This window comes from Chionomys nivalis, chromosome 12 (genome assembly GCF_950005125.1).
Source record: "Chionomys nivalis chromosome 12, mChiNiv1.1, whole genome shotgun sequence".
NCBI classification, from domain to species: Eukaryota; Metazoa; Chordata; class Mammalia; order Rodentia; family Cricetidae; genus Chionomys; species Chionomys nivalis.
Window position 1 is genome coordinate 17,313,385 of NC_080097.1, and position 288,358 is coordinate 17,601,742.

Here is a 288,358-nt window from a genome sequence, read left to right on the forward strand (position 1 = left end):
TTATTGATGCTTATTTTGATCTTAGACCATCACATAGGATCAATAGCAAAGTATTTGGATGATGTTTTTCAGTCATTCAGTGGGAGAACTAAAGCGATGGGTTGGACTTTATTTCCAGGGCCTGCTATTCACACTTAGATAGTTATGGGAATGACCTGTGAAATGGGCATGATGATGATATTTAATTTGAAGAAATATTGGAAGATTTATGTTTTAAGTGTTGAATATATTGTAGTGATAATGATTATTCTGATTGCTATGATGATGGATGATCATATCTTTACACTCATGGAAAGCGATACATATTAACTGTTTTACAACATAGTCCTCATTGGAGGAGCTAGTCTCAATACTGAGGGGTTTATAACAAACACTCAATGCACTTTAAGTTTCATAGGTTATATAAGAAAAGAAAATGTGGTACATTTACACATTAGAGTACTACTCAGTGGTAAAAAAAATAATGACATCCGACATGCAAATGGATGGAACTAAAAAACACCATCCTGGGTGAGGTAACCAAGACCCCAAAGGATGAATATGGTATGTACTCACTCATAAGTGGATACTAGATCTAAACAAAGGATATTGAGCCTATAGTTCATGATCCTAGAAAAGCAAAGTAACAAGGTGAACCCTAAGAAAAACATACATAAATCTACCTGGAAAGTTGAAATAGACAAGATCACCTGACAAAATTGGGAATATGGGGGGGGGGGGAGAAGGAAGGATAGAAGGGGAAGAGAAGGGGAGAAGAGGGGCGAAGAAAACTTGAGGGAATGGGATAGTGGAGATGGAGGAAGGATAGAGATGAGGGCAAGGAAATAGATATTTTGATTGAAGGAGCCATTACAGGGTTAGCAAGAAACCTGGCTCTAGAGAAATCCCCCGGCATCCACAAGGATGACCCCAGCTATGATCCTAAGCAAGAGAGGAGAGGGTCCCAAACTGACCTTGCCCTGTGGTCAGACTGATGAATGTCTTAAATATCACCATAGAACCTTCATCCAGCAACTGACAGAAACAGACGCAATGGCCTGCATTGGAGTACTGTACTAAGCTCCTAAAATCCAATTGAAGAGTGGGAGGAATGAGAACATGAGCAAAGAAGTCAAGACCATGATGGGTACACCCACTGAAACAGTCTACCAGAGCTAATGGGAGCTCACAAGCATCAGCCGGACTGGGAAGGAACAAGCATGGGACCAAAGTAGTCCCTCTCAATGTGGGTGGTAGTTGGATGGCTGGGGCAGACTGAGGGGCCATTGGCACAAGGATTTATCCCTAGTGCTTGTACTTGCTTTTTGGGAACCTTCTCTCTTTGGATGGATACCTTGCACAGCCTAGATATAGTATGCAGGACCTTGGACCTTCCCTCAAGCAACGTGCCTTACCCTCTCTGAGTGTGGATGGAGGTGGGGTGGGTATGTGGAAGGAATGAGAAGAGGGGAGGGAGTGGGAATTTGGATTGGTATATATAATGAAAAAAGATAGTTTGTTTTCTTTTTAAAAAAATAAAAATAAATAAAATAAAAATAAATAAAAAAATTTATACAGCTCAAAATGATACTTTCTGCAAGTCCTTCGCAGAGCTTGCTATGACCTTTCCTGTCAGTATCCCCTCCAGTCTGGACTGAGGTAGGTGGTTTCTTTTTAGAACTGAAGTACTTATCAGACTTCTTGGCTTTTTATAACAAAACAGCAGTTCTGCCCCAGCTGGGCTGACTCAGAAAGCCAATGGCTCTGGCTCTAACCGGAACCATAGAACACTGCACTTCAAGTACTTATTGAGAGCATTATCTCAAAGTCTGTGCCACTTACAGCATATTAAGAGCTCAGCTTAGAGAACTAGTTCTTTATTCAAGAGGTCTGCTCATTCCCCTTTGCTTTCTAAAATCCTTCCCACACTCCAGGCATAGCAGAGGCTCGCTGAACACCTGTGTGGCACTATTTTGGTTTGCTGATGATTGCTCTCATAATTTACATTTAATTGTGTCCTTGTCTTGTACAGAAGGTGTCTCAAATAAAGTCTTTCCATTGCTTACTGCAAAACTGAATGATAGAAGGTCCAGAAAAATAGTGAGTGCTCAATAAGTATTTGTGAAGTGAGTGAATGAATGAACAAATAAATAAACGATTCGGAGTTCATGTTGTATGTTTCACTTCCTATGACTTAAAACGTTCATATCCTTTGAAGCTCATTACCAATGATTATGCTAAATTTAGTTGCATGACAGAAGAAATATTTAAACAAGCTAGAGATACTTCAGAAACTTCAGAACATTTAACTTTTCTATTTACATACAGTACAGTGTGTAGTTGGTAGGTATCTAGATGCAGGAAACCACTGTGGCAAACAGAATCCTCAACCCCAAACTTCCTGGAGCTTTGATTTTGTAGTCATGCCATCCCCTTTTTCAAAATCAGTAATTATTGAGCTGTCTCTGGAGCCATTCTGCCCTTTTAAGGGTGTCATATAAATTTTAGCAATATGTAACTTCCCGAGACTTACTTTTTATCCTGTATAACACATTTGGGATTGTCCAGATTTTGTGTGCACATTACTCCTTCTTATTACTGAATGGCACTTATTGCCTCTTTCATAGAAGGTCATCTGCTATGAACATTCTCTCTCTCTGCATCTCTCTCTCTCTCCCACCCCTCCCTCTGTGTGTGTGTGTGTGTGTCTGTGTCTGTGCATGTGTGTTCTGTACACCTAAGTCTATGTTTCCTGAGGGCAAGTCAGATCCAGAGTATGGGGTCATACATTAGATATGATATATGCTTAGGTTTGTAAGAAACCTTGAGGGTGCTTTCCAGAGTACGAGCATCGGTTCATTGCTTCACTGTGCTGTGTGCTTATTAACCCTAAGCTTTGTCATACTTGGGTTACAGTATCACATCATAGTTTTAATTTGCATTTCATAATTGCTGTAGGTATAGAATCTTTCTCAAGTCTTTAATCACCTTTCATATATTACCATTCATGAAATCTTTTTCTTATGTGAAAAATTAGGTTGCTCATTTTCTTAGTATGGTTCTGAGTGCTGTATGTATTATGGTTAAAAATTCTTCATGGGATAGAGGATTTGCAGATAGAGTCTCCTGCTCTGTGGTGTATCTTTTTTCTCTTAGTAGTATCCCCCATAGAGGAAACATTCTTACTCTTGAGTTGGTTTAATTTACTTTTCCCCAGTTGCATTTAATGAATTTTGTGAGCAATTTCTCTTTTGCCATAGAAAAGGTTTCTTATAGATTTTCTCTTGTTTTTGTCTGAAAGTTTTATAATTCTTCATTTTATATTGAGCTCTTGGATCAATTTTGGATTAGCTGATGAATAAAGATGGGACTTAGGTCAGGGTTCATTTCTTTGTCTGTAAATGGCCAATTGCTCTATTACTGTTTGCTATTAAAGCTGTCATTCCTCCACTGAATAGATGGTGCAGCATTGTTGAAGAGAAATGGCACATTTGTTAAACCCATTTCTACACCCACTCTTCGGTTTTACTGGTCTGTGTCTACCCCGTTCTAGTAGTATTCTGCCCTTACGACATAGCTTGACAGTATGACTTACAATGGGTGGGATGATTGCTTTGACTCCGTTCTTATTTTACCATAGTGCATTGGCTATTCTATTTCCTTTGATTTTTGTGGTATCTAAATATTAGAGTTAGACTGTTAGGAATTTAATTAAATCTGTGTTAAACGAATGTAGAGATAGCTGGATTTTTTAGGATATCACGTCTTCAAATCCACGAGCACTGCAGTTCATCTCTCTTTTTACTGAGGGCTTCTTTGTTATCTTTTAGCAGCGTGGCATTTAATTATCTTCAGCAAGCAACTCTGCATGTTTGGTAAAATCTGTAACTGAATATAACTAATATTCATAATAAAACACTCATATCTAATTAAATATGACCAATAACTACATATTTCACATTGGAAAGTGGTTGTAAGTCATACTTGTTAAGATACAATTTATATATTTTTATTACCAATATAAGTTTTAGGGTGTTGCCTTTATATGTCAAGTCTCTACTCACCCATTTATTGTATATTTCTTGAGATTTTCCATATAGACAATTATGCTATCTTTGAGAAGAATTTTATGTCTTCTTTTCCTAGTTTGTACTCTTTTTTTTTTTTTGTAATCTTGTTCCTGTCTTATTGTACTGCCCATAAATTCAGTACAGTTTTGAATAGGACTTGTAAGATGCAAATTTTATGTTATTCTTCATTGTTAGGAGAAAATACTCATTTCCATTACTAAGTGTAGTGCTATATGTGGCTTATTTTCTTTCTTTGCTTCTTTGCTCTTTCATTCATTCATTTATTCATTTCTACATAGGGTCTCTTTATGAAGCCCTGCCTGGCATAGAATTTGCTATATAGGCTGGCCTTAAATTCAGAGATCCATTGTTTTCTGAGATCTAAGATTAAAGGCATGTAACCCCACACCCAGAGGTGGCTTTTCTTGACTGGGCCGAAGGTGTCCCTTTCTGTCTCCAACATGCTTATAGTCCTTTTCTCAGAGTAGGTGTTTTTCTTTCTCAACTGATAAAGTTCTTTTCTAGATTGTTTCTATGGTAGATAGTCTAATGATTTTATTGCATTCTCACTGCCGTAAAACCTGTTGACATCTTGATTGTAAATTCCCAGCCTCCACAACTTTGAGAAATAAATTTGTTTATGTTACCAAGTTTATGACTCTTTAATAGTAGACCAAACTGACTGATACAGAACATGTGAGTAAATTTAGGTAGTTTTAGACAACTTGGTCCATTTTGCTTAAATTGTCCAACTTTTACATGTATATATGTAGCTACATGTAATTTTTAACTGCTAATTTTTAATGTGCTTAGACCTGTATTTCTTTATCATTTCATATTTGATATTTTTAATTTTTGTCTTCTTCCACTTTCTCCTTTTGATCAGTTTGGATAGACATTTATTAGTTTTAATCATTGTTTTAAATAGCTGACTTTGATTTTATTTTCTTATTTCCAGATTCAATTTCACTTACCATCTTATCTGGGTTGCCTCTGGCAGTTGCTGCTCATGTTTAGCGTAGGTTTTCCCTCTTCAAATAATCTGACCAAGAAAATCTCTCATAGGAGTAGATTCCAGATTTAGTCAAGTCGACAGTTCAATTTTGCCATCATAGTTTTTTTTTTTTTATTCTTTTTTACTTAAAATTTCCAACTGCTCCCCGTTTCCCATTTCCCTCCCCCTCCTCTCACATATTGCCCCCTCCCCCTGTTCCCCTCCCCCTATCCCCACTCCACTTCTCCTCCCCCTAGTCCACTCCCCCTCCCTCTCGATACTGAAGAGCAGTCCAAATTCCCTGCTCTACATGAAGACCAAGGTCCTCCCACTGGCCTACTTCACTGCTGTAAGTGCCAGACACTTGCTGCATTAGTATGATCTTGCCAGTGACAGAGCTTCATTTCTCTTGTCTATACAAGTTGAGATTTCCCTAGTTCTTATTATGTGAGTAAATTTTGGCTATACTCCAATATCAAATATTACAAAGTTCTACCTTGTGTTTGAATACAATGAACAATGTTGCCACTCTCATTTTTCAGATGGGTTCAAGCTGCACATTTGGCCAACCCTCCCTGCAAAGTTTTCAGTGTCTTCCTACCCTCTAAACCTTTCCAGTACTATGCGTGTCTTTCCGACATGTTCCTCATCACTCAGCCTGTTCTAGATACTGCCTGGTGCTCTTCACTTTGATTGGATCCTAATGTTTTCTGTGCTGCTAAGTTTAAGGTCCACTTCATTACTTGCAAGGATGAATCCCAGGAATCAAAGGTATCATCGTGCAGTCAATTTCTGGAACAGCTCATTTTAAGTGTTCTGTCATTTCCAGTTCTTTGAGACTACTGTCTTCAACCTTTAAACTAGAAATGGAGCCTTGCCTACCTTACTCTGCTTTGTATACTCACACCATTGTCTAGGGAAAAGAGATACAAGGGCAAGAAAATCAAAGAGAGCATCAGCATTTCCATCATTTTCTGATTCTACAGTCCTCCTCTCATCAGGGAAAAACGTTCTCTCTCTTTTCAGCTTCAGATGTCTCCTGTCTAATTGCTTTTTGTACTGACCTCTTCTTTCTACCCTTGTGCCTGAACTAGGGGCTCCCCTGGGACTGTCACTGCTCTCCTAGATGTCCCTCTTGTATCTCCTCCAAGCACCCTCAAAAGTAACTACAAGAGATAAAATAAATTGCACAAGCTTATCCAAACATCTCTGAACATAACATGCTAACTATTGTCTTCATTCAAATGCCCAGTGTTTCTTCTACATCCACTGCTTGCCCAGTTTTTATGATAAGGAAACTTCTAGCCATCCTCAAAGACCTTTGAAGATTTTCATCTCATTGGTATTCTTTCATTGGTTTTTCCAAGCAAAACTGGTGACTTCATTTGTTATGAGAAATGATTTTAAGAAGTGGCTCATGTGCTCATGAAGCCTGAAACCTAGAAAAACAAGTGGCACACTCAGACCAGAGCCAAAGGCATGGAAACTGGAAAGAGGCAGGAATACGGTGATTTGTAGAGCCTCGCTTTGAGTACCAAGGCCTATGAAGACCAAGAGTAGAAAAAGAATAAGGTAGAGGGAGGGAGGGAGATGGATATAGATGGATAGATCCCTTTTGCTGTTTTTGCCCCATCTTAATCCTCAAAAGATTGGTTGTTCTATGATACATACCTAAGTCAGTAAGGACAGAGGTAAAATTCGTACCCTAATACAGGACAGATGTAAAATGCATACCGTACTACATAAATATTAATGAGACTAATCTAGGTATGCATAAAAGCCAATTGCAAAATCCATTATCTCATAATCAGCAAGGACCATGTAACTTTACTTACTTATTTGAGTATGGGTGGGCATATCTTGTGTCCTTCAAAACAGCAGCTTAAATATATTCTGTGGTTGGTTTAGCCTGATCCTTGTATGGTCAGTGAGTTCACGTGACTAAGTGAACAGAATGAATGCCTAGATGCAGACTGCATTGTAGACAGGGCTTCAAGATGAGAAGGTATTTAGAACAAACCAGACAGAATCTACACTGAGTAGGAGACCTTAGCTGAGAAATAAATGTCTGCTGTGGAAAAGTGTCTGCAGTCTTCAGAGTTCGTGGATAATGTCACTTATCCAGTTATTATTCTGTGGAGTTAAGGATGCATGGGAAGAACTTGAAAGACAGGAAACTAGGCGGAAAGCTGTGGCCAAAAGATCAAAGAAGAAAAAGGGACCAATGACCACATACACAGGAGCCTCTGAAATTCTGCAACTTCCTGCATGGATCTTTGGGAACAAGTTCAAATCAAAGGGGCAAGGACAAGGTTAAGCCCAGCCTGAATATAGACTTCAGGATGGCATATATTTTTAAAAAATTTATTTTTGGTTCTGATTGAGCTTAGATATAGCCAGATATGATTCATAAAGGCATTCACAGGTGGGAACCAAACTTTGATGTACTTTAGTCTAAGAACTGAATGACTTTTTAAAACTCAGATACTGAGTAAGCTTGATGAACTTGAGGAAAAGGGGCCAATGACATCTGTACTATCCATTCTTCCCTGGTGGCCTTTTCAATGCTATTATTTCAAATCATTTTCTATTTTTCTTCTTTATCTTATTACATGCCTTCATTCAACTAATTGAGTCTTTCAAAAAGAACACTCCTCAATTAGTTGACATTTTATTGAAGCAAAGAATGGAACAGTCAGCAGAGCCACCAGCAGATCAGGAGTGAGTACTTCGTGCCTGGTAATTGGAGAGTGTGTAGGCTGCCTTAAGTATCTCAGCACCTTTCCAGCTCTTTCTGAGCCTTGCTTATCCTCTTCCTGCCACTCAAGTCTCAATCTTTTCACTCCCCTGCCCAAGTCCTTGCAAGAACAAGCAGCAAATCCCCTCTCTTAGTACCTGCTGCTGTTTCCAGTAGGAAAGAAAATGTAAAGACCGTCTTATTGGCTCCTCATGTGCTAGTGATGAAAAGGTGCAGTGGGTCCCTGAGTGCTTAGGGTCCCAAAGCTTACCCTACAAATTCTCAGAGCCACTCAGCTGGAATAGAGGCTTCCCAGTTGCTTTGGAGATGGAACATCAAAACACAGACACTTAGTTTCTCTCAACCCAATCTCAAAACTACCTAGATACAGAGATGGAAACCTAACAAATCTGAAAAAAAAAAGGACTGAGGAATAAATGCAAGAATGGTACCTAAACTGACCATTTATAAGCAGAAATGGTATTTGATAATGTATCTGCTTAGGTCTTACCCCTCCCTGCCCTCAAACACATAGTTTAGCTCATATCTTTTGCTAACAATCTAAATTTCAAGGAACCTTTGCAGGTAATTGACTTTCAAGCAACAACAATTAAAAAAAGCATCAAATAAACAAATAAACCAAAACAAACTTGATAGGCTTCTGGATTTATGTGGATCAGAGGAAAATTGACAAATCACTCAAACTCCGAGCTTCAGAGCCTAGCTACTGCTGTTAACATTTATGTGTCAGAATTCTTGCTTGCAGTCTTTTGAAATACTCCGATAAAAGATTCCACTAGTACAAAGAGGTTAAGATCATCACTTATGACAGAAAAAAAATACATCAGTGTTCTTCATGTTATCTTTCAAGTCACATTTTTCTTAGCCTTTATCCTCTTTGCTGGAGTTGCAGGGAATGGTCTAAGACACAGGGTAGTGTTAAATAGGTTCAATCAGCCTTTCGTGTTCAACATCTGTTGAGCATTTACATTCATTGCTTTGGTCAATGCTTATAGCAAGATTTTTAAAAACAAAAAAGGGAATGAAAGCCTAAATATGAGCTGCAGAAAGGTAATACCAATAGATGTGCTAAAGTGAGTGGTGCAAATCCATGAGCTTCAACCCTACACAAAGAACTAGAAACAACCAAGGAATGCTGATAGTGGGATAAGTAGTGTTCCCCAGGGAAGAACACACCAATTGACTTTCCAAACATACATGTGCGTAATATTATAGAGACTGGGCAGGCTGTATTAACAGTACCAGACTTGGTTTCCTTCATGTATACACACATATACATATATACATAAACATATGTGCATGTAACAGCAATTGATAAAAAGAAAGACCATGAATTAGAAAAGGAGTCAAGAAAGATATATGGGAAGGCTTAGAGGGAGGACAATAGGAAATGATATAATCATGATCTCAAAAAATAAATAAATAAAAGAAGTAACACAAAAACATAAGGATTCTAATCAAGTAGCAATTATTTATTAGATAATTATAGGCAGACTATAGGAGCCCACATCGCCATGAAGTCTAGGTGGGGTATAGCATGGTAAAATCTTTCTGAAAAGCAACTTGACTGTTACTACTTAAATTATAACTGTATGCATCCTTTGATTTAGCAATTTCATTTGTAGAGCTTCGTTCTTCTACTCCTTGGTACAAAGATACGCATTAGTAGCTATCACAGTAGTATATTTATATATAAAAGGTAAAATCTGGAGTATTCATTTGTTGATTGAAGGGTACTTTCTATATCCAAATAACAGACTGCTCTGATGCCTTCTAAAAGACTGAGGTAGATAAGAATATTTTTAACACATTGTTAGACAACAAAAGCTTATTGCCAGGCAATAGGTATCTACTGATTTTATCCCAAAATATGTGTATGTAACTCATGTGCATTTCTATATTTGTAATAATGTTCATGTATTTTTTGTCTTAGAAAATGCATAGAAAAATCTACTAGAATTTATAAGCAAGCTAGTACCAAGAGGCTTCTATTCCCCTTTATTCATTTCTCTACCACTTGAATTTTTTTACAATGTATGATTGTACATTTGAAGTCTAAAATAGCCCATAATCTTGTGAACATGTACTTATAGAGATGCCTAATGACTTACAAGAGACTCTTACGTGAGCATTGTAGAGCACGATCATTTGTAACAAGTGATCAATCCCATTACCCATAGAGGAAGAAGCAAAGGATAATTTTTCAGAATATACAGTGTACAAGTACTTGAGTTAATAAAGAATGAATGAAATAGAAACTGATCTAATAAGTAGGTAAAAAAAAAAGACTGTATCCGTATCCGGTAGAATTTAATGACAGTTTCATTTGATCTGCTGAAATACCTATGACCATTTGTTTTTCCTTTGGAACGTGTCCTCAGGTTACCCTCATTATCTGGATTCTTACAGAGGACAAGCTGTAAATGTAACTTATAATGGAGCTCAAGCATAAGGTAGTTCATATTGATCCAGAATGAATTGTTTCAAGAAGAGATTCCAGAGGACCTCATCTCTTTGGCCAGTTTCTCAACAATGGTTACCAAGTGGGAGCAAATAAATGAAGTAAAACTCAGAAAAGCATGTAAAGACCTTTCACTTCAAATGCAAATATGCTTAGCTAACAGTAGTTAAAGGATACCTGCTTTAAATAAAATTATATACAATTAAATAAGTATACACACACACACACACACACACACACACACACAATTCTGGAACTCAGTCTGTAGACCAGACTGGCCTCAAACTCATAGAGAGTCAACTGCCTCTGCCTCTCAAGTGCTAGGATTAAAGGTCTATGCTAGGAATAAAACAAATATTTCTAAAAAATGAATTTTCGTTATTAACTATGTTAGGAAGATTAGTGAGCTTGGCCCAATTCAAATGAGCAGATGGAACTCTAAAGGAGGAAAGTGTGTTTCTTCCTGAAGAGAGTATAACAAGATTAAAACTGGCACTTGAGGATTTGGATCCCTCATCTCTTTACCTGATCCAGAGGCTTTTTGCTTCTTCCACAACTATCTGTTCAAGGCATAGATTCCTTCTCCAATTATCTCTCTGTTATGGAAACTGGAATTTAAGTAGACTCAGGGAGACTAGTTTTTCTCTCCATAGGGGTGAAGATGAAATTTGTGGTGTTCATATTTGCCTATGCAGACAGGGGACATCATCTCTTTGACCCAATATTCTCAATATAGCCTTAGCCCCTGAAGATCCACTGGAAACAGAAGGCATTTGGCTGTACTGCACAAATCACATCATTAAATAGGCACTCTGTTTTCTGCTTCTCTATCTTCAAACAGCAGATTCACAAAACACAAAATACTGAAGGTAGAAGAGACCCTGGACATCACTAACCTTGGCCCTCAATAAGAAAAGCAGGTTCTAAGGGATGAAGAGGCTTCTTTGAGATTGCATCCTAAGTGATTAGCAAAAGACTAGCATGTCCATGCATCCAGCCCTTCCATGTGTATTGATAGCCAGAGCGAACATCTGTGTTGGGCTTCATCCAAGTTCGAAGAGAGAAAAGAAAAGAGGAAAACAAAAGGCTGTGTTGTGGGTAGAGTGTAAGCCTCATGAACAGCAGGTTTTTCTAAACTCTGTCTTCTTGGGAGGTGGTGACTCAGTCTTTGCTCCTTACAGGATATTTGGCCCTGTTCTCAGAGAAAGAACAGCACTGGGCTTGCCAGCCTTCCTTTCCAGGGCCAGCATAGTAAATAGGATGAAAGCCCTGAACTTAATTGGAGCTTCTATTGTAAGACAGAATGGAAGGGTCGCCGAAATGTCAAAACATTTTCCGGAGATCTGGGCAACGTACCTTTTCCTTAAAGCAACTGCCAAATTTCTCAACGTGACATTTGCATTGTGGAAGGACTTGCAGGGAATTAGAAACCAGACCAAGCCAGGCTTTCATCCTCTACAGTGATGAAAACAGCGAATTACTACTAAGGTTTTACACATATTTAATTTTCATTTCTTCCAGTCATTTCAGGATTCAAACATGAATTTCAAGCTTTTCCGGGAGCTATGACCTCCTGATGTAGGTCTTGCTGTCATTAACTACCTCTGAATCCAAATTTTGAACAATTACTGGGACAAGATGATTAGTTTTAAAGATTTATAATGAATATCCACTTCAAAAATCAATAAAACAAACTCATGACACAGCCATAATCATAGATATCCATTTTTAGTTAGTTTAATTGTTTATTCTTTTTCTGTTTTGATGTGGGATTCCACTCTGTATGCTGGGAATACCATTGGTTAATGAATAACGCTGCTTTGGGTCTATTGCAGCACAGAATAGGGTAAGGCATGAATTTCAAGCAGATAGAGGAGGAGAGAGTAGTCAGGGAGATGCCATGTGTTGCCTCAGGAGACAGACACCAGATGGAACCTTACCAGTAGGGCACAACCATGTGGCAATACACAGATTAATAAAAATGGATTAATTTAAGATATAAGAGCTATCCAATAAACATGTGAGCTAATAGGCCAAGGAGTGTTATAATAATACAGTTTCTATGTGGTTATTTTGGGTCTGGGTGATCAGGAACGAACAAGTAGTCATGGACTACAGTTGGCGGTCAATATTTGCTAACTATATCCATGTAAAACCTTTTTATTTTTAAAAATTTATTTCTTAAAATTTTTAAAAATTTATTTCTTAAAAGTTCTATATGTATCTGTAAGTGTGAGTGTGTGTGTGTGAGAACATGTGTGTGAATGTGTGTGTACAAGCATGTATGAGTGCATGTGGAGAAATGGAGTTTATCTTAGCTATTGTCCACCTTGGTTTTTGAGAAAGGTTTGTTCACTAGGACCTGGGACACACTCTCTTAGGTTGGTGACTGGACACTGAGCCCAAGAGATACTCCTCAGACCCCACTCTGTCCCATCAACGATACAGGGATGGACTGCAAACACATGCCTCCATGCTTGACTTCCACCTGCAGTCTAAGGATTGAACTCAGTCCTTTATGCTTATATAACAAGCACCATACAGACTGACATCTGTTTCTTGGAATTAATGTTAACTGATATATATATATATATATATATATATATATATATATATATATTCCCAATTAACCTTTGTTTTTAGGTGGGATTAATAGTGGATTTAGGGCTTTGCACACCTTAAGTATCCACTTTACCATTGAGTTATATCTTTTGTCTCCTTTTTACTGTTTATTTTGTGATAGTATCTTATTAGTCCAGTTTATTTAAAGAAGCAGAACCATTGAATATATCTATAGTATTTATATAAATATATCATTATATAATTACATATAGTATTATAAATATATGAATATTTCTATTATTAAAATATTTCTATTATAGAAATATATTTAGACATGTAATATATAAACTATAAATATATACACGCATACACATGTGTACATAAACACTTATACAAATAATTTACTAGAGTGACTTATAGGCTGTGGTCTGGGTAACCAAGAATGGCTGTCTCTGGCTGACAGAAAGGCTAAGGAAATTGTTTGTTCAGTCCATGAGACTGTCTGGCTCAGCAGTCCTAATCTAGTGTGGTGTACCACAGTCATCTTACAGAGCTGCTAGACTTTGATCTATGTTGGACTCCTGAAGAAGATGGTTTTAATATGAGCTAAAGAATGCATCAACAACAATGGATTAACTTGCCAGGGAAAGTGAGGGCAAACAGGCACAAAGCAAAATTATCCTTCTTCCTTGTCCCTTTATGAGGGCTGCCACCAGAAGGTGTACCCCAAATTTAAGGTGACTTTTCCAATCCCAATGAAGAAATTCCTTCACAGATGTCCACATCTGCTTTGATTTTAGATGACTCCTGATGTAGTCAAAATGACAACCAACATCAGCCACCATAGTCTCACTTAGTCCTCCAGGCTGGCCTTGAACTGACTTTGCAGGTGAATTGCAGTCCTCCTGCCCCTGCCTCTTGAGTGGCTAGTACTGCACTATCATACCCAGCTAATGATGTGGGATCCCCTCTGTATGCTGTGAATATCATTGGCTAATAGAGAAACTGCTTTGGGCCTATAGCAGAACTATAGGGCAACAGTGCTAGGTGGGGAAAACTAAATAGAATGCTGGGAGAAAGAAGGATGGAGTCAGAGAGAAGCCACGTAGCCCTGCTGGAGACAGATGCCAAAACTTTACCCGGTAAGCCATAGCCACATGGTGATACACAAGCTAGAGCTAATGGCCAAGCAGTGTTTTAAATAATACAGTGATTATTTCAGGGCCGAGCAGCCAGGATGAACAAGCGGCCTTCCTTCAACAAGCTAATCATTCTCTCTCTCTCTCTCTCTCTCTCTCTCTCTCTCTCTCTCTCTCTCTCTCTCTCTTTCTCTCTCGTGTGTGTGTAAGTATATAAAGAAGACAGGAAATTTGGTTGAATTCTATTATTTCAGGATTTTATAATTCAGGGCTGTGTTATTTGGGGATTTGAAATTTAGTTTGCTTGGTAAGGATTTCTTTTGTTGCTAAAGTATATTTATAGTATTTACCAAGTGTCAGGGAAAGCAGCCACTATGTTTACATGCATTAATGTAATGTGTGGGTTATTTTATAAGTATTCTCTCACTGCTTTGTCAGGATAACTGCCTGAGGTTGGCATTGTCACTCACAAGGACCCCCTTTCACAGTTGATACACCATGGTACAGAGAAGCTGAGAATCAGCTGCTGCCTGTGGGAGCTGGAAAGTCTTCCCAAGTGTCTCCGACTCTACAGCCTGTATTTTTTCTCTGCCAAGAGAAATCTAGGAACCATTCTGAAGCAGTTCATTGAACCCCTAATTAACTTATTCTTTAAACATCCATCAAATCCCCACAATGCAAGCACCAGACGGGCTGTGTCAGTACAAAAATGAATGCCATCCAGATTCTACACTGGGAGCAAGGGTTGGGAACAGAAATGCGGCACCATTGTCACAAAGCTACGTTCACAAAATCAGCCACTAAAAGAAACACTTCATTTGCTAGCAATAAATTTCACTTGTTTTCACACTGAGGTCATTTGGTTGGCAAACTCTGAGTGCCTGTGTATAATCTAGAGTGGTAGAAGTTTCCTTTAATAGCTTCACTCCTCTGGATTCTGATTCAAGTGGAGATCCATTTAGTAGACTAAAGTGGTTAGTTTTCACCAACTTCACTAACCTTGCTGAACTCCAGGTTAGGGACATTATAAAAGATTGAGCAAGTCAGGTTGAGATCCCCTGCAAGGGATGACTTAGGTCTGGAGTGGAACTCAGGAGTTCTGTGTTTCTTCCTAATGGCTAAGAAAAGCAGTGTGTTCATGGTATAAGGAGCCTATGGAAGGCGTTTTTTTGACCCTTCTTTCTTGAGATCTTTTGAGTAAGGTATTCCTTTGATAGTGACTATTTTCTTCGTGTCCCCGCCTCCAGACTCTCGGGTAGTCAACATAGCATACCCCTGTAGTAGCATCCTGACACTGCTAAAAGTGATGGACATTCATTGACAGGGTGTTTCTTTCTCCCATTCTGATAAATAATTTACAATCTATGAAGCACAGAGAGCAGTTATTTTACATATATCACAGATCAGTAAATGGAATCAAATGAGATGACATTTGCAACATTGTTTTGTGACTTCATAAGTGTTGAAACTTGCATAAGAGTAAACTTAAGCGTTCCAAGGCAAAGTGTATTTTTCAACTAGGTTAACTAATGGACCTTGTTGGTAAAATTAATTCTGACTAGTTGTCTTAGTGATGTGGACAACTTCTTCCAGCATTCTTGCTTTACAGATTCATGTTGAGCCTTCTCGCAGTGGGATAGATGCTCCCGGCCTTTTAAAAGCACATCTGTTTCAGTGAACTAGTGTAGTACACGATACTTCTGATTCAATGCAGTATCTGCTCTTTTCAGAAAAAGCAACAAAAACAAGTTAATGATTTCATTCACAGACAAATTAAAAGTCTGAGTTTTTCAAAAAACGTATCTTTAGCTTCTTACAAAGCTAGGCCCCTGACAATGAGAATGACACCGTTCAACAGTGTTGTCATAGGCTCAGATTTATACTATATTTAATGCTTATAATTGGGGATACAATAGGAGCTGGGATCAAAGGATTAAATCTGAGCTTTGGCTGTGGTGAAAACATCATACAGTCACACCAAAGGAGACGGGCCCTTGTTGTTAGCACCCGCAACTGTAGTACAGCATGCTGACCAGGTGGGTAATTAATGGTCGTGGGTATATGAGAGCGCTAAGCACAGGATGGTTTGGGGGTGTGGCTGTATGCTTGCTTCGAGCTGGCTGTTGTTAGCAGAGGGACTACAGGGCCTCTAGGAACATGTCAGTGCTTTCTTTCGAGTTGCAGTTTCCAAACGTGGTAAAAGGTGAGTCAGTCTTATGTGCACCTGCTTCAAAAAAGAAAGGGAAGCAGTAGGCAATTTGCTTTATAAAATTATCAGATAGACTGTGTTTGAGAATGGGAGCACAGATAGAGGAACCAATTCTTCAATCAGATCAATGACAGAAACGGGCAAAGGCTTCGTTGCTCAGGAAGTCAGGGTGGTCTGGTGTAGCCGTTCTGAGGGCGACAGGATGCCACAAATGGCTTCTTCAAACCGCAGTCAACATCCATTAGAACAGACTGAGCAGAAGCTTGATGAATGGTAAGGGATGAATTCTGACTGAGTTCAAAGCTGGGTTTTCAGGTCAGTCCTACCTCTTATCAGGAAAGTCGGTTTGTATTTTTCTTCAAAAATTTTGGGGTTTTTTTCACTTCACTGTTTTTAAATTTCAAGAATCTTTTTTTCCTTTAACTGGTTTTCTATTGCTATGATAGAGATCATGACGAAGTTGCTTTTGGTCGTGGTCTCTAGCATAGCAATAGTCTCTTCTAAGACAGAAATTGGCACCAGGAGTGGGGTATCATTATGATAAGTGTAACCATGATTTTGTTTGGAGAAATATAAAATATTTTGGGATTTTGGACTAGAAAAAATGATTGGATGCTTTAAGTAGCCTTAAGGGGTCATCCTGGTAGGAACATGGAAGACAGTGGTGCTGAGGGTGACTTGAACTTTGGAGACCTGGCTCAGGAGATTCCAGAGAAGAAGAATATTTGTATGTAGAGATCATTCTTGTGATATTTTGGTGAAGAATGTGGATGCTTTGTGTCCTTGTCTAAAAAGCCAGCCTGAGATAAATTTAAAACTATTAGTTTATTTGCCTTAGAAGAGAAAGTCTCAAAACAGTACTAGTACTGGCTCTCTTGTATGATTATTAGTGTTCACTCTTATGCAGATATATAATGAAAAGGAACAAGATGAGAAAGGAAAAATATAAAATGCACAATTTGAACAGTAGCGGGGGCACCAGGAAGTATACACAGATTAAAGAAAGGCCTGATGCTAAGTGGAATAAAGGGAGTGGTAACCTCAGAGCAAGACCGTACACAACTAAGCTTCCATTCTGTGAAGGCAAATTAAAGAAAAGTTTAGGGCTGGGTGTGGTATCACATGCATTTAAACCCAGCACTCAGAAGGCAGAGGCTTTTGGGTCTCTAAGTTTGAGGCCTACCTGGTCTATAGAGCGAGTTCAAGTATAGCCAAGCTTACGCAGTGAAGGAAAGCATCCAAAACAGAATGCTGCCACATAGTTCTGAGTTTAGAGTCAAGGACAGGAGAAGGGAGTTATGGAATCTCTCTCCATCATTAAGGGAAGTTGCTGAGGCCAGGCATGCAGCAGGTGAGCTCCTGCGTGGAGGCCTAGAGGAGGCATCGCACAAAGCTCTGAAGGTGGAGCCTGGGTTACCATGGAGCTCCCAAAATTTTAGAGATGCCAAAACAATGGTATACCTGCCAAGGAGAGCTACTAACAGCGAGTTAAACCAGACCAAGAGGGAGAAGTGTGTTGCAGTCAGCAAAGCTAAAAGGAGTTGGAGATCTGAAGAGAACGTTGATATCAGGCATGGAGATACAGAGTTTGGAGTTTGTCCAGCTGCTTTTCAGTCCTGCTTTGGTCCAGTATTTCATTACGTTCCCCTTCCTCCTTTTGGGAATGGTAATATATATTCTGTGCTGATAAATATTGAAGTATGCAATCTGCTTTTTCATTTTGATCTTATAGGTGATTGCATTTAAGAGATTGCATGAGTCTAAAAATAAGCTTTGAACTTTGAAACAGTGCTGAGACTGTGATAGGCTATGGAGACTTTTGAAGTTGGACTAAATGCATTTTGCATTATGAAGTGATTACAAGCTCATGGGGGACAGGGAGAGGAATGTGGTGGCTTGAATGAAAACGTGCCCCATAGACACTTCATACCTCGTTTTGAGTAGGTGTGACTTTGTCAGAGAAAGTGTATCCCTGGAGGTGGGTTTGAGTTCACAGATACTCAAGTCGGGCCCAGTGTCTTGCGTTCTCTTCCTGCTGCATGCCAATCTGGGTTTAGAACTCTCAGCTGCCTCACCACCACCATATGTGTTTGTGTACCACCATGCTTCCCACCATGATAACAATGAACTAAACCTCGGAAAGGTAAGTCAGCCACAATTAAATTCTTCTCTTTATAAGAGTTGTTGGTCCTATGTAGGTTCCCTAGCTGTTGATCTAGAGTTTGTGAGCTCCAACAAGCTCAAACAAGGACATCTGTCTCTGTGGGTTTCCCCATCATTATCTTGACCTCTCCCTTGCTCATATCATCCTTCCTCTCTCTCCCCAACTGGACTTCTGGAGCTTGGCTCTGTGCTGGCTGTGGATCTCTGCATCTACTTCCATCATTTACTGGATGAAGGCTGCTGTTTGTCTTTCTGGGTTTTAGTTATCTCACTCAGGATGATTTTTTTCTAATTCTGTCCATTTGCCTGCAAATTTCACAATGTCATTTTTTTTCCCGCTGAGTTATATACTCCATTGTGTAGATGTACCACATTTTCTTTATCCATTCTTCAGATGAGGGGCATCTGGGTTTTTCCCAGGTTCTGGTTATTACGAATAATGCTGCTATCATAGACTAATAAAGAGCCAGCTCCTAGACAGCACCCAGGATATTGAGAGAAGTTCATGGAGTCAGCTGCTGTTTATAAATGATAATGACCTGTGGTATGCTGCTATGAACGGGGATACAAGAAACATACCTAAACATAATAAAGACAGTTTAAAACAAGCTGACAGACAAAATCAAATTAAATGGAGAGAAACTCAAAGCGACTCCACTAAAATCAAGAACAAGACAAGGCTAGGCATTCTCTCCATATCTGTTCAATATGGTACTTGAGGTTCTAATTAGAACAATAAGGCAGCAAAAGGAGATTAAGGAGATACAAATTGGAAGGGAAGAAGTAAAACTTTCACTATTTGCAAATGAGATAGTATACACGAGTGACCTCAAAAATTCTATCAGTGAACCACTATAGCTGATACATACCTTCAGCAATGTGGCTGAATACAAGATTAAATTAAGAAAAAAAAACAGTAACCCTCTTATATATGAGTGATAAATGGTCTGAGAAAGAAATCAGAGAAACAATACCATTTGCAATAGCCACAAATAATATAAAATATTTGGGGGGTAACTCTAACCAAACAAGTGAAAGACCTTTATAATAAGAATAAGGTTTTGAAGAATAAAATTGGGGAAGAGATGAGGAAACAACCGATGTTTTTAACCTCTGACCCATCTTTCCAGTCCACTGGGGGAACTTAGATTCCCCCTTTCATGATAAAGACTTTTTCTCAAGTGACTCACAAGTTTTGGCTTCCACTGCTTTTTAAGAATGAGGCAGCCAAAGGTTGTTTAGTCACTGTGCAGAACCGCGAAAAATATATTGAAGAACAGCTTGTGCATCAAACCACTAGTGACAAGGATGTGTCTTTTCTCTTGATATGGTCAGATTTCTGCCTAAAGCATCACAGCAGCATTCTAGTAGAGAAGATAGGAATCTCATCATTGACACAATGCTTTTATTTTCAATAGTACGCATCGGTCCTCAGCTCTGCCTATTGTACTGGGTCCAGAATATCTGCCCTGATTAATTTTCTCATGTTGTCTTTTTTTATACTTTGAACAGTTTCATATATGCAAACTGGATTGTAATCATCTCACCACCCTCTCTCTTCTTCCCTCCTACACTTAGAAGTTTCCCTTCTATTTCTGTGTCTTTCGTGTGTGATCCACTGAGTGTAGTCACGGTTTCCTGCATGATCATGGCGCGAGGTTTTGTACTGGGCCATGGGTTTACTTTCAATGTCTACACTACTAATGAAAATGCCACCTGATCCTTCAACAACTATTAACTGCCAGTAGTGTCTCAAGGAGGAAAAGGGCTGGGGACTCATGAGCCCTTCCTTCCCCACCAATGATAAAAAAGTGTTGTCAAGCCCAATCTTGTGGAGGTCCTGTGTCGGTAACCGCATCTACTTTAATCTTTTTGGGAAGAAAAGCTCTGCTGGGCTTCTAAATGTATTTTGTTCAGATTTTCCATTGTTCTCTGTTTTTATAGCACATTTGTTCTTCCATTCTTAAACAGAGGAAGCCTCTAATCCAGACTTTTCTATGATCAAGCTGCTCCTCCATTCTTGGCAGAGAGTCACCTTTTATAGGCCTGTCTCATTCATCGCTTTTCACTTACCAGCTTTCTGGTTTCCCAAGTATTTTTACGGTTGTTTTCCTTCCTATTCTTTTTCTTTTCAGATTTATGCTTTCATTAAAACAAAACAAAACAAATGAGCAAATCTCTGCTGTCATCCAATGCAGTTCAGGAAAGGAGTTAATAAACATACACCGTCAATCTACCCTCTGTAATTGGTCTTCATGTTTTATTCTTTGAAGTGGTTTTTAAAAAATCTGGCCACAAAAGTAATACATGTTACTGTAGATAATTTGTTAATTAAATTATAAATTATAATAAAAATAAAACAGATGTTTGCTTTCTGTGAACAATTAACATTTTGGTTATTCTCTTGAAGCCATTTTCCCCTAAAATTTATTTTTACATAGTTGGAACCATATTGAACTTAAAATTTTATGCCTAATTGCTTTGTTTTTATTCACTTTTAAAGGGTTTTCCATATTATTAAAACAATTTATAAACATTATTTTATAAGCTACATTATATTGATTTTAGTATGCTGTTGCTTATTTAGCTATTTGTCTATTACTGGGCATTAGGGACATTTCTCTTTTTATTTTCTTAATAGAAATAAAAGCAGCTTGGAAATGAAAAAAATACTTCTATATTTTAAAATGTTTTCAAGGATAAAATTTAGGAGAAGAAACAATTGAACCAAAACTGTAGGCTATACATTCATTAATATGTATATTAAATATCATGTTATGTATTTTGGGCATTTGTTAGGAATTAACTCTAACTCAGAAGGGTGGTTGCTAAGTATTCCCAATTCTTTTCTACCCTCTTATCACCTAGCACATCTTGGGGAAATCAAGGGAAACCCATTAACACCTGACTTTGCCTCCATCCCTGTCCACATGGTCAGGTTTTTCTATAGAATTTGCAGGGCCTTGGGTGTGCAGACAAATGGAGGCTCTAAGTTTTATGTCTCTCACCTTCTCTTCTCATACCTGTTCCATCTAGTCTGGACCATGTATACAGATGTTCCAACTCCTCCATTCCAGTGACCCCACAACTCCCCTAGTCTTATCTTCCATGTCTCTCAGTACTCAAGGAATCTACACTGGGAGAGAAGGTCTCTTGAGGAGAGAATTTCAAAATGTCAGGATCTTGAAATATAACCTAGAATTGGGGGTGTTGTGGTCCAAGTCATCATTTCTTGTTATATGTAGTTTGCCTTAAGGAGAGGGACAAAGCAACAGACGGGACAGAGCAGGCACCTCATGGTGGTGATACATAGCCTGAGTCCAAGGGTAGCACTACTCACATTCTGTGGCTTACCCACACGTTCAACTTACAGCCTATGGACACAGTAAAATGGTGCTAAACAATCATTGGGATAATGAGACAGGCTGCCTTCTCTCCAGACATACCCAGCTTAGGGAGATGGGTGACATGGTAGATACCAAATAATGGGTCTGTGGTGGAAAATGGGGCAAAGGCCTATATCTTTCCTCATTTTCCCAAGGAAACAGAGACAGAGTGATAATCTACGAGTATATGTTCTCCCATATAATAAGTGAAAAATATTTCATCATATATTATACTGTAGTGGGTTAGACAATAACAATCTAAAGATATGAAATACAAATCCTTGGATTTTGAAAGTAATACTTTAGAAAAAAAGAGTCTTTGGAAATGTGGTTAAGGAATTTGAGGCAAAGCATTTACCGTGAACTATATGGCTGAATCCTAAATGCTGACATAAATATTGTTAAAGAAGAGAGGGACAAAGAGGTAACATAGACCCGGTGGGAGGCAGTATGAAGATGGGAACAGAGGTGTGGCTGCAAGCTAGGGCATACTGGCAAATGCAAAAAGCCAAGGAAAATGTCTTCTCAGAGTATACAGAGTAAGAGCACGTAGAGCCCCATTGAACCCTTGATCTTGAAGATCTGTTTCTATTGATGAAAGGAAAGACATTTCTGTTGCTTTACGCTGCTCAACTTGTGATAATCTGTTTTAGAGGCTTTAGGAAATGACTTGGAATACTGTTGAATTAAAGCAATCATTATCACCATCCTAACAGCAAGGCTTTGTGAAAACAGAAAGAAGGTATTTTTATTTTGAGAGAGGGTCTCACTTTAGTCCTAGCTGGCCTGAAACTCACTATGTATGTCGGGCTGGCACAGATTTCACAGATTTCCACTTACCTCTGCTTCCCGAGTGCCTCCTAAGTGCTTGGATTGATGGCATGGACCACCCAACCCACGAAAATAGAATTCTTAGATCTTGCTTTATCTGACCAAAGGTCTTTTCCCAAAACATTAGGAGTCTGTTACTTCTCTATTGTTGTGATAAGAAACAGTGACGAAGGCCACCTATATAATAAAGAGTTTATTGGGGGTTTACTATTTCAGAAGGTAAGTCCACGATAGTGTGATCAAATATCCTGTAACAGTGGTGGTGGCATAAATACCTTATTTAGGATTGTGCATGCGATTATGTCTTACTCTCAGAAGTCAGAATACAGCCATGAATCTCTGCTTTCACCATCATCCACTGTGAAGAGGGGATTCTCTGATCAAGGCTGAGAATGTATTCAGGTATAAACGCAGATAGTTAAAGACATTGGTATCAGGACAATTTAGCTATATAACACATGATTATCTTTTAAGCCAAAGGAATGAAGCTGCAATGGTAGACATTTATACAGCAGTTGATATATGAGAACCATTTTTATTCCATCAGAATAGTATTTTATGCACTCTTTTCAGGAACCATCTACAGAAACAACAGGCCTTTTGTGAGTACAGTATCCCCCTCCCTATCTGTGGTTGACATCTTTGGAGAGCCACAAAGGATCCTATATATGTCATCATTTTAAAAAATATGTAAGAATTAAATTCAGGGTCTTCAATATGTTAAGTATATATTCTCATCTGAGATATACCCTTGGCTCTTATAAGCATATTTCTGAGAGAAGCTTAATATCTAAACTATATAAGGAATTCAAACAACTCAATAACAAGAAGATAAGCAATCTGATTGACAGCTAGGCAAAGGAGCCAAATAGATTTTTAAAAAAAGAAAACCCACACATGGCCAACAGATGTATGATAGGGTATTCAACATCACTGATCAATAAACACAAATTAAAATTGCAGTGAGATATCACTTTACACCAGTATGATGGTATTATCAAAAATAATCCATGTTTGTTTTCTATAACTGCAAACATAGAGTTTATTTTATAAATTAGGCAAGTCAGAAGTTAAGTGCACTTATTAATAATAAAATGGAATAATTACAATAATATGATGTTAAAGTTATTTTAAACATACTATTTTTATGAAATTTTTCATTTAATATTTTCAGGTAACATTTGACTATGGGTTGCTAAAAACTACAGAAAATCAATTCATGGATAAGAGTGTGGGGGACCATCAGACATCTTTATGTCTTATCAACCACAAAAAAGAGAGGGCAGAAGATTGCTGTTAGCAAATCAGGAAAAAAAACAAGGTGTACATCTTATTATTGCATTCTGGAAGAGTTTAAATTTAGAGTAAAATTCATTCCCCTTTCCTTTGGAGAGAAATCAGTGGAAAACCACAAAAGATAAACTTCCCCCATGATAGATCGTACAGTGGAAGTGTGATGCTCAGATTTCCATGAACAGCGGCAGCCGGTCCCCACTTTATCACACTGGATGGAGGCCAGCTTTCACAGCTGCTCTTTCTTCCCACTGCAGAGGCAGCTTGGCTGAGTAATCAGCATTATTCTGCATTTCCTAGGGGAAGATGCACTTCTTTGGAATTAGTCTTGAATTAAAATATTTGTTACTAAATATTTTGAGATTTTCATTTTTAAATCTACTCTGCTTGTTCCAAACCTTCCATCACTCTTTTGCCACAACTATAGAAGGTAAAGTTAGGTTTCAAATAGTCAAATGATGACATAAGTGACAAGAAATGGCTCTGTGATAAGTGGACCACATGTGTTGTTGAGAGGTAGGAAACGGGGCTTTGTTTCTTCCTTTCTTCATCTGTGCTACAGTGATGAGTTGAGAAAAAGGTGTATTCTGAAATGCAACAGCCAGAAGCTGAAACATGGTGATCAAGTACCGGGTAGTTATATAAATGGAATATCTTTTTTTTTGTTAAAGTATATGACCATTATTATTGGTACAGTAGGGGTTGGAGGCACCCTGATGAATATTTAGCAGCTAGTTCTCTTGACAAAAACAACAAACAAACAAAAACCAAAACAAACTTCTTTTGTAGTGTTTTCTGATTTATTTATTTTTGCTGCTATTTCCAAGATGGCCAATTTTAAGCTAACAATATGATGTCAAAAGGCTCATAGAATTTCTGAAGATTCAACATTTGGCTGAGGAAAGCTGAAGAAAACTGGGTTTAGTAGCTTACTGGCAGGGTTGAAGCCAAAATGTGCTTTTGGTTTTATTTCATGCTGGCATTCTTTGCGGCAAATGGAAATAGTTTAGTAGACTGAAGCCTGTGAGCATCTACTGGTATTTAGTCATTAAAAATGCAAGAAATTGGGTAGGACCAACTCCTGTCTTTGAACACATGTTGGTTAGAACAAGATCACTGTGGTTTTGGTTTATCATCTGAATATTTCTGAAGACATGCCAGGATGTCATTAAGATGTCATTGGGAGGTTTGTGTCTTTAGGGCTAGTGACAAAATATACTGAGTTTTTATGTATTTATTTATTTTTGAAAATATAGTTCTAGAAATATAGTGAGTCTTTCTCTGTCCTACCAGCCAGCTCTCAAATAATGACAGGGAAATTTATTATTAATTATGAAAGAACTGGCCATAGTAAGGCTTGTCCCATAAGCTCTTATAACTTAAATTCACCCATATTTTTATTAATCTACTTTCAACCATGTAATCTCTACCTCTCTCCTATTTTTGTGTGTCTGACTTGTTCCACATGTCCATGGCATCTAGATTCATGCCAGTTACTACAATGGATTGACTCCACCCTAATGATCTCATCTTAACGTGAACACAACTGAAAAGACCCCATTTTCAAAATGGTTACAATTAGATATTGTAGATTAATATTGCACCCTGTCTTTTTGGAGGAAGCAATTTAATCATTAGTAATGATTAAATATTTGTCAATCCAGACAGAGCCCAAAAGGCTCAGTTGGGTCAATCATATCCCCGACTTGAGACTCAGAATTAAAAATGAAATCAGAGTTCATTTTCTGAAGGCATGTCATAGACATAGTATGACAGCTAATCATGTGAGGAGTGAGATTGTGAAGGAGTATAAAAGACACAATGAGGCTGAGAGAGTGACAGAGACGATGTGCAAAAAGATACAGGGAGTTTGAAACTTGCACAGTGGCTGCAGCTCTGCAGGAAAGCATCCTTATCTTCAACTTCTTTTCTTTCCAGATGATGCAATAACCCAAGTGACCTCATAGTGCTTGAAAGTAAAAGAAAAAAAGCATAGCACTGTGCTTTTGGTCTTCTAGATTCAAGGAGGTAGGCTTGGCTGGAAGATGAGGAAGGAGCAAATGAGTCTTTGCTGACTCCTTCATTTTCATTTTGTTTTCTACCTTGCTGTTATTCTTTGTTTTCTCTCTCAGATTCTCACAGACAACATTTCATGGTAAAATAACAATGACCTCCAAATCCAGTTAGGCCAAAGAATAGGAAAAATTTTATTGGTTATTGCATTCCTTTATTAAGCCATGCATCTCTCATTCTCTTGGGTTTAGATAGACCAATAGAAAGATAAGTAGAGTAATCTCCCCACTTCCCATGTCCCAACTCTCTTATTGTGTGTATCTTTTTTCAAATTTTGTCTCTAGTCATAACTAAAATCTCCCTTTTCTTTTTTTGGTGTATGTTTGACTATGTTGTATGTGTGTACATGTTTATAAGTGTTCATGCATGTGCATTTACAGAGGCCAGAGAAGGGCATAGGATACATGGACTACCATTTTCTATCTTATTCTCTTAACACAGAGACTCTTACTGATCCTGAAGGTAGGCTTAGCAAGCCTCAGTGATCTTCCTGTCTCTAGTCTTCAACCTTGTGACCATGCATGGTATTTTATGTGGATTCTTGTTGTCTGAACTGAAGTAATCATCTCTCTGGCTCTAAAATATTCTTTGTAGTGCATTTTTTGTTCAATATGAGGTATCTGTGAGGTCACTAAAATACAAATTGAAGAAAATGTACAAATTTATACCTTTCCAAATATGCCCTAGTACACACTCACTTCTCATGTGAGAAGCTATTTCAGGTGTGTATTTGCTGTTCAGCGTAGGAAACCAGCTGCAGGCTCAGACTGTACACTTCTACACTTCTCCATCATTGGAGATTGGTGTCATTCTCCTAAGTATCTACATAGAGGGAGCTTAGTTAAATAGCAATAACAATAATGTTTTTATCAGACTTGTGCAATGTCCTTTGAGGCAGTGAAGTAAATCTCAGGGATCAAAGCTTTCCTTTATAACCAACAGCATCAGTTGTAGATTTTCAGGATTCCAAGAATGTGGCTTCTTAATAGTCACTTCAATTAACATTTTCTGTGCTAACCTCTAGAAAAAAAATTGCAAGGACTACAAATAATTTTCATTCTTTTTAATGTGTTTGCTTTTGGGTACTTTAAAACATAGTTACAGGAAACGGAAGTATTTCTATTTTAAAAAGCCTCCCGGATGGGAATTTTTAATTCTTTATTCTGGAAGATAATGTCTTTCTCTTGCTTGTGACTTTTGAATTAGCAAGGCTAATCTAAATTTTAAAGTGTGTCTTGCTCATGTTGAATTTGCTAAGTGAGTTCTTTCCAAATACCTTTATCTGCCAATGCACAGCTATTTCAAGTGAAGGGTTTGCCATTTCATTGAGGAACCTTTCTCCGATTGCCAAAATGTCTTTATGTAAACCTTGACATGCCTTGCCAGCTCAGCTGTAAAATCCTTACAATCCTGTCACCTGTCAGCATTGGGGAGTGATGCATGGACGCTGACAAGCAGTAAGATATGTGTTGGGGACCTAACTATACTATGCATTTGTCTCCTGTATTAATATCAGTAATATTTTATTCTAACTCAAGGAAATGAATGCTAAGTTTGATAGAGCCAAATTATGCTTTTAAAAATTCCATATAACATTTTTGCAGGATAACTAAAATTCCATAGAATACATAAGTTTTTATATTTGAAAATTTTAATGAGATGGAACCCCATCCATTAAGAAAAAATAAGGTGAGACAACCAGAAAACATACAAATAAAATAAAAATAAATAAATAAATATGTTGGTGAGTGTTTTATCTTTGGGATATTTGACTTATCATTTATAATAATACAATTTCATGTTGTTGTATGATGGTTTATTTTCCAAAAAGTCATCCTTGTAGTAAAGTTCCAAAGTCCTATTGAGAAGGAAGTCCCCACATTTCTTTCATTAAATTTCATTTAAGAGAATAATTAGAAAACAAATAAGTATCTACAAAGAAGACTTCTTTAGTACAACAGAAGATGTTGGGAGTATGTGCTAATGTGTCAAACTACATTAGCCCCATGTATGAAAGTGTCATAATCAAACCTATTATTCAACATAATTAATATAGACTTAAAAAGTACTAATAAAAAGAAAAATACTAACAGTTAACCAAAATAACTTTTATTATAGTTTCTTCATATTTTGTACAGTTGTGGTATTATCCTATTAAGAGAAGGAATAATCACCTTATAATTAAATTTTCTGTCTCAGAAGCCACTGTTAATTCATTTTGCTTTTTGTCTTTAAAAGCTAACAGAAATATATCCAGTGTTTGCTTTTTATAAAACCAAACCTGCTTTACAGATCAAGTACTGTGCCACCATATTGTTCATTATATAACACACAAACTCTTAATTTTCCCTCTAATTTGAGGAAAAATAAAACAAGGTTGCCATTTAATAAGCAGATAATTTCAGATTTAAGAGCTTTATGATCATGGATGAGTAATACAATCAATCTTTGCCTCAGTTTCTCCATGTGCAAAATGAAAAGTGAAATAACAATGTCCTTCTCATAGGGTTGAAAGAAGAGTTGAGAGAGGTCAGAACCATGTGCTAGTTGTCAGGGTCATGACACAATGAGTAGGGAGCCTGTCCCTCAGGTCAAATGCTGGATTGCACACACTTACCTGCCATTCGCATTTCTTGGTTGTTCTCCACAGGACCCCCCTGCTCCATAAGTTGGAATGTGGTCATTTATATCATATTCTAATAGAATATATACCATATTCTATTATATATACCACATTCTAACTTGTGGCAACACTGTGTTCTGCAAGAATGATGCCTTCTGGTGTTGGATAATTTTGAGGCTCGGATCAACTACTTCTACTTTATACCTCTCCAAGGCAAACTATCAAACTTCATATTGATGCTAAAGTGGACACCTGCAGACTGGATGGAGAGATGGCTTGGTGTGTGAAGTGCTTCTGTGCTAGCATAAGCACACAAGTTTGGGTCCTCAGCACCTATGTAAAGAAAGCATGGCAGTGCACACTGTAGTCTCAGCTCCAGGAAGGGGAAACCAGGAGGATGCCAAGAACTCTTAGCCAATCTATGAGCTCCAGATTCAATGAGAAACACAAGGTGGAGAGTGTAGAGAAGCACGTATAATAAAAACCCAGAGACAGAAATTAGGGTTCACCCTGAAGATCTGAAAAGCAATACAGTCAGCCACTGGGTCTTACCTCTACCTCTGTCAGAAATGGCGATCCTGCCTCCAGGAATCTCAGAATGAGACTGTGCTTAAGAACTGTTTCCTGCCATTTTATAATCCTCTCTAGGGCTGGGATTAAAGGTGTGCCTCACTGGGCTTAAAGTCATGCACTGCCTGGTTTCTATGGCAAACTATTAAAGGTGTGTGTTATTACATCCTGGTCTGTAAGGCTGGCCAGTGTGGCTGTTTTACTCGCAGAACTTCAGGCAAGTTTTATTAAAATAAAATAGAAATGCCCCACATTTTCCTTTTTTGTCTAAAATAAAAAAGAAGTCTATAATTAATGTAAGAAAAACTACATACAAATAAGTACAATGACCACGTACAATATATACAGGCAATAAATACATCAACAATGCCTAGTCCATTTGCATAAGAAAAATTCAGAAAAAATATTCCACATCTATCCTATCTTGGTGAGTCCAAAGTTTTGGACCTAATTTCCTTTCATTATAACTTGCATTGCCATTCAAAATTATCTTTTGCTACCCCTCAGCCTTATATACTTTACGTATATTTAGTAAATTTCTTTTCTGAGTCTTATAAACAAAGGAGATGATAACTATAACTATCTAGTCTCCACTTCCCCAAGAGACCCAAGAAGGAAATAGTATTAACTGAGTAAGCAGAAGTGCAAGCAAATGACTTCCGAAAAATGTGAGTAATGACAGAAACATCTGGCTTCCTGGACAGTCACCCAAAGTTCCTCTGCAACATTCGGGCTTCCATCTTCAGCCTATAGGCTTAGCATATTCGACAGACTTTTCTGTGAAGCAGGGTATTTGTGTCCTGCTTGTCTAATTAGGACAGCATATATTGAGATGGGCATTTTCTTGCTTAGTGGCTTACTTTTGCCACAAAGAAAGTAAACTCCACCTGGAGTTTCTTTGATGCTCATTGTCTCTCTGAAGTATATTGGTGCTGCCAGGATCAGATATGTCTCATTGTCATTAAAAAGAGTGTAGGTTATTAAAACATCTTAAATGGCATATTCTGTAGATATCTGACATGTTTGAAGATGACTAGACTATCTAAAATATATCTTTGTTTGACCTTGAAAACATATCTAATGTGCTACAAGCTCAATTATTATAGAGAATTAACTACTAATCTTTGTTTCCTTATTATCCTAAATAGTTGGTAATAATAATTTTCAAGGACTAGAAGTTTGCACTACTTTGTTAAATGAGCTGAGTAGGTACAATACCTGGAACAAGATTAGAAATGTATATATAATATGTTTTAAAAATAATCTCAAATTTGTATCAGTACACAAAATCTGTATACACTATACAAAAATTCAATCTAATGTAAAACATTTAAAGCTAGAGTTGCTTTTTAAAAGTAGATTAAATAATTTACTTTTTTATCTCATCATATTTATTCTCCCTTTTTTCTTTTCAGGGTAGACTCAATCATCTATTCTTTTATCCTATCATATCTAGATCACTCTTTTTACTTTTCAAAACAAGAAATTTGAATTGAATTTTCCTTGTTTAGCTTTTTTCCTGATAATTGTCTGTAACAACTTATAACCAAACACACTAAACAAAGATAAATATCCATAATCCATTTTTTGGAAATGTGGGTGTAGTTTTCTAGGCCACTTCTAGGCTGACTTGGGGATGCTGGTAATCTTATGGGGAAACAACTAAAATTTAGGATTATGATCAAGTCCTGACTATTCTGTGAGGCTGGATCATCTCAGCCAGCAGCTTTGAAGCTATTCTGGATGCAGAACTCAGAAGAAACTGCAACAGAGCACTGAGACATTGGATCATCTGGACCATCTGTTCCTACTGGGGATTTTTCAGGGGTCTTCCATGATCAAACCTTATTTTTCTTAACCAAGTATGAATCCATAGCCTCTTACTTCTTGCTTTTACAATGTAACATATCTTTTGACTTAAATTTTGGAGTCAAGGCATTTTCAAAATATATGGGTTGTATTAATCTGGCAGCATTTATAACCAAATGTCTTTTAGCAGTTGTTGCTCCTTCCTCAGCAATCAAATGATTCAAAGGCAACAAAATAACATATAGTATCCACATTCTCTCTGTATTTTTCATCTTTACATGGAAGCTAAGCCAGGGCAGATAGGAGCTGAGAGTGCTAGTTTTTCCATCTGAACCTAGGTGGCTACATTTGTGTTCCAATTCCTAGAGCTGGAATTCTAATCCCAGCTCTGGCCTGGGATGGTGGTTTAAAAGTCTCATGAAAATGGCTTATTTGTGTCCCACGTTGGGCACCAAATGAAGAAAGCATGATCAATAAAAACTCAGAGACTAATATTGGGGTTCAACCTGAAGACCCAAAAAGCAAAATAGCGAGTCACTGGCTCTTAACCTTGACCTCAGTCTGAAATGGCAATCCTGCCTCTAGTAATCTCAGAATGAGACTGTGGTTGAAAACCATCTCCCCCCATCTTATCATTCTTTCTAGGGCTGGGATTAAAAGCATGAAACAATGGGATTAAAGGCAAGTGCCTGGTTATTGCGATTAACAGTGTGTGTTATTGTGGCCTGGTCTGTAAGGCTGGCCAGCCTGACTGTTTTGCTCTCTAAACTTCAGGCAAGCTTAATTTATTAAAATAAAATAGAATGCCACTACAGTGTAGATGTAAGTTTCAGTCCTGCCTGGTCCCAGAGCAATTCAGTCCCAAATATACACACAGAGGCTTATTATATTAATTATATACTGCTCGACCTCTTAGCTCAGGCTTATTATTAACTAGCTCTTAAATTAATCCATAATTTTGGTCTATGTTTAGTCACATGGCTTGGTATCTTTTTTCAGTGCAGCATTCTCATCTTGCTTCCTCTGTGTCTAGCTGGTGACTGTGTCTCTCATTTTCTCTTTCTAGAATTCTCTTAGTTGGTTACCCCGCCTATACTTCCTGCCTGGCTTCTGGCCAATAAGTGTTTTATTAAACCAATATGAGTAACAAATCTTTACAGTATAAAAAAGCTTTATCCCACAGCAGGAGAGCAGTGGAGAAAGACACCCTGGAGGGACCTCTGAAACATCCTCACACCCAAACAGTTTTAGAAGAAAAATTTCTCCTCTAAATTCTGGAAAAAGGAGTAATTCACTGTAGACAAAAATGAAAAAAATATATCATATGTCTATGGAGATATGATAGAATCAGATTAAGCAACATGATTATTTTGTATTCTATAACTCTTAAGGAAACTGATGCTGTCCCAGAGAGACTGGCATTTTATGTTATACATGCAATGTATAACTGCCCCTAGAAAACACATATAACTGAACAATCAAGTAATATGAGCACTACCATCTTTCCATTGAATCCTCTTCAAGTGCATGCTTCTTTGGGAATTGGATCTCTCAGGGGGTCTAACTGGATGACATGTTTTGTTTGTTTGCTTTATCCTGTATTTACATCTTTGAGTCTATGGTCTCCAGTGATGAAGTCAGCCATCATATTAGCATTTCAGAGCTCACCCATCAACATCAATACTCTAGAGATATTGACACGCAATTGGACTAGATTCAAAGGAATGCTTTGAACATGAAAGTGTTTATTTCTCTGTTTCAAAATGATAACCACCTGCTGCCTTGTTAGAGTTTTGTTTCTTTCAGTCAAAATAATGGAGCTCTTAAAAATTCATTTTCATTACTACGAAGCAGAACATTAAGAGAAAATATTCTTGTTTATTGCCTTAGTTTTTGTTTGTTCTTTAAGTTGATCACTAAACCCCAGAGGTAAAGAAATTTGATTCACTCATCATAAATACATGAGGTTATTGAGGAATTTTGTGTTTTGTAATTCAGTCACATTATCTTTTTCTAGCAAAAAAAGATTGTTGCCGGTAGCGCAAAGAAGATGTTTGAAGTTTCATTTTTATGATTGAACATTGATAACAATCGTTTGGAAACAGTGTTTGAAAGACAAAGTATTTCCACAAATTTCCTCAAAGTGCAGTGAAATTGCTACATGCAAATGATTACAAAGGCTTTAATTAACACCTTAAAATTTCACAGAGAGATCCGTGAATAAGCAGTAGATTGAAATTTGAAAACTATACTTATAAACTCTTAGCAAGCATGGCACTTTTAATTAAAGTAATGCTTTGTCACATTTCTAGAAACTCTTGTGTCCCTAGTTCCGAGTTCTGTCCTTCTCTTTCCTTGACCACCTTTTCAATTGCCTTTTGCACTAGCTCGCCCCCTTCTCATGAATTTTCAATGAGTTTCTCTCTTAGGTTTTTAATTTTTCTCCTCTATTTTCTGTCTTTGATTACCTCACCACCTCACTTCAATATTTTAGAATTCATACAACACTGGACTTCCTGAAATGTTTTGCTAGTTGAAAAATTAGTATTTCTCTGCAATCTTAATTTTCTATGTGTTCTGTGTTTGTACTCCTGGGGAATGCTTTGCTGGTTAGGCATTCCAAAAAGTAATGGATTATGATGTTTGACGGATGCCCGGAAAATTCTCTTAGCTAACTGCTATGGTTTGTTTACATTTTTTTGCAGTAATCATTTCATTTTTTTTTTACTCTTCATACTTAGAAACTCATAGAAACTTTTGTTTATCCCCTCCAGAATTAGTAAAGCTGCTTGAAGAACAGTCTAACTAATTTCCCAATACTATGCCTTCAGGTATTGCCCTATCTACGTTTTCTTCATATTGTTACTTGTCTCATTCTTTTCTTGTAGAACTTAGTTATTTTAATGAAGAAAGTAGGTCCTGGAGTTGGTTGTTTTTAACTCTTTAACTATTTTTGGGAAGGGGGTGCTTGACCACCCAGCTCCTAAATAAATCACACCGAGGCTTATTCTTTCTTATAAATGCCCCGTCTTAGCTTGGCTTGTTTCTAGTCAGCTTTTGTTAACTTACAGTATCCCATCTACCTTTTGTCTCTGGGCTTTTTCCTTTTCTTACTTCTGTAATCTTACTTTCACTCTTACTCCATGGCTGGATGTGTGACTGGGTTGCTGGTTCCTTCTTTTCTTGCTCCTTGATCTCTCTTGCTCCTAGATCTCCTCCTCCCAGATTTTGCTTTTATTTTTTGTCTCTGCATGTCCTTTCTCCTGCCTCACTATTGGCCATGTAGCTCTTTATTAGGCCATCAGGTGTTTCAGACAGATAAAGAATAGAAAGCAACATAAAAGAATGTAACACATCTTTGTATCATTAAAACTAATATTCCACAGCATATACAAATGTAACACATCTTAAAATAATATTCCACAGTATGTTCCATGTCCTTCTCATTGTTAATGGTCCCACTCTATAGTATCGCTTTTGCAGGACTGGCTTCATTGGCTGTTCCCTGTACTTTAAATATTTTAACACTCTAATTGCCTCTCATCAATCTGTCATGCACTAGCATAGCATGTTCTTTACAGTATTTTCTTCATCTGAAGCACGGTCCTGACTGTGTTCTGTTGCTCCTGTTGCTTACACTTCACAGATATTCAGAGGATTGATTATAACTGATCTTTATTGCCTCACACCTCAATAAATATTTAAAGCATGCTCCTTAGTTGTTATAGATATTCACATATATAAATAACTAAGTAAACATAAATACATGAAAATTCAGCCATTTCTAGGACCCTTGTTTCTGTAGCCACCAGTTTTACATGTCAACACTTAATCCAAGTAATACTTCTCCAAGTGGGCTCTGTCAGAGATTCAGAAGTGAAAGTGGCCCTCTTCTCTTTCAGATCCTTAAGTGTTTGTATTGACTTCACATTATGTACTTATTACCTATATGCTGTGTGTTTTTCTCTTGGTTACTGAATTAGACATTGAGTAGAGAAATATCTTTTAACCTTCTTGTGTTTAACAAGGCACATTTTCTTATGCTGTTTTATGAAGCTTAATTTCTACCCAAATATTTCCATTTGATCTTAATAGTTCAGTGAATTTGTTAGTTGTATACAATTATCACATAACAGTCAAGATATAGTATGTTTCTATGACTGTGAAATATTTTTGAATACACGTTTTAAAAAAATCTATTCTTTTCTCTTGTAATACACCCTGACTGCAATTTCCCCTCGCTCCACTCCTCCAAGTTCCCCTTCCCACCTCTGCTCACCCCAGATTCACTTTTCCTTGGTTTCTCTTTAGAAAAGAGCAAACTTCCCAGAGATATCAGCTTAACAAAACATCACGAGTTAAAAGAAGACTAGGCACAAATCCTCATACCAAGGCTGAGTAAGGCAACCTAGTAGGAGGAAAAGAGTCCCAAGAGCAGGCAAGAGTCAGAAATACCCCCACTTCCATTGTTAGGAGTCCCATAAAAGTACCAAGCCAATAGCTATATATGCAGAGAACATAGCCCCAACCCATGCAAACTCTTACAGCTTCAGGCTTGGTGAGCGCCTATGTGTTCTATTTAGTTGATTCTGTTGATTGTGTTCTCCTGGAATCCTTGACCCCTCTGACTCTTACAGTACTTTCTTTCCCTCTTCCATGGGTTCCCTGAACTCCAAAGGAAAAGACCTGATGGAAACCTCCAGTTTGGGCCCTCTCTGCTTAATGTTTGGCCATGGGTCTCTGCACCTGTTCCCATCAGCTGCTGGAGGAAGAACTCCTCAGCCTTGGGTGAAATAAGATCCATCTAGAATTATAGTTTTACCTTTTTCTGAATTTATGTCAATAAAATCACAAGATCTGTTCTCTTTTTTTTATTTCAGTCTTTCACTTTGTGTAATATTTAAAAAAATTCCATGGAGCTTCTTCTTTCAATTACTTTGATTTATTAATATCCTGCATTATTGCTGAATGAGGACATTTTGTTCATTATTCACAAACTGGTGAACATTTGGTTGCTTCAAAGTTTGGCTATGTCAAATAAGCTGCAATGAACATTATATACTAGTTTCAGTATAAATATATCTTTCCATTCCTCTTGAATAAATACCTCAGAGTGAAATAGTAGGTTTGGTAGATATAACATATTAAGAAACTTTATGAGCAAGTTATGAAGCTGTGGAGAACGCATAGGGAGTGTTGCCTCTTGGTCCTGGAGTAAACTAGATGTGCTGTTTAGTGTCAAAACTCACAGAGGATAGGTAGAAGGAGGTTTTACCTTTACCAGCCAGTATGGTAAAACGTCACAATTCCTGGCTCAGTCCAGTGTTTAGATCTTTAACCAAGTGACTAACAGGAGGGCTATTCTTAAGAAGCCACAGCAACTCATAATCATATTTTGTAATAATTTTCCAGTCATTTCCCAAACAGGTCTGTATCATTTACTCATTCAATGCATTAGACAAAAAGAAGCTTCCTGACATTTCAAAGACAATAAGACAAGAGGGAAGGGCTTATTTTGACACTTAGGGGAAGAAAAGCATTGCCATATTTCCCTGATTGTGTGACAGCTTGTGAGAATTTGAATTTCTAAGCAAAATGTTGCTAATGAGGTCATTTAATCCCTGGATCTGTTCACTAATCATTTCCTGAGAATAAAATTAAGGTGGTCCTGCTTTGTGGTTGGAGGAAAACATTCACTTGATCATCAGTCTTTCAGGCAAGACACACACACACAAAGACAAAATTCTCTAAAGTGGCCCTATCTCTTCTTGTGAGTGCATTCTAGGGAATGAGTACTGGAAGAATATGGCAGAGATACATCATCCACCCCTATAATTTCCTTATCTGCTTTAAATTTGTCAATCAGCTCCTTCGAGGTCTGATCATTACGAATTCAGCCACACAGTAGCGCTGATTACTGCTGAGGTTCCAGATGTTCTATTGTTGCTAGAGAAGATATATGCATTCTCATCCTAGTCCCCTAGGGCACGCTGAATACATTTTAAAATGTTTTTGTTAGGAAAAGAGGGTGTCAAATGAGCTGAACAAAGATGATACACAACTGAACATGCCAAATTGGATGGGAAAAAGTTCACAAGGCCTGAACCCTATGTTTAAAAAACAAAACAACCCCCCCTCAAACCAAACCAAAAACCAACCAACCAACCAACCAACCAACCAAACAAACAAACAAACAAACAAACAAAAAAAAACTATAGGCAATCTAGGAGAGCGAGAAGTGAGAGAGATGACCTTCCCTAAGGAAATCACACCAATTGGTTGTCCAGTGTTTAATGGTTAATCCTGAAATCCTACAAACACAAATAGAAGTAACACTATATGGACTCAATAGGTTATATTCAGGAATATATGTGTCTATATAAATACATGTAATACATATATATGCATACACACAAACATTACAAATGCCTACAATAATAATTATTACAAAAGGTGGCTATGAGCTTGAAGGATATTGGGAATCGCTATATGGTAGAATTTGGAGGAAGGAAAGGAAAAGAAGAAATGATATAATTAAATTATAATCTCATTTTTTAAATAGAAAAGAAGGTGAGAGATCATATTTATAGACCACATACATATTCACTACCGTTTTTCTTACCTAAGACTAGGTTATTAAGTCCTTTGTTGTTGGTTGTTCTTTTGTTTTTTCATGGGGCACACCACCCAGCTTCCAAATAAATCACACATGGAGGATTATTCTTAATTATAAACACCCGGCCTTAGCTTCATTTTTTTTTTTTTTATCTAGTCCGCTTTTCTTATCTGAAATCATCCCATCTACCTTTTGCCTCTTGGCATTTTCTTTCCTTACTTCTGTAATCTTCCTTTCACTCTTCCTCTGTGGCTGGCTGGGTGGCTGGGTGGCTGGGTGGCTGGGAGGTTGGCTTCTAATACCCTTCTCTCCTTATCTATTGCGCTTCTTCCTCTTTCTCTCCCAGATTTCTCCTCCTCTTTTTTTCCTCTGCTTCCCAGCCCCTCCTGCCCTTTCTCCCGCCTCGCTATTGGCTGTTCAGCTCTTTATTAGACCATCAGGTATTTTAGACAGGCAAAATAACGCAGCTTCACAGAGTCAAACAAATGCAGCATAAACAAAAGGAACACATCTTTACATTGTTAAATGTTCCGGAGTATGAACAAATGTAACTCATCTTTAAATCATATTCTACAACAACCCTTCTTCTCTAATGGTGAAATAGGAAGAGATTTAGTCAGCTAGAATTGCCCACAGAACTTCACTGTTAAAGCAATTGTGCTGAATCTGTCGTGAGATTGTGAGGCAGTTTCTCTGCTACAACCCCAGCTTAGAGAAGCCCTGCTTCTTTTTCTGTTTGTCTCAGGACAGGTCTTTCCTGTAAAGGGCAATTCATTTTCCTGCCTACTTATAAGTCTTGAGGCATTGATTCTGCTATACTTTCTCTGTCTTGGGTATTCAACATCAGCTCTAATAGTTCTTGCTCATCACTTTTGAACTCTCCACTAAATCACAGGCCATCAATCCTGTCTCCCTCTGCCTTTTCTTCCTGTCTAGATCCTTAAAAGTTTTGCTCAGATTGGGCTCTGCTATTACACACTGTCTTATTCCGTAATCAAAACTTTCCCATTTAATTTTGTTTATGCTACCTATTGAAATAATGCTATTTAAAAGTTCATCAATGTCTTCCGTTTCGCTACATTTGGACTCTTCTAATAAATTTCATCTGGTTTTGCAATGGCATTTGGTAATATAGTCTGTCATAGTTTTGACTTTAATTGTTCTTCAGGGGCCATGTGTTGAAGTCTTCTTGTTCATCACCTGATTGAACCCTGGGGAGCATGGAACCATTAGCAAGTGAGACCTAATGGAAGCAAGGCCAATCACTGGCAGGTCTTTGATTGGGTCCATTTTTGCTTCCCAACTGCTATGAGGGGAGCAGCTTTGCTGTACTATGAGCCCAGTGAGGGTTACACTGATTCACAACAAGCTTAAAAACAAGGACATCTCCTGACTGGACTGAAGTATCTACAGCTGTCAGTCAAAGCAAACCCTTCCCCCCTTTGAGTTATTGTTTCATTTACTTTGTGACAGTGACAGAGCTTTAAAATCTTGGGATACATTGTTGTAGAGGTGTTCATTCAAAGTATTTAGGTTCAAAATCATGCTTCATTTGTCAAATACAGTTGTTTATGATGGGCCCCTATCTAATAACCATAGAAGCCCAGGAGTTGACCCTGAGAATTTCCTTTCTCCCTTTCTCAGTATTTGATCTACCACCTAGAAAGGTTATTCTTTCCTCTCCATTTTTTTTTCAGATTTCTCCTTTATTTTCTTCTCTACTAACTTTGTTCCTCTTTGAACAACATCTTTCTTATTTAGACTACTCTAGTAGCCTCCCATGGACCTTCTCCTTCTTCCTCTTGTGTTATCCTAGTCTTTTCTATGACACATAAACAGAGTGGGTTTTAAAAATCCATTTCATAGAATACTTTAATAAAACAAAATTCCAAATATTTAATAAGGTAAATATATTGTATGTGATCTTTCCTTACATTTCTACATGTTCTCTCTTTTTACTTTTTTTATTGATTTTATTGAGCTGTACATTTTTCTCTGCTCCCCTGCCTTTCTCTCCCCTCCCCTCCTACCCTCTCCCATGATTCCCATGCTCCCAGCTTACTCAGGAGATCTTGTCTTTTTCTACTTCCTATGTAGAATTAAACCTATGTATGTCCCTCTTAGGGTCCTCATTGTTGTCTAGGTTCTCTGGGATTGTGAATTATAGGCTGATTTTCTTTGCTTTATGTCTAAAAGCCACTTATGAGTGAGTGAATGGATCTAGAAAGCATCATATTGAGTGAGGTAACTCAGACCCAGAAAGACATACATGTTCTCTTTTAATCACAGTTTGCTCACATGTGCCTTTCAAATAGGCAGAACTTGGCATGCAACCATCAATAATGCAGGGAGTCTTTTCTAGTCAGCTGTCATATCTTACTAAGTGTTTTCTTAATATCTAATTATTTATGTAAATATGTGACATATACACAGATGTATATGTATTCTTCTGTATTGGCATATATGGGATGTTATTTACCTTCTAAAATGTGAATACACATGTAATTATGTTAATTTATAATTTAGCATTTAAGCCAATGTCATCAAATACCATTAACACCTCACTATTCATAATAATCCTAAAAATAGGAACTACTATTTTAATTTATGTATTTGTAAACTGAGTACAGAGAAGTTACAGGACTTTCCCTATACCACATAGCTAGTATGTAGCAGAATGACTGAATCCAGGCATCTGACTCCAGAGTCCACATTTTCAACCGTATCACTTGTAATCTCTTTCCCTTATTAGAATTTATCACTCAAATTTTTACATACGAGTGGAATTAGTTAAGAATATCTATTTCTCTAGTATGAGAAATATGATTTTTCTCATGTGATGGTGCACAAAGTAACTAGTAAAGGAAACAGTGGAATCAACTAAATATTTATATGTCGACTTCCCCTCATGCACACAACCTGTCTAGGAATTACGTGTGATAAGTTTAAATTATTTTAGAAAAAAAATGAACGAACATTAGGCAGGGGGATTTGATGCAGCAGTGAATATTTTCAGACCTTACAACTTAATAAAATGAGTAGAAAGATCAGCATTTCAGAAATGCTATGGAAGGTTTTATTTTTCATTCACGTTGAAAGTTTCATGAACCAGAAGTCATCTTCTTTTCCTCTGACTAATTATGAATTCAGATGCCTTGTCAAACTAAAGGCAAAGGACAGCAAAGGAGGTAACATTTACTTGATTATAAAATAACTCATGTTCATTACTTGGAGTTTTGTAAATGTCAAAGATTATTATGAATAAATCAAGACTCATCAATGCTTAATATACTAGGAAAAGAAAAACCAGAATTAATCTTACTGTACAAAATCCTGTGATGAGTGTGTGTACATACAAGAAAGTAAATAATAAGGCATATGTGACATGTGCATATACTTGTACACTTCCAAATTTGTTCATTATTTTATATGAATTACTGTTTCTTGGAATATCTTATGTAAGAATGCATTTTGTTTTAGTAAATGTTTTCTGAAATGTATTTAATGACAAACTAACATTATATAGATATAACATGTTTTATTTGATCATTTTCTCTTAAATGCAGTGCTTTCTTTCATGTATAAAGCACTGTTCAGATCTCTGAAGATTTCCTCATGTCAGAGTCCGTGAGGTGAAAACTTTTCATTCAGAGAGAATGAACTTGTAAAGTCTTCTGGTTCGTATTGCCTGATTGCTTTCCAGAAAAGTTGGAGGCAACCTGACCCTCCAAGCAAAATTACACAGGAGTGTCACATCTACTGTGACTTTACCAGCATGAAATGCTGCTGCTAGAAACACAATTTTTGATGAATGGGAGCTTTGCTAGCACTGTGTTAATGGTTGTTTGGGAAATGGACACTTGTGTAGTTTGATAATGTATTAATACGTAAAAGTGCTACAAAGTCCATGCAGTGAAACTTGGAAAGCACTACAAACATTTAAATTCTCTTTCCACTGGATAGCAATTTTACTTCAAGGACTGATCCCTTCAGATATATTGATGCTTATTCTCTACATGATGTTTCCAGACTCATCCATGGCCATATTGTTTGTGTAACAGCAGCAGCTTGTACGAACCACAAAGTGGGTGGTGGTGGTGGTGGTGTGGCCATTACCAGAGATGACTAGTTCAATTAGTGCTCCTTGTGTTGAGAATTACAAGTCTAACCTAATGGTGGCTTACACTACAAGAAAACACATTGGCAACACGGAGGTCCAGTGGTAGAACTGACAAGAAGTTTACTTTGATCCTTGAACTGTCATTGTCCTAAGGGACTGAGTTACTCCACTGTTTTTTGCTCTGCGTCTACTACAAACAGATCCAGTTCCATTTGTCATCAAATGATGCCCCATGTTTCTCCATCTCACAGAGAGGTGCACACTTTCTGACTGATCCGAAGGTAAGACTCACTTTGAACCAACACGGGACACTTTCACACTCTGACGTAGTCACTGCTGCTTAGCCATGGTATCCAGTCTAGGGACACAGACAGCACTCAGATGTCAGTGTGATGACATCAAAGAGCTGAGAAAGCAGAAGGAGATAGGAAAGAGACTGGAAGTGGAGCTTTGATTTCTATATAGAAACGTAAAACAAAACATGTTCATCTGCATTGATATAAAACAAACTCCAAGATATACTGTAAAATTGAAACAACGCAGAAGAGCTATGAACACATGTACATTTTCAAGTATGGCTTGTGTATGCAGAGACGCTTTCTGAAAACACACAGAATCTGATCGCACAGGAAAATGCTTTGTTAGCTCCCAAAGACAAAGAAAATCAGTGTAGTGGAGATATGCAAACAGATTTCACCTCAGAAAGGTTTTTATGCTAGGAGGTTTTCCTGTTTCAAATGAAGGCATGAAAAAATAATGTGGAATAGTATTCTACTTTCTACCTCTTGGGGGAAAAAAGCAAAACTGGATTTGCTTCAAGCAATAGCTGCCTGTTTGTATTTATTTCTGCATGGATGATCCATTAACATCTTTGTCCATCTTTTCCCTGGGCTGGTCTTCAAGGGCCCACTCCTGGGATAGGCAGGCTGTCTCTCATCTAGTCGTGTTTTACATTAAATTTGGGTCAAAAGCGGGCAGCTGTGTCTGCATGGCTTTTTTCTGATGCAGATTCTGAAGAGATGAATTCCAGTGCTTGAGACTGTGTCATAGCACCATCTTCACTGAGCCATTTCCAGTCCCACTTCCTCAATGCTTAAGGAACTCAGTATGAGTTAATTTTCTTTTGTTGGACACACTTGAAACCAAAGACATTTAAATTTTGTTTTTTACCTTATTCCTTCCCAATAACTATCAGGAAAAATGTGAAATAACATTGGTAATTATAGATTTTTCTCCTCTACACTTCATTTTTGATGGAAGTCATTCTAGGAATACACTGTCCAGTACTAAGTTATGTATTGATTTAAGTCATGTGTTCTTCATTGTATTAAAGCATATCCCTCAAGTTTCAGTATTCTTTTAAAAGTCAGTAATAAATATTGAATATTTTCAAATAGTTTTCTGGCAGTTGTTAAAATGATGAGACTTTAAGTATATGCTCTATATAACATACTGAATGATAACAACTTATGAAAATGAATGGAAGTAAACATTATGTTCTGGGGAAAATAATTCTTATCTAGATAAACAATTTAATACGCTCATGGATGCTTATGTAATTTTTAAATGCCCAAACTAATAGTATCACAATCAAGAAATTCATATGGCTAATAAAAAGCTATGCTATTCTTTGGCTTTTCTTCAAAGACATGCTCATCTTACAGAGGATAGGGACCTCGAACCCTGCAAGTGATAAAAATTGAACAGGGGTGATGAATCACATGTCCATCCCATCTGAGACTCCTCAGGAGAAGGGGCTTATGGGTAATGGTGCTTCTGGAAGATCCACCCACACATTGGAGGAAGCCCAGATCCCAAGAAGAAGCCTGGCTGACAACAATACTGGATCTGCTCTTAACTGCTAGACTCTCTGAGTTCACTTGTCTTTTACTTCCAACTTTTGTATGCATTTCCTCAGTGACAGTGGTTTTGGAGCTTCTAAGTGAGTCTATGTCCTTAACTAGTAGCACATTTCCCTCTCTCTTTTTATAAATATCTGGATGTGTTCATTTTAGTGCCTCCAGGTTACGCTCTCAAGGAAACCCTCCCTGAGAATCAGATGAAATTTTACTGCATGTCAGCTATTCAGTTCTGATAAGTCTCATTAAGCAACTGAAGCAAGGCTTTTATGTGCAGCTATTCTTGAAGAACAGTTAATTCAGCAAGTATTTAGCTTTTAGATATGTGTTGTTCATTTCCTAGTGGTATCCCTAGAGTTTTCCCAATTTATGAAAAATGTCCTATCTCCAAAGCTAGCTCCTAAAGACTATAGTGGTATAACCTGAATAAAGTAATCAGCAAGCAGAGTCTTTTTTTTTTTTTTTTTTTTTTTTTTTTTTTTTTTTTTTTTTTTTTGGTTTTTCGAGACAAGGTTTCTCTGTAGCTTTGGAGCCTGTCCTGGAACTCCCTTTGTAGACCAGGCTGGCCTTGAACTCACAGAGATCCGCCTGCCTCTGCCTCCTGAGTGCTGGGATTAAAGGCATGTGCCACCACAGTCCGGCTAGCAAGCAGAGTCTTAATCAGATTTTTCTCTTCTATGTTCATTCAAGCCTTCGGCTGTATTACGTATATGTGCACTCAGGCCTATATGTGTACTGCCCATATATGTACTCTAGCCTATGGCTATATTACTCATAAATGCCCTCAGGCCAATGGTTGCACTGTCCATATGTGCTCTCAAGCCTGTGGCTGTGTTACCATATATGCACTCAGACCCATGACTCAGACTCATGCCTATGGTCGTACCACTCATATGTGCACTTAGGTCTATAGCTACACCATCCTGGATGGACTTGATTATTTGTGCACTCATACTTATTGAAGCATTGCTGAATAGTGAGTCTTTGGGTCACAGCACTGCTTTCAACGTTTCGTTTAATGATTTCCTTCCTACTTTGCTTTCATTATGTAACTGTAGTCTTGGTTAATTCACCACAGGTTAAGGCTAAGGTTAATTCGCTCTTTACTTTAGAGTTTGTACAATTAGACCGCTGAGGATATGCCTCAGTAGATGGTCTTACAGGAGACAGGGCTTGTTAGCAATATGGACAACCCACACGATCTTAAGGTATTGGACACAAATAAAACAAGAGACTTTCTCCACAATTTGTACAGAATTTTGCTTTCAGAGGATCCATTTCTTTCTGAAAAGCCCTCTGGAAACACTTTTCAGTATACCGGGACTGACTGATGAGCCCCAGAGTCAGCGTTCTTTAGAGAAAGCAGAATATGTTGTTCTGCATCTCATTTCCCAGCCTGCCAGGCAGAATATGATAACTTGGATGACAGCTGACACCAGGAGATGACCGTGAGATTTCATTCACTTATAAAATGAGGCCATCCAACTGCTCGACTTTCCTGTGAGAAGCAGTGTCTATCCTGTGGAAAGGACCCTTCAAACTGCTATGGATCTCACTTTAAAACTTCTTGAGTCTAATTATGCATTCTGGTGTGACCTTCAGCTCAGTACCACGTCAGGTCTTTTGACTGGTACTAAGGACATCTTGTGCCCACCTATAGTTCCCTCCCTCCCACATTTTGATGGATGGAAGAGTTAAGGTATTTTCTTTTTCTGTTGGGTCCCTGGAGAAACATGTTTCCTAGCAACGTCTACATCCTTCTGGTCTCCCTTTCCTGTGTTCGGTGAGGCATATCTCTTCCTACTTATCAAGAAGTACATATGAATCAATATCATGTGACTTTTTAACGGCTGATTTTCTTGTGAATCTTTTTTTGTGTGTCAATCTATTAGTTATTTCTTACCTAGTATATGTTCTGGTTCCTTTGGCCACACAGCAAATTTTGAATTTTTTTCCCTATAGCTTTCATGTCCTCAGGAATTGCTACAGCAATAGTGGACTTTGTCAGAAGAAAATATTTGGCACCAAGGCTCCATGAGGATAAGCACCTTCATTTTCCTGATGTTTGTAAGCTCACAAAGCACTGCAGAATGCAGTTAACCCATTCTTTGGGTCAGCCTGCTGAAAAGTCTCTGGAGTTTGCACTCTCTGTACTTTGTTCTCTTAGAAACCTCCTGCTTAAATTATCTACTGGAAACCATCACTTTGAAAACACAGAAAACAAAGAGAATCCCAACAAACTGACCCTGACCCACAAGAATCTGAAACACTAAAAATGCATAATAGGTTTTAGTGTAGTTAATTACATGGATTATGGATACACCATGCAGTCTTTAATTAGGTAGAGAATGGAAAAGAGGAGGGACAGAGATGGGTCCAGGGAGAAACACAAGGATTGAACTTGACAGCTGCTCCATAGGTGACTTTGTTTTCATTTCCTTGGAAACTTGGGTTGTTTCTTGAATTTCATAATTTTAGAAAGAGGCAAAAGAAAAGGAATTTCATTTTTCTACATAAATGAGTCCGTCTCTCTTCTGAAGCACCTGTTCTGGAAAGTAGAAGCGTTATTACTCAAAGGCAGAGAGACCTGAGTCTCCTGGGGAGTTTGTGGGTCGCTGGCAGTGGTTGGTGATGAAGAATGCCCTCCATCAAAAAGTTTGAGCGAGGCTTCCCATCCCCTCCCCCTGGACCCTAGAGTCTTGTACACTAGCCTCTTTCATCTGTTAGAACTTCCTCTGGAGAAAGAATATGATGATAGTCTTTGCTCTGCAGAGCAGGTCTTATTTTTGTTGCTTTTCTATCTTTTATTCCTGTGCTAATTGCTTTTTTTCATAAATATGTATCCCCGATAAATAAGTCCACAGGATATCAATTATTCATACTTCCATTTCTTATCTGTATTCACTTAATACATCCGGTATTATGGAACAATTCTGTATACTAGGGCTGAGGACACGATAGGGCATACACTTTAGGGTCTGCGGTCAGGGATCTTGTAGAGTCATTCTATGGCTTTTGTGGCCCGCTGTGCTACTAGGGTGGAAAGGAGCTCTTTCCCTCTGGTGTCTTTTACCTATCCAGCTTTCCACATAAAATATTTTCAAAGCAGATGCTATGTCACTAAGAACATGTGGATCTGTTGCTAAACACATTCTTCCAGTTCAGAGGAAGAAGTGCTTGGAATCTCATCGGAAAATACACCTTGTTCTTCTACAAAGGAAATTGGAGAGGAAAAAGACCTCAGACAGAAGTTATCAGGTGTGTCTTCTACAGAAATTTCCCTTGTATGTCAAGATAATAAACTGAGAATCTCAAAATAACAGCGTCCCTTTCTGACTATAATTTTAAAGTGGGATGAGGATTCCTGTACTAAACACTTCCTGAGTGTTTGCAGGTACACTGTAATTAGAACGGTCACTGGCGCTTAAAGTCAGGCTTGCCAGAACCCAGCAAAATTAATTTGGTGCAGAGAAAACTACACCAAACAAATTGCTAACAAGTTCCTATAGCTTCCAAATACAGAATGAAACATCAATTAAAAATTAGAGCTCTGTAAATAGAACATAAATCTGAGGGGCTTCTTTCTTCGCTGAAGCTACATGGTGGCAAGAGCAGTTTCCAATGCCTAGGCTGGGAGTAACTAAGTTGAGAAGTTGTTTCAAGCTTTTTGCTAGACTGCTTAGGTCCTCATCTTGCTGCATCGTAAGATAGCAATATCCAGTTTTTGGTGCTTAGAATTTGGTGCTCATAGCTGTGGTCTTAATTTTTATCCTTTTTTTTTTTTTTTCTTCCCGAGACAGGGTTTCTCTGTGGTTTTGGAGCCTGTCCTTTTTTTTTTCCACCTTTATTTGTTTATTTTTCAATCAAACATTAATAATAAAACTTATTTTGTAAACTTAAAAATGTCCCAAAGCTTTATAAATTTAAATATTTTAAGTTACTCCCTAAAATATCCAATTTTTATTTAAATTATGTAAAACTCCAAAATCTTCTCTCAAAAAAGTCAAAAATCTCTCAACTGTGTGCTTCTACAATATTTAAAAAAATAGCAACTTTTTTTTTACTTCAAAAAGGAAAATACAGGGCACAACCAAACTCTACATAGAGCAAATTCCAACAGAGCAAATAATTCAGTGCTCAATGTATGGGATTTATTCACAAACCTTTGGGTTCTCCTGAGGGGTTGGATCGTTTCTTTGGTCCCACCTTTGATAGCATATAAATTGTCTTCCTTCTAGATCTTAGCCTGCTCCATTTCACTGTGGCTGGTGCTTCTGGTGACTATCACATGGCACCAGCATTGCCAAAGATGCTAGGGTCCACCATTACAACTGGGCTTCGCTAGGAACTCTAGCCCTGCCACACACTGGCAAGCCTCAGCTGTTCTTCATACCAATACCACCTGGCTGACTCTTAAATTATAAAGTATGGCTGTCAGGCAAAGTACATTCCTGTATATGAAAGAACAGAGGTGCAACTTTAATACCTTATTAAATAAACACTATTTTTAAATCTTAACTTGCATAAATCAGTTTCCAGGACAGAGCAGAAATTATCATACAAAAATCCACCCTAGTCTAAAATGCCTTGGACATTTGCTCTTGCCTGATTGGTAGGCGCACTCCACCTGGTCACCTTTAATCAAAATGGCATTGAAGTCACCTGACATCATCTTCTCCAACTCTATCTGAGATGGCTGCAATCATGTGGCTACCTAAAGATGGTGGCAATCCTTGCATTGTTTATATCCTAAAATGGAACCATTCCACAGGGTTCCTTTAAGATTACCCATGCACAGATTTCAATTATCAACTCCCAGTGTTACTAGTGATTAACTTTTTCAAAATATTTTGAAGATTTTTAATCTCATCCAATAAAATAAACTTATAAATCTTGAGGTACAGCATGTTCACATAAGCCACATCTAATTCTTTTCTCAGCTGTTATACTTTGCTTTCTTTTCTCTGTCACAGTTTTTGGCAGATCAGCTGAAAAAAGGACATAGAGGAAACTTTTAAATATGCTTGACTCTAGTGAGAGGAGAGTCATATCTTAACTCTAGAGCTAGCTTTCCAATAAAGTAGAGTAGCATAAGACAATTTTAACATTATCCACACACAAAAAAAGGCATCTGAATTCCTGCTACCCTGAATTCAGTGACCAGAGAGCTCAGAAATAAATTCTGAGCCCCAGCAGTAAAAGCTGCCATGGCAGTGGTGGTGACTGGCAGCTGGCAGCAACAGCGACAGTAAAGATATTTGACCTCTATTTGTCTAAGTCTATGTTTAAACAATACTTAAGGGTACACCAGAAAACAGATAGTCAAAACTTTCCAACAGCAAGACAGACAACACCTTTCTTGGAAAGCAGAAATAGCTTTCCAACCAACCAGAACCAGGTGGGCAGGTGCTATCTCCTTATTTTTTCTGGATAGGAAGGAGAATACCAGAGTCCATCTAACTCCCTTCATGTCCCAGATACAGAGTCCACAAAAAAGAACGGGACTATGACTCACCAGGAGGCCTTTGCAGTCTTGATGTTTGTTACATTTCTTTCGTAGTATGGCAGTTCAAGAATGAAATGAGTAATCCTTTTTTTTTTTTTTTTTTTTTTTTTTTGGTTTTTCGAGACAGGGTTTCTCTGTGGCTTTGGAGCCTGTCCTGGAACTAGCTCTTGTAGACCAGGCTGGTCTCGAACTCACAGAGATCCGCCTGCCTCTGCCTCCCGAGTGCTGGCATTAAAGGCGTGCGCCGAGTAATCCTTGAACTGAAAACAACCTGAGAATCTTGGAATGTCTCAAGGAACGTGCCTCCTAAAGGGGGCTCTCAACCCTGGAGTTCTAGAATTAAGGTCCAGTTTTAGAATTTGGGTGGGTGGTCTGTGTCTTGCTGGGGCCTTGAGAAAAAATATTGATCTCATTGGTCAAGAATAAGACCACTACCACAATTTAATACCAAATTTGAAGCAAGCTTTAATTAAATACTGGCCGGGTAGATGGGCTCTGGTCAGGTCCATATCCAATTCCTTAGTCACATTTTGCAGAGTCTTAAGAAGGCACAATCCATAATTCACCTCATTTCCTGTGAGGTCCAATCAGGGGCAAGCATACATCCTGATGTGTTTCCTGCCTGTGTACCTCCCACCCACATATCATCAAGCACTTCAGGTTCAGATGGGTCAAGCAAACTTATTTAGGGAGTGAAAACATGTGGCTTCTGATCTCCCATAAACTGTAGCTATCAGCATTTCAGGAACTATCTGTTCTTGGACAAGGGTTTATTTTTTTGTTTCAGAGGCATTTTTGTTTCATGAATCTGTTGGGCATAATAATAATAATAATACTTAAAAATATAACTTGGTCTTTTATAGTTTCATACAATTACCTGCAAAGTTCATTTTTTCTCTACAGCTAGGTCATGTTTTATGACAGACATAACAATAACACATTTGTTGAGAGACGTAAGGCCTAGTTTTAGACCAGCTTATGAATGCTTGTCCAATGGGTCTCTTTGAGGCAAGGCACATGGAGATGGTCTCTCACTTGGCAACTCCAGTGGACTTCAGGACAGTGTAAAATACTGTTGGGAGTGCACAGCCTGCAAACTGTCCCCTCTCTAATAGTGCTGATAACTCTCTTGGACGTTTAAAGTTTCTCTTTGTCAGCCACGCATGAGAAAGTTATGATGATTCCTGGAAACATTTTTTCTATAATATTTTTCTTTAAAATTCTTTGGGAACTGATGCTTCTCAGATTTCTTATTTGAAAAATACCAGCTGTCACTCCAGACCCTGGGAACTGTTTGATTCAGTGCTGACAGGATCTTAGGTAATGAAAGTTAATGGACAGTTAAAAAAAAATCCAAGCCGTTTATGACAAATCACCCCTATTTCTGTAAATATGCTTTGTTAAGGTTTGAACGATATTGTTGGTCTTGAAAATGTGTCCCTATGTAAGGACGGGATGTGCCTGCCTCGGTATTTAGCCAATCTAACAAAATATACTCAGGTACTGTCTTGGTTTAAAAGTTTTTTTGGTGTAAAAGTTGGGGAAAAAAACATGAAACTGCCATTCTGAGGGGTGTAAGATGAAATCTCAGAGTCATTTTAGAATTTCCCTGATGGTTAAGGGTGCTGACGATTTCTCTAAGTGTTTCTCTGATGTTTCAGATAATTGTTCTGTTGAGAAATCCCTTTTTGGGTCTATAACCCATTTTTTAAATAGATCATTTGGTTTTTCTATGTATAATATCTTGAGTTCCTTATGTATTTTGGAGATCAGGTCTCTGTTACATGTGGGGTTGGTTAAGATCTTTTCTAATTCTGTAGGCTACCATTTTGTCCTATTGACAATGTCTTTTGCATTACAGAAGCTTTTCAGTTTCATGAGGGCCTATCTATGAATTGTCAATGTTAGTGTCTATACTGCTGATGTTCATTTCAGTAAGCTATCTCCTGTGCCAATGTCTTCAAGGCTAGTTCCCACATTTTCTTCTGTGAGCTTCAGTTTAATTGGATTTATGTTGAGGTCTTTGATCCAATTGAACTTGAGATTTGTACTGGGTAATATATGCAGGTTTATTTACATTCTTCTACATGCCGGCATCCAGTTATGCCAGCACCATTTGTTGGAGATGCTTTCTTTTTTCCATTGTATAATTTTGGTCTTCTTTGTCAAAAATAAGATGTTCATTTATATGTGGATTTAGATCTATTTCTTTGATTCAATTCCATTGATCCACTGGTCTGTTTTTATGTCAATACCAAATGCTATTTTATTACTCTTGCTCTGTAGTAGTGCTTGAGAAACCTCCGGCAGTTCTTTTACTGTACAGAATCATTTTAGCTATCCTCGGATTTTGTTTTCCCATACAAAGTTGAGTATTGTTCTTTTAAGATCTGTAAAGAGTTGTGTTGGGAGTTTGATAGGGACTGCATTGAATCTGATAATTGCTTTTGGTAAGATGGCCATGTTAGGGTTACTATGCATGTTAGGATTATTAAGCATGGGAGATCTTTTCATCTTCTGATATCATCTCCAATACATTTCTTCAAAGACTTGAAATTTTTGTCATATAGGTATAGGTCTTTCACTTGCTTGGCCAGAGGTATCCAAAATATTTTATGTTGTTTATGGCTATCATGAAGGATGTTGTTTCCCTAATTTCTTTCACAGCCCTTTTATTGATTTTATATAAGAGGAGTACTGATTTTTTTTTTTTTAGTTAATCTTGTATTCCACCACTTTACTAAAGGTGTTTATTAGCTACAGGGGTTCTCTGTTAGACTTTTTGGGGATGCTTACAAATACTATTATGTTACCTGCAAATAGTGATATTTTGACTTCTTTTTTTCTAATTTATAGCCCCTTGGTCTTTTGTTGTCTTATTGCTTTAGTCAGAAATTCGAGTACTATATTGAATAGATATGGAGAGGGTAGACAGCCTTGTCTTGTTCCTTTTGTTCAGGATTATTTTGCCTACTGAGAATCATTTGTGGTTCTATATGAATGTAAGAATAGTTCTTTCTATATGTGTGGAGAATGAGATGGGAATTTCAATTGGTTCTGTATTGAATCTGTAAATTGCTTTTAGTAAAATGGCCATTTTTGCAATATTTATTCTACCAATCCATTAGCACAGTATGCCATTCGAATTTTTTAGTGCTTTTCTCTATCTCTTTCTTCAAAGATTTAAATTTTTTCATTTCTGAATTTCTTCACCTTGTTGGTTGGCTTTATCCCTAGACCTTTTTTTCTCCGAGGCTCTTGTGAATGGCAGTGTACTCATGACCCCTTTCTCTGGAAGTTTTTTATTTTTGGATAGAAATTCTACTTATTTTTTTGTTTTTGTTGTTTGGATTTATTTTTTTAAGACAGGATTTCTCTGCATAAAAGCTCTGGCTATCCTAGAACTCACTTTGTAGACTAGGCTGGCCTCAAACTCAGAGACCACCTGCTTCTGCCTCCTGAGTGCTGGGATTAAAGGAATGTACCACCAAAATCTATTGATTTTTGCAAGTGATTTTGTATCCTACCATGTTGATGAATTTATAATTTCTAGTCTTCTGACATGGTTTTTAGGTGTTCTTATATATAATATTATATAATATACAAATATGGATAGTTTGACTTTATCTTTTGCTATCTGTATCCATTTAATTTCCTTCTTCTTCCTTATTTGCCCCAGCTAGTGCTTTGAGGACAATGCTGAAAAGAAGTGGAAATAGTGTGCATCCCCATAGAGATCTTATATAAATATTGTCTTTCTATTTGTCCTTGGCTGACTTAGAACTTACTATGAAGATAGAGGTGTTGTTGAACTTTACATAATCTTCCTGCATTGGCCATCTGAGCTCTGAGGTTTTGTGTGATGTCTGACATTTTATAAGTCACAGTGAGGTAAATAACAATAACTAATTCAGGAGCTCTATACCATCAGCTGCACCTATGCTTCCTTCCCTTGAGGAGCAGCAGTAGAAAGAGAAATTCTTTCCTTTAAGCTGAGTCATTCTGCTTTGCTACAACGCACTTATAATTTTATACCCATTCTTTAAGAGACACACATAAAAACTAATAAAAGAAAATGACTAAAAGTTATTTTGCAAAATACTAATAACTTGGATTTCAGCAGCATAATTTGTTTATCTATATTTTCAAGATTTACAGTCTTCAATTTACCAAGTAAGCTGACTGAAGCGATGAATCCCTGTGGTGTTGTGTATTTGCTTTTTAGATTGTTTCTTTGCCTCCAGTTCTCTGTCTTCACTTTTGACTGTCAACCTGACTAGAAAGTAGAAACTTCTGCAACACATTTCTTCTTCCTGTTGGAAGATCATACCAGCCCATCTGTTTGTGCCATGCCTCTTTGTGCTTTAGATTTTATTCCTTTCGAATACCCTCTCTCATGTGCGTAAGTCAGCAGTTCCCAATTCTGATCCACGTGTGTTTTCTTTATCCTAATTTATGCTGCTCACCTGCCCTCCTTCCTAAACAAATGCATGGGATTTTCAGGGCAATAGAAGCTGAGCACGGTTGTCTATGACTTTTGTATGGCTGTCACCGAAGTGCTAGAGGGAAACAACTCAAGTGAGAAAAGCGTGTTTTGGCTGATGGATTTAGACATCTTTCCATTCATTATGGCAGGGAAGACATGAAAGAGTTCATGACTGCCGTGGTAGGAGAAAGGTTACATTAGAGTGAGCCAAAAAATAAGAATGTGACTGAAACCATGGGCATCTATAACCTCCAAAGATCCACCTGTACTGACCTAATTCCCTCATCTCTGCTCCACCATCTAAAGACTCTGAAGCATCCCTGTGGTTGAAATATGAGTCTGTGGAGGACATTTTAGATTCAACTTATAGAAAGGTCTTCTTTAGGGCATCAATTGCTGTGAAGAGACATCATGACCATGGCAACTCTTAAAAAGAAAACATTTAATTAGGGTGGCTCACTTACCGTTTCAGAGGTTCAATCCATTATCATATGGCATCCTGCAGGCAGAAATGGTACAGGAGCAGCTGAGAGTCCTATATCTTGCAGACAATAGGAAGTCAACTAACAGTCACACCGAGGGAAGCTTGAACAAAAGAAACCTCAAAGCCCGCCCACACAGTGGCACACTTCTCCAACAAGGCCATATCTCTTAACATTGCCACTCACTTTGGGGGATGTTTTCTTTCAAACCGCTGCATTTCACTCCCTGGTCCCCAAAAGCTTTTAGTCATATCATAATGCAAAAATACACTCAGTCCAACTTCAAAAGTCCCCAAAACCTATAACAATCTCAAACTTATTTCAAAATCCAAAGTCTCTTCCAAGATACATGACAATCTCTTACCTGTATTCCTCTGTAAATTAAAATAAATCAGATCACATACTTCCAACATATAACAGCACAGGATATACATTATTGCTCCAAAAGTCAGGGAAGGGAAGATAGCAAGGAAATACAAGACCAAAGAAAGACCAAAACCAGTTGGACCAACTCTGAATCTCTGTCTGATTTCTAAAGGCTCTTCACATCTCCAACTCCCTTCAGCTTTCTTGACTGCAGCACACCTCTGTGTCTTGTGCTGCTTCCACCCTCTGCTAGCAGCTCTCCTCAGCAGGTATCCCTAAATTCTGGCATCTCTAAAATCTTGGGCTTAAAAGGGCAATCCAGGCTTCAACTTCACAACTCCATGCACAGATCACAGGGACTCCTCAAAGACCACCATGGACACCAAATCCTTATGCAAAAATGAATCCTTATACAAAAACAAAGAACATTTATTACAAGATTGAACTTAGGTTCCGACACAGCAGTTGGATCAGAGGGCCCCAAACTCAATTGTGGCAGAATTTTGAAGGAATAAAGGATGGGGTGGTAGGGGAATTCTGGTTTCAGATGGGGGTTGAACTGATTGGCCAGTAGTGGGGCAACAGGAGTCTTGCCAAATAGGGACCAGTGCTGGCATTGCTGCAGGGAAATTGGAAACCTATATACAAGTCGCATAAGTTATCTTTATGTTCTGGAACATCTGATACTTGTTTGTCTCAATTCTGATTGATCTCTGGACTTGGGACCACTGTAAGGGTGGGACCTAGTCCCAGTATTGCTAGCCTGTAGCTTGTCATAACTGCACTGGTCTTGAGTTAGGTCACATGCCACTCGCCTCAGTAGCTTTTCTTGGGCATTGAGGCAAATTCCATAACCTGTTTCTTCTATCCTTAACTCTAAAGCCAGAAGCATGTGGATGAAGCTGCCAAGTTCTGTGCTTACTGGGGCGAGAGCATGGCTCCCTCATTTTATTATATGCTCACCAGCTTTCTGTCCTTAGCTGTCTAAGCCTGACTGTCCTGAAACTTGTCCTCAAACTCAGAGATCTGCCAGCCTCTGTCTTCCCCATGCTGGGATTAGTGTGCCCACCACACTCTGCTCTTAAATTTTCCTTAGTTCCTTTTTCATAAATTGGAAACTTAATGGGGAAGGATAAAGCCCTGAGGTCACCAGTCCCTTTATTCTGCTTCTTAATCCATTTATCTCATTGAAAACAGGATTTAGCTCCATTCCAATTTCTGGTGCTCTTTTTCTCCTCAAATATTTTTCCTTGCTCAGCTTGATCATTTTCATCCTGTAGCCTCATTACAGTCACCACTGATATCTACACGACAGAGTCTACATTTGGTTGTTTTGAGATTTCTTTTGCCAATGAAATTAATCCAAAACTCTTCACTTAAACCTCAGGCACACTCTTCAGATAAGGGCAAAACACTTCCTTTACCAAGATATTGCAAGAATGTTCTCTAGGCAGCATACTACATTTTTTCTCTGAAACCTCTTGAGTGAGTCCACCATAGTTCAAACAACTCTTAGCTCCACTGTCTTCCATAATCTTATTTTTATGGTCCATTAAGCAGTGCTTAAAACATTTCACTGCTTTCTAAACCCAAAGCACCAAAGTCTGTATTGCTCCAAACAGATGCATAGTCAGGTTTATCACAATAATACCCTAGTCCTGGATACCACCATCTATTCATCTATTTTAGTTAGGGTTTTTATTGCTGTGGAGAGACACCATGATCACTGCAGTTCTTATAAAGGAAGAATCTAATTGGGATGGCTTGCTTACAGTTACAGAGTGACTTTCTTTCACATCTTCAAGTTACATATCACTAAAAACTAACCTCTGACTCTAGTGTGCATCCAGTATAGACAACCACTGGTCAGATTCTTGTTCATCCTTAACTGCTAACAGGAACCACCTACCTTCACAACTATTCTTGCTCCAAATAAACATGTATTTTCTCCAGGGAGTTCAAGGAGAACATTACTGAGAAAAAAAATAAGAGTATGGATGAACAATTTTCTGTTTACTACATCAGTTCAATTTAATTTAATTGTAATTGGGTATCATGAAGATGCTTCCTTTTCTACTTCTTTAATTAGTAATCTTTCTAATTCGGGACAAATTCAGCTTGTTCTACTCTCTGATCAATTTATATAATATAATATATAATTAATATCATAAGTTATTAGCTTCAGTATTTTACACACACACGTACATATTTTAGTGCAGTGCTTATATACATGTATGTGTGGGTGAGTGTGTATTAGGAATAAGAAATAAATAAATCCCTTAGCTGCAAGAATATGGCAAGAGAGTGGAGGTCAGCCAGAGGACCTAGGATGGATATTGGTATTCAGGGCAGGCTCAGAGCCTGAATAAACTCCATCCTCACCTCTGGTAACTAGTCTGTCATCTCAAGTCTAACCCTTTTCTTTTCACTCGGACACATAAGCTTTATAAATCAACAATCCGTTGGCTGGCCTAATCCATGTTTCCCACTGTGACCTCCCTTCTATCCACCTCTGTCTAGGCTGGCTCTGATGAAGGGCTCTCAAATTTCCCTGTAGTTTTTCAGTACTGGTCATAATTATTTTTCTTTTCCCCATGAAAGAGCATCTCCAAGCCAAAAAGAAAGGCTGCTGCCTTAGCAACTTCAGCCTCTTTTGCTGTGGTCTTCTCCAGTTCAGTCTTTGGCAGGTCTCCCCATTCTCCAGCACAGTGGTCAAGAAACAAAGGAATATATTTGGTATGCAAAGCTTATGTTTAGTATTGAAATTGTGCTAACCCAGCAGAAAACCTCTTCTCAACATTTTAAAACCACTAAATCTTTTCTGCGTCAATGCTTATGGGCTAGCTCTGCTTGATGTTGGGGGGGGGGGGGAGAATCCAGTACAAAGAAAACAAAACAGTGACCAAAGACTCATAGGTGAGCAAGAGACTCCACCAAGCCACAGCCCCCGGAGATTTTATGTTCTGGTTTATAAATCTGTACAATAGCTACCCTGCTAGCCCCATCACTGCAAATGAGATGCATATGGCATTAAGATTTAGAAACAATGAATGTAACTTTATAAACAATAAAATGCACAGACCCCCAAGTTAAATCCATTTGGTGAATACATACACCCGTGTAACCAATATTTGAGCCAGACATAAAAGCATAATATCACCACTGTAAAGAGTTTCTTCTTCCTCTTTTCCAGTTAATCCAAACCATACCTCTGTTATCACAGATTAAGACTGTTTTCCTTCTCTAACCATTGGCTTGCTTTTCCTTTCCCTGAATTTGTGATAAATGTACAATATACACTCGACATTTGGCTTGTTGCTATAACATAATATTAGTGAGATGCACCCGTGTTTTGTGTATAATCCCGTTCATTGCTGAAGACTGTTTCACACCATTTTGCTTATTTATAATGCTACTGATGCACATTTGGATTATTTTCAGTTTCAATGATAACAAATAAAATTGCTGTCAACATTCTATATATTTTGATGCTGATAAAATGTTCACTTTTATACGTCTCTTGTTGATTGAAAGTGGACCTGCTGGGTGATATTTAATATTTAACACACATTTCCCCTTTAAAGACTGCTGAACTTATTTTCAAGGTAGGGAATGAGACTTTCTTTTGCTCTGTATTCCTGCCAGTCTTTTCAGCCTTGTGAGTTCAGTTTCCAGTGGGTTTCTGCAAGACTTTAATTTGCATTTCCTTAGCGACTAATGACACTAGCATCTTTTCATATGCTTATGGGACATTCAGACATATTCTTTGGTGAAGATCTTATGCTATTTTTAAGATTAGGCCACTACTGATTTATAGGAGAACTTTACACACCTCAAATATAATTCCTTTATCAAGTAGATGTGTTCTGAATATCTCATACAGAAGGCTTACCTTTCAGCTTCTTAATGTTGTCTTTTGAATAGGAAGCATCTATACTTTGATGAAATCTTTTTTTATTCCTTATGGATTGTGATATTACTATCTTAGACAAATCTCTGCCTAACTCAAAACCACAGATATTTCTCCAGTTTTTTTTTTTTTCTCTTTCGTTACTGCTCAAAAATTTGATATGTGATGAGGCTTGGTGTACATTTCTTCACACTTCCTCATCTCAAGATTCACTGAGGTCCTTGCAACCATGAAGATCCAGCTTTTTTCAGTTTGGGCAAATTCATACCATTGTTTCCTCAGTTGCTTTCCCATAACCCTCCCGTTCCTGAAGAGTTACAGGCATATTCTAAATTTATTTAAAAAAAAAAATCTTAGATTGGGAATTTTCAGTTTTAAAATCCATTCTTTGTCTTCTTGCCTCCTACTATTCTTAAGTTCCTGAATTTCTTCTTAGTTCGCTTTGTTAAATACACAACCCTTCTTCCAGTTGCTCTTTAGACTTAAAGATTTGTCCATACTGTAAAAAAGGTGCTACTATTTTTTACTATATTCTTTTTTAATTTACTGACCTTTTGTCTATGGTTTTATTTTTATTACTCTTTGCCTCAAAACTAGGAGAAAAATACAGTATTATTTTCACTGTTATTTTTTTTACCATTCTTTCTCATCTACCGAATCTACTAATCATTCAAATTCAATAACTGACTTGAAATTGGGTTGGGTAAAAGATGAAATCTAGCTGAATGTTTCTTTAGTTGGAACCATCCATAGCACTTCTGTTTCTTGACATTGGAGACGAGTATTTTTTTAAAATATTTACTTTATTTTTTGATATATATTATACTGACATCTTTCTTGTTGGTGGTAATCAACACCTCTCATTGGACTTCAGACCCATTCAACAAGAGGGAAATCATGCTTGGTACTGGAAACTTAGTTAACTAAACAGGACCAATTAAGTCATCAATCTTTGAGAAGATTCTACAACTGCTACTTTAGTAAATCAGTACAATCCCAAGCTACAAACACCATCCTTGACATATGTGGCAGGTACCTACTTGGGGAACAAAAAAGAGGAAAGCTACTTTTTGTTTGCATGTATGTTTATAGGTTTAGTTAGTAAACTAGACCAAAAAAGAGGGAAGTACATTGATGTGGGGTGAGGACTTAAAAGGATTGAGTATTTTTGACATTGTCAGTGATTAAAGTAGAAAGGGATCACTGTTTGAATAGTCTCTCTAATGAATTCCATTTTCTGATCCTTATTTTATGGCAAAATTTGAGGAATATAATAAATATTATTAGACTACAAAATTCTATCTTTATATTATTTTGCTTCTTATTTTTCTCAAGACTGTGCTTCATATAGCCCTGGCTATCTTCAAACGTGAATTTGTTATGTAGTCAGAGAATGACATTGAACTTCTGACCTTGCTATTTTCACTTCCCAAGTATTGGGATTACAGACACGCAGTTGCCACCAGGTCCAACACTTTTTCATATTCTAATATATTTCTTTGACTTATCATTTTCTGTTTTTAAAAGTATAGAATTTAATTGTTAAATATAATTACAATATATAGCAATTATTTGTTTATTGTTGTCATTCATGTTATGATTAATGATGTTGAACAGTTTTTCTTTATGTCTTTTTCATAAATGCTCATTAAGTGTTTAGACCTTTTAAAATTGGATTGTTAGTTATTGTGCTATTGAGTGATAGAATTTCTTAGCTATTTCAGAGGTTCACCCCTTAGCAAATATCCACTCTGCCATTGTTTCCTTTTTTTTTTTTTTTTTTTTTTTTGCTACCTGCAATTTTAGGTTAAGATCCATGAAATCACTGTAATAAAGTCACAAACTATTTTACTTTATTTTATTCTAGCAGAGACCTGAAATTTAAGAGGACAAATTTGAGTCTTTTTAACCCATTTTGAGTTCATTGACTGATTGTAAATATGCTCTGTAGTAGTAACCAATTTATTCTTTTATCTATGAATGTGCAGTTTCCCCAACACTATTTCTCATGGACGTTGTCTTTTGTCATGTGTCTTTTCAGGACCCTGACCCACACTGATTTTTAAAGCTATCTTCTCTTTGGCTGGGGAAGTGCAACTCTATGCTATTTCCCATCTATGACTCCTTATTTCTCTACCTTGGCATTTCATTCTTTCAAAGTGTAGATCCTATGAATCTCTGCTCAGTTATTAAAGCCCACCATCCTTTGAGAGGTAGTTCATTGTTTCTTCTTTGCATCTATTTGATAACCCAGAAAGCAGTATGCTACTTTTAAAACCAAACACTCATGTTCTGTCCTTGAGTTTTGGCCTTGACTTCATACCAGTAATATTACCCTGATCTTACTTAGTGATTTAGTGATAGGAATGCTAGCAGGAACCACCATGTCTGGCTCAGACATATGGCTTTCAACTTAATGTTTTTCTAGCTATTATGATGGGCAAAACTCATTTGCACAATTTCATTCTATAATAAGAAAAATGAATCTGTGAGAGATTTAAATTACTTGTTATTTCCAAGAATCCATCCAATTTTGGCTCCTTCTCATTTGTAAAATTTGAAAGGGATTGAAAGGAAATTCTTCAAGGAAACTTGGTGCTTAATGTTTATAGTAAGGGAATATTGCTTTCCCAATTATGTTTTGCTCTTAAAAGGCCAATTGAGCCAAGAGCTTTGACCTCCTGAGTCATCACCAATCCCCTTCTCAGCTTGAAGTTATATTACGAAGAGTAAAACGAGAACACTTTGCAGTCAAAAGCAACTATGTGAAGCCCCAAGAAGTCCTTAAGTAAACTCAGAGAGATTAAAACATTTTCAATTTATTTTGCTAAATTGTAGCACTATTCATATAAATGAAGATGTGGAATCAAGGTATTCATTTGTGGTTAAATGTATAAAAAGGGACCAGTAACAATTCTGTGAAAAAGAAAGAAATCCTGTCATTTGTAGGAACCGTGGTAGACCTAGGTGCTTTGTTGTATGAAGTAAGTTAGGCCAACTGACTGTGGAAGTTAACCAAGTTGTCTTCATAGAATCATATAGTGTCAACATTACAAAGTATACATGGAAGAAAATGGGATAGAAGGATTTGTTAACAAGTACCAAAAGAAGTTTGGGCCAGGCAGAGTCATTTCTCAGTTCTACAGCATGGAGGCATCTATAACCTACAACAGTGTAGTGTATGTTTCAGAGTACGTAGGAAGAAGAGAAGGATGAGATCCCAGTATGGAGAAATGATAAATATTTGAAGATATAAATGTTAATACACTGATACAATTAAATATTGTATGCTTATTGAATTATCATACTATAACCCATAAATATGCACAAATATATACCAGTTAAAAATAAAAACATACACCAACACCTTTTTTAAATGTAAGAAGTTAAAAAATTAGGAATGTGTACAACTACTATTGAGAAGTTAGTCTCCTAAATTATTTAAACTTTCTTTGATTTCTCGTGAGGTTTTATGTTCAGTGCTTTATCTTACTTTCAGTTTCTAGCAGTATTTTCTGGGACTTTAAATATTCACTTTCTAAGGCTCCCCATATTGCTATTCATAAGCTCAACCTCACATTTTATATTATGTCCTCTTGTCCATTGTGAGGACAGTTGGAAAGATTTGATTAAATTGCATTAATCTGCTAAGTCGTTTCTGTACTTTTCAAGTTAATAGCCAGAGAGAAGATGCAATTAAAGTTCTATTGGATATTACCTAACCAATAATACAATAAAGAGAAAATACTAGTTCTCAACCATTCGGTTAGTAGGACTTTTGAATTGGTTCTGTCATTTTGATTTGAGTAGCTATTAGTCTTCCTGTTCTCCAAATTCTTCCATCTATATAACAAACCCTAGTCTTCTTGTGAGCCCCTCCTCTTGGTAGTTGTGGAGATATAGTGAGGGAATGACAATCCTTGCTGTCGAGGTGTGATGCATCTACTGAGGCAGAGTGCCAACAAGTCATTATAATACAGCAGGGCGAATGTAATAATAATTTCCAAAGGCTGGTAAGTGGTGTAGGTAGGTATTAGCAACACTTCTAAAAAACCATATAGGACCTATTCACAGAGACATCAAATTAAAGAGAAAAATCTGATGGTTCTAACAAACTTTGAGGACTCCTATATAAACAGAAGATGGGGTTGTTGTTTTCTTACTAAGTCCGGATTCTGTTTTGTTTACATAACAATTGAGATTGAGAATTCACCAAGTCTTTTCATATATATATGTATATAGACATATATGAAAAAGAAATATATACGAGTGTATGAGTGCAATATATGTATTACAAAACTTTAGGTTGACAAAGAAAATCAGGATGTTTCAGAAGCCTCAAAAAATAAAATGTTTTGTTCCTTGAATTTTCTGGAGAGATAAACCTCATATTTTTGTTTTTGTTAGTAGAGTTTAATTTATTTTAAATATATTTGTCTTCTGAAAAACAAACAGACAAACAACCTTATTTAAGAATAACTTCAGAGCAGAATTCTAAGTCTAACAGTAAATTCTCTTTACAAACCCTAGGGTCAGTACAACTCAGCAAGCTATCCTATTAAAATGCCCATAGTGATTCAGTAGTTTTGGGTAAAGCCAAAGCTTACACTGATGATGGTCCATTATTGACTGGAAGGGATATGTCCCTCAAAGCCTCACAGTGCCTGGACACTTGGCTCTAGGTGGTGGTGCTGTACTGGAAAGGTATGGAGTCTTTGGAGAAGGAAGTATGTCTGGTAGAACTGGGTGACTGGGGCAAGATTTTGAAAGCCCATCCCCACCTCTTGTTTATCTTTTTGCTTCCTGACTCACCAAAATATGAAAAGCCACAAGACAAGCTTATCACCTTTGAATGGAAGATTGCATTTTTTTTTTTTTTTTTTTTTTTTTGTAGCCAGAAAATAACTTTATTTGTTCCAGGTCAGAACTTCTGGAACTGTTTCTTGGTGCCAGCGACCTTGGTGACCTTGAGCACGTTGAATCGCACGGTCTTGCTCAGGGGCCTGCACTCTCCCACAGTGACAATGTCGCCGATCTGTCCATCCCTGAAACAGGGTACAGGTGTACAGACATGTTCTTGTGGTGTTTCTCAAAGCGATTGTACTTTCGGATGTAATGAAGATAGTCCCTGCGGATGACAATGGTCCTCTGCATCTTCATCTTGGTCACGACACGGGACAGGATCTGACCTCGGACGGAGACGTTGCCAGTGAACGGGCATCTCTTGTCAATGTAGGTGCCCTCGATGGCCTCCTTGGGCGTCTTGAAGCCTAGACCGATGTTCTTGTAGTACCGAGGGAGTTTTTTACTTGCCGGTTTCTCCACTCAGAACAAGCTTCTTGTTTTGGAAGATTATTTGTTTTCATTCCAATGTTCTGCTTTCATTAGACTAAATTTGGCAGCTAAAATTTCATGGTGGGGGCTGAAGTAATGGGCATAATCCTCTCTGCAGGGCTTCAAGATCTTATTTGACCTCTCTAGCTTTTAATATTCTCAATAGCAATTTCTGCTGTGGAAAATGAGCTGAGAAAATATAAGTAATATGGCTTATGTGGAGCCTCCACTCACAGGAAATATGCACATGGCAGGCATGGTGTGGGAGGCCCTTCAGTCTATGTGTTGATTTTATTGCTTAATCAATAAAGAAAACGGACTTGGCCTATAGCATGGGAGAAGAAGGGCAGAGTCAGAGAGACACCATGGAGCCTCCGCTGGAGATAGACGTGCTGAAAATTTGCTGGTAGGCCATGACTTGTGATGATGAACAGATTAGTGGAAATGAGTTAAATTAAGATGTAGGAGTTAACCAATAAGAAGCTAGAGCTAATGGGTAAAGCAGTGTTTTAATTAATAAAGTTTCTATGTGATTATTTTGGGTCTAAGCTAGCCGGACAGCCGGGAATCAACAAGCGGCCTCCTTATTACATAGGCATGGAGGGAAAACTATGACAATGACCACTTTAGTAAAACATGATTGAGTTCTGCTAAGCACATTTTGTCACTATGACAAACATCTATGAAAACAAGCTAAGAGAGGAAGACTTTGCTGGGGTTAATGGTTTCAGAGTTTTCCTTCCATGGTTGTTTAGCCTCATGCTCTTGGGAAGAATATTTTGTTGCCGGGAGGATAGGTAGGAATTCTTTATCTTTTTATGCCCATGAACAGGAGAGAAAGAAGAGAAGAGACCGGGAAGCAATGGAACAAAGAGAGAGAGAGAGAGAGAGAGAGAGAGAGAGAGAGAGAGAGAGAGAGAGCACTCACAGATAAGAAACATCCCCAAGGATATGTCCCTAGTGGGCTATTTCTACCAGGTCCTACCTCCTAAAATTTCCAAAATCTAAAACAGTATCTGCATCTGGGAACAAAGCACCCATGAGCCTTTCTGTTGAGGGAGCCATTATATATTCAAATCAAAACAAATATTAATTATGCTTCACAAGTAAATGCTTACTATTGGATCATTAACTTAGAGGGAAAAAGTGCTATGTTTATTAAGCACTATTGAGAGGTAAAAATTTGCTAACTATCAAGGAAGAAAAAGGGGTTATATAGTTGAATGGTTGTGTTTTGTATCCCTGAGGCATAAGTCAAAATATGCATAGGCTATTTATGATATATTACTCAGTAATATTTATTTTTAAATAATGAAACAAGAGATTTGGAAGTAACACAGCTTGCTTTAAATTTCATAACAATTTTGAAATGGTTAATCTGGCTTAGATTCTGAATATTTAATTGACTACTAAACTGTCTCAGCTGGTGTTCATATATTTTAGTGAAATAAATTTTAATTATTTTTAATTTTCTCTGGATTTTACACCCTACTCATTTTATTTTAAAGCAAGGGTTAGGACAGGCATTGCTATTAGAAATATATTTTAAGAATTTTTTAACTTTATTGGGTTTTATCCTAAGTAGTGAATGCAGTTCAGATGTTTGAAAACTTTTGAAGGGCCAATATACTTTTATGGGTTGTATTTGTATTTAAAATATAGATCCCCTATACTCACTATTTAAGTTTGAGACAATAAACGTGTTTAAAAAGAGTTAAAATTTTCACCAAGCTAAGTTGCTGTGTAGTATCTTACTGTGGGAAGACATGTCAGCTGTCCCACAAGTAATTTTCCTAAATTAAATCATAGCTGACTTCAGCTGAAAAAAATGTAACAGCAATTCCCATTCAAAGTGCTATTTGGAAGACTGTTTAGCTTGGTAAGAAGGCTAGACCTTTAGTGATTTTGGCTAGTGGCTGAATACAGAGGAATGATGAAGACACAAATTCTGGTATTAGAATTGATTTTCTCATGTGCCTGGAATACCCTGGAATCTTTATTCTGGATATTTATTCTTTATATTACTGGAAAATATATATTTTATTACCTGATCCCCTTAATAATAAATAAAGCAATCTTAGAGCAGACAGAAGTTACTTTTAGAAATGGTCAAAGATAGAAAGAGTCCTTCACGGTCACTATTATGAATGAGAGCCCCGTGTCCTGAATCTGGATCTGGCAATGTGCACTGAGAATGTCCAAGACCATAAACATTAGTATGATCAAGAAAGCTGGGAAGAAGCTTGTGTGATGTTTCATTTATTATTTCATCTTGGGAGCAACTCATTCAGACTCAAGGGTCCTAGAGAGGCCAGAAACAGAGGTGCTTATGAATGGATTGACATGGATGCCATGCACCTTGATGTGTCACGCTTGGGACTCAGGTGCTTAGTCTGGCAGTACCTTGATGGATACCATGTCAATCATTCTGCTGGCAGTGCCTGCATTATCTGCAGTGCAGAAAATGAATTTTCTCTTGGGTGACAGGTTTGGGTAGACAAAGAGAAAAAAAAAGATAATTACTGTAGACTATATACATTGCTCACAGCAGTTCAGGAAGAGTGCAGGCAACACCAATAAATGATGGATTGGAGAATGCAAATCTGGGGAGAGGAACTTTCTGCCAAGCTTTAATTTTAAAGCACTCTGAAGGCTTTCAAAAGTATATAGTACTTGGTGTCTTGAGCAAGTATGACAAATCGTCTCATTGTCACTATAGTATGTACAGAGGGAAAACAGGGCCTGGGAGATGAATAGATGCAATTTAGAAGGAAAGGAAACAAAATAAAAACTTTGAAGAAAAAAAAAAAGCAAAGGATTCTGTTTGCTCAGCTTGATATAAAGCAAAGTCAAACAGCTATTAATAATTGATTTTTTTAAAAATACATATAGGCCTTTTGTTTGTTTTCCATTAGTTAAGGTGCTCTTTATTAGAATAAGAGGTACAGCACTGCCAAGTGATGGGTCTCATGGAATGGAAGTTAAAAACAGCGTTCTCTAAGAAAGCATCTCTTGACTTTATCTTTTGAATTTTTTAAATCCCGTAAGGGTACACAAATGTTAGAGTAGTGCTTGGTTCATTTGTTCCATAGCTTTCTACTCTCTCACTAAATTATAATCAGTATAATTTTTATTAATTTTGGGGTACTGAGTACTGTTTTGATAAGTTATCAGAGGTTAAAGCTTCTTAGAATATTTATAGGACAGAAGGCAGGGCAAATTGAGTGTTAGAACCACGGACTGCAGCAATTAGAAACATCCACTATGCTTCCTTTATCCAAACGAGTGCATTTAACCAATTTATTTTCCAAAAGTAAAGGCAAGGATGAATAAACCAAGTGATGAAACAAAGTTTCACACATTGTAGTGTAACAGGTTACAGAATGCGAAACCAAGTATTCAGAAACAGAATGTCAAGGCATGGCTAATGGAGACAGACCGAAACATCCTTAAATTCAAAGCAGATGGTGGTGACATTTTCCTGAAATGTTGGAGGAAACAACCTCTTTCTCAGTAGGCTTAATGAGTGTTTTGCTCTTTGAAGTATGAACTTTGAACAGTGCCAGAGAGAGTTGGAATTTTCTCTATTTGTTCACAAGAACCAGCAATATAATAATTTCACTGCGAAGTGGATGAGGACAAGGGCAGCTGGGGCACAAGAAGATCATGAAGTCAAAATGATGTGTGAGCCTTGAGCAAAACTCTGTCTCTGAGGATAATTTCATGTGGCTAAACCACCAACGTTCAAAATAGAATCTGGAAGCCGTTTGTTCATGGCATCACACTTCGTACTCTGTGTCCCAGCAAGGACCACAAGTCAATATCTGTGACCACTGCACGATCACGTTTCTTTCTCAGCTGCCAAGAGAAACAGTCCCTGGAAAGACAGCACTCTGCGTGAATCTGACTAAGAAATTATGACCCTGGTTATATTTGAATATGCATCAATCAACTGTGGAAGTGAATATATTCCTCATTTACAAAGAACAAATTAGCATGGAGCACAATTGCACCCTTCGTTTTCCTCAGTAGAAAAAAAAGGGAGAAACTGGACCAGGCAGATCCTCCTTGTAGGAGATTGCTCGTTTGTTTCCCGGCCACGCAGATCCGAATAATCACACAGAAACTATATTAATTACAACATTGCTTGCTGAAACAGCTTCTTTATTAACCAATGGTAATAAAACGTGTTTGTAGCATACAGAGGGGAACCGCACAGCTCCTCTCTTCTTCCCTCCTGTGCATGTTTCAGGTATGCACTGACACCAGCATCTCCCTAACTTTAATATTCTTCCTCCCTTTGTCATCTTTCTTCTCCTCGTTTCCACTTTACCTTTCTCCTTCCATCTTTTTCTTCTTTCTTTTTCTCTTCTCCTTCCTCTGTTTCTCTCTTTCTTCCAACTAGTTTTCAAACACATTTCTGCTGACTGATAAAGGCAGCAAACATTAAGAGTTTTATCCTAGTCCCACTGATTACTCAGTGAGTCGGGAAAGGAGAGGTCACTGGGGATAGGAGGCTGGTTCAGGTTGTGCACAGCTCAGTGCACACTTGGACTTCTATGAGGTTTGTTGTTATAACCTTTAGATATAAGTTTAATCATTCTGCCTTTGCTTCTTCTTGATTTCATTTCATCATGCTTTAAAGAACTTTATTCATTGTTAGGGACTTATAACTGAACCATATGGATACAGTCTAGTAGATTAGGGTAAATAAATAGCACTCTGTATGTTTGTTTACTAAGACTTACTTCCTATCTGGATGTGATAAGTATATTACAGACAAAATACAAAATACTTTTCCTTCAGAAAGTAGAGTTAATATATTGTTATTTTAAGGTACTTTTATAATACCAAAAAAAGAATTAAAATAACTTGCTTTTAAGACATTTTGTGCATTTATAAGCATGTTAATACACGTTTTCTCATTTTTTACTTACACTCTACTCTGTACTAGTCACTTTCTGTTACTGTGGTAAATATCACAATCAAAAGGGACTTGAGGAAGCTTCTCTGATGGTGACTGACCAAGGCACAAATCTATGAGCATAGCAGAAGCTACCTCCTGCAGCAGATGGGAACAAATAAAGAAGACCCACAGCCAGATAGTACACAGAATGAGAGACCCTGGAACACACAACCTTAATGGGATGTCTCTCTAAAATACCTCCCACCAGACCTCAGGGAAACTATAGGAGGAGGTGGCAGAAAGAGTATGAAAGCCAGTGACATACTTTCTCCAGCATAATTCACACACACACACACACACACACACACACACACACCACACCATACTTTGCTTTCAACTGAGGACCATGTGTGATCACCTGAGTTTATGGGGGCATTGTCATTGAAACTACCATACATTGAATTTGCAGATACTAAATATTGAACTTATTCAAAGATAAGCTTAATTATCAAAACAAGTTTGCTTTAATTCAATAATAAAACAACAAAATAAAGGTAAAAACTTAAAGGATTTTTGAATGTTCACAGTAGAAAAAGAAAGACATATTGGAGTTGATACATTTATATTCATTTGAGCAGGATACAATACATACTTGTCCTGAAATGTCATTCAGGATACTCTTCAGGATACTGAAAATAAATGTGATTTTTTTTTATGCACCAAAAAAACTAGATAAGACCAAAAAGAGAAAATCAGGGCAATGTAACAAAAAATTAACTCCCACAATGCCTTTAGTCAAAGATTCTTCTAAAAGGGAGACTCTTTCTTTCTATCTGTGCATGCCCGTCACCTTGGATCTCTTTCCAATGCAAACACTCAGAAAATACTAGTTTATGGGTGTGGGTTCCCTCACTCAAGATGTTTTGTTTGTTTGTTTGTTTTTGTTCCATCCATTTGCCTGTAAATTTTAATATATCATTGTGGGTTTTTTTTTTTAATGACTGAGTAGTACTCTATTGTGTAAATGTACCACATTTTTTTGTTCATTCTTCAGTTGAGAAGCATCTAGGTTATTTCCAGGTTCTGGATATTACAAAAACACTGCTATAAAAATAGTTGAGCAAATGTCCTTGTGGTATGAGTGTGCATTCTTTGGGTATATGCCCAGTGGTGGTATTGCTGGGACTTGAGGTACGTTGATTCTCAGTTTTCTAAGAAACTGCCATACTGATTTCAAAATGGCTATACACGTTTGCACTCCCACCAGCAATGGAGGAGAGTGCCTCTTATTCCGCATCCTCTCCATCATAAGCTGTCATGTGTTTTTGATCTTAGTCTTTCTGACAGGTGTAAGATGGAATCTCAGAGTTGTTTTGATTTTTATTCCCATGATGACTAAGTATGTTGAAAAATTCATTAAGTACCTTTCAGCCATTTGAGAATTTATTTATCTCTGTTTAGATTTGTGTACCCCTTATTTAATTGGATTATGCTCTCACTCATAAGTGAATATTAGACATAAAGCAAAAGATAACCAGTCTACAGTTCACAACTCCAGAGAAGCCAGGAAATAGGGAGGACACTAAGAGAGACACATATGGATCCCCCTGGAAAGGGGAAATAGACAAGATTTTCTGAATAAATTTGGAGTCTGGGGGGAGAGAAAGGTAAAAGAGGAATGGAAGGGAAGAAGGGAGGGTGAGGAGAACATGAGTAATCCAAAATGTCAAGTTGCGGGAAATGACAGAGGGAGAAAGCAAGGAAAGAGGTATTTTCATAGAGGAACCCATTATGGGGTTAAGGAGAAATCTGGCATTAAGGAAATTCTCAGGAATCCACAAGGATGACCCCACCTAAGAATCTAAGCAATAGTAGAGAGGGAGCCTGAACTGCCCTTCCTCTGTAAGCAGATTGATGACTACCTTCATTGTCATCATAGAACCTTCATCCAGTAACTGATGGAAGCAGATGCAAAGATCCAAAATCAAGCAATGGACCGAGATCCTGGAGTCCAGTCATAGAGAGGAAGGAATGATAATATTAGCAAAAGGGTCAAGACCATGATGGGGAAATCCACAGAATCAGATGACCAAGCTAGTGGGAGCTCACTGATTCTGGACTGACAGCTGGGGAACCTATGTAGGACTGAACTATGTCCTCTGTGTGACAGTTGTGTGGCTTGGGAAATTTGTGGGGCTAGGGTCAGTGGAACCAGTGTTTACCCCTAGTGAAAGAACTGGCTTTTTGGAGCCCATTTACTAGAAAGGAACACTTAGTTAAGTCTAGGTAAAGAGGGCAGGCCTGTGGTTCTGCCTCAAGTGGATTTGCTTGACTCCCCAGGGGAGGCCTCACCCTTTCTGAGGAATGTATGAGGAGATGGGGAAAGTTAGGGGGAACAGGAGGAGGGGAGGGAGAGAGAACTGGGGTTGGTATGTAAAATATAAAAGATTGTTTTAAAAACACAAAAAAGAATTTCAAAGTAAAATTTAAAAAAGAAAAGAAAATAGTTTGAGAACACAATTAGCTTTTCTGAATGAAGCTTTTGCTGTAGACAACAAAGTTTAATGATAGTTTTTCTCATTATAGTACTCATTCCTACTTTGCACATTATTTCATCATCTTAATTTAATACTAGTTCTTCTATAACACTAACTTTCTTCTCTTTAATTGAACAGCATCAAGTAAGAGCGATACTCCTAGGAGAGTTCAAATGAATATTCTACAGGGACAAACAAGAGTTCAGGGCTCACAGCCGCCTGCTTCCTGTCTGGGGATGGTGATACAGCTGTGTTCATCATCGAACGACAAGGGACTGCAAGGCCCTTTATAACATGAGTGGTGCTGTATAAGCAGAAGGCTCTGCTATAGTGAGGTGAACAGGCTCGAATGAGCTGCACTTCCCAGTGGGTAAAGATGAAAGCATCCACACACTTGAACCTTTTTGTTCTTCACAAAGACTCCTTAAGTGCCATCTAACAAGCTCTACAAGGGTACCTTAAAATGAACAAAAGACTTTCCTCCAATAGGGATAAAAGATAACACCTTCAGTTTTGTTTAGACAGTTTTAAAATATTTTTATTTGATAAATGTTAAGGGGAAGCAAAATGAAGATTTTTTTTCCTCAAAGCTACAGCAGATAGTGCCAAATTTTTCATAAGCCTGTGTTAAAATGACTATTAGAAATCAAAGATACTGTTGATCAGATTGGGAAATTGTAGGAGTAATAGAGAAAAGGAAATAGCATCTCATCTGAACAATGTTTTCAGTTTATTATTTTCCCCCATTCTGCTTAATTTTCTTTTTGTTACAGAATCTTAATGTAGCATCAATTCCTTTCTTCAAATCCCACTCTACTGTTTTGCTGGCTGCATAATAATGTTATATACTACCCATTGTCTAATTAAGAAATGATAAAAATATCCCTGAAGACTCAATATTTTGCATAGAAAATGTAGGATCTTCTGTTGCTTTAACTGAGCATGATGTGATTCTTTCCATGGCTCCGTGTTGCAAACTGGAATAAGCATTTGTTTTATCTATGGAAAAAAGGAAGAAATTCTAGGTTATTTGCATGGAGACAATGGCCTTTTCAGCTTGATTCCTCTTGTCAGAATTACAGCGTGATCACAGTGTATGTCAGATTTCCCTTCTGAACTGGACAGGAAGGACACAAAAGCATGGTAAGATCAGAAAGCAACTTGACACATCTGTCCTCGTGAAGTGTCAAGTTAGGATGTCACTAAAAAAGCATGTTGTTTACTTCAACAGAACAATCAAGCAAAGGGCAGAAAGGACAAAGGGAAGGGAAAACACATTCTAACAAATGCTCTTCCTTCAAATGCTCTTCCCTAAATTTCTAGAAAGCAGAGCTTTGTTTCTTAGTGAAAAGTTTCACCATACTTTCTATTCCCACTCCTGTAGTAGGAGGCTACTCATTTGTTCCCTGCCACTTAGACCCAAAATAATCACATAGTAACTATATTATTTAAATCACTGGCCTATTAGCTCTAGATTCTTATTGGCTATCTCTTACATTTTAATTTAACCCATTTCTATTAATTTATATTTTACCATGAGGCTTGTGGCCTAACGGCAATGTTCCAGCTGGCAGCTTGTGGCTTTCCCCTCTGGTGGCTACATGGTGTCTCTAAATTCTGCTTTTCTTCTCCCAGCATTCAGTTTAGTTTTCCCAGCTTAGCTCTTCTCTTTTGCCTATCATAGACCAAGACAGTTTCTTTATTAACCAGTGGTATTTATTCACAGCATACAGAGGGCAATCTCATATCATACTCCTACTTTATTATTCTTCATAGTGCAGTCTGAGATGATGTTTACTCATTTATTTGCATTACAGGTGTTTTCTTCCCCTAGAGTGGAACATCATGAATGAAAGAGAGTTGTTATTCTTCTTCTGTTTGCTACTCTGAATCTTGTGCCCAGTGTCCGAGCCCACATAAGTGGGTCCATTTAACCTCCACTAGAGGCCAGAGAGTTCAGGCCTATTCTTGCTCCTTCAAGGTTATTGATAAGCTTGACTTAAGGTGTGATTACTAACAAGATATCTTGACCTGGGGCATGGTTACTTGGTGATTTGGGTATTAAGATGACCCACAGAGGGGTGTACATTCCAACTTGACCAAAGGTTGGAGAGTTCAGGCATTTTCCTGCTCCTTTAAGGAGATAACAGGAGATTTGACCCAGGGAGTGAATGTCTACAGGATGCTTGACCAAAGATGTGGTCGCTGCGTGTCCTACCTAAACAACAGAGTACTTAACTCAGGGTATATGAAGAAGGATGCTTAAAAGAAATCCCATACTAGCTCAGAATTGAGAATAATAAAGGGTTATTTATTTAAGCGTAGACTCACAAATCAATATCCTCTGCTGGAACAGAGAATAGCAACTAAGTCCCACAGCTGGAAAAGAGGCCAGATGCATGTTTTTCATTGGCATAAATAGAATAAGAAGCCACAGCCAAGTGGGCGGGTAACTTAAAAGCTACTGGCTGTAGGAATTCCTATAGGAGGTATAGTTATAGTTGATGTTTCAGACACTGAATAGATAATTGTCCTGTTTGTTCTTTGTATCATGTTAAAGTAGTTTTTGCACCCCCCATTTGGATTAGGGTATATAATAAATAAACACGTGGAAAATAAACACGGGTGAATTTAGTATTCACTAGATTGCCCTCCCCATTCTATTCTGTGTCTCTGCCTTTTTCCTTCATATCTTTGTTCTGTCTGCCTGGGATTTCTAATCCACACACGCCTACCCTAGACCATGGAAACCCATGGAGGCTGGAACCTGACAGCCCAAGCTATTAACCGCTCTTAATAAATTTGGCTGAATGGATAGTGATCAGAGAACCAATAATTTTCTCATCCACTTGAGAAGAGACAATCTCTGAGTCTTTTGTTATTAAAATGTTTTCTTGTAATCAGGGCAAATGTCCAAGCAATAGATAAGAATTAAAATAATAACTTTAGTCTATTCAGAAAATGAGCATAGAAGACAATGGATTTCAGCACTGAATATCTCTAGAGACTTCTTATTTTTAGCAAAACATTCTGTTTTCTTCTTGATTTTTATATCTTGTTTTTATAATAAACTTGATTTCTGTTTCTACTTTCTGCTTTTCTTGGGGAAATGGCACTTGCATAGATGGACCTCAAGAACACCTGGTGGCATTCTATGGTAAACGGAACTTTGGCCCACAGAAATAATCTTTTATAGATGTTACAATCTTTTGGAAAATAAATGCCATAGAAACTAAATTGATTACTTGAAGGGAACAAAAAATCAATACATAACTGTTTAATGTCTCTAACACTTTGAATTATAGGATTTTTTTGTTGGAACACAACTAAGTTATACTGTACAATTCAATCACAAACTAAATAATTCAGGGTTGTTTTGTCCTAAAAATCCATTAAAAATAACAGTAATGTTCTGTTGCAAATTTAATTTTTAAGACTGATGTGAACTGTCTGTGTGCATAGACATAACAAGAACCAATTAAATTTTCTCCTAATGATACCCCTCATCCTCCGAGATTTCTTGGATAGCACTTGATAATGGTAGCAAAATATAAAAAATGAAAATATAAAAATAAAACAGCACTCATGCAACTTTAACTTGGCTTTTTCTCTATTTCTTAGTGAATAAAAAGGGGTGCAAATTAAACACAAACACAACAGTTACTCATCAGTCTAAAACTATGTAAGACATGTCGGTCAGACTTACTGACTGGAGAATTATGGGAGATATTGCAATAGACCACTTACTTTAAATCAGTTGTTCTTCCATCAGATTAGCTTAGCTTTATGTGATTTGCACCTACACCAGCTAATAATTGATGAGCAGGAGATGATGGCCAGGGGATAAGGATAAATTTGAAGATAGAATTCATTTAGGGTTGGGTTAGGTGAACTTTTTTGTACCATCCAAGCAGACGTTGCCTTAAGAAACTTGCCCAATGCCACCTAACAACAACTTACAGTGCTCCAGCAAGGATCTAGATTGCCTGAAATAGAGTGGATGAAATAACTATCTAAGTCCTCCTCTTGGGGTATCAAATAGCCTAGCTAGTGTTTTCTTAGTTGGTTGGAGTTTAGCAGATGAGATTTTTTTTTTAATATTTATTTATTTATTATGTATACAATATTCTGTCTGTGTGTATGTCTGCAGGCCAGAAGAGGGCACCAGACCTCAATCCAGATGGTTGTGAGCCACCATGTGGTTGCCGGGAATTGAACTCAGGACCTTTGGAAGAGCAGGCAATGCTCTTAACTGCTGAGCCATCTCTCCAGCCCCAGCAGATGAGATTTTTAATGTTGTGTTTCATGCTCTCTCTTCCTTGCCTCTGCAGATTCCAATTGAGGAGACACAGTTCACAAAATAGGGAAATCTCTTCCTATAATTCTATTAGGGATTATCTGGCTCTAGCTCCACAGCTTTGTATTAGCTAAATGAAAATATACACACCTTTTCTGTATTTTTAAATGGGCAGGCATGTGCATGACTGAGTGCATGTGTGTATGTTTGCATGTGTGTGTGAGAGTGTGTGTGTGTGAGTGTATGTGTGTGTACTTCTGTACCTACCAAGGTGTGTGGCAATCAGAGGACAATTTGTGGGAATCAGCTCTCTCCTTCTATGTGCATCCTGGAGCTGTAACTCAGACCTCTGGGCTTGGTGGCAAGTGCCTTTACCCACTGAGCCGTCTTTCTCACCACACACTGTTGTTAGAGGGCTGCTTGTTGGTTCCCAGCTGCTCAGCAGCTCAGACCTTAAATAATCACACAGAAAACATATTATTTAGGTCATTTCTTGGCCAATTACTTAAGCATATTGCTAGCTAGCTCTTACATCTAGAATTAACCATCTCCATTATTTTATATTCTACCGTGAGGCTCGTGGCCTACCGGCAAGATTTCAATGTGTCTGTCTTTGGCGGCAGCTCTATGGCTTCTCCTTGACTTCACCTTCTTTCTCCCAGCATTCAGTTTTTTTTTCCTACCTAGCTCTGTCTCACTCTGTCAGGCCAAGCCAAGCCAGTTCTTTTAGTAACCAGTGGTATTCACAGCATACAGAGGGGAATCCCACATCAACACATAATACTTTCTGGTTTTCTTTATGTTTGTTTCATCTAAGGATTATCATTTCAGACTTTATGCCACAGGAGAAAGAAGTTTGATAATACCTAAATTTGACTATAGACTTATGTAACCTTATACATGATATGATGTTATACATACGTTTATTATATATAAAATTGTATGTGGTTTTCTGAAAATTTCAAAACAAAGAGAAAGTGTTATCTTCCTCCTCATTTGTATTATAATGTCAAGTCTCAGGAAAGGAGAATTCAAAAAGTTTTAAGATTATGTGAACTTACCTTGTTAATATTATCCAACATGGAGTTGAAACTGAAAGGACATTTCCTTAATATATGAACACTGTTATTACATTTCTATAGCCTCTCATGCATGAGCTCAACACTGTTTAATCACAGATCCTGAAAAATTACTCTTGCAGTATAATTGTGGCACATTTACATGTATTTAATTATTTTGGAAACAAGTTGTTTTTGATAGCTTTGGAAACAGTCTCTACAAAATGGCAGAAAAGCAGGAGGAAAAAAGGTTTATGTAGTTAGTATGATACAATCATTAATTAAAATATGCAACTCCCTGCTGGTATCCTGTAATGGAATCCAGCACAACAGAGAATACTTTTTTTTAATAAAAAATTTTCATTCATAATTCAGTGTTCTCTGTGAAGAGACACATGGAAATATTTGCCCTCACGCAGTTGTGTGGGCAAATGGATGCCTTAGACTGAACCGTTGGCTATAGTTTGGGTTCAAGTGAAACCATCTGTGCTAATATATTGAGCTGATTAAAGTGAATGTTATTCTTAGCCTACAAGTTAAAAATAAAATACTTCAAAAGTCGTAAGGTAGACTATTTTATCTACGACAAGCTCCTGTGAATATTTTTATGAGTGAACTTATTAAATTTGTAGTCCCAGAGGAAATAGTCACGTCCAAGGGAGAAATGAATTACAGAGCACTGTTCTCATGTAAGATGGAGACCTGCAGAACTGAGCACACACCAAAGTCAAGGCACCAGTGTGCATACTGAAAGATTAAACCCCGGGCTTCTCATTGGACATGATATATGCATGCATGCATTTTATATAAATGCATATATAGGTGTATATATATGTATGTATGTTTGTGTGTTGTATACCTGTTGTTCAGGTTGGCATTGAATCTACCCTGTCTATGATCCTCTTCCTTCAGTCTCTCGAGTAGCTGGGTTTATAGGTCATGCTCAATAGACTGACTTCCTTCTGCCCTTCATTCTTTCTCCATATTAGGAATAAAGTCAACTAGACACATTCTATGTAGAAATTCTGCTATTCAATATCGCAGATCTCACACCAGTATATCTAAAATCTGAAGATAAGGTAGTTACAGCTTTGTGAGGAGAAAGTTTAGATTCTACCCCATATGTGACCTTTTCTCATGCTCATTCATTGAAAGGATCATCTAATTTACGCTCCTGGTTTACTTTTGATTTATGATTTATTACATTTACTGAGTTGTGTGTGTTAAGCCATTCATTTTTGCATTCTGGAACAAAAACAACTTAGCTATGCTCTTTGATCTTTCCCATGTGTTGTTGAATTTGTTTTTCTAATATTTTATTATTTGTGTCCATGTTCCTTGGGGGAATTGCATGATTTTCATTTTTGACTGTGTACTTATCTATTTTGCATATCAAAGTAATCTGACTTCAAAAAATGACATAGTTTTCCTTACCTTTTTTATGGAATAATTTGAGTAAAATTACATGGATGAATGTCTGATAAATAATTCAGAGTAGGATATAATAGGTACAGAGACAGAGCAGACAGAAGAGTTAACTGAGCAAGACAAAAACTGAAGCCAAGAATTTAAAAAATCATAATAAAATGAAAAATATAACATGAGTCAAGTTTCTACCTAACTGGGATGAACATGGGTTCCACTATCCCCAGGGTTATCTATTCTGTTTTAAAGATTCCTGGTTTTAGTTATGTGCATGAGTGTAGGGAGATGCATGAGTGCAAGTGCCAGTGAAGCCCAGAGGCAGCAAATCTCCTGGAGCAGTAGCTACAAGTAGTGTGAGCTTCCTTGCATGGTTGCTGGGAATCTGACCCAGGTCTTCTGCAGGACCAGTAAATGCTTTCACTGTCGACCCATCTTTAGAGCCATAAGGTTATCTTCTTTTAGTGTATTCTTCTTGTGGGAAAGGTTTGGTTAGAATACAACAGGCTGTTTGCTTTCTACCTATCTCCCCTGCTTGATCTCTGGATAGGGATGCCCGTTAAACAGTTTCTGCTGTTAACTATGTGTCTTTCCACCACTCAGCATGGTGCACCACCTTTGCTCTGTGCTGGCTTCACCAGCTTGCCTCTTCAGTGGACTAGATGGATATCCACATACTTCAGTGACCAACTGGGATATGGCCATATCCACTTATCTTTACCATTGCAACTCAGGGTTTCTTCTGTTACCTAAGACTGCTTCTTCTCTCTCAGGCTTTGTTCTGATCCACAGTCTGTATTTCTTGGTTTTTGTTTAACAGTGAACTCCGGTTAGCTTGCCTCCCATCCCATTTCCATGGTGGTTTTAGGACAGTTGCTTGCTGGCTGAATGGAGCTAGGGCTTTGGGTTGGAGATGAGATAGTGAATCTTGCACTCTCGTCAGCAGAGAGGTTTGTTTGTAGAGTTCTTCTCAGGATCAGCACCTTCCTTTGCCTTAGCCTGTGAGGTGCATCAGAGCAATCAGTCCCTTCTGCAGCATCTGTTTTGTACACAGTGTGACAATGTTCTACTGCATTGCTTATATTTTTTTTTGACACTGTGGCCTAATATCTGACAGTTTGCTCATCTTATAATACATCAAGAGTCAGAGAGAGTGAGGGAGACAGACACACACAAAGAGAGACAGTAAGGATAGTCTTTAGCTTATATTCTCCTTTTCCCATCTTTTATTCGGTCTGAGATCCCACCCAATGTTGTGGCGCACATTCAGGGCAAACCTGCTCAATTATCCTCTTTGTAAACACCCTTATACAGTCAGGAATACAAGGGTGTGTTTCACTAACACCCTCAATATTCCTTAATCTTATAAGCTTAACAGTCAAAAGTCAACATCACACACAGCTGAAATATTGGTTTTGCTTCTGGAGCATTCCTTCCTCCTTTATCTGCAGCTTCTCAACTTGGGCATGGGGATGGCTCTCTCATTTCCTCCTCACTCTATTTAGCTCTCACATAAGTGGGTGCTTTTATATTAGGGGTGTAGATAGTCAGGATTGAGACTTCATCCTGATGAATTGTTCCTGTTATGAGTATAAAGTGTCCATCTCGATCTCTTCTGATTGATTTTAGTTTGAAGTCAGTTTTGTTAGAAATTAGTATGGCCACACATGTTTTTTTGTTTTTTTGTTTTTTTTTTTTTGGACCATTTGCTTGAAAAACCTTTTCCCAACCCTTTACTCTGAGTAGTTGCCTATCTTTGTGGTTGAGATGTGTTTCTTGCAAACAACAAAATGTTGGATCCTGTTTTCATATCCAGTCTCTTAGCCTGTGCCTTTTTATAGGTGAATTGAGACCATTAATATTAAGTGATATTAATGACCAGTGGTTGTTTACTCCGGTTATTCTTATTGTTTTTGGTAGTAGAATTTGTGTGTCTCCCTTCTTTGAGTCGTGCTGGTGAAGGGTCGCTAGATGCCTGAGTTATTGTAGGCAGTGTTGGCAATGTTGGATTCCTTGGGTTGTGATTTTCCTTCTATTACTTTCTGTAGGGCTGGATTTGTGGCTACGTATTGTTTAAATTTGTTCTTATCCTGAAATGTCTTTTTTTCTCCATTGATAGTGAACGATAGCTTGGCTGGGTATGCTAGTTTGGGTTTGCATCCATGGTCTCTTAGTTTCTGCAGTACCTCTATCCAGGACCTTCTGTTTTTCATGGTTTCCATAGAGAAGTCAGGTGTAAGCCTGATCGGTTTACCTTTATAAGTTACTTGCCCATTTTTCTTTGCAGCTCTTAATATTCTTTCTTTAATCTGTATATTTTGTGTTTTGATTATTATATGATGAGGGGATTTTTTTTTTTGATCCAGTCTGTTTGGTGTTCTGTATGCTTCTTGAATATTCAAAGGAATATCTTTCTTTATGTTGGAAAAGTTTTCTTCCATAATTTGCTTTTGCAAATCGATGGATTTGTAGTATTTCTGGGTTCCACTCAGCTCCTCACCATCTATTGTTTGCTGGTGCGTCCCTTGCCTCTCCACACTTCTCATTTCTCTTTGTTATTAGATACAGGGATTTCTTTCAGAGAATCCAGACAGTACTGCTTAGGTTTGTTTCATCTTTCCACCTGAGTTTGAAACATTTCAGTCTGTACATAAATGAAACAACACATGTGTCTGCTTTTTTCTCATTAACATCATTGCCTTCTGGGTTCTCTCATTCTGTTACGGTTAGTTGGTAAGGTTTCTTTCATTTTTAAGCTTTTCAGGTCATGTCTTGGAACATCATCTCTTGCTGTATATTCCTTGCTCTTGTGGCTAGGTCCTTAAAACTTCTTTTTGATCAGCATAGGCTATTCCCTCCTTTATTCCTAACTGTTCTCAACTTTGAATATCATTAGCTACCTTTTGAAGTGAAATTCAAGAAGTCATGCATTCTACTTTCTCATAATTCTGATCAGTTAATGTCCATCACTACTTCCTAGTGATGATAAAGAAGAGTAGATTAGAAACAAGCCTGTTAATTATATTGCAGAATACTCTATGTAACTGCTCATTCAGCTTTCCTGCTATATTTATTTATGTAATTATTTCCTAATGTGTAATAATGGTTTATATCATGTATTACATAGTGTTTTAAAATGTGGGCACATTGTGAAATTGCTAAATCAAACCATTTAACCTGTAAATTATCTCATTCACTGTATGTTTACTGAAAGCCCTTCAAATTTAGTCTCCTGACAATTTTCAAAAATACAATACATTATAATTAACTATAGTCATCACTGTATAAAATGGACCCCAGGAACTTATTCCTTTTGTTGAAATATAGTCATTTTATACCTCTTGAACACCCATTTTCTGTCTCTAACCTGCTAATAAGCCCTATTGCATATTAAGCTTCTATCTTTTTAAATATGCTACCTTCCATGTGAAAGTGAGATTGTGTAGTATTTGCCTTTCTCTGTTGTCACTAGTACAGTGTCCCTCTGGTTCATCCATATAGTTGCAAATGGCACGGCTTCCCTTTTACTTTTAGTTACAGCTTTTAGTCATTCCTCTGAACTTTTGATGTTGTGAGTTCTAAGAAACCAAGAGCGACTATCTCTACCAGACAGCATTTCACAGCAGACACAGTGCTAGTGCCAAGTAGACTTTCAAACTTGCACTGAATATATGAATAAACATTACAGGCATTACTGTGCCCTCAGTGCTATGCACACGATTTAACATACTGTAGATGTTTAATAAATATTGAATGAATAAACATGAAAAGGTTGACAATGGAATGCTGATTTATAATATTGGGAGTTATATCATAGTCTTGAGTCAAGTAAGATTCACCTATGCATATTTTGATTTTGTTTGTTTTCATTGTAGTACTGTGAACTGAACTTAAGTCCTACTGTATGCTAGGCAAATGCTCCCCACTGAGCTGTATCCCCAGCCCCAGCTGGGTATGCTGAGTGAACAGATGAACCTCTGTCTAATCACAGCATTGATAACAATCTGACTATCAAGAACACAGCTACTATAATTTATGTGTTCCTTCTAGCTCTAGTTGACCCTGTCAAGTTCCTATCAATATATCTGCTCTTTGCAGTGGCCATGGTCCTGGGCTTATATAACATTTTACTTTGAGATGGTGACTGAAAGAATTAGCACAACAGAGCTTACAAGTGGTCAATTGGCCTAGTTAGCTGAACGCTCCAAACAATGAACATGGCACTCTGCACAGAGCATCTCATCCAGCTTTTAGAGAAGGAACAGAAAGGGCTGTTATTTTGACTAAACATACAATATATTAGGGAGAATATGCTTTGTTATGAAACAAATTTATGACCTAGAAAATTTGTATTTTGTTCATTAGTTATTTAATTAACTATAAATCATTTTTAACATGGTTATCTCAGAAAATTATTAAATATTAAAAATTTCTTTTAACAATACCTGCTATTTTCTTTACATATTTCCAAGGTAGCAATATAATAGTAATTGCTTATTCTTGTATATGTGAGATACCCAGATAAAACAATTTTCTAAGCTGGTAAAACTCCTTTAGCCAAGACTGACAACAGAAGATAAACCCCTGGAACCCAAATGGTAGAAAGAGAGAGAACCTATTCCTGCAAATTGCCTTTTGAGCACCAAACATATGTTGTAGTACAAGTGTCCACATATACATCTATATACAAAATGTCTCACTATTCCTTTCTCTCTCCCTTCATCTCTTACATTCACATAAATGTAATACAGTTTTTAAGACAAAGAAATAATGTAGGCACTACAGAGATGGCTCAGTGATTAATAGAACTGGCTCCTCTTCCAGAGGCAATGGTTTCAATTCCCAGCACCCTCATGGCAGTTCACAACTGTTCTCTTCATCAGTATGTCTCTTCCTTAGTACATCTGATGCATGAGTGTTGTAGTTCAGATCTGCAATACTTCTCAAAGACCTGAGTGTTCATGACTTAGTCCCAAGCCCGCAGCATAATTAGAAGGTAGAATCTTTAAGGCTCGGAGTTGGGTCTGTAGATCAACAACTTCTCTAGCATGCATGAGGCTCTAGCTCCAATCTCTAGTACTGAAATAGGAAGGTGGTGCCTACTCTGAGGCCTTTAGGTCACTCTGGTAACACCTTTGGAGGAGGTAGCGGGAACTAAGCACCTTTGTGTCTCATTTTTCATTTCCTTATCATGACGGGAACAATTTTTTCTCTACCACATACTCCTACCTATGTTCTGGCCTACTATGTTCTGGCCTACCCTCATCAGAGGCCCAAAGGTAGTAGAGTCAATTGATTATAGTTGGTCTCTACATTGACAATCAATATAAACCTTTTGTCTACCAGTATGCTATCTCAGGTGTTGACACACTGGGCCCCATTTCTTTACTCAACACAACTTTTCCGAGCCCTTCTCTCTATACCACTATTTCAAATCATGTGTTCATGTTGTAGACCTAGCAGAACAGTTATAGGCATATCATTTGTTTTTTTACATGGCATAAGAAAAGAGCAAGGTGATCCATATCTCTTCCCTCATCTACAATTACCATTCCTGGGATCCTTTGATCTTATCGATGTGTTTGAAAAAAGTCTATCACCCAGTTCAAAGAACTTTCTGCATATTTTGTTACTGTTAAAATGACTTTATTTTATCTCATTTTTAAAAAAGATAATTTTGCTGTATAAAAAGGAAGCAAATATGAAATTCTTACAATTACATTAAAATTGAAACAAAGCCTCAGGTTAAAGCTAGAATTTAAGATAAAAATGTTACTTACTGAGTCATAGAAATAAAAAAAAAATTCCTGCAGATAGTTGAGAAGACTACACTGATGGGGATGGAGAGGGAAGACTTACCAGTCTGCAGGGTTTTTTATCTCAGTATTTTCTATCTATTTCATTTAATCATATTAAATGATGTAGAACTGAAATGATGGTTGAATTTTGAAATTGGTTTTATTTGTTCCTCATACTACTGTCTGGTTTAGACTTTCAAGAATCAGATGAACTGGGAAATAAGTGAATAGATCTTACTTTACCACTAAATGACCAGCTTTGAGGGTGGTGTGCTGTTCTCCTTTGCTTGGGAATCAGCAGCTCTTCCTGTAGGCAGTAAGCACATCTCATTTCTTAGGAACAAGCAAAAATTAGGATAGAACAAAAGACTGGACCTAAAGAAAGGGCAGAAAAAGATGCATAATCCTAGAACAAGACTAAAGACCCCTCATTTCCAAACTCAAGGGCTGGAGTCTGGTAAAGACTGGAAGAAAACAGCAGTGCTTTGATTGCATTATCTTACGACTCTTATTTAGTGTTTCCTCCTTTCCTTCATCTCTTCCTTCTTTCCTTCCTTCCTTCTGTTTCTTTCTCCCTCCCTCCCTCCTTCCCTCCCTCCTTCCCTCCTTTCCTCCCTCCGTCCTTCCTTCCTTCCTTTCTTCCTTCCTTCCTTCCTTCCCTCCCTCCCTCCCTCCCTCCCTCCCTCCCTCCCTCCCTCCCTCTCTCCCTTCTTCCTCCCCTCCCTCTTTCTCTCCCTTTCTTTTTTGAGACAGGAGGTGCTGAAGCCCAGGTTAGTCTCAAATTCTTGATGTAGCTGAAGGTATCCATGAACTCTTGGTCCTCCTTGTATCTACCTCCCATGTATGGCATCATAGGTATGCACCACCAGGCCTGCTGCTGCCCAGTGTTTCTAATAAGAAAACTTTTACTTTCATTTGACTGAATTTGTACATGAAAAGCTGTTTTCTTGCTGTGCTCAGGACTACTTATTTTCCTCTATATAACACTTTAACTACAAGGTTTCTGCTGTGGGTTGCTTTGCATTTATCTTCTGGGAAGTTTGTGTAGCTCTTGAATGTCTGCCATAAATTGAGAGTGTTTGAGCCATTATTCTTCTAAAACTATTTCTCCCTTTCCCTTCTCATACTCCTTTTAAAAGAATTCTGTGTTGTTGCCCTTACTTATTTTCTACATTTCAATAATGTTTTTTTCTTGTTTTTTTTCCTGTCTTCAGATGATACAGTCTCTACTAATCACTTAGAATTCACTGATTTTTTTTTTATTATTGCTGTTGTTGTTCAGCCAGTTCGTATTCACTTTGGAGCCCCCTCGAGTGAATTTCAATTTATTTCCTGAATTGCTCAAGTTAACAGTTTTTACTTGCTTCAGTTTTAATCATCTCTGCTTATTGCTGTTCTCTGTTTGATGATATTGTCTGCATGACTGTATTGCCGTTGTATCTTTTTCTACTTCTCTAAGCATTAGCTTCTTGGTTTCATCTGCAATTGATTTGAAGGGTTTGCTAAATATATCAACGGGGCCCTTAGGCAGATACTGTTCTGTTTTCTGCTTTTGTTCCATGTGTATCAGTCACAGCTTCTTTCTATGTTTTTAATCTATTTTAAATACAGTTGTTAAATACTAGTCATTCAGATATAGTCTGAAGCACAATCTCACACATGTTTCTCCAGAGTCCATGCTTTTGTTGTTTGTTTGTTTATGGTTAGTGACTTGGAAGGTGATTTGAATGAGGTCTAGTTCTCTGGGAGTGTACAATCCTCCTTGAGTTCAGACATGGGCCTATGAATAGTTGCCAGGAGACAGCAAGGATTTAGAGGGACTTCGTTATCTTTCTTTTTTTCCTGACCTCTCGGTAAAGTGTCTACCTTTGATATCACATCCAGCTATTAGTTTCTAACAATGCTTAGTGATCGTTCTATTCTTTTTGACAGAGCCGTTGGGCATACACTGCTCCACAGTTTGATCTCATTAAATTTGGGCCTCTTTGTGGGGATAGCCTCTGAGGTTCATACCTGAAAACTTATTATAATCCCAAGAGAACTCTTAGCTATTTCTGTCTGTGATTCTTGCCGTTAAATTGAAAAGTTTTTTTACAGGTTAGTTCTCGCTTTCTTAGAACTCCTGGCCTCCTTTTAATTGCTTACCATGGATATCCCTTACCCCTGAGGCATTCTCTACTTGGAACTTTCTTACTCTCTGTTTCACATAAAACCAGTAGTCTGGGAAGCAGCCTGGAATGTTCTCTTCTGACAGCCAGGCTTTCCTTTTCAATAAACCCCTACATCTGAGACATGGAGCTGGTTGCAGGAACCCTAGGCCACTTGTCCTAGACACCATGACTCTCAAAGATTAAGAGTGGGAATGGTTGGGGACCTTTATTACTCCCCCTTAGTGAAAATGCTGCTCTCTGAGGGTATAGGAGTAAGGATGAGTTCTTGACCTAAGATCCCGTATAGAGTTGCTACTCTAGGGAATGGAGAAAACAGGGACCAGTCCACTCAACTGTTCTGCCCAGACTAGACCATATGTAGTTTGGTTGGGAGGGGTTGGTGGAATGAAATATACCAATTACAAGAAAGTATAGTTCTGTTCTGGGAGCAGAAGCTGGACCATAGAAAGGATACCTCTGTTCTTGATGCATGTGCTCCAAATTCAGCATCTAGTATGTTGAAAGAGAGTGGCATGGGAGTCCACAGACTCTTTAGACTGCTTTTCTGGAATCCACTCCTCAATAATTATATTGAAATCTTTAACTTTTGTGAACAGCAATATATTTAGTGGAGCATAATGTGATTTTTAGATGTTTGTAATGCAGACTGATATAATAAGTCTAATTAGTAAATCTATCTTACACTCCAACTATTTGTTGGTAAAAATTTATTATTTTAGCAGTTAGAAAATATGTAACTTCTTGTGTCTTTTCTATTGATTGCTGAAGCTCTCCTCTTTTCTAATTGAGCCCTTTGAGCAACTTCTTCTCTTTCTCTACTACTCTCTTTCTTTTGACCATAATAAACATCAGTTTATTCTCTAATGTTATGAATTCAACTGCTTTATCTTATACATTTAAGTGAGATCTGGATGGATTTGTCTTTCCATGCCATTTATTTAATGTAATATATTGTCTTTCTAGGTTTATATGTGTTGTCACAAGCAATTGAGTTTCTCTCACCTTAAAATGGAAAGATTCCCTTTGTAAATAAAGGCTACATTGTCTCCATCTGTCCATCCATCCTCCATCCATCCCTCCAGTGACTGTCAACTTGGTTGTCCCCAAAGCTTAGCTACTGAGAATAAACTAAAACTAGGAGCCTGCATATACCAAAGTTAGATGCACACTGCTGTGTGTTGCATGGGAACACTTCCTACGGATGAAATAGAAAACCACTTATGCTATTTTTCATATGCATTAGAAAAGATGTACTTACTGAGGCTGAATGGTTAAGCTAAAGTGTGCCTTTTAAGTATAATTAGCACGGAACCGTATTTAATTTCCAGTCATCCATATCTCACACCATATCAATGTTGCTCTGATTTGTTTTGCTGTGAATTTATAAAGAGTTTATTACTGTTCGGTGAGTATATAAAAAAACGTACATTTTTAGTGTCGGTGACAGGAAAATGTCATGACTTTATTTTTACAGATTATTTACCTTCTTACTTACTAATTTTTCTAAATGATCAAAACACAATTTATTTCATGGAAAGTGAGTGGCAAGTTATGTTTGTTTGAACACAGAAAACAGAGAGTGAGGGAGAAGAAACACAAGTCATCCCCTTACATCTGGTCTACAGCACCACATCGCCTGCCCCATTCCTTCATTCTCACTTTTCATTCTACTTTCCATCATGCCTCATTTCCTTCTTGTCCTACCTCATCATTATCCAGGACCATTATCGCAGATCTTGCTGATCTATGACTGTTGCCAAGTCGCTGCCTTCTTCTCCTGAGAGAAATTAGCAATCCAAGTGACTGATGCTGCTGACATCGGCTATGGAGTGAGAAAGGACTGAAGGATATGTCATTAATTTTCTTCCTGGACAACTAGTGGTGCTCCAGAACAACATGTGGGCAGAGGCAAAGTTTTGAGAAGGCGGAATCTTGAATGTAATATTCGTAAGTGGATTACTCCTCGGGTATATTTGGATTTATGCATCATAAACTAATTCAGAGGTAACGTTCAGTGTAAAAATTTGGGAGTTACTTTTATTTGACCTTAATTCAGATTCGTTGAAGTATAATTTGATTCTTATAAAATTTATCTTTTTCTTTAAATGTACTGTGAACACACAAATACATGTGGTACTTGTGTGCATAAACACATGCACTTATGTCCAAGACTACATTTTAAGATAGCATCTTTTTATGTATCCCAGGTTCACCTGGAATTCTTTTTTTCCCCTTTGGCTTTTTATTTCACTTATTTATTTTGTAAATTGTTTTTATTGAGCTATATATTTTTCTCCACTCCCCTCCTTTCCTCTCCCCTCCCCTTCTAGCCTTTCCCATGGTCACCATGCTCCCAATTTATTCAGGAGATCTTGTCTTTTTCTACTTTCCATGTAGACTAGATCCATGAATATCTCTCTTAGGGTCCTCTTTGTTGTCTAAGTTCTCTGGGATTGTGAATTGTGGCATAAAATTCTTAAACTTTCTAGACAGTCTCCCAGATCTTTGGATTATATGTGTGAACCACTGTATCTGCCCCTACCATTTGCTTTTTAATATACCTAACACAAGTATGTAATTAATGTGAACATCATGACATATGACATTCTAAATCCAATTCTAAAGGCATTCTTCAGGATTTCCCTAGGTGTTTCTAGATGCAATAAGCCTGATTACAAAAATAAATAACCACAAATAATAGATAAGAACATTTTACTTCTAGAATGAACTACAAGGTGTGTTATACTTCTCTAAAGTGATTTGGCTTTCAGAAATGAAATAGAAAATCCCCACAGCTTGACTGAGCTTCATGACATACAAAGACACTGAAGGATGCACCATTAGTGTTTTAACTATTACTCAACATCACATGAATTTTATTGCTAGTCATATATATAAATGTTCATCAGTAATAAATTAAAAATTGCAAATAGCAGATCTGTAAGCCAATTAGAAACAGTTTCTACCTACAGCTCTAGTGTTTTCATATGCTGTCTCTTAAGCCTAGGGTTGGTGACAGAGATGAATCACAACTGGAATCACATTGTTGATTTCAGTGGATTGTTTAAGTAGATCTAGATAGCTCTGAGTGAAGCAAGAAAATTAAAACATTTGACTCCAAAGAACTAAAAGACTCATTTTTTTCTATTAAAAATTCCTAAAACTTAAGTTTGGCATGTATACACACACACACACACACACACACACTTTTCTTTTATACTTTCTTGAAGTGGACATTTAAAAATTATTTTCAAAGTATCTACTACATTGACTGATATAGATACAAATAACTAAGATGTTAAATATTAAAGAACAGATTCCAGTCTCTGACAGCTAACATAGGATTTTTAAAATAGTCAGGCAACAGTAATGAAAGCCCTGCTATGCTAAAAGAAAACTCAGACATGTCTATGTATTCCAATAGTTAAATACCTGCATGTGTACATGTTATCTACACATCTGCACATCACAATTTCATCTTCTAACTAAAGTCTTGAGCAGTAGGAAATAAGAACTCAATACAAGTCTGGGTTTAAAAAAGTCGTCATTACTGTGGTATGTGGGCAAGTGTGTAGTGTATGATGCAGAAACAAGAACAACATAGCTTTCTTCCCGGTCCTCAGGAAAACAGCCATCATCCTGTCTGTGTTTGCTCCTCTTGGACCCTTATCCTGCTGACCTGGCTTTGGTCATGGAAGTTATAAATGATCAGTGAAGATAAGATTAGATTGAAGGCTGCAAGGTGGAGAACAGAGCAAGGTTGCAATTACATGTAAGGAAATCTGAAGCATACAGAAGATGAAGGTGTGCTGTGTGCTGTGTTCTGATCATCCTTGGAGACAATCACCATTCCTGATCCAGACTGAGGAAGCAATGCACAGCCTTTATCAGCTGTGGACACTTCAGAACTGGACATAGAAGCAGATTCTCAGAGGCAAAGGAATGATGCTTTCATTCAGTGAGAAGTTTCTGAGCTCCATGAGAACAGTACCAGTTCCCTGGATACAGGGACTTTCTGAAAAAAGAAAGGGATGGAAGAAACCTTCAGAAGGAAGAGACCATGTGGGAGAAAGATTGAACTTTGACCTGGCTCAATACTACCCAAGAGAAATTAACAGTTTAAATCATCCTTCGAGTCCTGTTTGAGGAAAAAAACACTTGGTAATGAAATGAAATTAGGCAAAACAAAAGTTTTGTGAACTTTGGCATTATCACATGCATTTTAGCCCATTCCAACTTATTTTTCGATGTTCCTTAAAGTGGATGTGTGATTTCAACATAAATCCTGTTCTATACATCTTATCTCAATATTATCAGATTTTTAATTAAGAGGCTCTCTGATGTATAACCCTAGTGAAAATGTATATTGTGTCTGCTGTGCAGAATTGGTTGACTAGTAAAGTATATTTTTTATGAGAAACCATCATGTGCTAATGAGCACATTCTGAAAGCACACACACAAGAATGTTTCTTATGACTTTAAGTTATGTAATGAACCCGAGATAATCTAATTGTCTGGGTCTGCATCAGTTAAAAATAAAACACTCTCATGTTCTGAAAAGTGTTCTTGAATGGGTGTGTTGTCAGCCCATAACAAACAGTACTGTGTACTCTGGGTTGAGAAGGGCTTCTTGTTCCCACAGATGCTCACAATTCATACCACGTGGCTTTTGAAAGTGGTTCTGTATCAAGAACATCTGTGCTTTGGGACTGGGACTTGCCATCTCGTGTTTAGGCTTTTCTCTATACCCATTCCAATACAAGTTTCAATATTTAAACAGAAGTTAGGAACAATATTGGCAAGACAACCCAAATATACTATTTCTTCTTACGTATTTTAGAAGACCATTGAGATGGATTTAGAAGAATTTGAAAGTAAGAAGTATTAGGAAGGATGTTTTAACTTTTGCCAGTCATTGCCCTGTAGAAATGATTCTGAAAATGTTGCTTTGGGGCCAATTTTACCTAATAATGTGCTATTAAAATCATTCATTTTGATCCACAACTGATGTCTACTCATGCAGAAAGTCAAAAGACTAAGCTTTTCTCTTGGAAAGCCTTCTACAAAGGTTAGGGAGATGACTTGGTTTTCCGCAAAGCTTGAAGATCTGAGTGTGGATTCCCAGCATCCACATAAAGAAATAGAACAGAGATAGGAGCCTGTAATCCCAGTACTGGAGAGGGTGAAACAGAGGGATGCCCTGTTGTTTGCTAGCTGGCTAATCCGGATGACTAGTCAGGCTCCGGGTTCAACGAGGGACCTTTTGTCAAAAATGGAGTTGGAGTAGAGTGGAGGGCAAGCGGCTATTACCAAATAAATAAAGAAGAAATCAAATGACAGCAAATGCTGGCTAGGCTGTTGCAAAAAAGGAACAGTTACTCACTATTGGTGAGAGGACAGAATGCGTCAAATACTATGGGAATCAGTGTGAACATTTCTAAACAAGTTATAAATAAAGCTACCACATGGCTGCTCTATACTACACCTGGGAATGTAAATAAATAAATGGATAAATGGACACTATCTTACTACAGAGATATTTATTTATTCATGTTCATTGCTGCTCTGTTCACAATATCTTGAAAATGAAATGACTCTACATGTCTATAAAGAGTTATATACAGACAAAATTCAATTCATCTGTAAAGAAAAATTGAATCATGATAATTTCAAGTTAATGGATGGACCTGGCAAAATAGTATGCCAAGTGAGGTGACCCAGGTCCAGAGGGACAACAAACAACAGACAATCATAGTATAAGCTGGGACTCTTGAGGGTCCTAACCCTTTCTGGTGAACTATTGGGAACTCATAGATTATGAGGCAGGGGCAGTCATTGGTTTCAGCTGTATATCAAACAGTGGGCCCTTTTGGTCTCCAACAGATAGGTCCAACCTGTGACCACATAGACACCACTGCCGTAGTGTATTATACAGTGTAACCAAAGGCATAAATGAGGGATGAGTTGCAAGGACAGGAGGAAGGTAGAAGAGAGAGGGAGGAGAGAATAAACACGGTACACTAAATGAAGGAATGAAATCATCATAGAAGAAATTTAAGAAATAGAAAGTAAAGATGGAGAGCAGTTGAATTACCTTGGTCAACCTCCAACCTCCACATGATTAATGTTCATTCGCTCTGCACCCCCAGGTATAGGAAGAAGCATGTGCAAAAGTACATTATACAACACAAGCTTTCTAGACGATTTTAATGCATACTAATAATTCGGAACCATTTTGCTTTTGAATATTACAATAAAGTTACTTGTTCTGAAGTCCCTTAAAAATAAAAGACAACTGTGTACTGGAATGTTTATGATAGAATGCATTATGTACTATTATTTCATTAACATGCAATAGAAAGACTTAATTATAATTTTATCAAAATGGTATTTATAGTTATAAATTGATCTCAACCATTGCTTTGAAAGGAAGCATGTGATATACTAAGAGATTAAAGAAGTAATTGCATATGTACAGTGTTCAGAGAAGTGCTTACAGCTGCCTGCCCCTGGAATGAAGTTAAAGATGGTAGCTTTTGAGGGGTGTCTGCTCTGTGAGGGCAGTGTGGCAGCCAGTTTTATAGAGACTACCTTATGTAAGTATCTAGTCTTCACAGTGAATGTAAAGCAACTTTCTAAATGTCACTGAATTAGCTGGGGATGTGTCAACAGAACTGCATCCGCTGTTCTGTTGCAGCCATACCTGGGCTCATTTGCATAAGTGCCACTGAAGGTAGGTGGCTTATTAATGAGTGAGGAGGAATCTTACTCTAAAATATAAGTCTCTACCAATATCCAGATATAGAATTTTTCTGGCTGATGATATGATACTCTTTGAGGAAAGCTATCATGGGCAACAATTATATTTATGATGTGCTTAAATATTTCTTCTAATATCTCTTCTGTCGTTAATATTGAATCTTCATAATGTAAGCACTTTAGTGCTTTTGTCTTTCTCATGGTTCTGTTATATATCAATTTATTCAAAGAATTGTCTTAATAACTACACAAAGAGAAGAACATACAGTTACAATGACATTTTAGTCAGTAATTTGCTGAATCAAAACTTTATTACATTACAGAAAAGATCCTTTCTGTGAAAACTGGCTTTTCTATATTATAGCTAATTCCAACATTCTTTTGGGAAGAAATGTTGTAAGACAACTTTGAGAAATATGCTTTCGTTCCATGCAGCACTAATTGGTAATTTAGAGCTGTCTGAGTACAGACCAATATCAATGAAACGGAATCCAATCCCCCATAACAATTAAGGGTAACTGGTAATAGCTTAGGGGCTGAGGTAACAGGGAGAAACAGAAATTTAGGAGGCTGGTGGTCAATAACTAGTTATAAGTTTTTTGTTCATGTATTCTGTGTTCAAGGGAATACTGTTACCATTTTATCAAATCTAGACATCATGTCAGACTTAGGGGTCATATAAGCACTTTGATATATCCCCAGACTGCACTAAATCTTGATCCAGTCATCTTCTCTACAAAGCTTAAACAGGTAAATCTGAATGATATGGAATCAGATGAATGTCACAAAAAGAGACGTATTAAAGTACTATGCTCCAATGACTCAGAATGTAACTCTACTAAAAAAGTCATTGCAAAGTAAATATGCAATGTCTCCCTAAAGTGGTAAGGGCCCCTGTAACAATTGACCAGCCTCCTGATATGAAAATAGAGATATGGAAAAAAGAGAAATATTAGAATATGTACAGGAAGACCATTGTGTGGACATCATTGAGAATGCTGTGTTTACAGGACAAGGAATGCCTGAAACCACTGTAAGCGAAAAGGACAAGGAAAAATGCTCCTTAGTCATTGGAAGAGAACTAGACTTCTACAGAATAATGGAATAATGAATAATGGTCATTTAATCATTGAAGTTTGTCACCCTTTGCTATAGCAGCCCTGGTAAACTCATACAATATGTTAATGGGGAGAATGGAAAACGTGGTAGTCTCTGGTTCCCGAAAAGATTCTCAAAGCATTAATTCAACAGTACTAAGAAAGCTGATGCCAATTTTACCACGAGAAAAGCTAAGAAATGACACACTTTATGTTGCTCAAACCCGGAAACTGGAAATGCAAGTCCCATCTGTGGGAGGGACAAGGAAAGCTGCAACTGAAGACTGTATGGGAGGTACACAGAGAGACTCAAGCAAATGAATCATACAGACAAAAATAATCAGTTTAGCAATGGGGCTAAGAAGATGAGGACCTTTGAGAATTTTTCTAGAACTTGGAACAGGAGAACAGTCATTTATGTTACTCCCCTAAGAAACTGAAAGTAGGGTTATGAAAGTTATGGGATAACTGAGGCACCGTAGACAGAGAGATGACTTTTGGTTTTATTCTTAGGCAGGAACTCATATAGCTCAGGTTGGTCTCAAACTCTCTATGTAGCTGAGGATGACCTTGAACTTCTGATCATTCTGTCTTGTCTCTGAAGTACTGGGATGGTGGATGAGCACTACTATGCTGTTTTTGGTATTTCAAGGGTTTAATCATTGCGTTTATTCTCTGTAGACAGGGCAAGGTGGGAACGAGGAAAATCGTGGAACAGCCATTGTATCTTCCCAACAGTCTGATTTGGCAGGACTTAGGAAAGATGAAGTTAAGCCGGAATAAGTTCATTCCATCTAAATTTTTTGACTTAGGAGACAGTTTTAGGGAGACTAGAACTAAAATAGCTGGCTTTGTTGGAAGGACAATAATACTTGGCTCCAAGCAGGGAGTGTCATTTAGTTCATTTTACAGGGATACATGACTAGCATGTGCATGTCTGGCTTCATTCTTCAGCACCGAACACAAAACAAAAAAGCTTTGGATTTGTAGAGTAATTATTAACCCCTAATCTGGAATAAATGAAAAACCGTTGAAAGCTAATTATGCATGTGAAAATCATTCTGGCGATTTATTTAAATGTTTAATTTTTCAAAATTGTCAATATTTTCTAAATCATTTTGTTGTTTACTTTCAAACTATACCTTATAGATTTGTAAAAATCTACTTAGTATTTAATTATTTTCTTACAATATATTATTTAGGGAAGTAATTTTTATTTTTAAATTAATTGTACTTCTGAGGTATTTTTTCTATTTCTAATCCAAACACAATAATTTTAATAGGGAATATAAAATAAATGAGCCCAAGTTCTCCTTATTATTACTGACAGAGTCATACTCTAAACTAGCGCATTAAGGGCAATGCTTCAAGTTAAATTATTCCAAATGTAATTGGACATTTTTGAATTCTTGATAAATATATCTCTGTCTAACAGAATACATGTATTATTGTATAACAAATACATTATAATATCAATTTTTGTCTGTTTGTGAGAAAACAATATAATTTAATAGGTTTTTGATGGACATCATTGTAAAACCATCATAGAGTTGATTAAGTCTGTAAAATTGTATAGATGAATATTTATTTTCCATTGCTTAAAAGAATCTCACATTGGAAGTCCCAGATATCCTGTTTCCCTGAATAGTCTTAGATATGCAAGGCCAAATGATATGTTAATAAATGAAAATTAAAAGTTTGTAAGTATTCATGAAAACGCTGAATTTTAAATAATGATATGCATACCTAGTCATACATCCACATCCCCACACACTGCCACACAGCCCCACACACCACATACCTTAGATTGCTGCAATAAATGAGTAATGTTGCTGTGTGTTTTCGTTGTTACACTGCAGGTCCAAAACTGAGACTGATTTTAATTAGGAAATGCAGTATTAAAGAAACTCCTGAGATTTTTAAAGAATAGGAGCACATGAAAAATATTGTTTTAATAGTATATATTTTTTTTCTACAGAAAACAGTTACATTCATAACTCTTTTAATTCGCAATGTCCCATTTAGACTGTGAATTTTTTTCTTTTAAGAATTTAGGTCAAGGGCTATTTTGAAAATCAAATAAGGACATTAATTCCCATGCAGAATTATAACTAGTTGTGCAGTGAACTGGTTTTGGTAAATGTTGACTGGATGACATACATCACATCAACTTGGATATTTTAACATCAGTGCTTCTTCTAATTGCACATTATGAATATTTCAAAAGAGTGGCATCACTTCACACCTGATTTGATGTTGCTTTTTGGTGAATTTCCTTTTAGCTATAAATAATTTATATTGAAAAGAAAGTTGGTTAATAAGTTAGAAATTCAAACCCCAATTTCCACCCTAAAGAGTTTAGTGTATTGAAAAACTATGTTTAAAACAAAACAACTGAAAATTTGTATAAGAATGTATCATATTTAAAGAACCACTCCAAGACAAAACAAAATACGATAATATACGCCATATATTCAGAAAAATGCTTTTTTAAAAATAAAATGAAATTTTGCCATTGGATTTAAAAAGTCTAACTGTGTATCAACGTATTTCTTATAAAGTGAAGGACTCCCAATCATTAACAGTCAAATTCTATTTTATCAAATATTACCACAGGTATATATATTTTTTCTAAAGATAACCTCTCATCATCAAACACGTTACCTTGTTGCTTAAAAGTAGATATGTTTTAGTCAACATCTACATTTGTATTGATTTCCTGGTGAACTGGCTGGAATGATGAAGTAGCTATAGATGTAGATTGATCACAGTTGGTCTACAGTGCCTTCTGGGTGCCAGACCCTTTGAAGTTATTTTCTCATGTGGCAGTTCATCCTCACAGCGACCCACAAGATGGGTATGAATATCATCCTCCTTAACACACAGGTATTCGGTAACTAACCCCTAAAGTTACAGACCTGTGAGATAACAGACTCAGCCCAGACTGATCCTTCTTGAGTCTATGACCTAGATCATAGTACTAGAGTCCAAGATTTTAAAGTAGCAACTATATTAAGTTATCCACTCAAAGATTCATAACTAAAATACTGATTTTTCTAAATTGGTATAAAAACAGAAAATGAAGGCACTGTCTACTTGGCAACTAAGGGAACATACTAAAATCTTGGCTTTACATTTGCAGAAGTTATTCAGCAACCTGTTTAGGAGTTCATGGTTTCAGGAGCATTGTCTATAGGAAAAGAGAAGGAGAAGGGGTGGAATTAAAATCTCTTAAGACCAACAGTTCAAACCAACAAAAGGTGTGACTGCCTTAAATCAAAACAGAAGAAAAGTGTCTTAGAGTCTGTTTCAATCTTGGTTTCAGATGCCTTGCAGTAAATCATTTATGTCAGATCTGATAGTTTAAATAACAGTTCAACTGTTTTCAGTTCTCTCAAATCAATTGGAAACAAACTCTACTGGTAAGGGTTAATCAATAAATACGTCAACTATCATCACAGCCAAGGATCTGGAAAACGGAGACAGCTGGCACTATTCATCTTTCTGTGTGTGAACTCTGCAAGGCAGAGACCATAAAGAGGTTTCCATTGTACTGCAAGTTCGTCAGCTCAATGAGGCTGCCAGGTATCCAGGGAGCTGCACTGTACAATGTTCTGGAGTTGCTTTTGGATACCAAAGGGAAAGCAGGTGCATCTGGGAATCATTCTACAGAGTAAAAATGTCTTCATTCCAGTAATTATAGAGTCATCTAATTAAATATGTACTCTTCTCCTAATTCTTGACCTCAGTTCACTTCTCAAAGGTGGTTATTATTTATTTATACTGCTCTATGGCTGCAAGCTACTAGGTTCTGATTTGTTCATAATTACAGTCTTTTAAGCAGTAGCATTATAGAAATATTAAACATTTTGATTTGCTACTTCAAGACAGTACCAAAAACCTTGTTAGAAGCACAAACAACTGAGAAAACCCACCTCAAAATCCTTCTGCTTTTTGCTAGCTCTACAGAAAACATTTCTTTGCTTCAAACTCACCAAATGTGTGCTAGAGGTTCTGCTAGCATCCATAGTAAAGAAATAGAGACCTGTTTGCAAAACAGATCTAGTTTGGGATCTCTCAAGTACACATAATAAGGTATAAGCAATTTTGGTTCCCTTTGTTGCAAATTTTTTAATTCAGTGGTTTTAGAGAATTTCACTTTCATAAACAGCTCCAAAAGTGATTTTAGAATAGCGTTTGCAACATGTTAACTGTTAAAAAGTAACTTTGATTGGCTGTACTTTTCTGTGATAGCCTTTGTCTGTAGCAAGAGGAAGCTTTCTTGGTGAGGGGTGAGAACTACACTTATATCTGGCCTGCACCCAAGGTTCTCAAGGATCATTGTGCAACAGGGGTCAGAAAATTGTAAGGGTAGAGCCCGAGGATCAGGGAGCTTGCTATGGGATTGTGTCTTCTAGTAATATCAGAGAGTATGTCCATAAAGTCTTACCGACCTGACTGTCTAAATACAACCTGAATAAGGCAACAACAACAACAGACATTTGCAAAACAAACACACAGGAAAGACCATGAGACATCACGCCTACACAAAGAACTACTAGCAACTAAGAAATGCCAAGGGTGAAGAGCAGTCCAAATTCCCTGCCCTGCGGGAAGACCAAGGTCCTCCCACTTCTATCTAGGTCCAGGAAGGTGAGCGTCCAAACAGGCTAAACTCTTCACTATCGAGAGGGAGGGGGGATGGAGTGGGGGGAGGAGAAGAGGAGTGGGGATAGGAGGAGGGGAGTGGGGGGAAGGGGCAATATGTGGGAGTAAGGGGAGGGAAATGGGAAACGGGGAGCAGGTGGAAATTTTAATTAAAAAAAGAATAAAAATAAATAATAATAAAAAAAGAAATGCCAAGGGTGGGAGAAATAGTCATTCCTAGGAAAGAGTATACCAATTAGTTGTCTAATACCAAAGGTCAGTGCTGGAAATGTATTCATATAAATAGCATTATGTAGACTGAGCAGGCTGTGTTTTAGGAATATATGTATATGCATTTCCATATAAACATGCTATAGTAATTAATGATAAAAGAAGACATAAATGTGAAACAGAGCAAAGAGAGGTATATGGCAAGTTTTGGAGGGAGGAAAGGGAAGGGGCAAATGATGTAATTATAATCTAGAAAATCAAGAAAATAATTTTTAAAATGCTACTGAACACTTAGGCCTTGGTGGTTGCCGACAAGCAAAGTGTATGCTCCTGGTTGTTGTCTGAGACTCTGTAACCACCAAAGGAGGTGCCCATGAGGGCATCCAATCAGAAAAGTGAGAGTGTGAGAGCCCATGAGGACATCCAATCAGAAAAGTGAAGGAGTGTGTGAGCCCGTGTGAATAGCCAATCAGAAAGGTATGAAAATGGCTACTGAGTTGATACTATGTATAGCAATTTTAGCTCAAAAACTTTTCTCCTTACTGAGAATGCAAAAGAGAGAGAGAAAGAGATAGATAGAGGAGAGAGAGAGAGAAAGAGAGAGAGAGAGAGAGAGAGAGAGAATGTGTGTGAGAGAGAGACGGCTCTGGCAACATTAAAAGTGTCATCTGTCTAGATGAAAATGGAAATACTTTACGTTATTAATTTGTGACACCCCCAGATCTGTATACATGATGTTTTGAATGTGTAGGTTATTGAATATCCATAAACACGCAAGAGACAACTGTCCCATTTCAGTATAAAGTGATGTCTTGAATTCTGTTGGATTCCACAGGAAGATACAACAGGCAGGTTCAAAGTACACATATTTCTGGCAAGTACTATGGGAAGTTAGGATTACTAATGGCCCTATTGGGGCTCCCTAGATTTTCCCCAGATGGAGGCTGTGGAGTCATTCCTGGGTATCACTTTATCAGGTGAAAGTGGCCAACCTCATCCAGAATCCTGCTCTCAACAGCTCTGGAGTCTCTGCAGTACTCACTGTTAGTAAATGGCCCCACCTGAAAGCCCTTTTCTTCTCTATAAAAGTCCCGTGAATTACTGAAACCAGAAACTAAGGACACACCAAAGGAGACACTTCCCTTTCATTGCTGGCTTCAAGTCACTCCAGGTTGGGTAGTTAATCTCTCCTGCCATTGAAGTTGTGTGTGCATTAATCAATCCTATTTGTCTAAATGGGGTTCCTGCTTAAAATCAGATTTGTTCCAAAGGGTAAAGGCACAAAGGGGAAGACAATAAACACTACAGTATTGAAAGCCTTCTAGGTGTAATGTGAATCAAGGGCTTACATGAAACAGTTTCTCTTGCAAACAACTTAGGGCTACTCATTCATGTGCTTTTTATCATCAACAAAACTAAGATGATTTCTTTATTTTAAAACAGTCTCTCTCTCTCTCTCTCTCTCTCTCTCTCTCTCTCTCTCTCTCTTCATCTCTCCCCTCCTGTGTGTGTGAATTTGCGTGTGAAGGTATATATTATTTTTCTTCAATACGTAATATACTTTAACCATATTTAGCCTCTTTGTCTTCTTTCCACAGATAGTACCACATCTGCTTTCATGTTATATATGCAAGTTCATGTAAATTATTTCATATATATGTGAGTATATAATATATATATACATATATATAATCTAGAATTCACATTTGAAAGACAACATGACATATTTGTCCTTTTGAGTCTGTCTTATTTTGCGAATGTGATGGGTTTCTTTTCAATCCATTTTCCTGCATACAATCTCATTTTGCCCTCTTATTACCAATGGCCAATTTATAGAATCAGCTGAGGTGTGTATCAACAGATGAATGGATGGGAAAGTGAGGCCCATGTGCAAAATTTATCCTTATTTTTCAACTCAACTCAGTTGTTTCATCAGGCAAAGAGGGCAGAAAGACTTTTCAACATCTTTTCTTTTTTGCACTAAGGCTGTATCTCTTTGCCTCTCAAACTATCTTTAAAATGTAGGTCAAGGTTTCCGCCGTGCATTGTGAGTCATGGCACACTTTTCCTAAGCATGTCCTTGTGCGTCCTCAGAGCATTGTTTAGAAAATTACTCTTACTGCATACTTCCTCTCTTATAGCACCTCTGGGAATACTGCCATGAGGAACTGCAAGGGTAATGGCCCATCTTCTTCCTAGAATTCTTATGGAATGATTTTAAAAGTATATTTAATGAGCAAAAAATGCCAATTTGTACACACCAAAATATTTTCTTAGTGGGAGCAAATCCCACGTTCCTCTGATGTTACTTCTGACCATGCATCACCTGTGACAGAGGTCTGCTGACCTGTCAGGAGAGCTGCTGAGTCATTTTCTCCCTCATGGTCCAGAGGACACTCCTGGGGCTTCTTCATTTTAGACTTTTAACAGCTCAGTGATTTGCTCTCACATCGCAAGGTACTGCAGAAAGAACTTTCTCCCTTTATGTGCAAAAGTCTTCCCTAGGAATTGTTTTGTCTGAACTCTTTTCTTTCTTTCTCTCTCTCTCTCTCTCTCTCTCTCTCTCTCTCTCTCTCTCCCCTCTCTCTCTTCCTTCTTTTTTTCCTCCCTCCTTCCTCCCTCCCCTCCTCTTCCTCTTTCTCCCCCCCCCTAGAGAGTCATACTGGAAGAAATCATAGTTGGCCTATCACATATCATTTTATTATTTCCATAGACATTCCCATATTTACTTTTTATAATACGACTTGGGTGCCATTTGGTACCAGTTAATTGACTTTGGTGACTGCCTGATCCTTCCAGTAACTGCATCTTCAGTAATACGGGTTCTTTTGGAGATCCACCGTTTTGTTTCATCCCTAGGCAAGCATTCCCAATGATACTCTGTAACAACTACTGCATTCCCAATGATACCCTGTAACACCTCTGTCTAGAATAGCATTTGATAATGACAGGTAATGGGACTGGACACAATGGATTCACATCTTAGAGTACACAGCATACACTGATAAGCCATGGAAGAGAAAGAAGAGACTTACCTCCCTCAGAAGGCAAAGAAAGCACTGGGCTTATTTACACAGCAATGCTATCACTAAAGAAAGGAAGCTTAAGAATTTCCTTGAAGGAGCTTAAACATATGACTATAGGAAATCATCACACAGGTGGCTGTCTCTAAGGATTCCCTGCCAGGGACATTGAGCAAGCTTAGTTTTAAGCTTTAACTTAAGGAAGAAAGATGGCAGGCATGTTCCGGGGATGCTTAGCTCAATGTCATAGAATGGATGTTTATTTGGTAGGTTAGCATAGTGAACAGGAATGTCTCTGAGCATGCTCAGGCTGTGACATAAAGTAATTGACAATTCAAAGAAATGTTTCTTAGAAGAGCATTAGTTGGGTCCCAGGCTAGTTTATTTTTAGTAATCATCTTGTGCTTGGTGGTTTTTCCTCAAAGCAAATAAGTGAAACCTAGAACTGCTAGTATCTATATCGAACACTGTTAGACAAGGGTCTTATATAGTATAGTGAAGCCTTAATATAGAGACACTAAGAGAATCTATGGGGCAGAAAGTCCATGTCACCAATTTAGTTTCATGAACCATTTAGCTACCCCTTATTTATGTGCTCAAGTCACCTCTAAACACAGCAAGCTGATACATGATTGATTCCCAATGAAAGTGAAGTCATGTTAACACCTTTCTGAGATGTTAAAATATACTCTGGATTTGCCCCTATTAAAATTGTTTCTATGAAAATATGCTTTCTCTTGTGCCATTTGCACAGTCTACTAAACTAAAGAAAGTGTGGTCAAAGAGTAAACCAAGCTCACGATTTTGAAACAAGGTACTCTCAATCTGCTGTTCACTAGCAATGTGCAGTGTATCCTGATAGCTAAGTTTGGGCTATTTCCACAAGATTGCTTCATACATCAAGGTATAAAGCACAGAAATAAAAAATGAAAACACACTTGTTCTTTCAAATACCAAGTTTGTATCTTGTAAAGCATACTTGTCTAACTAGTTTTGCTATATTTTTTTAATCTTATATAGGTGAGTGTTTTATCCACATGTTATGTCTGGGCATCATGTGCATGCCTAGTGCCAGAGAAGGGCAGAGGAAGGCATCTGACCAAAATTGGAGTTACCAATGGTTATGAGGCACCATGCTGGGTGCTGAAAACTGAACCTGCTATTTTGTAAGAGCAAGCACTCTTAACCAGTGAGCAATCTCTCCAGTTCCAACAAAAACTGTAAGAGCCAAGTTTGTTTAGGTTTGGCTTAAGGAATAAACTGAGAAGTTTTCAGCTCATCGTTAGCAATTCACAGTGCCATGCACCGCACAGTTTCTATTGCCCACCTTAAATCCAGTTTTATTACTTTGTACATTTGTATAATTAAATATTAATTTCAGCTCTTTTGTATTATGAGAATGTTTTTCAAATAAGCATGCGAAAAATACATGAAGTGGGAAAAAATGAATAAGCACTCTTCCTGCAGTATACTTGCTGGCTGTGCTTTCTGCTAAACTTTCTATAAAACCTTTTGAGAACTCATAAGGCAGAAATGAGCAACAATAAGTCTATCTTTTAACAGAACACATTGAGATGCTTTGATAATATCCCCTCCCCCCGAAAAAGAAACATGCATAGCCTCTACTGAGGCACAAGAGGACTCTGGCCCCTTGTAGTCTACTGCTAAGTAATGGAGATAATTCAGAATCCTGACATAGAAAACAAACAGCGATTTGGCTAGTTTGATTTCTGAGGAAGTTAGCATCAGGAAAACTGCTTTTCTAATTTAACTCTCTCCCCTTCTTCCAACACACTGTTTTTTCTTTCTTACCCAACTTGGGAACCATCTTAACCAGTAGCTAGAATGTCGGGGGACTGGTTGTTTTTTTTTCTTTTTTTTTGGGGGGGGGAGATACGTAACCACTAAAGTAAAGTTTCTCCTCTCTTGTCAAACTTTTATTTTATATACACTGGAGTGTATTTGAACTGACATATAAATGTGCATAATTCAGGAGTAGTGTCATGATTTAATATAGTATATAATAATCATACTGTTCATCTCTTTTCCCACTGATTTCCATCAGCCACTGTTTAGCTAAAGAATGTAGTTCATGGACCACAAGCTGACCTCTGGCCCTGCTAATTACCCATGTGTGAGGAAGACTATACAAAACAGAGCCTCACTGTGTGGATATAGTTAGCAGGGTCACCTCAGAAGAGGTTATGGGTATCATTTTTGAAGATTGTCCAGTTCAGAATAAAGACATATTTCATGGACAGTTGTGAGCCACCGTGTGAATACTGAGAACCTCACCCAAGTCTTCTGCAAGAGCATCAAGTGATCTTAGCTATCACATCTCTCTGGCCCTTCTTGGAGCTTCTTATTTCTATATATAATTGAGACAGTAACATATATTTAATAAGGCCCCTTCTATTTTAGGTTTAGATGGGAAAGTACTTGATATGCATTCAACAATGCCTTTATTGTCTATATAAAATATTATGAAATGTTCTCTAACAGCTTTGCTGTTTCTCAGCAATTCACAGACCTCTCTCCCATAGTAACAAACTCCCGTGTTAAGATATTTGCTCTAGTGAATTGTGTTCATATAGATCTTTTCTATATTTAATTAATAGTTTATGCTTAGATTTTGGAACAGTATGATGATCAATATTATGTCTGGCTTAGCATGCCTTCTCACTATGTAAGGCAAGTCACATTGATTCTCCTATGCATCCATATAGCTAATATTTGTTTCACATCTGTTTTGGTTGAGATTGCTTTTGACACTTTGAACATGTTGATAGGAAAAGAAAAAATAAACTCAGCTTTTTAGAAAGGTTAGCTCTTGTTTATAATTGGTTGTTTCTTCCATTGGAACTTGTGAACTAATTAATGATTGTGTCAAATAATAATTATGTTAGACTTAGGGGTCATTTTCAAGAGGGTTGGCTTCTTATTGCTCAGACAAAAATCTGTTTCTCTCAATCTCATTTGCGTTAACATTCATAAAGTTGGCTGTGGTGTATCTTTCATTCCCTTCCTCTCCTCGTTTGCAATACATCAGCATGCACACAGTGAATAGGTATAGATAAGGCAAATACATATATAAAATAAAATAAATTTGTAAAATGGTGGCAAAAAGTTATGTCAAATAGAATAGATTATAACACAGGTTTGATGCACACTGGGAGTAAGGTTAACAGAATTGTTTTGTCACATCTTGTCACCAAATGACGCTTCCAGTACTAGCTTGAGTTACATCTAATTGAGCTGTTGGCCAAAGAGATCCCATGGGAACACTCAAACAACACAGGCTGCTGCCAGGGATATACTTTGCTCTTAAAAATCTGACTGCAAGGTTATACTGCTGAAGATAGCACTGACCCAATTCCTTGAGCACGGAGAATTCGAGCTGGTACTTACCAAGAGCTCTCACCACTATGGACTATTGTCCTTGGTGCTGGAAGATACTCACATGCTACCAAAAGTGAAACATAAGCCAGCTACAAACCCTTTGATCTACAATGGTACCCTGCCTGTAATATACATGGGTGCAATGCAGGCACAAAGCTTGAGGGGGTAACTAACCAATATCTTATATGATTTAATGCTGACTTCTTAAGATGGAACCAAGACATGACACCGCTTGGGTGACCAAGAACCTGAGATTAGGTAACTCAGGGACTAGGGGAAAGCCAATGAGTACTGTTTTACTAAAGGAACATAACAATAAAATGTATCTCCTAATGAAATTCTGCTATTCTCATAGATCAGTGCTTGTCAGCCAACATCAGAGAATCTTCCTCTTGCAGCAGATGGGAACAAATACAAGAACCACAGTTAGACATTATACACAGAACGAGAGACCTTGGGGCACTCAGCCTTAACCCGGATGTCTTCATCAAATCCATTCCTTCCAGGCTCAGGGAACCCTGCTGAAGCGAAGGCAGAAAAGGCGAAAGATTCAGGGGAATGGAGGACAACAAGAATACAAAGCCTTGTAAACACAGCAGGAACAACGCATATAGGAACTCATAGAAACTGAGGAGGCTTGCGCAGGACTGGACAGGTCTGTACCACATGGGGTCTGTGGTGGTTTAAAAGAAAATGGCCCCCAAAGAGAATGGTACTATTAGGAGCTATGACTTTGTTGAAGTGGGTGTGGCCTTGTTGGAGGGGGAAATGTCACTGTGGAGGCAGGCTTTGAGGTATCATATATATATATATACCCAGTGTTTCAAACTACTTCCTGTTGCCTATGAGTCAAGATGTAAGGACTCTCGGCTCCTGCTATAGCTTGCTGCCATGCTTCCCACCATGATCACACGGACTGAACCTCTTCACTGTAAGAGAACCACCACAATTAAACGTTCTATTTCATAAGAGTTGCTGTGGTCATGGTGTCTCTTCACAGCAATAGAAACACTAACTAAGACAGAGTCCTTGAACTAGAAGAAGAAATTAATACATGCCTCCATCCCTAACTCAGAAGCAATCTCGAACTGATAACCACTTGCAAATGAAATTTTTATTTTCTCCAAGGGAGTTGCACTAGAGAAACACACTTAAGGTCCAGATGCATGCCCAGCAGTAAATGGCCAACAGAAAATGGACTCAACAATGTCTTTGGAGGTTTCTTGTTTCATAATGTCATTTCAACTTTTTTTTTTTATTGTATACCGGCTGCTTTTGGGTCAACTTGACACAAGCTAGAGTCATCTGAGAGGAAGGAGCCTCAGTTGAGGAGACGCCTCCATGAGATCCAGCTGTAAGGAGTTTTCTCAATTAGTGATCAATGGAGAAGGGCCCAGCCCATGGTGGGTGGTGCCATTCCTGGTTTTATGTCCTGGGTTCTACAAGAAAGCAGGCTGAGCAAGCCAGTAAACAACTCCTCTATGGCTTCTGCATCAGTTCCTGCAGGATCCTGCCCAGTTTGAGTTCCAGCCCTGACTTTCTTCAGTGATGAACAGCAATGGTAAAACAAAAGCTCAATAAAGCCCTTTTCTCCCCTTTTTGGTTATGGTGTTCCATTGTAGCAGTAGAAACCCCTAACTCTGAAGAATTGCATTTCATTTATTTTTTAACCCTAAATGTGTTTTGCATAGATATTATGGCTTTTATCTTATTACATTTTATTTCATTTTATTATTATCTGATAGATACCCGTTTGCTTGTGAACAAAAGGGATTGAATCTGGCTGGAAAGAAAGGTGGAAATTCATTGGGAAGAGTAGAGGGAGGGGAAACCATAAGTAGAGTACACTGTGTGGAAAAAAATATGTTTTCAATTAAAAAAACTATCATGTATGATAAAAATATGCAAAGATGATAAAATTAACATACTTTAAATGATACCTCTAGGAGGTTAGTTAGTGTGCTTAAGGTGATCTTTTTACTATATGCATCTGTACATGAATATTAAATCATAATATTAAACATATTAAATATGTACAATTAAATTTAAAGAACCCCCCCAACACAAAAATAAAAATCACAAAGAGTAAAGAAAAAACAAAATAAAAGAATGTTAGCCTATAAGCAAGGAAAGGGGGAGCCCAGGTCTGCAATGGTCTACCATAAGCAGAGGGCTAAAATGCATATAACAAACAAGGAGGGAGGTGGTTCTGGAACCATCACAGAACACATACATGTAACAAGTCTGTGAATGATGTACCGAATCCACCAAACTTACTTCAGTGTCAAAGTCTTAATTTTTTTCTCACTTCCTTCATTCAGTCTTCTGTCCATGAAGCTAACACTATCGGTTCCATAGTCCAACCTTAGCAATCTGACTGACTACATCACCCCCAGATTGCAATGCAATTTATTTTAACACATCTAAGTGCTCACCCTGAAAATTAGTTAAGTTTGAAATTCATAACTTGATTATCTTCAAAATGAAGCATTTTTCTGATTTCACCTTATATTTTTCCTATGCCTTCATTACCCCCCTCCCCCCCCGCCACACACACACCAAACACACACATTGTCAATGTGAGATGTCTGTTAATGGATTTGAAAGGGGCAGAAGGCTGCTTTTCTCCTTCTGAGGGTCATTCCCAGCACTGCAGGAGCACACAAAGTTTGTGTGTACAGAGTCTAAAACCCATCAGGGCATCAGCAAATACCTCCTTAATTTTTTTCTCTTCTCCTCACTAGACACCAATCCTCATTATTAATAGATATCTATTGGCATTTGTATAAAATTCTGAATTAAAGATCATAGAGTTTACTTTTGATTAAGGGAGGGAAACCCACAGCCAGCATTTTCCTGTAGGGAAACAGAGATTAGATCTTGAAGCACTCTGAAAACTTATTATTTTGACCTATAGTCTAAGGACACCCAAAAAGATTGCTTCAATCTTGAAACCCAGTGAAAGCAAAGGGAATGCCTAACAGTAGGCGCAAGAAAGAGACTGCTTCAGAGAACCCCATCCATCGGGACTGTGTAGCCACTGATGTCTATCAGATTCAGTTTTGGCAAACCAATCTGGGTCTTGGGAACTGAGCATTTACTCAGAAGCTCTTTATGACTCTTGCGGGAATGAGCAAGAAAATACATGTTTAAAAACGTAATATGTATGTGTGCCTAAAATATCACCCGACAACGTAAATGCAGTCTATAGTGTGCCTTAGGCACAGTCTGCAAAATGCAATTTCAAGGGTAAGAAATCTCTCCTAACAGGGAAGAGTACCCCCCTCCCTTCTTACTGCATCTGGAAATTGATTTATGAGATCATAACCCCAGCGTTTATAATGAGAGTTTCTGGGAGGAGGTATCTCATTAGAACATACGCTTGATGCTAACGTTTTCTGTTACTAAGAGGTCAAGGGTGGTAGGAAAGAAAAGAGCAAAAGCACTTAGCAATAAATAGCAAGTTCAGGGGAGGAAATTCCATTTTCAAAATTCTGTAAAGACCTGGATATGTGTATCTATAATATAACTCAGCTGTGATGGAGGCAGATTTAAAGAATCTTTCTGCTTTGTTTTCTTTTGTTCCTCATCTTAGAGGCTAGCAAAAGTAAATCCTGAAACCAAAAAGAAAAGCAGAAGCATATGAACACATTAATTCAAAGTTGAGAGGAAAGTCCAGAGGTCTGAAACCCTCTAAAATCGGTCCAAGACAGGGAGTTAGGAAGAACTGATAAAAGTTTGCTAGCATTGTTGGGATAATGGAGGGTTTGTTTGAAGTCTTCAGAGTTTCAGTGTTTCCATGTGTGTAAGGAGAGAGTGTATTAGAATGGGTCTGGACATTAAGTCATGGAGTGCTGTACAAAGTGAGTTGGTCTGTTCACATTAAATGTGACGTGGTGGTGTAATAGAATCAAGCATAATTTGTAGAACGCAATTCACAGAGCAAACATTTCCTCCTTTCACGGGCCTTTCAAGCTGTCGAGTGGACTAGAGTTTTCTCCTGCCCCTACATGAAAAAAGACAGTTATAGGAGTTGGTAGAATGCAAGCCAAAGGAATAAGTTCCCTGTAAGTACAAACTGGTCTCATTTGAGTACTTAAAATGTTGAGTTTCGTGTGTAAACATGAATCCATACCATTTCTCTTGTAGGAGGAGGGAACGTGGGCCTTCTCTAATAAAGGGACCATATGCCCCATGACTCATATATAAGAAGAGAGTATTCTAAAACATACACAACAAGGTTAATTTAGGAGATAAAATGAACTTTGAATAAGATTCACCTTTCAGAGTCAAGCCATAAAAAACAACCAAAGCCATTCCTAAGTGTAAGAGTGGCATTTCGTTTCCTCTTTCCTATCATCCTAGAGAATAAAATATTTAAAAATGTAACTTGTAAAGAAAACTGAAGATTTAATGTTCATTATAATTAAGTTTTTAATAAAACAGATAATAATAAAAATTTCATTATCAATCTCTGTCTAGATTCATAGCAAAGAGCTCAGACTTCAGAATATATTTTGGTATTTTTTTTCTCAAACTGAAGGTTTTCATACTTTTAAGTCTAAGACTTTCAGTCTTAAAACATGTGAACTGTCACTCTAAAACATAAGAGTCAACATTGTTTTAAGTCCTCAGTAGGAGAAAAATTGCATTCAAAAAACAGATTTTTGAATTATTTGCATTAATTTGCTTCTTGTCATAGTCTATTAAAATAGAAAGAAAATTAATGTCTTAGTTTTACAACTGAGGAAATTGGATATTAATGGGGTTAAATAAAACAACCTGAAGTTGCAATGATAAAATAGAAAACAGAACTCAAATCCAGGTCCTCTGCTAAATGTGATGTCGAATTGTATGCAACATGGTGATAGTTACAAAACTAATGAGTGAGATAATCATTCACAATAAATTAAAGGCATAATTGTTGAACCTTCATGGCAGAAGGTGATAACCAATCCCCACAGGTAGTCCCCTGACATACTTTGCATAAAAATACACACACAGAGAGAGAGAGAGAGAGAGAGAGAGAGAGAGAGATACACACACAAAAATAAGCCAAAACATTATTTATATTTATAATGCCAATAATCACTTATGTAGACGGAAGTATAACTATGCCATCTTAAAACAGATGTTGATTTTTTTTTTACTAAGATGTTCATCTTTTAAAAATCAAACTTTATTTTGAATTTTTTCGAAGAGAAAGTTGTCAGAATATCTACTCATGTTGAACAAGGAAGAAAATCATGTTTGTGGAGTGATCCCTTCCCTGCTTCATGCACTTAATACATAACCTCCCATGAATAAATTCAGGTCAACTCTGCTTACACTGGAAGTTCTCCAAGAGCTTACAGGCATCAAAGCACAGTGTCCCTTTTTATGGCTGAGACTATACACTTTTATGGTTATTATAAGGTGAGTGTACATACATATTTTCCCAGAATGTTTTACAATCAGTTTTATTGATGTTAACCTTGAATTTATGGGTCTCAGGAAGAATGGGTTACAAGATAAAATGAAGAACTAATGTGATGTGAAATCTTATTGGATGCATTCCAGTTTGTTATCAGGAGTTCGATATGAGAAAAGTAGGGGGAATACGTACAGATCTTCTATTTTATAACCTCTGCAAGATTTAGACAGAATCAGAATTACATGACTTCTTAAAAACTAATAAATATTTATATAAAATACTGAAAAATTGTAAGGAAAATATTACTTTAAGAAGGGGAGAGCAACACATTATTGAACCAAATAGCACAATAAATATGCAAAAGTCACACACAAAAAGATAGGCAAAACTTTTTCTTTTAAATTATTTCTTTTATTTTTGAGATCATAATATAATTACATTATTTCCACCTTTACTTTCCCCCTCCAAATTTTTCTACATACCCTTCTTGATCTCTTTCAAATTCATGGCCTCTTTTTTCATTTTATACATATAATGCATATTATATATATGCATATATATGTATATATAATTTTCAGTAATTATAAGATTTTCATCAATTATACATTATATATATATATATATTCTTATGTGTTTGTGCATTTGAACAGTCCAGCTTGTTCTTCTTCTTGTGTATGGGAATTATGACAGGATGCTTTTATTCAATGGGAATTGCTTCGTCTTCTCATAGTTCTGATGAGTCTGAGAAGCCCCTTGTCCCCTGAGCCTATTGTAGCCACCTCCATCTCCTTCACCATGATGTCATTCACTCCTGGAGCCTTCCTGCATTTTGCTCTCTTGATAGTTTCCACTTCCTTGCTCCTGCCAATATTTAATATTTCCTCATCGTCTCTGGTGTTTGAATGGCTGCCAAAGTCTTTCTCATCATAGTCTATGTTGCTCAAATTACAGGGGAATTATTTTGTTGTGCCATAGCAGTAAGATCTTCTTCTCCATTATCAAGCAAAGAATCAAGAGTAGAAGAGAGGAAATCTTTGCAGAGGCCCAATGTGGATTCAGAGCTAGCAAGAGCATAATTGATCAAATCTTTACTTTGTGGAAACTGGCAAAAAAATATGAAGATTTTGGAAAAGACTTTTATGTCTGCTACATCAACTTTGGGAAGACATTCAATAGCATTTGGAGGAAAGAACTTTGGGAACCAATGAGGTTCTACAGGTGCCCAGAGAGAAGAACAAGAATATTAGAAAAATGCCTATAAAGATACCTTTGTATCAGTCAACGTCTGTGGAGAACTAAGTGATCATTTAAAACAATCAGAGGAGTGTTGCAGGGATTTATCCTCTTACCACTACTTTTAAATATACTCTTGAATTTATTAATAGCAACAACCCTGAAGGATAAGGGAATAGGCGTGCCGATAGGTGGTATGTGAATCAATAACTTGCATTTTGCTGATGATACAACACTACTTGCTAAAAGTCCAAATGAGCTACAGGCCATGATAGAGTGGTGGAAGTCAGTGAAAACCTTGTGTGAAAGTCAACATTGAGAAGACTAAGACACAACAAATGGGAAGGGCGCACCAGGATTTTAAGATTGTAATAAGGAATCAGAACCTCAAACAAACAGTCAACTTTGTCTACCAGGGAAGAAACCTCAGCTCAAAGGAAGAAACTATTTCAGACATCAAGAGGCAGATAGGGATTGCGAGGGCAGCATTCTATGGACAAGGAAAAGGTTTGGTCAGCAAGAGGCATAACGACAACAACAAAATCACAAGTATATGAGACACTTGTCTTGAAGTGTGTTCTTTACAACTCTGAAACCTGGACAATGAAATGCTCATCAGAACAGCGGCTGAATGCATCAGAGATGCCATGTCTCAGGAGGATTCTAGGTGTCACACCAAGAGGTAGGCTGCACAATGATGACATTAAGAAACATCTCCAGGCCGGGCAGTGGTGGCGCACGCCTTTAATCCCAGCACTCGGGAGGCAGAGGCAGGCGGATCTCTGTGAGTTCGAGACCAGCCTGGTCTACAAGAGCTAGTTCCAGGACAGGCTCCAAAACCACAGAGAAACCCTGTCTCGAAAAACCAAAAAAAAAAAAAAAAAAAAAAAAAAAAGAAACATCTCCAGCTACAGAAGGAAGTAAACTACAGGATATGGCAACAGAGCTTGAGATACTTTGGCCATGTTATGAGAATGAATGACTGCAGATACCCGAAGATAGCACTGCTTAGAGGAGTGCATGGATAAGGTGAAGAGGAAGGCACAGAAAACACTGGATAGACAGCATAAAGGAAGACAGTGGAATCTTGGGTATGACATAACACAAACATCTAGGACTGCCTAGGAAAGGAACAACTGGAGAACCGCCATAAATGGGATGCCCATGCATGCTTAAGCATCGCCAGGTCATGAATGAATGAATGAATGAATGAATGAATTTAGGCATTTATGTATATGTGTAGGTATATATAATTATTTTGGCAATGACTTTAAAAAAGGAAATTTTAAATACTTCATGGTCTAGAAAACCACTTTCAAGAGCCTCTTCCAAAGAAGGAAAAGATGAAGGATACATGGGAAAACCATGTTTTCTAAAAGATAACCCACTATGTTCAAAGCATAGAAAAGCTGATGTTTCACCCAAGTAGTCAAACAGTGACAATTGCTGTACTTTGTTATTTTTTTCTGTAATTTTAATTTCTGGTGGCATATACATTTCTTACAAGATTTAATTGTACTAAGCAAGAAAAGTAGTGAAAAGTTTATGTAATATGTGTTTGAAGAAGAAATAGAATGGGCTTTTAAAAATGTAAAAAGAACCTGGCTTGCAGGATGATATTGATGGATTTCAGCAGGGATATAATCCACAGGAAACTGCTTGTTCTTCTCACAATTGATTCCCGGGGAGTAATTTTTTAAGAAAGTAGCTATGAATTTTATTTGTAAAATATTCCTAATATCTCAAAAAACCCACTTAGGATGAATTGTATTATAGTCTGTGAAATAAAATCAAGTAGATACAAACCTGTTCCATGAGGTGTTAGGCAGTAACTCAGGTGCCTGCCTGCCACACATGCCATACAAGGAGATGGGTGGGATGTTTATTAATAATAAATATGTAGGAGTTAACTCAGGGTTTTCTACATCCAAGTATAATGTTTTACAAGGATATCTCTACTAGAATGAATAAAAACACAATGAATTTCTCTCTTAGCTTGGCATTTCATCCGAGGAAATAATGGCATGGTTATAATACAAAATGTCCAGATAGATGGCAACATGGCACAGAGATCATACTATGTGCAGTGAGGACTCACACTAAATGGTCTTTGTTGTGCTTTAGCATGAAATGTTCCCACAGCCTTATGTGAACAATGTTTGTTCTCTAGTGGGGAAACCATCTAGGGAAGCTATGGAGACTTTCAGTGGTAGGTGTAGGTGGATGAGACAGGCCACTAGGACTTGCTTTTGATGGTTGTCCCTGGTCACCAGTCCACTTATTTATGCATTTTGTCCACCATGAAGTGAGGAACCTTGTCTATGATATGTTCTGTGTCTGATGGACCATGAAAGCACGACCTGGACTGTTAGAAACTTTGAGTCACAAGAGATGTTTTCTTTTTTAAGTTGTTCCCTCAGGTGTTTTATCATATAAACAAAAGTAGTTACTAACATAAGACTTAAATCAGTTAAACCTTAGCCATTAGCCCAAACCAGGATCCCTTAATTATAAATGAATCAATAATCTTAATATTTGCATGTCTTTCAGAACACCTGAGAGGGCTGTGCTGTTCAGCTGTCTGTGGTAATCCTGTTTTTATAACATTCTACTCTCTCAGGGCACTTTTCTCAGGAATATATAACATTATATTTTCATGTCTAGGGAATGCCTTATCGTCCTAATAAGACATCTAAGTGAACACCAGACTTTTAACTTCACAGTAATTAGCACCCTCAGTGCTCTGCGGCCCTTGCCCACGTTCTCCAGACATAATCTCTTCTAGCGTAGATGTCACCTATCACTAATCGACTCCCGCAGCCAAAGCTCTGCCTTAAACCACACTTCCAGATTCCATAAGTAACCAGTATAACCCTTCAGCCTCTAAAGGACTGCCAAGATTCTGTCAAGATAATGCTTTTTTACTTACCTTTTAGAGAGCATGAGGTCAACTTTGTCTTGTCAACAGTTTAGATTAGTGGCATTTTCAATTTTTTTTGTGAGTTGCTAAGAACTAGAGACTATTTTCAAAATAGAAAATAATAAGGAATACTTTTAAGAAACTGTACATCATCTAGATAAAAGAAACAAAGGACCACTTTTATGAAAATTTTTCACTAGAAATAATACAACTAACTATTGTGGTAGGCAAAAGAAATGAAATCGCACTGCCCTGTGAATGCTACAGCTTTCTTCTCTCGACTTTGATGGCAGTTTACAATTGGAAAAGTGTATGTAGAAATTCCAACCCTAGCCATGCTCAAAAGCCCAGAGCATTTCATATTCTTACTATATAAAGAAGAATTAAGAAATATTTGAACGTCCCTGCATGATAATGATGTCTCGGGTGTTGTCTCACAAGAGGCAGGATGGAAAAGTATTCTTGTAAATGAGCTCAGAGGCTGGTGGAGTGGCTCAGTCAGAAAATGTTTTATGAATGATCATAGGGACCTGAGTTTGATTCCTCAAGCCTCACTTAGCAAAAGCTATGTGAGGTATGGTAGTGTGTGCTTGTAACCCCGACTCGGGGGAGGTAGAGACAGGAATGTTATGGTGTCACTGGGAAACCATTTTAGCCTATTTGGCAAGTCCCAGGCCAATGTCTCAAAATAAGTAAGTAAATAAGTAAGCAAAGTGGGTAATACCTGGGAAACAATACCCAAATTTGTCCACTCTCCTTTACACACATACAAGCAAAGTGAATGAGTACAGCATTTGCGTGCACACACACACACACACGAGATAGATAGATAGATAGATAGATAGATAGATAGATAGATGATAGAAAAAGAGAGAGAAATAGTCTGAAATATTTGCTGTGATAAATGCCATGACCAAAGCAACTTGGGGATAAGTGGTTTATTTCATCTTATAGGTTACAGTCCATCATTCAGGAAACTAAGGGAGGAACTTAGGTAGGAACTTGAAAGAAAAATCACAGAGGAATGCTAAACATCAGATTGCTCTCTAGAGCTCATGTGTATCAGATTTTCTTATACAACCTAGACCCTCCTACCTAAGAACATTACTTCCCATAGTGGGATGAACCCTTCCACAACAATCAGTAGTCAAGTTGATTCCCCAGACCAATCTGATGGATGAAATTCTTCAGCTGAGAGTCTCTTCGCAGGTCACTCTAGTTTGTATAAAGTTAGAAATAAAAACTAACCAGAATAGCCCCCAAAAGTGTGGAGATCATTCAGCAAACTGCTTTTACACTTGGCAGTATGAGTTCAAGAGCCCTGGATAGTAATCAGCTACAGTTGACCCAATTATCAACTGAATGATATCTTGAAGAGTACCATGGACCCTTGATCTAGTACTCATCCTTATTTGGAGGAAGCAATGGTACTGGTACTGTGCCCTCAGATCAATGCTATCTCTTCAATGGCTCTCACCAAGCTGTAGGTCAGAGCCTTATCCTCCTGTGCTTACCAACAAAAGAATGGCTAGGCTTCACATCCTGAGTTGTTGTATGTTTGATTTGGGATTAGGTATTACTGATGGAGAGAACAAGTTTAGAAACTTGTCATTCATTGATCTAAGAGATTCTGAGAGATGTTTTGCAAGGCATGATGGTTTTGATGGTTTCTGTCTTCACAGTGTTTCTCTATTAGCGAAGTCTATTAGGTAAAATGTGTGTCAGTATGGGAATTTCACAAATAAACAAAAACATACTAAATAGCAGGGGGTATCAAACGTGCTCTTCAGCATGGTGATTATGTACATCAGTGAGGTTGGAGGAGTTTCTCTCTGAATTATGATGGAACCAGGGTCTAAAAAAAATGCTAAATTGTTTTACACAATGATGGTAGAAGACAGTTTCTCACAGGAACAGTGATGGTAAAAGTGAAATGATAAGAAGGGTCACATCCAAACGACATAAACTAATGCAGAGCAACCTACACAGGATAGTAAGTACAGGTCCTAGAAAGCCTTGGAGGCTGCACCTGCTTTTAGCCTCTATCCAGAAAGCAGAGGGAGAAGGAGGGGACCTCAGTGTGTGTAGTGGCTTTTATACAATTGAGAGTAGTCCAAGTATGCTGATCTTCATAGCATCAAAGCTTTGTGTGCACTGAAAACAAAGTTCATGGCTGATACACAGACCAAAGCTAGTGACTCTGTCTTGGAATCGAAGTCATATAACCTCTCACCAAATATTGGCTATACCATGACAAAGGCCTCTTGATTCATCTCACTGGTACTACTGTTCATCTAAAATCTACTACGTAGAAACCCAGGTAACCTCATCAAGTCAAAATTGATTTGCCGTGCTCTGAATTAATGGCTTCCCATGTATTATAGACAGAATTCTAAGCTCACCTCCCACATTCCACCTTTGGAGTGGAATATAAACGCTACCCTTGAATCTAAGAAGACCTTATGGTAATGATGGGATTTTCAGATGCAATTAAACTCCCAGATCAATTAACTCTGAATTAATTGTAAGAAGTAACATCTTGGCCTGACCTAATCGGAAGGCAGAAGTACCTGAATCAAATGCTTTCCTGGGCTGCAGGAAGCAAACTGCCATGCTGTTGAGAGCAGTCTGCAGCAAGAATCTGAGAGGTTCTCTGTCTCCTAAACATGGAAATGGAGGGGATAGGAGGCAAACATCTGAAAGGTGCTTAGGATTTATTTTTTCTGGTATTTCTTCAAGTTGGATACAGTCAGATAATACCTTATTGTTAGCCTTTTAAAGTTGTGCGTAGCAAGTATAGTCAAATACTCAACTCCTAACTGATGGAAATTGTCCAGAAAACTATTTTTTGGTATTATTTTTGCAATAGAATGTTATTATGAAGCCTAGGCTGACCTCAAACCCACAATCCTTATGTCTAGGCTCCCAAGTGTTGGGATCACAGACATACACCACTGTCTTGGCTTAAATTTCTATATTTTCCTAGACACATTTTTGTCACATGGAATTGCAAAATTAATACACTATGATGTTTTGAATAAAAGAGCAATTTTATGACCTGGTCTAGAGCACCATGTTATGTTCTGGTGTATAGCACCTTGTTATGTTCTGGTCTAGAGCACCCTGATATGACCTGATCTACAGTATCCAGTTATAACCTGGTTTAAAGCATCCTGTAAGCCCGTATATCTCTGATCCTATTTCTTTTACTTCGTTGCTCATATACTATGTGACCCTGCCCATGCTTGTCGAACTGTCTTCTCTTCCCGCAGGTCTTTTGTTCTAGATGATTTTAGGCCTCATTTCCTCACATTGCTCATATTGCCGCATAAATATTCTACCCTTTAAGCGGCTTCCTCTTGGCACTCTCACTTTTCCTTTATCTTGCTTTAGTGTATCTTTTAGTACTTCATACATTATATCATGGCATTGTGTTTCAATCGTCTCCTTATTAAGAACAGAGCTCTTATGTATAATTTACACTTTTATTCCTATCAGTTTATTAGTACACAAATATATTAAGTGTTCTATAAATATTTGTTGATACAAAGAATATATTTACAATATTATGAATTTGCAGACCAATGGTAATGTGGGCGCCTAAGAAAGCTGGTCACTCAGCATGCACATTGACTTGGAGAAATTGAAGCTTCCTGATCCATGTGGGGCACCTAAGAAGATAGGCTAATGGGAGCAATATCAAGCTTCTCAGAGCCCCAAGGTGAAGAGTACTGAGTGCTGGAGCTATGATTTCTGTTGCTGTGAAGAAATACTCTGACCAAAAGTATCCTGGGGAATAAATGGTTAATTTTAGTTTACACTTCCAGGTAGCAACTGAGAGAAGTCAAGGAGGGAACCTAGAGGCAGAAACTGAAGCTGAGACTGAAACGACACTGCTTCCTACTGTTCTCTCCCCCAACCCTTCTCCTTGTCTGTCTGTTGGTTTGTTTCTTACTCTCTCTGTCAGATTTTTTTTTTTTTTACATCTGAGTCCCACCTGCCTGTTGTCATTAGGACTACCTGCCCACAGTGGGCTGGGCCCTCTCACATTAATCAACAATCAAGACCATTCCCCAAAGACATGGGCAAAATCTGTGACGAGCCTCTCCATCAAGACATCTTCTTCCCAGTTGACTCCTTGCTGTGTGAAGTAGGGGATGAAAACTAACCAGATACTGACTGACTTTGTCATCTGGTGCTATCCAAAGAAATCAGGATACCAAGACCAAAAAATGGTGTTTCACCAACCATGGAAAATGGGTCCTTATAGCTGTAATTTTGTAGAGGAGCCAGTTATATTCATTGAACATAACTGTTTTAAGGAAATAAAGTCTCTATCCAAGACCTAGGGATCTTTGAATTTATAATTTGTACTTTCACTCAAAAGAGAATACTTGGTAATAAAAAGAAAATAAGGGTTAGACAATGATCAAGAAGATTTTTAAAGATGTGTGATTCTGTACTGTGTACTTAGTGTCATGCTGTTTGGGGTTGACATGGAGATGACAGGCACCAATGAATGGTATGAACTAAGAACCAGTTCTTTCCAGCCAGGTGGCTCGTGTTTGCATTCTGTTTGTTATTCTATTTATAGGTGCAGTGTGCTCATTTTCACGAGGTTCAATGATGAATCCTCTCAAATTCCTAGCGCTTAGTGTCTACCTCCATGGAATACATGGTCAGCCTTCTTACTCAGGCCTTAGTTGACTTTCTATAAAATGGATATGGGATAGAATCTACTATAAAAGTTTGCAAAGTTCAAATTGGTAATGTGTGATATCTTTGGTGCACTTCTTAGTAAAAAATAAGTCTGTTGTTTGAGGTGGGGTGGTTAACTGATTAAAGTAATTCAATCAAATATCTCTATAGCTGCATTCTCAAATTAGAGGAGATATTGAAATAGATCTCTTCAGAGACTGTTAAAGAATAACACCAATGATTTCATGTAACTGGGTTCAGAGAGTATAGGATGTCTTTTCACTGTTTTAATATTGTGCTGTTCTCAACAAGGTTATCAAAGTGCTGGTAATTATATTTTGATGTATGTATGTGTATACCCCAATTCTTAAGTAGACATTCCCTGAGAAATACTGGGACCGTCTGTATTTTGCAAAATCGTGTTCCTTCTGATATAACACCCTACAAGATTTAACCTTCACTTTGCTGCTAGTTGAAATGACTTAGCCACATAGAAGCATTTTTGATAAGAAATAGCCATAGAACAGCTTTCTGTTTGCCTCGAATTTAGAGGACTGAACTATAAGATGCAATTTCCAAGATGCATTACTCCAAAAATGAGTTTAAATGGAGAACCTCATTTTGTATACAATTTTGCTTTTGCAAAGGAAATCTATCTTTATCTTCCCAGTACCAATACAATGAAAGTAATACAACCGACTTAGAATGGCCCCAAATTCAAGAACTCCTGTCCATATAGTCCAAGAAACATAGGATCATCTTAACAACTTTATATGCTACACATTCTAAAAGGAATACATGCTCAGAAACTTCTAGTTGTCAGTCCAATTTTGAACAGTGCATCAGTAACCCTAAGAAAAAGGAGGTGATCACATGCATGTTTCCCAGTTCCGTGACTCACATACCAAAATTAATGGCAAGAACCACTGCCGGTAACATGCGGAACTTTCAAAAGAAGAAGGGCACTATTGTTCATCTACCAACGGCTTTCTTGCATCCCTCTGTGGCCATTAAACCATCATTTCACAGCAAGAAAATTTTGAACAGGTAATTTTCTTTATATCTGCCTAGTGGAAGTGCTTATATCTGCCACCAATTTCAATTATATAAAATAACTCTATACAGTACCTTAGTACCCAATGGAAGGGAGGGTAAATGAATGACTATTTATTGGTTGATAAAATAATGAATGTAAACAGATAAATTTTTGTGTAAAGGACTGATCATGAGATGTAGTCAGTATTTTTAAATCTTAATTTTATGTTAGGCACAGTGTGAACATGTACATGGTCTTCACTGCTTCATACGGTGAGTGATACTAAATTATTTTGCTTTAAGAATATGAAAGCTCAAAACAAAATAAGAAGCAATGTTCTTGTGTATGTTTTGTGAAGATTAGAATTCATGCCTCTATTTTGAGACCAGTATTCTTTGTATAAGGGGTTGGAGAGATGGTTCAGCAGTTAAGAGCACTGCCTTCTTTTCCAAAGATTTTGAGTTCAATTCCCAGAAACCACATGGTGCCTCACAGCCATCTGTAATGAGATCCTGTGCCCTTTTGAGGAAGAGATCTGGTCAGTTGTCCTCATCAACTTAGACCATAAAACCCAATATGGACAAGTTCAACAGAACAGGCTGCCCATACATGCTTCAACATTGCCAGGGCATAAACTTCATTTCATTCAATTTTATTCTTCATATAAACCACCTCTTCTACTGTGGAACTTTAGTACAACAAGGTAGCACACACCGAGGAACTTATAAACAATGTCCTGGAACCTGAGAAATCCAAAATTGAGGCATTTGAAGGATCTGAATCTGGTGAAGTATGACTTCCTTAATTTTCTGGTTGTGTTCTCTCATTTTGGATGGGACAAGGCAGCTATCTGGGATTCCTGTAATAAAAGCCTCTTGTTAATTATACTTGCATCCCTGTAACAGAAAGCCTTACCGAAGTAACTTAAGGCAGGGTAGGTTTATACTGGCTCATGATTCCAGAGAGCTCCAATCCATCATGATGGAGAAAGCAAGCTGGATCACCTCTGGGAGAAATGGTAGAAGCTGTTTACATCACAACAGATGAGGAAGCAGAAAGTCAGTGGTTAGTTTTCATTGTCAACTTGATACATTGTAGAGTCACTTCAAACATGAGTCTCAATGAGAAGATGTCTACACTAGGTTGACCACTGGGCATGCCTATAAGGGATTATTTTCAGTTGAGTGAATTGAGACAAAACCTCCCCTAACTGTGTGAGGCATTGTTTTGTGGGCTGTACTATGGAATTAATGGAAAGAAAACAATGAGCTGAGCATGAAAGCATCAATTTATCACCCCCTGCCTTTGACTGCCAAGTAATATAACTATCTGTCTTGTTTTTGCTGCCTTCAGTTCTCCACAATGAGGGACCATAAGTTGAAACTATAAGTCAACTAAACATTTTGCTCCTTAACGTGATTTTCTTGTGGTAGTTTATCGCAGCAATGTGACCAAGATGAAGAGTGAGGCAAGAACCAAGTTTGGTGATAAACTTGGATGAACCACCTCCACTGGTCTATCTTTGCTAGCTCTGCCCTTCTTCACAAAGTTTCTAGAGAATTAGAAGGAAAGTTATTTATTCCATTTCATAAGTCAGATAATAAACACCTCATTTAAAGAGAAAGGAATGAGGCCATAAAAAAGATAGGCGAGACCAAAGGTCAAATCCTGGAGCTGCATGTTAGCATCTGAGCTGATGACATCGTATGAGTCCCCCAAGGGCCCCACCACTTGCCAAAGGGCCCCACCACTTGTAGATTTGCCTTTTTTGGCACCACACAAAATAGTGTCTCTTAGGTTGGCTGTATGTGGTTTCTTAAGCTTTCAGTGGCCAATACCTTATATTCCTGGCAGTTCAACATTCCCTGACATCTCCATTCTGGTTTAGAATTCACCTCCAGAGCTTCATGGTCAGTCTTATTTTTTTTTAATTATTTTTATTGAGCTCACATTTTTCTCTACTCCCCTCCCTGCCACTCCCCTCCCCTTCAACCCTCTGCCATTGTCCCCATGCTCCCAATTTACTCAGGAGATCTTGCTTAGTGTCCTCATTATTGTCTAAGTTTTCTGGGATTGTAGTTTGTGGGCTGGTTTTCTTTTCTTTATGTTTAAAAAACACTTATGAGTGAGTACATGTGATAACTGTATTTCTCTATCTGGGTTACCTCACTCAAAAATGCCCTCTTAATGATTCTCCAAACCCATTGCTTGAATACTAAACTTTCTAAGAAAATCTCACTCAAAACTCCCAAATTCCCATAATTTCTGTATTTCATACACCTCCAAAATCAGACAATGGTACCACACGACAATGCCAAGATCTACTGTTGGCTTTATTGGTGGCTAGGCCCCTTAGACTCATAGATGATTCTGGTGGGAGCTCAGAAGAGCAGATGCTCAGCAGGAATATTGACACTAAAGACTACGCTCATGAGGCTTCTGATGGGAGCAGAATTTTGGGGAACTGGACTAGAGCCATATATTCTATCCAACAAGTTTTTGATGTTTTGCCTACATGATGAAAATTTTAATGACATGAATTCATTCAAAAATAATAAGCTACAAAGCTAAGCCTCTGAACTGCGGGGAACACTTCTCAAAGTACTTGGTGTGAGCATGGTGCTTTGTAGTCACACTCCTTTAGAAGAACAGGGCCTTACACTCTTACATCATACGGCCGGTAACAGGTCAGTTCTTGACAATTCCAAAAGTGCCCTTGTCATACACACTATTTTTTTTTTTAAATCAACTTGAAAGGTTCTAGAACCACCTATGCAGTAAACCATTAGACCTGCTTATGAGGTATTATTTGGATTAGGTGAGTCTCTGAGCATGCCTGTGAGAGATGAGTTTGGCCAGGTAAATTGAGGTGGGCAGAGTCATACCAAGCATGCACAGTACCATTCACTGGACTTGAGTCCTGGACCAAATGAAGAGAAAAAAGGTAGCTGAGAATCATTCTTTATCATTTTCTTTTCCTTACTGTAGATGCAATGTGGCAAGATGCTTGAAGTCCTTGTTGCTTTGAATTTTTGACCATGGTATACTGTGCCCTTGAACTATAAGCTGAATGAGGCCTTCACCCATTATGTCCTAAGTTCTTTCTTGTCAGGTACTTTTACACAGCAGTGTCACAAACGCCCAATAACATCACTCAAAACATCGTTTCGATGTCCCAGAGCAAACTATTTGGCAGAGTCTCTTTAATGATACCGATCTCTTAGCAACTAAGGCTTTTTAGTTTCTATAAATGATCAACTATAAATGATCTCTGATTCTAGCCATACTCACAAGTTCACATCTTTCTGCTCTTCTCATTTGCTTCTTATTCTTACTGTAAACCTCACTAATAGCAACTAGCAATAGCCATATTACAGCTGGAATGGAGTGTTATCTTAAAAATTTACTCCACAAAGCCGGGCGGTGGTGGCGCACGCCTTTAATCCCAGCACTTGGGAGGCAGAGGCAGGCGAATCTCTGTGAGTTCAAGACCAGCCTGGTCTACAAGAGCTAGTTCCAGGACAGGCTCCAAAACCACAGAGAAACCCTGTCTCGAAAAAAAAAAAAAAAAAAAAAAATTTACTCCACAAAATATCAAGAAACTGTTAGCTATATTATAAGGCAAATGCCAATAGAGTCCTTATTCCCATCAGAAACCTTATGAGTGCTATCTTTACTGCACTCATCTTCATTCTCATTCTTTTCTTCCAAATTCCTACCAGGATCATTAATGAAGTCATATTTACAGACTTCTAAATATTCTCTAGCTTGCACATCAAAATTCTTCTTCCAAATTCACCTGTCAAACTACATTTAAAGGCCCTAATCACCACGTGGTGAGAGTTAGTCAGAACAACAACCCGACTCTTAATATCAGTAATTGTCTCTATTGATTGTTATCCTATCACTATTGAGGAATGCCCGCTGAAAGCAATTAATGGCAGGAGAGGTTTATTTTTGTTTATGGTGTGGGAAAGTGTATGTCCATCCTGGCAGAGCACCTCAATCCATGGTGAAGGTGAAGGTTAGTAACATGAGGGGCCAAGACAGAGAGAGTGAAGTAGCAACCCAGGCCATAGTGTAACCCCCAAAGGTCCATCCTTAGTTACCTACTTCTTCCAGATAGCAAGTCTGGAAGCACCTCTAAAAGTAACAAAGAAAATAAAATCCACTAACTGGGAGCCATGTATAAAAAATATTAACCTATTGATGACTGGTTTCCTTAAGAACGATCCCATAGACTTATATATTTGAATGCTTTGTCCCAGATGATGAAACTATTTGGGTTGGTATGGTGATGTGAATAAGAATGGCCTCCATTGGCTCATTATTTGATTGCTCAGTCACCAGGAGGTAGCACTGCATGTCTCTAGAATGTGTTGGAGTAGGTGTGCTTTTGTTAGAGGACTTGTGTCACGGGGGGTGGGACTTGAGATTTCAGTGATTAAGCCAGACCCAGTGTCATTCTCTTTTTGCTGCCTAAAGATCCTGATGCAGGACTCTCAGCCATTTCTCCAGCACCATATCTGCCTGAATGCCACCATGCTTACCTCCATGACAATAATGGACTAAATCTATGAACTGTAAGCCAGTCCCAATGAAATGTTTTCCCTTTTTAAATTGATTTTATTGAGATATACATGCTTTCCTTTATAAGAGTTGCTGTGGTCATGATGTTTCTTCACAGCGATAAAACATTAACTGAGGCAGAAGGATTAGGAGGTGTGTCACTAGGTGTGAGCTCTGAGGTTTTAAAAGACTATGTCATTTCCCAGTTAGTTCTCTCTCTGTTTCCTGCTTGTGGATCAGATATAAACGTCTCCAGCTCCACGCCTGCCTGCCTTTTGCCATGTTCCTCACTATTATGGTCATGGACTCAAAGTCTGCAACTATAAGAGCCCCCGATGAAGTCAGTCTTTTATATGTATCTAGTCACAATAGTAGAAAAGGAACTAGAAAGTCATATTTCAGAGTCATGGCATAGAGGACATGAATACCATTTATTTGGGCTCTATCCTCATGGCCTATTCACTACCCCAAATTTTCTACCTCCTAATATCACTCCTTGGAAAGGTTAAAAAAATCCACATCTGAATTTTTCTGAATTGGAGGAGAGACACAAACATTCAGACCATAGTAAATCAACTGAAAGTCATAGCATCCTTGAAGGAAATCATGCACAAAAAATTCAAATTGGAAGCGTAGAAGAATGTGATCTTTTATTCCAGAAATCATTGGCCTTGTCAAGTACAAGAGAATAGCTAGAGATATTCAATATGACTATTTCCCCAAAAATAAGATCAACTTGTTTGGTGTTCAGCTAAATCTTCTTTGCATTGTGTGTTTAAGTTTTGAGTTTATTTCTTTCTTCCCTTGATAAATTCAAAATGATCAAATTTTAGTAGTTAGCGTTTTCAAATTCAAGAAATAAAAGTCAAGTACAATAGAGAAGTTTTTCTGTCAGCCTTGGGCTGCTGACTCTGAGAAGTGTGGGTGGCTCATTGCAAGCAGCTCATGATAGTAGGGTGGTTTCCCAGTCTTTTTTTTTTTTTTTTTTTTTTTTTATTATATATTTTTTTTTATTCTTTTTTAATTAAAATTTCCAACTGCTCCCCGTTTCCCATTTCCCTCCCCTCCTCCCACACATTGCCCCCTCCCCCTCTCCCCTCCCCTATCCCCACTCCTCTTCTCCTCCCCCCAGTCCATTCCCCCTCCCTCTCGCTACTGAAGAGCAGTCCAAATTCCCTGCCCTACAGGAAGACCAAGGTCCTCCCACTTCCATCCAGGCCCAGGAAGGTGAGCATCAAAACAGGCTAAGCTCCCACAAAGCCAGTTCATGTATTAGGATCGAAACCTAGTGCCATTGTCCTTGGCTTCTCATCAGCCTTCATTGTCCGCCATGTTCAGAGAGTCCAGTTTCAACCCATGCTTATTCAGTCCCAGTCCAGCTGGCCTTGGAGAGCTCCCAATAGATCAGTTCCACTGTCACTGTGGGTGGGTGCACGCCTCGTGGTCCTGATTTCCTTGCTCATGTTCTCCCTCCTTCTGCTCTTCATTTGGACCTTAAGAGCTCAGACGGTTGATCCAAATTGGGTCTCTGTCTCTCTCTCGATCCATCGCCAGATGAAAGTTCCTGTGCCATTCTCCTTGGCCTCTCGTCAGCTCTCATTGTCCGCCACATTCCGAGAGTCCGGTTTTATCCCATGTTTTTTTCAGTAGCAGTCCAGCTGACCTTGGTGAGCTCCCAATAGATCGGCCCCACTGTCTCAGTGGTTGGGTGCACCCCTCATGGTCCTGACTTCCTTGTTCATGTTCTCTCTCCTTCTGCTCCTCATTATAACCTTGGGAGCTCAGTCCGGTGCTCCAGTGTGGGTCTCTGGCTCTATCTCCATCCATCGCTAGATGAAGGTTCTATGGCGATATGCAAGATATTCATCAGTAAGATTATAGGATAGGTTCATTTCAGGTTCCCTATCCTCAGGTGCCCCAATGAACTAACTGGGGACATTGCCCTGGGCATCTGGTAGCCATTCCAAGTTCAAGTCTCTTGTCACCCCTTAGGTGGCTCCCTTACCTAAGGTATGAGTTTCCCTGCTCCCCTATCCAACCTTTCTTTATCCCCATTCACCCCGATTCCCCCAGTTCCCCTCATCCTCTCCTTCACACTTTTCTCTCCCCATCACCCCTCATCCCCATCCCACCCCACCCACAAGATTCCAATTTTTTGCCCATCAGTCATGACTATTTCCCATAGCTGGGAGGATATCTATATGTTTTCCCTTGGGTTTACCCTCTTGTTTAGCTTCTTTAGGATCACAAATTATAGACTCAGTGGCCCCTATCCATGGCTAGAAACCAATTATGAGTGAGTACATCCCATGTTCTTCTTTTTGGGTCTGGGTTACCTCACTAAGGATCGTATTTTCTATTTCCATCCATTTGCATGCAAAATTCGAGAAGTCATTGTTTTTTACCGCAGAGTAGTACTCTAATGTGTATATATTCCACACTTTCTTCATCCATTCTTCCATTGAAGGGCATCTAGGTTGCTTCCAGGTTCTGGCTATTACAAATAATGCTGCTATGAACATAGTTGGACAAATGCTTTTGTCATATGATAGGGCATCTCTTGGGTATATTCCCAAGAGTGGTATTGCTGGGTCCAGGGGTAGGTTGATCCCAATTTTTCTGAGAAACCGCCACACTGATTTCCAAAGTGGTTGCACAAGTTTGCAGTCCCACCAGCAATGGATGAGGGTACCCCTTTCTCCACAACCTCTCCAGCAAAGGCTATCCTTGGTGTTTTTGATTTTAGCCATTCTGACAGGTGTAAGATGATATCTCAAAGTTGTTTTGATTTGCATTTCTCTGATCGCTAAGGAGGTTGAGCATGACCTTAAGTATCTTTTGGCCATTTGAACTTCTTCTGTTGAGAATTCTCTGTTCAGTTCAGTGCCCCATTTTTTAATTGGGTTAATTATCCTTTTAAAGTCTAGTTTCTTGAGTTCTTTATATATTTTGGAGATCAGACCTTTGTCTGTTGCGGGGTTGGTGAAGATCTTCTCCCAGTCAGTAGGCTGCCTTTTTGTCTTAATGACAGTGTCCTTTGCTTTACAGAAGCTTCTCAGTTTCAGGAGGTCCCATTTATTCAATGTTGTCCTTAATGTCTGTGCTGCTGGGGTTATACATAGGAAGCGATCTCCAGTGCCCATATGTTGTAGGGTACTTCCCATTTTCTCTTCTATCAGGTTCAGTGTGTTCAGATTGATATTGAGGTCTTTGATCCATTTGGACTTGAGTTTTGTGCATGGTGATAGATATGGGTCTATTTTCATTCTTCTACAGGTTGACATCCAATTGTGCCAGCACCATTTGTTGAAGATGCTTTCTTTCTTCCATTGTATACTTTTAGCTCCTTTATCAAAAATCAGTTGTTCATAGGTTTGTGGGTTAAAATCCGGGTCTTCTATACGATTCCATTGGTAACCCAGACCCAAAAAGAAGATCATGGGATGTACTCACTCATAATTGGTTTCTAGCCATGAATAGGGACCACTGAGTCTATAATTTGTGATCCCAGTCTTGCTGTCAGGGCAAAACCAAATGCGACTCTTCCTGACTTGTAATTTCTCCTCTTTGTTTGATTCTTTGCCTGACTAGAGTCTGCCTTTCACTGGGGCTTTTGAATCTGGTGAAGAATGGCATAAGAAAAGGGTGCACTTTAGGATGCAAAGTTTGATTTTTTCTAGTCTGAAGATTTGTGGTGCTATGTAGATTTGATATCAGCTGTAATTAAGTTATCAGTCAATAGTCATTTGGAGGTTTAAGTCTATTTTTTTCAAGGATAAACTATTTCAGAACAGTTTTGAGCATCTCTTACTTTTGGCTTTGGTAAGGTAAGAATATGAAAAGTTAGTACTGAAAGTTCTTCTAAGTAAAGTGGGAATTAAGAGATCCACTTGTTTAATTATATTTTTAGAATACTTTTATTATTCAGGGTCTTGGACATGAAGCAATGTTAACAGGATTTGAATCCTGCCTCTACCATTGCTCTTGACTGTGTTAACCTAACTTATAAACTCCTTGAACCTCAGTTTTTCTCCCTGTGAAATAGACATGGTACTACTTTGTATAGTGAACAAATATTTAGACTTAGAAAATATTTAAATTTAATGCACATCATACATTAAAACCATACTTGGTACATGGTATTAGCTATTACTGATTAAAGTGTTTGAGTATCTGATACGCATAGTTGTCTGGGAGCAAAGCATTTGAATTCAAGAAGTGAATGATATTACTGGTATTTTCAGGAAAATGATAAAAGTAATTTATTTTTTCCAACTTTAGTTTTTAACCAGCAACATATTTTACTGAAGTTGTGATCAGACTTGCTGAAGCTCTTCCTCTCAGCTCAGCTATGTTTCAGGACTTGCTTCCATTTCTGTGAGCCTCTGAGCCAGTGTTTGCCAGCAATGCATAGGAGTCAAGAAAAAATTACTATCAGCTATTGGAGATGGTATTTAAGAAAAACTTTTTACAAACAGGTGGCAACTCTGCCATGGCACTGCATTTGAATTTTAATAACTGAGGGCTACAGAATGACACAGATGAAAAAATTCCATAATTTTTATTGCTTTTCTCTGATGGAAAGTGTTTATTATTAATAATCCATTAAAAAAACAGAAGTTTAAATCTAAGGTAATTCCTGAAAAATGATTTTTATTTAGACAAAAGGTGAGTAAATACTGTCTTTCAAAAAGCATTGCAGATGCAATTTTAGTTTAATCTCCTAAAGATTAAATTCAAACATATTTACAAGATCAATTATGGCACCCAATAAAAATTATTGATTTTGACTAGATGTTGATGAATGCACCCTGAGAAATATATGCCAACAGTAAGCTCATCAGCACTGCATTTTCATGGTTCCCACAGCTGAAGCCAAGTAGTATTTTTTTCTAAAAATTGCTATAGACAAGAAAATATTATAGATCAAAAGGTAGAGGTAAACTATAGGACAATGGGATTGAGAATTGCAACTTTCAACAACAGACAAACAGGCAGAAAAATCAACAAGGAAATAGATACACAGACCAATGCAAATGTGAAGCTAGAGGGAAAACTCATGAATCTATAGCAAAATAATTTTTTACAAAGATTCTAACAAGAAAAGATAGTGTTCAATGACTGGTGCTAGAAGTATTGAATTTTGACATGAAGAAACATAAAAGAAGATCCATTTCTCTTATCAGTTACAAATATCAACACAAAATGGATTAAAGACCCAATGGATGACAAGAAACTTCTAGAAGGAATAGTGGAATAGTTAAGGACTTTTTAATAAGACCCCCAAAACAAAGATCACCAAAAACAAAGCAAAACTTGATATTTTTATTATTAGGATTACATCAAATTAGAAAACCTCTTCTCTGCATAGAAAAAGAAACAATCAATACAGTAAAAACACAGTCTACAAAATAGGGGAAAGTATTTGAGAACTGTACATCTGGCAAGGGGTTGATATCCAAAAGATATAAAACGCTCTGAAAACTAACTTCCAAAATAATAGAAGTAGTAGTAACTTTATGGAGAAGTAGGAAATTGTCTTAAATTGGCATCTTTCAAAATAAGATATAACTGGCCTACTGGTTATAAAAGAATCCAGTATCACTAATTATCAGAAAAATGCCAATCAAAACCATAATACCAGCTCATCTCTGTAAGCATAACTGTAATTTTTATAGTGTGCTAGTGGAAAGTTTTGCTAGAAAAGTAAATAAGGACAACTCGCCACTGATGGTGGGACCAAGATTTAGCCTTAGTGCATGAACTGGCTTTTTGGAGCCCATTCCCTATGGAGAGATAACTTGCTCAGCCTTGATGCAGAATGGCGGGCCTTGATCCTGACTCAACATGATGTGCCAGACTTTGTTGACTCCCCACAGGAGACCTTACCCTCTCTGTGGAGTGGATGGGGGTGGAGTGAGGGGAAGGTGGGGGAGTGGAAGGAGGAGTGGAAGGGGGAACTGGATTGGTATGTAAAATAAAAATAGTTTGTTTAAATACAATTTGGAATGTCCTTGTAAACATTAAAATAAAACTACTTGTGATCCAGCAATTCCATTGCTGGACACAGATTTGCAGGACATGTGATAAGAACATTAAAGATTGTTTTACTCCTAGATTCATTGCAGTGTTATTCAAAACAGATAATTAGAGCAAGCTAAGTGTCCATCAGAATATGAATGTGTTAAGAAATTATGGTGTACATACAAAATAGAATAGAATTTAGTTATATGAAAAATAGACTCCTGTCACATGTACTGACGTGGATGGAATTGAAGATCTTCCTGGTATGTAAAACAGATGAGGTGTAGGATGACAAGAAATCCATGATCTCACTCACATGTGGAATGCAGAAAAGGGGTTTTAGAGTGGAGTAGTGGTCACCAGATGCTGGCGAGTTTAGGATTTCTTAAAATTTTGGCAGCTTTGAATTTCTGTACAATAAACTATGATATTTTGCCCATTACACTTCCGTTTTTGCTGATACTGCCAACCTATCTTGTCTCCTACATTTTCATCATGTCTTGAGCAAGTCTTGTGTGGGTGGTCATACTACTGTGTGTTTGTGATTGCAATAGTCACACCATATTTAGAAGACAGTATTTGTATAGTGCTCCTCATTGTTTGCCTCATTACTTTTTACTTCAGAGCTTCTTGTGTCTTTCCTCTTTCTCTCTGTGATCTTATATATTCTTTAAATTCATTTGCTCATTAATAAATAATGTGTAACCATAAATTCTACTAAGGATACAAAGACTTCACTACAATTATTACTTGGGAAGTTATCTTAGCCAATGGCTGCAGTGAGGCTCAGGGAAAGTGAACCAAAGAAGAAAGAAGAGCTTAGGGAAGGATTGATGATTGAGGTGACCAGATCTGTAGGTGATTGATATTGGATCCTTCCTACAGTGCCAGAGTAGCTTTGAAAAATGCATCTTAGTTTCTGTCTACCTAGGGGAGAAAACCTGTTCATTCATCAGCTTCCATTTCATATTGACCAAAGGGTGGCTTCAGACACAAACTATATTGTAAATCTTGAATATTCACGGAAGGCCTACCTGTCAAAGGCTTGACCTTTAGGGAGGTGCCTTTGTGAAGTGATAGAACATTAGGCTAAGGCCTTATAGGAAGTTTTAGCTCTTTCATACTTCTGGGATGTACAACCAAGTGTTAGCCAGCACACCACAGGAACATGCTAAATCCAGTGGGAGGCACTATAATACTAAACTTGTAAAAATATGCTTTAGCTTAATTTAACTTGTAGGACACCACAACTGAGGTAGTGGCTGTTTTGTCTGGACTAAGAGATAGGGCAACTAGTAAAAAAAGATTCATCCGAGAGTCTGTTACAACCTCCATACGTGTTTCTCTATCCCAGATTTTACTTAGGTTCAGATTCATATAACAAATTCCTTATTTGCTATCACTAGTTGGAGGACTCAAACCTGGCTTCTCAAGGTTAGTATGTATTAAACTGACAATGCATTCTTTCTCCACAACCCATATTTGAAAATTTCTTGTCATTGAGAAATGGCACCTAGTTTCTCATGTCACTAAACCTAGTCAGCATTCTTGACACTGCCTATCCTTTACCTCCAAATGAATTATTCTCCACTCAGTCTCTTGATCATTCTTTATTTCTAGAGCTTCCACTGGAATCTAACCCACAGTCATTTCTAACTGGCTAAAATAACAGCTCCCTTTTGTTTCCTCTTCATTTTTTCAAATCTATCCTTTACCCTAAAAATTTTAGTTTTTAACTTTTTATACCAACCCCAGTTTCCCCTCCCTCCTCCTCTCCCATCCCCCACTCCTCTCCTTCTCATTCCCCATCCAGTCCTCAGAGGGGGTAAGTCTTCCTTGGAGATACAATAAGGTCTTGGATACCAACTTGAGGCAGGACCAAACCCCCTATGTCTGGTATCAAGGCTAAGCAAGCTATCCCACTATAAGGAATGGGCTACTAGTCAGGAACAGAGGAAGCAAGACGAGACTGCCTTGCTGAGAAAAGGTACCATGCTCATGACTAAACATATACAAGAATTATGTGTTAATTTCAGTTGTAATATCTAGTTAATAACAAGCCCGAGCTAATAGGCTAAAAAGTTTATAATTAATATAAGCCTCCATGTATTTCTTTGGAACTGAATGGCTGCAGGATCAGGCAGGACAGAAACTTACACTCTATCTTAACAGATCAGCTGCACAGAGCTTTGTATTACAAATCAAATGACGGAGGTTTCTTCTTTTCTCTCTAGGTACACCTTGTTTCAAATATACCCTCTTCAATGAGATGTTATTTCATTCAATGTCTGTCTTAGTGTTTCTATTGCTGTGAAGAGACACCATGATCATGGAGACTCTGTTAAAGGAAAACATGTGATTGGGTGGCTTACAGTTCACAGGTTTGTCCCATTACCCTCAAGGTGGGACATGGCAGATTGCAGGTAAGGATGGTGCTAGAGGAGCTGAGACTTTTACAAAATGATCTAAAGACATTTTGTGACCTGAGACACTACTGCCCAGAGCTTTTTGAGTCACTGCTACACAGAGCTTTGTATCACAGATCAAATGATGCAGGTTTCTTCCTCTCTTCCTATGTGTACACATTGCTTCAAATATACCCTCTAAATATATAATTGGGTGGCCTGAGCATATATGAGACCTCAAAGTCTACCTTCACAGTGACATACTTCTTCCAACAAAGCCCACATCTATCCCAACAGAGCCACACCTACTAATAATGCCACTCCCTAATGGAGATATTTTCTTTCAGATCACCACGTTCTATTCCCTGGCTCCCATAGGCTGGTAGTCATATCGTAATGCAAAAAATGCATTCAGTTCAACTTCAAATGTCCCCATAGTCTCTAACAGTCTTGAACTTATTTAAAAGTCTAAAGTTCAAAAATCTATTCTGAGATTCATGCAATCTCTAATCCCCTGTAAAATCAAAATCAAAAAGCAGATCATAGGGTTGAATAGATGTCTCAGAGGCTAAGAACATTGGCGGCTTTTCCAGAGGTCCTGAGTTCAATTGCCAGGAACCACATGGTGGTGCACAATCTTCTATAATAACATTTGCTGCACTCTTCTGGCCTGCAAAAGACTCATACATAAAATATAAATAAATAGATTATTAAATAAGATCAAATACTTCTAACCTATAATGGCATAGGATATATATTACCATTAAAAAAAAAACAGCAAAAGGAACATTGTGAGGAAATACTGGACCAAAGCAAGACCAAAAACCAGTTGGGCAAACTCTGAGTTCTGCACCTTCATGTCTGATGCCAGAATGTTCTTCAGATCTCCAGCTTCTTGTTGTTGACTATAACATGCGTTTTTTCTTTTGGGTTGGTTTTACTTCCTGTTAGCAACTTTTCTCATCTGGCCTCAAACTTAGAGATCCACCTGCCTCTGCCTCTGGAGTACCAGAATTAAAGATATGCACCACTATACCCTGATTTAAGATTTTCTTTAATTCCTCTTCACAAGTTGGAAACTTAACTGGGTGTGATCTTGCCCTGAGGTCAACACACCCTTTATTCCATTTCTAACCAGGTTATCTTTTTGAACACAGGACTAAGCTCCAGATCACTTCCCTGTGATCCTTTTTTCCTCAAATTATGCACTTTATACTTTTCCTTGCTCATTTCCTTTTAATTATAAATTATTATAAGCATGAATACTAGTAACCATATGTCAGAGTCTATACTAGATTATTTTGAGATTTTCACTGCCGATGTAATTAATGCAAAACTCTTTACTTGAGGCTCAGGCAGACTCTTTGAACAAGGATAAAAAGCAGCAATATTATTTACCAATGTATCACAAGAATGATTCCTAAGAAAATACTAAAATTCTCCTCTGAAATATCTTGAACCAGACTTCCACCTTTCTATTGACTCTTAGAACCATTGTCTTCCATGAGCTTACTAGTATGGCCCATTAAGTAACACTTTAAATATCCCACTGCTTTTCTAACCCAAACTTCAAAAGTTCAAATCCCTCTAAACAAAAACATAGTCAGATCTATCACAACAATATCTCAATCTCTGGTAACAGCTTCTGTCTTAGTTAGGGTTTATATTGTTGTAGAGATACACCATGACCAAGTATAAAGGAAAACATTCAGCTGAGTGGCTTAAAGTTCAGAGGTTTAATCCATTATCGTCATGGTGGAGCATGACAGTATGCAGACAGACACGGTGCTAGAGAAGTCGTTGAGACTTATACAACATGATTTGAAAACAACAGGAAATGAACAGAGATGTTGGGTGTGGCTTGAGTATATGTGATTTCTTAAAGCCTGCCTCCACAGTGATATGCTTCCTCCGAACCAAGCCATACCTCCTAGTGGCTCCCTATGGAAGCCATTCTCTTTTAAATCACTACAACAGCACATTACTATGACAAAATACTTGAGAGAATCATGTTCCAAAAGATAAGGCTCACAGTTCTGAAGTTTTCATTTGAATATGGGGTTTTCCCTATATTTTGGGTCCTTGGAAAGGGTAACATAACAGGCAATGCATCAGGTAGAGAAAAACTACTCATATTAGGAGGCAGGAGGAATGATTTAGAAAAGAACCAGGCTCTTCCAGTTCCCTTTGAGACCATGTTCCCATTGATCCAGATGAGGACTTTATTGAGGTCATATCTACTAAAAGATCTACATCACCTCCTCATTGAACTACTCTGGGAACTGGTCCTTACACATGAGGGTTTGGGAAACATTTGCCCTTTTTTAATTATAGAAAAGGGTTTTATTTTAAATGTTGCTTAATAAACATCTTTGGAGCTTTTCAAAAACTATGAGGTAGATTCAGGCGAGGATTAAATGGGAGCCTTGAAAGGAGAAAAAACATCTGACTTGAACATTTAGTCTTTTACAATTTTATCTTGGTCTTGTATCCCAGTCTTCATTATTTACTTAACAAATAGCTCTATCAGTTATGCAGCATTTAATTTGTGTGAAGCAGTGTCTCAAGTGCTTAGGAAACATTAATTCCTTTATTTAATTGCTGCTGTGTGGCAGAACAGAGCTGTGTTCCAGATCCTGGCTCCTTAATGTTGCCATACTCATTAGGCAAAGCACTGTTCCTCCAGGAGAAATCTGTGCTTAGAAGAATGTGTGGCCTAAACCTTACGATGAAGCTATTATAAATTATGTACTTCTAGAAATACCTGATTTTAAAAGCCTTTCAAGTCATTTATTTTTCATTAATTCATTCAATATTTAACATGAACCTTCTATATGTAAGGAGCTATGCTACCAAAGAGATGTTTGCCAGACCACAGATTTTTCTATGCTTAAACTTTTTTTTCCTTTTTTGCGATTCCCTGACATATATTGTGTCTGTACATTTTAGATAAACCTTTTCATAGATACTTAAGTTAGCTTGTAATAAAAATTATACTTAGTATATTCCACATTTTTACCTTGGCATTCAAGCCCATTTATTATATATATGTGGCCCAGACTAATTTCCAGAGAGTAGAATTGTACGTTCCTTTCACTCCATCTTACGCCATTTGAAATTCCCATGGGTGTGCCTCATCTGAAGTGCCCTCCTTTCTTCACCCCTCCTTTACACTTGTCCTTTCAATATTTGCATGACTTCTCCTCTTTTACTACCTAAGAAAGCATACTCATTATTTTTTAACATGTATATTTCATGTGGTTTCAATGCAGATGGGTCTCAGTGCTCAGTGAACAAAAGAGTAGGGCCAAGAAACCAGGCTTAATTGCTTGAAGATGCAGGCCTAGCAGTGAATGGCAGAGACAATAAATAGCTGCTGGCATCTTCTAGTACCTTTTTCATCTGTGAACTTTGAGGAAGTTCTATACTGAGCTAGTGACCATGATAATGATGGATTATGTAGGCTAAAGTTCAGGACATGGATGTTCAGGCACTTGGTACTGATGTCATAGTTCCCTTCCTTTTTAAAGCATAACATTCTGTGAGGAAATTTGTTTTGCAACATTTGTTCCTATCTCGCCTAAACTCCTACATAACTTTGCACTCATGTTTATTTTCTCAGTGGTAGATTTTGCAGGTTAGTAAGTTCCTAATTAGATCTTAAGATTGCCAAGCTTTCCTGTCACATCCTCTTCATTTCTCTTTTATCAGTACTTCACAAAGAAAAAAATCACCAAAAACAGAGATTCAAAATATCTAAGCATAAATCCAATAAAAGCTGTTCCTTCATTATACAAATTGAAAAGAAAGAAGCTGTAAGTAGACAGGAGTTGTACATACCTTGTTTTAAAAAGGAAATCAGGAGTTCTAGGGAAATTTTCCCCCCATGTTAAGCAACAAACTTGTTTGCATCTCAGGTCAAATAGTTATAGATTTTTTAAAATTATTTTTATTGAGCTCTACATTTTTTTCTGCTCCCCTTCCTACCTCTCCCCTCCCCTTCAACCTTCTCCCAAGGTCCCCACGCTCCCAAAGACTCAGGGGATCTTGTCTTTTTCTACTTCCCATGTCTATTAGATCAATGTATGTCTCTCTTAGGGTCCTCATTGTTGTCTTTAAATTACAAAACTCAGGTGAAAATCAAAATATAAAAGTGTTTAAGAATATTCTGATACAGAAAAGTAATAGGTACTAAAACATTTTGTATTAACTTAAAGAGTCTGGTCATAATTGGGCATGCTTTTAATCGTAGCATTTTGGAAACAGAGGTCTATGTAGTGAGTTCCAGGCCTTCCAGAGTAAATGATGAGACCCAGTCTCAAAATTCAAACAGAAAAAAACAGAACACAATAAAAATCTCCTAAGGAACTACATTAAAATAATTTAAAGAGCTAAAAGAAGGTGAAAGTAAGCAAAAATAAAAATAAATAAATGGAATTGTGGAGAGAGAGAGTTTAATAGAGAGGATATCAAAATCATTGAGAATTTGTAAGACTATATCACAAGTCCAGATATACCATCATGCTATGATTTTTTTAAGGAATAGAACTAGAGCCCTATTTGATGCTTTTTTTTCAAAAAGTAACATAAATATAAACATTCAAATACAAAAATAAAAGCATTAACAAAATGTTTTCTTAAATTTTATTTTCCACTGACAGAAATAGCGAGTTCTCGTGTTATGGCATACAGTATGGTAATTATGATTATTAACAATGTCCTGTGTATATGTTTTCTTTTTAAAATAAATATACAATGGAGAAGTTTTCTAAATCATAAGCCAGGAGGCAAAATGTTTAAAATTGATCCACATGAAAATTATAACTTCTTTATGGAATAAAAGTCAAAAGAAAATGACAACCAAAGAAAATATTTTCAAAATATAAAATACAAAAGAAAAATATCGTATTTTCTTAATACTCAAAACAGAGTAAGAATGAACCATGATTTAAGCAATGTTTCCTCGAGAAGAATATAAAGAGCAAGAAGTTTTTATGTGCATTGCTAAACTTTATTAAACATGGAAATTTAAGTAATGGTGAGACATCTTTTTACTTTACTACAGCAGAAATACAGTGTTTAATAATAGCCAGATGTAGCAAAAAGAAACAGTTACTTTCCGACTTGGAAAGTCCCATGCAGAAATCCCCATTTCCCACTCAGAAAAACTTATCTCAGTTTTTGCTCTTGTAAGTTTGCAAGACACATGTGTAGAGAAGTACAGAGCGTGCAAGTCCATCAACAGGAAAAGGATGTATATAACCCATGTGTTGTGCTACATGGAAATTGTTTGGTAATGGGCAAAATTTAATTTTAATTTTAAAAGAAAGCTACAAAACAGAAATGTTTTACAAATGAAAGCTACACATTGAACATAAACATGTATCTTCAGAAAGACAGACATGAATGTGAATATGGTCAGCTCCACACAGTGACAACTGAGTGGGGCAGGAGATGGCAAGAATACACTACCACCTTAGCTTCTGTATTGTTTCTGGATTTATAAATCAGACCAAAGTCTGCTAACAGATGTTAATTTCTTTTTCCTAAAATGGCAACCCTGTTTACCTCTGTCCCTATAGACTGAGACACTTACCCAGGAATAACTTGTTTGTTCTAAGACACAATGTGTCTTCCTGGTAAATGGTAGTTTTAGATACTGGAATATTCATCCTCCCTCTGTGACAAATCTCTTTGGAGTTCATATTGGTATTTATAGTTTGCACTGATAGCAATGCTGAAATATTCACGTGATGGTCACAGTGGGGATGTTCTGGCCCAGGTTCTGGCTGTGGCAGTGAAATAATACTTGTGGCAGAAGCCACGGTTAAGGCGGTGAGCAGAGCCATGGCTGAGGCAGCGAGCAGAGCCGTGGCTGAGGCAGCGAGCAGAGCCGTGGCTGAGGCAGCGAGCAGAGCTGTGGCTGTGGCAGTGAGCAGAGCCGTGGCTGAGGCAGTGAGCAGAGCCATTTATTCTGGCATGGTGTCCAGCATGATTTTTCTTAGTCCTTACTTCACTTCCATTTGGGACTGGCAGAAGAATAGATTACACATTATCATTCTCTCCTGGTGAGATGAAGAAGAGAAATGTGGCCTTTCTACATGGTTTAATTGCTGAACACAGAATCTTGACTCTAAACAGTGTAATTACAGGTGCAACAAATTAGGTGAGGGACTTGTGACTCTCATGTTGAGTTGAAGCTTTTAGGAGATGTGAGGAGAAGTATAAATTCAAACTTAGCGAGACCTATTCAAGGTGTTCTTTCTGTTGTCTCTTTATTCTCTTGTGTGTTACCAGTGCTGTTGGGGCACATGCTAGAGTCTGGAAGTCCTAATAAGCCAAGATTAGCCTCTTATCCTCGGTAGTCTAATTAAACAGATGAAGTAATAATGGTAGGCAGACAATAGATATTTATTCAGTGTGACTACTGGTCTGTCTTTCAGACCTGACACGAGGTTAAAATTTAAATAGAAGGCAAAGGCATGGATAGCTATGCAGTCCTGCTCCTACACATTTTCATTGTCTAATGGCATTGCAGGACCTTCGGCAAGATGGTCTGTCAAGTTATAAGTATTGTGCCAAATCTTTCAGAGATGAGCCCCATCCTGGCTGACACTAAAGTCCCATCCTTTTCTTCATCCCAGTATAAGACTCCTGAGGAAATTTTAGTTTCTCAGAGTCCATTGTTTTAAGACTTTAACAGTCAAAGGTTGGTGATAAGCACCCCCCCCCCCCAAATATCATCACTCCTGCGAGGTTGGCTCCAGGAACACGTCTATACAGCATTTTACTCAGTGTGACTTATGGAAGTTAGAAAAGCAGAATGCAACATCCAACATCTGTAGGGAGAGCAATTGGGTGTCTATCGACAGTTTCAGGTTATGCTTCTTACTTCTAGCCCCACACCATTAACTAGAGAATAGTTTCGCCCAAGTGGTAACAACTACAAGAAAAGCATTAATTTCTTAAAGCTGAATCCAGTAATAACAGAGAAGGAAAGACCTCTGTGGTGACAGCTTAAGAATTTTGTTGACTCTCACAATTTGACCTGTTGCTCATAACAACTTCCAGTTTATAATCCTAATTTTCAGTGATTCGGTGAAGCCTGAAAACTGAGCTGTGGAATAAAATCTCAACTATTTAAAACAAATAAGCAAAAATATGCTATGCCCATTTAGCAAAATAAGAGTTATATAGGTAGGGCCTATGAGCAAACTGCTTTCTAAATAACTATCTCTATACACATAGACGAATACATCACTCTGTCCTATTAGAAAACCATCTTGTGAAGCAGATGGGGGAGCACAGAGATTCATTGTCCACGTGCAGGGAACAAGTGTCAGTGAGTACTTAGGTTTGGTATGATTTTAGTGACAATTCAGCTTTATTTTTTATATGCGTATCTAGGTGGGTTTTAGTATGATCCACATTGTTGCTCACCCATCACACGTTTTTAGAGCCCTTCCACTGTGACCAATAGAATTCCTCTACATGTTGGGAATCACTTCCCTGACTTCTACCACTTAGCCCTCTTTATAAGCTTAACATTTTTATGTCTGTGGACCCATAAAATATGTGACCTTTCCTAATTGGTTCCTTTTAGTAGGCACAGTTTCAAGGTTCATCCATGTTATCATGAGTATTTGTCCATATTTATAACTGAATAATTTTCTATTGTAAGAATATACTGTACCTTTAAATGACCTATTTAATTTTATTTTGTGTGCCTTGGTGCTTTGCCTGCATGGATGTCTCTGTGAGAGTGTCAGATCCCCCTGGAACTGGAGTTACAGGCAGTTGGAAGTGGGTGCTAGAAATTGAACACAGGTCCTCTGGCAGAACAGTCAGTCTTCTTAAGCACTGAACCATCTCTCCAGCCCTGAATTTATCATATTCTAATTAATCTAGTCATCTGTGGATGACCCTTTAGATAGTTTCTCCTATTTGCTAATCTTGACAGTGTTGCTATGGACTTTCATGTATAAGTTTAGTTTGAACTTGAACACTTGTCTTTGACTCTTTTTCACACATACACCCATGAGTGGAAACTGAGTCATATAATTTTATGTCAAAAATTTCTTCTAGTAAGCTATAGGGCTGCAGTTATCCCACATCATCACCAGTACTTGGCATTTATGTGTATGTGTGTGTGTGTGTGTGTGTGTGTGTGAGAGAGAGAGAGAGAGAGAGAGAGAGAGAGAGAGAGAGAGAGAGAAAGGGAGAACTGGTTTTTAAACAATTTAACTTCATTTTTTTTTTAAGTCTTGGCAATGCTCCTTTTTTCTTCTCAGTTTATCCCTAGGCCATTAGCAATTCTACCAGACTCTGGTGGTGCTGCCTGCAGACTAAGGAGTCACTCCAACCTGGGATGATTGATGTCCATCATGAGGAAAGGGTGTCTTCCCTCTCTTCAGATGACAAAATGTGATTCAGGGGACAGTTTCACTGCATCTGGGTCCCTTTTCCTGCTGGGATTCTCTCACTCTGGTTCCTTGATAAGAAGAGAGTGTAAGATCTGCAGGGATAAAGAGGATCCCCCATCAGGTTGTTTACTGGGTCTCCCCAGAACCACTGTTGCTCAACTTCCCTGTGCCATTGGGTGGGTGAACCAATGATCACACAGGAGGTAGAAGCAGCTTGTTTCCTTTTCAGTCTGGGTTTTGGTAGCCCCGAATACATGCACACTCTTCCTTTGTTTCAGATTGGCATTGTCAAAAAAGACTTCTATTTGATTCAGAATGGGAATATGCCTACGTTACCTTCTGTTGTTCAAATGGGGACATGCTATGTTGAACCGTTTTCCTGTTGGTGAGGATTATAGCACCCTCGACCATTCCATTTTCTATGACTGTTAAGCAGTTTACTTTCCTCTTTCAAGTTGTCCCTTGTCGTCTTTCTCTAGCTTATACTCGTACTCAGCTAGGGAGAGCTGGAAAATTGGGTCAACCTCTTGTCTGCAGTAGATACCTAATTTTCTCTTTGTGTGGACGTCTCCTGTACCACGCTCTGAGTGCTTATACATAAAAAGCACATTTGGCTTGGTGTCCCCAGTTGCTAATGACAACTCTTAGCCTAGAAGGCACTTACTATACAATGAGTCAAAGAATTACTTCACAGAATTTGCTGTATGTATATGTTCAATACAGTATGCAAGAGAGTTCTATGCTGTTTAGCAGTGATAACAGCCAAATTAGGATTCTACTCAATTGTAAAACTATGGCTGCCTTGTGTTTAGATAACTAACATCATATTTGTCCTGTCAGACTATCTGTACTAGCGTCACTAAAAGCGTGCTTCATGCTGCCCTGTCATAAGCATCAGAGAATGCTTGAGTGCCCAAGTGTGTTTCCTCAGAGGATTTTAGAATATGGTCTAAATGCAGCTATGGTGCTCAAGGCTTCCCTTAAGTGAGCAAACAAGAAATAGTACTTTAGTTACAATAGGTAAGCTTATGAAACAACAACCCTCTAGAATTAGCTGAAGGTTTATTCCTACCCCTTCTCCCTTCTCTCTCTCTCTCTCTCTCTCTCTCTCTCTCTCTCTCTCACACACACACACACACACACACACAGACAGAGAGACAGAGATATATCCTTAATGTATTTTATTGTCATGTGTGGTAATTGGTTTTAAATGTCATCCTGCCACAGCCTATAATCCCCTGGGAAGAAATCCCAAATGAAAGATTACATGGATCTGATTGGCCTGTGAGCATGTCTGCAGGGGATTGTCTTGGCTGTCAATTGGACTGATCCAGCCCTTGTTGGCAGCATCCTTCCCTGGATGGGAGGTCCTGAACTATACAGAACAGGAGAAAGCAAGATAAGTGCAGAAGCAGCCAGCAAGCAGGAAGAAGTGATCAGCTGACTCTAACTTCTACTCTGTGACTTCTCTAGTATGGTGGGCTGTAACCCAGAGCTGCAAGCCAAATAAACTCTTTCCTTCCTAAATCAATTTTAGTTAAGGCATTTTATCACATCAATAGACATGAACTGCAACACTGGAGTTTAATGGAATTCCGAGGTACAATACCTTAATTGTGGTTTCTAGTAGCTGTACCTCCGTCCTTTACAGTGTCTCCTCAGGTGGATCCCTATGTCAGACACATTAATTTTAGTACTAAAAACTTCACAAATCTCCATTCTGTTACAGACACGGGAAATTAGAGGAATTAAATTATATTGTCTAAAGTCACATCCTTTGCAATCAATCAAGTAAAAATGTAGTTTCAGGACTTATTCAAAGTCATTGTTCTTGCTTGAAATATGCCTCCTTAAAACACATTAAACCTATTTGTAAAGGTCATCTTGAAATTACAACCATGACAAAATAGGACTTTGTAAGACTTTGTAAACAGTTCTTTCTTTATATATGGAAAGCTCTGAGCATCAGCATGGTTAATATTATGGGGTGGTTTGCTGCAACGATAGTACCACTTTTTTTTTTTTTTTTTTTTTAAACAAAGTAATGCTTTGTCATTAGCTCAGTGAACTATAATGGAGAACATTGTGTGGAGCGCAATGGTGTCTCCTACTACTATGACTTCTGTCCTGCCCCCTACTGTGTTATTTTCTTTGCTGGAAGCTGACAGAAGCATTCAACAGAATGAGGAAATAGTGGAGGGCACAGCTGAATGAAATTTTGAAACAAACAGCCAAAGATAAGTGTGTGCCACATGGGACCAGCTCTTAATTGTTCTGTGATAATTCACTCAAAATATAATGATGTTGTTAGGCAGAATGGGCCAGTTTCTTGTGGATTAAGAGAAAACCATTTGTAGGAGATGAAAGGGCAGCTAGCATTTGAATAGGCAGAGGAAAGACTGCAAGAACATGAAATTACTTTTTCGCCTGATAAGACATTTATCTGTGTTTCTCTATCCTCATGCTAAATGAGGTCTAGAAGATAGAGTCCTTTGAAAGCAGAAATGGCATTAGTTTGGAATTCTGCTCCAGCCACTCAGAAGACAGACATAAATCAGCATTGCCATGACACTGATTACTAATGAAGAGACTTTCGCAAAAATCATCTTATCTAGCTTTTGCTTTTTTTTTTCTTCTTTCTGAAAACTGCCCAGGGCATCATACCAAAAGCCAAGACTGCATTTTATATATAGACAAGAGAATACGATACATAAGTAGCCTCCCTTCTCTGAGAATTTGAAATCTGGAATATATTAGCTCAAATCACACTTCCAGTGCTCACAGATTTCAAAGCAGATGGTCATGGTAATTTGCCTTTGAAGATGTTAAAAATCTTACTAATCTACTCACTTTTTGAAATAATTCTCCCTCCTATTAGAGCAAGGCTCATAATATAAAATAGAGTTTTTCATTGAACTAATTGTTTGATGCCCACTGTGCACACTTCTACCTCTGAGGTATGGAGTCTTCACTGTTCTCAGAGAGATCCCTACCGGTCAGGACTTCAGTCTCTCTGCCCAAGCTGGAAAGTCTATTGCAGTTGTGTTTGTTAGAAGCAAAAGAACCTGAGACCTTGCACTAGTATCGGTAGGATTTTAAGTATTTTACAATTTAGTAATGAAATTTCTTGGGACTTGGAATAAAGGAGGAATTAACCACCATCTAACAAAGATTTGCTTAGAAATATGGACCAATCTGCTATAAGAAAGGTTAGGAACCGAGGATGGAAGACTAAAATGGATTTATGAGGACTTGTGGGAATAAAGGATGAGTTGACTGCATTTCAGCAAAGATTTACCTAGCAAATATGGATCAATCTTCTTTAATAAGAGAGTAAGTATTAAGCCATAATTCTAAGTGTAATATGATGGACAATTAATGCTGAAAGAATTTACTGTTTGAACTTTAATAATAACATCAAGGGTGTTTGATAAAGCCTCAAGGAATCATATTCTTTGCATCTGCCCCAAATTATATACAACACACACGCAGACAAGCAGACACACATCTTAAAGGAACTTATGTTACTTAGGTCAACAATTCTACCCAGAAAAACCACAGACTAACAGAAAGCTCCATGAAAAGATGTGAGAAATTTGTTTTTAAATGATTGGTCAGGGTAGTCCAGATCACTCGGAAAGCATTACAGACTATCAGTGTTCCTCTTGCTCATTCTTCAGGAGTTGAGTAATGGCCCTAGTGCTGAAGACACTGCACACTTGGGCATAGGACTTGAGTTACTCAAGGTGGCCCTGACCTGAAAGCCTCCTTCCCAATATCCATAGTATACTATGAAAGCTTCCAAGGGAAGCGGGCAATTAAATTTTTCTACCAAGCTGCAACACCTATAAACTTTGACAGTGACTAGCATCCCTAAAAATATAATCAGTGGCATTTGCATGTTGGTGGTAACCAACTGCTATCTAATTGGACTTCAGGCCTACTCAACAGACAGGATATCATGCCTTGTACTGGAAAAAGTTAGTGAAGTTATTTATGTGCCCTAGAAAAGAATCTACTAATTCCACTTAGCTAGTACAACATAATTATGTATTGTATTCATTTTATACTCATACCCACAGATAAGTATAGCTACCGGTCCTCATCAAAAAAGTCTTTCTTTACAGCAAATGGAGACCATCACAGAAAACCATACCCAGACACAACACAGCAACCAACAACTCATGGGGAGTCACCCTTAATGGAAACATCTATAGCACAGTTTCTGTATCTATGACACAGGGAGTATCAGAGAAGATGGGCCAGATAAGTTGTAAGAGCAAGAATACCTGGAAATCTACTGTAAAATAGTCTATCCTAGAAATGACTGCATCGACAAGACAGCAACAATGGCCACATGACTAGACATGATAATGTGGATAGAGAAAAATCTCATGGAGTCCCATAGTTAGACAAAGAACTACAGGTTACTAATGATTGCTGGGAGAAGAAGAATTATCTTCTCCAAGAGATGAACGTCCTCATTAATGTAGAGCAGCAAGTCCTGAAATCATAAACAACAACAGCCTCAGCAGGTTGAAATAGTGTGTGTGTGTGTGTGTGTGTGTAACAATAAGAATCAAAGAAGAGGCTATCAACTTGAGAGTGTAGGGGCATAGGAGGGGTAGGTGTGAGGGTACCTGGGCGTGGGCTGGAAGGCAAAAAAGGGAGGGCAACTTGCTGTAAATTAATTCTATTTTAATTAAAAATATATGTTGAAAAAAATGATGATCAAACAAAATAGGCCTGCACCATGGTAGAGATGACTGACAGCTCATAGAACACAGAAAATGCTCATCAAATTTGGGTCAACAGCCAGAGTTTAACAAATGTGTAATCTACCTGCAGACAGCACGCTAGTCTCAAGTCTTTCCTGTAATATCAAGTGCGATACACATTATGTTAGTAACTTATCATGTACTGTTTAAGATCACTGAGAAGCTACTTTGGAAGAAGTTTGACCTGTTTCATTTCAGGCCAAGATTGTTCACAGCAAGCATCCTCCAAGGCCTCTTGCCTGGAGATAAACTACCCTTCTTTCTCCTTTCCTCAACTCTGTGACAGGGAAGAGAGAAGAACAAACAGTCCAAGAATAAAGAGCAGCTAGAAGGTAAAACACTTCTGACATTATTGTTGTTATCCTATTATATCAAAGTGTCTACCATAGAGAGAAGAAGAAGAAGCTTAGTCAGAGAGAGAAAGCTCAGCTGCAAATTTCAGCCACTCCCTCAACTTCCCCAGCCAGTTCCTGATGAATTCCCGGAGGGCCTCATTTGATGATTTTTTTTTCCAATTTCTTGTTATTTTTTTCTCTTACTTGGAAGCCTCACACAAGAAGATACCCTGCTCTGCCAGGGACTCTACTACTGGGAACTTGGGCTGTCTATCTTAAAGAGGCTTCTCTGTTTGATATCTGCTGGCTGTTATAAGTGCCCAAATTGATGGCATTTTTCTATGTATCTGCCTATCTATCTGCTTATTATCTATGTATCTGTCTGTCTATCTATCATCTATGTTGCTATTTATTCTTTTACTCTGCTTTGCTCTGTATTTTATAAATCCACGTAAGTATAAATTGTTCACCAGATTTTACAAATCATCAAGTTAAATGCTTTTCTAACTATAAACCCCTCATGGCCTTCTGATGAATATTCTAGGAGTCCTTTTCCTTCTCCATGCTGAATTTGACTTTTTTTTTTTCCCCTTGATCTTGGCTTAGGGGTCTAGGGATTCCCAGAACTGGGAAGGCAGATAGGAGTGAGGTTCTTGAGTGTAACAGTTAAATTTAAAAGTTGGGTTTTAGTGGAGACTATTTTGATGTGTCTATATCACTGCTCAGTTTGATGAATGTGAACCTATGGTCATGCAAGTTAGACTCGAGTGTAAGATTCTGATCTCTCTATGCCAGAATCTTGGAGAATGGATAATATTCCAAAATAGTGCAGAGATTTATAGTATTGGTACTGTGGAGATTTTATACAAGAGAAAATTGAAGAGTAAGACAAAATTTGCTGTAGATTCGATTCAAGGAACTAATTTATGGAAGCTATTTTTGTAATTGCCTTAAATACTTCATAAACACTTGAACATTTACTGCTATATAACGCATTGTATTTAAAGATATAAGTTCTGAAAATTGTCTATGGAGAACAATAGATCTGAGCCTATTAATTGGAATTAAATGTATTATATATTTTAAAAAGAGAGAAAGAAAAAGATTGGTGAACTCCACTTAGTTTATCTTACTATCAGAGTTAGTTTTGTTTGACAATCAAAGATCAAAAAATTGTTTTAACTAGAATTTGACAATAGAAGCAAATATTTGTATGGAAAATTTTTTTACCAGAATTCAGATTGTAAATTCAAACAGAATGCATATTTCTTTATTATAATAAAATTTAAGTTCTAGAAATATTCTTTAATTTTATATAGAGAAAACTGTCTCTATGATGTGCTGTCAACCCTAATTTAACTGATAATTCTTATCGATGATTATGTGTTGAGAACAATTTCTCTGCTGGAGATTGAAAAGCTAAACAGTTCTACATTACCATGTTGCTGATTAGCCCAATTAAGGAAATATAAAAGTGAAGAGATACCATTTCCAGTGTGGTTTGAAAAGGAATAAAAGTCATTAACTGAGAAGTTAAATAACACTTAACAGACCACATGCTTTTCAGAAGAACTGTAAAATGATTAAAGCTTCATCATGAAGAAAGAAGCCAGAGGACTGTACTTGGGTCGTGAGTAACTGCGAGAGGTTAGGTCATGTTAAGTAGAAAGACTTACAAAGTCATCCAGTAAGAAATAACAACTTGCATGCTGGACAGAAGACTCGATGGTTGAGAGCACTTATTGCCCTTGCAAAGGACCCAACTATGATTCTGAGCTTCTCCATCTGGTGGCTCACAATCACCTGCAAAGCCAGCTCCAGGGGATCTCATGTCCTTTTGTGTATTTTGCCCATACTCTCCTGTGCACTGCATCCTCCTTCCCCAAAACACATATGAATAGAAACAAAAATAAACTTAAAGAAACTTGTTTTTGAAAGAACAGTCTTGAAAATATTAGCTATATTCAGAAAATAAAGAACAGTTCATCCATTTGGTGCCTAGAAGAACCTGAAGGTAAACATCAAGACCATTAGAAACCTTCTGATATTACTTGTCTGTGTTAGCACCAGTCTTATTCCTGGCTTCAACTCAAATAATTTACTTTTAGGGTCTCTATATGATAAACAAGATGGAAACATTTTAATTTCTAGTAGTCCAAGATCTTAAGACTTCTAAGTATAAAGAACAGTTTTTAATTCTCCAAAACTTGTGCAACTTTTAAGAGGGGCAATAAAAAACTAGAATTTTCCATCTCTTGGAGACATTTGATTGTCAAAAGTATCACTCTGTAGCCCAAGGTTGTACATCATAATTCCGAAGATTTCACTGCAGTTTATTGCAGTGAAAAAAAAAAAAACCACCCACATGGCCCTGAGTACACATCCAATTTATAGGCATCCAAAAAAGACAGATTCAGAAACATTAAAATGTGGTTTCTGCATTGATCATGTTATGCAGCCACATAAAAACAATTCACAGAACACCTTTACTACTCAACAGCTGTGGGGAAATTATTGAGTAGAAATTATCCCAGCTTGGGAACATTAGATTAGACATGAACACAAATTATAGATATTAATTCATTTAGGGGAAAGTTGAACATTTAAGAAGTTTATTTCGCCAGTGGAAACAACGATGGGGGACTGTCAAATGGATCTGAATTGTTCAAAATTCTGCCTGGCTTCCAGGAATGGAATTGGAAACAGATGTCCTTCTAGAACGTGAAAATGATCTTATTACCAGGCGTTTCTTTAAATGAAACCCCAGAAAAAGACAAAATAGTTCTCTAGTGGGTGCTCAGTCAAAAGCAAAGAAATATTAGATAAGTTGAGAAATGTGTCATAGTCTTTGAATTTCATAAACAGACAGCAGCAATTTAGAGGCTATTTTCTGGGATGCTTGGAAAAAAATCTTAATTCTTTATAACTCAAGATTTTTGTGGACACTTTGATGAATAAATTGATAGCTGATGGAAAAAATTAGAGATGATAGAACAGTCCTAATCTTTACTCTTTTTATTTCATTTTGCGGCTTTATGAGGTTGACTTTGAGCTAAACAGAGGCACCCACATATTTTTATTTAAGGAATTTAAAGAATCAAATAGTGTGTTTTCTAAAGAAGGGAAAGCTACTATCATTTATGTAAAAAACAATGGTATTCATCTTAACTATTTTATATTATCTGTATAACTCTTATTTTAAAATTCTGACACCAGAGAATGGTGCTTATTTGTTTATTCTGTGCTTCTAATCAACATTTTGGTGGCAGTTCCATGTATGTTTGGCTTGCTATAGGAGATTTTTTTAAAGTAAAATGGATAGCTTTTCCTGAATGCTAAGTTTTTATTGAAGAACGTCATGGCATTGTGTCACAACTCTCTACACAGTACTCTCTGTGCAGTTTGCCTCCATAGCTGTTTCTTGAGTTTTACTGTGGAAATTTGTCTCCAATTATGGGTAAGGTAACTTTAGTAGGTACCAGCAGGGGGCAGCAGAGGCTACAGGATATTAAGACTGGGCAATGGTTTTACTAGTTAGGATGGGTATAGTCAACCTACAACTGGTCTCTAGCTCTGCTACAAGGTATTTCAGAGGGTGATCGTCATCGTGGATGCAGAGTTATGGGACTCTGTTCCCAAAATTATAACCTGGAGGAGTGGTCAAAGCTTGTCCAGAGTCTCTGGACTGTACTCCCGCAGGCAAACAGTAAGGAGAAAATGACAGAAAGAGCTTCTCGGCAGTGGGTAGAAAACAACTCATCCCTAAAATGGTGCCTGCTTTCCCATGGGTTGATTCTAGAGAAGTACAGAGACATGATCTATAAACACAATGGTCTCAGAAGCCCATTTGGATGTTTGGTTTTATATTCTGTATTCACACGATAAAAAGAAAACCAAAACTAACTTGGGCCCCTCATGGGTCCTATAACTTAGACTTGCCTTTCCTTACTACATTTTTGCTATCTGCATTGAAATCACTGTTGATAGTTAGAGAACAGTTCCTTCTAGGTCACATATGGCACCTTTGGTATATAGTTTCTTTCCAGTTACTATCTCTTAGGCTGGATTTGTGACTTTCCCCTTATATTGTCCAAAATCAAGTACAAATAAAACATTTCCTTTGGATTTTTTGTCAGAGCTGGATAAGGTCTGAGACAGCAAAGGGAAGTAAGCCCTGGTGTTACTAGGGATCTCCTAGTATTACTTACAGGAGAGAGTTGATTTCCCAGATGTACAAGCCTCATTTAATCCCATCTAGATTCTTTCAAACCAAAAGTAGTTAATAAAATAATCTTTGTAATTATTATTTCTTCTTCCCTTTATTCATGGATAACTGCCACCTCATCTATCCATTAGATGAATGAGTTTGGATTTTTTCTGAGTGAGATGGAGATCAATTGGAAGTATTGAACAAGAGAGGCAAATTTGGTTTATGTTTAAGAAAGGAATGTGGTTGATCAGAGATGGGCAGACAGCAAGGAGAAGAGAGGGGAAACATGGATTCCAGTTAGGAAGTTAAACCATGAACTCAGAGAAAGACTATGTTACATATTCTGGGAGTGTAGGGATAGATTTGAAGACAACAAGTAAATCAGGATGTGCCTTGGTTATATTTGTTGGTAAGGTGAGAGAGCAGGTTTTAGGAAGGTAGTTCTTTTGTTGCCCCAATGTAGATCTAGTCATGCAGTTGTCTGCATCAATAGCATATTAAAGAAACCAGATGAACAAAATCATAAGTATTGTTTTGCATCCTACATTGGTTAACTTGGGGTGATTAAAGTGTTGTGCAAATATGTTACCTGAACAAACAACTTTTCACGAAGTAAAACAGAGTACACTCTCATCTTGTGTTGTATGTTGATAAGAAGATCTTACCAAGATAAAGGTTGCTATAAAGAATGAGTGGTAGGTTCTTGTAAAGCACATTATGAGTGCCTGAAACTTTGCCCAAATTAGACATTTACTTCATAACCACATCTAGGGTCGGTCCACGTGGAGATGATAAACAGTGCTAATTACAAACTTGGGAGAACGAAGAATTGCCTGTAAGATAGATGTTTAGACATAATTGTGGGGATTATATTGATTATGTTAGTTGATATGGGAAGACTCATAATAACTGTGGAAGCTGGAGTGTGAAAGCTGAGCCGTAGCATGCGTTTATTCTCTCTCTGCTTGCTGACAGTGGACACTATGTGACCAGCTGCCTACTGTCCTGACTGTCTGGTAATGTTTTACTATACCCTTGAATTGTGAGTCAGAATAAACCATCTGTCTCTTAAGTAGCATTTCTCAGAGTATTTTCTCATCACAGCAAAAGAAGAAAGAAACTAAGGCGTGGATGTTAATTGGCTCTAGGTGTGTATTGTTAGATCTCGATCGTCATCATAGCGCTTCAGTTCTTCTTTAGTCGTCTTTATTTTCAGATAATCTTTTGCCTTTTGCCACAGAAATGCATGTTTTTTTTTGTTTTGTTTTTTTTTTTTTTTTAATTTCAGAGCCTAGCCTTATTGTCTCCAAAAAGTGCTGACTTAGTTAAATCTGTTTCTATTTTCAAATAAGTAAGAAAGTTGCCTCTCTGGAAATGTGACTGAAAGATGAGAAGGTTGAAGAATTGGCTCCATATACCTTTCAGTTATGATAGGTAATTCTGGTTGTGATGTCCCTATCACAGCAATGCCAATTCTTGACACCATCAGTGAGCCATAACTTCCTGTTTTGGTGGAAGAAGTTCAGAAACTGCATTGTTGATCAGCATCTCAGGGAAGAACAAACACCTGAACTTCAGACAAAGAGAAGCAATGATTACAGCTTATGACTTGAATCACATTGGAAATACTTATATTCCTTCTTGGGCTCTCATGTCTCCATGCTGGAGAAAAGGCCTAATGAGGTCTGGTGACTGCTTATCACTCATTGTCCAGAGTGCTTTACAAGGACTTTCTTGTACAGGATAAGGGATTGACAGTGAAGCTCTTCAGACTTCTGCTTTCTCGGTATTTTAATAATCTAATTCAACGCCAAGACAGATCAAGAAGATTATGTGAACAATCCCCTTCAAGAAGCATGATAAATAAAGGCAAACTCCAATGTAGTGAATAAAAAATGTCAACTGAACAGACAATGAGAAGTACACAAGGTGAAGTTTCCTTTATGGGACCAGAGAGCGCAGACAACTTTGCTGGCTTTCTTATTGCAGTGTTTCAACCATCATAAAACACAGCGAAGAATCTCAGTCTCCGGAGTTCTGACAGCTCCGAGGAGCAGCCAGAGTAACTTTCGGGCATGCAAGGCAGAGGATGGAGAGCGGCTGATATCCTCTCCCTTTTGATGTGAAACCTCAGACCAGCTGAGGCTCTCGGCTTTACTTTCCTCCTTTTGAATAAAGTTGGGAACTATCAAAAATTTGAAGAATCGAGTTGAGATTCTTCTGTGACCTGTCTTCTGGTCAAATAAGGCTTCTATATTCATGTGGATACCCTGCTACTAATTAGGATAAAATAGATAAGTATTTAGATTGCTGATCTGCTCCTGCTTTTTGTATCTAGTGTATCCCCAGAGTGACCATTCTTGTGTTATTCTAACTCACCTGACTCAGTAATTGCCACATGTTCATTTTAGAGGCTGCTTTCATGCTGACCACTGAGTCATCAATGGAAAGTTAATAGTGAGCTCTACAGGAGAGGAGCTGACTCTGTGCTGTGCATGGGAAATTGATGGACTATTTGGTCTGAGGTAATTTCTGTTCTACGTTTTCTAAATTACTCCTAGGATTTTGTTCCATTTGTCTTGAAGACCAGATTCATGCTTCCTCTTAAGGAGAATTTACTTTGGAGTTATTTTCTATCTACAGAAATGGATTTTAATCAGTATTCTTTCCCCTTTCTCCTGTCTAAGGACAAAAACAGGCAGCTTCAAAGATGTATTTGATAACATGTACACAGGAAGGAAGCAGCTCAGAGCTGTGCTATGGGAGATAGAAATGCAAGAAGCAAAAGCAATACAAAACCAGAAAAGATGATTTTTTCAGACCTGAGCAATTGCAACCAACCTGCGACTTAATGAATGTGTGAATCTGGGTGCAAAGAAAAGATGACTTCATTATAAAATGTCTAGTAAGCCAGCTGGCATTTGACCTAGCTCATGTGTGGAGAAGATACGGTGGAAGAAATAGGTAAGATAATGATAAAGAAAACATTGTGGCGGCTGCAGAGATGAGTCAGTGGTTAAGACACTGCACGGCCATTGCAGAGCTCTGAGCTCGTTTCTCAGCACACAGGTCAGACAACTTACAACCATCTTTAACTCTAGCTCCAGGTGATTCAACACCTCCTTCTGACCTCTGAGGGCACTCCCACACTTGTAGCAGACACACACACACACACACACACACATACACACACAAATAAAATAGATCCTTCTGTAAAAAAGAATCCTGCTACAGGGGCTTAACTTCCTTAAAATATGGAAGCGGTTATGTCAGCATCACACTCTACATTTAAATAAAGCACAGAGTGTAGGTGGATTCACCCCTGACTAGCCGAAAGTTTGATAACATCTAGGCTCCTAAAGCAACAGCTGAAGTTGTGTTAAAGGAAAGTGTGGATCCAATCAACAACTGAAATCATACATTCCTGCCCAGAGTGTGACGCATCCACAGATTAGTCTCTTGCTGAATAAAGAATTTTAATGCTTCTCATATAAACCACACAATTCTCTTGTGCAGAAAAGCCAACTTTGGACAGACTTGATTTCATTTCCCTTGGAAACATATACAAAAGAAATAATTTGAGGCCTGGATAAAAGCATCGTATAGACATATGATTAAATTTTGACTTTATGCAGAACAGACTCAACTCATTAAGCCATGAGTGGTTTCAGAGGGTGTGGTTAGATTTTCTTGCCCAAGGATTTGGTTGGTTAGGTTATCCTTAGAGGAAAACGGTCAAACTAGTGGTTGTATTTTTAGAACAAGAGGAATGAAGGAGTCACCCAGGGAAGTGCAAGTATTTGTGTGTCATCAGAATACCATCACATTCCAAGCCAAAGTTCAATTCAGAACCAAATGCTTGCGAGTCAAGTGTGACTGCAGTCTGTGAAGGCAGAGCAATCAGAGATTTGGGATATAGAATGCTTGTGGCCAACAAAGGGTGGGGTCATTTTTGCTCACTCTGGTTGAAGAGTTAACTGCTTGTCACATGAAAATATGGTATTGATAAAAAAGGCTTAATGAATAGTTTTAAAAATATGTTTCATCATAGTGGATCTATAGGAGATAGATTAGGAGGTAATGATTTTAATGTAGGAAACATATACATATGAATTAGAAATTTATTTTCTGAAAATAATTGAAACTTAAAATTTAATGTTTCCACAGATGGGTATAATTAGTGAAACTAAGAAAGCTGGGGAAAACCTTACAAACTAAATGACTCAGTTTGTTCTTGTCAAAGAAAAATACTAGACCAGAATGAGGAGATAATGAATAGTTGAAAAGCTATTTGAAAGCTAAATTACCTAATTTTAAGGTATGGAGTTCATCTTAACTCAGATAAGCCACATGTAAACAAAGTTATTACACATGTCTAAGTAAATTAAGCAAATAAGAGTGACAGGACACTTGACAACATTAAGGAATTATAATTAATTTTATTTAAATTCAGACAACAACACTTAGTAAGAAATTCTAATCACTTGGATGTACATACTGATAATAATAATAATTTTGACTAGCAATGCAGACCTTAGGAATAAAACCCAAAGCAAAGCTTAAAAATAGAAAACTATTATATATCTTTTCTTTTTCTTAATTTCACATATTTAAGGAAATTCTCGTTAGGAATGGGAATTTTAGTTGTGCTTTTTGTATTTGTAAACAAATATATTCCGTGAAAATATTATCATTAAGAGAGTGAGTGAAGGAAGGAGGTGCAAGAGCAGATTATCAAAGAAAATCCACTGTAGTTGTTTCTTCTTTCATCTTAAGTCAAGCACCTCCCATCATGGCCTATTTATCTTTGCAGTCTTACTTCTGTCACTACCAGGTCTTGTTAGACATTTTTCATTTTTCTGGGAGAAGATAAACTTTAATATTTCTAATAGCAGGGCTATTACTCAAAAATGCTACTCCCTATGCATCTGGAAGACAGTAGGGAATAGACCCTAGATAGATTTTTGGGGTCATTGTGTCAAGTGTCTTTGAAGTAATACTTCCCATAAGTATAGAATGGAGAGGACTCAAGTCACTCCACAATACTTCCCTGGTGAATATACAATCTTCTTTGCACTATTTTCTCAAAAAATGGTTTTCCAAATTATGTCTATTAAATAACATCCTGCATATAAAAGATATATACACACATATGCATACACACATACAAGGCTATATACTTTAAAGCATTAATTACTGGTGGATAAGGATCGAGCACACACACAGGTAAAAGAAGCACCTAGAGAGGGCTGGCATGGAGGAAAGCTCAGAGCACTCACCGTGTGCCCACATTCCTCCTAGAATTACTCAGTCTTGTCTCTTCTTCAACACGGACAGGAGATAAACACGTCTAAGTCCAGAGGAGAGAGTTGTTCAAGATATAGAAATGTCTCTTTTTCTCTCCTTTTCACTTTTTAACTACCCTTTGTAACATGAAAAAAGACCATTAAACAATGTATGCAGTTTCTGTAGTAGTAATAATGATAATAATAATAATATCAAAGATAACTGTGATTTCATTAAACCAATGAAGAATGCCCATGACTTTGTTAGAAATGAAGATTATAGAACTTTAAAGTCTCCTGAAGAAAGTTGCTATCTCAGTTCACTTCTACCACCGAGTTCCTAGGTACTTGGTATATTTTCTGGTACACACTAATTGATATTTATAGAATTATTAAAGACATGGATACCTTATTTATGTCAATAAAAGTATAGAAAATGCTTATTGCTTTCAGGCTTGCACTCCTCCAGTATACTCCTTCTCTAGATTAGTTTTGAAGTTTGCCTTCTCATGCACTTGTGCCTACTTGTGTTCTCAGCTTTATGAAACATTTATTTAAGTGTGTTTGTGGGCGGGGTGCCACAGCTGGAATGTGAAGCTCAGAGGATAAATTCATTCTCCTTCCAGCATACAGGTTCTGGGGATTGAACTCCGGTTTTTAGGCTTCACATGTAGGTGTCTTCATCCCTTGATCCATCACTATGGCCTGATTTCATTTTATACAATATGCTAAACTAGAGAGCTTTATCCATGACACTATGTAAGGCAGTATTATATACAGGCATATAATGGTCATTAAATATTTTTTAAAGTATTATAAAAATACTTTGATATTGACTTAAAATATACTTTCCCTTTCCATTGTTAATGGTTAAAAAATAAATGAACTAAGTGCCATTTTTCACCCTCATTAATTCATTGTCTAGTTATCTGATTGCAGGATTAGTAAAATTGGACATTTATTTTCCTTAACTTAGTACAGGACATCCCTGATTTCATCCAAAAAGTAACCCGAATTAAGGAACATTTAGTATGTAAGAAGACAATATGCTATTGTATAATTTTATAAAGAGGTATAGGATAAGAACATAGGAATGCAAGGACCAATATGCACTGAGGGATATTCTGAAGGTCATTTTCCTCTTCCTCTGGGAGTTTAAAAATCCAAAGCATTTCAGCTTCCTTCGACATCTCCTTACTCTATGTATACCCAGGGATGGCAGCAATGGGTGATAGTGAAATTAAGAACAGAAGGTAGAAGGACAGAATTGCTAGGGTAAAATATGGGAGCCAGTGAGGAATTTAACTGCACCGCTCTAATCCAGGATCCTCTGCAAGCAGTGGATAGAGGCATACTGATGTAATGACAACCAAGTAGGAGGCCTAGTGGGACAAGGGATCCAAATCATATTTGATCCTCAAGTGTGTTTCTGACCATTCGATTTTGATTGGGCTGTTTAACCAAACTGTAAGTTTATGTCAAATAAGAATTGAAGATGCCACACTTGGATAATTATGAGAATTCAACTTAATAATATGCTTCAGATACTCAGTAAAGCATCTATGTATTTTACTAGAAAAGAAACTATGGACTACTAGTATTTTGTTATAACAGAGTAAAATGATCCATTGTGATTGGAACTGCTCTTTAGTTTTCTAATATATGTGTTTATATATTTTTGTTGATCATTAAGTTTCTTTCCTTAAGAGCTTGTGACTTGTAGATATGATGACCATTGCTAGTCTGATGACACCTTCTTAAGGTGAATAGTTATTAGTAGCCCTTATCCCTGAGAAATGATTAACACTAGCCTGTTGGTTCTATAAGTAGATCATGCTGAAGTCACAAGGATGAGTGGCTATGGTCTCTAGTACTGGCTATAGATGCAATAGTGTTTGCTTAGACATATATTACTGGGCCCAGTGCTTCCTCAAGAGAAATTGTAGCCTATTAAATCAACTCCCAAATGGATATGAAAACAGCTGACTCAAGCTGCTCTCAGATTTTTCTTCACTATCATAATATCATAAGACATATGACTCAACCATGGTGTAAGTTGGGGCTGAGGTTAGTACTCAGAGGACATGTTGGTCCATTGCAGCATCCTGACTCCCAAGCACATACAGAAAAGGAGAAACCCAGCTAATACAGAGAACAGCATGGAAGAGCAAACCTACCTCCTAAGAAATTCCTTAGTTTTGCCTCAGTTCATTGAAATGAACTGTGAGTTCATTTCTGTTACAGCCAAAAGAGCATGGACAAGCACTAAATTAATAACCCTTTTTGCATAGATCAAATAAGCACATAGCTGAAGATTTATACATTATTAGTAGGCATTAATTAATACAGCTGGGACATGGACTTCAAAAACGTGTTGGCATTTCAGATGTACTGTTGTCTTTCATAAAATAGAGCCATCTGCTAGTCATCCTAATCAAAGCATAAAGTCCTACTCAAACTAACAGAGAGCTTTGAAGATGAAAGGGTAGAGAAAGATTCACTGATTTGTCTAATTGCTCTTCTCTGTTATTGAAATTAGCTAGCATTTTATCTTTAACAGTAACGATTAGAAAGAGAAACATTTGCCAGCTAATTTAAACTTTAGCCACTATGACATGACTAATGTCTACAGAAAAACAATCAATCAAGTGTTACATTGTTCCCAGTGTGTGTGTGTGTGTGTGTGTGTGTGCTGCTTGGCTATTTAACTCTTACTTTCTTTAAAGCAGTCATTCTCAATATGTTGGTCCTGACTCCTTTGGGGGTTGAAATACCCTTTCACAGAGGTCCCATAATCAGATATCCTATCAAATATTTACATTGTGATTCATAACAGTAGCAAATGAAGTAATTTTGTGGTTGGGGGTCACCACAACATGAGGAACTGTATTAAAGGGTTACAGCATCAGGAAGGTTCAGAACTACTGTTCTAATGGTCTGTAACCACATCTAGAACAAAGTAAGAACTCTTCTTCATGGGCAGTCCCTCTTGTTTTCAAAATATGTTTCTAGTAAATACAGTATTTGTGTTTCATTTCAATTATTTGTTTCTGATAAAGAAGGGTTTTCCTTTGGATGATCAGCTTTTCCTCCCAGTAACTTTTCACACAGGCAGGTGGGGTGAGAGAAGGAGCCAAACGTGCGAGAGGCAGCAATAGTTTCAGGAGTGCCTTCTGACCAGCGTCAGCTGCGTTCTGTGAGTTGCATGTGAGTGAATTCTTCTCTGCTACTCAACAGTGGCTCTACACAGAATCATGGCCCTCACTCGGTTCTCTTCCAAGCATTTCCATGCGTGCTAAGGATTTTCACGAAGCAGTTTTAAAAAACATTTTACTTTCTCTTGGAAAGCTCAAATAAATAAATAAATAAATAAATAAAAGTTTAATCTGTGTGCTTAGCTGTGTTTAGTTCCTAAAAACAAATGCTAAGTCTTCGGACTGAAGACTAAGTTCTCTAAAGCTGAAAGCCCAGACAGATTTCTATGGTGTATAGTACTCTTCCCAGCCACAGAAAAGAAATTGTATGGTACAACCTTAGTGTTCCTCAAGCCAGCATACACCTCTACAGGCCAAGGTGTCCCAGCACAGATGTGTGCTTTCCAGACATTCCATGCACTCTGCCACAGTTATAATAATGGCCTGATGAAACAGCATAAGCTGATTACAAATTCATGCCCACCAACTAGCAATGGTTAGTTTATTGTCACAGATTGCTTATTGAATTTTGGCATGCTATTTCTCTTTTAGGAGTCAACTTCACCATGGAGAGAGCAAATAGTATTTTTTTCTATATATCGTTGTAACAGTTCTGCTTCCTTGTACCACACAAAGGTATATCTCAAAATGCTCCTATACCTGGCTCATCTCAGGCCAGTGAATTTGAGCCCTCTTTCTTTCTTTCTTTCTTTCTTTCTTTCTTTCTTTCTTTCTTTCTTCCTTCCTTCCTTCCTTTCTTTCTTTCTTTCTTTCTTTCTTTCTTTCTTTCTTTCTTCCTTTCTTTCTTCTGCCTTCCTTCCCTTTCCTTCCTTTCCTCTTTCTTTCTTTCTTTCTTTCTTTCTTTCTTTCTTTCTTCTGCCTTCCTTCCTTCCCTTCCCTTCCTTTCCTCTTTCTTTCTTTCTTTCTTTCTTTCTTTCTTTCTTTCTTTTTTCTGCCTTCCTTCCTTCCTTTCTTCCTTCCTTCCTTCTTCCCTGCCTTACTTTTTAAGCTTTATATATTTATTTAAGTGTTTGGGTAGTCTGACTTCACGTATGTCTTGTATCACATTCATGCAGTGTCTAGAGAGGCCTGAAGAGGTCATAAGATCCCTTAAAGATGGTCATGAGTCACCATGTGGATGCCGAGATTCAAAACCTGGTCCTCCAAAAGAACAACTAGTGTCCTTAACCATGGATCCATCTATCAGTTCTGATGTTTTTTCTTTTTTTGCTTGTTTTCTTGAGACAGGATTTCTCTACGTAGCAGCCCTGGCTCTCCTAGAACCCACTCTGTGGAGTAGGCTGGCCATCCCTGCCTCTGTCTCCTGAATGCTTGGGTTAAAGGCATGTGACACCACCAACTGGCTAATAATTTGTTTTTAAATAAGCTTTCTGTGTGGATCTTCAACAGAGTGAAATTTAAGAAGCATTGAGTACTATTCAGGGTTATCTAGAGCAGTGATTCTCCACCTTCCTAATGCTGTGATCTTTTAGTACAGTCCCTCAAATGTGGTGACCCCACCCACAAAATTATTTTCATTGTTACCTCTGAACTAATTTTGCCACTGTTATGAATTGTAATGTAAAGATGTGTTTCTCCAGGGATCTGTGTGACCCGTGTGAAAGGGTTGTTCAACCCCTAAAGGGGTCACAACCCACAAGTTGAGAACAACTGCTCTAGAGTCACAGAATTTATAAAATAGATCTGTCTGTCTGTCTGTCTGTCTATCTGTCTATCTATCTAAATGGGTAAGTGCATTTATTGGAATCTCTTAGAGGATCAATCTAGCTAATTCAACAATGGCTGGCTGTGAACTGAAGTCCAAGAATCCAGTTGCTCAGCCCACAAGGCTGGGTGTCTCAGCTGGTTTTCAGTATGTGCTAGAAACCCAAAGAAGTAGGCTTTAATACCAGTGAGGAAATGGGTGTACTAGCGAGAGAAGGCAAGGAGGCAGAGAATAAAAGCCTCCTTCTTCAATGGCCTTGTATGGACTTCCAGCAGAAGGTACAGCCTAGATTACAGGTGTGTATTCTCATATCGAGATCCAGAATAAAAGCATCTGTTTTCCTGCCTCGAGATACAGATCAGGTGCACATGTCTTCCAAATACAAAGGTCTGGAACAGAAGTGGATTTACAACCTGCAAATCAAGCAAAAAGTCTCTCACAGGTGTACACTCCATTTCTGGATTGTAGTTCATCCAGATGTAGTCAAATTGATACCCAATAATAACCATCAGAACTCGACCCCTTATCAGCTTGACACACAATTATATCTTCTAATGTCATGATTAATTTCCAGGTGGAAACAATAACAAGGTCATAATAATGCCTAAACATGAGTGTGTCACATGCAAATATAAATGGATTATATATTTTACCAGGTCATAACTAGACCTAACATGATATAACCATCCCTTGTACAACTGTAAATGAATCATAAATTTAGAACAGATGGCAATGTCCCTAGGAGGATATTCTCTTAGTATCTCAACCTTAAATATAATAACCACTGATATTTTCTTAATTGAAGTTACAACACATGATAAAGAAACTAAAATAAAATGCAAATATCTATACAAATGCATTCTTAAGAAAACACAACAGAAATACTCATATCAACTATAATCCTCATTTCTCTAACTGGGCACATGGTCTTAGTTTGTGTTTATAACTACCTTCCTCTACTACTCATTATGCATTTTCTCCACCTTCAGCAAGAACCTCACAAGGTCTTGGTTCTTTTGGTGGAGGAGTGACCCACACCTTAATTTCTGACGGGTTTGTGTCCTCTGCCATCCTGTCTGGATTAGACTTGTAGTTTCCCATTGACTTTAATCACAGGACATGGTAGAACAAAGAAGCACCCTAAAATAATTCCTCCCTCCTTTCTTAGCCTGTTGCTTTAAGGACATTAGAAGCGCAAAGTGGCCAGAGACAAGTCCAAGCTTTTGGTTTCATGGAATGTTTGTTGTGGCTCCTGGCAGAAGTGTTCCTCCCTCAGGAACCAAAACTTCTAGGCCAGTATAACTTAAGGTCATGGGAACAGAAAACAAATATTTTACTAGTGAGTGGAACTAATCCCCCTTCTCACCACTTAATTCCTCGACCCATGGATGCCGGCTATGGGAGAAACCGTGTCATATACCTCCTTGATCAGCTTGTTCCTTTTCATTATAAATCTTCACTAGAGTTAACACTAGTAACCACACAACAGAGTCTGTACTAGACTGTTTAGAGATTTCCTCTGCCAAAGGAATTAATCCAAAACTCTTCATTTTAGCATCAGGAAGACTCTTCGAATAAGGATAAAAAGCAGTCACATTCTTCACCGAAATGCCAAAAAAATGCTCTCAAAGCCACATACTAACATTCTTCTCCGAAACCTCTTGATCCAGGCACCTACAATTCAAAACACATTCAACACAACTGTTTTCCATATTCCTATTAGGTAGGCCCATTAAGCAGCACTTAAAACATTCAACTGGTTTTCTAATCCACAGTACCAATGTCCATATCCCTTCAAACAGAAACACAGTCTAGCCTATCACAGCAATACCCAAGTCCCTGATCCCAAATTCTTTCTTTGTTGGGGTTTCTATTGCTGTAAAGAGACACCATGACCACAGTAGATTATTTAAAGAAAACATTTGTGATGGTGACTTACATTTTCAGAGGTATAGTCCACAGTCATCATGGTGGGAAATGGTGGCATGCAGGCAGACATGGTGTTGGAGAAGTAACTGAGAGTCTTACAAGTAATTAACTGAGACACTGGGTGGTATTTTGAACACATGTGAGACCTCAAAGCTCACCTCCACAGTGACACATCTTCTCCAAAAAGTCCACACCTCCTCCAACAAGGCCAACCCCTTTTGCAGGCCAATTTGTTTCAAACCACCAGCGTCCTTCTTAGACATCCATGCCTTGTAATGTGATTTATTTATTTCTTTGTCACCTTCCCTTGTGAAAGGTCCCAGCAAGTGTTGAAGAAAGTATCATTTATTGGCTAACTCCGTTCCTTCAGATACAGACAATCACTATCCTTTTAGCTTAAGAGATGTGAGACTCAGGCCCATTTACAGTGGATCAATGTCCTTTATCTGCATCTTCCTACTTGTTTCACACAGAACTGCTGAGTCTCTGTAATGAACAAAGTACTAATCAAAACATCAATGGGAATCTCAAGGTGTGTAAGACTCGACCTCAAAGGTTATTAGAAACAGCTGAATGTAACGAGGGACACTGATATGCAAAGAGGCACTTTTCTCAGTGTTGAGTGATACTAATGTGAGCAGGATATGGGGTTAGAGGCACTTGAATGCAGCATACGGGACAAGAGGAGACTCTTCAATCCTCACACTGTTTCCTAGAGCAGTTCAAGACTTTCTCATGTCTGAAAACAAGAGAGACAGTCTGAAAAGGGGACCAGTTTGTATGTTTTGCCAGGGATTCTTTTGTGCTTCCAATGAAGAATAGTTGAGCTGATTTCTAGGAGGTACCTCTTCTTTTCTGTCCACCATTTAGGTTTTCTCATTGTGTAAGAATCTAGAAGGGAAATGGTAATGGGAACAGACTATGGAGAGAAAAACATGCTGTTTGTCCATCGGTGTGGCTGAACCTTTTTTAGTCTGGAAATCCAAACAAAGGAGGGAATCTTTACAGGTGGAAGGAGCTCCTAATCATCTGAGTGACTCTGCCTCTATCCGTGTGTGTGTGTGTGTGTGTGTGTTACTATGGATTTTGAGTTGAAGTATATATTATAAACATATGTTTGTTATTTAGTATTTATCCACAGTTTTATTTTGATAGAAGATGATGGTCCATTGCTTATGAGTAAACCCAGTAATATCAAGTTATATCTAATCTTATGGAGTACAAGAATATATATGACTGTGAGCACATATGATTTAAAGTATAAAATTTTCTGATCGAAAATTAGAAGGGTCCTTTAGAAAGAGTCACAGGTTGGCTCTTTGTGGACTTTGGAATGTGATGCTTGCAGCCAAGTTTCACAGAACCCAGGGTTTCACAGGAGATAGTCTGAGGATTTATTGTTGAAGAATGACTTTTACTATTCTTTAAACACAGAGAATATTCTAGTCTGCAATGTGAGCTAAAAGTGATTAAAAGATGAAGTGGATTAATGGTTTACAGATGGAGAGATCCAGGACAAATTTTGCTTTTCCATGATCGATGGTCTTTAAGAGGAAAATGATAATACTTGTCAGCAAGTGCCTGACAAACTTAAAAAAAAAAAAAAAAAAAAAAAAAAAAAAAAAAAAAAACGGCCTTCCACCTTCCCATGAGTCAAACTTTCTAAATGCCTTTCTTCTGAAATTATTATATCAAATCATGTTATTTTTGTTTGGAGATCTGTAAAAAGCTATGAAAAGACACATTTAATAAAACCTCTTTAGAGAAACCACAATCAGCATTTCTAACAGAAGAACAATTGTGGGAGGGAAGATTCTTTTCAGAAAGACAAGAACAATGCCAAGTTTCTGATTTTCAAAGATTTGCTTAAATGAGGCACAGAAATGAACAGAGGGGAAATATACCAAAATTTGTGAAATTTTCTCAAGTTTTTCTCAAGATAAACTATATCCTAAGGTTTGACAAGATGGAGGAATGGGAAGAGAGGAGAGAAAAAAGAAGGGACAAGGAGGACTCATTTCTTGGCCTGAATGCCAAAAGCATCTCCTACCTCCTTGCCTCATTCTGGGTCAAGACCTTTGTTGTATAATTTCTACAACCAATAGGCATCTTGTCAATCTCATGGTAGTAAATATGTCTACCATTTTGGTTGCACAGGCACTAAGATGATCTGCCCATTTTACCTACAGAGTCAGCCAGTCCTGCCCCATTTTAAGCCACACCTTCTCCCTGCCCCATGGAGTTGATTGTCTTGTTTCTTGTGGGGCCTATATTGGGGTTTCTCAGCTCTGAGAGATTATGGACTACTCTCCAATCTGCTTTTCCTTTTGAAAAATGTAGCTCTAGACTATAGCTGTGTCGGCTCCTACTCTCATTGTTCTTTCATACTTATCACTTCCCTTCCTTTGGTTCATGCCAAGGTCATAGGTAGAGACTTCAGCAACATTTGCATAAGTACCAAGGTTTACTTACAGCCTTAAAGCAAAGATGAACATTTATAAAGATTTCCCATCCTGTTTTCTAGTGCTAGCAATGCTATACTGTTCTCATATTTTTATGTGCAGTCAACAATGATCCAACTCACTATGAAAAGCTCAAGTTTCTTTCCCTTATTTTCTGCCCCAATATCCCTTTGAATCCACACAGGAAGGCTTGATCTCATTGTGCAGTTCCTAATCATACAACTGTCTGGCTGTTTTAGGCACATCCCAGAACCCAAGTTATTTTGCATCAAGTTTCACCACAATTGAGACATCGCCAGCCCTTCATGGCCTATTCCAAGTTCCATTCAGTTTCTTTTCAGCCTCTCCTAAGCAACAGTTTAGAAATCTTGTGGTTTAGCCTAAAGTACAATCTCCCTTGCAAAAGACAGTGGAAAGGCACAAAGGGTGGAAATGATGATCGATAGAGTTGAAGCGATATGATGGCAGTGAGAAAATACAGCTGTTTTCGCTCTGACCTGGGAATGCAGCCTTTCCTTCCTCCAGTTTTGGTTTTTCTATTCATCCTCCTCCTTCATTTTGTTTATTATGAAAGCCAGAGTTTACAGCATTCCACTGCAGGGCATATGCTGCTACTATTTAGAGGCCCAAAAGGATATTCATTATATCCAACATAAATTGCTTCTGGCTTAATTTAATACTATTTTATTTTACCCTGTACACCATGAAAGAAAGGAAATCATAGCCAATTTTAATTTTATGGAATTCCTCCATACGCTTAAAAAAAGAGATTTAGCCACTCCATGTTTTTCTCATCTAGTCTAAACAACCCTAACAAAATCTTCAGAAATGATTTTAGACTGTGTTTAAGAAAAAAATATCTCTCTCAGTATAACTTGGTCTGGTTGATGCTTTCACAATCTTTCATGGTTTTCTGGATATGCTTTTTTCCCTTCATGTCTTTGTTTTAAGTTAGAATATTGTTCAATCATACTTGAAAATATTCATAATGGGCACCACTTACACCCAAACATGAGGATCTTAAAAACTACTTTACTCAAAAGAGACTAAAACAGACAGTACTCAAAAGTGAGCCCTGGCTGTCTTTGAACCTATGAAAGCAAAAACATTGTTCTCCCAGGCTCTTCTCCTTTCCTGTGGCAGTATGGACAGTAGGCTGTGTAGAGTTTCTTTCTGTGGATACTGCCTGGGAGCCCTTAGCCTTTTGTGTGCCTCAAGTTAGAGTTAAGTAAAGAAATGGTACTCTACAGCTTTGCTCAACACTGGTTAAAAACACTGTATTGGGAAAGATAAGAAATGTTAGTTATATAGCAAAATGGCTTTCTTATAACTTCTCTTTATAGTAAGGAACTGTCACACCATATAGTTACTAACAGTTGTGCATGGTGATTTAATATTAGCCACCTTTACATTTAAGACATGCCAAACAAAAAGGACTAACATCACATCACATGAAATAGTAATTCATAGGCATCAAGTCTTGAAAACAGAACCAGGTATTTCATCATCTTTAATATGTGGAATATAATCTTTAACATGTGGAAATGGCTGTTGGCTAGTTGTGTGTATCCAAAATCCCTTTCTCCATTTCAGTAAGAAAAGCTTTTGCAATGGAGATAAAAACTCATGGAATTTGGAAGGAGTGGTCTCCTCTCCCTCTACCATGACCCACCATCATAAAGGAATGGATAAACGGTACATCATCTGAGGGTTACAGGCTACTAACCCCAGTTATTCATTTCATTGTTAATTTTAGGACTGCCCGGTGAGTGCCAGTTAAGGAAAAATCTCTGAGCTGCTGGAAATCCCTACTATGTAAAAAAGGAAGAGCTCTTAGGTTGATAAATATGAATGATTTATTAATTCACTTTTAAAATGATTTATTAATTCACTAAGTCACTTTGATTTAAAATTTTGTTATCATTAAGATTCCTAATTAACAAGATTGCCTAGTTCAAGTAACTCCATTTAATACCAAAGAAAAGATCTACTCTATTTTACAGAGAGATTAAATGTCCATGCATAGTTGGTTATGGTGGGGCCAGCTAGGCTTGTTGTGGAACTCTTTGTGTCAAGCCTCTGGAGGGAGATAGGGCTAGTGACACAGGGGTAAGCATCCCAGCACAAAGTTCACAGCCTATTTACTTAGATTCTGCATACTAGGGGTGGTGTAATTTTTTAGGATTTTTAAAAATTATGTGCATTCATATTTGTCTTTTGATGCTATGTTCATATGTGCACAGCTGCCAACAGAGGCAAGAAGATGGCATCAGATACCCTGAAGCTGGAGTTCTGGGCTATTTGTGAGCTTCTGGGGTACCGGAAACCAAACTCTGGTGCTGTGCAAGAACAATAGGTGTGGAGAAAATCTCCAACTTTGATGATTCTGCTGTGTAATTCCAATCAGTTCTAGCATGCCTATGTGGTGAAGGAGTTCCTTCTGCTTTTGTGTTGCTTTCATTGGTTAATGAATAAAGAAACTGCCTTGACCTAGTTGATAGGGCAGAACTTAGGTGGGGGGGGGTGGACAGAACTGAATACTGCGAGGAAGAAAGGCAGAGTAGGAGAGAGCCGCAATAGAGCCGCCAGAGTCAGACATGTTGAATCTTTCTCGCTAAGCCACTGCCATAAGGCAATACACAGATTAATAGAAATGGTTTAAATTGAGATGTAAGAATTAACCAATAAGAAAACAGAGCTAATGGGCTAAGCAGTGATTTAATTAATACAGTTTCTGTGTAGTTATTTCCAGGCTAAGCTAGCTGGGTGGCTGGGATGAAGAAGCAGCCTCCTTGCAACTAATGGTCCCCATGTGGACAACTGCATCCACATAAAGCCTGACAGAGCTTGGGAAGTAATTGAGACAGAAAAGAATAGAGTTAAGCACAGCTTATTGATAGCAGCACTTCCTCAGGTGGGCTCTGTTTGCTAGAGGCAAGCACTCTTATTTGGGAGAGGCTTCTTGACTCAACTTCAGCTGCAAAACCTTGCAGCTCTTTTAAGAGATCCTGCCATGAAACACTTAAATGGTGCTGATGAAAAGCTGACCACATGCGTTTTGGTGGTGGCAGGGACCTTGAAATGACATAGAGTTGTGGCAATAAACATGGCTCTAGCCGGTACCTCTGCCACGAGACTAGAATCATAGAAAGCTAAAAAATGAGCTGGATCCAGACGTCAAGGCCACTGCTTTAATCCTACCCATATTGCTTAGCAAATTAATGACTCATGTGGCCAGAAAAAGAGAGAGATATACAGTGAAGATAGATTCAAAGATAAAATAAAAACTCTAAGGGGTTTACTGTGTGTTTAAATATATATAGATACCCTTGGGAGGAAAAAAAAAGTATAAAGTCCTTAAAAGAAAAAAAGAAAAAAGAGAGTACTTGGGTATGGTGGCACACACCTTTAATCCCAACACTTGGGAGGCAGAGGTAAGAAGACCTCTGAAAGTTCAAGGTGTGGTGGCACGTGCCTTTAATCCCAGAACTCTGTGATTTCAAGGATAGCCTGGTTTATAGAGTGAATTCCAGGACAAAGATACACAGAGAAACCCTGTCTCAAAAAGCCAAAAATTAAAAATAAAAGAAATAGAGGTTAAAATAAAGCCATATAAAGATGAAAAATACACAGAGAATCTAGATACTGTATGTTATTATGTTCTCTTTGAACTGTTTGAATGCTGAGAAAGGAGCAACAGCTGCCAAAAGATATTTGCTTATAAATGCTGCTGAATTAATACAAGATAGGTTTTTTTTTTTTTTTTTTGAATTTTTTCGAGACAGGGTTTCTCTGTAGCTTTTGGTTCCTGTCCTAGAACTAGCTCTTGTAGATCAGGCTGGCCTCAAACTCACAGAGATCCGCCTGCCTCTGCCTCTTGAGTGCTGGGATTAAAGGTGTGCACCACAACTGCCTGGCAAGATAGGTATTTTGAAAATACCTTTACTTCGAAATTGAAGTCAAGTGGTATGTTACTTTGAAGAAGAGATTTTGCTTTTGTTTCTACAGGAAATGAGAGGCTGTGTATTCATTCTGAGTTAAAAAAAATCAGGTTTGATCAAGTAAGACCACCTGAGAAATCTCCTGTAGGAACAGATGGCCCAGTTATCAGCATTTTACATCCAGAACAGATTCAAGTCTGCTGCCTGAGATGATCAAACCTCACAGGATACTTACTCCAGTCATGACTTGATCATAATTCTAAATTTTCTTCAAGTCCCCATAAGATTATCAGCACCTCCAACCAGCAGGAAGGAGCCTGGAAAACTTTGCCCACATTCCAAAAAAATGGACTTTGGATATTTTCCTTTGATTAGAATGTTGGTTACAAGTTGTTATGGCTAATGGTCAGGAGAAAAGCTAAACAAAGGGTATTAGATTTAGAGTTCTTTTTTTTTAAACGGGGGAGTGCTGTGGGACAATGATTTATACCCTGTCAATTGTATTTTAATAAAGTGCTGATTGGCCAGTAGCCAGGCAGGAAGTATAGGCAGGACAACCAGACAGGAAGTAGAGGTGAGTCAATGAGAACAGGAGAATTCTGGGAAAAAGGAAGTCCTAGTCTGTGGTTGTGACCCAGCCACAGAAGAAGCAAGATGTGACTACCCTGCCAAATAAGGTACCTAGCCATGTGACTAAAATAGACAAGGATAATGGGAAGTATAAGTTATATGAGTTAATAAGAAGCCTGAGCTAATAAGCCAATCAGTCGTTAAGTCTCAAAGAAATCACACAGAGGTTTACATTAGTTATAAACTGATTGGCCCATTAGCTCATGACAGAAAACTCAGTCAACACCTGAGTGCTTATGAAAGCAACAGCTTGTCATAATAAAATCAATTACAAAGAAGTAAAAGAAAGGTTTTCCATAGATGCTTAATGAATTAATTTAAACATTAAAACTTTTGAAAAATCCTCATGAATGAATTATAAAACAAGAAATACAAAGATTATCCCACTTTATTACATTAATATTATTTTCTTAAATCTGCTTTTTTCCTTTTATTGAAAACATGATTTTTCATTCAATATATTCTGATCAGTTTCCCTTCTCTCACCTATTCTGAGAGTCTGCCCCCATTCCTCCAATCAGAATCCACGCCCTTTCTCTCTTGTCATAGAAAACAAACAGGCATCTAAATAACAATACAATAAAAAGATAAAACAAAAGTAAACAAGCCAGAGTAAGGCATAACAAACAAGCAAAAGACCACAAAAAGAACATGAGATATAGATGTAGAGGCAGAAACATGCATGTTCCTACTCACAAGAATCCTCTAAGCACATAAAACCAGAAAAAAACATAATGTATAAACAAAGGATCTATAAGGTTTTAAAAAGTATCCTGTCAAAATATTATGAGACTAAGAACCTCAAAAGATGCCTTAGACTTCATGTTGTGTTGGCCTTCTACTTCTGCGAATGATTTGATCCTTAGGTTCCTTTGGAAAGAACTCATTTTTCATTTGCAAGTGGTTATCGATTGACTGTGTTAGGGATGGGGGATTGTGTCTACTTCTGTCAGGGCTGGGTCATCATCTGGTGCAGACTGGAGCAGTCTCTTTGCATGTTGCCACAATCTATGATCCCAAGGGGAAGAATTTGAGGGAGAAATTCATTTTATGACTGAAAATTCCCAGGTCTGTCACTCTCTGCAGTTGGGTTATGTCTCTCATCTGCCTAATCTCTCTGTATCTTTTATTATAAGGTGCTAATGGATTTGCTAGAGACCTTTTCCATATCTAAAGAGATGATTGTATATTGTTTCTCTTTCAGTTTGTTTAAATGGTAAATTTTATGTACTGATTTACATTTGTAGATCCATCCCCAATCTCTTGGATGACTACTACTTGATCATGGTGGATAATTTTTTTTATGTGTTCTTTGATTTGTTTTGGAAGTATGTACTTGAGAAATTTACATCTATGTTCATAAAGATCTGTAATTTTCTTTTTCCTGTTGGGTCTTTGTAACTGTGGCCTCATAAAAAAAAATGGGCAATGTTCCTTCTGTTTCTAGTTTGTGGAATCATTTGAGGAATATTGGAATTAACTCTTTGAAAGTCTGGTAGAATTTGGTGCTGAAACTATATGGTCTTGTGCTGTATTTTTTGATTGGGAAACTTTTAAAGATTGCTTCTATTTCACCAAGAATTATAGGTTTGTTTAAATTGCTTGTCTGCTCTTGATTTAATGTTAGTAGGTGATATATGCCAAGAAAAATTACCATTTTGTTTAGATTTCCCAATTTGGGAGAAGACAAGTCTTTGATTCTTTGTATTCCCTTGGTGACTGTTCTTATGACTCCTTTTTTGTCTCTAATTTTGCTAATTAGAATCTTCTCTCTGCCTTAGTCAAATTGGCTAAGGGTTTGCCAATCATACTTATTTTCTCAAAGAATTCTTCTTTTCATTGATTCTTTCTTTTGTGTTGTTGTTGCTACTGTTATTGTTTTTCTGTTTCTATTTTATTAATTTCAGGCCCAACTTTTGTTTTTCTTTTGGGTGTTCTCTTTTTGTTCTAGAAATTTTGTGTCTTGTGTGTTCCATTAATATTACTAATATGAGAACTCACTCATAATTTTATGTAGGAACTTAGTGCTGTGAACTTGCCTTTGTCATGTTTCATAAGTCTGGGTATGTTGTGCATTCATTTTCATTCAATTATAAAAAGTACTTAACAGGTGGTGGTGGTATACCTTTAATTTCAACACTTGGGAGGCAGAGATCTCTCTGAGTTTGAGGACTGCCTGGTCTGCAGAACAACTTCTAGGGTAACCAGGACTATATAGAGAAGCCCTGTTTTGAAATAATAAAATTAAAAATAAAACAAAATGAAAAAATAGTATTTATAAGGTTGGGTAGTGGTGGCACATGCCTTTAGTCCCAGTGTCCAAAAGACAGAGACAGGTGAATCTTTATGAATTCAAGTTCAGCATGGCCTACAGATCTAGGGCAGCCACAGCTATACAAAGAAACCCTGTCTCAAAAAAGTACTTCATTTCTTAGTTTCTGTCTTGACCCATTTTTCATTGAGTAGTGAGTTTTTCAGTTTCCATGAGTTTGCAAGCTTTCTGCTGTTGTTCATAGCCAACTTTAATCCATGGTGGTCTCAAGAATGCAGAGTGTTTTTCAGATTTCATGTATCATTGAGACTTCTTTTATGTCTGAGTATGTTGTTAATTTTGGAGAAAGTTTGGAGAAAGTTTCATGAGGTATTGAGAAGAAGGTATACTGATTTATTTTTGGATGAAATGATCTGTAAATATATCTTAGATCCATTTGGTCTACAATGCTAATTAGCTCTAGTATTTTTCTGTTTTTTTTTTTTTTTTTTTTTTTTTTTTTGCCTAGATGATCTGTCTATTGGCAAGAGCAGGGTATTCAAAAGTCTCCCACTCTCAGTGTGTGAGAGTAAATATGTGATTTAAGCTGTAGTAATGTTTCTTTGGTGTCTTTGCATTTTAAGCACAAATGTTAAAAATTTATTATCATTTTGGGTATACTTTTTCTTTGATGAGTATGTAGTATTCTTCTCTATTTCTTCTGGTTAGTTTTGTTTTGAAGTCTCTTTTGACAAATATTAAAATGACTACACCAACTTTCCTCTTAGACCCATCTGCTTAGGATATATTTCTTCATACTTTTACCCTGAGGTGATGTCTATCCATTTTGATAAGATATGTTTCTTAGATGTGGCAGGATGGATCTGTTTACAAATTCAATGTTAGTCTGTGCGTTTTTGTTGGGGAATTGAGATCACTGATGTTGAGAGTTAACAACAAACAATGTTTGTTGATTCTTATAAATTGTTGTGTAAGATTTTTTCTCCCTCTTGTGACTTGCTGATCTGAGATTATTTATTCCTAGTGTTGTCTGGGGTGCTTTTTTTTCAGGTATAAGATTTCCTTGTAGTGTCTTCTGTAGAGCTGCATTTGTAGATAGATATTACTTAAATTAATTTTATCATGGTATGTCTTTCTTTTTCCATTTTTTTGTGATTATAAGTTTCCTGGATACAAGAGTCTGGGATGGCATCTGTGTCTCTTAGAGTTTGTAGAACATTCACCAAGGCCTTTCTGACTTATAGAGTTCCCATTGAAAAATCAGCTGTTATTCTAGTAGGTCTGCCTTTGCATGTTATTTGGTCTTTTTTCCTTATAGGTTTTATTTTTATTTCTGTATTCTGCATGTTTGATGTTATAATTATTATGTATACTAGGGAATGTCTTTTTTTTTTTTTTGGTCCAGTCTGTTTTGTGTTCTTTGTGATTCTTGTACACTGATAGGCATCTCCTTCATTAGATTAGGGAAATTTACTTCTATGATTTACTTTAAAATAGTTTCAATGTTTTTGGCTTAGGTTCTTTTTTTTTTGTTGTTCTTCTATGTCTATTATCATTTTTGGTCTTTTCATAGTATCCTATATTATGTAAATGTTTTCATAGTATCCTTTGTTACCTGAGTATTATTACCTGAAATTTTTTTAGATTTAACATTTTATTTGACTGGAGTAACCATTTTTTCTATCTTGTCTTCAATGCCTGAGATTCTTCCATGTCTTGTATTATGTTTGTGAGGCTTGCCTCTGAATTTCTTATTTGAGTTCCTAAATTTTTCATTTTCAGTTTCCCAGTTTTCCCTCTGTTTGGTTTTTTTGTTATTTCATTTTTGCTTTCATTTATTGAACAGTTTTCTTCAAATAATCCCACTATTTTTGTTTTCATATATTTTATTAATGAATTTACTCATATCCTCTTTAAGGTCATTGATCATATTCAGAGTAGCTATTTCGAGGTCCTTGTCTTATGTACAAACCATATTGCATTTTAGGCTCTACTGTAGTAGATAAATATGGACTCTAGTGGGGACGTATTTACCTGGATGTTACTAATTGTGGTTTTACACTGGCAGTTAAGCATTTGGATTTATGATAATTGTAATTCTAGGTGTTGATATCTGGTCTTATGTTCCATTCCTTGTTTTTTGTTGCCCTCTATGGTTCTCAGGACAGTGTGGTGGCCAAGAATTGCCTGGTAGGGAATGCTTCTCACATCCTGCCAGGTGTGGTAACTTAGGGGCTAGGGTAGAACTTATTTCTAGATAGTGTGGAGCTGACACCAAGGAATGAGGATAGGTTAGGAAGACGTGGAGTAAGTTGGGAGGCAGCGGCAGGTGGATCTCTGTGAGTTCGAGACCAACCTCATCTATGAGAGCTAATTCCAGGACAGGTTCCAAAATTACAGGGAAACCCTGACTCAAAAGAAAGAAAGAATAAAGAAGTGGAGTAGAGAGAAGAAGGTCCATTTGAGAATAGAAAGTTAGGTGTGCTACTAGGATCTTTGGAGATCCCTGGAAAAGGAGGCAGAGAGGACTTAGAGGCCACAGCAGATGGTCTCCTACAAAGCTGCAGGTGATGCTGTAGGACTGGAATTGAATCAAGATCTTTGGCCATCAAGCCTGTAATTAGCCGGTTTAGAAGAGGGTTCTCCAGCTCCTTTCATTTAGCTCTCGCCCTCTTTTTCTTTTGACTGAATCTCAAAAGAAACCCAGTACTGGCTAGATTTTGTCAACATGACTCCAACTAGACTCACTTGGGAAGATGGATCTCAATTAAACATTGCTATCACCTTGCCTGTAGGCATGCCTGTGTTTATTTTCTTCACTGTTGACTAAGGTGAGAAGGCTCAGGCCACTGTGGGTATTGCCATTCCTGGACAGGTGGTCCTGGGAGATATAAAAGTAGTGACTGAAAGTGATCCTGGAAGCAAGCAACTAAGAAAAATTCCCTCATAGTTCCTGCTTGAGTTCCTGTCTGGGATTCTCTCTGTGATGAATGGTGATGTAGGGGTTCTAAGATATAATTAACCTCTTATGCCTGAAATTGGTTTTGATCATGGTGTTTTATCACAATAGCAACCCAATTAAAGCAAAAATCACTACCAGTAGTGTGGTGTGGTGATTTGAATGAGAAATGTGTCTTGTAGGGTCAGGCATTTGAACTCTGTATCCCAAGCTGGTCATGGTGTTTCAGGGGATTTAGGCGTCATGACTTTGCTGTAGAAAGTAAGTCACTAGGGTTATTTAATTTCTGGTTTGTTCTCTCTCCTTTGTGCTGCTTTTGTGTCTTGTACACAATTTAACTGAAGGAAAAATAGAAGAATAGTGTCTTTTAATTAATCATTTCATAAGTCCCATGTCATCACTCTAACGTTACTGTTGTTCAGAGACCAAACCTGCTAGAAAGTAGAGGGAACTACACAAATCCCAGGTATTCCCTATTGGAATTGCATTAGAAGATGTGTGCTCCTGCCTTCTTTCTCCAGCCGCCTTGCCTGCCAGCCTGCTAGTACACCTGGAATTATAGTCATCCTCTTTGAATCATAAGTCCAAACAAATCCTTCCTTTTATCTGTTGCCTTTGTCACAAAATATTATCACAGCCACAGAAAAGTAACACAGCCTTAAGACAGAAATTCTAATTAAGCCATGATTGTACCTATATTTTTGTTTTTAATTTTATTTATTCTTCAGAAATTTCACACATGAGTATATGTATCTTAGATCATACCCATCACCAGAAACTCTTCCTAAAGCCCCAATCCTAACATGTTGCTCCTGACTGTTCATCTTTTATCCTAAAGCAATCTCTCTCTGCTTCCTTTTTTATATAGATCACTGTATATTTTCTAGGATAATGTGTAAATGGAGTTACTCAATACTTACTGATTTTATTTAATTCCCACTCACTGACTATAACTACCTTAACATTCATTTGATAAGGTGAATGTTTAATCGTTTATTCCATTTATTTAGCCATCCATCTGTTAGTTGGCATTTGAGTTTTTACTATTTCATGCTATTACAAATACAGATTTTATAATTATAAATAAATCTTCATTGAATAGTTGTTTTCATTTTTCTTCAGTAAAGATTTAACAAAGAAAATGGCTGGTCAATCTAATGGGCATATATTTAATATTTTAAAAACTGTCAAACTGTTTGCCCGATAGTTTTATCATTTTATATTTCTAAAAAAGTTTTAGTGTTTTCCATATGCCTGCCAAACCTAGTGTAAAAATTTTAAACTTGTCATTGTAGTGGGTTTACAGTTATATCTCACCGACATTTCAATTTTCCTTATTCTGAAGAGATACGTAGCATTTTGGTTTGATGCAGTAGTGATTTTAGTATTAAGAAATGTCTGTAATTTGTCTTTCTCAGTATCGATTACCTCATTCAATATGGTGTTTTATAGGTCCATCCATTTGCCTGCAAATTTCAAGATGTCATTATTTTTTCTGCTGTGTAGTGTTCCATTTTGTAAATGTACCACATTTTCCTTATTTATTCTTCAGTTGAGGGGCATTTAGGTTGTTTCCAGGTTCTGGCTATGACAAACAATGTTGATATGAACATAGTTGAGCACATGTCCTTGTGGTACGACTGAGCATCCTTTGGGTATATACTCAAAAGTGGTATTGCTGGTTCTTGAGTAAGGTTGTTTCCCTAATTTTCTGAGAAATCGCCATATTGATATCCAAAGGGACCATACCAGTTTGCACTCACACCAGCAGTGCAGGAGTGTTCCCTTTACCCCACATCCTCTCCAGCATAAGTTGTCATTAGTGTTTTTAATCTTGGCCATTCTTACAGGTATAAAATATATGCTTACTCATAAGTGGCTTTTAGACATAAAGCAAAGAACATCAGCCTACAATTCACAATCCCAGAGAATCTAGACAAGAATGAGGACCCTAAGAGAGACATACATGGATTTAATCTACATGAGAAGTAGAAAAAGACAAGATCTCTTGAGTAAATTGGGAGCATGAGGACCATAGGAGAGGGTTGAAGGGGAGGGGAGAGGAAAGGAGCGGAGCAGAGAAAACTGTATAGCTCAATGAAATCAATAGAAAAGAAGATGAATAAAAACCAAAGTAAAAAGAAATGTGTGTAAGTTAAGACAGAAATTTTATAAGGAGTCTGGAGCTAAAAATTGAGGGATATAAATGAAAATTTGGTTTCTAAATTCCTGAGAGCCATAGCCACTGAGAAAAACATTATTGGCAACTAACCAAGATTATATAAACCTGAGGCTAATTAAAATGGAGGCAGATAATATATTTTGAAAACTGCATAAAATTCATCCGTAAATAACCAAATTAGTCTTTGAAGATGGAGAGAATCCTCTACAAGTTCAAATCAATTTCATGAATGATTCAATGAAACTGACAGGAACTTTGGTTATCCAAAACCCACCTAACCAGATTGAAAACACATTAATCTTCTTCTATAGAAATATGACCTAAGGGAATGTAGGCTGGATTAATTTGGTTTGGCACTGAGAAAGTGCTAGCCAAGTTTTATAATTCATTCTCCCACTTTCATAGTAGAAGAAAGTAATAATAAAGAGGTGATAGGTCTGCCCTCCTGAGTTCAGTTATTACAGCAGGTTTAAACTATAATCCAAGAAGATAATTCTGACAAGACAGCCATGTTGAGAAGCATTAATTCGTTTTTTGTTTGTTTGTTTGTTTGTTTGTTTGTTTCTGATTGGGAAACAGGGACAGTCAAATGAGTTTCAAAGGGAAATAAGTGTCAGCTAAATTCAAGATAAATATATGTACTATGGGTCTCCAAAGAAACCCTGAGGTCTTAAAAATCATGCTAATGAGTATCTGAGTGAGACATGTTCTGATAATGTCCAGCACCTTCCTGACCCGTAGTATCTCCTTCTGTTTCATAGTCAGAAGTATGGAGACTGCACTTCCCAAAGTTTTGCTGCACGATTTAAATTTAATACCAACAAGTCTCCATCCATGAAAGACCTGAAATAGAGGATTGAGGTTGTTTTTTCTGTGATAGGAAGAGGCAAGAGACTCTGAAGACATGAACAGGTTAATAGCAATTTCCCGAAGAGCTCTAGTGGTGTGGGATATCCTTCTGTCTGCTTTTATTGGTTGATGAATAAGTCTCTTCCAGCCAATAGCTTAGCAGAGTAAAGCCAAGCAGGAAATCCGAACAGAGATATATAGGGAGAGTAGGCAGAGTCAAGTAGATGCCAGCTAGCTGCCAAGGAAAGACGACATGTAAAGAGGTAATGCCACAGCCATGTGGCAATACAAAGACTAATAAAAATGGGTTAATTTAAGATGTAAGAGATAGTTAGAAATATACCCGAGCTATTGGTCAGTGTTTTAATTAATATAGTTTCTGTGTGATTATTTGGGTTTGGGTGCCTGGGAAATAAAAGTTCAGTCTCCGTTTATAGCCCAGGGCTAGAGTGACCCAGAGCCTCAGTACCCCTGGTTATTATGATTACATAAAGGCCAGCAATGGAGTTTTTTTTTTATCAATATCTCTCCATGGGACATATTTATATTTTTCAACTTTTTTTCATCCACAAACTAAGACCTACATTTCCCATAATCCTGTGAAAATCTTCATAAGCATTCAGCTTCCTTACTAAATAAATACCTTCTGGAGAAAATAAGCAGTGGTTTTTGAACTCCTGTGAAACTGTAATAGATACAATCCTTAAATGGGATGACAGTTTAGGAAACTTCTTGCATCTGTATATGATATAAGTTTTCAAGTTTCATATGTAGATCTTTTATAGTTTAATTTCCTGTATTGATAGTTGACAGAGAAAACAGTAGGCCAGTTCTAGCTGTTTCATGGCACCAGTGTTTGTTTTGGAAATGTGTGTTCTGTATAAAAATGAAATATGGTAAAATTGTCTGGGATGAATGTCTAAATAACTGATAATCTCTTTTACTTCTCTGATATAATTGCATAGTTGTTTGAAGTTTCTAGAATGAGAGATGGACAAGGAGGAAAATTTTACTGAAGGTCTTGCACCTCGCCCTTTTAACCACAGTAAAGATGAGTTCAGAGAAGGGTCCCTAAACACAGCCATCCAGAGGCAAAAATCAAAGATCCAGTAAAAAGTGTCATGTTACAGAGTGAGGTGACAAGTGGCCAGCTTCTGCCTCCACAAGTGCTTTATTGAAGAAAACAATAGAGAACATGAAGAAATATTTAAAATAAACAGTTTTTATCAGTGCTTTGATGGATGTCTTGTAACTTCATTAAGACTCAGTTCAAAATAAGAAGTAAAGCAATATTTAGGACTTCTAATTTTATTCCATACTAATTTAGGAGAAAATGCATCTTTTAGATGACATATTTCATGAAGTTGTAATCACTTTCTTGAGACTTGAAAGGGGATACATTTTTTATAATGTCGATTATTTGCATTATGGAATAAAATATTAATGTGAGAAAAATGGCTCCACTTTAAAGCTGTAAAAATGTTAATACCTGAAGCTATTTGAGGAGTGGAAACAAAGGCAGCACTTATGACCATAAGTGTAGAAAATGGACTGTGGAGTGATTTGTAAAACTTCTCCTGACACATGTTAGGACCCATTTGTCGTTGCTCATGACTGACATTTAAGATAAAGACTAGATAATGATATTGAGGAGCAGAATGTCAATCAAAGAAGTAACCTAAGCAAGGACAAATGAAAAAGTATGCCATGCCATGATCCTGTGTGTAAGGATTATATTTTACCTCCATAATTCACCCTCAAGTTATATCTACCATCCTTGTGATGCAAATTTGTGAGGCACTGAGGTAATGATTCTTTCAAAGTTTGTGTGAAAGAATAAAGACAATGTTGCCAAGTCATTCTGAAAAAAAAAATGATGACCACAGATCTACACTACTAAAGGCTAGAAGGGTTGCTGTGATGATTAGGATGGCATTTCATGTAAGTCTTAAATTCTACTGGTTTCATGAAAAGGAAAACCCTATAGCCACAAATAAATGAGATGCATTGGCTGTTCATAAAGTATGTTAATAATATACCATTGTTAATGAAAAAATCTTATAGTCCAATGTTTCATATGGTTTTGTTAGTATCAAAACTGCATATACATTTTATGTATATGTGCAAATAACTATGTTACCATAGAAAAATTAGTAGTGTATCAAATTACTAAAACTATCTTATCTAAGTTACAGTGGCGATTTAGATGGACATTTTCTCCCTGTATCTATCCATTGTACATGTATATGGGTTCATGCACACACATATAATATTTAGTGATGACCTTGTGGGCAACCTTCAAATTCTTTGTATTTATACTATTGCTAAACTTAAGATACATACAAGCCTGCCATATGTGACTTCCAGCTAATATAAGTAGGCATACATGGACAAGCATAAACATTTAGGGAAAAAGAACATTTTGACATTAGTAGATATCATTGCTATCTTTTTAAAGAATGGATTATTTTTATAAAAATTAGGAGGGGTGGAGGACCTTGGACTGCCCACAGGGCAGGGAACCCTGACTGCTCTTCGGACTGGAGAGGGAGGGGGAGGGGAGTGGGACGTGGGGAGTGGGGGGAGGGGGGAAAGGGGGGCGAGTAGGAGGCAGAAATTTTTAATAAAAAAATTATATTAGTTGTGCCAAGAATTTTAGCTTTCTTTTGATAGCTTAGAGAGCAGGGGTCACAGAGAAGCAGAATCACCTTGCACAGTAGAGCAAGTTTACATGCATGATATGAGTTGACTAACGGGGTGATCTCAATGTCATATCCACCACCTCTGCAAAATAATGAGTCATGTCTGTGCTCAGTGCTGGGCATGAGTGGATGGATATTCTTGGCACAATTCAGACTTAGAGGGCAGTCAAAGGCCAATGAGAGGGCAGTGGAGCTTGGAGACAGGTTGGGCACTGCAGGGCCTCTCAGAAATCAGAGAAGCCTTACGTTCTCCCCAGACAGAACATTTTGGGTGGCATTTTACATTCAGCATGCTAATAGGTTTAGTTGGTGTTTTCCTTAGCTTGCCAGGAAGCTAGTCCTCAGCTTCGTAAGGTTACTGCATCCAGTTTCATGAAAGCTAGATCAGGGTTGCTAAAAAGAGATTCCAAGTAAGCCCCCTAGAGGAATGATGCAACCACTTTTGATAAAAATTCCACAAAAAGGTAGAGAATTCACAGTCAACAGAAGCCTTTCCTGCACTGCAGGGTCTGTGAGGAGAGGTCCTCAGAAGCAAAAGGTCTGCTTTTAAGGAACCACATCTATTCCCTTAGCTAAAGTGTTCACTGCAGACCAAGCTCAGAAGGGACAGGGGTCAGGCCAGTGCTAGAGTTGAGTAAACCTTTTTGTTTGTTTGTTTGTTTGTTTTATGTTTTTTTGTTTTTGTTTTGTGTATCAGCAGTTGTCATTTCCACTTGGAAGATTTATTTCAAGTGTGTGTGTGTGATGTGTGTAGTGTGTGTTTATGTGTGTGTGTGTGTTTGTGTGTGTGTGTACTTGAGTGCAGGTGCCTGCAGAGGCCAATAGAGGGTGTTAATTCTCCTCGAGCTCGAGCTACAAGCATCTTGGAGCTGCCCATTGTGGGTGCTAGACAAACTCAGCCCCTCTGTTATAGAGGTATGAGCACCTACCTGCTGAATCATCTTTCTAGTCCTTTCCATCTTTTAATATTGTATGTGCTAGAGGCAGTCTAGCTCATAAACGAGAAAGGAAAACGTTAAGTGTGCCTTAATGTAGGATGTGAATCTTAATTTCCCGACCTCTACCATGGACCTAATAAACTTAAGAACATGCTGCTCTCCTTCAACACACACTCACACTTAAAAAAGAAAACACAGACTAAAATTCAGGAGCCAGTGGTTTTAAAAAGAACGATCAGTTTTAGAACTGATTTTGTTTCACATAGTTTATCTCTAGTTAGTTAGATATATTTGTTTATTCATTAATATTTCTTGAATGTCAACTTTTTATCTGACACACTTCTGGGCCCTGAGGGAATAGAGAACAAACTGACAAAATCCCTATCTATCTTCTCAAGATTGAATATTCCAGAGTAATTGAGATATTCTGTACAGAGAATGATTCATGATAGTAATGAGTGAACACTTACATAAGCAAGCTTATTAAGTGTATAGCAAATAAAAGAACAAATTTCAAAGCACCATTAAAACAGCTTTCTGTATGCAGCAGACACGACTGGGAAAACTCTGCAGAAACAGTTGGCCTGGACTTCCCAAATGAGATGTTCTTGCCAAGAGCAGGACACTTTGGCCAGCTTCTCATTCTTACCTCAGACATTTGCTTTTGTTATGGGGTTAATGATGGTCACATCTATTAGAATAATTCCAGCTGTTCTCCAGGGCACAGATTTCAATGCCTTCAGCTGTTCTCTATTTTCCTTCCTCCATATTTTAAAGCGAAGGTCAATCCTGCCCTAGCATAGGGAATCCTGGAAGACACTCGAGACAAACATGCGAGAGATGGGGATGAAGGAGCCCAGTCCTTTTAACACCCAGAGTCCAATTTCTACAAGTCTAAATTTACAAGAATAATTGATATCACACAAGAATAAGCATTAAAACAATTCCATGTGGAAGTGGGTGCTGTTATAAATACATAATTCAGCTAAGGCAGCTAAGGTGTTAGTGGCAGGGGTAGCAATTTATGTGAAGTGTTTAAAGACATCATTTTGCTTGAAAATAAAACATGCAAGCAAATTGAAAGAACATGGAGGCCAAAGAACCAAAGTATGTACTATGTTAGTCTCAGGAGGAAGTATGAGGAGCTCCCGTTCAGAGAGTCAGAGTACTGTGAATCTGTACAAGATGACCAGTTTCAGGTAAGCAGACCAGTGGAATGATGGTGTAACAGTTTCCTGTTTGGAAGAGGATTAGCTATTAACACTTCTTATGCAATTAAAACATCTTTAATATAAGACTCATCCCCCCAACCCCAACCAGAGTCCTGCTGCCTTACCAATGAACATGTGCATGTAATCCAGAGATCCTGACACAACCAAGCTTTCATCACGGTGAATCTATTATGATTAGTACCATACCCACCTGGGAAAAGAATTCTATGCCATAAAGCACTTTCTCTTTGGGACCAGGGTTTAGATGAGGAAAGGAACTATTTACTAGTAGCCTTTATTTTCTTTTTGGTTTTTAAGACAGGGTTTTTCTGTAGCTTTGGAGCCTTCCTGGAACTTGCTCTGTAGACGAGACAGGTCTCAAACTCACAGAGAGCTGCTTGTCTCTGCCTCCCAAGCGCTGGAAATAAAGATGTGTGCCACCACCTCCCTGCTTTAATAGGAGCTTTTATTTCTTTCTTTTAACCTCTTCCCTACCTTTGTCTCCTTATTGTATATGATGTATACTTCTTACTTTTTCTACCTAATATTACTGAGGGGTTATTGTTTCCATTGAAAAAAACTTACAGAATAATCCATTCAAATTAAAATAAATTATGCAGAAATGAAGATTGCTCTAAACTTCCCACTCTATGGAGCACCTTGGACATACTCAAAATATGATATTATTGTGATAATAAAATGTGTGGTTATCTCAATGAGTGGGGAATGAATAATCTATTTAAGTGTATGAGGTATCACAAGGACAAGAGTAGACTTTCAGCAGCTCTAGTTGTGTTGCACGACATTCTCCTGTTTATGCCAGTCGTGGGGGAAAAAGCAATGCGCGCACCTCGGTTTCCTTACACAGGACTTTACCTGCCTTGTCTTTCCTCCTGTGCCTAGGAATAAACCAAGCCTGAAGCTATAATTAAAATGCAAATGGGTTTCTAAAGCCAGTTTTGTTAGCAGGATGAATGCCTACTAGATGGGCAACCTGCAGTGCCTTAGCTCCCCCACTTCTTTATTTGCCACTTTCTAGCAAATTCTGCAGCCATATGGCTCATAATACATATGTGATGAAGTGAGCATTACGTTTCCATATGGACGTGTTTTCTCTTTGGTATACCCCATGCTCGCTCACATTTTTGCTTGCAGATTTTCATATATGCGACTGCCGCTGCCTGTCATTTTTTTATGCCTGCCAATTTAGTTGGTTTGCAAGATTTAGCTAGAGTCCTTTCAAACTCAATTATTCCTAAATCATACCTAAACATTTTTCTATTAAAAATGTATTTTATTTTAAATTACCTATATTTCTTTCTTTCTTTTATGTATGTATATTCAAACTTAATTATTCCTAAAAATATCTGAACTTTTTCCTATTAACAATGTGTCTTATTATTAAATGACAGGCATTTATTTGTTTGTGTAACCTACTGAGTCTCTTCTGTTTTTTTAATTATGTCTAATATACAAGAATTATAGAGAAGCATAGATAAAAAATTATCACTTAAAGCAATAAAGTGAGTGTTAACACAGAGGTATACATCCTAACCTCCCAAATCTCCAACTCTTACTGAAATTGGAGGGTAATATCATATGAGGAGCAATGTTCATTAAGAATGAGGATTCTAAAAATAATCCTCCTGGAGAAAAGAGCTCCTTGTGTGCAACTCGAAGATAACGTGTGACGGGCAGTTGTGTGTGCCATGCTGACTGTGCTAAAGAATGCTCAGATAGCTGGTCAAGTAGTGATTCTAGGTACAGCTGTGAAAATTTTATGAGCTGATATCCAACTGAGTCAGCAAAATCTATAAAAAGATTGACCATCACCAATCTAGATGTGTGGCATCTAAACAGAATGAAAAAGTAGAAGGGACACTTTGCTGTCTCTAATATTCTTTGACCTTTAGACTCTACAAATTAGACCATTCAGAAAAAGGTTAGCAAGACTGTCCTCAACTCTGTTATATTACCGGACTTCCTGATCCTCCAACATTCTGACCTCATATTATGGGCTTCCCTTTGACTGTAGTCTATTCCGAAGCTACCATTTGAGTCTTCAAGCATGCACTCAGTTAGGAATAACTGCTTATGCACATTGCCAGCCTGGCTGTACCTGAGCTAGTGGGAATATCTATTTTGATTATTTCAAGCCTGTAGGTGCTTAGAATGGTATCTGGTTGTATAGATTTTTGAGAGTATTGCAGAGAGAATTTTCACTCTCGAAATTGTTTTCTATGTTCTTTCCCTATAATAAGAGCAATTAAAGAAAAATTTAAGTAGTATTCAATTGGAATTGATTTGGGAATGCAACTTTATGCCTAACATTTTACTTCTTTCATGTGTATTGTAAATTTTATATTTTAAGGTTTATTTTACATAAATCTACTGCTTTGAGTGTGTTCAACCATGTTTGGATGTTATGTTTTAAATTGGAAATAATAACTATGGGAAGTTATCTTAATGTTTATATTGACATAAGCCCACTAAAAAGACTTTTTAAAATGTGTGTGGTAGCATAGGTGTAACTTCAATTTCATGTTACTATCATGAGCATAAACAATAAGTAATTAATTTTTAATTATTGGATTTGTAATGATTTCAATAGTGCATATAGATACATTAAGGAGAACAGAAGTTTCAATGATTTATTTGGTCTTTGATTAACAGACAAAATCAGCATTTTCAAACTCATTAAAAGGAGTGAAATTATTTTATTTAACAAATGAGTTTGTCTGTAGTCATAATTTAGAGTTAGGTATTAAAAGATGCTAATATATGCAAATCTCATTAATGGCATGACAGTACTGTTTCTATTGAAATGGTTTTAACTTGTCATAGACTTACACATTTATCTAGCATCTTAGTGTATGCCATAATCATCAGTGTGACCAAATGTTAAAGATAGCAAGTTTTTCATTAATTTCAACTCTCTGAGAGTTGTTGAGAATTATCACAATTTTGAATTATCATTAATACACACACACACAGTTACTACTACTACTTTGGGAAAATTCACTCAGAATGACATATTTAATCTTCTAATGTTCCTGTAGATACTATATGCATTTTCCTGGATCTAGATCCTGCCTGCTAGACCTTAACGATCATTGTTGAATTGAATTACTAAAATCCCATAGCATAGGACATCAGGTCTATAAATAGTAATTTAAAATTTGGATTAGATCAAAGTCTATTCTTTGCATTCAACTGAAGGTTTAGATTTATTCTTTGTGAAAAGAAGTGCCTATGATGTACGGGAATGCCTCACTCTTGAAAGTTGTGACAATGTCTTCTCGTCATTTACAGACCCTTATCATCACCAGTGGCTTTACAAAATACCACCCAGAGAATTATAATAAAAGTCAGTTTCATCTACCCTGGGCTGACTTTGGGTGGCTATCATCTTTTCATCAAACTAAATTTTGTCAGAAGATGTATCCAAAAATTTATTTTAGAGCTTGCATAGCATATGAAAGTCTCAGTAAAAAAATTTGATATGGTAATGTTGCATCCAAGAAATTATTTAACAATTATATACGATTAATATATAATTTTTAATTTTAAATAAAATTTAGTTATTAAATATATATGTAACTTTTAGATTATTCACAATATATTTAATCATTTTAAATGTGCATAAATTAAATTTAATTATATATAATCAAATTAATAATTTATATATTTAAGATATTTAAATAATAATTACTCAATAGTAATTACTTTTATTAAAGAATGCTTTCAAGAGAATAATGCTGCAGAGTAGTAGAAACCTACCAGAAGACACACTTAGGTGTTAGCTACTGCTCTTCCTTGTGCATCTCCTTATATAAGCCAGCACTGATATTTAATATTTTTATCAACCTGACCTAATCTATTTATTTAGAAGACAAACCCCTAGGCACAATAATGAGGGGCTATCTAGATATGATATGCCTGTGATGAATTATCTACATTATGCTGTCTGAGGTAGGGCGACCTTAACTGTGTATGGCACCATCTCATTGGTTGAGATTCTGAATAAACTGTAAAGAGTTTGCTGAGAACTCACAGTCACCACTTTCTGTTCCCTTGTAGTAGACACAGTAAGACCAGCTGTCTCTGCTCCTGCTGCCATGACTATCCTTGAAACATGATATGACTCAAGATAAATAGTTTTACGTAAATTGCTTTTGTCATGGTATTTTGACACAGCAATGAAACAAATAATAAGTATAACAGTCAAAACTCCCAAGTGTATATTCTCATTTTTAACATAAGAAAGCAAGCTATGGAATTGTTACAATCTCTTAGATCTAAACATTCTATGATTTAACTGAACAAGACAAGGATTTAAAAAAGCACTGAGTTTACGTTATCTAATATAAGACAAATCCAGAGATTGACATTTGATGTCATAGAGAATGCACCAATTGTAGAAGGGACCATTCTTAGAAACATTTCAAATTAAAAGTTTATAAAGAACCCCAACAGCATAACAAATACAAATGAGCATCTATGTGAATAATCAAAATAAGTAAAAACAGATATTGTACATTGAGATGCTAAATGTAATGAAACATCCACTCAGAAGGAGGCTTACTCATCTTACACTAGAGGACCTAATTATTTCTTTAAACTAGGGCAGGAAGTCTGGCTTTTCACTAGGGAATCAAATCTAAATGCAAATTCATAGACTCTCCCTTCTGATCCACAGCAAAGTCAGGGACAGCTAGAGTGGATTCACATAGTACTTTTAAATCCTTTCACACTTTGAAAGAGAAAGAGGAAATACAAGGTCTTCAAAAGCACTCAATATAATTATTATTATCAGCTCATCACATGAGTTCTGGCAAATGAAGTAAAACAGATACCGATCATTCTTCAGTTTCTGAAATACAAAACTACCTATAATATGATTCATTACTTTCTTTAATACACATCTCAGATTCTTAAAATGATTGTTTGATTTCTTCCATTGCATGAGAACTTTATTTCACTTTTCCAGTGAGATGATTTAAATAGTTGGAGTGTTTCTGTTAAGACATACACCAGAAATGCTTTGTGATGAAAGCATCAAACATATACCAGTATTAAAATAATCCTTTAACTTTAATGCAGAATATTTTTTCAGCCCTAATACAGACCAAGTTAAATGAGGTTTTAATAGACTCTGTCCCAAAGATTTTGTCTTCTGGCCTCAACAATACTCTGCATTAAAAATGATTCTAAGAATAAAATATTTGTGACATGTTTTGATTAATTAGCAAAAAATTATAATGATTTTAATTGTTTATTATAAATATTGAGCAATAAGTAAAATGCAATGAATAACGAACCATTGTATGGGTGGTTCTGCCTTAGAGAGGGAGTCAACAGCAGCTGTTTCTTTTATATTGAGATATGAATGGTCAGAAGTCAAATTGTTGACAATGCTATTATCACATGTTGTTGGCTTTAATTCAGCAAGTTATTTCCAAGATTCTCTCTTGGGATATTATATGCAAAATATTTTGTTTGGAGTGAGAAAGGAAAAAAAAAGTTCCTTGTATTTTATTTTAAATTGTCATTTGCAAATTATGCTATGTATACTTATAAAAGTTATTTTCCTTTTGCTAATGCATTCAGTTATTTACACTATTTATATGTAGTAAAGAGGGAGTGGAAAGATGACTCAATGGTTAAGAGCACTGATTGCTCTTCCAGAGGTCCTGAGTTCAATTCCCAGCAGCCACATGGTAGTTCACAACTGTCTATAATGGGTTCTGATGCCTTCTTTCGGCAAAAAGTCAATAGAGCATTCATATGCATTGATTAATTATATCAATTAATCTGTAGTAAAGACAGTCCTGTCTTACTAGTAAAATGCTATTTTAGGTAACTTAGACGAAGATGCTTGGTAAAATGGTAGCAACAAATTAGCCTTCCTGTTTCACTGACAGATATCTCAAATGATCTTTTTTTTTTGTCTTTTTGTCTTTTCTTACTAAATTTATTACATAAATTGCTCAAATTCTAGAATTAAGCCATTCATAGAATTACATAGCAAAGTAACATTTCCACACTGGAAAGCCTAAGGCAGACAGCAACCTGTAGAAATTATCTCATTTCAAATACCATATTAAATAATATCAAAAAGGCTGGTGAACAGACATTGAAGACAAGGAAAATAAAACAGATACAAGAGAAGATGACACATGAAGAGTACTGCAGGGGCAGGAGCAGAAATACATCAATGGATTTAAATGTGCTGTTTATGATAATGCCAGATCATCCTGGTTCTCTGGGAGGAAAATGGCATTCAATAATTCTGCCTTCTCAACTCTCATTCTTTAAAGTTTGGTTTGAGGGTCTTTTCCTTTCTAAGCCTAAATTCCACTGAAAATATAATTTATCCAAAGGCAAACTCATTCAATGGCAAGAAGCATTTCAAAGATTGATATTATTTTAGCTTAAGAGATAACATCATACATGCAAGACGGTTGATAGTTATTGAAATTTCTATCAAGTACACTTCTTGTAATATATGGAGAAATCACTATGAATTTTTCCCATGCACATCTCTAGAAACAGGTTGATTGCATTCATTTGGAATGACTTTGAACATTTTCTGATGAGATTCTACAAGCCAGGTCATCATTAAGGCAAGAAAGAAGTCAATTTAAGCTGCAGCATGTAATCCTTTGCTAAATATAAAAAGATAAATATCACAACTGTGAGTCTTCGGAACAGCAAAGGAAAGAAGATTGCATAATTACTGCTTGTGAAGATGTTTCAGAATACTGATATTATAATTTAAGAACTCAATTTCAATTTACATTGATGATACAGTTTAATTAATGTGCTGTAAATAGAAGGGACCAGGTAGCTTTTGAATATTTTCTTTTGGTATAAGTTGGCACTGATTAAATGTTAATATTATGAAGTGAGAAATATTAATTTTCTATTTTATGACAAAAATATTTACTTAATATTTAAAGTTTCTTTAAAAGTTCCAAATAAGCAAACATAGAGAAAATTTATTCTTCCCTTGTTCTGAGTACTCTGGACCTCCATGGTATTCCCACTGCCATCGGATCTATAATTATAATTTCTACTCTAGGCAGCCTTCCAAATGCATCTTCAAATTAAGGCTAGTTATAGGCCCTCTGAAGAAATGCCAGCCAGGAAACCCACATAGATGGTACTGAGGCTGACTTGCCTAATTAGATTATACACATGATTGCTGACAGATTTTAATACTTTTTTTCTGGTGATAATTTATTTATAAAGATATCGATCATTTTACAATTACACTGTTGTCTAGGAATAAAAGAATATTGACGGCTCACTGGATAGATACCTAACATTACTACAGTTTGAAGCAGAGAGATGTTTTGCAACAAGCATATTTTCATCCTTAAATGGTCATCAAGGTTGGAAGGCAAGTCAACAAAGAAATTAAGGGAAAAATAATAAAAATATAAAAAAGAGAGAGGGAATGAGAAAAAAAAGATAAAAAAGAGATCTCCAGGCATCTAGTCCTGATGACTCATTTGTTTCCTCACAAAACTCAAGCTAAATTTTAGAGTTGAGGCAGAAACTCTATTTTCGAGTTGAAGAGGAGAGAACAAACATCTAAACAGTGGAGGAGGAAAATCTTTCTGGTTTGTCAGATAAGTAAACAGGATACAATAGTCCTTTGCCAGTGTATTTTTCTAAACAAAGGAGGTAGAATAAAACTCCACTACAAACACAAGACTGTGCAGAGGAAAACAGTTGAGAACAACAGGCTTTATTGGACTATTATATTTTATTGCATGTATTACCAGACTTCTACAGATGGAATAAAGCTGGCTTTATATTAGAGCCATAAGCCCTTCAGCTTTTGATGGTTTCTAACAGCGTATTTCATCAAATGTCCCCTCAGACATTCATACGAGTGCAGCATTTATTTCTGTCCTTAAAATTGAAGGCAGGAGTGCCAATGAAGCTTTATACAATGAACATTACCAAAGCTTTATAAAACAAAGTAGAGAAGCAAAACATTCCACTGTCCAATTTTCTGTAATTTTATTTGCATTCATTGAATTTTAAGAAAAATTCTTTATAACAATTTATATAAAGATAAACAAATACGGTGTCCTTATTATCTTTGCTTGTCAACACAACCTAGAATCCCCTGAAAAGTGGGTCTCAATAGAGGAAATTCCCAGATGAGATTAGCCTGTGGGCAAGTCTCTGAAGGAATGTCTTGATTATTAACAAGAAGAATTATTATTATAGGAAGGTCCATGCCCCTGTGAGTGGCACAGTTTCTTAAGCAGGTGGTCCTGGGCTGTATAAGAAAGCTGACAGGTTAATAATAACCCACAAACTTTGGACCATCCAATGAAAATGAATACACAGCATTCCCAAACTTATGGGATATAATAAAAACAGTGCTAAGAGGAAAGTACATAGGATTAAGTGCCTACATGAAAAGCTTGGAGCAATCTCATACAAGCAACTTAGAATCACACCGGAAAGCTCCAGCATAAAAAGAAACACGCACACCAAAGAGGAATGGACAGTAAGAAATAATCAAACTGAGGACTGAAAAAAATAGAAGCAAAGAAAACCATACAAAGAATCAGTGAAACACAGGAGTGATTATTTGAGAAAATCAGCAAGATGACAAACCCTTATCCAAGTTAACGAAAATGCAGACAAAGAATATCTGAATTAACAAAATCAGAAAAGAAAGGAGGACATAACAACAAATTCTGAGGAAATCCAGAGGTTTCTGACCCCTTTATTGCTGCTTGCAAAGTTCATTAAGTTATTTCATATTCTAAGTGATTTCTAAATGTTGGCATTCTGTAATGTCTAGTAATTATCACTGCAGCTTTTAAACTAGGTAATTGTACCTGTTACCGAGTATTTAATTCCAATTATAAAGCAGTCTTCTGGATGGAAGCCACTCTTAATCTCTAGATAGTTGGCTTTCTCATGGATATTTTATGGATCTCAATTAACTTTAATTTCTTTACATGTTAAAAACTAAATTCAGAATCTCCATGTTGAAACTAACCTTATGCAATGATCTATTTAGATTGTCAATGTGACACAGTATAGAATCACTAGAGAAAGGATTCTGAATGTCTAGACTAGCCTGAACTATGCAAGTATCTATGGGTGATTCTCTTGATTATAATGGCTGGTTTGTGTGTCAAGTTGACACAAGCTAGAGTCATCAGTCACTTAGGAGCCTCAGTTAAGGAATGCCTTTATGAGATCAAGATGTAAGACATTTTCTCAAATAATGTCCAATGGGGGAGGGTGGAGCCAGTCTCAGGAACCCCTGGCTGGTTAAATCCCTCCTCCTTTCCTTCCACAAGACTCTCAGGGAGCTAAGTGCAGTGCTTGTCTATGGATCTTTGCATCTGCTTCCACTCTTACTGGGCAGAATAGCTCAGATGGTAATCAGAGAAGTCACCAGTTTGCTTACAGAAGACGTCCAGTTCACCTCACGTAAGGGGAAGTGCTCAGTCCTGCCTCAACTTGGTGCATCACAGTTTGTGCAAGGGACAAAGGGAGGTTTATCCCTTTCTGCATGGAGATAGAGGAGGAGTGAACGCAGAGGAAAAGGGGAGGGGATGGGAGAAGAGGAGGGAAGGGAAACTAGTTGGTATATAAAAATAAACAATAGAAATATAACTTAAATAAAATAAAACAATCTTTTATAAAAAGGGGTGGGGTGAGTGGGGGAAGTTGGAAGAGTGGGAGGATGTGAGCAAGAGAGGGAACTAGGAATGGGTATGTAAAATAAGATTGATTTTAAAAAGAGAAAAAAAAAACAAAAAGTAATGGTGTGTGTGTGTGTGTGTGTGATGTGTGTACATGCCTACAGAGACTACAAGACAGTGTTGAATTTCCCAGAACTGGGGTTTCAGGCAGTTGTAAGCTATTTGATATGAGTGCTGGGAATTGAACTCTGGTTCCCTGGATAAACAGCACACATCCTTAACTACTAAGCCAGTCCCTCAACTCCTAATTTTTAAGCATGAATTTAAAATAGTCATTATTATCATACTGTTACTATATTTATTATCATTTCTTTACATTTTAAAATAACCTATGTTCTCCTTTTCACTATTTATTTAGTAAGTGTCTCACTGGTGGGCACAGAGTAGTTATTAAACATATCAGAATGAATAATCAGAACAACTTTTGTTTGTCTTGATAATCCAGTGTCCCTTAGTCTGGGTAACAGGATGCTATTAACGTGCATATGCCGATGGTTATTGTGGGGGATGAGGTAATAAGAGGTGGGAAGTCTGTATGTGACAAACATACCATAGTGTTCTCTCTGCTTACATTTCTGCTTTCCACAACAGGATTAATATTTTCATTCACATACAGTTACAAATTCTTATCTAAGTCAGTCTTTGTTAGCTGTCTTTACAGGCAATTGCAAAAAATTTATGAGTTCTATCTTCGTTTATTTCTCATTCTGATATTCCAGCAGACATATGGCTCAGAGTATTCAGTTATTTGAATTAATAGAACTTTCTTTGTTTGCTAATGGCTTTATAGACACTTAGCAAACATTCATAAAATAACATTTACTGATAGAGTCGACCTCAATTTAGGAAAGTCTCTCTTTCTCTCCCCCCCCCCCACACACACTATATTTGCTAGTAGTTTCCCTTTTCTTTGGAAAAAGGCACATATGAGTTTTAAGCATTTTTCCATAAAATAATTTTTAAAAATAAAAATGGATTAAATAAAACTAAAGAAAGTTCACTCAGCAAGAAAGATTGATGAAAAATTGCAAAGGAAAAAATATATATCTAATCCCAATCTGGCCAAAGGAAACCCAAAATGTTCAGAGAATGGGATTGGCATAGCCGGGCGGTGGTGGCGCACGCCTTTAATCCCAGCACTCGGGAGGCAGAGGCAGGCGGATCTCTGGGAGTTCGAGACCAGCCTGGTCTACAAGAGCTAGTTCCAGGACAGGTTCCAAAACCACAGAGAAACCCTGTCTCGAAAAACCAAAAAAAAAAAAAAAAAAAAAAAAAAATATATATATATATATATATATATTTTTTTTTTCCTATAAAAGTCTTAAGGAAGGGTCAGCACACTAAGCAATGTACTGGTGATCTACAGGATTTTGTTATGATGAAAATGCAGGGTGCTTTGCTCAAGTCTTTAAATTTTTATGTCAATTTTTAAATTATCTGCAGACAGTCATATTTAAAACGTAATAGGTCATTGCTATGACACTCTAGAATCAATTAAGGTGTGTGTGTGTTGTGAGTTGAATTGTGTCTTGATATACTGGCACATTGAAGTCTTAATTCTCTAAGCTCATAATATGAAATCTGGGTGAGGAAAATGCAGGTGTCTTTATGAATAATGAGATTATTGTGCTGTAGGATGGACTCCTAATCTCTTTACTTCTTCCAGAAAATACTGAAATCGACTCCAACATGGTGGGGACACCAGATGCGAACAACAGCAAAGCCCTAGCACACAGTGTATTGGCAGTATATCAGCAGAAGCTGGGGCAGAGGCACGGAGAGATGTTTCTATCTTAGGCTCCAGAAAGAATCAAACTTATGGGCACCTTGCTTCGGAGCTTCTGGCCTCCACACTTACACATGAGTTCTGTCATTTAAGTCACCAAGTTTCTGCTTGTTAAAGTTGTTAAAATTTTCCTTGAAAACTAATATAATGTTACCTACTCCATGTCTGAGAATCTGTTTAAGATGAATAACCCTTGCCATAAGCTATAGAAAAAGAAAAAGAAAGTTCTTGGAAAAAATTCAGTATTGCATCATTAAAGTAAAATATTGTAAATTTAAAAATATATATATTTGGGGCAATGTTGGCTGACACAGGCGAAAACCTATTTTGTAATGTTAAGTTTTAAAGGATAGATACCCACTTTTGGTTAAGAAGGAGAAAGCACACAGTCTGAAGTTACTTCCATGCTATACAAGCTGAGATACACAAAGCAATGATGGCCAATGCAGGACAGGCAGCAATGCAGAGTAGAGATCTTTGACGACTGGGGGTCAAGGAGGCAAATTGAAGTTTCTCCAACTTGCTGCCTGGAGAAAGTTTCAGGGTTTGGCCAAGGAAAAGAATTTCAAGCAGAACCTGGATGTTTTCCTAGGCTGAGGAAACTAAGCAGGGAGTTCCCAGAAGTCAAGGCAGAGTTCACAGAACAGGATGCCATGAAAGAGAAGCCACGCTAGAGTTAATTCTGGGGAAATTTTAGCTGGCTTCGCTCAGTATTCAGTTTGGTTCTGTTTAACACTTTCTCTGAGTGAAAGGATTCTCTGAAAGGACTGAGAGATAGAATGACGATACAATGGGTAAGATCAGGATGACTGACAGTTCCCAGAACGATTTGAGACATTTACTATCTATGGGCCCTCAGCTCCAGTAATAAGAGAAATCCTGCCTTAGTAATGGGAAAAAATAAACAGAATAAATGCTGCACCAGACTAAGATGGGATCAAAAGGTGTTCAAGTGTTGTTTCAATTACAAAAACAAAGCACCCAGCAAGAATTAAACCACAATGTCTGGTATCTCATCATAAGTTAACAGGCATGCAAATGAACAGAAACTGTCACTTTCTGACTGCAAATGACTCCGCAGGGATACAGATCACAGAAGCAGCAAGTAAAGACATTAAGACAGTTACACTTAGGCATCCAGAAAGCTCAACCAAAAACTAAACTTCTAGAGACATGTGAAAATGGAATCATGTAGATGGTAAGTCTCTGGTGAATCACTAGAACGGACTACTTGAAATGATAAGATCCACCTGAATTCAGGAGAACAGTTCCCCAGGCTGATGTGCCATACTAAATTAAAAGGACAATGTTATCTGAGCTCTTTTTCTCCATCTTACATTGCTTTCTGATGGTGGATACAGAGCAAACAGTCTCTTTAAACTCCTGCTGTCGCCATGACACCCCACCATGATGGATTACACCCCCAAACTGTTATCTAAAGTTTGAGCTTATATTGTTTTTCGAATATGTTATCTTAGAAACAGGTAAGGTAACTAATACAACATGGAAGATAATTATGCAAATATGAACTAACTCAAACTTCAGATATATGATGCATAGCATTAAAAATTCTTGCTAAGATAAATAACAGATTTATTGCAATAAAAATTATAGAGTAAAACACTAGTGAACTTAAAACTGAGAAGCCATAAATATTAAATCATGAAGAAAAATATTATGAAGAACAAAGTACACTAAAAGTCATCTTTTCAATATATCATCTTTTAAAACATTTTGAACTTTATATTTTCAAGAGAAAACTAGAAATAGTTGACACTTTTAATTATATAAAAATGATATTCATATTTATATCTAACCAAGAATTTGTGTAAAAGAATTTTGTTTCTTTTAACAAATTATTTTAAAAGAATGTGTGTACTTTTTATGTTTACAAAGAAAAGTAAAGACACATTTTTATTGATAAAATGGGCAAAGTTTCATTGTAAACTTGCTTTTCCCTTAAGTTTAAAGTATAGCTAACTTTTCTATCAGCTGTTAAACAAACTGTCCTTCCTTTTTTATTCTTCTCGTGTTTTATAATAGAAAATCAATAGCAATGTTGTTATCCAAGAGTAAGACCCCTGCAAAGTCAAACACTCACAGAATGCTGAAACTATACATTTCTGTGAGGCACAAAGAAACAGAAACTCCAGACATGGGCAGACTCAAGACAATAACTCAACAGGCTTAAGATCATTCCTGATCCAATTAGGGAGGGAAAATGCTCTTCTGTGGGCCTAGAAGAACTTTAAAATGTCTATGTTCTTCCTGTGAAGGTAGATTGACAAGGAGAAAAAAATGTTAAAGTAATTATGTAGATGGATATTATAAGGAAATGGATCCACTTAAACCAAACACAACCATAAAAACATACAAAAACAGTAGAAGAGAAGTTAATTGAGGGAATAACTGTGGTTGGAGGTGGGAAGACATTGTCAAATGGTACTTCTTTTTTTTTTTTTTTTTTTTTTTGGTGATTGATAGGTATATTAAACCTGCATGAGCAATACAAAAGCAAGAAACAAACAGATGGTGAATCCCCCCCCCCAACACACAAAGTTTTTCGGTTCTCTTGTACATGGATAAATGGTAGAAAAGTTCGGTCACTGTTTGAATCTTGACTATACCTGCTGAAACTGATCTGTCAAACCTAAACTAGCTCACTGTAATTATGTATGAAAACAAGTTATTCCAGATTCTTACAGCACTTGTGCAAATGTTATTCACACGTGAACTGCCTTCTCATTCTCCGTATGTGTATTTAACTTCCAGTTTCTGGGGTCTAAGGTTGAAGCATGCCATATTCTTTGGGGTTTTATGTGCACAGCCACCACACAGACAGTCAAACAGCACTGGTGGTATTTAAATCTGTAATGCGATACAGGCAGAGTAAACTAAGGCAGCTGTGAAGCCTGAATAAAACTCAGGCCAGGAGAGGGCAAAACAGCCAACTTCCTGATGGCGTGTCTCACTGGCATGAACAAACATGTGTTTTCCCTCCAATAATCTCGTCAGTGGCTTGCATGTCGCTGCACCAGTAACATATGTAGGTCTTTGTAACAAAACCACATCTGCCTGGAAGACACAACACAGCATGCTTTCAGGATCACTGGTTGCTCTTCCTTTTTCTTGGTCTTTTTGTGCCAGAGCGTGCAGGTGTTGGAGTCTTTAATGAGTCTTGTGCCTCTTCTTTCACTGTGGGCACGGGTTGTTTGAAAATGATTTCATCATCTTTATTGTCATCTATTTTGGTCACTTGTGATTTTCGTCTTTCCAAAAATGTTGGTGTACAAACTGGTGTGGGATCCTGGTTACCCTTGGACTCCTGAGTGCCCTGTGAAGCCCCTTTCTTTGGATTAGGTAAGACCAATGAAGGGAAACTATAATCGATTCCCTTCTTAGCTAGCTTCTTCCGGAGTAACTTTTCCTTCTTCCTGAACCGATATTCCATCTTCAACAGTTGCGAGTGCCCCCGTTTCTGATTATAGCGATTCACTGCCGGGAATAATGGCTGATGAAAGGGAACGTTCCACTCTTTGAAAAGGTCCTCGTGGACTTTCTCTGGTGGCATAAATTTACACGATAGAAGTCTTGCACCAAAAAGGTAGTTGTCCATTGTTTCTGCAGCTATCCTGGCAACATCCGCAGACTCAAACTCCACAAAACCATACCCTCTGCTGTTTCCAGTCCGTTTACTTCTGGACAATCTGAATCTGCTAATAGTGCCAAACTGGGTAAAGTAATCATAGAGGTGACTTTCAGAAAATATTGCTGGCAGGTGGCCCACAAAGATCACTCCAGGATTAAGACTTTTTTCTTCCTTCTTTTGCTTTTTCGCGAGCTGTTTGGCTTGTGTCAGAACCTTCTGAAACTTCTCGTCTTCCTGCGGGTTCAGCGCTAGACTCGGCTGTGCGGGAGCCATGTTGAAGCGTCAAATGGTACTTCTTTCCTTTGGCCACAGAAGTACATATTGTAACATGGGAGCCTGCTTGTCACCCCGGCTGCCTGGCTAGCTTAGCCCCGAATAATCACACAGAAAGTCTGCATTAATTATAAACTGATTGGCCCATTAGCTCAGGCTTCTTATTAGCTCTTGTAGCTTATAGTAACCCATTATTCTGATCTATGTTAGCCTCATGGCTCAGTACCTTTTTCAGCAGAACAAATTACATCCTGCTTCTTCTGTGATCTGGGTAGGACTGCCAAGGGAGCTTCCTGCTTCCCAGAATTCTCCTATTCTGTTTCCCCACTTCTACTTCTTGTCTAGTTGTCCCAACTATACATCCTGCCTTGCTAATGGCCAACCAGCACTTATTTAAAACATAATTGACAGAATATAGAATTGTCCTACACCAACATATGGAACCCAGCTAGTCAATGTTTGTAGGTTAGTTTCAACAAGTTTCTATGAACAGGCCTATCTTAAAGGAAGAATGAATAAGCCCCAATACATCTGTATATTTTCATTAACATTGATTTTGGCTCCTATAGTCTATGTGTGGATTTTTAGGAAAGTGCTTATCAAATGGTTATGCTAATTAAAAATATATACAGAGTGTCCACTGTCAAGATACATTTTCTCTAAGTTTTATTAAATGGCTTCAATTACTCTACATAAACTGAATCCCAGAGGCTCCACTCTAGATAGCAAGACAAATAAACACATCATTCAATGTTTGTTTGCCTCTAAGGATCCTGTAATCATTACATTCCTGGAGTCCAAATGATATTCTCCATGAAAAGTTAAAAAAAAATGATGAGCATGTGACATAGAAGGCAAATTGAGTAAAGACATGGAGTCGAGAATTTATAATGTGAAATAATCCTTAGATTAGTTAACATAAGCTAGAAGCATTGAAACTGAGGGAAAAACAAAATATGTGCTTCTGATAAGCTTGGAAAACAATGAACTGATTGTTGAATTCAATCAGAAAGATGGTCTGTTCTTTTTTACTCTTCAATGCTAGTGAATCACCCTTGTTCCATGTTAGAATCTTTTGTCTCTGTGCTTCTCTTGTTCTTGAGAACTATTTCATGAGTCTGTCAATGAGGAAGCTTGAGAAAAATGACATTCTGTGTTTTATCAATGTAGACATTTGGATGGAGGTCATGTGACTCATGACTCTAAGAGTTAAAGCAGAACAAGGCATTTAATTAGGTCAAAAGTTACATGTTCATAACATTGGTGGAATTTTTGTTTTGTTTGTTGGGTAAAATATAAGACACTCTTATTAGCAGATAAATATTCTCTTTAGTTAGCCAGTCATGTGGCTAGAGACATAAACAAGAAGATAAATCCAGAAAACCAATCTTAACTCTTGGGAAGTAGTTTTTATCCCTGTAAGACTGACCTTTGAAACACAGTAATGTCAGCCCACTGGTTATTCAGAGATTTTTGTTTCTGTTGCATTATGAAAATTACCCACAAAACAGAATGATTCATTTAAATTATTAAGAGCAGTGAAGATATATTGGTAAACATTTAAATTAATTTGTTCCACTAAAAGCAAAAGCATGAATAAGCTGTGAGTCTCTAGGGTCATTATTTGAGGAATGCTGCTCAGCAACCCTACGAGGACACATGGTGAAGGTATCCTTGTGACATTTGCTGGATTATGTACAAGATCAAGTTGCCAATAGCAACAGCAGCTGTAATGATTGGAAGATCGCTGGCATGAGTAGATGCCTACCATTTGGTGACACCAACCTCTGTTGATATTCTAAGGAAGGATAAGAATGAAGCAAGAACAAGTGGGAGTCACAAAGAATAAATTAGTGCAAAATGAAAAATGTGGAGGAGTCAGAGATCAAATGGTCTAACAGGGAATAGCTTGTAACAGCACTAATACTCAACATTTGCTCAATGTTTGCCTTAGTTAGGGTTTCTCTGTGAAGAGACAACATGACCATGGCAACTCTTATAAGGAAAACATTTAATTGGGGTGGATCCCTTAGAGTTTCAAAGGTTCTGTCCATTATTATAACATGATGTTGGGTACAGGTTCATCAGAATACAATAGGAAGTGGACTATGACAACATCAGTATCTTGAGCATATATGAGACCTCACAGCCCACTTCCACAGTGTCGCACTTTCTCCAACATGATCACACCTACTCCAACAAGGCAATGCCTACTTTTAGTGCCACTCCTTTTGGGGGTAATTTCTTTCAAACCACTGCAATATTCAATGTTCAAATACCAGAATATGTCACTTCAATTATTTCATTAGACAGTGTATAATTTGTTAACAATGTGAACCTCAATAAAAAGAACAATTTTGGTGAAAACACATAGTAGGAAAACTTAAAGACAAACAAAAAAAGGAGGAAATACACACATTTCACTTTAAAAAAAACTGAGGTTTTTTGAATTCTAAGTATGGTCTTCATTAAAATCCACATGACAATATGTATATTTGCATCACACAGTAAACTATAAATTTATTAGTAGTAAGAAATATGTTTCGGTCATTAAAATTTGTCAGGCATACATATGATAATTTCTCCCTACTCTCCCCATATTCTCAGAATTACTTCGGACTTCCTAATCCACTTAATTCATGCTCTTTCTTTCTCACTCAAAACCCCCAGAAAATGAAAATCAAAGCAAACTAAAGAAACCAGTAAGACAAACGATACCAAAACAACACAAAATCACACAAAAACATACACATACACATATTCAAAAGAATGAAAAGAAAAGAAAGGAAGGAAGGAAAGAAAAGAGAAAGGAAGGAGAGAGGAAGGGAGGGAGGGAAGGAAGGAAGTGAGGAAGAAAAGGACAAATAAACCATTAAATCCATTTTCTTTCTTTTTTTTTTTTTAAGATTTATTTGTTTATTATGTACACAGTGTTCAGCCTCCATGTATGCCTGCAGGCCAGAAGAGGGCACCAGATCTCACTACAGATGGTTGTGAGTCACTACGTGGTTGCTGGGAATTGAACTCAGGACCTCTGGAAGAACAGTCTAAGTTCTTAACCTCTGAGCCATCTCTCCAGCCCCTAAATCCATTTTCTGATGGTCAGTTATACCTGGGTGTGGGGGCTGTACTGGAGTGTGGTTACTATACACAGTGACACTCCACTGGAGTAAACTGATTTTTCCTTTTCTAGCAGGTATCCCTCACAAAGAGCCTCTTGGTTAGGAATGGGACTTTGTTTCTACTTTCTCTTCTCAGGGCTGGGATTTTGTTTGGCGTCAACCTATGCAGATCTGCATGTAGTTCATGTGTGTAGCAGTCCTGCTCTGTATAGAAGATGCTGTTTCCTTGGAGATAGTCACCATCCCAAGTTCCTACAGTTTTCCCATCTCCACTTCCTCTTAGATCCCTGAGCCTACAAGTGATGGGCTTGATAAAGACGTCCCATTCAGGACAGAGTGCTCTGAAGTCTGTCACTCTCTACACATTGTTATGGATCTCTGTCTTAATTATCATTTATTGTGAGAAGATGCTTCTCTGATGATGGTTGGGAGAAGCACTAATGCAGGGGTAGAGCAATGTATCATTAGGAGTCATTTTATTTCTATGCTAAATTTGGGTTATTTTACATCCCTCATTGTTTTCTGAAATTATATGGGATGGAGAGACGCCAGCCCACTGAGTCACAAAGAAAGTTTCTCTGAGCACTTGCCCTGAACAGCTAACTGTCAACAGGTGAGAAATACAACAATTTCACAAAAATCTATTTTCTTTAAAATTGCCACAAACTTTGCATTAGTGAATTACAAACAATTGCCACTAGAAAATACAAAGTTTGCTTTCTGTGAGCCTCTGGCTACATCTTTTTATTTATTATTTATTTAATTTATTTATTTATTAAAGATTTCTGCCTCCTCCCCGCCACCACCTCCCATTTCTCTCCCCCTCCCCCAATCAACTCCCCCTCCCTCAGCAGCCCGAAGAGCAGTCAGGGTTCCCTGCCCTGTGGAAAGTCCAAAGACCTCCCACCTCCTTCCAGGTCTAGTGAGGTGAGCATCCAAACAGCCTAGGCTCCCACAAAGCCAGTGCGTGTAGTAGGATCAAAACCCAGTGCCATTGTTCTTGACTTCTCAGCAGTCCTCATTGTCCGCTATGTTCAGTGAGTCCGGTTTTATCTCATGCTTTTTCAGACCCAGTCCAGCTGGCCTTGGTGAGTTCCCGATAGAACATCCCCATTGTCTCAGTGTGTGGGTGCAACCCTCGCGGTCCTGAGTTCCTTGCTCGTGCTCTCTCTCCTTCTGTTCCACATTTGGACCTTGGGATTTCAGTCCCGTGCTCCAATGTGGGTCTCTGTCTCTGTCTCCTTTCATTGCCTGATGAAGGTTAATATCCAGGAGGATGTCTATATCTTTTTCTTTGGGGTCACCTTCTTATTTAGCTTCTCTAGGATCACGAATTATAGGCTCAATGTCCTTTATTTATGACTAGAAACCAATTATGAGTGAGTACATCCCATGTTCCTCTTTTTGGGTCTGACTTACCTCCCTCAGGATAGTGTTTTCTATTTCTGTCCATTTGCATGCAAAATTCAAGAAGTCATTGTTTTTTACTGCTGAGTAGTACTCTAATATGTATATATTCCATACTTTCTTCATCCATTCTTCCATTGAAGGGCATTTAGGTTGTTTCCAGGTTCTGGCTATTACAAACAATGCTGCTATGAACATAGTTGAGCATATACTTTTGTTTTATGATAGGGCTACATCTTAATCGGCTGATCGAGAATGACTGTTTTGTGTATATATTGCTGTTTTAGAACACATTATTTAATGATGCATTAACATTTTTCTCACAACAAAAAGTTGTGTTGCTCATACTTGCATGTATCTTATCTGTTGTGGTCTGAGTTTAAAATGGTCCCCACAAGCTCATGTTTCAAAATCCACACATAGTTCTTTTAAAAATCATTATCCAGTTGCTTTATTCCATATTAGTTCTTTTCTATCTGCAACTTTAACATTTTTCTAAGTAGTTCTATGTGGAAAATTATTTTTTTCTTTTATTCTCTTCCAGAAACTTTTTATTTTTAATCAAGTAAGACAATCTTTCTCTGAAAGTTTCAGCATATTTTATTGAGAATTTGGCTGCATATTCTAACCTTAAACAAGTTAAAAGAAAAATATGACAACACCAATCTTTTCTGGTTAGCAATTTCAATGGCCTCTGACATTTTGCCTAAATAGTCCCAATGCCCTTATTATTTCAAAACATGAACTCATTATCTTATTTTAAAAAATCCTATCTAATGACTGATTTTTGCATATGCTCACTAGCTAAGGTAATGCACATTCTTTACCACCTATGTTAGGTGCAAAATAAGAAGATCCTATGTCATTGATACTTATTCATTTCATCCCAGCACATCTTTTTCATCTATGCACTATAATCTCATTTAGGGTAAGTCATATCTTTTGGTTGAGATATCATCTTGGACTAAATTGATATCTTACGATTCATCTTGTCTTTTCTTACATATTTCCCACTTTCCAGGAAGGAATTTTTTTTGAAAGTGAAAGGGATCACGTCTTCTGCATCTCTGGTTCCCTTCATTATTTCTCTCCAGGGATGGTCTCTTCTCTATTAACTAAGAAGACAGAGGGCTACCAGCTAGTGGGAAAGAGAGGAGAGGCTGGTGCTATCTACTGCATGTCAGTCCCTGGGCTCAGATATTTCTATGCGATGACTAAGTCAGCATTTGTACAATTGTCTCCTCCATGTCACAATAATTTCAGGTAAGAATTTGCCTCTTCGGACAGAAGTTTTTGTGACATTTTTTATAAATTAGTTAATTTATTTTTTAAAACAATCTTTTCTCATTTTACATAACAATCCCAGTCCTACTCCCTCCCCTCGTCCCACTCCCCCAACTTTCCCCATACTCCACCCCTATCCACTCCTTAGAGAGGGTAGGGCTTCCCATGGGGAGTCACCAAAGTCTGGCATACCATTTTGAGGCAGGATCAAGGCCCTCCCTTCTATATTTAGACTGAGCAAGATATCCCTCCAAAAACAATGAACTCCAAAAGACTAGTTCAAGTACTAGTGATAAATCCTGGTCCCACTGCCAGAGGAGGCAAAGACTGCCCCAACCACAAATCTATCATCCACATTCAAAGGGCCTCGTTTGGTCCTATGCACATTCCCCTGCTGTCAATCCTGAGTCAGTGAGCTCCCACTAGCTCAGGTCAGCTGTTTCTATGGCTATCCCCCTCATGATCTTGACCCCTTTGCTCATATTATCGCCCACCCCCTCTCTTCAACTGGTCTTCAGAAACTAGGCCCAGTGCTTAGCTATGAATTTCTACATCTGCTTCCATCAGGGCTGGTTTCGAACTACAGCTTCCATGCTGAAAGATTTTTGGTTTGGGCATGTGTGCTCATATTTTTGTTTTTTACTTTTGTTTTATTTTACTTTGAGGTATATTGCAAGGGTCCAGGGTGGATATGAAGAAATGGGGAGATGAACGGGATCAGAGTGCATGATGTGAAATCTACAAAGAATTAATACAAAAAAGTTTTAAACATTAGATAAAATTTCAAAGATAAATTGTTTGGTTAGATGCCAGGGTGTATTGGGAACAAAATTGTCTCTGTGAATATCATACAGAAGAAGAAAAGAAGCGAGAAAGGAAAAAATAGGGATGAGAGAGGTAGGTACCCCCTTCTCTCTATGACAAGATACAGTGGACTGCAATGCTAAAATAGATATATAGCCAGATTAATCAGAAACTCCGTCTTGTATTTCCTGTACAGTGGTATATCACTTTTTCCACTATAGTTTAGTGTTTTCTTGCCAAATCGATAGTGACTTTATTCTATTGAGATTTGCAAATTCTAATCAATTTCTAAATGATTATGATTATCTCTAGGCCTGGCAAGGCTCATTGCTACTTCCTTACTATAATATGTATACTTTATCCAAAGAATACTGACTGCAACTAATTCGTTGAAAAAAATTATTTTGAGATCATAGTTATTTTTCCTTTTCTCCTTCCAAACCCTCCAGTACACCCCTCCTTTTGCTTTCTTTAAAATTTACTGGTTCTTTTTCCTTAACTCTTACACACATATTTAGTTTTTCAATGTTGTGACATTGATAAACATTGAAAGATACTTTCATGTGACAGCAATGGTGTGCTTTTTCAGAAAACACTATTGATTTGCTTAAAAATAGAAAGTATACTTATATTAACAATAAATTGGTTAAGTAGGTATGCCAGCCATTTTAAAATACTTCAAAAGAAAATATATGAGCAGAATAGTGAATCAGAAGATTACTGGGTAAAATAACAAAATTATTTTTAAGGGTTAGGAGAGATGGCCCCAGTGAGTATAGATCGATAGTACCCAGCATTCAAACACGAGGTCCTGAGCTTCTATCCACATGGAAAGCCAGAAACAGTAGCATGTCTGTAGAGTCAGCTTGTGTGGTGGGATGAGAGCTGAAGACAGAATTCCCAGATGCTTACAGGGCAGCTAGCCTGTTGTGGGCAGTGGTGACAGATGAGACCCTGTCAAACCTCTGTGGGAAAAAGCAAAGACGGCCACTGGAGGCTGTCTCTCTGATGGTAAACACACACAAACTGTGTGGTGCAATTACATAAACTTATGGGAAAGGGAAGAGAAAGAGAAAATAGTTTAAGAATTATTTTTAAAATCAAAGAGCCAGAGGAATGGGGAGTTTGCTGTGAGTCTCTGTCTCCACTGCCTAAACATGAGCTGAACAACAATAGATATGCTAAGGTGAACAGAGTCAGAGTGGCACAGGGAAGCCCACGAGGCCACAATCCTACAAAGAACTATAGGCAACTAAGGAATGTTGAAAGCAGGAGAAATAGTCTTCCTAAGGGAAGAACATTCCAGCTGGGTGTCAAACACCAAATGGTCATTCCTGAAAACATACATACAAAGTAGTATTATAGAGACTGAGCATAAGTTATTTATGTATTTAGAAATACATATACACTCATATTTTTATACACATATAGAAATTTCTATGCACATATGCAGTAATGATGAAAAAGAGGCCATAAATTTGGAAAATAGAAAGGAGGATTATACAGCAGGGCTTGGAGGGAGGAAGGGGAAGAGGAAAATGATATAATCATATCATAATCTCAAAAGTAAATGAAATATTTTTAAAGCTGTGAGATTTCATGCACATAGAACCAGAATAAAATGATCTTGATGATTATTGTCCACAAGAACTTAATGAATCTCATAGAAATTCTTCCATAAGAAGTTTTTCATGTAGAACAGCTGGAATACAAAAGGAAACCATTTACAAAACAGTAAATATTGCTTTTGTCCAGACTAGAGCATCATAAACTTTGTTTTTCAATGAGGTAAGGGCCCTGGCTGTTTTGCAATTAAAAGTTTCAGGAAAAGTAATTTCACGAAATTCTTTGTAATGATCCTATGCCTGGACATTATTCTTTCAACAGGGCAAACGCCTCTGACATGACACCTGGTGAAGATCTAACAGCTGGCAAGAGAGGAGTCACATAACTCTAAGGGCTTTCCTCTTTGTTGAGGCTGTTCCTGGATCTGATTGAATGCTAGTTTCCATGGCTTCTTTATGTAAAATGGGTACAGCTTGCCTTTTTTATGATTCAGAAACCCATTACCTGTACAAAGAAAGCTTGGGGTTGTCTGGTCTGTCTTTCTAGACAAGCCATGAGATGCTTTTATGGAATATTCAACAACATGCCATCTGACCATGAGTCAGACATGTGTCACAGTGGAGACTGAAACAATGATGCGCAGTTAATGAATAGGGAAGAAACAATGTTTCTTTAATTCAAATCAGTGAGACACTGAATATGAAAATGGTGAGGTTTTGTTCATAGCAACAGCTGTTCATAGCAACGTCTGTCATTCAGCCGTCTGCAGAGATACCTCTATGCCTTATGTTGCCTAATGAAGTGAATATAGCACCTCACTTGTCTAACTTTCTCCTTTTCCATGTCTCCTTCTTAAGGCTGGAAAAGATGCCTCTTTTCTAACTGGGATCCACAGGGCACCCCTAAAGTGCCCTGGCCAGTTTGTCTACCCCTTTGCTCTATGTGGAGGTTCGATATTGAAGTATAAAAGGGTCTTTCATCAATGCAAATAGAACCAATGATGTCTTATCTCAGTAATTAATTTCGTGCAGACTCTGGAGTGGCATTGAAATTTTGATAAAGTAATAAATATAAAGCCAAACACTGCTTTGGAATTACAAAAATCTAGTCTTAAAAGCAGACCTAACCATCCATCAAACAATCAGTAATAACCATAATGAGAATTATTGCTACACTCACAGAAAAATATTTCTATTAATTTCATGTTCTTTTTATATTACTTTGACTAATTAGTCTACAATGGCATTTATCTCAGCAGTTTAATGCTGTTGAATGCATAACCTCTTTTACCTTTGCGGTGAGGCATTGCTAATCCTTTCCTGTTTGTCTAGGTTTAACTTGAGCAATTCTAAAGTGCTGGAAAATTGCTCTCTCTCTGTCTCTGGATTTGCAGCAGATTCACAGGACTCAACTCAGACACATGCCAATCTATTTCTATCTTTTGCCACTGTAGGTTTTGTTTGCTGGTCATTTATCCAGTGCAGAGAGCTGTGGGTGTACTCTGTAATACTTTATCTCCCTTATGTGATCAGTTCCAGTTAATTTATGTCTGCTTAAACTTTTTCTTGTCTCTGTATTCAGTAATTAACTGCAAGAGGAATATCAAGGCAATGTTCAAAGTGTTACTTAATCAACCTGGTTGTTTTCTGCCCCTCATTCTGGAGCTTTTGCTTTTGTGACAAAAAAAATATGTATAGCAAAAGTAATTGATAAAGTTAAAGTTTAGAGAATCACATTTTCTTAGTCACCATTTTGTCTTCATTTTGTTTTATACACCCACTCTTTACTCTCAGTTTTAGAGAAGAACCTTATACAAATTCTAACATTATTAATAAATATTTTACCTCCAGCTTTATATTATATGATATTCATGAGTAATGAGCATGATGATTCACTTTTTGTACTTCCAAAACTCTAGGACAATTTTTATCCAGGAAAGTCAAATAACTATTCCTTGGTGTTAGGAATTCTTACTAAGTAAAATAGTGAACTTCTTTAAATACACACATTTCCCCAGTAAGAGAGCTATGTGTGGCAAGGGTGACTACATATTTATAAAGCTGTGACTGTGTGCTAAATATAGAAATGCTACATTAGTCTTAGATACTGTAATTCAGGTTCTAATTAATACTGTTACATGTGCCATGGTTGCAGATCAATAACTCATCTTTGCTAAAATGTATTACTATTATTTGTTATAGTCACAATTTTATAACTTTAGAGAAATATTGAAGGGAGAACAGATGAGGAGCTTTCCTCCTTTATAATTGAATCCTGTGATTCTTTGCAAATTTATCTTCTATATACATACCAAGTAGACTCTTTTTTGATCAAATAATGAAGGCCAGAGATGTACAGGCTAGAGTATTCAATGCCCTAAACTTAGGGTAAATGACTGGATTTGCAACATTTACAATCTGTGAACCCTGATGATAGTCACAGTACCTTTGCTTCTTGTTAATGAGTAAGGTATTTTATTTGCAATTTGATATAAAAAAGAAAGGAAGAGTTAACTATTGTCACCTGTACCCCTGACTTACACAAGGAATTTGTCTTAATTCAGCTTTGTTGTAAACAATTTTGGACACATCTACCTTAGAGTAGAGTAGCATTGAATTATTTTCTATCAACACTCATATAGTATTTAAGAACTCCAGTAAGGTCGGTTTCACAAGCTTCCCAAGGACAATAAAACATAGTGACACTTTTAATAGAAAATCAAACTCAGAGAATTAAAATGGATCTCTTCACAAGCATGTATGTTCCATCATCTTCGGGTTATGCAAATGTTCTTTAGACAAATTTGAAGGCAGACTTTAAAATCATGTTGCAGAAAGAAGCCATTAAACAGTGATATTAGAGGATTAAGTCCTTTTAATTTAAAGGACTGAGCTTGAGACAGATAAGAATCTTACCTCCAACAGAGAGTTAAGTACTATTGACAATGTTAATTTCATGATAGATCTTTATTGTAAGTGTGTTTAATGTTTTCCTTCCTTCTTCCTTCCTTTCTACTTCCCTCCCTCCCTCCATCTCTCTTTCTCTCTCTCTTTCTTTCTTTCAATGAGTGAAACAGTCAGGAGTAAGCCTTTTGCTGCTTGACTGTCAGCTATCAAAATCTTCCCAGGCATCCAACTCAAAGGCAGGTAACTTGGAAAGGAATCACATGATTGCCTTGAAGAAAAGTGGACAAAGTTGGAGCTGCCATAGTTGTCTCTGTGGTCAAAGAATACCACAAGGCTGTGAAGAATGTTGATGTTACTCATGAGAGCCCATCCAGAAGGCTGCAGCCATAACTTCACTTCCCTCCACTTCTGCAGAGAGAATGAGGCCTGTTAGTCATGAGGTCATTTTTCAGGACTTCCTTAATTTGTCCTCAAATAAGGTAGACTCTTTAAACTTTGGGTGTCTACCAGCAGACACTGAGATCAGTCATTGTTTTTAAGGTGAGAGTTCAGAAAAACGATGATGACCAAAAGAGACTTCATTCCTTGAAAGAAACTCTAGGTTTTCACCCATTCAATTGAGCTTTGCCTTCAGAGATTCTGCTTTGCCCATGACAGCTTCATACTTCAATGACCTGGCCAAAGTCACAACAGAAAACCCAACCTACATCTGCACTAGGCTATGTCACAACAATTTTCATGCTTGTTACCATCTTCCCTTCTCACAATAGCCACTGGTTCATAACTCCTACTCTAGGCCAGCATTACTGGAGACAGCAATGGTTACAGGCTGAAAAAGGAGTTACAGAGAGCAGCTGGGAACAGCAAAAGCAGAAATGGAAGATGAGAAGACCAGGAATGAATGCAATGAGAGGGTGAGGGGTAGTGGAGAGGAGAGACTGCAGAAAGCTATGAACCAACAGCAGGAAGAGGTCAGAAGCTGATGAGAGAATTACCATCACAACTCAGAACTGCAGTGGTGAGTTGGAGGGAGGGTAAAGAATCATTTTAAAGCCAGAGATTAGGATCCCCTAATCCTACAGTTAGAACTCTAACATCAGCTTTGTGGCACTTAGGCCACAAACGTAGCAAAGCTCAAAGCTTTAACACTGAGAGAAAAGGAAACTTCCTAGCTCTCCAAGTTTAGAGATGTTGACGCAGAGCAAGCTACACTTCAGCTGTTCACAATTTCCATCAGGAGAGAGCAGAAGAACCACCAGTCAGTTGCTAACTGGCCGAGAACTTTGAAGCTATCATCTGAGCTTCATTTTGCTGATTCATTCCAAAGTGGTCAAGGAAGACAGGCGACAGGCAGGAAAGCAGAATGGCATTCGTTCCAGTATGGAGCAGTTGTCATATGACTCACTGTTAAAGACACATGCAGCTACACCAATGGGCGACATACAGTTTTGTAAAAGAATTTAGGTAGAACAGTGACTGAGGAAATCATAAGTGGCATCTCCATCGATACCAACAGGATATCACCTTTGTGTTTCTGCATTATAGATAATATTGGTTTTAAAAGTATTTATGTTATCAAGGGTAGACTGATCTGAACTCTTGCACACAGAACAGGTGACTGACTGCTAAGGCTACCTGAATGACATTGTTTATGGACTAACCATGTTTCAGAGGACAAAGCCAACAAAAGGTTTGCTTATATGAAATCTTCCTTCTAACATGGGAGAATAATAAAATGATAAGTAGCACATTTAAAAGAGATGTAAACTACATATCATTGAAAAGGTGACAACTTATGGAAAAGTGGGCATGGGATAAGGATGATCAGGTTTACTCTGTGCCTCCCTGAGGTATTTACCAATGAATTGGAGATAATTTGGGGCTTTGCATTCAACTAACTTAAATTAAGCTCCGGAGATAATATATGGTGTGCTTTCAGGAGTAGATCTTCATACTCTAATCTGCAGTTCTTATCATGCTATTATGTAAATACCATACTTAAAGAGCAAATTAAGTTCTTTCCATCATTTATCCTTTTGAAATTTCTGGTTTAGTGATAACTGCTTGACACCAAGCAAAGAAAGTGGTTTGTCTAGATTCTCTGGGACATTCCAGGTTAATGTAAACTATTCCACAAAAAGTATGAGATATTATGACACCAGTTTTTTAAAGATAGATTTTAGTCAAGACTGGATGGGATGAAAATAAAACAATGTTCCAAAGAGTAAACATTAAATATTAAAATCAGATCACATGCAATAAAGATATAGTGCCCAATAATGCTGAAAATAATGATAAATATTTTCCTTTAAAGGAAAAATGGATGAATGTACTTCAGGTAAACAGGACAAATTGTACATGTCTTAAGGATTTCAAGCTAATTTATCTTTCATTAATATCCCCCTGTGCTATTTCTTCTGATGCCCAGAATTGACATTATTCACTGTCTGGGCCTTTGGCCTTTGGGCCATTGTGAGATGTATTGCAAGAAAGTCACTGTAGAGGAATAGTTAGATGTCTGACTTCCTTAAAATTGCCTCAAGTTCCCATTCACATTATGTTTGTAATTTTTATTTATTCTTTTTTCATACAATTCGTTCCGACCACAATTTCCCCTTCCTCTGACACATTATGATTTTTAAAGGATCTTGTCAGCTACTCAGGCATTTCCTCTTGAACATTACAAATAATTCATAATGGTCCATTTCTGTTTTCCACAAGTGAAGGTAATGATGTTATGATGTCCAAGTAACTCTTCAGCATATGGGCTGTCAAGCAGAAATGGCAAAATAGGCACATTGCAACCAGTCTTCCTCACACAGACTGGTAACTCATGGTTTGTCTCAGCAGAGAAACAGATTGTTAAAGATGGCTGTTTCCAAAGCAACCACAGGAGAGTTAAATTTTGATAGGAAGAGAGAGAGAAAAAAAACTCTTTTGAAGACAAGTGAAAATTGAACTGGTTCATAAATCAGTGGTCATGAGAATTTCTGCCTTGCCACTCCCCCAATGGTGTTCAAATTGCCAGCTTGTTCTGAGGTCAGTCAACAGCTAATCATTTCTTGGTATATAGTGAATATATTATTGCCAGTTCACCATTGCAGACCTTAAAATGTCCTTAGATCAAGCTGGGACTACAGGGTAAAACACCTTTCTAAAGATTTTGTTGCTTTCTGGGCCTTAGAGTTAGTTTTAGAAGAGGCTTCTTCCAATCCAAGAGCATGGGAGGTCTTACCATTTTCTGGTATCCTCTTCAATTTCCTTCTTCAAAGACTTAAAGTTCTTGTCAAATAGGTCTTTCACTTCCTTGGCTAGTGTTACCCCAAGATACTTTATGCTATTTGTGGCTATCATGAAAGGTGATATTTCTTTGATTTTCCTCTCAGCATCTTTATCCTTTGTGTATAGGAGGGCTACTGATTATTTTGAGTTGATCTTGTATTCTGCCACATCACTGAAGGTATGTATCAGCTGTAGAAGTTCTCTGGTACAGTTTTTGGGGTCACTTATGTATACTATCATATCATCTGCAAATAACAAAAGTTTGACATCTTCCTTTCCAATTCGAATCCCCTTGATCTCCTTATGTTGTCTTATTGCTATTGCTAGAACTTCAAGCACTATGTTAAAGAGATATGGAGAGAGTGGACAGCCTTGTCTTGTTCCTGATTTTAGTGGAATGGCTTTGCGTTTCTCTCCATTTAATTTGATGTTAGCTTTCAGCTTGATGTATATTGCCTTTATTATATTTAGATATGATCCTTGTATCCCTAATCTCTCCAGTACCTTTATCATAAAGGAGTGTTGAATTTTGTCAAATGCTTTTTTGGCATCTAATGAAATGATCATATTTTTTTTCCTTTCAGTTTATTTATGTGATAGATTACATTGATAGATTTTCATATGCTGAATCAGCCCTGCATCTCTGGGATGAACCCTACTTTGTCATAATGAATGATTTTTTGATATGTTCTTGGATTCGGTTTGCCAGTATTTTATTGAGATTTTTTACATTGATGTTCATGCGTGAGATTGGTCTGCAATTCTCTTTCTTGGTTGAGTCTTTGTGTGGTTTTGGTATCAGGGTAACTGTAGCTTCATAAAAAGAGCTTCACAATGACCCTTCTGTTTTTATTATGTGGAACACTTTGAGGGTATAGGTAATAGCTTGTCTTGGAAGTTCTGATAGAATTCTGCACTAAAACCATCCAGCCCTGGGCTTTTTTGGTTGGGAGGTTTTTGATGACAGCTTCTATTTCCTTGCGACTTATAGGTCTATTTAAATTGTTCACCTGGTCTTGATTTAATTTTGGTATATGGTATCGATCTAAAAAATTGTCCATTTCTTTTACATTTTCCAATTTTGTGGAGTACAGGCTTTTGTAGTAAGTCCTAATGATTCTCTGAATTTCCTCAGTGTCTGTTGTTATGTTCCCCTTTTCATTTCTGATTCTGTTCATTTGGGTGTTCTCTCTCTGCCTTTTGATTAGTTTGATAAGTGTTTGTCAATCTTGTTGATTTTCTCAAAGAACCAGCTCTTTGTTTCATTGATTCTTTGAATTGTTTTCTGTGTTTTTATTTTGTTGATTTCAGCCCTCAGTTTGATTATTATTAGTCTCTACTCCTCCTGGGTGAGTCTTCTTCTTTTTTTCTAGAGCTTTCAGGTGTGCTGTTAAGTCTCTAATGTGAGTTTTTTCCATTTGTGTGGGGGAGTGGGAGGGAAGTGGGAGAAGGGGAGGAAATGGGAATTTTGATTGGTATTATTTATAAAGTAACAAAAAAGAGGGAAAAAAAGAAGAGGCTTCTATTATCTAGTTGTTCTAACACTGATATTCAAACATGTTTTTCCTTATTCACCTGCCCCAGGCTGTGTTACTTCAAAGATACCAAAAATCTGACACAAGGGATTTAATATGAGATTATTATTCACATTTATTATACTTTCAGAGTGTGCTGCTTTTCATGCAAACATCAGATGAGAGGGCAAGCAGGCATGAGACACTGGCACATCAGTAACTGAACACCAAGTACCATCACTCAGTGGTACATGACACATGTTAAAGCCAGTGCCTGCTCCAGCCAGAATTCATCAGGAAAAGCTATCATATTCATGATATGATGAATTTCAAAAAGGGAATAAATTAAATACAGAAATGTCTCTGTTACAAACTTTGAAATTCAATAGATTACCTTGTGAATGTGTACTTCCCACAATAAGGGAAGTAAATTGTTTGAAAATATGAAATTAGGATATTATACTCATCTCATTCTAACTCTGATGCTAAAATATATATGATCGCAGTATTTAATTATTTCTGTCTTTTAATTATAAATAATTTCAAAGCATTAAAAATTAAAGAAATTTGGGTGACTCTTCAGGTGTCTGCTGCCATAGCTCAATAACTCACTTCTGCTCTTGCCTCAGCTCTGTCTCTACTCACTCATCCTGATGCAAACAATCTTAAATTAACTACGAGCAACCTATAATTCTGCCATAAACATTTTGATGCATCTCATTCTGCTAAAGACTTTTTAAAATCATAACCAAAACATTATCAGTGTATTTATAAAGAAATTTCAAAAGAATTACCAACCAGAATTACAAAATACAGAATTTTGGTTATGGCACCATAAAGAGGTTGAGGAATCCTTCTTTGCAAAAACAAACAAACAAACAAAAAAGGAGAAAATGGAACAAAATTGTTGAAAACAGCAATTTCAGTCTTTGGAACTTGACCAAGCAGACAAAACACTGAGAAGCATCATTTATTTAAAAACTGCCAGAGCTTCAGATCAGAACAGCAGGTGTCTGTGTTCCTGCCTGGGGCTGCTCTTCCCTCTTCTCTCCAGCATGGTGTCAGAGCTGTAGATTTCCTGCTTGGGTCTGATCACAAAAGAGCAGCAGACTTGACAGCAGGAAGAGGATAGCTAGGTTAGGAGCTAAATGTACACATTCAGTAGAAAAGGAAAGGGGAAACTTACAGCTTTTCAAGGGCTCAGTAAACCCAGAAAATGACTCAGGGAGAGACAGATTGCACCTGTCTTGTCAGAAATTAAGATATCCTAAAAAGCCATGTGTACCCTTCTCTCTATTGAAAAATTAAAATAACAAACCTTGAAAAATCAAAATTTCCCCAAGAGTTCCCTGATGGAGAAAGAAAAGGGATGGGCCCTGGTGTCTTCCAGAGGGAGAACTTGTCTCCCTGAAAGAGATTTTACACTGTTTACAGAGTTTGTCAGACAACTATGCTTGAGAGGCCAAATCCTAGTCAGTGATGTTGGGCGAGATGATATTTCATAGGACTGGTTAGCTGGGCATACTTTGCGTCCTTTGTCTGAATCTATTCCTCATGTCAGCACCCTGCCGGATGAAAAGGGAGGCTGCTGTAACTCCTTCCTCTTTCCAATGTGGCCACACTGAGTAAATCTCCTTATGCTTTTCACTATGACATGTTTATTTAATTGTCCTATCATGGACATGTGGTACAGCTTAGCTTGTAGTGGCTGCAAGGTTCCAGGCTTCACCTTAAGAAGCATTGTAACAAAATGATATCTTCACAGCTCTCTAGAAGAAAGGAAAGCTATAAGTTAACCTGCAGAAGGCCCAAGATAGGTCAAGGAAAAGTAAAAGCGTCTACAAACTGAGGAAAAGTTTAGCTGACTTGGCTAGTGTCTACACAGGTTCACTTACAAGGACTGAAAGACTGAATGCTACAAGGTCTACCCAAGTTGGCTACTGAGCTATACAAACAGAAGGGTGGACCACAGGAAGTCAGGCTAAACAATTATAAAGAAGATTTATTTTATAAACTGGCAATGACATTTCTGAGTAAATATTGCAATTCCAAACATTAAATCTTGGCAAGTTATAAATGAAATTAAAAAAAGAAAAACAAAATAAATATAAACTGTAGTGGCATTTCAGTTATATTTTAGTAAGTAAAGACTGCCTAACAATCTGAGAGTAAAACAGTCTCACTGGTCAGCCTTACAGACCAAGTTATGGTAACACACACCTTTAATTCCAGTAACCACACTAGTTGTCATAGAAATTGGGTGGTACATACCTTTAATCCCAGTGATACATGCCTTTAATCCCAGCCCTAGAAAAAAATATAAAATGGGGGGGGGAGACAGCTCTTAGACAAAATCTTATTCTGAGATTCTAGGAAGCAGGATCTTCATTTCAGACTGAGGTTGAGGTAACAGCCAGTGGCTTGCTGCTTTGTTTTTCAGATCTTCAGGTTGAACCCCAATTTCTGACCCTGAGCTTGTTTTAGTCATGCTTCATTTGGTGAAGAACTTTTTGTGGCACAAATTTACGAAAAAGCCATTTGCCTGACGCTTTTTAGCCACCAGCCCAGTCCAGGCCAAATCCGGGATTGGAATTCTAGTTCTCAGAATTGGAACTCAAACCTAGCTACCTGGGTTTGGGAGAAAAACTAACACTCCCAGGTCTTATGCCCCAGCTTAGCTTCCTTGAAAAGATGGAAAATATACAGAGAATCTGGATACTCTTTGTTATTGTGTTGTATTTGAATTGTTTAACTGCTGAGGAAGGAGCAACAGCTTCTATAACACATTTGTTTATAAATGCTGCTGGATTAATCCAACCTATATATTTTAAAAATACCTTGACTTTAAAATTTCATTCAAAAGATATATTACTTTGAGCAGAGATTTTGCTGTTGTTTCCAAAGATATTGAGAGGCTGTGAATTCATTCTGTGTTAAGAAAAATAAGGTTTGATCAAGGAAGACACCATGAAAAATCTCTAATGGGAACAGATTACTCAAATGATCCAATGGTTTAAGAGTACATTTGTTGCCGTTTTCTCTGAGTTCTATATCCAGAACAGCTTCAAGACTGCTGGATGAAATGATCCACCCTCATAGAATACTCTAGTAATGACCATACTCATAAATTTTCTTTTGGTCCCCGTAAGATTATCAGCACCCCCAATCAGCAGGAATTAGCCTAGAGAACTGTGCCCACATTCCCCCCAAAATGGATTATGGACGTTATTTTGTTTAATGTGCTGGTTACAAATTGTTATAGATAATGCTCAGGAAAAAAGGTAAACAAATGAAATTAGATTCAAGGTTCTTGTTTTGAAAATAAAAAATAAAATGGCCAAGTGCTGTGGGACAATGGTCTTGTATTTTGTAAAGATTTGTAACTTGTATTTTAATAAAAAGCTGATTGGCCAGTAGCCAGGCAGGAAGCATAGGTGGGCAATGAGAACAGGTGAATTCTGGGAAGAGGAAATGGTCAGTCTGCAGCCAGATGCAGAGGAAGCAAGATGAAAATGTCTTGCTGATAAAGGTACTGAGACACATGACTAACACAGACAAGATTTGTAAGTTAAGATGTAAGATATAAGAATTAATAAGAAGTCTGAGCTAATAGTTCAACCAATTTATGATTAATGTAGACCTGTGTGTTTCTTTGGGACTGAATGGCTCCAGGCCCGGGCAGAACAGAAATCTCAGACAACAACCACCAGGCAGTGGTGGTGCACACCTTTAATCCCAGCACTCAGAAGGCAGAAGCAAGCAGTCTCTGTGAGTTTGTCAGCCTGGTCTACAAAGCAAGTTCCTGGAGCAGCTCTATAGCTACTGAGAAATCTGTCTTGAAAAGCAAATTAAAGAAAGAAAGAAAAAAGGAAGGAAGAGAGAGAGGAAGAGAGAGACGAAAAGAAAGGAAAAGAAAAAAGGATATAGATATGATAATATAGAAAAGTAGATTATTGAATCTACTCTGAAAAGAAAAAGGAAGGATATAAATATAATAAGATAAAAGGTAGATTATTGAATCTAGTTTTTAAATGCACTATTAGTTTTAAATGTTTTACATTGAATTGGATTTTTGTATACTATAAACAAATTTTGTATATTGATACAAATTTTAGATTAATTTTGTTAAAACATACTATATATACATTTCTAGTCTTGTTCAAGGTATTGTACCTATACAGTTCATTTAACAATGCAATGTAAATTTCTAAACCTTGAAAATTATTATTACCACCTGTTTAGAATAATAGAGAAATATAGGTTAGTAGTTCATCACCTAGTATAATCAAACTTGTCACATCAGGTATGTTTTTAAGATCAAACAAAGATAGAACTTAGATATATAGGTCATCTTCAAACACTTCAGAGATCTACAGAATATGGCATTAAAGATGTTTTAATAATCTAGGTTTCTTTTTTTTTATGATCAAGAGACATGTCTGCTCCTGGCCACGCCAATCTACTTCAGAGAAGATAATGGGGATTGATGAAACTCCACATGGAATTTATTTTATTTATGGAAAAAGTAAGCCACTGGGCAAGAAAATGCCCCTGCCTCAACTGCTGACATTATGCTTTCCTAGTTAGACAATCAAGACACAAAATATCCTGCCTCACAGAAAAGTCTGTCAAATATGCTAGGCCTGTAAGCCATGGATGGATGCCCAAACATTGCAGAGGAACTTTGAGTGACTGTCTAGGAAGCCTGCTGTTTCTGTCATTACTCACATTTTTTCTAAGTCACTTGTTTGCACTTCCTACTTACTGAGTTATTATTATTTCCTTCTTGGGTCTCTAAGGAAGTTGAAGATTAGATAGCTATAGCTAATAGTTTACCAGCACAGAAAGCAAGTTCTGCTAGAAAGTAAACTAGGTATAAGACTTTGGACTCACCAAGATATGGTAGATATGAAAAGAATGCCATAAGGAACTTAACAGAAATCTCAGAACTTAAAGGAAAATCTCTGAAAATAATATCAATACAGTTTCAGCAGCAGCTTCACTATTTGAGAAAAGAATCAATAATCTAGAAATAATGCCTCATATGTTTACAATTCAAAGAACACAGAGAACAAAAAAAAATACCAAAACAGCGAATAGTAAACGCAGTGGGAAATCATCAATATATGGACAGTGGAAGTTTGTAAATAGGAGGGAGTTGTGGGCTATGGTGCCAAAATGTCCTAGATTTGATGGGGGGAGGAATGTTGTGTGTGTGTGTATGTGTGTGCATGTACACACATAAATGCAACCACATGTATTTCAAACTTAACTTCCAAGGAGGATAAGTAGATATATGTATTATCAATCATGGTTTATCTTCTTAAAGGCAAGAGGAAACTCTTAAAGTCTAAGGTAAAATTGACAGCAGCTGGAGGAGACAACGCCATTCATTTTGAAGAGCTAACTAGGAAAATGTTGCCTATCACACATTTGTTTATGTGGAGGGAACATTCTTACAAGAGAGGCAGTATCAACAGGAAATAATCCTCTCACTTTTGCCTTCAACATTAGCTCAGTTCTTTAAAATAACTTGTAAAATGGTGAGTTATTTTCTTGGCATTCTTCAGTGTGTTTTGTTGCTGTTGTTTATTTTCTGCTTGTGTTTTACATCTTTTTTTGTTAGAGATTTCACATCTTGCTGAAGCTGAGGTTACAAGTGGTTATGGGACCAACTTACTGAAAAACAGCAAGAAACTTTTAACAGCTGATCCATGACTTCAGTCCTAGACAATGGTTTTTTAGATAGATAAATGAAAATTCCAAGTATCGTAAACTGAGTTAGCAATTGGGATTGCCAATTCAGATCTCATTGATAGTGCAGAAGAAATGTAATAGATCTGTGAATGGCTTGCCTTGTACAATGAAAAGTGCATGATCCAGAGCATTTTGTGAATTACTACCCAGCAGTCAGTTTCTGTGCAAATTTTTCCTGCTAAACTTTCTGGCATGCAAAATTGTTGTTTAAGGCATGATAGGAGGCTTGAATTGCAAACTGCAAAATGAAATGTTCCTAACTTAAATTCGTTTGTCTTGTCTTTCTTCCTGCATGCTAATCTCTCTTCTACTATCATTTGACCCAAAGGATTTTAGGAAGGATTTTAAATATTGCTTGAGATTTGGGCCTTTTAGAAAATAAGAAAGTGGCAATTATCAGCCTATTTTGATTGAAAAATACATTGCTATGGCCTTCTCATTTTCAAAAGGAGGAGAAAGCAGGAATCATGCTATATGTTAGGTTTAGACACTAATACCATCTGGTCTTAACACAGATATGAGCTAAAAAGCTCTTTCAACATTGCTTTGATTAGTAAACCTTGGGTTTCTAGAGTTTCTTTTGCATTCAAATGAGGTGAAATCCTAGAAGTCAGTAAACTTAAACATTTCTCTGTGGACCAGGAGTTCAGAGGAAGCTAAGCCTCTGTTAGTTAGAGGAGATTTTGAGAACATAGGATATAGTTTTCTAACATTGTCAGCTCAACAGTATCTAGAGTCAACAAAAGAAAAAATAAAAACCTCTGGGAGTATCTATGAGAAATCTTTATCTTTAATTAATTGAAATTGGAAGAGTTACCCTAAGTGTGGATAGCATCATTCCATGTAGTAGGGCACTGGACTTATTAAATTGATAAAGCCAGTTCAGCTGAGTACCAGTAACTCTCTGTTGACTGCAGACATGATGTGACCAGCTGCCTCAGTCTCCAACTCTCATGCACTCCCTGATGTACCCTCAAACTGTAAGGCAGAATAAATCTTTCCTTCAAGCAATTGCTTCTTATTATGTATTTTGTCATAGCCCTGAGAAACATTTTCCTTCTACAGAGGAGAATAGGAAGCAAGCCCTATGTGCCCACATTTGGTTGAGAGAAGTTGCATGGACATTGTCTCAGATGTTGTAGCCCTTACGTTTGTATCAGCTCTTCCAGAGTGATGTCCTGACAGCAGTGCTTCTCTTCCAGCCTCCAGATGTTTTGAAGGAATCTTACTACCTACCTACCTACCGACATGCACACACACACACACTCACACACACGCACATGCCTGGAAGATCAAAGTATTTGTTCTTCTGTGTCTGTCAAATGTCACTTATTCTAACATGCTCTGTATTGTTGCAAACACATTTCATTCTGGCCTTATATTATTGAAAATAAAAGGGTGCCCTTAATTTTTGAGTCTGAATATTTTTTATGTGTACCACACCACTGAAAACCAAATCTCCAACTTTAAATTTAGAAAGGAGAATCAAAGAAGCATTTTACTTCTGCTTGTCAAGTTGTTTTAAGATAATCACTATAGACACTGCATAATGATTTCCATTTTAAAGAAAAGCCATATAGTGTCAGCTTTCTTCAGAAAGAAGGCTCCTGATACTTAGACTTAACTTGTCCTTAACTGTTTCATAGAAATAATCATTTTTAATCCCAAAGTTAAGTTTATAAATTCATGGATTTACCAACCACCACATACCTGAAATAATCATTTAACATCACTTTCAATGTTTCAAGCTTACAGAATCTCTACTAATGTGCTTTCTCACCTATTCATGCAGCACTGTAGTCCTTAAGATTATATATACTATTTGTCTTTCTTATTAACCTATCAAACACATTCTTAGCAATTCTGAAGGAAGCTGAATATTGTGTAATGAATTACCACAACTCAGATATATTTAAAACTTTTCTATCTTCCACCAGAACTTTATTCTCCATAACTCTGAATACTGACTTTGGCATTATATTTGTAAATGGTTTTCATTCTACCTTTGTAGAAACTACTAAACACTCCACCCATATAACAATCATATTTCCTACCACTCAATAATATGAAAATTAAGCCTGATCTGCTGTAGATAAATTTTCATAACACTGTTGTCATCTCTTACTATAATGGAAATGAGGAGAGTCTTCTTGATGAAGACAGCCCTGATGTTTTGTGAGAGCATGTTCCTCAAATGGACAGCCAGACACTGCTGCTCCAGTGACTCTGGCATCACACTTTGTAGAATTAATGAAAGCAATGCATCACAGATTCTGTGCAGTTCCCTGCGTTATGAGCTACATGGTTTTGCTTTTCCGCCTGAAGAATTGTTCAAATCAATCTGTGAACTCACAGAAGAAAACATTTCTTTTTATAGCTCCGATCTAACAACTGAAAAAAATACCTTTCTTCACAAATGAAATAGAATCATCTTATTGTACCTTTTACATAAACATCATTTCTCAACATATAAATATTGTCAGCTTTGAATTTTAGATTTCTTTCCATTCCTACAGCATTTTTGCATGTGTAAGATAATTTATCTGTTACAGTTCTATCACAAAAATCCAGATTTACCCAAAAGGCAACAGATTAAAAATGTGCATTCCATTCCTCTTTCATGTATTTTAAGTTTTTAGATGCATTTTAATCAGAAGTTCCTGGTTTTTCTTTATAATTAAAAACTAGAAAACTATATCACAATTAAAAACAAACTAAACAAAGTCTAAATATTTAAAGAGTACAGACAAAAAAAGTGTTACCAAGAACTGAGAAGCTGACCTAAACAAATATGATGAGGTGATGCAACCTAAAAAGTCATTGATGGTTACATAAATCACTCATTTTCTGGGTCTTTTATTTTTTGGTGATGTTCTGTTTGATGGAAATGTATTTTTAGCAGCACCACAGAACTTCCGTGACAAATAACTGCTATATGTTCTTGTGTAACTTTAATTTGTAAGTGTGTGGTTTTGTGTGTGTGTGTGTGTGTGTGTGTACTATTATAGCAAGGTATGGCCTTGTCAATGTGAGACAAGTTAGGGTTTTGAGTGGCAAGTCATTTTGTTTTTGGTAAGAACACAGAGAAATTCAATGGGCTCCAGAAACTCTGTGGTGTCATACTTGACTCAGGCCACCATTAGAAGTCCACATTTTCTCCAAATCTCATAGGTGGTACCTTTTTCCAAATAATCAATAGCTGCTTTCACTTTATCCTAGTCATCAAGTCCTCCACACTACTTTCAATTCAAATGTACTGCCTGTAAAGAAAAAAAAAACCAACCTTTTCAAAATTGAGAGGAAAAATAATCTAGTGCTCTTTTCTGTATCCTAGAGTCTCATCCCAGCCTCTGCTCTTCTTATTTCAATATCTTAAAATAAAATTAAAGAAAAAATAATGGCAAAACATTCATTTTGTCTTTTGAGATATTTCACAATTGTCAAGGAAGGGGATTTGTAGTGAGGAAGGCTTCTTGTTCATCCAAGTGCTCAGCCCCAAAATAATCACATAGAAACTATATTATTTAAAACACTACTTGGCCCATTAGCTCTAGCTTCTAATTGGCTAACGCTTACATCCTAATTTAACCCATTTTTATAAATCTATGTATCGCCACATGGATATGGCTTACTGGATAAATTTCCATCTGGCTCCAGCAGGGCTAGATGGCTTCTCTCTGACTCTGCCTCCATTCTCTCAGCATTCTGTTTAGTTTTCCCCACCTAGCTCTGTTCCTCTATAACTCTGATATAGGTTCAAACAAGTTCCTTTTTTTAATCAATGATATTCACAGTATACAGAGGGCAATCCCACATTACCTCCTCTTTTCTGATTAAATGAAAGAAAGGCTTTATCTTAAACATAGTAAAATTACACATAGCAAAACATGTATCAAGCAAGAATTATAGTTGCAATATTTATATCTACTTTCTCTTTTATCATAACTAAGGAAAACTATAACTTTAAATTCTTCAACTCCATCAAAGACTCCAGAAGGATATAATATTACCTAAGCAAACAGGAAGTGCATTGTAAGAAACTTCCCAAACTGTGGAAATTACATGGACATCTTGCTTCCTAGACAGTCACCCAAAGTTCTTCTGTACCATTAGGGCATTCATCTTTAGCCTACAGGCTTATAATATCTGGCAGACTTCTCCATGAAAAAGGAAATTTCAGTCACTTTCTTCTGTGTCCTGCAGAATATCTCGCAGACTCTTCCAGGAAGCAGTAACCCCAAAGGACCATCTCACATTTAGGCAAGTACAACAGTCATTTTTTCTGTGGGTCCTGCATGTCCAGTTCATCAAGCAGTGCAGGCAAGAGCAGTTTCTTGCCCAAATGACTAACCAACCCCAAAAAGAGCCTCTTCAATGCCCATCTTTTTCTTGAAGTAATTTGTGCTGCCAAGAGCAGATATGTCTCACTATCATGAAAGTCCTAAGTTCTTAAACATTTAAAATGCCATATTCTGTAGACTTTGAAAGATCCGAATACCTATCTAACTGAAATATATCTCTATATATTTAGAAAACCTAACTAACATGACTACAAGCTTTACTATTACATATGAGTATCTATTAACTTATATTTCTTAATTATATACTAGATTTTTAAATGAGCTATACAAACACAAGACATTAATCAAGAGCAGAAATACATATACACAGTATAATAAAATTGACCTTAATTTGTATAAATAAAGCAAGATTACACCAATGCAAAGTATCCATCTCTATAGCATACCCCCTTTAAATGTAAAGAAACATTTATAAATAATATTTGAGAATATGGGTGTAGTTCTTCTCCAAACTTTTTCCTGCTATTTATTGGGCATAGTAATTTTTGAGGGGTGTTCAAGGTGATCTTTCAGGGGGTCTTGGTCCATAAAACAATATTAACCTGGAATGAATCCACAGGTTCTCATCCTCTGTGGAAACAAGAAAAAGAACCTCTTTTTCAAAGCAACATATCCTTAGATTCATACTTTGAAACCAAGATACCTTTAAGATATATATCTCAGCCAGGCGGTGGTGGCGCACGCCTTTAATCCCAGCACTTGGGAGGCAGAGGCAGGCGGATCTCTGTGAGTTTGAGGCCAGCCTGGTCTACAAGAGCTAGTTCCAGGACAGGCTCCAAAACCACAGAGAAACCCTGTCTCGAAAAACAAAAAACAAAACAAAACAAAACAAAAAAGATAACACAAGATAACACAATATTATACATAGTCTAGACTCTGTGAATTTTCTATCGTTATGTTGCTTGTTTTTACTCTATTATTTTTCTACAAGTTTAATATTTATTTTATTATCTTTACTCCTTTAATCTCTGACTGTCTGTACTCTGTCTCTTTAAAGACTTTGCTTTATTTTTTAAAAAACGTTTGTTTTTGTAACTCTCTGTATTCTTTTTCTTCCCTCTCCCAAGCCTACATACATTTTTCTAACACTGTGACCCATTTAGAGGTATTTTATGTCTGAATCTGTCCTATTGTGCATCTGTAATTCTTTACTGTCCAGGAGGACTTTGTAAAATGCTAAACCCTTCTTATGAACTTAAGCAGCAGCAGTTCTAGAGGAAATATGGTGCTGCCTGCTTACCCTTCCCAGTCAAGCATGGTGGAGATGTTTGCTGCCTCTGAGAGCCATGATTCTAGTCCCATTTTTAGTCACACAACCAGTCTATGCTACCATTAAGCAAGTTGTAGCAGCCTGCTCACAGACCCCACTCAAATGCTGTATAGCAGGACCTGGAGAAAGAGTCAGAGTTCACACTGGCAGCATGGCCCAGAAAGCCAGCATTTCAAAACCGCCACTTTTTTCTTGCTACTGCTTAATCAGGAAAACCTCTCTTAAAGGAGCTGCAGTATGCCTCCAGCAAGCAAAGCCCATCCGGGAAATAAATGCTGCTAAACTTTGTTTTTTAGTATCTATAATTTCTTGCCAAGCCCTCTCAGGTTTTATATGGATTTAGTCCACCACATTGGCACGCCAATTTGTTGGAGGAGGGCCACTTGTTCATCCCAGATGCTCAGCCCCAAAATAATCACACAGAAATTATATTATTTAAAACACTGCTTGACCATTAGCTCTAGCTTCTTATCAGATAACTCTTACATTTTAATTTAACACTTTTTTATTAATCTGTGTATAACCATGTAGCTGTGGCTTACCAGATAAAGTTCCATCTAGCCCCAGTGGGGCTAGATGACTTCTCTCTTACTCTGCTTCACTTCTCCAAGCATTCTGTTTGGTTTTCCCCACCTATCTCTGTTCCCCTGTAGCTCTGCTATAGGCCCAAAGTAGTTTCTTTATTAACCAATGATATTCACAGCCTACATAGAGGATTCCTACATCAGGGATTCCTTAGAGATTAGAAAAAAATCGAGTTGTTCCAGTAGCTGTACTGACTATTCTTGCTAGGCTTCCATGTCCAGATAGGAAGCTCAGATATAGCCTAGGAATTCATATGTGCATAGCCTGCTTCTGCTCAGTCACATCCCAGGAAAAAAATCCAAGTAGCTGAAAACTGTTAGAAAAAAAGCCAAAAATACTCAAGACTCCTCATCATATTGATCTAAATGTCTTCTGATCTTTCTTAGGGTGCACTGACTGTTATAGCATTAGTATTCCAAAGATATAATCTGTCAGTTTTTATTGTGCTCTTTCATATATGAGAGCCCATAAAACTACAAAATATAGTAGAAATTAGATTAACAAAAATTTAGAAGAAAATAAAATAAAAGCTGTCATTCTGATACATCCATTATTCATTCTTAATCTAAAAGCTATAACATATAGAATGGTCCCTAACAATTTGCTCATATGATTTTGATTCTTTGGTATATCAAAATATATCATAGAATACTCTGAAGGAAGAGAAATGCCTGTCTACTACCAGAAACTATGATATTTGATATCATCTCATGTGGTTTTGAAGAGGCGTTATTCTGCAACTTGCCAGGCAGTTGAGACTCTTCTCCAATTAAAGATTGACTTCTACTGAAACAAATATGTCTTCTTGAGTAAAAGATTCTAAATGTATGGGCTTAGCATTAAGACAGATATGTGAGCTCCATTATCTTCAGATCCTAGGTAGGCAACCAGAAAAAGGCCATCTGGATATTTTGTGAGGCAAATATTGTTACAAATGGTACAAAAGACCCAGCAAGAGAAAGCCAAAACTAGTGTTGTAATTGGCAACAGGGTAAGTCCTGTAGAAATGAGGACAAAATATTTTGTCCTGATAAAGTATGAAGTCACTGGATGAAATAAGACATGTTAAAAAGAAGCAAGAACAGCATAGCAAAATGTGGGCAGAATCCTAGCAGAAGTATTAGCAAATGTCAGTCTTCTGTAACATGTCTTTGCCTAACACATGCTTATCATATATTTAAGAATCCACATTTAAAATGGTGAATGGGAAGTAGGAATTGATAAAAGAATAAGTTAGGTGGTACCCTAAAGAAGTATCACCTAAGTCGGGAAGTAGGAATTGATAAAAGAATAAGTTAGGTGGTACCCTAAAGAAGTATCACCTAAGTCTAGAGTCTGAATAAAAAAAAATAATATTAATTCTTCTAATTACCAATTACATGAAATAAAACAGAAGGAGGGCTTCTGGAGAACAAAAGAACTACAACAGATAAATGTAACAGGTGGTCCTTGTTTTCATGTGAGTTCAAACAAATCAAATGAACAAAACTAGTGCTGAAATGAGTCACATTGCGAATAGCAATGAGAATGTTTTAATGAGTTAGTTATGATCGAGGATTGGTAATTAGAGGAAAATTTTACAACTTACAATGTGTACTAAGAATTTATATGTAAAAGTGCAGTTATGGGTGCGGATATCTTTAACGCAGGGAGACTAAAAATGAGATGGAGTGATTAAAGTATCTGGGAAATTGTCCAAGCTCTTGATAATGTAACATTTTCTTACTCTATATGCTTACCATTTTCCGTAAAGAAAAGATATTTTGAAAAAATATATGACTTCTCAAATAATGTATCATTGTTACCTGCTAAAGCCAGGCCCTCAAGAACCTGTGAATTTAAGTAAATTTTTTAGCTCCTTTGGACTTGATTTTCACATTGGAGTTTTGAAATCAGTGGTGCTCCTTTATCTAAAAACGGATGCAACATCAACTTGATTGTTGAAAACACAGGCTGTAATGTGTTCAGTCATGGACAGATATCATTCATCATGATTCATTTGGTAAGAGTTCTGTACTTTGTTTCATACTGGGTACTTTTTGTCAAACACAGTGTTTGATACACAGGTTTGGTAAGTAAAAAATTAATATTTATTTGGATGAATAGAACTCCAAGGACCTTGGGTCGAGAGACCACCAGTGTAGATGTTTGGGGAGTGCTTCTCCCTGCTCACTTGGCCTCTGGCTCTCACTATGGCGTTTTCCCAGATATGTTGGTTTCTTGGCGGAGTAGGGAAGTATGGGAATTAGAGTTTCAGACCTTCTTAATAGGCCCTGTGGTGAAGAATTTTTAGCCACAACCTTTCAGAAGATGTCAGAAGTGGGGAAAAACACTGAATTGTGTATAATATTCTCTACCAAAAAATACTAAAACACATCCACAGGAAACCCAGAGGGAAAACAAAAGCATAATCCGATAGAAACTGTACCTTAGAACAAGCATCATTTTGTTCCCACAGTAACTGAGGACAACATAAAGTTCATCTTCTTAAAAGTTTATGTGGAGTCATTCCCAAGAAATCCAAAAGTGCCAGGAACAAGAAGAACCCAGTAATATTAGAAAGCCTCAAGACTGTTAGCAAGCTTTTTTGTGCATAGAAATGACTTTAATGACAGTCACAATGTGTCATGGACCCTAGGGCAAACACAGCATTAGAAACTAGATTGCCATAAAATTCCTTCCTCAAGGGACCAAAAATGATTCAAGTTGTCATTAGTTCCCAAAGTAACAAGCTAATGCAAACAGTGCTGTAAACTACATCTCAGTTCTGCAAATAAAGTAAAATAAAACAAAACAAAAACAGGTCAAGTGTAAATACAGTTAATGGTTAAAAGCAAAGCGCAGGCACCAATGTCAGCCTCAACAGTATCTGTGATGGCAAAGAGGAGCTACATGTTACAAAGCTCAGATTAGGCTTTCACTCCCAGGTGGGTTCTGTATCATGAGAGAGCAAATCCATCAATGTGAAAGACCGTCTAGGAATGGTATGGATTTAGGTATGAGAATTTCTATTTCTTTACTAACTCATTTTTATTACTCAGCTCCTGAATAAAATAGAAAATCCCAACATCTTCAACAGGTGGAGTTTGGAAATCAGGAATTAAGTATTCGGATCTTTTGAGGGGTGCTGAACTGTTGTGTACTCAGACACTATATTTACACAGACCATACACATGACTCAAAATAACTAAGTACACGGTCAGCCTGACCTCTCATGGACGTTGTGTGATGGTCAGCTTACTGCACTTACGCTGCTAACATTTATTCCTTGAGGTTAAGCTTTCAAGGCTGAAGAAATGGTTAAAAACGCGTGCTGCTGTTGCGGAAGAGTCAAGTTCAGTCCTCAGAACCCACGCCAGGTGTCTCACAACGGCCTGTAAATGCCAGGGATCTGATGTGCTCTAGTGAGATTCTAAATACCCACAATTACACACACATACCCACCTGCACACATTCATATAATTTAAAATAAAATTTAAAAGATCAGGACTTCTTTTAATTTTTTACTTTTAAATAATGCCTACTTATTTTTTCGTACATATATGTGCTTAAACACACACATAGTGTACAATGTAAAATGGATTATTTCTCACCTTGACTAACAAAGTAGACTCAGGGCATCTAGAAGAGGGGTGTGCCTCTGAAAGGAGCTGCTGTACAGCAGTCCACCATCAAGTTGAAGGTAGAGCTGGAACTTGCTTATGTGTTTTTCATGTTTTATGCCTGTGCGGTTGGGAGGAGAAAAGGATCAAGGTAAAATTATGAAGAATCCAGAATTCAAAATAAACATAAGACCAAATACCTTATGAGACATCACCTTTGATTACATTTTGTGTTTCTTGATTTTGAGGCTTTTAGCCTTTCTGATTTTGTTGCCTCTTGATAACTACTTGATACAAACTTCAGATGGAAGAAGCAGACGTCAACAGGATGGTACAGATTAAGAACAGTATCCTCAAGACTGGAAAGTTTAAACTTAGCCCTATCTAACCTTAAGTCATTTGAACTAGTTCAACCTCAGTTTCCCTGTGAGTTTAATGAGATTAGGCAAGTCATCATTACAGAAGAAGGTCCTGTATTGTGTGAGGCCAATGACCTTTTGCTTGCAAAATTCAAGAAGTCATTGTTTTTTACCGCTGAGTAGTACTCTAATATGTATATATTCCACACTTTCTTCATCCATTGTTCCATTGAAGGGCATCTAGGTTGTTTCCAGGTTCTGGATATTACAAATAATGCTGCTATGAAAATAGTTGTAGTTTGATAGGGCATCTCTTATTCCCAAGAGTGGTATTGCTGTGTCCTGGGGTAGGTTGATCCCAAATTTCCTGAGAAACCGCCACACTGCTTTCCATAGTAGTTGCACAAGTTTGCACTCCCACCAGCAATGGATGAGTGTACCCCTTACTCCACATCTTCTCCAGCAAAGGCTATCATTGGTGTTTTTGATTTTAGCCATTCTGACAGGTGTAAGATGGTATCTCAAAGCTGTTTTGATTTGCATTTCCCTGATCGATAAGGAGGTTGACCATGACCTTAAGTGTCTTTTGGCCATTTGAACTTCTTCTGTTGAGAATTCTCTGTTCAGTTCAATGCCCCATTTTTTAATTGGGTTAATTAGCATTTTAAAGTCTAGCTTCTTGAGTTCTTTATATATTTTGGAGATCAGACCTTTGTCTGTTGTGGGGTTGGTGAAGATCTTCTCCCAGTCAGTGGGCTGCCTTTTTATCTTAGTGACAGTGTCCTTTGCTTTATAGAAGCTTCTCAGTCTCAGGAGGTCCCATTTATTCAATGTTGCCCTTAATGTCTGTGCTGCTGGGGTTATATGTAGGAAGTGGTCTAAGGACCTTTTGTTGGCAGAGGTTTTTGTCCTGCCTCGTCCTGTAATAAGCACACAGAAACTTTATTATTTTCAATATTGTTTGACCAATATCTTAAGCGTATTGCTAGCAAACTCTTACATCTAAAATTAACCAATTCTCCTAATCTGTATATTGCCACGTGGCTGTGACTAACCAGCAAGGTTACAGAGCATCTGTCTGTGGTGGCGGACTACATGGCTTATCCCTGACTCCCCTTTATTTTCTCCCAGGATTCAGTTTAGTTCAACACCCTCTCCCCCTGCCTAGCTCTACTCTGCCTATCACAGGCCAAGGCAGTTTCTTTATTCAATAACCAATAAAAGCAACACAATATACAGAACATCAACCTTCTGTTTTTACTATTATTTCTATTAGTACTTTATTTTATAAGTTATGATAACAAATATGATCATACATTTTAAAAAAGAGTTATTACAGTGATACGTGATATCTTTAGTTAAGGACACATCTATCTTTATATTGCCTCTACTCTATACAGTGCACAATGATAGCTAACCACAGTATACACTATGATATACAAGCTAGAACCGCATAATATTTTAGTTATCATTACATACTAACACATATTTATAATGTACAAGGACAAAACTAACAACATCATTCCATTTTAAAAAAGCCATTTCAATTAATTAACTGACTGAAATGTCTACTTAATTTTAAAAATCCCTTAATAACATTGTGCTTAAGGCATATAAAGCATAAATGTTGATTTAAATTAGAATTTTAGTTGCAATGATTTAGATACTCATATATGAATCATTCCTGTGCAAAATGATTCAATTCATTCCCCAATATTTTTTTCTAGAAATCTTTTGTTGTGCAAAAACATAAGTTGTTTTTTTTTTCTTTGAAATCACTAATCACTTCCCATAAACATTAGTAAGTGAATGGCAGGGAGAATTTATTTCCGTGCAGTGCTTGGTTTCTATGGGTACAGTTTTCAAACGTCTATCTTTGCCTGCTGGATGGTCTGGTTAAGTTTAAACACTTAACATGAAGTTCTGAATTTATATAACTTATAAATACATAATTCCAACTCTGGAGTCAAGTTGGGAATGAGGAATTTAAGAATTTAGTTTCATAAATCTGGGCTCTGTTCTTTCTAGACTTTGGGATTTGTTTTCTTTTGCATTGCTTTGTCTTTGAAACAAAATCTTACCAAGATCCTCCTTCCTCAGGCTGTAGAACACCACATCGCCAAGTGTTATCATGTTGCTATTTGATTTTTTTCACTGGAAAATGGATGCTATTAACTCATTGTTATGCAATATCATGAGAGTTATTCACCATGAAATGTTAGAGTATCCCCTAAAATGTATCCGATATTCAATAAGTATTAGAAAAGTTCAGATAAGCCTGTAAATCTTATCTTTAAGTTTTATGACCTTTGAAATGCAGTCACTCTTATGACTGTCCCTTAATCATGTTCTTAGAGGTTATACATAATGCTAATTATTTAAAGTTATCTTGATTATAAAGTTCCCTTGTCTGACTTATTCAATTTTATTCACTGCCAAATGTAAAGGCAGTATTTGTCAGATAAAATGAATTAATATTTTATTTCTATGTAGCTAATTGCAAAAGCACAAAGCTACAAATAGGCATTTTAGTTTACAGTAACTAAAGTTTTCTATACTTAAGCTTTTACACTCTTTCCTTCACCTTAGTTGTATAGATATTTATTGTGTCTACACACACACACACATCCCACAAATTAAAACAAGTTAGATTGTAAGATTCAATCATTCTGGCACCCAATTTGTTATATCTGATTAAAACTATAAAGCATTGATTTTTTTCCTCTTGAATCTTTCCCCATTATCTTTCCTGTCTCTGGGTTGTTTATGCAACACCTTAAAAACATCTAGAATTGAATCTTGGACAAATTTGCACAGCATGCACTATTTCGACGAGACATGTTGCAGACCTCTGGGAGTCACTGGTGTGTCTACCAAACAGCCCCAGTTTCAGCGACCTTCAGGGCTGTTTTCTTTGCCTGCATGGACTCCTTGGCTTCTGTCACACTGGGATCCAGACACTGTATTTTTATTCCCAGAGCTCCAGCATGTTCATGCTGCCTGCAGGAACTCAAATGGAGTGACAGATAGAACAAACTTTGTGGCGACATAAAGAAAAAAAGAGGAAGCAACTTCCGCAGATACCAGCCAGATGTGCTGTAACCACTTATTTATTCTCCCTCTTCTGTGTTTTGTCACACAGTTTAAATTTAACAGATTCATTATATACTGCAAAACGTTGTTATGTGAGCCCATGAACTTTTTCGCCAGTGGGGAAGAGGTTAGGCAATTGTTTGGATTTCATAAACAGAGCCAGATGTGTCTGTGGTTTCAGGCTAATGGCATTCAGACTGTGGGAGGGAACTGAAGCCTGTGAGTGTCCCGCTGCCCTTAGACCCGGGCTTGGAGAGAGGGTCAATCCCCTTAGCCACATTTCCTGTTTAAAAATGGCAGAGAATTTGAAGCGAATCCATTAAGCCAGTGGTTTTGTTTAGTTGGCAAATTCTATTTTGGGAATATTAGGTTAAGAAATCAAACCCCATCATAATATAGGAGTTTGGGGAGATGGAGAGGGGAGGGGAATGGTGTAAAATTTAGTACTCATGTATAAGATTCCCAAAAAAGATAAAAGCTTAAATGGAAAACTAAGTCGGGAAAGTTTTGTGAAGTTTCTTTGAATTTATTTGGTGTGCCAAGTGGTTGAATCTATTTATTCAATAAACACTATACTATTTGGAGAGTCACTGTAGAAACTGGAATGTGTGAGGGCAGAATTCTACATGGTATATTACATTTCATGTGATGTCTTATGATGTCCGTCTTCACCAAATACACACATTTTCAAATATGTCTGTATATTAGTGACTCGAGCCATTTTTGCAGAAACTTTTATTCTTTGGAGTCTCATCAACATTTTGAAATCAGGATAACAAAAATTATCCAGAGACTGACTGGAAAGAAAAAAATTGAAATTTTTAAAAAGTCTTCAAAGTGGGTTTTTTTTTTTTTTTTATGATCAAACCAAAGAATGATTGATCCAGACAGCAAATGAGTCAATTATCTGATTATCGTATCAAGGCAAATCTTTACTGGATGCTTCACAGTCAAAAGCCGACCATTTGTTTCTATGAGACTAGATTTTTGTTCTGAAGACAAAAACTGAATTTCAGTCTGCAGTACTGACTGTACGAGTGAGAGGCAAAGGCACGATCCTGCTCCAGAAAATTAGCTTAAGCATCTTCTGCGTTAGGATTGTGACGCGAAGAGAGACAAGGGTCTGTTTGAAATGAGCACATCTGGGCTTGATTTCAAAGGCACAACTTGGGTTACAGTTGTGGTCTCCAAAGTCTCCTAGCGCTGCCAACTCTATAATCACTAGCATGTGCTCTGAACTGTCTACCTACATTCACAGAGAGTGACAAAAGGCCCACCGTCCTCAGACAGGCACCTTTTCCCTCCACTCATGGTGTCCCTCCCTTCATGAGACACTCCCATCCAAAAGCTTCCAACTGTAAACAATTTCTTGCTTCTTTGAGAAGTAATTCGTTTCAAAAGTGCTCTGCCAGTTTTACCACCTTGACCTCAAGGGCTTGGGAGTCATTCAATTGAGAGGCAATCAATAAGGAAGGCAGTGTGCTTATCTCTCAAGTTCTGGGAGGCAATAAGAACCTCCTTCAGAGGGGCCCTTGCTCCAAGTTGTAAAAATGAATGCGTGACATAGTGGTACAGGAAGTACCTTGCCTTTGTGTGGAAATGATTAGTAAATGATTAGACAAGCTGCAACTCTTCCTGCCCAGGCTCTTACAAAATGGTCTGCCCTTTGCTGAGCTCTAAGTAAACTCTGTTCTCTTATACTTCCTTTTTTGAATGTGGTCTTTCTTGATTAGTTAACTTTGTTTAGAATAGTTTTTGCTTTGATACAAGACACCAGGCCCTTTACTGTAGAATTCACTCTAATTCAATGAAAATAAACACTAGCCTCTTGTTACACTTGGTGCCTCTTTTTGAGAGAACAGAGATCTCAGCTTTAGCTGTTTGTTCAACAGGGAACTGAGCTTTATAACTTTGTTTACTGAAAGCTTGCTGACAGTCAGTCCCCTTCTTGTCAAGGTAGACATCTTGTCAAGTAGCTGGATTAGAGCAATGGAGAAGCTAAGAGAACAGCACACCAGCAGTGCCTGCTGCAGAAGTGTGAACTCTCCACTCTGGCCAGATGAAGAATTCTCTAGAATTACTCTAGACTTCATTATCTTGCCCTGCACACCCATGTTGTAAGAACTGTGGCACGAATAAGCTCCTAATCAGTTTAGAATCTGGGAGGTAAATATGCGGCGAAGAAACAAGATAGTTTTTCCCGTGCTCCTCGTAGAGCCAGAAAGTCACAGCAGAGGGTCTATTCGAGTTGGAAAGAATACCACTCACTGATAGCAACCGCATAAATGGAAGAGAAAGAGATATCGGAAAATAAATGTTAGCATCCAGAGTGTGAGTAGTGAGCAGGTGATGGTAGTTAGGAAGTGAAAGAAACGCAGTGAAAAACCAGAAATTTCAAATGTTCCTACCGAAGACATAGTCCTTGTGCTATAGATGATGAGTTCAGAAGGCCACTAAATGCTGACGTGTAGCTAGCTCTTCATGTTTTATGACTTTTTGTGTGGGGTAGAGGGCTCAGTTTACTTTAAAGGTCCAGCAAATGGGAATTTGACCATGCTTTAATAAGTATATGGGCAAGGAAAATTAAATTGGACTTGATGCATTCTTTCGAATTTTGGGGGGATGGGCACAAAGGTGGTAGAGTGGACCTGGGAGAAATGGGAAGCAAGTGTGATCAGGGTGGATTGTATGAAATTCCAAACTAGTTAATGAAAATATTATGTTAGTGAAAATTAAATCTTATAAAAAGAACAACAAACTAATTTAAAAAGGAAAGACGTGGGAATGAAGAAGGCTCCGCAGTTTGGTTTGCATGCATATGTATGTGTGTGTATATATACATGTGTGTATGTGTATTTATGTATGTATATATATATGTATATATGTATGTGTTTATGTGTGTGTGTGTGTGTGTACGTATGTGTATGTACCGAGTACTGAGCCCAGAGGAGCCTTGTACATGTTCAGTGTTACCTTCCACTCAGACATACCTCCAGCCTTAGCCCTTCCCTCAACCTTGAACTGCAGTCTGTTATAGAGTACTGTGCCAATAGATCTTCAGCCCTGCCTTGCTGGCCAGTCAGTGGACATGCTGCCTTTTTTAGGCAAGATTCCTGCAGATCCCTGTGTCAAAGGTCAGCATGGGTAATATTTTTCACTGCAGAGCTGGGAGTAACCATGCATTGTGATTTGAAGAAAAATAGTAGATTAAAGAGAGTTATAGATGTATAAAAAGTAATGAAAACAGTAAATTTTTAATGTAAATAAAAGTGAGATAAAGAGATAAAATTTTTAAACTTGAGAATTGAGAAATTTTGAAAATGCTCTATAAACAATGTTTCTTTGAAGATATTAGGCATTAAATGTATCCCATATATAAGGAATCGTTTACAAGCAGGTTCCAGATGACTCTGAGCAAGAAACACTAACATAGAATACTATGATATTGTTTTCCTTTGGGTCCATATTATATCTTTGATTATGGAACTATATCTTTAACTATCTGAGAAATCACTTGGGAATTGGTGGGATGTCATAGACTACTGAAAACTAATCTTATATAGAAAATGTTTTCTGTCTCTTTATATATGAATGACACTTCATTTACATAAATGACACAGAATTGTAGCGATATGCCTTCTGGAAGGACTAACTCCTAAGTCTCTCGGAGATAACTCAGATACCTACTCAAATTCTTATAACTATTCTTCAAGTGGATTTAAGGAATAGAATATTCTAGTTTCAACTATAAAGATTTTTTAAATAAATAAATCCAGAGTAAGTTAACCCTGTCCTGCTTGTACTTCCTCCAATATTAACTGTGAATAGATAAGCTGAACAGTCTGCAGACTCTCGAGGGAATAAAGAACCTAGGAGGCATCGCTGTCCTTGGGCTTTCTGCCAACAGTCTAACTTTTTGATGGACAGTTCTTGTTAAGAGTGTGAAAATCAGCAAGCATGTCAACCTGAAAGGTTTTTTACTTCAATTGACACAATGCAGATCCACCACTGGCTTACAGAGATAAGGCCTTTTATCCTCTCAAAATAAGATGTGAAGCCTAGCTGTGGCAAAACTGCTCAAGAATGTCACTCACAAGGAAGCATCCTCTGTTCTTCATCTATTGCCCTCAGTGGGAGGATCTCATTTTAATGTTTGCAATATGTTTGCTGTCCCTCGAGGCTTGAATCAGCCTGCCAGATAAAAGACAGGATGAAGGAGAAAGGAGTTAATAAATATAATATTGGAATTATGTGTTCCAATCAAAAAATTTCACCAAGACTTTAACCAATATTTGCTGTGTGTAATTCATGAACTAAAACTGCACAATTTGGCCATGTCTAGCTGCAAGAGAGTCTGTTAAGGAGAATGTTTGGGATTTCTACATACCCTAATTGAAACAGGAAAAAGATAATGAAATTATGGATAACAATTCTTTAATAATTTTAATTTACTCTTTACATTTTTATGCATTTATACAAGGTATTTTTATCATATCCATGCAACTTCCATCCAACTTTAACAAGTACCTCTCATATATCTTATTCCGACTCCATGTTTTCATTGTTTTGTAGAGGTGGGTGGTCTTTCTCACAGACTAGTTAGAGCTGAATTATAAATTGCTTTGTTCTTATTTGTGTGCTTATGCACGCATGCATGTACATACATGTATGTATGTATGAGGTATATATCACTGCATGTGTGTGGAGGTCAGAGGACAATTTGAGGACTCAGTTTTTTTTTTTTCTTTTCTATATGGCCTTCAGGATTTAGCTTAGGCTATGAGGCTTGGCAGCAAGCACCTTTTTCTGCTTAGCCTTCTTACTGTTCTTCAGTTTTTAATTTTAAAATGTTATAGTTTTATCCCAAAATGTTTTCTGACCTTTAATCTTGAGTAATTTGTTGTATTGTTATTAATATATAAATTCAAAAAGATGTAATAAAGAAGACCTTCCTAGTGATGATATATACATTCCTCAAAATCAAGGGGATTCTAAAAGGGACAAATTTGCATTAAGTTTAAATATCCAGTAGAGTTTATTTTGCCTAGTCCCAGCAGGCAGGTCAACCTATGGATAAGAGAGTTATGAGTTCAGTGAGTTCAGTCCAACACAAACTTGAAAGTTATTTAAAATAGTGTGAAGTCTTTTTTTTTTCTAAGTTGATTGTGTGGTTCTTGAATGTGAACTTTGTAAATGTCATCATTTCGTAGCACTGAAAGTGACATGCTTTGGTAGATGATGAAAACAGAGTAAGTTGTTAAGAATTTTGTTGTTTTGTTTGGGTTGGGTTGGGTTGCTTTGGGGGTCACATTTGTTTTGACTTGGCTTTGTTTTGCAGAGAAGAACTTGGGAATACACAGAATTAGAAGCACAGAGAATAAGCAGAATTCTGTAATGAAAAATCACTGATTTGGAAGCTGAAGCAATGACAGGGAAGCCTGAAAGTAAAGGTAAGTCCAAGGGAATGCAATTCAGCCAAAGGCAAGGAGCAATTTGGGGCCCTGTATACACTGTCAGGAAGCTGACATTCACTGGGTGAGGCTTTGACATTCAGCATCTAGGGCAGTGATTTAAGTGTGGATGACTTTCACTCACATCCTAAACCACATGAGTCTCTCGGCCTTGTCTCCCTTGAGTTCCAACTGGGGTTCGCTGTCCCATGACCTTACTTTTGCTCATGCAGGAGGGTAACCTTGACTCATCTCTCCTAAACCAGTACCTCACATTTCTGACTTTAATGAAAAGATGAGCACCTCCTAACAATCACCCAAGACAGAAACTACATTATTGACATACACCTTAATCTTCTAAAAGTCTATGACCTGGAAATCTTTATAGATTCTACATCACTAGTATCATGTCTACCTGGATTTTCCTCTGCATTTTCACTATTATTGCCCCTGTTAAGGTATTTATCATGTCTTGAAAGGATTCGTTGGCAGGCTATTTGTCCTCCTATCTCACATGGCTCCTATATACAATCCATCCTATCACCAAACTGACCTTCTAAACCTTAATATAACATACTTTTCAAGGTAAAATTATCTATTACACATTTTATTCTGAATAAAGGTTGTAATTATTGGAATGAACCAGAGCTCCTTTGACTCTTGTCTGCTTTACCATCTTCACATTTTATGTCTTGAAAATATTTTCCTTTCTAGACAAAACCACTTGAATTGCCTATGATGAGGCTCCCTATTCATAGCTCTGTGCTCCTGTTCATTGTGCCTACAATACTCTCCTGCTTTCCTCTCATGGATGTAAGGATGGCTCTTACTGAAAGATAACTAACTTCCTTTTGAGGATGAAGATCTGTTGCTACAGATCTGTTGCTAAGGATATACGGAGACAGTTCTATTATATGGAGTTTTTTGTTTGTTTGTTTAATTCTGGAATGTTTTAACCTGTTATAATCAAGGTCAAATATGTATTAGTTGATCATGGTCAAGTCACTCTCAAACTTATTTTGCAACCCTTATCTGGTCACTAGTGTAACTTCTTTTTGAATTAATTGATGGCTTTTTATGTAAATTTATTAGTTGCTATTTGTTGCAGAATTTTGTTTGCCATATTGAAAATTTTCTGATAATCATTTCTTTGAAGCATTCTTGGGTTTCAATGTTGTTATGATGGCTTAGTTATGTGATCATTGGAGAATTTTTCTTCTCATATGCTCCAAAAGAGTTAGAAATAGTATCTCATTGAAGTATTATTTTGGGGTTACATAGTTAATGACTGAAAATATCTTGAAATTATTAATTCTCCCATAGTTGTTCTTGAGTCACTGGACATCTTACATATCTTGCTATAAGGCATGGATTCTAGAATAATAAAACTTTTCAAAGTTCTTCATAAGGATATCTGAAAGTACTGATGAGTTAATCTTTACATGGGTAATATGCTAGTTGCTTTTTGATCATTTTCAATTGTGTTATGGTCTGGTGTGTGTGTGTGTGTGTGTGTTATTTCAGGTATACAACTTAGTGCCTCAGTATATATGTATGCACTAGTAACTGAACATCAAACCCAACAATTCTGTATGTTTTTCACTGGCATTTTTGAAAGGTGTAGGTTAATGTTTCTGTTATATGCCCTTCACATTAAAACAACAATAAACAATTTTTTATGTGAACTGGTATAGCCATAAACTTCCCGTTACTCTAACACAATCATTGAGTCAATCAATATAAACAGAGAGAAGATATTTTTATTTATAGTGTTAGAGGTTTAAGAACATATCACTTGATCCAAGTGTTTTGGGGTCTCTGCAAAAACACTTTATCACGGCAAAAAGTGTGAAGTAGAAAAGACCCGTAGCTAAAAGCAAATGAGAGGACAAGAAAGGCCAATGTTCCACAGTCCTCTTCAACAGCTTACTCCTGGTGACTTCAACTTCTCTACGGTCCCCAGCTCAAAGGTTTCTACCAAACCCCAAGGTTAGGGGTGTGCATTAGCACCTTGGACCCTTGAAGGACACTCCAAATTCAAAAGAGAACAATTACTGGAACTTTGGATGAGTGTCTGCTTCGTTTATGCTGGATAGCCTCCGGACCCATGACCAGATGAGTCTTTAGGATCTCTTTTGGACTGGACACGTTTACAATGACTCAAGCTTACAAAGGGCTCAGCATGTCAACATTCCCGATTAGTGCTGACATTAATGTGGATCATTTAGTTAAATTCAAAGAACTCCATTCAAATGCTATCTTCAGGCCCATTACCTGAGATTTTAGCTTCAATTCTGCTTTCCGCATTTGACCTCTGTATGACCTCTGTATATAGCTCTTTCTACAGTTGATGCAATGCTGTATCTAATTGTTACTAATGTCCCCAATTTTATGTTCTGAAATACAGTTTCTGCATTTTTTACTCTTCATCATTCTCCTCCTCCTCCTCCTCCTCCTCCTCCTCCTCCTCCTCCTCCTCCTTCTTCTTCTTCTTCATTGTTTTAGGTGGCAGAAATAAGCAGAAAATGAAGCTGCCTTTAAAGAAACACAAAATTTCCTAATTTAGTTTGGGTCAAAATATCCCATGTCATGATCTATAATATGTTTAATTAAAAAATAAAATAAATAAATTTGTAGTTTTAAACCAGAGGTCGAGCCAGGCATTGTGACTCTTGTCTGTAATCCCAGCACTGTGGAGAAGAAGATTGCCTTGTGTTTAAATGCAACCTGAATTGCATAGTGAGCTCCAGGCAAGCCTGATCTCCAGGGTGATGTGGGAGTGTCATATATCAATCTGTTGATTTCATTGGTTAAATAATAAAGAAACTGCTTGGCCCTCATAGGTTAAAACATAGGTGGGTGGAGTAAACAGAACAGAATGCTGGGAGGAAGAGGAGTGAGCTCTGACTCGACAGCTCTGCTCTCTGGAGCAGAGGCCATGCTCCCCTCTCCCGGGCAGAGGCCATGAAGCAAGCTGCCAGGTCAGACATGCTGAATCTTTCCTGGCAAGACTCCATGCCTCTGCTCTCCAGGGCAGACACGATGAAGCTCTGACCCAGGATGGACGTAGGCTAGAATCTTCCTGGTAAGCACACCTTGGGGAGCTACACAGTATTAGAAATGGGCTAGTCCAGTTGCGAGAGTTAGCCAAGAAGAGGCTAGATATAATGGGCCAAGCAGTGTTTAAAAGAATACAGTTTGTGTGTTGTTATTTCGGGTCATAAGCTAGCCAAGCAACCAGGAGCTGGGGCGTCAGGAACACAGCCCGCAGCTCCTACTACACCAGGGTGAGACTCTGTCGTGAAAAACAGAAAAAGCAGCGGTTCACAGAAATCAACCAAAATTGATTTTATTGCTGTAAAGAGACTATTTAAGCAATCATAATTTCTAAATTCCTCATTTAGAACTTGAAAATAGAATGGATGTTTGATTTGCAGCTCTCAGCAGCCTTGTGGAGTATCCTGATAATCCTGGAGAGGTTGCCATAGGTTGCCATGGTTCACACGCTGGATCTCTCCACCTTGATAAGCATGCCTGGATGGAACGCCTGCCAACAGGTTTCTCTGGCAGCAGGACTGTAGACAGATGCTTCCCAGAAGATATTCTATGCTCTGGCAGATATACCTTTGGGCCTCTTTGCATTTTTCTGCTGATGATTATAATAATATTATGAAATTCATTTCCTATAAGAAAATCTCACCTTTAAGAAAAAATAAACTACAAAACCTTTCACTACATGGTATTGCCAACTGTGTCTTCATATAAACTATTTATATGGTTATTTGTCTTCTTTATTTCAAACTTTGGCGGCGATGAGGAGGAACGAGGAACGTAAGATTCCCTAGTCTCAACCAGATGCCTTCACTAAAAAGAATGACCTTTATTCCCCTTAATGCCCATGTAAAAACTGAATTTAACCTTGAGTCAAATTTCTAGCTTTTACAGATTCCCCAACTTTGGGCAAGTGGTTAGAGGTAAGTGAAACAGAAACACAGTTGTTATTGTGCCTTGTGAGTCTCCAGGGAGAGCTGCTTCCCAGAATCTGCTATCCTGTTATTGGTAACCATGACAGGAATACATACACACATCACAACACAAGTGTTTCATTGCCAGGTATTGTATATTATTTTATTTTTAAATCTCATAAAAAGGAAATAACCAAAAGTGAACACAGCAGTTTGACGCAGTTTTTATTTTAACGATCTTTCTGACATTAAATTAGAATAGCTCAGAAGATGACAAAGGCCAAAAGAAAGAAGGGCAAGCATAATTTGAGCCACCAGATGTCCTTCCCTGTCGCTTTCAATTTCCCAGAGATTATTTATTTTATATTTGGTCAGAAGTTGTAAAGATAAACCCTATTTTAGCATAAAAACACAGATGGTCTGGGGCCTGATTGTCTGACACGTGGACATCAGGTGTTGTTATTTTTGGCCTTCATGTTTGAATCAAGAGATTGAATGAAGGACAGAAGAAAATAGAGATGTTTCCCAAAGTTAGCCTAGGGAGAAGACTGCAGTTTTCACAGTGCTTTTCAAAACTATCTTCCTCCAGGATACCTAGAAGAATTTTTGTTTTACTAAGAAATTAAGACAAAAACAATCACAATAAATCCTTAGTTCTATTTATATAAAAACTTAATTCTGAGATTTGAGTTGCAAGCAAAAAAATCACAATAGCAATCATTCTTCCCCATTTCAAGGGGAAGGGATACAGTGTTTCCTAACAATTGCAAGACAGAAGCTTTGTGTTTGTTGATGATAGCTGTAGGCGTATTTTACACATTGATAAATGGTTCTTCTACTCATCCATAGCTTAACCAATGCTGTATTCTTGCCCTCAGTAAGCTCTTTGGAGTCTAACATGTCCTAAGTAGGCCTGAATTTCTAAAAAGGGTTGCTATTTCATATCTAAACAGGAGTGATTTTCACTTTTCTGGATAAAATGGGGAGCACAGTTGGGATTTGACATGGAAAATAAGAGAATGGGGACACTTATTAACCAGGGGGAGAAATGGCTTTGTTCGTGGACCAGGCTGTGCTTCCCCTTGTATTTTATATGTAATCCTATGAGAAATATTAAGTTACATGTTGAAGATTGTACATCAAAGACTCATCTATTTTCTGTAGGATTTTTTTCCTCTTAATGGTAAAATATATTACACAGAAAAAAAAACTAAAGGAGGATGATAATTGTATGTTAAGTTAATTAATTTCTGATTTATGTTTTTCTGTTGATTAGAAAAAGAAAGGACAAGGGCCGGATATGTAGCTCATTGGTAGAGGCCTTGAAAAGCATAGGCAAAGTCAGGGTTTCAATATCCAGCCTTATTAGAGAAATAAAGGGTAAGTAAGATATGATTAATGGACACAAATTAACTCCTGATAGAAGAAAAATGGAAAAAATTAGGTGGGTGACATAAGTATATTTTCTGAGGTTCTTTGGGTTTCAGAAAGCAATTTTATGAGGTATAAGGAAACATTTACTAGATATTGAAATCATCAAAGATGAAATGAAATCTATAATGTTGAGCAGAAGACATGAACCAAGGCTTCGTTGTCTGCTGCACCTCATCATCTTGAATTGATGTTGATATTCCAACCCCTGGAGCCTCAACATATAACATGTAGCCGTATTTGGGGAGGACTTTAACTACATGATTAAGTTAGAAATGAGACTGAGTGGAATTTAATCCAATAGAATTGTGTCCTTATAAAAAGAAAGAGACACTAGGTATCCACAGACACACAGGAGAAAGGCCATGTGAGGCCCTAGCAGAGAGGAAATTGACAAACCAACCCCAGAGGTTTAGAAAGAAACCAAATCTTTCAACTCCTTAAATCTGTTCTTTTAACTTCCCGACTGGAGGAAAAGTAAATATTTGTTGGTAATGACTCACAGTCTGTTATTTTGTTTTGCCAGAATGTGGTAAAAAATATTAGCCCTTTCTTGTGTATCTGTTCTTTACAGAGTGAATAATTTCAATATAATGACATGCAATGCCTTTAAACTACAGCTGTAAAATAATTATCATTAAGATAATGATGATGAAAGCAAATTGTCCTTCCCGCTAAACTATTATAGGCAAAAATCGCTGTTTAGCCTTGCTGTATATCTGAGAATTATATTCCTGTTGTTGGTTTTAGATTATTTTTACTAACTACATATATAACATATATTAAACGTATTAATTTTCAATATTTGTACAGTGATATTTTTATATCTAACAGGATTGTGACTCATTTTTCACCCACACTAGATCATCTAAGAAGGATCACAATCCTTTCCTCAAATTGCTTTCTGAGACAGAAGATTTCACTTCTCTTTTGATTATGAGTATTCTAAATCTAGGGCCTCACTTTCTCATGGCTGAATTTCTACTTGCTTGTTTATATCCTCCATATTTCTAGTGGACACTGCTATGTTATTCTGTTTTTACCATTATAGACCACGTTACTTTTTATTAATTTTTGTGTAAAAAATAAATTTAAAAATCAAGCTAAGGAAGACAAAGGAGAAATCAGCTGTGCTAAAGAGATAAAAGTCATTTTGACAAACACAAGCAAAGCAATGAGACTATTACCTTTGGCCATAATATTTAGCCTTGAATTTCCCCAGTGACATTGAAAAGACAGAATCACAAAAGGTGACTCAAACCCTGTAGGATAACGGGAGGCAAATTACATTTCTCAGCAAAGTCATATTTATCTTTACTTCAAACTCAAAGAAAATATGTCTCAGTGGGGAATTCATAAAGCGATCTGGGATACAGACTGGGTTTTGTTCTCAGACATCATTTTATAGCTAACAAAAGTAAATATTTTCTGCATATCTCATAAATTTTTGCCTGCAAAGAAAATCCATCAAATCTTTGCCTAACAAAAACATAAATTTCTCATTAGAAAATACAGTCATAAATAGGAAACCTTTAGAATAGACGTTTTAGTGCCTGAAGGTCTTTCCAGCTATGTGTTCATCACTAAAAACTCCCCTCCAGCTTCCCTTCAAATGCCTGACCTCGCATCATCACTCCAGCTAGTCGGGAAGGATCTTGACACAAATGAATTTGGCAATTTCATGGCCATGTTAAAACTACAAGATTGTTCTTTGTTTTCTGATAACTTAGAGTATCTCTCAGACCCTTAGGAAGCGGTAATAAATTATACTTTTGGATACTACACAGAGTGATTCAATAGTGAACCTACTAAGGTGTTGGTAAAAGTGCATTTATCTACTCAGGAAGTCAGCTCACAGATGCTGTCGTACATTGGAAATGTTTCAAATTTAGTTCTTTGAAACACTTCGTATTCTTGGAAGCGAACTAGTTGAGGACCTCCCCTTTTTGTTTGTTTGCTTAGTTTTGTGGAGACTGACTCCTGTAGTTTTACTCTGGCATTCTTACTACGCTCACAGCACTTATGATATACAAATTACATATAATGGACAACATAAACAACCAGAGATGTGTGAACACCGCAGTTTGGTCTAGCATATGGTCTAACCTCTAGGGACTCTGTTTACCATTTCCTCATCTTTCATGTTTCTGCAACAGATTGTCTCTAGTGTCCTTTTCTAAGTCATTTAATTAAGAAAGAAAATTGTGTGAAGCACATCTATCTGTTTATACTATTAAAAGTAAGATGGCTGAAAAATTACCCGCTCCCAGGGCTTAGCAAGTACAACATGCACAAAGCTCTGGACAATGCCAGTTCAGACTGCTAACTACGTGGAACTTTCTGCAGTCTATCATAAAGATAGCTCTAACACTCGAAGATTACGGAAACAAAACAAACAGCACACTCCTACAGTCCCATAAATCTGAAAGAAAACAGCTGGACTGTGACCGCAAAGATTAGATAAAATTCAGAAAAAGCAAACGTTGAATTTTCAACTGACACAACAGGCTCCAACTTAGAGCCCTTACGGGAGTGTAGGAAGAAAGCGGTGTTATATGCCAGAGAGAGCAGAACATTTGGCACGAATAAATCTCCAAATCCTAAGGTCCTCTTCCACTAACTGAGTAAGCGAAGACATTGTGGCACAAGATACTGAAACGAGAAGCAAGCAGAAGCTGACATGCAGATATTCTGGTTCATGGGTAGAAAAGCAACCTGGTAGGTTAAGATCACCTACTGGCAAACCTCCCACCACCATGTTTTAATATGTCTTTGTGATTGATGATTCTTTTTGTATCTATTCTGAAATATTTTCACTGCTTTTTCTTATTCTTCTAACTTACATATTTTTCTATCATGTATCATCCAATATCATCTCACCTTTTATTTCATTAGTAAAACACTTTCATTAAAAAAAATGTTTTATATATACATTTACCCCAAGAGTATCCCTGCTCCTGTTTTCTAAATTTTAAGGGTATAATTGAAGTACAGTGGTGCTTTTTACTGAATCTTTATATTAATCATATCAATCTTGTCAAATCATTATTTCATTACTGTTGCCTGTTTACCCTTCTGAATTACTAGGATGGATAATGAGTCTGCACAAAAGTCTACATACCAAGGAGACTCACATGAAGTAAATAAACAAACAAAATGAGTGGAAAAACTTGGACTTATCTATTCCAACAGATACGCAAATCGCAAAAGAATCCCAGGAAATGTGAGAAAATTACTTACATAGAATAGTTTTAAAATCCCATAATGTCTTGATACATAAATAAAAAGAAAATACAATAACTGAAATGTAGGAAAAAAATCAGAATTCTACACTTAAAAATACTCAATTATCTGCTAGCAAGATGCTTCAGTGGGTAAACATTTGTCATGCAAGCAAGAGAACTAGAGTTTGGATACTTATGGTGCCTGTCAAAAATTTGAATACATAAGAAATGGAGACAGGAGATCAGAGGATCAAGCTAATTTGCTAGACTCGTTGAATTGGTAGCCTTTTGGTTTAATAGACCTTGTCTCAATAAATCAAGTGGAGAATTATACAGAAAAATGCAGGACATCAAACTCAGGCTTCTATGCGTGTGTGCGTGTGCACGCACACGTGCGCACACACACACACACACACACATATATACATACACACAGTGTGATTAGTTTCACAGGGTAAAACAAAGGACAACTAGGAAAGAAACCATCAGTAAGCTGTTGAGGATAACAATGAAGAAAAAGAGAGAGAAATATTCCAATTTAACCAGACAAAATAGCCAGTGATCTTAGAGGAACTACTATATCTCCATATTAACTTGAATGTATATAGTATTGCCTCAGTAAGACAGAGATGTAGAAGGGGTGGTTAGATTTAAAAATATATAAAACACAACTATCTGTTGTTACTAAAAATACACACACACACACTGGCAAATATATCTGTAGACTGAGGGTCAGACAATGGAAGTCAATTTATCAGGCAAATTGAAGCTGAAACGAGTCAGCACAACTATTTCGATGTTTGGCAAAGTATATTTCAAGCCAAAATTAGTCAGAAAAGATAAAATGGCTACTATATATCAATAAAGAAAACAATTTATCAAAACATTGCAACATTGTAAAGTATATTCATGGAATGTTGGGACTCCAAATTTCATAAAGCAAATACTAGAGGACATACAAAAGTCATCCAAGTCCTGGTAGGATAATGAAGGTTTATTTCAGTATTATACACTCATCTGTAAATAGGTCACTCTGACTAAAAATCAAAAATCAGATTGAAACTGCACAAATGGGCAGCATCTAGACAAATACATGTGCATGTGTGAGTGTGTGCATGTATTTCATAGAACCATCTCTAAAATATACCTCATTCTAAGCCAGAAATGAATTCTCACCAAATAAAAAATAATTTTACAACAAATAATAAAGAATAGAGTAGAGCAGAATTTATTTAAATGAAGCAGAAGAAAGAACACTGCTGTTGACCAATGAGCTAACTCTTCATCTATATACAAGCAATACTCAAAAGAAGAAATAAAAATGGTTAAAAACTACTCATTTAAATTAGCCATGTGAGAAATGCAAATGAAAGGGCCTTGCAAGTCATCTTACCCAAGTCAAAATAACTATCATCAAGAAAAGAAAGACTGAAAAATGCAGACAAGGATGCTGGGAAAATAGACAGAAATAGTCACTATGGACATCAACAGGAATGGCCCTTAAATGCTCAAAACTAGAGCTAGGTAATACTCAAAGGAGTCTAACTCTACAACAAATATAGCTGTACATTCATGCCTAATTCTGTGATACTCACAGTAGCCACAGTATAGAACAGGCTAGATAACCACCAAGAGAAAATATGGTATGTATATACAATAGAATCTTATTCAAACATAAAGAAGAACGAAATCCTGTCATTTGCAGGAACCAGAAATTAAGCAGGCTTAGGATGACTGGGTAGTGTGATCATGTCCCTTCCTTTCAAAGAAGCAGAATTTGAATGTGAATTTTGGTTGTAGGTCACAATTACCAGTGCATAGTATCTTAAATTCAGAAGTAATTATATAGCTAGTGATAGCAAGAAAATTTAAATTCCAAAAGGGTAAATGTATTAATTGATGTAAAGTTTACAACAAAATAATTGTTTTATTTTAAGGGCTACAATAAAAGTCTTTAAATATAATTTTTCTCAAAATTCATTTCTTATTTTGCCATGTAGTTTTTCAAATACAATTACTTTTTTATTATAATTTCTAATGAGCTATTGTTTTCTTCAAAACTTTTAAGAACATTTTGACTCTTTTGGTGACTAGTTTTGAGAGTGGGTCTTAGGTCATTTGAAGGTCCTGAGACATATTTTCTTTGAGTCCCTAGGACATATCTCTCTTCATAATAATATAAAAATCGATTGGTATAGAGTGCTGACATCTGTGTTCATGGAACTAAGTGATGAAGAAAGAGTTTTGGTACATTAGCGTAAGTCAAGACAATTCTCACCTGTGCTTATTGTCATTGTAGTCTCAATGAACAGATTTTCTAGGAAATAAAGGGCTGAGTTATATCCGTTCAGGTTAGTCTTTATCATCCTGCTACCAACCTAACATAGAAAGAGAAAACCTTGGTTGAGGAATTACCTCTATCAAATTGCCCTATGTACTTGTCTGTGGGACATTTTATTGATAAAAAATAATTATTGGTGCAGGAAGGCACAGCAAACTAAGGGTAGTACCACACCTGGTCAAGCTCGTTTAGGTTATATAAAGAAATAAACTAAAATTTATTAAGCAAAAGCTTTTAATAAGGCAATGAACACCATCAATAGGACAAAATGACAGCCTACAGAATGGGAAAAGATGTTCTCCTACTCACATCTGACAAAATATATAAGGAACTCAAGAAACTAGACATCAAAAAAATAAATAAGCCAACTAAATATGGGGTACAGATCTAAACAGGGAATTTTCAACAGAGGAATCTCAACTGGCTGAGAATCACTTAAAGAAACATTCAACATCCTTAGCCATCAGGGAAATGTAAGTCAAAATGAGTCTGAGAATATTCCCCAATTGCTGATGAGAGTATAAACTTGTATACCCACTCTGTAAATCAATATTGTAGTTTCTCAGAAAATTGGAAATTGATCTGCCCCAAGACTCAACTATACAATTCCTGGGCATATACCCAAAGGACACTCCATCCTCCCACAAGGACACTGGCACAGCTGTGTTCATAAAAAGCTTTATTTATAATAGCAAGAACCTGGAAACAACCTAGATGCCCCTCAGTTGAAGAATGGATAAAGAAAATGTGGTACATTCTCACAATGTAGTATTACTCAATTGTTAAAAATGATGGCATCAGGAAATTTGCTATCAAATGGATGGAACTAGAAAAGATCATCCTGAGTGAGACAACCCAGACTCAGATAGTCAAATATGATATGTACTCACTCATAAGTGAATATTAGCCATAAAGGAGAACTGTGCTACAGCCCACAGAACCTACGAAGCTGAGTAACATGAACGGTGGCTCAAGGGGTGGATACACAGTCTCACCATGGAGAAAAAGAATGGATATTACCAGTATAAGGAGGAAAGGTCTGGAAGAGGGAGAGAGGATGGGAACAGTGGGATCAGATGGGGGGAAGATGGAAGGAGAGAGTACTGAGAGAGATGACTGGAATCTGGGGGGCATTTCTTGGATGAACCTAGAGCGATGGATTCTGATGCCTGCTTTTGGGGACTCTTTCCTCTTATGTGTTGCCTAATTCAGCCTTAATAGGCAAGGAGGTACCTAGTCTCACTGCAACTTGATATGCCATGGCTGCTTGATATCCATGGGAGGACTGCCTGTATCTGAAGAAAAATAGTAGAAGAGTGGATGGGGGAAGGGAATAGTGGTTGAGGGAGTGGAGGGCGTGAGGGGAGAACTGGAAAAGGGGAGGGCAGACTTTGATTGAGATGTAAAAACAAACAAAAAATAAACAACAAAAATTGGAATTATCTAAACCAGGGCATATTAAATTTTCACCATGGAAAAAAAGAAAACAGATTGACACAGCAATTAACCCAGTTGCATGCTTCTGTTGAATTTCATTCTGCCCCTCATAATTGAATACAAGCAGTATGCATTCAACTTTTAAAACTGTTGTGCGTTGTATACACATGTCTTCGTGCATGAACATATGTATGTATACATATATGCACAGAGGCTAGAGCTTTGCTGTTCAGGGATGTGTCTTGCTCAGCTACTTTTCACCTTCTTTTGGGGGACAGGATCACTCACTGAACCTGAAAGTTAACAAGTCAGTTTCGTTAGACAGGCTAGCCTGTGAGCTCTTGGGATCTACCTATCTCTGTCTCAGAGGCATGTTCCACCACAAATGGAATTTCACTTGCATAAGGGGGGTTTGAACTCAGATCCTCGTGCTCATGTGGGAAGCACTTTGTAGACTGAGCCATATACCCAGCTTCCAACCTGAAAATGTAAAAATAAAAAGGAATGTTTTGCTGAAGCAGAAAATACAATACATTTTGTTAGATCCCAATGCTCTAATTCATTCATTTTTAATAACCCATATGCTGAAAATATGTATGCAGCAGATAGGTTTTACAAACACAATGACCATAGTTATCTAAATGAAAATCATTCAAGGTTTTGTTTCAATTATGAGTTGAACTAACTGCACTTTTTTACAAAACTACTTTTGCTTTAATAAGCAACAACAAAACAAAAGTTATAAGGTCAGAAATTTGCATTTTTTTCTAAAAGGAAGACCTATGTGAATAAAATAAGTCACATATTTTTCTGCTCACGATAAAATTTGAGCTTCCTAAAAAAATCATGTTAGAAAATATTCATATTGTCATTATAAAAGCTACCCAATATCTATGATTTCATTTTTAAGATATTAGTAGCAATACTTGCAAATGGGATGTTTTTACATTGTAAAATGAAAGCTATGAACTAATTATCTGCAAATGCCCAATGCATAGCATCACACAATCATGGCAGGGTGAAAGACTTGAAGTGCAGACTGACCAATTAAATTTAATGTTACAGAGTGTGTAAAGTTCATTGATATCACAAGATTCCGCATTGCAATTAACCTTTAAGATATTCCTGCTTGTCAACCTTTATTACGGTATTAAGAAAAAATATTTATAATTATCTGGGAAAAGCTTTGAGAATAATCTCCATTTTAAAAATCTAAATGTGTATGTATAATTCTGTATTTCCAAATGGTAGAAATTAGTGAAGACTTATGAGGACATATGGTATTCCACTAAGCCAGAAATGAAGATTTTCCTCAGAATGCAGCATGGTGTACATATTCTTAAATTTTTCATAGGAAAATGGAGCTATTTTTCACAGAAGCATATTACTTATGTTGCTATGTATGTAATGATGCATTATTTAATTTTAAATAAGTACACATTCAAAACACTTTAACTTAATGTCCAATATATTAATTACACTAAGGAAAGGCTTTTGGAGTTCTCAACAGTTTTATGAGTATCAAGAATTTTTAATATGAAGCATTTGGAAAACACTCATTTACACATCTTTCTTTGTTTGAGAGGTTTTGTTATCAATTCTTTTACCTTCTTTTCCTGAAACTGAATTTATAGTCCTATGTTGCCTTCATTACCTTCACAGAGTATGTGAACTTGTATACCACTACTAAATCATACTGCTTTGTTGGAGTTTGCAACATATTTTCTCAGGGATATACCTGATGTTTTATTGTGTTGTGTTTGGGGGAGGGTTATATGTTCACTAGTTTGAGATAGAATCTCATTATATATTCTAGATGACTCAATACATGCCCATTCTGCCCCCACCTCTCAACTGCATTAAATCATATTGTTGCCACACACACACACACACACACACACACACACACACACACGGGATATTGAGCATGAGTAGGTATGCGTGCATCTTGAGTACATTTATTTCTCTCTGCTCTTTCCTGCAAGTGTGATATGACTAGCTATTTTAAGTTCCTACCATGTTAACAGTCCTGTTACACTACAGGGTACCTTGGGATTATGGGCTGCATAAACTCCTTTCCCTAATTTCCTTTCTGTGCAAGGATTTTTATCACAACAGAAATGAAGCTAAAACATAGTTTGGGGCAGTCATAGCATTAGTGACTTTAAATTGCTTCCTTAATGCAGTCTGATATTGTGCCGTAGGGAAAAAATACAGCATAGGTCCAGCCTATGTGTCATATAGCCTGGCACCAAATCCAGGTAACCTGCCTAAAGCAACCTATTTTTCATCAACAGGACAACAACCACATAGACTTTTAACTGGGAATACTGACCAGGAAACCCATAGTGTTGAATTGGCTTCTACTGAGTTCCTGACCTCTCTGACCTTGGAACATTGACTTTGGAAAACATGTTATCTTTGTCCCTTTTGTTCCTAGACTCTGTAACAAAACCTCTGACAGAACCAAATTAAGGGAAGAATGGTTTGTTTGACCTACTATCCGCCCACTTCAGTCATAGGTTTCAGCGGAATCAGGTTCAAACTGAGAGGTGGCCTCTCCCTTCCCTACTGCACTGTCCCTCTGAATGGTCCTCGTTTTCCTAATTCACTTTGCCAAGGCAAATTTTTCTTTGACAAATTGTTTACTGTGCAAGACATTGATTTGGGGGAGGGTAAAACTTCTACCTTTTGTGTTGAAATAGCTTGTTTAAACACAGACACACACACACACACGTGGATGTATCTATATACAACTACTTCCTACACTATCTGAGATTATTTTAGAATAGAAGGGAAAAGGTGGGAAGGAATGATATAGAGAGCATGAGAATTGGGGATAAGAACCAAAAGCAGGAGGGGACTTAATGGAAGAGTCCACTGTCTTCCTAGGAGGAAGCAGCAAAGCTGGGTCAGAATTAATCTAGGTGCTGACAACATAAAGGGAAAATGAGCACTACAGCAATCACTATCTACAGTTGGAAGAACACTTACATATTGGAGGATAATTTCTTAGTATTAAACATCAATAGGTAGAACTCTACATAGGGTCAACAGAAACAACATAAAGTTTCTGGAAATTTAGTAAAAATGTGAAAATAACCATGGATTTCTTTACCTACTGGAGAAAAGTCATGAGTATTTGTTATATGACAATTCAAGAAGACAAATCTGTAGGGACAAAAAATAAAATAAAATTTGGGTTCCTGCACTGTTCTAGTTCTAATTAATACAAAATCAAATGAAGAATCCAGAAGTTGCTTCCTTCACTAGGAGAGCTAGTTCCCATGCTGGTTTTCTGTAGTAATAGGGACTCTTTGTTCATCATTTATTTACACATGCCTGGTAAAAACCATTGTATTCAATGCATATCATCTCCTTTCTCCTTACAAGATAATTATTATAATACACAAATACAAGAAAACTTAGGAGAACAATATTAGTTAGTTAAGGTTTGTCTATCTTGGAGGTTAACCATGTTTACTAAATTAAAACTTTGAACAGATAACCTCTGACAAAATTTTTAATAATGAAAATTATAGCAACATCACTAGAAGGCAGTACACTTCTACATCAGGATTCTAGTAATGTTAAAATATATTTCCCATAACCTGAGATTGCCTGTTCCAGGCTGACTGCACAAAACTCATTTGTGGGTTTATTAAAAATATATAGCCTAGCCTAAGGGTCTGACTGAAAAAGTCTTTAAGGACCAAGAATCCATATTTTTACCAAGCCTGCTAGCTTTACCTGAAAGGGTCATATTTGGGAACCATCTCGTTAGCTTTTGCCTATAGAACAAAAATTGTTTCAGTTGGAATTTTAATCAGAGTAAAATAATAAATCTTTTGAGTATACATTGATGGAGAAATACTGAAATTTAAGTATTTTATTTAATAAATTGGAAGGAGAGCCTTGTAATAAAACAGCCAAATAGATTTCAAAGTTCTGACTTTATTATTTACAAGAAAAGAGTCACATGGGAAGATAGGACAACTTTATTTAAAAAAAAAAGTCCAGTCAGCAATCAAAGCTAATACATTTTGCAGCAAATTCTAAATTACCATTTGGTTGAAGATCTGAAATTCATACTTCAGAGAAAGAAAGAAATGGAAAGTTTTCAGTTGTACTTTTTAAAGCAGAAAACCCAACCCAAAGGTGGTCCACATTGCAAGTAGAGCTACCCTCTGATAGGTTGGTCATGCACATGTGCCCCAATGCCTGGCTGATGACACACAAGTAAATGTACAAGCATATAGATAGGTAAACATGTACAGAGATCATAGGTTAACCTAAAACACCCTCCACCATGTGTTTAACAGCAGGGTTTCTCATTAGTCTGGGGTTTGCCGATTGGGTTAGGTTGTCTCCAAGTGATTGCCTAGTGATACACACATGTCTTCACTTCCCTATCACACTGCCCCTTAAGCACTATTCCAATGCAGCTATCCTTGCCAGCTCAAATCAAGTTTCTTCTTGAAAACACTGGTGATGAGATAATGAGACCATTTACATCTATGTGTGCTCTTGTTTGTCTGTATGCAAGGACATTTTCATCATGGAAATAAGATAGAGGCAAGAGTATATGGGATTCAAACGATATAAAATATAGTCATATAGACATATTAATCCCCAAATAGAAGCAAACCTAAACTCTCCTTGGCAAACTCCCAGCTAGCAAGTATAAGAATCCAGAGAAAAAGATAGACTCATATCACATGTTGTATTTTAATCCTTTGTAACACTCCTGTCTCTATGTATCTGTGACTCCAAGATGTTGCTACCCTAAACTTAAAAAAAAAATTGCTAGAACATAATTAAATTTTTTGTGTTTGTATGGTAATACATGCATCATAACTGTGCTTGATGGGAAATTCTTAATAAAGATTTTTGTTAAAAGAATGCAACTCATACCATGGGCTATATTATTCTAATGTAAAAAGGTTAACATTAACACAGAAAATTCTACAAATGGCACAAAACCAAAAAACAGTATGTTGAAACCATAATTATATTAGTTCTCCAGAGCTGCACACCAGAAATGCATTGTCTCACCTCTTGGCATCTGGGAGCTTGAGATAGTGATGCAGAAGGAAGGGCCTCCTCTAGATTGCTTCCTGCCTCGTAGAAATTCTCCTGCTGTGATCCTGCAACCTTTGTGCAATGTGTATTTCTGTGCTGAAATTTGACCTTTCTGTAAAGATACAAATCACTTTAACTCGGTCCAAGTACCTGACTCCATAAAGGGGTGTGTGTGTGTGTGTGTGTGTGTGTACAGGAGAAAGAAACATAATTCAACCCATACACATACTTAGCATAACAAATACTTTATGCTTGTTTCCACTTACAGACATATCAGTGGTAAACCAAACCTAGTGATGTCCATCTTTAATCACAGCACTAGGGAGGTAGAGACAGGGCCCATGAGATGGAAGTCAACCTGGCCTACAGGGTGGGTTCCAGGACTGCCAGGGTTACACAGAGACACTCTGTCTCAAAAATGAAACAAAATTAAGAACATATCAGTGGAGTGTTTATTCATGTAGTCATTTTATATTCACAGTAATCACACCCTTCAATAAAAGTTAGTAACAGCCATATGGGCCCACTCAAAGATTTTACAGATATCATAGCATAGTATCTTTAAACATTAAGGGTTTATTTCATACAATGGTAGAAATCTTTATTGATTTTTGGTTATTTTATTTGAGTGTGCATTTGCACTCATTGTACAAGTTAAAGACAACTTGCATGAGCCAGTTTCTATATAAACCATGAGGATTTCTGCAATGAACTCAGGTTATCAGGCATCGCGGCAAGTGAGTCTAACTGCTGAGACATTTCACCAATCTGAGTGTGAAGGTTTTTAATAGCAAATAAAAAGGGGGATGTAAGATCAAAATGGACTCGGGAAGTTATATTTATATATTTGTACATACATACACATATATGAACATATATAAGTATATGTGTGTTTGTAAGAATATTAATCAAAGATAAAGGGGCTGTCAATTTGATGGGGAGATAGGTAACATGGGAAGGGTTGTTAGAAAGAAAGGGAATTGGGGGGAATAGAATTATATCTTAATTAAAAATATATCGGGTATCGAAGAGATGGCCTCAGTCACTATGAACACTGGCTGTTCTTCCAAAGGACCAGAATTCAATTCCTATCACCCACGAGGCAGCTCAGAATCATCTACAACTCCAGTCCCAGGGGATCTGATGCCTCTTCTGACCTCCACAAGCACTGAATGCATGTGGTGCACAGACAGACAGGCAGGCAAAATACAGATGCACAAAAAATTGTAATGAAAGAAATTTATTAAAAGAGAATAGCATGCTCTACCTAACACAATAATAGAAAAAGAAAGAACTACACTGCTTTGTTATCTATTACTTTCAATTTGTAGCCAAGATCAAATGAATCAGGACTGAGAAAACTGACATTTATGTTATGTATGATTCCATTTGATATTTTAGAACCTTAAGTTCGTTCTCAACAGTAAGAATCAAATATATTATTTATTATATATACATTTTTGCACTTGTAAAAGAATTATATCATTTCCTACTTTCCCATCTTTCCAGCACCTTCCACGTATCCCTCCACTTATTCTCATTCAAATATATAACCTTTTCCTTAAGTATATATATATGTGTGCGTGCATATGTGGGGAGGGAGTATTTGTATATATCTAAATAGAACCTGCTCAGTCTGTATAATGTAACTTGCATGCATGATTATTTCCAAGTTGACCACTTAGTATTAGATAACCAAATTTGAGAATCTTCCCTGACAATGACTTTCTCCCGCTGTTAGCTACCTGTAGTTCTTTCTCTTTGGTTAGGGCCTTTCCCCTCTCATGTTAATAAGTCTATTGGGGTCATTCTTGTTCAGAGAGTGGTTAGGCAGCCATTTTGGTGAGATTTCATGAGAGTGGCTTCCGATATCTCTAGGAAGCACAATCTCATGGCAAACCTCCTGTTCCTCTGGCCCTTGTTGTCTTTTCTTTTTTTCTTTATTATTTTTATTGAGCTCTACATTTTCTCTGTGCCCCTTCCTACCTCTCCCCTCCCCTTCAACCCTCTCCAAAAAATCCCCATGCTCCCAATTTACTCAGGAGATCTTGTCTTTTTCAACTTCCCATGTAGATTAGATCTATGTATGTCTCTCTTAGGGTCCTCATTTTTGTCTAGGTTCTCTGGGATTGTGATTTGTAAACAAAGAAAACCAGCCCACAAATCACAATTTTTTTTTACCATCTTTCTGCACTCCCTCTTCTGCAATGATTCTTTAGATTCAGGAGTTTTCTGTAGATATTATAGTTGGGACTCGGATTTACAGCTCTGAATTTTGATCTGCTGTTTTTTTTTTTTCTCTCTCTCTTTTTTTTTCTCTCTCTTTTTTTATTTTTCTCTGTCTATTGCAAAGAAGAGTTACCTTGACAGAGAATGAGAACTACACTTACCTGTGGATAGAATGACAATGATTTAGAATGCGGTTAGGGATTATGCTGGATTAGTAGAGTGGTGGTTGTAGGTTTTATTCCAACATCCATGACTTCACGAGTCTTGAGTAGTTGACTAGACATCTAGTACCAAGAAAGGAGGGGGTAGAAGTAGAAGGTAGGAGGGTCTAGGGAGATGAGGAGAAAGAGGAGATGAGCTTGAAGGGGAGGAGAGGAATAGGGATTCAGGGAGAGGGAAGAGTGTGAGGGAAGGGAAGGAGAGAAAGGGGAAAAATATAAAAGACAGTAATTAGTACGCTTCTGCAGATCATTTTTACAATGGGTGAACATTTCATTATGAAAAGGAATGGAGAAAACTCAATATTCCCTTTAGTACTTATTCCAAAATGGTTTGTAATTTAGTTACAAATACATTCAAAGTAATTTTTTCTAAATAATCTAAATTAAGTCAAGCAAGTGAATGAGGTTCTCATTATTTCCTTCCTCTTGATTCCTTGCCACACCAAAACTACAAATGATTATTTATTAAAATGCTCCCTTCTATCTTCCCTTTTTTCTCCCTTTTCCCCCCACACCATTCTGTCTCTGCTACTCAGCTTCACTTTTTGCCACCCAGCATTTCCTGATCCATAGATCCATTTTTTTAAAAAGAGCTTTCTGAAACAGCCCCAGCTGTATACGTCTTTGTTCATTTTTATGTTGGCTTTGATCCAGAAAATTCAATGCTTTGACTTATGGTTATAGGAATGGCACCTACGGTAAAAAATGCTTTAAATTCTTTAGATTTATATTTTTATTCATCTCGAAGAAAACTAAATATTCAACTGCCGCTAATCATCCCAACCACATTGACACTTCAGTACAAACCTGTCTAACACCAACACAACTTGTTCATTTCATCACACTGCCCATTCATCACCATTGTCATCTATTTTTACACTTTACCCAGAGGATTTCATGGTGCATCATCCTAAAGTGCTTGGAACAGCACTTTCTCATTTGTTTTTATCTTACACCAACCAACCTGTGTGTATCTGAGTGATGAAAAATAAAGTAATACTTGACTCATAAATTTTAATAAAGATAGGTTTTATTCAAGGAAATAAATTTGGAAACACATGAAGTTTGCTGCAGCCTGTGAATCTGTTTCCCAGCGTACACAAATTAAAATGCATTATAGAATTAACTAGGCTCTGGACACTATCTTAACCATGTTCCAGCACACTCAGAAAGATATAAAGGACCTAGGCTCTCCCTTTCTTTCTCTGTCTCTCTCTTCCCCTTTTGCCTAAGAAAAAGAGATTCTGAAATATTCATCAGTACTCAATTGTAAATTCACTCACAGTGAGCATCTCTCTCTGGAGTCAGAGTTTACAAGAAGGGTTACCAAATTCAGATGATAACCACTGGAGTACTTCATTAAATATTCACCTTAGCAGAGTGAACACACACACACACACACACATGCACACACACACTTTGGTCCAATACCTAAAAACATATGTCAATCAATTTTTACACAGGCTAAAATGCTTCGTGTTAATTCTCTCAACATTCTCAGAAAATAACACAATATCACTTTTCAAAGTCATTTAAGGCCATAGGAACCTTGCAAATTTGGACATTAACACAGGCAGCTTCTCTTGGAGGACAGCCCTGAGGCTGAGGGATGATAACTGCAGAAAATTGCTGCAGATGTAAGCTCACTTTCTTTATTCCATTGTCCATGATTGCTATTCCTAGAGAATCATTTATAAAACCCCTATGTGTAAAGTCTATCAGTGATTTATGAATCCAGGGCACCGTAGAGCACCTGGAGATCCATCACACCTGTATTTGTATTAACAATAAGGAATTCCAGTCAATGATCAAAGTCAGTGCACGTCCTCCAAATGGCACAAGAAGCTACTGGCCCTCTAGCTGCCGTCAACTTCTTGCTATTTTGTCATAGTCTAATCATAGAGTCTCTTTTTTCTTCCCTTTATGAAAGAAAAAAATATACTCTATAGAATAATAAGATGTGTTTTAGCTTCCAAGTTCTACTTCCTCATCTTCTGTTCTTGCTCAGAGTGCCAACGCTCTTCTGCCTCCTTTTATTTTTATATTTGAAATTCCCTTGTATGGCTTAAAGGATGGATCTGTGTTCTGGGGCAGGGGCACACTCCAAGAAACACATTGTCAGGTGATTTTGTGACTGCACAAACTTCACAGAGTACCCTTGCATGATCCTAGATATCATTACCCACTGCTTACCGGGCAGTTTAACTTATTTTACCCCAACTGCAAATTGATATGGTATGTCATTGAGCTGATAGGGTAGACTACTGTAGCCAAGGGGTAGATTCATGTATCTAAACGTATCTTAATATAGAATATCTGTAGTTAGAATAAAATCCCCTATAAAAACTGTTTATTCTAGTGGACAGCACTTATCTGAAGGAAGCTTGTAGAAGAGAAGTTGTTCTTGTGAATCCATAACTGAGTGCGGGGTCAATATATGTTGTGGTTTGAATGAGAAAAGTCCCCATAGGCTCATATGCTGAATACTTGTTTTCCAGTTGGTGAAACTTTTAGAATGATTAGGAGGTATGGTGTGAAGGCCCACAGATGCAAGTTTGTTCCACCGTGAATGGAGGTCAGAGATTTTGAGCTTATTTTTACTCCTTCAATGTTGTTGACAATAGGTGTGACTACAAACAAGAAATCCTGACCTAGGTTGTGGTTACTTAGTGTTTTCGGCATTATCTGCTTTACCATGACCAAAGGTCAGAGAATTCAAACCTATTCCTGCTCCTTCATTTTAAAATAGGAGGTTTGGCAAAGGGAGTGGCTGCCTACAGGACACTTGGTCTAGGGTATATTTGCTGCACATCCTGCCCAAAACATCAAATGCTTTACTCAGAAAATAATGGCTTGATGTCTCAAATATTGAAGCAAGTAGCTGTTCTATTTGTTCTTTGTGTAATGTTAAAGTAGTCATTTGCCTATTTCCTCCCTTTTGGTGTTGGGAATAAAAACATATGAAAAATAAATGAAGGTGAATTCAGTATCTAGTATTCATTGAGTTACCCTCTCGGTGTTATCCTGTGTCTCCGTATTTCTTTTATATCTCTGTTCCTCCTACCTAACGTTTCTAATCCCCACACCCCAATCGTGGAATGTATGAATCTGTCATTGCTGGACTGCAACAGAAGTTACCCCCAAAGTGTGGCTTATGACAGTATGGTTTTGTAGGAGGAAGTATGTCACTGGGAGCATGCTTTGAGGCTTCAAAGGACTCAGTCTATTTCCAGTATGCTCTCTGCCTCTTGCTGGTGGGACATGATGTGATCTCTCCTCTCTTCCTGTAATCATGCTTTGGCCACCATTGTGGACTATAACATTCTGAAGGCATAAGGCCAAATAATTTTTTATGTTGCTTTGGTCATGATGTTTTATCACAGGAGTAGAAAAGTAACTAAACAATATGGATGACTAGGGAATTTCCATAAGCTCAGGTAGTCTTGTACTTAAAGTGAGGTTGTGTACTTAGGCTATATTAAATCAGGTTTACAAGACACTTATAACAAAACACTTTAATTTACCATAACCTTTTGTGCATTTGCGGCCATTTGAATAGGTATGGCCCCCATAGACTCATGTGAGTGACTTTATAACAAAACACTTTAATTTACCATAACCTTTTGTGCATTTGCGGCCATTTGAATAGGTATGGCCCCCATAGACTCATGTGAGTGACTGCTTGGCACATAGGGAGTGGCATTCTTAGAAGATGTGGTCTTGTTGGAGTACATGTGTGTTGGGAGTAGTGAGACCCCGCAGAGAGAGGACTGCATCTCCTCAGGAGAATACTGGCTTTTTTAGGGAACACAAGAAAACAACTTAAGCCTGTAAGACAGGTAGATTTAAGTATCTCAGAGACTGTCTCCTGCGGGTCATGGCAAAGCCACTCCTAAAAGTCCCGAATCTGATATGGTCACACACTTCTGTTCACTTGAGGGGAAGAGGGTGTGTGGGAAATAGTATGAGGAACCAATAGTCACTCTTCTGCTTTATAAAAAATTTAGGGGGGAGATGTTGGGAGCAGTGAGACCCCAGATCCTGAATTTCTTGTAATCCCCTGATCTGAGTGCTTACAGCTGCTCTGAGCAGGAGACCTTCAGGAGTTCCTGATGGCAGGAGAGTGGTTTCTGGTGGGTTTGGCTGGGGTGTGACTATCTCTATATAATCTGCCCTTGAACACAATAAAGGGGCATTCTTGGGGAAATCAAGGATGATCCGTGTCGCTGTCTCTCTATCTGTGTGTGTTTGTGTATTTTAACCTCCAGCCCCTTGCCCAAAGCTCACGAACTGGGTTCAAGCGCATAGAGCACAGACACGGGGGTGAAGAACGCAGCACATGTGGCCTTATTGGAGGGAGTGTGGGGTTGTGGGGGTGGGCTCTGAAGTCCTATAAACTCAAGTCTGGACAGTGTTACACAGTTTTCCTTCTGCTCCCTACATATCATGATATAAATCTCTCAGCTCCTTCTCTAGCACCATCTCTGCCTATATGTTACCATGTCTCAGGTGATGATAATGGACTAAAGCTCAGAAAATATAAGCCTTACCAACAAATGTTTTCCTTTATAGGAGTTGCCATGGTTATGTTGTCTCTTCCCAGCAGTAAAAGTCCTAACAAGACAAAAGCTAGTACCAGGGACTGAGGTATTGTTGTGAAAGATCTAGCCATTTTTCTGTTTGAAGGAATATGAACCTTGGAACTATGGACTAGAAAAGGAGATGAATGTTTTAAAATCTGCTGAATAGCCAATCTTGTAGGAACATAGAAAACAGTTGTACTGAGTGTGATTTGAATTGTGGATGCATGCTCCAAGGGGTTTCAGAGGAGAAGAATATAAGTATGAGGCCTAGAGTCTGCTCTTGTAATATTTTGGCAAAGGATGTGACTGCTTTTTGCCCTTGTCATAAAAAATTAGCCTTAGGGTATATTAAAGAGATTTGTATTAATTCCATTGACAAAGGACATCTCAAAACAGCCTAGTAATGACTCTGTTGTATGGTTATTAACATTCACTCTTATGAATATGTATAATAAAGAGGAGCAAACCAAACAAGCAAAAATACAAAATGTACAATATGAGGTGAAAAGAGGTACCAGGAAGTGGGATGGAGCTAAATCCTTTGTTCAAGGAGAGTAAATTAATGAAAAGCCTGATGTTAAATATAATAAAGGCAGGGGAGACCTCAGGGCAAGATCCTACCCAGCTAAAATTCCAACTTGTGAAAGTAATAAAATTAGGTCCACGTATGGTAGTGCACACCTTTAATACCAGCACTTACGAGAGAGACAGAGATATGAAGATCTCCACGTTCAAGGCCATCCTGTTTTACAGAGAAAGTTCCAGGACATCCAAGCTTATGCAGTTAAGGGAACCATGGAAAACAGAAAACAAATGACAATGTCACTGAGAAAGCCATGTTCCAAATCCAGCAAACCACAGAAATTGACAGTTTCAGTCTCATGGTTCTGGCTTCAGAATCATAGGGGTTATGGAATTTTCTTTTGCATATAAGGAAAGATACTGAAGCCAGGCATGTGCCAGGGGTGTTCCTTCGTTGAGGGCCAGTCAAGTCATTGTCGAAGCTGTGAAGTTGGAGCCTGGATTGATTGCCTTGGAGACCACAAGTTATTGGAGATGGCAGAATCATGGTATTATCTCCCGAGAAAAATTCAGGGAATGAATAGACCAAGAGAGAGAATTGTGTTGCAGTCAACAAAACTGAAAGGAGTTGGAGATCTGAAGTGAACTTTGACACAGAACATGGAGATGCAGAGTTTGGAATTTGCCAAGCTGGTTTTCAGTTTTGTTTTGGTCCATGTTTCCTCCCTATGCTCCCTTCCCTACCTTTTAGTAAGGTAATGTATATCTCATTCTATGCCACTGTATGTTGAACCTATGTTATCTGCTTTCTGATTTCGATTTTACTGGGTTTTTTGTTTCTCCATATAAAGTTGATTATTGTCCTTTCAAGATCTGTGAAGAATTTTGATGGGATTTTAATGGGGATTGCATTGAATCTATAAATTGCCCTTGGTAGAATTGCCATTTTTACTATGTTGATTCTCCCAATCCAAGAGCAAGGGAGATCCTTCCATTTTCTGGTATCCTCTTCAATTTCTTTCTTCAATGCCTTAAAGTTTTTGTCAAATAGATCTTTCACTTCCTTGGTTAGAGTTACCCCAAGATATTTTATGCTGTTTGTGGCTATCGTGAAAGGTGATGATTCTCTTATTTCTCTCTCTGCTTCCGGATCCTTTGTGTATAAGAGGGCGACTGATTTTTTGGAGTTGATCTTGTATCCTGCCACATTACTGAAGGCGTTTATCAGCTGTAGGAGTTCTTTGGAGGAGTTTTTGGGGTCGCTCATGTACACTATCATATCATCTGCAAATAATGCAAGTTTAACTTCTTCCTTTCCAATTTGAATCCCCTTTATCCCCTTATGTTGTCTTATTGCTATTGCTAAAACTTCGAGAACTATATTGAAGAGGTATGGAGAGAGTGGACAGCCTTGGCGTGTTCCTGATTTTAGTGGGATGGCTTTAAGTTTCTCTCCATTTAATTTGATATTAGCTGTCGGCTTGCTGTATATAGCTCTAATTATATTTAGGTACTGGGGATTGTAGTTAAGAGACTGCATGAATCTGAAAAGAGACTTTCAACTTTTAAACATGGTTGAGACTATTATAGATTCTGGGGAATTTTGAAGTTGGACTGAATTTATTTCTGCATTTTGTTATGGATACAAGCCTTTAGGTTCAGAAAATAGAATGTGGTGGTTTGAATAGGTATTGCCCCCATAGACTCATTCCTGTGAATGTTTGACAGTGTGCGGCACTATTAGGAGGTGTGGCATTGTTTGAGTAGGTGTGGCCTTGGTAAAAGTGTTTCACTCTGAAGGTAGGCTTTGAGGTCTTACAATCAAGTCTGGACAGTGTTACACATTTTTTTCTTCTGCTGCCTAAAGATCAAGATGTAGGACTCTCAGCTCCTTCTCTAGCACCATGTCTGCCTTCATGCCATCATGTCCTGCCATGATGATATGGGACTGTGAATCAGTAGCAATTAAATGTTTTTCTTTTTTCTTTCTTTCTTTTTTTTTTTTTTTTTGGTTTTTCGAGACAAGGTTTCTCAGTGGCTTTGGAGCCTGTCCTGGAACTAGCTCTGTAGACCAGGCTGGTCTCGAACTTACAGAGATCCGCCTGCCTCTACCTCCCGAGTGCTGGGATTAAAGGCGTGCGCCACCATCGCCCGGCTTAAATGTTTTTCTTTATAAAAGTTATCATGGCTATGGTATCTCCTCACATTCACAAAAATAGAAACCCTAAGACAGGGTAAAAACTTAAAATTTTATAAATTCATATCCGTTTGATAATCTAAAACTTATAAGTACTTTGTGCAGTTATACATAAATATTTTCTCTCTTTTGCTTTTAAAACATTTTTAAGGGTCTAAAGAGATAGCCCAAAACTTGAAATCATGTACTCATGCACTATACTTGCAGCAGAGGACCTAAGTCCATTTCTCATCCCCCATAGGCCCACAAACACACACACACATACACACTAAAAGCTAAAATAAACATTTTTATTGATTTTTATTGAGGTCTACATTTTTCTCTGCTCTCCTCCCTCCTTCTCCTCTCCCCTTCAACCCTGCGCCAAGATCCCCATGCTCCCAATTTACTCAGGAGATTTTATCTTTTTCTACTTCCTGTGTACTTTAGATCTATGTATGTTTCTTTTAGAGTCCTCATTTGCTGTCTAAGTTCTCTGGGACTGTGATTTGTGGGCTGTTTTTTTTTCCTTTATGTTTAATAACCACTTATGTGCAGTACATATGATAATTATCTTTCTGTGTCTGTGTTATGTCACTCAAAATGATGTTTTCTAGGTCCATCCATTTTCCTACATGATAAAGGTCTTGGATAGAGCAGGGATACAAGGAACATACCTAAACATAATAAAGGCAATATACAGCAAGCCAACAGCCAACATCAAACTAAATGGATAGAAACTCCAAGCAATCCCACTGAAATTAGGAACAAGACAAGGTTGTCTACTCTCTCCATATCTATTCAGTATAGTTCTTGAGGTCCAAGACAGAGTAATAAGATACCAAAGGGAGATCAAGGGGATACAAATTAGAAAAGAAGAAGTCAAACTCTCACTATTTGCCGATAATATGATAGTTTACATAAGCAACCCTAAAAATTTTACCAAGGATCTTCTACAACTTTTAAACACCTTCAGTAATGTAACAGAATACAAGATTAACTTAAAATAAATTTTTTAAGGAAAAAAATAAAACCACATATCTGGGGACTGATGAGATAGTTTATGGGTTAGGAACTTGTCACAGAAGCCTGACAGCTTTTCAATCCTCAGAGGCTGTAGAGGTGACAGGAGAGAGCTGACTCCACAGTTATCCTCTGACCTCTGTACATGGGCTGTGGCACATGGTACACAAGGGCCATATAAATACATCCTATGGGCATACAGAGTAATAATGACAATGATGTTGAATAAAACTTTTATCAACCCCTTTTTAACATTTTAAACTTTGGTTAAGATGTAAGATTCAAAGCAGGAATAAAGAATCCCTGACCTGTCAGGAGTCTGAGCAGCACTGTCTCCTCCACAACCTATCTCACTGAAGGTCTCCAGGGACTGCGGCAGGCATGAAGCTGTCACTTCCTGTGATAACAAAGGTTTCTAGAAGGCAGTCTGAAGGAGTTGCCTGAGGCCATTTTACAGGGAACTCTACTTTTTCGTAAGAAGGAGTACACACTGAAATAAGCACAGAAAGCACAGGGTAGTGAATGCATCTACACGTGTTGGCTGTTTATTAACATCATCATGTGCTATGTGCTGGACCTAATTATCTGTGCCACACTTACATAAACCACACCATAACTTTGTTCATGATAGCCTCACCACAAACATGTGAATGGCATAACAGTGTGTTGTGATTGCAGTGGCTAAGTCACTAGAGAAGGAATTCTTTTAGCCCTATCATCACCTTCCAGGACAGTCATTATCCACACAGCCGGCCCTTGATAGAGATGTTGCTGTGCAGCACACAATGCTTCTTCCTTCCTCCATCCTTTCTGTATCCTCTGTGAAGAATCTAGTCTCCATTTCCTTACAATTTCACGTTTTCTGATGTTCTGTATTTTTCCTTACTATCTCAACTTTCAAAAGTTAATTTCCCTTATTGCTACCATTCTCCCATTCTTTCTCTTATTCCAAATACTGGCCATTTTTCATGTTTTATTACTGCTTTTATTTCACTCTTTCAAAAAAATCCCAACTTTTGTGATTCTTGAGAAGATAAAAATCCAGGAGAATCTTAGGTAATTATTCCTTTTTGACATGTACAGCAAATAATATACTCTACTTATCTCTAATCTGACATGGAGTCCTGAAACAGAGAGCATATGGAGATACAGAGAGATGGTCACAAAGGGAAACCCACATGTTAAGATGCAATGGGGATTCTCTGTGAATATGGAGGACTGGAGAAATGTATACACAAGACAAGGAAGACAATAGATACTGACAGATAACCAGAAGTTAGACAGGCATGAGACGATCGTATTTTCCCTCCTAACCCTTAGAAGGAAACAACCTGCTCTTACTATGATTTTAGGATTCAAACACTTGAAAGTATAAGTCAAAGAAATCTCATTTCAAGCCATTCATTTTGTAGCATCCCTTAGAAATCAATGCACTAACTTTCAGGAGAGAAAAATGTCAAAAACCAGGTGACAAGAGCACTATGTTTGTTTCAAAGAGAATGCCCTCCCCCCAGGCTCATATGTTTGGTTTCTAGTTGAAGGACTTGTTTAGGGGGTCAGGTCTTATTGAAAGAGGTGTGTCACTGGGGACAGGCTTTGGAATTTCAAAAGGCTGGTGCCATTCCCAGTATGCTCCTTCTGCCTCCTAATTGTGGCTCCTTGTGGATTAGGTCGTGAGTTCTTAGCTATAGCACCAGTGCCATGTCTGTCTGCCTACTGCCATGCTCCCCACCATGACAGCAATGGATTCCTAGTCCTCTTGAATTGTAAGCTCCAAACAAAATAACCCTTCCTTCCACATGTTGTACTATCTTTTCACAAGGGTAGAAAAGTAACCAATACAGACATGGAGCCATCTAGAAACTGAAGGGAAATAATCTCCCTGGCACGGACAACACATGACTGTAGCCTAGTATTATAGACTAAAAGTGATTTCCTCTCAAATACATTTGTTGAGTCTTGTCTTAGTTACCTTTTCTTGCCGCTACAATAAAAAACCTGACCAAAGCAACTTAAGAAAGAAGGCTTATATTTCTCCTTTGAAGGATTCAGTCTTTCAAGGCAGAGAAGGCATAGCTTTAGGACCTGAAGAAGATGATCAGTTGCATTGTAGATGCGGCTCAGAAGAGAGCAATGCATGCTGCTTCACAGAGAGCTGTCTTCTTTGTATGTAGTCCAGGAACCAGGACAGGGAATGCCTACTTTATGATGAACGTTTCAACCTCAGTTTACTTCATCCAGCAGTTCTCAACCTATAGACTGCAACCCCTTTGCCTTCACTTATCAGATATTTACCTTATAACTCATAACAGTATCAAAATTACAGTCATGAAGTAGCAGCAAAATAATTCTATGATTGAAGGGCACCACAACATGAGGAAAGGGTCACAGCATTAGGAAAGTGGAGAATCAGTGATTAAGACAATTCCCACAAGTGTAAGGAAGTTTTATTATCTGGTCATTCTAGATCCTGTCAAGTTGACAATAGTCATTAATCATCACAAATCTCTAACCCCTAATGTGACTGCAGGTATAGTTAGGGCGTGTGGTAAAGCTGGCGGCAGATGTAAGTGCAGGCCCATAATCCAATCCTGTTAGTATCCTTATAAGAGGGGGATGAAATACCATATCTCTTCCTCCCTTTCTTTTCATCCACCATGTGATGACACATAAGAAAGATGGCATTTGGCAAGTCACAAACAAAAAGCCTCTACTAGTTACTACACTGACTAGAACCTTGATTTTATATTTCCTAGCCTCTATGATCACTGTGAAATAACTTCATGTTATCTGAGTTGCATACTCAGCTTTATTTCAATAGGGAAGCCCCATGTAGACTAATAAAACTTTTGAAGCCTATATTGGAGCTTGAGCTCCATAGATGAAAGAGAATACATTATTTTCCTGTAAGTCTTGAATTTGTAGAAAATATTAAAACATCAAAACAAACACATTCTATATCACAATGTCTAATAATATATAGTTGTCATGCATACTAGCATTATGGTATATTGTTTATTTCATTTTGTGTGTGTGTGTGTGTGTGTGTGTGAACTCGTGTATGCAGTGCCTATAGAAACCAGAAGAGGGCACACCCCTAGAGCTAGAGTTATAGCTACGTGTTTGTGAGTTACCTGATGTAGATGCTGGGAACTGAGTTCAAGTCCTATGGAAGAACAACAAGCATTCTTAAGGCCTTTGCTCCTTCCCAACCCCTTAGTGTGCTGTGTTTCTGATCCAAAGTGTATATGCATGCTACAACTGGAGTATATTTTAATTAAGACAATTCAAAGATGAACTAAAAACATAAAGAATACTCTACCTATAGCATACACGTGGACTTTGGATCAGAAACATAGCAACAGAGGGATATGTGGCCAGTAATCAGAAGCATAGTGCCATGCATTTGAAGACACAACAATGTACACTATTAACTGATTGGTTCAGCCTGGGCTTTACTCACAGTACTTTAAAAAATTATTCAAATGGTACTGTGAAATTATCTTTTTCCTTTAATAGCTATTGATTTGGCAACTCTAAAATCTTTGAAAATGACAATAAAAATCCAAATGATATGGTAAAATTACTATTTGTAGAACATTTCACACCTATAATTCATCTGAGACTATAAATTATTTCTGTTTTCTATGAAGCATACATGAACTACTGAATCAGCATTTAGAAGATTAATATAAAATATACCTTTATTGAAACTGGAAAAATGTAAGTCATAAACCAATGCTCTAAAATAATGTTAACTAAGGTAAACTTCACATTAATAATAATTAAGTATTTATAAACTTAAAATGAATGCACTCCTAAAAATGAACCATCAATAAACATTGACATTTTGTAGTTCATATAACCTCCATCTTTTAGTTCTTCCAAGTAATAGCTGAATCATCTTGAGCAAATCTTAACAATTAACATCTCCAATCTCTACAAAATGCATAAGTCTTTTTAATATTTTTACTTAAGATTGTTTAGGTTATCATTGTATAACATTTTACACTGTAGTAAATATATATATATATATAAATAGAATGAGTATTGTTATTTTATACCTTGTAAATTATAATAGCTGGTGAATATGTGTCTGTCTATGTGTATGTCCTATAGATTGTAATGGTTAGCATGTATGTGTATATGTGCCTGCACAACCTGTACACTTATGCAGAGGTCATAGGAGATCAGATATCTTCTATTATTCTCTACCTAATTATGTTAGACAGTATCTCTCACTGAACTCAGTGTTCATCATTTCAGCCATCCTTGCAAGTTAGTGAGTTCCTGAGATCTGTGGGTATCTTTCCTTAAATGCTATAGGAATATACAGCTATGCTCAGCTTTTTTTGGATGTTAAAACTCAGGTCCTGATGCTTACATACAAGCATTCTTCTCCAATGAGCTACCTTTCCAGCCCAATCACACAGATACTTTTCTCCAGCTTGAGATCGACACACATATACTGTATTACTCAACGTTGCTGTTCACATGTCTTATATGTACTCTAAGTTAATGAAGAATATCTCGTCAAATTGCCCAGATTTTTGGGATGCAGTCATTAAGACTGTTATTGAGAGATGAAGAGACTGCTCAGCAGTTAGATCACTTACATTTGCAGAGGATCCAGCTTCTAGCACACACAGAGATTAACAATCACCATAACTCCAGTTCCAGGGCATCTAACACCTTCACCTGACCTCCTCCGGCTTCTGTACTCACTAGGTATACATTTATACATTCAGACACACATACATACATATAAAATAAGTAAATTTTATTTTTATTTATTTAAAAAACCTACTTTTAAAATGAATTGCTCATGTCAGTATACTGGAATTAATCTCTCTGGCTATCGCTTTTCTTTCTCTGAGGTCCAGACAGGTGCCCATTTACTGTGGACTTATTTTATACAAATATTTTTATCACATTTACCCACTTAATGTGTACACATACACACACACACACACACCATGATGCCAAGTTGATTCTCTCCTTTCTTTTTGTGGGTGCTAGGAACTCGGTTGAATTTGTGACAAGTGAATTTACTCACTGAGCCAATTTTTATAGTGTATCGTTGGAGAATTTAATACACAGTCTTGCAAGCCCACTCACCTCTTTGCTCCAGCTCCATGCCTACTATCCTCTGCCCTATCATCATCATACCCTTCCTAGAAGTCAAGCTTGCCAACTATATCAGCTGCCTAAGCTGATTCCTAACATCCTTTCTTCTAGTCAATATATCACATTACTGCTGGGGAAAAAACCATATAACTAGAAGTTAAAAAACAACTGCATGACTATAGAAAGGAAATAGAAAAGAAAAACTTCTTCAACAAAATGAATAGTGAGAAAAATTAGCTTTCCTTTCCTCTATTATTTAATATACAATGGAGGGGGACTCTCCCTTTTCTATCATGTCGTTAAGCACCCACTATTAGGGTTTTTCTTGTCTCCTTTACAAATCTAAAACCCAGTATTTTGAATTTCTTTATGTCCTGTGAATATTTACTGTTGCATTTCTGTGCCTTTCCAAGTCTCTCACCTCTCCTGGAAGGACATCCCTGTTTCTGTGTGCTCTAGTAAAAATTCCAAAATATGCAATGTACTTCTAAGTTGCTGCATTATAAAATTTGCATTTATACTATGTTTCTGAATTCTTAATTAAACTTAGGCACTCAGGCAACAACTGCCTATCGACAATAAGCTTACATGATATTTTATATTCTTCCAAATATTGTTCTAGATTAAAGACAATTTGATTCTCAGAACTTATCCATATTTTTTATTTTCCCTCTTAAAACTCAAGAACAGATATTTTAAATTATTTTTACTTTTTCAAATATGTGAGTGAAATTCATATATAAGGTTTGATATCTTCTCTTCATGTAAATATGAATGCAAATATAAATAGAAAATGTATATCTATAACATCTTTTCTATAAATATTAAACTGTGATTTCAATAACTTATAAGATAAAAAGTGTGTGAGTAAAGTTGAGTGTGCATAAGCAACTATACTCATATTTTTTCCAGCATTCTGTAAAAGGATGAAGTGAAAATCTATTTAAAATTTTTTTATACTCCATTTAATTTGTCTTTGGAAATAGATCTAAGAATAGAGCAAGGAGTTACTGGTAATATAAATGCTGTTTTCTTAAAGGTTAAGTGAATACATTCTCAATAACAATCCAGACTGGATTAGGTAGGCTGTGGCAGAATGAGACAGGTAGATGAAATTAAAATAAATTGATCATGAACATAATCTTTTCTTTCTTTTTCTTATGATCAGAAGCTTCTATTACAGGGAGAAACATAAAAGAGAAATCAAAACTTGAGAAATTTCTGTTATCTATGCACCTTTAAAGTTCTAGTTACCTAATTGGATTAAGATGAAACAGAAATAGTTAAAGTCCAGCCATGACATTAGCCAGATGCAGTAATCAGCTGGGTGTGCAACTGACGGGAAAATCTCCAGCAGAAGCACCCCAAATTCACAGGAGGTGATAATCCTCTCTCTGGGGAAATCAGCACTTCTAAACAACAAATCAAGAGAAGATGAATTGCATTTCAAGTTTAACTCAGCACAGTTTTCACAGATTTAAAGCAGGAACGTACAGCCTATATTTGGAGGGTAAGGTCTGGGTCCACCTTATTATTTTCAGTGTTCTCTTAATTGTATTTGCAATTAATTAAGTACCTGTACGAATTTCAAACTGCCATCCATAAATTGGTTCTGTCTATTCCATAACTAGCATGGTACAAATTACACAGGCAGTACTTGATGAATAAATATTGAAAGATGAATATCTGTTTGGGATTGTGTAGTTGACTTTTTCATGAGAACGGAATTAACTGATCATGGCTGGCACTGCACTTTCAAACAATGCACCATTAAGCCTCCTAATGATAGAGTAGCTATTAGTAAATGATTCTTCAAGCAGGCATATTGAGTTTGGTTCAGTAGATTTTGAACACAAATAGGAATTGTCATCAATGCATGTGGTTTACATACTCAGCTCTACATAGTGGTGGCATGAAATTTGTCGTTGACAGAGCACGGGGTTTTCTGCTCAGGGGCAGTGTCTATCCTAAGGTGAGGAGGCACAGGGGAAGAGCATGCTGGTCTATTTTTTCCTATTTCTGTTCCTCTGATGTTACTTGTTTTCTGAAGTCATGTTTGGGACCCCTGAAGAGTCTCCTTTTACTCACTGCAGTGTGCTTCTCACAGTGACCTAAAGAGCAGCAGTTTGGAAACAGAAATCTGATTTTGCCCTTGCCCTGTTTCAGTTAGATTTTTCTATTTCTCCATTTCTTTAAGATCACAAACTTTGTGCCTACCATTTGGAGATAATTTGTACTTTTCAAAGTATGTGAGCCAAAATGCATATATAAGTTCTCATAATATAAGATTATAACTACAATCATGTATACTCATAATAGCTTTACTGTAAGCATTAAACTAGGTATTAGGACTGGAGAGATGGCTTGTTGCTCTTGCAGAATACTGAAGGTGGATTCCAAGCACCTGAATGATTGTTAGCATTCACCTTAACTCCAATTCCAGGGGATGCAATGCCCTTTTCTTTGGCTCCAAGGGCATTATACATACATGCAGCATAGACATACATGTAGGAAAAATATAAGTAAACATAAAACTACACTAAATTTTAAACTGTATCTTTTAATAAATGAATGTGGGTGAAGATGAGGGAGCATAAGCAACTATACTTACAAATTGTCCACAATTCTGCAAGTTTAGGAAGTAAAAGTTTGCTTCCTGATAGCTGTAATCCCAGAATTATCTGGGCTTAGGTAGGAGGATTATTGGGAGTTTGAGGCCAGACAGAGACACATAGTGCATTCCAGGTCAGTCATGGATACTCTATTAGACACCTTCTCAAATCTTTTTTTTTATTTTTTTATTTTTTAATTATTAAAGATTTCTGCCTCTTCCCCGCCACCACCTCCCATTCCACACCCCCACAATCAAGTCTTCCTCCCTCCTCAGCCCAAAGAGCAGTCAGGTTTCCCTGCCCTGTGGGAGGTCCAAGGACCACCCACCTCCATCCAGGTCTATTAAGGTGAGCATCCAAACTACCTAGGCTCCCACAAAGCCATTATGTGCAATAGGATCAAAAACCCATTGCCATTGTTCTTGAGTTCTCAGTAGTCCTCATTGTCCGCTATGTTCAGTGAGACCGGTTTTGTCCCATGCTTTTTCAGACCCCAGCCAGCTGGCCTTGGTGAGTTCCCGATAGAACATCCCCATTGCCTCAGTGTGTGGGTGCACCCATCGCGGTCCTGAGTTCCTTGCTCGTGCTCTCTCTCCTTCTGCTCCTCCTTTGGATCGTGAGACTTCAGTCCAGTACTCCAACGTCACAGTCTTAGACCTGCATTGATCTATATGTCTGAGCCCCACTTCACATCACATCTAATTTGTCTATTCACTTCAAGTTCTTTATTGTCAGCCATGGTAGATTTGCTTAAATATTCGGACCTCTCTAGGCTCCCTCCAGCTTCCTGATGTGTCATCCTGAAACCTCTGCTCTTGATTCTGTTAAAACTAAATCATCTCAGTGCCGTATCACTTCTTCCAGAAACACTCTATTCTTCTCTATCTTGGTTATATTTCCAGTCTAACTGAAAATGCCGTGGTAACTAGCACGCAGTGTGCTCATCTTTCTTTGTTTGACATTTTGTACCCATGCTCTCAAGCCTAACACTTTCTCTACTTCAGCAATAAATCCCCACTACTGATCAAGTGTCATTAAGTAGATGATAAGCAGTTTCAGGTTAAGTCATCATGAAATAACTTCCATAAGCTTATTATTCCAGAAAATACTTTTCCTAACTCTTCTGCTTTCATACCCTTTCCATAGCACTGTAGATAAAATCCCAGCCCTTAGTCTATATACTGTATAGACCTTACCACTTCCCACTCCACTGTACCAGCTACTTTTCCCCTCCATGGTTCTGTTTTAGTTTTGCCAAACCATTTCTCATGTTTTTTTAAACAAATATTCTCACATTCTAGATATTTTTCTTTGGTTCCCTTTCCCCTCTACCCTTACTTGAGATCCTAACAGAACACGGTATAAATGAAAATGACTCTTGTCACTTTATTAAGAAGAAATATTTGTTAACACATGACACTTTGAAATTCATAACATTATGACAATACAGAGTGATTACTTACAAATGATTATATTATGGTGAAAATTATTTAAAATATGTTTTTTGGATAAAACATAATATTTTGCATAAAAGTATACTTTGTGAATTTTGGTTGATACCATACAATTTTCAGCAAGGAGAAAATGCAATCTGTAAAACTGCTCAAACATCACTGCATAAGGCATGCGTCCTTCTTCAGATTATTCAGTGATATTTCTCTGGATCATTCCAGAAAAACACCAGAAGCCCATTTACCCTACCATCTCACTTTCACTGACTCCTTGAATGTCAGCAAAGTCAACATCTGTTTTGTTTGTTTGTTTTTTTGTTTTTCTCATGACAGGTTTTCTCTGTAGCTTTGGAGCCTGTGGCCTTGAACTCACAGAGATCTGCCTGCCTTAGCCATTCAAGTGCTGGGATTAAAGGTGTGTGCCACTACCACCCAGTACTAACATCTGCTTTTAAAAGGCTCATACACACTTATGATTCTCAATTTCTTTCAATTACACTATTAGTACACTCTTTAAGAAAACACAAATGAGGACATTTTTCCTCACTGTTTGAATGTAGGTAAATGTTGTGCATTTTAAAACATTTATATGTTAAGAATAATGTAAAACATTTAAAGGAAACATATTTGAGGCTTAATGTGTATAGGCAAGAAAGAAATATATGGAAGATAGCAATTATAAGAGCAGTAAGAATTAGTGTAGTGTGAATTGTGAACAGATGGAAAACATTGGAGATTTTAAAAATCAAATTTTTTCCAGATTTAAGCAACAACACATTCTCATTAAAAATTATGGTAATAATATCACCATATAAAGTAACTTAATCAGATCAGGAAAACAGGTAGACTACTGCTGGTCTTTATCTTTCCCTTATTTACTCCAAATCTAATGTCTCAGTCATCCTTAGGCTGATCTACAGCAGAACACCTGCTGTAGAACTCCCCCTCCCCCCCCCCCCACACACATACACATACCTTCATCTCCAGTGGATCTTATAGATGTTTGCTTCTTAATTTCCCTTCCCAAATTTATTGCTTTATCCCAGTCCCCAACCTCCAACTCCAGCAGGAACTTCCTGAAAATCCATTGGCCAATTCTGTCAGCTAAGCAGGTAGGCAAACTGCTGATCTTAAACTCTCCCTCCATTCCTCCAAATCCAGTGCCCCATTCTCATGCCCAGCTCTGTAGGAGAAATTCTAATATGGTAATTTCACACTCTCCGTCCTGATCCCCAGGGTCCTAAGCAGATTCTGGAGGAACATTTTGCTTTCCTCCCTCATGTGGAACCCCTCAACTCCACCTCCTTCCTAAGTGTCAGCTCCAAAACCTACATACATTTTACCTAGAACCCCTAGAGACCCACCTATTACGATCCAGAAGAATTTCTTACCAGGCAACACATAGCCACCACACTCTTTGAAGAACCAGAGAGGGTAACAGAAGCCTGCGGGGGGGCAGGGGGCAACAAACAGCCAACAATGACAACACCAGATAGCAGAAAGTAGAATTGCAATCTTCCCAAACTCAGTTGCCTAGATACCATCATAAAAAAGCAATAACAGCCAGAACAATATATCTTCACTAGAGCCCAATAATCCTACCACAGTAGGCTCTGAGCATTGTGATATAGCAGAAGCACAAGAAAAAGACCTTCAAATAGCCTATGGGAATATAATAAAGGGCCTTAAAGGAGAAATGAGGAATATCTTAAAGAAATCTATGAGAACACAAACACACAGTGAAAGAAAATAAACAAAACAGTTCAAGACCTGAAAGTGGAAATAGAATCAACAAAGAAAAGCCAAAATGATAGAAATATGGAAATGAAATATTTAGAAACTGAAAAAGAAAACTGATAGGCAAGGCTCATCAACAGAATACAAAAGATGGAAGAGAGAATCTCCCATGCTCATAGATTAATAGGATTAACATAGTAAGAATGGCCATGCTACCAAAAGCAATCTACAGATTCAAGGCACTCTCCATCAAAATCCCCAAATTAGCTTCACATGGAAACACATGCACACAAAAATCCAGGACAATAAAAGAACTTCTGGAGATATCACCATGCCTGATTCCAAGCTGTACTTTAGAGTTTTACTCATAGAAATGGAATGGCACTGGTGCAAAAACAGATGCATTGATCTATGGGGTTGAATGTAAACCCAGACAAAAATTCACACACTTATGGACACCTTATTTCTTATAAAGAAATGAGAAATACACATTGGAAAAGGGACAGTATTTTCAGTAAATGGTGCTGGTCAAATAGATACATACTTAACACCTTGCACAAAATTCAACCTCAAACGGATTCAAGGACCTCAACATAAAACCAGATGCACCAAACCTGATAGAAGAAAATGTTGCAAATAGCCTTGAGCCCATTGGCACAGAAGACTTTCTGAACAGAACACCATAAGCACAGGCACTACGATCAACTGTAAATAAATGGGAACTAATGAAATTGAGAAGCTTCTGGTGTGGGATGACCTTCTGTATGTTGTGAATACTTTATTACCATTGGTAGTAAAGAAGCTATTTTGGTCTATGGCAGGGCAAAATATAGCTGAGTGGGACAGAAACTTTCATTTACAAATGGCATCTATATCCATATAAAACCCAAGATGGCTTGGGAAGGGATTCTAAACACAAAAGAACAGAGTCAAGCATGGCTTTTCGGTAACAGCATTTTCTCAGGTGGGCTCTGTTTGCTAGATGCAAGCAAAGGTGCAGCTCCTTTAAGAGAAGCTTCCTGACTCAGTGTTACTGGCAAAAACCATGCAACTCTTTTAAAAGCCTGCTACCAAACAGTTAAATGGTGTTTATGAGGATCCAGCAGCATGCTTCTTGGTGGTAGCATGGACCTAGAAACTCTGCAGAGTTTTGGGAATAACTGTGGCTCCCACCAGTACTTCTGCCATGAAGTTAGACTCTGAAGAAGCTAAGGAATGGGGTGGGGTCAGCGGCCACTTTCATCCTAGCCATCCACTTTAACAGATTAAAGACTCGTGTAGTCAGAAAAAAATAGCAATATACAGTAAAGACAAATTTAGAGGAAAAAAATCTCTAAAAGGTTTACGGTATGTTTATAAATATACATAGGATTGGGAGAGAAAAGAAAAAGGATAAAGTTCATGAAAAATAGAATAATAAAAAAGCCATGTAAAGATGGAAAATACACAGAGAGTCTGGATACTGTGTTATTGTGTTGTCATTGAATTGTTTGACTGCTGAGGAAGGAGCAACAGCTGCTGAAAGACACTTGTTTAAAAATGCTACTGGATTAATCCAAACTATATATTTTGAAAATGACTAGACTTCAAAATTTAGGTAAAAAGATAAGTTACTTTGGAGAACAGGTTTTGCTTTTGTTTCCACAGGAAACAAGAAGCTGTGGGTTTTTTCTCGCTTAAGAAAAATAAGGTTTGATGAAGGAAAACCTCCTGAAAAACTTCCAATAAGAACAGATAGCCCAGATGATCCAATGTTTCAGAGCACCTCTGTCACAGTTTCCTCAGAGCTCTATATCCAGAAGAGCCTCAAGACTGCTGGCTATGGTGATCCAACCTCAGAGAATACTGAAGTAAGGACTTGACTATAACCCTAAAATTTCTCAGCGTTTCCTAAAGATTACCAGTGCCTCCAATCAGCAGAAAGTAGCCTTAGAAAATTATGTCCACATTTCCAAAAAAAATGGATTGTGGATGTTTGTCTTTGTTTAGAGTGTTGATTATGTTGTTAAGGATAATGGTCTAAAAAATGCTAAACAAAGGAGATTAGATCAGGGTTCTTGTTTTGAAAAGGAAAAGGGGGGAAATGCTGTGTGATAATGCTCTTGTACATTGTTAAGATTTGTCACTCATATTGGTTTAATAAACACTAGACATTAGCCAGGAAGGAAGTATAGGTATGCCAACCAGAGTAGGAGAATTCTGGGAAGAGGAAAAGCAGAGATATCATTGCAAGCCATATGCAGAAGAAGTAAGTTGAGAATGCCTTAATGAGAAAAGTACCAAGTGACATGCTTAAGCATAGATGTGAATTATTGATTAAATTAAGTTGTAAAGGTTATTTAGTAATAATCCTAAGCAATAGACTTAATGATTTATAATTCATATAAACCTCTGTGTGTTTATTAGGGATTGAATGGCTGCAGAGCTGGGTGGTACAAAAACTTTCATCTGCAAGATTCTGCATGGAAAAGACACTGTTATTCAGACAAAGTACTCTATCAAATGGAAAAATATTTTTACCAACTACACATCTAATTGTGGTCTAGTATTCATGATATAAAGAAATAAAAAAAACTAGATACCAAGAAAACAAATAACCCAATCTAAAAATGGGGTACAGATATAAACATAAAATTCTCAAAAGGAAAATAAAAATACTAAGAAACATTTAAAGAAATTTTTTTCATCTGCTTCAGATGGTTTATTGATTCAAATTTAAGGTCAATCTTTTTATATGTATATTTCTGCTCTTGGTTAAGGTATTGTGATTGTGTAGTTTATTTTAAAATATAATGTATAGTTAAGAAATATAGGTAATAATTATCTATAATAGTCAAGCTTTTCATGTTAGTTAGATTTTATAGATGTACAGAGATGTATTTCAAATAGATATTGTTCAAAACTTTCAGAAACCTTCAGAATATTGCATTTAAAATGTTTAAGAACTTAAACTTTTCATGTCAGTGAGACACATCTGCTCCTGGCAGCACCAATTACCTCCAGGGGAAGATGGGCTTCGAAGAGGCTCCTTATGGAGTTGGATAGCCATTTGGGTATGGAATTGCTCTTGCCTGAACTTCTTAACTGGACTTGCAGTCCAGAAAATGACTGCTGAACTTTCCTAAAGGTGATACCATTCTTCAGGGTTCCTGCTTCATGAAAGAGTTTGCCAGACATTCTGCAGGACACAGAAGAAAGTAACTGACAAACTTCCAATATAGGCAGAACTGTCTTTGAAATTTCTTGCTGTGTGGAAATCTCTGCTGGATACTATGGGCCTCTAGACTGAAGATGGATGCCCCAATGATACAGAAGAACTTTGGGTGACTCTACAGGCAGCGAGATGTCTTTGTCAATTCTAGAGTTTTGGAAGTTGTTTAACTTTAGAATATGAAAAAAATGTATTTACTATTTTACAGCCCTTTCTCTTCAGTATCATCTTCTAAATATTTTTATTTTCATATTTGGAAAGATACACATAAAACTACAGTTCTATTAAATACATGATTAATGGTATCCTAAATTATGGTACCTTAAGTTATGACTGAATTATTGATTATCTAATTAGAAAACATTCAATTTTTCCCATATTATAAAATTACAAAGAGTAAACATTATTTCTCAAAATTGTTGTATGCATGCTTAATTATTCTATCATATTTTCTTAGACTACAGCTATTAGATCATGAATTGTTTATTGTTAATGCTTTTGATATTACTCTAATTATTTTCCCTAATGGTGGGGAGAATAGACTCATAATTTATTTGTGACATTTTCATTTTTCAACTTCTGTTTACCAATACTGGGTAATGTTTTGAAATGTTACATCAACTTCTTAATTTGAAAATCTTAGATTTAAAATAAAGTCACAAGAGAATGCATGCCATTCATACATATTTGAAAAGGTTAACGAAGAATAATGACCACTCTGCTTACATCTTCAACTTCTTTTTAAAATATTCTCCAGGAACACCACTGTGTGCTATGTGAGGTCTCCCTCTCCTATCGATATGTTGCCATTGGAACACAGGAGTGCATAAGTGCATATATTTCATTACCAGTGCAGCTGAATGGATTCAAATATTATTAACAATATCCACTATCAAAAATATCAAAATAACCTTTTACTTTCCAATTTTCACACTCTAAGAACTGATTATTCTTTATTTATGTATGACTTTGACATTAAAATCAAGCAGAACATTTGGAATTCTAATCTTATAAGCCCTCACAAAGGGTAAAAACAAATGAGGATACTTATGACCTTCTCCCATCACTTCTTTACCTGCATTACAAGAGAGTTGTCACTGTTCCTTTCTAAATAAACCATACAGGACGGTAAGATTGGTAATTCCATAGTCTGTATTCTGGTTATTTTGATGATGGTAAATGAAACACTACTTTTAGCAAATGTGATTCACTTAACCAGAAGCTAGCTAAAATAAGTCCCTTTTTATGTAATATTTGTATGAAATTAAAGCAATAATCAGTGATGTATCAGAATATCCATGTTTAGTGAGAAAGAATCAGAAGTTTCTGTGATGGAAAAGCCAAAGTTTAGGTGTCTGTAGCATTTCAGGTTGCACTGGAAAGACAGGATCATCACAGACTCAAGGGCAACTCAGAAGCTGAGAGAGGCATCTTTTGAGAGCCCTGGTAAAGAGAACAGAACCTGAGAACAACCCTTAATAGTGAATATGACTTAACCAATGTCCTGTAACCTGAGTTTGTTTCACACACTGCAATGAGTACCTCAGAAAACTCTTATATGTTCTATCAAAAATATTTAACATTTCCCTTGAGTGCACTAAGAAATTTTTACAAGAATTATAATATGGAATTAAATAGCACAGCAATAAAGTAAAATATATATAATGATGTGGGCGGAGTGAGTGGGGGCATGAGAAGTGAGCGTGGTGAAACTCGGATGAAAACTGTCGTTCCTGAAGATGACTTGTGTTACTTGTTTTGTATGAAGTAAGACATTATTCCCTCATGGGAAATAGTTTAACAATTCATCAGTTCTTTCCTCCTCTGTACATTAAAACCGTATGATTTTATTCCAGGGAAGTGCAGAATCTGAGAGGAGAATTAATAGCTAAACTCAAAATAGTATAAAAGAAATGAATGTGGTTTCAACCCTATAGAACACACACTGTTAAAATGTAAGGATTTGTGTGTGTATGTGTTTGTGAGTATATGTGTGTGTATGTTGGTTTTTGTTTCATTTAATTTAATTATCTTTTTAAAATAGGTTCTCACTCTAACAACCCAAGTTGACTTGGAACATGCCATTATATAGCCCAGGTTGTCCTTGAACTCATAGCAATTCTGCAGCCCCAATCTGCCAAGCACTGTGGTTATAAGTCTGTGTCACCATATCTAGCCAAAGTGTGATTTTTTTTAAGAAATTGGCTCTGCAGTTCTTGGCTTATAAATTTCATTGACAGCCAATAGGATCTCCAGATCTATGAAAATATCACAGCACTTTATATTTCATGGGAGAAATTAAAAGATTTGGCTTAGAGTAAAATAATGACTATCAACCGTAATGATTTACAGTGTACCATAAAAACTACTGAATACAGCAGATATGCTAAAATTTTGAAACTCAGAACAACCACATTAACGTTTCAGGTTTTATTACTGATGTATGGTGTTGGGAGGATGACTGCAGCTCACAGTCTGAGTGTGGAGGTCAGAGAACAATGCATAGGAAACAATTTTCTCGTTCTACTAAGTGGGTCCTGGGAATAGCTCTAACTCTGGTTCTCAGAGTTGGCAGCAAACCAGCCCCAAAACATTATTATTTTTATTTTCATACAATGCAGAAAGTAAGTGGAGCTTAGGCCAGTAACTTAGTTATGTTACTCATATGCATTAAAAGTCAACTCAGCAGTATGAGTTAGAGTTTTGTCATGGAAGTGTTCTGCATATGTGGGTTTTTTGTTTAAAGACAATATATCACAGAGATTCTAAGAATTGGAGATACTACCACTTCTGCTTAGCAACCATCTTTTTTAAATTTTTCTTTTAATGTTTCAAGACATCCTTACCATTGACTTGCTGCCAGAATCTGTGACAGCCTTTGGAGAGGTTTCCAGAAGTTTCTAGAGTTTTGGTGCCTGAACCGAGGGAGCGCAAAGTTCTCCCTTCCTTCTCCTTTCAAGGAGTTATTTCTCTCCAAATCTGTAATAATAATTCATGTCTGGATGTCTATTACATACATCTCCACCCGTATTTTGACTGCATTTTATAAAGAGTCACCTAGAACATAGAGTCTTTAAAGATAACAAGTAACAGCACAATTCTTTCTAGTCAGTTTCCACACGTTTGACCAATTTACAACACTTAGTCAACTGTTTTCACCAGGTCGGTACTGGGGTTGAACTAGAGCAATTTTATGGCTTCCTGTGTGTACAACATCCCAGAATCTTGCAAAGCAAGTTCATTTTCTTGTGAAAATCAAGTAAAGTAATACCAGTGAATGAACTCTTGCTAAATGATTCTACAGATACCTCACTAAGCAAGTACCTTGCATGTAACTGCTGCCTACTACAGTTGTTATTAGACAATATAATAACAACATTCCTTGGAATATTTTACATTCTAACAAGGAAAATATAATAAAACCAGAAACAATTATTTTTTATTTAATCCTCTGTCATTTCCCTCCTGTCCTTATTGAGGTATCATTGAGGAATAAAAATGAATATATTTAAAATGTCATATATATTTATATATGATTTTTAAAGTTTTTAAAGGCAAGCTAATTAACTATTATCTATTGTCCAATGTATTTACTTCTGTGTGTTTGTGGTGATAATAGTTAAAATGTACCCTGTGCTAACTCAAGTGTCTCAAGTATACAGTCTATTATCAACTACACTCAGGCTATTCCCTGATTCAGCTTTCAGAACTTGTTCCTCTTGCATAACAGAAATGCTGTACCCCATTAGTCAGCATCTTCCTATTATTTCTTACTTCGTGCCCTCAAAACCTCCTAGTCTTTTTCTGTGAGTGCAACTTGTACAAATTCCACATAAAATTAAAATCTTGTGATGTGTGTTATTCCAACACAGTTTATTTCACTTAGAATAACACCTAGGTTTAGATTTGGTAAAGAGAAATAGTATTACTTTCATCTTTTAAGCCTGAATAATATTCTACTTCATTTTGATCAAATATTTTCTAAATAATTTAGGTAATAAATATTATTTGCACAATCTTTGTTTTAGTTTCCCATCTGTAAAAGTATAGACATCAAAGACAGAGACTAGTTTTTATCTGTTGTATGAAAATGTGACAAGATCCTAAAGGCAAAGAACCTGTCTTCTAAACCACCCAGTTATTTCTGTGGAACTCCAACGGCTGTGTTAGAGTCACCAACATGGATGTCAGATGCTAGCAATGCTGTTTCTAGCTAACTGCTTTTTTTATAAAAATCCCTGGTGGGCTGAAAGACTATGAGATCCTGTGGACCAGAAAAATCTGCTACAAAAATGTGTCTTTCTGGTCAGACAAAAAAACTGCAACTACAAAATCTCAGCAATATGCCTGCTTAAGCAAGACCTGGGCAATAACAATGCCATTTGATGTGCCAATATAGTTCCAGTTAATTCACAGGAAAAAAAAAACAGTGACAAAAGGTTGCAAATATGGCAAGAAATAAGATTAGATGACAGAATTTTCCATGGTTTTCCAAAGATCTTCATATTTAGTTTTCCTGTGGCAGCTAGCAAATATTCCCACTTTTTATTATATTAGGGTAGGGATATATTTAGAAGCAATGATAGACCCATAGCTCACATCAAACACATTGCAAATTTTAATAAAAGAAGAAAAACACTAGCAGAAGAAAACTATTGTAAATAATTTGGGGATGTCCACTGTTAATTTAAGTATACCAAACAAATGAAAGAACAACAACAAAAGAAAATCACTTATAAGAAAATTGATGTTTTCTATGTGATGATAATAAATAAATAAATTCCAAACAAAGATATTTCAGAGAGATTTTAAATTATCATTAATGCCATTAGGGTATCAACTCCTTCAATAGATAGAAATCTCATCAATACAATAGCAAAATAACCTAGTTTAAAAGCAGCAAAATGGTACAATTAGTTACTGAAAATTCAGAGCCCCAATATAGATCCAAAAAGGTTCACTTTTAAAACACAAACTATACATATGCATGTAGATATGTGTGTATATATATATATGTGTGTGTGTGTGTGTGTGTATGTGAAGACAATATACATCTACATACATGTATGCACATATATATTGCACTAGTTATTTGCTTTGTTGCATTTTGTTGGAATAAAATACCCAGGCAAAGCAAAGAAAGAAGGTTTATTTGGGCTCACAGTTGGAGGATTTATCTTGGTGGAGAATCCCTGGAAAAAGGACCCTGAGGCAGAGTGCTGGCTTCATCACATCCACATTCAGGAGGAAGACAGAATTCTGGTGCTCAGTTTGCTTTCTCCTTGTCATTCACTTGCTACCACCACAGGTAAAGTGTCTTTGATCCTCAATTAACCAAACACAGATACTTTCTCCATGCTACATCCAGAGACTCCTTTTGAAGGTGATTCTTGATCCTCTCAAGTTAGCAATCAATAGTGACTATCATACATGTATAATGCAAAAGTAAATTTGATAAGGAAGAAAATAGTATTCAGAATTAGCATGAATACAAAAAGCATATCCTAAGAACTGGAATGCTAATTAGTAATAGGTAACATAAATCTTTAGAAATATACATGCATTTTGGCACACATAAGCTATTTAAAAATTTTCATTTTGACCAGAAAGTGGTGGTGCATGCCTTTAATCCTAGAATTCAGGAGGCTGAGGCAGTCGAATCTCTGTGTGTTCAGGGTGAGCCCTGTCTACAGAGCTAATTCCAGGATAGGCTCCAAAGATACACAAAAAAACTGTGTTTGAAAAACAAACAAACAAACAAATCATTTTGAAGTAGGTAGGGTACTTTCTTAATTAGTGATCTGTGTGGAGAGTCCAGCCTATTGTGAGAGCAGACAGTCCTGAAATGGTGGTCCTAGGTTCTATAAGGAAACAGTCTGAGCAAGCCATGAAGAGAAAGTCAGTAAGTGGTACTCCTCTATGACCTGCATCAGCTCCTGCCTTATGTTTCTGCCTGGTTTGAGTTCGTGCCTTGGCTCCCCTCAGTGAGCTGTGACTCAGAATTTCTAAGTCAAATAAACTCTTTCCTCCCCCCAGTTGCTTTTAGTCATGGTGTTTCATCACAGCAGTAGAAATTATAACTAATTTTTTGTTGATTTTTATTGAGCTCTATATTTTTCTCTGCTCCCCTCCCTGACTCTCCCCTTTAGCCTTCAGTCCTCCCCCAAAATCCCCATGCTCCCAATTTACTCAGGAGATCTCTTTTTCTACTTCCCATGTAGATTAGATTGTAAACATTGTGTTGAATAGGTGCCAACAGACAAATGGTACTTTTATAAAGTTGAAAGTAGTGTTACTGTAAAGTAGTAAACTATGTAGACACTCTTTTAGTCTATATAATCTATACATGTCCACCTTTTTTGCACCAAGAAAAAATCAAGTGCCCCTATAATTTAGTACTATTCCCATTCTGTTATGAAGCTCTGGATACATAATTTGAGTTTTCTGTCAGAGTTTCAGCTTCTCATATGACTGCTTATGTCATGCACACCTATGTATCTATATATTTCATAATTATGTAAGTGGGGATTAGCTTATGTCAGAATCTACATAGACAGTGCAGCCAAGAAGACAGAAAATGGCATCTGCTGGATATATTTAAGCACCTGGCTACTGTCCTTACATGTCTGCCATCATTCTATTTCCTCTTAACTTCTGGAATTGTTTGTTCAAATGCTATTGCAATCAGTTAATTTCAAATTTGAAATTTAGTAAGGTTTCACAATTTCTGTCTTGGCCAGTGTCATAAGTAACAGTTATTGATTACCCGAGGGGGTACTGAGTTAGAATAATAAAACTCAACCTTTTTAAAGATGAGGTTTCTGCACTGACTCTTCTCATGGGGACAAAAATAGCTTAAAAATAAAAAGAAAAGTGATCTTAAATACTAAGAGAGGAG

The 288,358-nt window shown here is 37.3% G+C and overlaps 1 protein-coding gene and 1 pseudogene across 1 annotated transcript; both read right to left on the reverse strand.

Annotated features, from left to right (window-relative positions):
- Positions 1-63,186: 63,186 nt before the first annotated feature.
- Positions 63,187-63,627, reverse strand: LOC130885220 (40S ribosomal protein S11-like; annotated as a pseudogene).
- Positions 63,628-197,412: 133,785 nt separating this feature from the next.
- Positions 197,413-198,727, reverse strand: LOC130885098 (MKI67 FHA domain-interacting nucleolar phosphoprotein-like). The gene has a single exon (XM_057786508.1). It carries the CDS (start codon positions 198,724-198,726, stop codon positions 197,911-197,913), a length of 816 nt encoding a protein of 271 aa, XP_057642491.1. The 5' UTR covers position 198,727; the 3' UTR covers positions 197,413-197,910.
- Between the last annotated feature and the right edge of the window lie 89,631 nt (positions 198,728-288,358).

Excerpts from the sequence above, each read along its gene's own strand:
- LOC130885098 (XM_057786508.1), bottom strand. The coding sequence starts at position 198,726 with ATGGCTCCCGCACAGCCGAGTCTAGCGCTGAACCCGCAGGAAGACGAG.